This window comes from Echeneis naucrates, chromosome 3, assembly GCF_900963305.1.
Source record: "Echeneis naucrates chromosome 3, fEcheNa1.1, whole genome shotgun sequence".
Classification (NCBI taxonomy): domain Eukaryota; kingdom Metazoa; phylum Chordata; class Actinopteri; order Carangiformes; family Echeneidae; genus Echeneis; species Echeneis naucrates.
This window is the reverse complement of record NC_042513.1, coordinates 22360815-22649172: the sequence shown is the minus strand read 5'-3', so window position 1 is coordinate 22649172 and position 288358 is coordinate 22360815. Positions and strand designations below refer to the sequence as shown.

Genomic DNA, 288358 nt, shown 5'->3' with positions numbered 1-288358 from the left:
CAAAGAAAAGCTGGATTATGGATGTGTTGGTGTCTTTACATATATTCGTTTTTCGTTTTACAAATATAATTGTATAAGTAAAAAAAAAAAAAAAAAAAAAATGCAAACCCTTTGTGCAGCCAATATGGGATCACCCTCCCCTCCCCCCGTGTTTAAAGTCAAAATTAGTATTATGTTCAGTTATTTATTTGAAAATTATATTTGTGTGCTTATTTTTGCTATTAAAATGATAAGGACATTTTGATAGTAAGGATGTAAAGAGCTTGCGTAATTTAGCAGACAAACTATGGAGCCTATTCAGCCCATTTGTTTAATCACTCAATTCCTCCCTACCCAGAGTCCTTCAAATTGTTTAAGTGAGCAGAAAAGATGAAAATCTGTTATTTTCTGTTTGAACAGAATTGCAAATGTACATATTTGCTTATTTCTGCCAAAAATTCCCACCAAAACTTAAATACCATATTGAAGCCTGGAAGGTATTATTTTCTTCTTGTTTTCATTTAGAGCTCCCGTCCGCAGAACTGCCAAACATAATAAGGAAAAGTAAGACATAGATATTATATTCTATTAATACCCAACTGTGATTATTATTTAGAATGAATAGCATTTAATTTTCCTAAACTGAATTTTCTGGATTGTGACTTACTGTAAAATATTTAATGTACATACTCATGTTCAGTGGATGGTGGTTGAAATCATTCCTGGAAACATCACAGTGGTGAAACAAAATGAGAAATGCATGATGTGCCGCTCTAAAGCTCCTCAAGCATCATTTCCATTTCGTGTCACTCTTTCACACGTACAAATATATGAGAGTGGTTTCTAACGTTTAGTTAATGGGACTGTTGTATCAGACTGATTGAACACTGTAACAGCTAACAGCTCTGTTTCTAAAATGAGAATCAGGAATAAAATATTCAACATTTTAAATAAAGTTTTTGAATTTAAATTTAAACTCGGGATTCCGTTCAGTTTGGTTAAAACCCTTTACAAAAAAAAACAAAAAAAAAAACAAAACAAACAAAACTCGGTGCTGTCGAATCGGGATTTTTGAATATTAGTGAATAAAGAAGAATCCAAATCATCTATATTTCATCACCACCACAAAGGCTGTGTGTGTGTGTGTGTGTGTGTGTGTGTGTGTGTGTGTCTGTCAGGGTGATCTAATTACGCGCACCTTTCCACCAATTAAAGAATTACATCACACCTCTAAATGGACCTGTCTTCTCCGTCACTAACGAGCCGGTGTCGGTCTTCTCCTTCACTAACGAGCCGGTGTCGGTCTTCTCCTTCACTAACGAGCCGGTGTCGGTCTTCTCCGTCACTAACGAGCCGGTGTCGGTCTTCTCCGTCACTGACGAGCCGGTGTCGGTCTTCTCCGTCACTGACGAGCCGGTGTCGGTCTTCTCCGTCACTGACGAGCCGGTGTCGGTCTTCTCCGTCACTGACGAGCCGGTGTCGGTCTTCTCCTTCACTAACGAGCCGGTGTCGGTCTTCTCCGTCACTAACGAGCCGGTGTCGGTCTTCTCCGTCACTAACGAGCCGGTGTCGGTCTTCTCCGTCACTGACGAGCCGGTGTCGGTCTTCTCCGTCACTGACGAGCCGGTGTCGGTCTTCTCCGTCACTGACGAGCCGGTGTCGGTCTTCTCCGTCACTGACGAGCCGGTGTCGGTCTTCTCCGTCACTGACGAGCCGGTGTCGGTCTTCTCCGTCACTGACGAGCCGGTGTCGGTCTTCTCCTTCACTAACGAGCCGGTGTCGGTCTTCTCCGTCACTAAGGAGCCGGTGTCGGTCTTCTCCGTCACTAACGAGCCGGTGTCGGTCTTCTCCTTCACTAACGAGCCGGTGTCGGTCTTCTCCTTCACTAACGAGCCGGTGTCGGTCTTCTCCATCACTAATGAGCCGGTGTCGGTCTTCTCCGTCACTAACGAGCCGGTGTCGGTCTTCTCCGTCACTAAGGAGCCGGTGTCGGTCTTCTCCGTCACTAACGAGCCGGTGTCATTCCCTCTGACGGCGTCTGGTTGCATCGGGGCGACTTGACACATGCAGATTCGTTTTTAACGCTGCAGGACTAAAGCAGTTTGGAGGTAGTCATAAATAGTAGGCCTACAGGTGTGTGTGTGTGTGTGTGTGTGTACCGATTGTGCATTTGGTCAAAAGCAACACATTTATGAGCATTTCATATTTGCTCTGTTAGCAGCTCCGCATGGATTAGTCACAAGCACCCCGGTCTTTGGGAAAATGACATCAGACTGTGGCATTCAGCAATTCACAACAGCGATCCCGTTGTGTGTCTGTCTGTGTGTGTCTGGACGAGGCTCACCTGTGTTTATTGTGGTTCTTGTTTAACGGGCTGAGGGAAACGCCTATCGATAGACTCTCACAGATGCTTTAATAGGTGTCAGAGGACGCGATCCCTGATCCGGATGAGCCACACAGACCAGCAGGCAGCATAAAGACTGAGGCAGGAAAACATAAAATGGAAAATAAACTTTAACTGCGCCGGTTAATGCCGCTGCCTAATGAATTTTTTGGTGGTTATAATTGTCGAGAAAAGTCAAATCTCATTATTCAGTCGCCCTGAAAAATAAAAAATAATAATAATTTTGGATCACATTTAAAGATCCCTGTGAGGCAGCAAAAGGGAAATAAATTTCACTATATGAATAATTTTCTTATTTGCATTTTTGTTGTATTTTATAATGATTAGTATCAATTATTATTATTATTATTATTGTTATTATTATTTACTTCACTTGATTACATTTTCATATAATGCAAAAAAAAACAACATATGTTTTAAATGAATAAAAATTCTTCTTTTTAAATTCGACTGGTCGGGATGTGGAGCTGGTTATTATTATTATTATTTTTTTTTTTTAAGTAACAGTGGTTTTATTTCCATGGGCCTGAGCTGCCAGCCGAGTACAATAGCATTGGAGATGGAGGAGAGTTAATCAGCCTGCATTCTTGTCTGTAAACACCATTGTTATTTATCACTTATCTCTGCTATCTTAATCTGCTCGCATTGTTTACTTATCTTATTTGAAATAGCTCAATTACACATCTATTATCTGTCTTTTGTCATTCAAACTTCCGATGAAGACTGTCGAAAACAAAAAACAATACATTTTTTTTTTTTTTTTTTTTTTTGGGGGGAGGGGGTTCTAAAAACTTTCATCATTAATCAGGATAATGTCGATCCATAGAATGAATTATTAAGATTTTGGCTTTTTCAGCCTTTTTGTTTGAAATTCATTAAATTCAGCAAAGCTGTATCGAATGTGGAGAACGAGATGTTTGCAATATTTCAGATTTAAGAAAAACTTAAATAACAATCTATAAATATTGCATTTTCAGTGTATAAGGCTAAATAAACTGAGAAATAATTTTTCCTGATTCACACACACACACACATTTTAAAATAAATAACAAAGCAGCTTTGTTTTGTTCTGCTCGCTGTGTGGAGTTGGTTCATTCGGACTGAGCTGTCGTCTTGGCTGACCTGTGCGCAATAGCGCAATTCACTGAAGGAAAATAAACTGAAGAGGAGAAGTGACCCTTTACGAGCTGCTCTCTGCTCCCCCCTCTGACGAGGGGCTGTGTGTGTCTGTGTGTGTGTGTGTGTCTCTGTGTGTCACCGGGAGTGTTTGGTTAGTTTGTTGTGGCTTCAGTCAGTGTATCGCTTGCAGGTGATGCCAGGACTAGATAAGAGGTCGCCGATCCCTGCGCGCTGTCTAGACCGGCCTGTGACTCAACCAGAGAAACTGGACCGAGCACAATTTACAGCAGATTTTTGCCCCCAAGATAGTAAATGACCACCGGTCCGATTCCTGCCAAATAACCGAGGGGGGAAAACGCCGCAAGATGGAGGGAGGCGATAAGACAGCAGAGCCTCCAGGCTTCATGTAAGGGAGGACGACTTCATGCGGACTGAACAGGACAGACGACATATTCAGACTAAAATTGACAACTGGTGTTTTTTTTTTTTTTAACAGCAATGATTGTGTTATCATCCCCGGCCCTGGAAGCTCTGTAGCCTTTTTTTTTGTTGTTGTTGTTGTTTTTCGTGTTGATGTTTTCTCAAACATTAGATGACTCACTTTCACTAGATGGATATCACTTTTTAATTTTCAACTATCATTATGACATGTTTTTTTTTTAATTAGACCATTTGAAAGTGGGTCGATGGGTTAAAAACAAACGGCGCCTGCAGAAGACAATTTTTTTTTATGTATTCAGCTTTTTATTTTTTTTTATCAGTTAATAATCCCTTTACGAATCGCTTTCCTAACAATAAATAATATAACAATAATTTACTTTTTGTTCGAGGAGCTCAAACAACCTTTATCCTGCCCATAACATAAAGTTGTTTTTTTACAACACCAATAGTTTTGCAGATTATCATGCTCTGAGTTTAAGACAAAGAGTCGACTGGACTCGACAACGCAGTGAACGTATCAAAAGATTCTCAGGTTGAAGAAACAACACACAATATGAACACAATGAAACTGCGGACTGTCCATCTGTGTCGACATGGAAATGTTTCCAATCTTTTAGTTGTTGTTTTTGTTTGTTTTTTTTTTACGTTGGAAAGTTTGCTGTAGTATATCCATCGGGAGGCCTTCTGTACATCTTCAGTCTCCATATCAAGTCATGCAACAATTGTTGTGTTGAGTTTTTTTGCCAATGAAATCTCCAGAAGAAAAAAAAAAACAAAGTAAAAAAAAAACTCGGGAGTCAATCGGTAGTGTCTTTCTTTCTTTCTTCCACTTCGGCCATGTCAAGAAATAAAAAAAAAATCTCCTTTTCTCTGAAGTTTGGGCGATGTGATGAGCTGGTCACATGCAGGGGAGGAGGGATGGGTGAAGCTGGGGGGAGGCCCGGGATCATGCTGCAATAGTCCTTGCAAGAAGATGGGGGAGGATGAGGGGAGGTCGGGTAGAAGGGGGCTGATTTGGAGGTGGGGGGGGGGGGGGGGGCGGCTGACAGATGTGCATGGCCCCGTTTCACGTCTCCACCGGGCTGGGTACCATACTGTTCGGGGTGTCCGGTAACTGGGAGGACAAAGAAGTCACATCGCTGCCTGAGGAGTTCCCGAGAGAGCCCGATTCAGAGAAAGACACCTGAAAAAGGAAGGAGCAAAGACAGAAGAGTCAGGCTTTTATTTTGAAAGCACGTGCATGAAGGCACCGTGATTCATTCAAGTCATTATTCCAAAGAATGACGTCATGCATGAAAATGAGATGGATGGATGGATCCTGTCTTCATCAGCATGCCTGTGTGTGCACAGCATCTAACTCAGTCTGTCCTGAACACACACACCAGTTGTTGGAAGGCTGGCTGGTCCAGGTCACTCTGCAAGGCGAACTCACTCAGGGCCTTCCACGGAGGCTGGTAGGTCTGAACCTCCACCGGGTTCCCCTGCACGGTGCTCTCATGTCGGATCGGACTCCCAGCCACAAGAGGAGTCCCCGTGAGGCCTTGCAGGTTCTGATGCAGTGAAAGAAAATCAGCGTGAACATTCATTTGTGCAAGAAAAGCATCTGTCACCAATCTCTCACTTTTAAAGGATCTGAAGGGGGGGGGGTGCTTTAAAAAAAAATGATAACTTATGATTATTACATTTGCAGAAATTGAGATATGAGAATTGAGTTATTTGTTTGTTTTGTTTTGTTTTTTTCTCCACAAAGATCCTATTTGACGTTTTGGCAAAGGTTCATGTGGACAAGAGAAGTTTCAGATATGCAGACTCAGCTTGTTTGAAGAGAATGTTTTCACCCTCCAGGTCAAGCAACTGAAGCCAAAGCAGTTGATTTATTATTCATTGACTTAAAGTTTGAATACAGAGTAGCACTGCAGCCAAATGGAGAGGTAGAGGTGAAATAAAAGATTTAGGGGAAAAAGGGGAAGTTGTGGGATGAATTACTGCCAGCAGTTTACGTAATAACCTGCAACTATTGATAATCAGGGCAAACAACGGTGTCGAGAAAGCATAAAGACACATTTAAAAAGATACAAATTGGATCTGTTTCTCTGCTGTTTCATGAATCCAGCCTCGAAACTTTGATTGGAAGGTTGGAGGAAATGAATGGATGGATAAGAGAATCGTTGATAGTAATCAAGCGGTCAAACTTACGAAGATGCTTACAGTCTTATCACTGTGCTGCTGCTGCTGGAGCTGCTTCATGAGGATGGATTTCTTTTTGTCTTTGCACCGCTTGTTCTGGAACCAGACCCGGATCACCCTGGGGCTGAGGCCGGTCATCTCCACCAGCTGCTCCTTCATCAGGGCGTCCGGCCTCGGGTTGGCGTTGTAGCAGGTCCGCAACGTGTGCAGCTGCTTCTCGTTCAGCACCGTCCGGACCCGCGTCGTCTTCTCCGACTGCTTGTGGACGTGGTTCCGATGCGGGGCCTGCCGCACCGTGACCGGGTCTGCTGAGGACGGAGGGAGGAGGTCTGTCACAGAAAGCTCCTGACAGCAGCGGACTAAATCAACTGTACTCCTTGTTTGTCCTCTTGGGTTGTTTTGGTTTACATCAGCATGGCAGGAAATTATATGTAATAGATCAGTGAGCAAAATCCACGAAGAGGAAGAACTATTCCAGGAGACCTTAAATGTTGAAATCAAATCTCTTTTGATTTCACTGTTTGCATGATGAGAAATACATGTCTGGCCTACAACAGAGCAGTTTGCCTCATCTTAGTCGTCTTATATTCAACATTTTACAGCCTGTAGTAATCCTTAGCTCTGAAACAAGAAGCCGAGATATTCATGTTTTCACATCTAAGGCCAAATAACAAGAGCAGAAATGTGTTATTGTGGCAGTCACTGCACGTCTGTCCTCTGACATGAGGCTTGAATATTATTCACACGTTTGTTTTGTTCGCTGTCTCTTGGCAGGCACCCGCAGGATGACAGCTCTAACACACACACACACACACACACACACACACACACAAACACACACACACACACACACACATACTGCCACAGCAGCGAATACCAGATTATTCAGATAATGGCAACCGAGCAGGTTAACGCTAATGAGATCAATTATGAAATTAGCCTTAAGAAAGGTCACACACACACACACACACACACACACACACACAAAACCCGGCCAGCAAGAAATTATTACTAATATTAAAGAAGGACAAAAAAAAATCTTATTTATATTTTTATTTCATTTTTCTTTAAGTTTGTTTTTAATATGTTTTATTAGTCGAAGAAAACAAAATGTGTCCTTCTTTTATTTTGGGCCTCTATAATGTAACTGAATTAATTTAAAGTAGCTTTTACTTTTATTTTTATTATTCTAATTATTATTATAATAAGAATGATGATGATCTGACCTGCCAGGTGCAGCGGTCTGTTGGAATGGATGTGTCCGGGGCTGATGGGGCTTCCTGCGGAGCTCCTCTCCAGCAGCAGGCTGTGGTCCGCCCGGCAGAGCAGCTCTTCTTCCCGCAAAGAGAACTCGTCTCCCGGCAGCAGCTGTCTGCTGCACACCGAGCACCGAAAACACTCAATGTGGTACACGTTATCCCGGGCTCTCATCACCAAATCACTGCTGCTGAATCCCAAGTTGCATTTCGCACATTTTATTCCAAACAACCTGAAAAAATGGAAAAATTGGTTCAGAGAGTTAAAAAAAAATTTTATCCAGGCGGAAGATGGAAGAAATATCACTGAATACAACCTCCAGCTGACAAGTTAAATATTCAATGATTTCTTATTGTTATTATTACTATTACTATTATTATTATTATTATTATTTGCATTAAGAGTGGAAAAGTGTAAGTCTTTTCTTTCTTTTTTTTTTACAATTGTATTTAGACGGTTATAAGTTGCTTGTTGTGCGCTCGTTCCTTTTTTTTTTTTTTTTTTATTAGTGATTTCATTCATGCCTGAACTGATTAAAGGTGACTTAGTCAACAATATTGACATTACCCAAGAAACTCCTACCTTACATAATCTCTTTTACAATAAGTTTTCCCGTCCCGGACGAAACAAGTGCAGGTCTCGTCCAGATACTGGCTGCACTCTGCGCACTTCAGGCAGGCTGCGTGCCACTCCAGGTCGGGAGAGACTCTCAGTATGTACTGGTCATGGATCTGACTTCCACATCCTACACACATCGCGAATCCTGGCTTCTCTGCAAAGACACCACAGCATTGTAACCACCAACTGAAAAACAAAATAAAATAAAATATAGTAAAAAAAAAAAAAATGCTACAGAATAAAATCAACGATAAACAAGCGCAGAGTTTGCCAACTCTTTTTAGTTTTAAAAGTCCAACTTGGGTTGTCTCTATCTCTTTCTTTCTTTTTTCTTTTTTTTTTTTTTTTTTGCAGTGAACTCCTCTCTGTTCTTCTGCAGACTGGACAACTCGTCATGTTATGTAACAGACAGAGACTTTTGCCAATGTTCGTGAAGCAGAAATACTGAATAGTTTACTTTAAAAAAAAAAAAAGGTCTCCTGAGAAATAAAGAGTTGGTTGCGCAATAAAGCATAACTAGAAAAAAAAAAATAAAAATGTCAGCGCAGCCCTGAAAGCCTCTGCGATCAAAAACACAATCTGCCACTTAAGGCTCCACCGATCAGTTCCGCTTCTACTTACTTTTGGAATGATCCCCCATATCACCCAAGAAAGAAGAGCTGAAAATAATATCCACCATACAGGACGGATGGAGGGGACGGTGGTAGATGCAGAAAAGATGTGAGCAGATGACTGGCCCCCTCGCTTGCCTCCCTGATAACTTGTGTCTCTCCGGACTGGAAGGGGGGCGAGGAGGCTGCAGGGTCCCGCGCGTAGCTCCTCTGACGTCATGACGTCGTCTGCATCGGACTCTCCAATCGTCCAGCTGCATCTCTCTGAACCTGCAAAAAAAAAAAAAAAAAAAGGGATCTGTGTGTGGCTTATTTATGGGTGACAAAATCCTAAGAATGCAGTTATTGATGTTTATTTATTTAATGTCCTCCGATAAAAACTCAAGGCATCATCATCATCATCATCACTTGCATTTACTTAAAAATGTGGAAAAGCACCAAGAAATTATTATTTTTTTACGTGAAACTAGGGAGCTTCATTTCTTAATATCTGATTATTGTTATTCAGTATTTCTTCCATATTACCAATCACCACACGTGAAAACTGTTGCCCTGTCCTGCATAGATAAGAAAGATTTTTTTTGTTTTTTTTTTGCTTGTCTCTCTTATTATACATTTTTACATCTATTTTGATTTCAGCCATTCTTTCTCTGTTTCTGGGAGGACATTTCTTAAGAGATACGGATGTAACACAATGCAGATGACTTCCTTTTTTTTTTTTTTTTTTTTTAAGGTCGCCCAAAAATCCGAATTTGTGGCAGGAACTAATAATGTTTTGGGCAGAAATTCATCAGATCTGAGGACAGAGTCTCTGCTGTGTCTGTCTGCTGATTTACTCGAGAACGAGTCCATCTACTGGAAGAAAAGTGGAACTGCATTAAAGGAACCAGAGCGAATAATGAAGCTTCACTCTCTGAAATAAAAAAAAAAAAAAAAAAAAGTATTGTTTATAAAACCAACCATCTATGGTGTAACAAACAAAAACAGACAAATCTAAATTTAAAACGGGCCAATATCAATCAATATTATTATGTCTTAAAGGACGGTTTCTCTTTTGAAAGCCAGAGGTTACCAGATGTGTCACCCTCGTTTGGTTATGTCCATTAGACCTGTCAACTTCAGCCTCGGGGGAGGTTTGGGACTCTTCCGCCAACTTGGCCGAGCAGTGGAGTATTAATATTATCATCGTGGGTACAGGCCTTTGCGTGGCAGAGAACAACGACAACAATGAGCCAGACTCCATCACATCTGATTGTTTTTACCAGCAGTGTTAAGGTGGACCTGCAGTATTGTTAATGGCACTTAAAGGTAACAGTGGGAATCCAGAACCCAGAGGTTACATCCATTTATCTGCCCAAACTGATTCGTGCTTATTCAAGGGCATTGGCTCTGCAGGCTGTTTTGCATTTAGTTTCTTATGACATCGAACACAGCTTTAAAGGGAGCAGTTGATGATTCAAGAGTTCAGGTCAATTGGACCACAACTGATGTGTCACTTTCCTTATTATAGGCTTGAGGAAACAGTGGCGCAACATCATTCATGTTATTTGCAAAGTGAATAAAGTAAAACAAAAATGAATATTGCAACTTTCAAAAGTTGAAATCAATTCAATCCTGCCTTGTGATTTTTGGCAGGTCATCAAATTTAGTGCAGTAAATACGGTAAATACAGTGGGAAATCTAACAGATCCCAAGTTTATCCGAGGTAAGTAGTTCTTTGTGATCTATTTGAAGTGTTTGCATGCAACAAATCAGATGTTGTGTTGCAGATACTGGCTTTTTCGACTTCAACATTCATGTCTTGAATTTCTAATGCATCCACATTTTTTTTTCCTTTTTAGTAAGTTTCCTCGTTTTGTAGACTGTTATTGCTGAATAGAACTGTCAGCTGGCAGAGCTAATGGCATTTCAATTGAATTAGGATGCATTAACTAAATCGTAGGTATTTCAATAGAGTTCATATTGATCTCTTCTATGCTGGACGTTATGCTATATGAAGCGTATTACGTTTAATTCAACGCGACTGGAATCGGCCTGTTTAAAATGTACCACTGATATGATGTTTTTCATAGAAAAGCCTATTCAAGCCATTTTCATTTCTTCTTGTAAATGTGGCCTGAATATAATAAAAATGTGTTATATATATATATATGAATGTATTTTATTCTTTAGAGACCCCTGAGTGCTTTATACACATAAAAATGTTCTGGCTTCCTGTCTGCTGAGCTGGACGTGACTTGCGACATCACTAACATCAAATCTCAGGACACTTTAGTCAGGACTGTGGACGCCGGTCCAATTGTGAATCTTTAAAAAAAAAAAAAACAAAGAAGGTGCACAATGCTGTGATTTATTTATGTATGCTGTATAAAACTATCCCACAATGTGTAGCTGGTGCAGCTAAATAAAATATATCCTGTTAATTATTAGAACTGAGTGCGCCATTTGGCTAATGCTGCTGGTCAAAGGTTTGGCTGACAGTAGTTTTATATACATTCAAGATCCCGTGAAATATTGCATGCAGCATTATTGTTTGTGACCTGTTAATGACTGCTAGACCTAACCCAGACATCACTCTGGCATAAGAGCCTCCCAGAAGAATCTCTAATCACAATTTGATGGGTCCCATTAACCTCATGCAATATATATGTGTGACTGAAATCATCCACTTAAACTTTGGCAAGAACCAAATGTTCTTGCATGGGGAGGGGAGGATGGGGGGAGGGGGGCTTTTCTGGCCAGTATTACTGAACTTTTCACCGTGATTCGTTTTCACATTAATGTTTTAGACTTTCATGGCACTTTGCCTCTATTGTCAAACCTATGAGTAATTCACAGACTCCCCAGGCTGGAGTCAGTTAAAGTTGTGCCAGTTTTGTTTATTGACTGTCTTGGTGTGAGATAAGGGAGGCACGCGACCTTGTCGTTGGACTGCAGGGAACAACTCGGGCTCACTTACGGAAATGCCGCTTTTGGAAACAGACTTTTGACACCTGGACTAAAAAAAAAAGTCATTCGCACACATCTATTTGGTAAGAATTTAAAAAAGAACTGAAGATCTACCACGATGTGTGGGCAAATCACTCATGACTGTATGTGTCCTGTATATTTTGACCTTCTTTAGTTGGCATCTTTAGGCGACTTCACCTGAGTGGTGGTTATTTTTGTTTTCCAAAATGAAAGGCACCCTTTGGCGTTTACTTGCAAACATTAGGAGTTAAAGATAGACTGTCTCTGATTAAAAAAATGTTTTGTGGGCTGACAAACATGTTGGATGCTTTTCCAACTTTATGAAATATTTGAAAAATATTTCAAATCATATTTACATTCTTGTTTGACTCCGAGTGGTTTCATAGACCACCACAGCAGTAGGAGTGCTGCCATCGGCAGGTCATTCACAAAAATGGCTCTATAACAATGCAAATGCTCAAAACATCACAGGTCACAAGCGTCGCCATTTCTGGATCAACTATAAAGTTTGTGAAACTTATGAAGAGGTTTGGAACGTCCTTGATATAAATATTTTAAATCTGCGGCCTGAAGCTTATTTTGTTGCTGTCAGTTTGAGGAAATGTCCCGCTGAAGCCAACTGCTGGTTAAAAAAGCTCCAGTTTAGTTTGGTTTGTGTTTGAACCTGAAGAACGAACAGCACACAGACATTCAGTTTTTAACTCAGAGGGAATCAAACTCTGCCTTCATAATTCAGGGTGAGATCTGAAAAGCAGCGACAGCTTCAAGCTACTGAGTGAACTCTTAAACTGACTTCTGCAGGTTTTATAATAAAACCTGTGCTCAGTCAGTTTTTTCTTACAAGTACAACTTTGTGGCTGAATTGTGCTTTTCTCTGCGCGTGTCTGTTTTATTTCATCATCACATGAAATACAGAGCTGCTGTAGATATTGACGTTTATCGCTGATGACCGACACCAAATGAGGAAGACTTTGCAATGTCAATATTTATATAAACTTTTTTTGGTCATTTGTACTTACATTTGAGATTGTATGTTGTTTACAAAATGAAGTAATCCAACCTGATGACTGTGAAATAACAATACAGACCTCATACATAAGTACAACTCAATCATGCACAAAACACAAAAGAAAATATCGAGCACCGACAGTAAAGATAAATTCTAACTATCACAATTAAGCACATTTGCTAATAAATTGTAATTCAAATGATTTCAAATGAGCAAAATTTGGACCTGTGCTCCCCCCTGAGAGAGACACTTAAGCTACACTTGAACTGTAATCTAAAATATAGTCGATGGTTTACAGCAATAAATGCTTCAGGTAATAGTGGCTTTGGTCCTTTGAGCCCACTCTCAGGTCATAAGATATTAAAAATGTTTGAACAGATATGATCTCAAATAATTTTTAATGACAACGACAAAAAAGTACTTTAAAAATATAATTCTAATATTTTTTTTTTTGGTAACAAAACAGTGATGGCATGTCTGTATGCACCGCAATGCATTTTGTGACAGGTGCTCAAAAATGCCTCAGTGACGGAAAAAGAAAGAAAAAAAAAAAAATCACAACCTCATGCAAGCAAGGCCGTTCTGAGAGGGGAACCATGTTGCAGATTTATAATTCATAAATCTTCTGAGTTAATGCAGTATTCACATGATAATTAGTATTAATTTTTGATCAGTGCCTCGGGGCAACCCTGCATTGTTGGGCTGCAGAACTAGTCCCATTATTACCTTATTAGTGTAACTGTCAGCCGCCTGCTTTATTTTACAAATGCACATTTTGTATTTTCTTATCAGCTGCTCTCATTAGCGCCAAGCGTCAGTCCTGTTGCTTATCAGTGGGTTTAACAAGAGGCCGTGTCATAAACGAGGACAGTGGAATCTAATTTAAATGCTATCACTTAGTGAATGTGTGACAGTTCAGCACAGTGTCGGTCTGCGAGGAGAAAGAAAAAAACATCCATATTTATGTTTGCGATCATAGTTTTTTTTTTTTTTGTCAGAGCTGCCTCAGATTTAGAAGACACCTCTTTGAATTTTTCTCACTGGACAGGAAAAAAATATCAAGAACACTAAAGAGTATGATGGAATTTGACAGAGCGCTGCAGCCACCTCAACATATGCATTTACAAACCTGGGACTTCAGTGATTTATTCAAATATCCATTTCTTAAAATTGAGTTGAAACCATTTGTTGATTAATAGATTCCTTTGCAAAATTTCAATAAGCACCTTTCGGATTCAGATTCTCAGTTTTGTATATTTGTGGCTTCTATCTTACTTTAAGTTGTGTGTAACTATAATGAGGATTTTTTTTTTTTTTTAAACAGTTTTCAGGAATCATACGCAACAAATAATTTAATGATTAATTGACCACGAAAAAGACGGTATTTGTTATTAGCAGCATCTCCCTGAAGACAAAGTAATGAACATTGTTTAAATTGGTCCAGGCTTCAGTCCTTTACCGACCAACTGTCAGTTTACTGACCAACTGATTAACTCGCTTGTGTCACAATTTGCGTGTTTTGTAAAGCACTCATGTTCTCACACCAGAAGAGAGCTTTTCTGTGTGAAAGAAGAGGTTTCAGCATCACTTTGGGGTATTTTATTAACAGGACAGCAGGTGCATGACTCCCTGACCTGCTCCCTCAACCATCTGTGTTTGTATGTGTTTGGGTGGTGGGGGGGGGGGGGGGGGGGGGGGGGGGGTAATATATGAGAGAGTAGGAGGGGAAGCTGACCGAGCTTGCAAATCGACCGGTGACTCTGATGGGCCCAAAGCCGCCAACTGCTGCCTCAGTCGTCTACTTTTCTGAGGAAACTTTGAAAAGCTGTTTGTATGCAGCTGGACTCTGAAGGCAAAAGGGGGTGTCCTTTTTTTTTTTTTTTTTTTTTCTGTCTCTCAAGTGAAAAAGGGACCTCTAGATTGACAGCGCCTTTCATACTGTATTATCCGGCCTGGCTTTTAACTCCAGGAGAACTGTGTTCACAAATTGATGCTCTGCTCCTTTGGGGCTGTAGCTGAAACATTAAATTGTACTGAAATATTCATATGTGAGTGCATTTAGCTGAGAGCAATTGATGTGCGACTCCCAGGAGGCCAGATGGAAATGTTGCAAGGCCCCTGCACGCGTTGGCAGACACCCCAAGCTCTGGCTGGGACAGTTGTGATTTAGCCAGGGCAACTGAGTCAGACTACGTTGATGGCCACTGGATTCAGGATGGCTGATGTCAGAGTCTGGCCTGGTCACTAGAGAAACTGCAGGGAATCTGGTTTTCTGTGCTGTCTGGGATGATAGGACAAATGAAAATGACTGCTAAAATGGAAAAAAAGCTGTTTTGTTTTTATTTGTGGTAACAGCCACATTTGTGGAGAAACATTTTTATGAGTGTTAAAAGGACACGCTGTTTGTTCAAATGTTATCGCAGGCTTGCTAACCTGCCTAAAGAATATCTTTGTAAGTTGGTTTGTTCAAATGCAAATGCTCTAATTGCAACCAATCTGCAAGAGTAATTCAGGATCTGGCTCGAATTCAAGACAGTTAGGTAAATAAAATAAAACAGACCTGACAGCAATTGGATTTTTTGTTTTACTCGCAGTATGTAAATTTCAGCTTCCCTCATAAATATTCATAGTGTATTTCTATTTCTATTTCTAAAAGTACAGCGTTAGCTTTTCGCAGCACCAAAAGCAAAAGTCTTATTTCATTTGAAAAGTTTGTCACTGAGGAAGGAAACAAGATTTCTTGCTCTCATTTTGTGTGAAGATTTGTGTAAATCATTAATGTTTGGTGACTCAGGGTGCCCTGATGTAATGTAAAATGTTACTGTAGATGTTTGGTCAGGAGGTTTATCCATTTGCTATGGATGTGAGAGATTGAATATGAATATGTACGTGGCTTTAGTAGGATTTTTTTTTTTTTTTTTAAGGGAGGGGAGGTCTTAGGCAGACATTTCCCTGAAGAGTTGTGCTTTTCACAAAAAAAAAAATGTCTGCTAATTTAGCCTTCAGGTATTAAGTCATGCATAACTGCAGCTCTAGGTTTCTGAATTCATTTTGATGTTCGGTAGATTATTTTATTCGGCTGTTTGGCGCTTAGAATTATGCAGCATCCCATTTCCCACAGGACCAAGTCAGTTGTGTCCTCGCGTTTATCACATGACTAACTAGACTATCTCTTGATCTGATTGTCTTTAGCATATGCAGAAGAAACAAGAGGGATTATCTGTGTGTCTCCCTCCCTTTAGGAAAAACAAAGCCAAAGAGATTCACATTAGGCAAAGCTTACTGAGGGGGAAAAAAAAAAAAGTGATTTTGGTTTTCCTTCTCATAATTTGTTATAATAATATGTTTCTATTATTAGCATATTCAAACATTTGATTTGCATTTGCCACGTACTTATTTAATAATTAATATCTCAAGAGGACAGAAGTGATTGAGCTGGGTCACTCACTGGGTGTTGTTTTGTAGTTCTCCTCTTTTTTCTGTCATTGACCCACTTTTATCCAGAAGCACAACAAGCACCAGAAGAAAAACTTATATGTAAATTCAAAGGGGGGGGAAAAAAAATCTCCTGTAGCATGACAACAGTCTCCTGAGTGGATTTTTTTTTTTTTTTTTTTTTATTTCCACCAAGCGAACGGCTGGATCCTCGTGCACTTAAGAAGTATGTTTCCAAAAGAGAACCTGAGAAGCTTTTTAAAGAATGATGTATAATTTATTTGTATTTTTCTCCTGCTTCAGAGCCTCTTTACAGGGAGTCCTGTGTGAGATGTGTTCTGAATCTGTCAGACCGCAGCAGCAATGCTGCCCTCTTCCCCACATCTGTTTGTTCTCAATGAGATTGACCCCTTTGTGACACATGGTAAGCTGTTCGGTGCCATACGGCTCTGTCTTCACAAGCTCTTCCAAGAAATCACGTTCATAAACAAGAGCACTCTGGTGACGAATTAGTAAATGGCTGCTTGAACTGAAAATATATATTAAAAAAATTGTTTGGTCTTGCTCCAGGACATTTGTTCATAACCAAACAGAGGTACGTTGTCACCATTAGCAAAGACCAATAGACCAACATCGTGTTAAGAACTCTTCATCAAATTTTGGTTGGTTTTCTTCAATTTCGTTTACAAATATCAAAATGTGCTGACAGTTAGCAGCTGACAAGATTTGACAAAAAGCTAAAAGAATGAAACTTTCAGTCACTACGGTTTTTGACCAGTTGGGGGCAGCTGGCACGTGATTGTTTCCTTTTTAAGTTAATTTGTTAGCGAGGAGATGCTCATTTTTTAAGATACAGAGACACATTTTAATTCATTTAGAGACGTGTTCACAATATTAGTTCTGTTTTCTATTTCCTGCCATGAATGTTGAGCTCTTCAGCCCACACTATGGTCACTATAGCAAAAGAGAGAAACAATCCGTACATGACATCAGGCCGGGACTTGGAAACAGTGAGGTTGAACTTTGAGCCTATCTGATATGAATAAATACGATTATTCCTCATGGATTCATTTAGCTATTGCTGAAACAGTGACGGTGTTATATCGGGATCTGCTTCATGTAAAGGAAAGAAGAAGGAAGGAAAGAAAGGAGTTGTCTTATTGTACCTCAGCAGATGTAACTCTGATCTCGGAGCTGACGGGTTCCCCTCTGTTACTGTAATGAGAATGAAACAGTGATCATGCAATGTTAATGCAGTTAAAGTGACTCCCTCTGTACCATTATTAAAACATTTTAATTATTAAGTGTCTAATGGTCACTGTTAATTCACTCAGCTTCCTGTGAGTGTGACAACGTCTGGGCCTCTGGTTTCGTTGGAGAGGTCCCAAAAGCAATTTCCTTCCTAGCTCGTCTCCTAAAGGTCCGCTCCGTGTCTCCACCTGTCAAAATCCAACACGTCCCCTCGCACCCACCTGGCATGATACGTATTGACAAACTGGGATCAGGAAGAGTTTTCACGAAATCCACATGAAGGAAAGGCATTCAGTGTGTGTCTGTGTGCTTCCTCAAAGATGCCTTACAAGTACAAATAATTCAGCTTCATCAGTGGAGCTGCTCGGGACGGCGCTGGAAGCTGAGTCATATCAGCTGGCTCGTCCTTTACATGGCTGGTTGAGCTGGAAGAGGTTCAGGTTAGCAGCACAGCACCTCCACTTGAGACATTAATAGCAAGGCAGCTGTGACAAATGGAGGCCGAGGCGGAGTTTGGCACCCGCATTCAATGGGATTCCTTTGTGTGGATCAGGAGCCAAGCAGATCATTATTTATTTACTTCTTCCATGGCATGCAAGAGGCACTGTTGTTTTTTCTAAACTTGATTGATGCGATGGGTGCAGTAATTGCAGAGTGCAGATCCAGGTTATCAACTTACATGTCAGCTCATTTAAATGGAGCCACAACACAGTCGGCATCTGAAAAGGACAAAAAGGCTTCTTTCTACCAACAGTGTTTGCTGTAGTGGACATACTGGGTGTTTTATAGGTGGTGATTTACAAACTTTCAACGTCCAACAATTTGTTATATTTTAATTTATTCTATTTTTTGATTGTCGATTAGATGACTCAAGCTTTGGAAAAATGATCAAAAACCTAAATTTTACAATTCAAAATAACTGTTTTCCGAACAATAACGTTGTTTTCTTATTTATTATGATAGTAAAGAAGGAAACTGCAACTTCTACTGTTTCTGAAACGATGTGTTCCCCTGTGTTGTTGTCTCATATCTTGGAGTTTACATTTTGGTTAATGTTTAGGTAATGTTTGGTTAAGGCTTCAAATTATCTGTGAGTTTCTAGTTATGTTAAAAATTATATACCTTTTCATTTCTCCCCATTGCTCATTCTAGGAATTTTTGATGCTGTTCCCTTTTAAAATCTCTCTCTCTTTGTATATTTATATATCTCCTCCACGCGCCACCACTCTCATCTCGAGCTCCTATGGCCAATCCATACCAGAGAGAAGAGCTGAATCTGTGTCTTATCAGTGACAACACACACACTGTGCTTGCTGGTAATTGAAATTATCACATCAATGGCAAAGAGGGGGGCTCTGACAAATTGCACATTGACAGGTGGGGTTGAAATCCAGTTCTTTAAGGCTGCATCAGCTTGTCCAAAGGATATTTCATATATTGTTTCCATTCAAAGCTCTACGCTGCACAATGGTTGACCTTACAGTCGGTCATAGTCAGGGCCTAAGCCATGACACAGGATGAGGGATCAGTTTTATGTCTTCAAGAGCAACAGGCAGAATTTCTGATACTCTTATATAACATTGATTAATTATTATTTTTGATATTCTTCCATTTACTGCCACAGTGAAATGTAATTAGCCCAGAATGCGTTCTACAAATGTCAAAGATGGTTGCCTGTAAACAACAAATCTTATCTCAAGATCAACTAAAAACTCTTGTATTGATAGAACAATTGCTGCCTTTAGATTTATAAAGAATTAAAACATTCTCTAGATACTAGTAAACACTTGACAAGCAACAAAATGGTACAACAGTTTATCTTCTGAATTAGTGATATGAAGGTAATTGCATGAGGGAGCTGATTCTTCTCATGACACACTTACAATGACTCGAGCAATTAGCAGTTGCTCTGACAGGTTCTCTAATGTTAATAACCTTAAATAATTCACATTTTAAACACCATATGCAAATAAGGAGATGATGAAAGTGCTCTGTGTTGTAATGAACCCCAGATACCAAACCACTGAACCTCACCAGGTCGCACGTTTAGCAGCAGACTGATCTCTTCCTGCAGCGTCTTTGCTGAAAATTCAAAACAAACAAAAGAATATATTAATAAAAGTCCGTAAGCTAGGAGCAGGTAAGGAAATACTAACTTTTATTTTTGCTATTTTCATTCAAATGAAAACACCTGCATTTGGCAATTACCTCCTCCATGTTGAGTTTACAAAAGTGTCTGTAAACATTAAAGTGCAAAGAATTTGCTTGCCATTTAGGGCACATAATCTTTTAAAGGTTCATGCTACAAGCACTCCAATCTAGTATTATTTGAAGAATCCAGCCACTTACCTTTCCATTTCATCCACACAAAAATACCCTACTAAAACAAAAATGCTATTCAATAAAGTTGGATGGTTCGTGGTTTCAAACAAACATGTGACAGAAAAAAAAGAAAAAAGAAAATTGGCTGTTTGAATAGTTAAAGCCAGTCTTATGTACCCTGTGGCTGTTTGAACAAACACTTAGTTGAAAATACATATGAAAAGGAAACAACAACAACAACACCAACAACATCAACAACAAAAAAAAAAAAAAAAAAAAAACACTCCTTGTAACTGCAGAGAATGGTGTGTGTGGTTTCTAACACTGTTCAGCATTGTTTTTGTTCAGTATAGGCTTGAATGGCCCCTTGCTGGTTTTAATTCATGTAAAGTTCAGTGCATTTAGGACCTATTCAAAGTGAGAATTCCTGATGAAAAATGTGTCCAAGAACACATTCAACTCCCCGTTACCGGGCTGTTATTGTCTTTGTTGTGCTATTTCAGGACATTTTCAGATTTTTTTTTTTTTTGATTTTTTTTTTTATCCATCACAAAGGAACAGAGGAGGTTGGACAGTATGACAAAGGGCCTAAGGGTTGTTATTGTCATTTCTACTACTGACTTCTGAACACGTCAAGTTAAGGGGCATCAGTATTAGCTGGAAGCGAAAGGCTCAAGCTTGCTCTGGATTAGCTAACATTGGATTTACACAGCAACAGAAAAAAATCCAATTTTTAAAATCTCATCTGGTCCCTCTTGTGAGGTTTTACCTGCCGCAAGAATTCAGATATATGCCAAACAAGGTGGCAGTTAAAAGAGAAATTAAAAAAAAAAAAAAAAAAAAAAAAACAGAAACAAAGTTCCTGTTTCTGTGTAAATGTAGTTTATGTGTCAGGCATGTGCCCCAGAGGTGTGTCAGCTGGTCCCAGGAGCCGGAACTTCTCGTCCAGGGATGGCTCGGTGGTGCTGCCCTGCAGGTGGATGAGTGGTTTGGTCTGCAGCAGCACACAACCCCTTCCCCGACCTCGTCTCTCCTCTTGGTTCCTGCGGTTGAAGATGTTTATTCTGTTGTCCAGCTCGGGGCTGGTCTTTTCTGAGCCTGTAGGGCTGGGAAGCTTTAAGTTGACGGGGTCCACTGCCAGGCCCTTTTGAGCAAGACAGGAGTCCTCAGAGAGGGAGGAGAGCAGTTCCTGCACCACCACGCTGGGGTCCCTGCAGCGGTCTTGGCCTGAGAAGGGAGGAGGGCAGCAGCGGTGAGCGCTGTAGCTCAGACCGGCGTCCTGAGCCGTGCTGCTGCAGTCTGTCATAGATGAGGCCGGGGCGTGGCTGCTCAGGCTGTGGGGCCGCAGTATGCTGGTGGAGGGGTCACTCACGGCGCTGCCCACCCGCTCCATAGCAAGCACCGGGTTTGACTGAACAGGATTTGTATTGGTGGGGAGGTGGACGTCAATGGCTGCCATGGTGATGATCCGAGTGCCTAAACCAGAGGCCCCAGCATCTTCAGGGACATTTCATACGCACAAACACACAATAACAAATTAGCCCTTTGTCTGATAGACAACACATCTAAACTGTGAAGGAACGTGGAACTGTGCTCTGTTGGAAAATATAGACAGACATTCAATAACCAGCGACTGGTTAGTAGACGATGGAAAGGTGTAAGATATTTACTCAGCAGATTATCTAACTGCGACTGAATGTGACAGTATATATATCTATCTACAGCATGAATCAATAGATAGAAAGCAACGTCTTCATCGTAGGATTTAGTCCCTTACCACTGCTTGCTTCAGTGTAGTACTGGCTGATGTAGTTGTTCATGTCATCATGCACAACTGGATCTGAGATAAAGAAGAAATAAGTCTTAAGAGAAAAAATCCGAGATAACAATTAATATTATCTACTAAAAAAGTATTCACAGAAAAACCTCAGGCTCTTTCTGCAATTTGAAAACAGCACCTCACCTGGAGAGATAGTTAACGTAACATCCTCCACCAGTGGACAGTGTTTTTCTCATCTGATCAACCACTCAAAGTGCTTTGACTTTAAAGCCACCTTCTCCCATTCACAAGATATTCACATACAGCCGTTATACCAAAACTGTGACTGGGCAGCCATCGTGGGTGATTTGTTTCAGTATCTTGCACAAATTACGAGTCAATTTAAGGCAAGTAAGATTGTGGAGTGAATTTACAGCAACAATCGAAAAAAAAATTACATTCATATTATTTCATTCTTAATTCAATTTAATAGCTACAAGTAAATAGTAATATCAGTTATGTCAGGAAAATATTCAAATTAGGGTTAAATACAGTGTAACCGACTCAATGACTATAATTTGATCTGAAATCTTTTTCTCTTCAGATAGTTCGGCCCATTTCATTGTTAACAGCACAAACTACTCCAAAAGGAAACTATCTCTTACGTTTACAACTAAATATTGACGGAGATGACTTACGCCCCAGGACACTGGTGATTTATAGGTGATCCTGCACACTTAGGTTGTGCATTAGCTGCACACTGGTGCACCAGAAATAAACTAGGACAGGGTGGGGTTGGTTTCAGCACTGAGAGAAACGGGGGAGTCGGGTCTTTGTTCGGCCTCGGATCCCTCCAGTCTCGCAGGCCTCTGCGTGTGTGGTGACTGTCTGTGATCTGCTCCGCTGGTCTGTTCGCTTGATTGGTCTTGAGCTCACTGTCCGCTGGCTGAGTGCGAACCCAGAGTACCCTGAGTGCTAGCCCCCATCCCCAGGGACATGCTGCAGACTCTGATGGGTAATTTCATTTATTTTTCAGTTTAAAATATTAATCCTTAAGCCACCCCTGGAGAGGAAGCATTGCACTCACTAAAACAAGACTGAGACAATCGCTGCACAATTAATAACACATGAGTCTTAAGAAAAAATAAATAAATAAATAAATAAAAGAATAAGCTGTCCAGCATACATAAAATTTACTGTCATCTGTCTTTGGAAAAGGAAAGATGGCATGCTGAGGTCTTTTTAGTTCAGCTCTAAACCGTCATTTCTATGGGTGAGGCATTCGTTCTACACCAAAGACGAAGGAGATCTCATCAAGGTTATTGATGTTGAAGCGAATGCTAAGCTAATTACTACTTTAATTTAAAAAAATGAAGAAATGTTTGATTTGGTAACATAGCAGGCTGCAGGCAGCATGGATGGATCCCTGACTCCAGCTGGCAGGTTATGTATCACCTACATTTTAAATGCAATATGCTTTATGTCAGACGTGATGAGTACAATCGGCAGCATTCACTTTCTTCAGAACTTGATTTATGACCTCAGTTCTACTTCATGTTCAGTTCACTTAATGTTAGCATGCCAAAGTAAGATGTTGTAGCTGTTTAACATCAGTGTTACAATCACCACTGTGGACACGTCGTTCATTTGACATTATCATGGGTATAGCCCAACAAACCTGTTAGCGTGGCTGCGGACCTGCAGTCTAACGTCTTAACGCGTAGATATCAATCACGTTTGCTTCTGCTTAGATAGTTTAACAGAGCAGCGTTTTTCCTACCAACCAAACATGTCGCGTCTTCCTTTGCTGCAGTATCATTACTTTATTTTTTACTTCTGTCTTTTGTTTGCTGAGAAAAAGCTCCACTGGGCTGAATGTGATACACAGTTTGGTACTTTGAGCTGAGACATGATAATAGACGCTGCGCTGATAGTTTGATGGCTCCGTGCAGGTGAGACAGCGAGAAGCCCGTCAAGGCGTTGCTGCGTGCAGCACTGGGCAAAACACTTGACTTGATGTGAGATGACCTGACTTGCCTTAAGCCCCGTGGCCTAAGTGCTCCTCCCAGTGACCATGTTTCAGTAAAAAGTCCCACTTGTTTCTGAGGACCAGATTTCCCACTATGCCCTCGGGGTAATTTTGTGGCTGCCGTGGAACCTGCTTTTGCCCTATTGTGGTTTGCAGGTGAAGGGGAACAGATGTTGACAGGGACCCACTTCTTCCTAACAAGGCCCAATTCACAGAGCACTCTGTACCTGAAATAGCCCAAGTGGTCTGGGCTGGTTTGGCTAGCCTCGCCACGAGGGGAGGCGGGAAGAGAGATAGTTTAAGCTTGACAGACGCCCATGGAGGCCGACGCAGTGTCAGAGAACATGTTTGTTTTCTCCAGGATTCATCAGATCCCTAAAAGCTTTTTTTTTTTTTTTTTGCCCTTCACATTGATCCCAGAGCGCCTGCGGTCAGATGGCTGTTGCGTGTCAGCATGAAGGGACTAAGAGCCCGACCATGAAGATGCTCCAGGGCAACTGCTTCGGATTAAGTCTACATCGCTCCGGCATCCAGTTCACCTGATGTTACGATGTTCGAGACTTTTTGTTCCACATAATTATGTACATACTTTATGCTCCACCCCCCTCCTGGTTGGTCAGCTTTCTCAAACAAACACCTGGCACATTGTGTATTATCAATATCTTAACGCTGTCTGCTTTGCCCTGAATGCACCGACTTAGAAGTCATCCAAATGTCTTTTAGAGCCAACAGATGCTTTATTAAGAGTTCGTTCAAACCCTTAGCACAAAAAAAAAAACAAAACACTGCTTTAGAAACCGCACCATACCTGCACTGGTGTGGTGCTCCCTGGGGTTTCTCTGGCCACTTTCATCATCAGACTCCCCAGGAGTCAAGCCTTCTACAACCTGAAAGCTCCTGCCCTGTTTACCCCACACATGGTGGACCTGCATGGCTGCTTCACGCTCTGCTGCAAGGTCCAGGTCCTGCTGGGCCAGATGGGCCCTGAGCTGCCTGATCTCAAACTGGAGATGGTCGTATGTGCGTGTGATGGAGACGAGTGGGGTGGAGGACAGTCGCGATGGTGATTGAACAGCAGGGAGAGTGACAAGAAAAGAGGAGGGGAGGGGTTTGGAGACAGAGAGTGACAAGTCGGAGGGCAACAAACAGAACAGGGAGAGGCATGTATGAGGAAATAGAAAACAGGAAGCAAGAGAAAGTGATTTGTGTGATTTCAACTCAACAAACAATTATCATATTGTCTGACAGATTTGTACATCTGAGGTGTAAAATATATTGGATGTGACTCTTAGATATGCAGGTCATGGCCATCAAGGCAGAGCTGAATCAACAGTTCATTAGGCTGTAGATACTCGACAAAGTTTAATCACTCAAGAGCGACACCGTCTCAGATACTCAGACAACAAAGCTTTCCCCTGAAATCTCGATTTGTTTTCTCTAATCTTCTCTTCACATAGCAGATCATGTAAGGAAACATCAAGGTTACAGCATAATATTTTTCAGTTGTACTGTGAGTTTTCTTCTGAACAGTCATTATGTCTCTCCGTGACGATTTCAAGGTTTGGGGCTTTAGCACAAGGCCCGGTGATAACGAAACACAGCTGTACCAAATACGTTATGATAGACATGGAGTTTTTAGAACTCTTGAAACTTTTGTTGTCAATGCAACATCAGCCCAATCACATTTTTGACGGAGAGCATGATCCCACAGGACAATCAATTAACATAAGAAATGTTGCCATGATAATTGATGTATTGAAATAATCATTATTCATCTCTGGCGTTAAACCTGAAGCTTTTTTTTTTTTGGGGGGGGGGTAGTATTTATTTGCTGTAGTCTCCTTTTCCCCCTGTGGTATCATCATCCGTGGGTGTGCTCTGAGGATTCATGATGAAATGTGCAGAAAGAGTCGACCTGTTTGTAGGTCCTTGCTGCCCTCCTCTGGTGGTGATGTGACAGTTCTCTCAGTGGAAGATAGTGTTGCAACCCTAAACTATTTACCACAACAACTCTATAATCCTTTTTCATATATAAAGATTAAACGGCAATATGGGTGTAAATGAACTATAAATGAAATAGAAACCATTTAGCGACAAACTCCTGGTAGGGAATTTGAACACTTTTATTCATGGCACATACGATTGTGTCATGTGTGACCACATCTATGTTGATTTAGAAGTCGTATCCTGTTCAGTCATCTTTTGAGCGCTACACACACAATCAAATGTGGCTGTGAAGCTCTCACAGTTATTTCTTCACTAACACACAACTGACGAAATGGACAGTTTCGAGAGTTTTAAAATAGAAACCAATAGATGGGAACTGTAAAAACAGCAGAGTTCACTTAGACCCTTTTCAACTTTGTGCTGTTAACTGTGTGTCATAAACACCCAATCTTTTTTATATATATATATATATTTTTTTTATAAAATATTGCTTAATGCAAAATTTCTAATTGCTCTGCAGAGGCACAGCTGGTTGTGTTGTGCATAAAGACCTAGAAACTGCTCCTCGAACCTTCCTCTTACCTGCCTGCATTTCTAGCTAGTGTAATAACTGTGCACCTTTGTCCTCCCTACAAATACGTGGTGTCTAGAAATATTATAAGAGACAGACTAGACCTGCTATATTTGAAAAGTCTGCATGCGGGGATATGGGAAATGAGGCTCGGCCCGTTTTGGTACTCACAGCCTGTTCCTGGCAGATCTGAGTGAGACGCTCCAGCTGCTCCTCTCTCACAGCCTTAGTCTTCTCGCACTGCTGGATCTCCAGTTCCATCTCAACTTTGACTTGTAGCACATAAGCTAAGACGTGACAGGAGGGAGGAAGAGAGACAGATCATCTGTATGAATAATGGTTTTATTCCATAAAACACAAACCTAAATGAACTGAAAACAGCTGCATAAAGACACTTGTGGTAAAATCCACTGAGGTCAAATGGGGATCAAAGGTCAGTGTTTTGGGGGAGCTGTCTGTCAGACTGCATGGATCTCTGGTTGATCGTTGCATCGTATCTTGAACGCTGATGTCAAAAAGTCACATGTTTTTTAGTAGATCACGTGTCATTTCGCTTCACAAAGTCTCTACACATCTGGGGCCCGTGTACAGCATCTGTGTGAACTGCAGTCACTGCCCTGAAACTGAAATGGTGGGGTCAGAGATGGGGCAGCATGTTCACTGATATTAGGATGTTTGGGATTTGTTTTTTTTTTGTTTTTTTTTTTATTGTTAGAATAAATAACCTTCACCCTACAAGTAGTGTGTCTGTCATGACCTCCTTCTTACAACAGTGTCGTCCTGAAGTGTTACCAGCAACTTCTGAGCTGCCACAAATCAAACTTGACTCTTTTCCGTGATCTTTTATCAATTTCATCAACTCACGTCACAGTTTTTGTTTTTTGTTCTTTTTTGACTGAAGAAGTTGCAGCTCATCTGTTGCTCTGTTTTTTAAGCGATTTAACTGATTACTTTATGAACTATACAGTAAATATAATGCGCAAAAATATCACACGAGCAGTCGGCTCGGAAGTGATGCGTCAAACTCTTGAATCACATTTTGATCAGTCCGTGTCTCCACCTCGTGCAATCTCGCGGCACGTTTTATTTATACATGACACACTTTAAGGTGTGCCTAAAAAAAGGATGCTGAGAGTAAATTTGGATACCTGTTGTCGTCGCAGTTGGCAGACAACCAGTCCCTCACACCTCTGCCGTCACATTTATCAGTCAGCCGCATGATATCACACGTGGCAAAGCTCTACACCCTGACGGGGGCCGTTGCTACGAGCAACGTAAGGGGGGTGAAATATAATCAGTAATCCTATTCCAACATGTCTGTAGGTGTTGTGGTTGTGAATGTGAAACATTATCAAGACTCAACTGGCGGCTTCGCCTAAACGCTGAGATGAGAATGAAACACCGGGTGGGGAGGGGGCATTGCACAAGGCCGTCACCACATGCTCCTCATACCTATTTATAGTCACGTTGGGATAAACACAAAAGAGGGGACATCAGATGGGCCCATCGCTCCAGTCAGAATTCAGTACAAAAGGCTGGAGCAGAGGTTGTTTCGTTTAGTCGCACATTGTTTTAGTGAGGGTAATAATTGAACATTTGTGTGAGTGTTAGTGCGCTTACTGTGCCTGCGTGTTACACCATCACTAACAGCTGTCGTAATTCACGAAATTCACAAACCTTTATCGCATATATACGCAAATAATTGTGTTTTCCTGAGTTCCTTGCTGTTTTTTTTTTTGTGTTGTTGTTTTATTTTTTTTTTTTTTTTGTGCCTCACCATCGACCATATGTTAAGTACTACAGCTCTGCTGAAGGCAGTATCATCATTACAGCTCTGAGAAGTTTGGATTTTTATTGCAATTGTTGCAAACAGGCGATGCACTGCATTTGGTTTCTGAAGTCGTCTGCAGGTTAAAGTGCCTCACTGTTGGTTTTGGTAAAGCTAAATGAAACCTTTCGCTTAATTTACTGCGCAGCAAACTGTTTTCATTTAAAAACACTGTGGTTCCTTTTTTTGGACCACCTATTTTCTGATTGTGTTTAAGAGGCTGATATTTCCCAGCTGGCATGTCACACTGCTAATACATTCAACTTTGTTTTTCTACTTTTTACAAATTCAGATGCTGTTCTCTGTATTTCCCACTCCCATAGGTCCAACACAAATATTGCCTTTTTACAAGTCAAGTTAATTCTGTGAAGGACTCACTCCTTCTCCTGCGATAACTGAGCCGGTCCCTGAGCTGTATATTTATTGAATTGAGTAAGACTTTTTTTTCCTCTCTCCCCTCTCTGAGGTGCGTTGCCGCCTGCACAACAACAAAACTCAATCACTCACAGAGATCAAACCCAACAGGTCGAGGTGTGCTGGAAGAAACTTATGAGTTCATTCCCCTGAAACCAACACTGCAGCAGCATGTTAAGAAGCACAAGTGTTTCACCAGAGTAAACCAGCGATGCTTAAACGTATACTTTCTGATTAATTACGTCTTTATGTTGATGATCTGTCTGTAGGTATGAAAAATATTATTGTCATGTCAAACTATTGCTGTAACAGGAAATATTGTCTCCATTGAACATTAAAAGGGAAATTTTACACAGAAGAGCTTCACTTGTCCTCCGTCTAGGTGGATTTAAACAAACTGCACAGTGAGTTCCTCTGCGGTCTGCGCAGTAGATCCTGCTGGCAGTCAGAGGCCCACGGTGAGGGTGACCTCCAAACAGATATCGAGCGGGTCCATATTAGCATAGGGGGAAGAACAACCACTATATTTATTATAGCCTCTCTGAATCTGCTTAACTAGCCCCTTACAATCAATACTAGTTAGAGTAGCAAAGTGGCAGCAATTTACTCTGAGCCATGATCAATAGCCACATTGCTCTGAATAGTAAATAATTTGTATAATCATGGAGAGAAAAGGGTCACACTGCTCTTTCAGGGCCAGCTGATTATTTATGCATCTGTGTTCTTTTGGGGGAAATGAAAATGCTGTTCCTTCTTCAATCGTGCCACAAAATGATTCCGATTGATGGATGTAAAGTTTTTCGTCTGCCCCCACCATCAATGATCCTCTTGACCCTCCAGATGCGTAAGGTGATGATGAGGCTGATGGCATCCCAGGGGCTGCTGGGCCCATTGGCCACCGTGGAGGCCACCATGGGGGCCAGGGACAGCACGATGATAGCGCCATCAAACACCTGTGGGGAGTCGCACACACAAGCAGACGTGCAAAATTGGTACCGCAACCAAAGGACCCTTACCCAAAAAACTACGAGTCCACTGGGCCACATTAAGCAGCTGCTGGTGAGAGTTTCATATTCATCCACACACAGATGAAACTGGACTGATCCCCTCATCCAACTCTTGGCAAGACGGCAAATAAACATAAAGCTGGGCATACAGGTATGTAATGTAGGAACAGGTGGTCAAATTAAAAACAATATTAGAGGAAAGCTGGAAAAGATTCAAACTGTGATGACACAGGACTGCAGTACTCACCTCGACTTTGTTTTCTATGTAGTCCCAGATCCCAAGCACAACAATTCTGAAGACAGTCTGAGAGCGGCAGGAGAGGGATAAATGAAAGCATTAAAATAGATGGCAGAGGGAGTGTACATATAAAAAGCTCCTGTGATATTCTCAGTCTTTTGAGTTGTCATCACATCCAACAACCTCCATCAAGACGTGTGAAGATGGAGTGAAAACTGAGGAGGGGCCCATGCAGTTTTCCTCTTTCGATCTTTACTTCTAAATACTGTAAAATGATAAGAAAGCCACATCTGAAACGAGCCAAAAATAAAAAGAGTAAACGTTTTCGACTGAAGAAAAATATGCCCCAGATAGGAAATATCAAACATGCGTAACCCGACAATATGGAAATGTCACCTCAAAAAAAGGTAAAGAAGTCTTTTCCCGTCTAAAGTATTTATAACTAACCTAATCCTTCAATTCTGCACCAATATGTGCCAATTGTTCTCCAATATTGGTCTTTGACTTCCAAAGGCACAACACTTGTAATGTGACCGCCTATCAAATTCGACATTGTGCTCGTTGAGCGCTGTTGGTTGCAGGCCCATTGATTTACACTCCAATTAGCATGGGATGTCATGTACGAGTGGTCGTGCCAATCCATCATCTGGAGCACATGTTGGAGACCAGTGCTGGTGTGAAATGAGAAGCGCGGCGACCACGCCTGCATGTCTGAAGGCTGTTCGCTGACTGGTGCCTGCTGAAACGCTCCACCTTACTGTACGTAACACCATTCCCCGATGGTTCTCCTCCGATGATGTCAGCGGGACCGGCGTTTGGAAGGATCACATCTCTCCAGCCCCATCCCCACTGCTCATTAAGCGCAGCTGTAATTATTGCTCCTGCAGGCTCACTCGTAATTAATGTTTGGTTTAGGGCGTTGGGGCTGAGGCTGTCGGGGTAATTGGTTTGCACCAATAGAGGCCTGTGGGCCACATTCTCCCCTCTCCATTGCGTTTTTTTATATTTCCAACCTGATGATAAGACATTGTTTTACCAAACAAAGGCTCAAATTTTATCAAGACTAATTACAAGCATGGTTCAGATGATGGATATTTTCCTAGCAATCCAGCCTTGAGGTAGAATTTCTGAGGCTAAAGCGAACTTCTGACAAGAAGACTGGAGTATAATAATTGAAGTTAAATGGCAGCCACCCACTCTAGTTCCCTTAGGCTTGTACTTGGTTTGCACATCCGGGACAAAGGACATAATTTAAACTTTAAGGAAGTTAAGTTTGGTTTAATTGAATCACGCATTTAAAGGAAATGCAGAATGTCATCTTAAATTTCAGCTTTTTATTAGTGGTGGTGGCAAAAACAATGTTCAATTGACCCCAAAAGGAACCTCTTACCTCTGAGAAGAAGAGAGAGAGGATGATAAGGCTGATCCAGTGGATGATGCTCGCAAATTGAAAAGCATTAGAAACTGTTGAGAGAAGAAAGCGAACAAATGTAAAGATTTTTAGGAAGATAAACTGAAAATGAATGGGTTGGGGGTCTTGGATTGTCATTAATAGATGCTATAATTCACCATTTGTACTGCTCCTATTGCTCCTCTCTTTGATATTTTGTCCATCAGCACCTTTAGGTCCATCCATCAGTCCTTAGTGCCAACCTGGATTTGCTCATGTCCTGCACTGCTAATCTCTCTGCGCACTCGCTCACTCCCTTCTGCCTTATTGCAAACGCCTCTCCAGAATACAAGAGATCTGAAGTGACCGGAGGCCCGCAGTCCCTGCAGCGAGACTCAGGTATCGTCAGAGCTGGACGCCGGCCAGTAATCGATGGGGATGTGTGCCTGCTGCCGTTGACAAGAGGCTTGCTTCATTATCACCTCTCTCCATCATTCTCCATCACAACCATTTACCATCCTGCTCCACCAGCAGCTCTGTGACTGGCAAGACTGCACACAGCAGTGACGGAGAGAGCCGACACTAAATACATACACATGATTGTGGCAGTGCACATCGATGTCGTCAAACAGCACTGCTCTGCAGTAAATTCTCATCTGACATTATAAGATTGTAAACAGGGCTTATAGCCGATGGAGGTGGAGATATCCTATCATTAATGGAAAGAAAAGATGATTTCACTATAAAAGATTTATTTTTTTTTTATTTGTCTTTGATTTATTTTTGCTAAATATTGGATACTTTTTACTGCTTTCGCCTTTTGTCTCTCCCGTTGAGCCAAAAAGGTTGGGAACTTTTAATATTTACTGTAATAAAGAATTAAATATAATTGTTACAGTGATTAGCACTGTCACTGTGGCAGTTTCCTCCATCAGTCCAAAGACATGCAGGTTTAGGCTGAGTGGTGACTCCTGGGCCTGGGACTGAATGGCTGTTTGTCTCTATATGTTAGGGACACTAAAGTTGATGTATGAGAGTTAACCAAACGACTTCGAAATGCCAAGTATACTTTAAAAGAACCTAAGTGAAGCACTTCAGTGAATGTATTGTGAATGCTTCATCACACCAGCATAAGGGAATGAAACAAACTACAACCAGAACAGATACCCGTTCTTTTTATGACCTCTAAACTTCTTGGATTCAATCAGTTTATACACACAGCAGTGCAGATTTACAGTACAGAAGACACTAATGACTGACGGAATGGATGAATTCAACGAAATTCATTAGCATGAAGGTCATAGTGTGGGGACAGCACCAGCCAAGAGTAAAAGACTCAGTTTAATGTTCAAGGACGGTGGAGTACAGAACCGCTGCTGCATGCTGCACCAAAAGCCTCCCAGGTGTTCACACAGGCATTGCTGGATTTGCATACTTAGCAAACATCAACTTAATTAAAATAAATAAATAAATAAATAAACAAACCATGATAAAAAGGAGAAATAAGTAAAAAGCTGTGCATACTACTTACATTGCAGGAGTTTGGTGTCTATGAGCAGCTCCAAAGACAGGAAAAGCACCACCAGGATGACACAGGCCACCAGGATACAGTTGAAGCCGGCGCTGAGCAGACACACCTGCCACAGGGCCACCCGACGACCACAGCAGGGCTTCAGCCAGTTGGACCTGAGGAGAGCGGCTAAAGCTCAATAACGCAATCGTTTTTCAAACCGCACAACACACTTCACAGTTTCATACTTCATCATCACTTCAAATTAGCTCTCTGAGTCAGTGGATTGCCTTTTAAGCAAATTAAAAACTGCATCAAATGAACTGAAGGGCACGGAGCTGCGGTGAATAATGACATCACTGCCTTACATGCATGAAGTGACATTGTTGAGCGTCAGGCTGAGCAGACAGTTGAGCTCCCTGACATGGCCAACAGAGGGTGGTAGTTTACACTTATGAAAATGTGTATTTAAAAAAAAAAAAAAAAAAAATCAAGTTTGGTGGCAATGGCCAGAGCAAAAAGGGAATGGTCAGAGACAAGGACAGTGAAGCTCTGTCGACTGGTGACTTGACCATCAGCTGTAGTCGTGACTGGAATACAGACGGACTCCTCTTTTAATGGCAATGAAGGGAGTCACTGTAGAGGATCCTGCCTTTATGTTCAGCAGAATAAATGATCCGAAACGCCAGTTAAAGAGCGATGTATAAATAAAAATTGGAATGAACTTAGGTATTTTCAGTCATTAGTTAGAAAGTCAACATCCTTCCTTTAGCTTCAGGATAAGATGATCCATATTTAAGAGCGGGGGAAATATTTTTAAGACTGGGAAAACAAAAGGTTTATTGTGCTGGGAAGTGTTAAAAAAAAAAAAAAACAGCATTTAGACCACTAAAGTGTTTGGCAAGGAGGCTCAATGCTATTTTGAAATAGAGAGCGAGTCTTACAGATAAACTACTACAAGGGGCTGACGGTAGGAGCTCAGAGAGACAATGCCTCTCACCGGCTCTCCAGCTGGAGTGGAAAGTTGGCGCTGCCCACTACCTTTCCCTTCGCCCCATGCACTGGCATGGACCAGGCAGACGTTGGCAGAGCATTTCCCTCCTCTGATCATGTCTTCATTCCTTGGCGTGGCGCTAACACGAGCAGCTAACGAGCTGCAACAGTGGCAAAATGGCTCCATTTTCACCGAGGCTGTGGCAAAAACCGACTATGCTGCACTCATCACGCAGGAATTTGAATATTTTATCTGTTTTAATACCTTTTCCAGCCCATTAAACCACATCACCTTCTCACTGATACTGTTGGATGGAAGGCTGCTGGTGTCGAGAACTGCATTTCAATGAGACGAGCATCCATCATTAACTCAAAGAAACAAATTAAGCCACAAAGTCTAAAAATGATCAGGGTTGTCAGCTTGCCTCTCGTGATAATCTGACGTGAGGTATGTATATGCTGTGGGAGAACATTAGGGGGGGATTTCTTGCCTGGCAAAACAAATCTGACCATCACTGAAGACTCGGTATATCACTGCAGTAGAACAGAATGGATCCGCGTTTGTACGTTTCTCCTGGTGATTTTTCTCCCTTAATTTATATTGTAATAAGTTAAAATTTCCAGCAGCTGTCGACTTGATCATGCCACCCACCCAGAAGGAAGTATTTGTTCAAGGCTGGGATGGGTTGAGCCACAATCCCGTAAACAATGCAAGGCTAATCTAATAAAGGCGTAATCATGCTGATAGCAATCATCCTCTTGGCTTTGGGTGGGGTGGCACAAGTGGGCGAGCTCCAGATGGTGTAGAGTCTGCTCCACCAGAGTCTTGGCGAGACTCTGTGGATGCCAGGTATCGTACCATCCTGTGCACCGGCCTACATGCCAGGACACCTGGGTACCTTGTCTACGAGAAATAGAAAATAATAGTTGTTGACTTTATATTTCCATTGCCACTGATTGGATTGCCCTCAAGCCTGATGTAAGTGTTGCTGAGTTATCTCAGTTTAAATATTTTTGAAGCAAAATTAGGTTGGAAATCTGGAACTAAATTTAAAAGAGACGACATACTGATGAAATCTTCATGGAAGCTATATCCACGAGCAACAGAACACATCTCACAATTAGTGTTCTTTAGCTAAAATAAATACGTGTGACAAGAAAGTCACACATTCTCAACAGTCACCTCGACAGCACATCTGCGGCAGTTCATTTCTCATGCATGCCAATCACACCCCGCAGCATACGTTACCAAACTTAGAGGACCGAGAATTTAAGCAAACAAAAGCTGCTACACTACCTCCTGGATTCTTCCCCCCCGGAGGCATTCATGAGCTACAAATAATAGCTGCTGATATGTGAAACAGTTGTGAAAAGCAGGAAGATTTTATTGTTCAAAGACAATCTGGCCGTTAGAAAATGGACCAAATTAAAAAAAATGTCGCACAACAGTTGCATCAAAATACTTCATACGCCGCAGGGAACGGGAGAAAGAGCGAGTGAGTAAATAATCTCCTTCAGGTTTTGACTCGCTGGCTGCCACACTGAGCTGTTCCACCGGAGCAGGTGGAAGTGGCTGAAGGCCACCTTGACAGTCGTGGTCGAATGTGAGGAGAGTTTTTCCACCAGACTCTGGGGATTAGCGGCAGTCGACCAGCAATAACCTTCTCTTCTACCCATCACAGATTCATGGCCTTCCTTCAACGGCAAACAGTAGCGTTTCATTTATCTAAATATTTCAATTAGATCCGTTTGTTTGAGCCAGAGATGTGGAACGATTAAAGTTTTTAATCTGATAAATCAGAGGGTAGCTGTGGATTAATCACGATTAATCGTCGTTCATAAATATGAGCAAAAAACTCTCAGTTTCTCTGTATATTGTGGTAACAGAAAGATAAATGATGTAAAAAAGCCTGTATATATGTTTCATATTAGTTTTTTTTATCTATAACAGATCCAAATGAAGAGTCATTGCTCTTTTTTTAGTAAATATATATTTCTTTATAAAATGAACCACCAGAAGAGAATCGTTGTTGCGTACCTCCACGGAATAATGCCCTTTAAATAAATAAATAAATAAATAAATGCATTAATCAAGGCTTTTTAATTGTTGAACACGTTAAGGGTGACAGTCCTAGTTTCAACATAATGAACGGCATGCATTGAAATGTTGTGAGAATATATTTTATAAGTAGATCGTCATAAATGTTAGTTTCCTTTGAGCCAGATAATGCTGGGCAGTTTTGGAATATACTTTTACACACTTAAGAAAATGCTCCCGGGTGATTCGGTGCATTTGAGTCACCCAAACATTTCATTGGTTCAATCGGCCGCCATTTCCAAAGGTGATATCTTAGCAGACTTCCACCATATGATTAGATAGTCCATCAAAGTGCACCTTAAATCAAATGATTTCATGCTTCATTCAACTGCTGCAGGGTGGCAAAGAATAAGAAAAAAAATCACCAAAACAATAAAACTCCTACGGGGAGGTAGTAAAACAGAGGTGATAAAAGTGAAATACTCGACCCACAAACTTTATAAGGGTACAGTGTCATCAGACTTTCATGATGCCAGGAATCATGTCACAGCGCACTCAATCACTGTGAGCATCCGTTAATACAGCCTTTAAAGGGACGCCCATAAAAGAGCCCGGAGAACACGGTTTTAGGTACACGCAAGGTCTTGAATCAAAGTTCCTCAGCAGTAGTTGAGCCCACAATCAAACAAATCCAATAAAATTAAAATCTGTATAATCTCACTTACACTACAGTTTTCAAAAATGCCAGTTGGCATGACTTATATCAATCACGATGCATCCTCACGGAAATGCAGATGAATCTGATTTTTCGTGGGGCTAAATATATTACACTCTGTTATCTGTGTGTTCATAAAGAAAATAATTTCATTACGATCAGTGCTAATGTCCAGTTTCTGTAACCACGGAAAGTCTTTTACTTCACTTATTTATCTTAGCTCAGCCAAAACTGGCACACAAGTTAATTAGTTGAATTTGTTTTCAATTATTTGTAAACAATAACATAGCAGTAAAGAACTTTTCTAAATGAATATATAGCAGAGTAACAGGACAAAGTCATGCTGCATGCCTGTTTTGTGCGTCTCTGTATTGTGGTTTTGGAAACTGGGTGGAGAATGAATGAGAGGTTTTCATGTCGAGGCCCTCCTGTTAAACAAGGCACTGCCCACACCTGAGCTTACACACTTCGGTACGCAAGAATCACGTGGAAGTGTTTCAGGTGAATTTACTCCACTGAGAAAACGATGAGATTGAAATGAATCAATCCCAGTCTGCCGGACGACATTCGTGCAACCGTGGTTAAAATCTGAGTGAGTTATCAGTAAACATGGCGACGCCAGCGTTTTTTAAGGACAGTCTTTATACTCACCGACTGTGGAGAAGCCACGCAATTACTGCTGCCAAGATATTTATCCAATGATTCGGATTAAACAGCAAAGGTTCTTTTTCCTACAAGTTTCATTTAAAAATGTGGTGAGAGTGCAAACTCTCAGGTACAGAGCTCCTGCTGAAGGGTCACTGCATTGCTGAGTAATGAGCTTTTGGTTTGGGACTCAGAGCTTTTTTTTATTTTATTTTTTTTTAAACAACTGGGTGCTTTTGTATGTTGCACGTGCGTGACTGATCAGAAATTTGGGCATGCTTTTCTGCTGAATGAGCAGTTTCAGAGATTTCGGTAGCTGCAACGGGCAATCTGGGTTTAGTCAAGTTTAATATGCTGCTCACACAATCAACGATGAATTACTATAACAAAAAAAAAAACAAAACAACAACAACAACAACAACAACCAAAAACTCCAGTTTCAACAAAACAGCCCTGCTGCGATCCATCCACTGCTGCAGGTCTGTGGCAGCTGAATGAAATCGGCCATTTTAGGCTCCTCCTACCAAAATGAGGCGAGGCTGTTTGTTTCTTATTTTAGGGGATAAAGTCCACGTAGACGTCTACAGGTGCCATCGTCTGCATTCACTAAATAATACAATTCTGACCAGTCCTGACTTTTCTTCCATATATTTTTTAATTAAATGAGCAGTAACACTGCTGCATGGCTTCTTTCTTTTTTTTTTTTGTGGCAGAGCTGCCCGACATATCTTAAAAGTCCACACACAGTTGAAAACGACTTCCCTCAGTGTGTCTCCACAACATCTATTCGCGGCTTCCTCACTTCTTCACAGCGCATATTTGTAAGGTAGGATCCTGGCCAAGATTGGATCTGTCATCTGAGGATATTAAAATGAGTCAACAAGGGAATAAACCTGCGAGTTATAATCTGCATTGATAACATGTATATTCCTTTTTACAGGCCAGCCGGCGTGTCACACATACTGAATTATCCGGACGCGAGTTCACAGGCAGTGTGAAGGCTCAGCTTTCGAGACAAATAGGCTAAATTCAGTCAATGTGTGTGTCCTTACTTCACGTCATGCCAAAACTAGCCTAGCCCAGAGGGGACACAGTCAGACACTGCTGGTGACACATGCAGTATATTAATGAGTCTTATTAAAGCAAGAGAACAGTAGCAAATGTTGTTTCTCTGACCCACTCGGCCCTGACGGCCTGACAGAACCACCTGGCCCAAGTCACTAGTGGACAAGCACATACAGCGGACAAGGTCACCTCTCAAACTGGCTGTTTTCAAACTTGTTTTGGCTCCACAGCTTTTCACGCTGACATTTTTCACAACCACAACACTGATTTCCCAAACGATTTTCTCTTCTTCATTTCCTTTCCCTCAACATTTCTACCTCGATCTCTGCTGCTTCCTGCGTCCACCCCCACTCCTTCTGTATATACTTCCCGCTGCCAGTGTGTATTGAGCAGGCTGATATAGCTGTCAGTGTTTCCCACTGCTGGTGAGATTGATCCGAGCTGGACAGGGAAATGGAGAGAGATTAAATCAGGCAAGGTAATCGATACCAGCACGTCAGCCGAGTCCCCAAACACTGAGACTGTCAGACTCTCAGCACCTGATGGTCTCACCAGGTAAAGCACTCCAATGGAGTGGAAGGAAAGATGCTGTTTAAATATTTATTCATTCATTCATTCATTCATTGACAATAGAGAGCAGATCTAGCAGATTTAGATATTTTTTTTCACAGAGCCACAGTTCTGTTTGAAGAAATCTGCTTTCGCGGAATTTACTTGGTAGCTTCAAGGTCACGACTTTTAGCTTGTCCTTCTTTTTAATGAGGGAAGTGTCTTTTCAAGCTAAATCTGCTGGTGGCTAATTCAGTCTCACCGGACAGATATGACAAAGCAACCACCACACAGGTAGCGTCCTAACCCCCCCCCCCCCCCCCTTCCCTCAGAGACATATATGTTTCCAGCACAATCCACATTTTCAACAATCAGGGCGCACACTCACAAAGATGCGCCCACACACATATACCACACTTCATGCTAAGGCAAGCGTGCAAAGGGGGAGTACCAACTACGTATAAAATACCTGCTGAGTTTTCCCGATGCTGTCAGATTGCAAGTAATTAATTTTACATTTGAGAGGTTCCCCATTACTGATGCCCGTGCACCACCGATCACAACAGATCAGCAGGGAAGAGGCAAGAAACCAAACTGTTACAGCATTTTCATGGGAAACACAATCCAAGCAATATATGGCTGACTCTGTCATTTTATTATATTAGCACAGTGTTTACCATTTTGCATCGACAACATTGTCAACGATTCATTCAAATTGTTCACTTGTTTATGTGCAACAATTACATAACAGCACCTCAGTCTCGTTCCAAGTCATGCCAGCAACGACGCCTGACACCGAACTGACTGTAGTTGGATAAATAAAGATGACAAAGCTTCATGCGTCAGCTGTACTGTTATAGCTCTGGATTCAGAGATCAAAATCGGGTGATGTCAGTAATTCATTTTAGATGACATCATTTATCATCGATGGATGGATGGATAGATAAATATATACAGACAGATAGATAGAGCACCAGGCAACTGGTGTGCAGCTTTCCCTCACAGTCCTGTGGGAGTGCTGGGGAAAAGACTAATTTATATGTTGCAAGGGGACAGGAAGGTCAGTGTGTGTGTTTGTGTGTTTATTCTGTATCCTGTGTGCGTATATTTCATGTGTGCATTCAGAGGCTGATTCATTTGGTACACTCTTATAGATTGCAGTTATTTATGGATTTCAGATGAGATGACTGAGCCCGAGTAAACCACAAAGTGATTTTGAGCTCAAGTTGCAGCAAAAAAATAAACAACAACAAAAAACTGTATCTTGACTGCCCGGGTAAGAAAGACTAATGAGATATATAAACTAGACATTCAAATAGATGTTTGTGACCAGAGATAAATGAACTTTATTCTTTCTTAACCTGATATCTTTTGTTAGAGGTGAGTGACAGGACTGAGTGAGCAGTTACGCAGCATACAGCATAATGGGTGCATTGAAAAATGTAAATAGTGGATTATTCTGAGATGGTCAGTAAATCAGATTTTTATTTTTTTTTTCACAAATGAAATATACTTGAATCCCACTGTCTTGGGAAGCTGGGAAATATTTTAAACCCTTGAAGCTAAACTATGCAACCTGTCAAGCCCACACGAAGTGAAAACTGCATGTGTGGTCCACTGTGGTTGTTAGCCAGAGGTAACAGAGGTAGACAGAGACGTCTGCACCGTGGACTCACTGCTTTGTGCAGTCTCTGGTTTTTCATGTTTGTGAATATTAACCACTGCGCTACATCTGTTCTCCACCTTTTTCTTATTTGAGGGCTGAGTGTGAGGATAGGGCGAGTATTTTCAAAGTGACAGAAGTTAAAGAAAAGCAAAAGCTGGCAAACACGGGAGAGTGACAACATAGATGACCTGGATGGGAAGGTGTAAACACGGACACGTGCACACCCGGTGTAGTTCTTCTATTTGAGGACATCTTTGGGTCAAATAATCTCCAGGGGATTTGTACCCCTCAGCCAAAACGTCACATCTAGCCGACGCACAAAACGAATCACAAAAGCTGGCTTCTCCTCACTGACTATTTCACTCTCTAAAATTTCCAGCAGCTATTTCCAAAATGGGCGGCAGAGGGTATGAACCCTTGCCCCCTACCCTCCTCCTCCCTCCACCCCACCGCTCACTATAGATTTAAATGAACCATCTGCTGTTGGTACCTAACCCCAGACTTCTTACACATTTGGCCCGACCATATCAGCAACATATGTTTCTGTCTCTGCGTCTGGCAACCACATTACCATCACTGAGTTGGGAGGCGACATCACTCCATTGCTCAGGTGTGCATTTGTAGGAGGTGGGAGGCGGGCTCTTCTGAGTCAGTCGGGCCACGTGAAGCTTTATCTTTTGCCTTTTTCCTCCTCATGCTCTAAATGAGACATCTTTATTATATTTTTTCTTTTGCACATCGGCTTCAGTATACTGTATCTTCAGCCTCTCAGCAGGTATTTTTGCTGTGGCTTCACTCTGAGTGTCACTTAACTTACCCTGAACTGTACTTAGCTGCGGGCTACTTTTTACTCCATACTCTGTGAGTGTAGTCAGATTTGTAAGTGCAGGGTTTCTTGGGTGAGAGTTCATTACCTTCGTACTTTTTGTTTTGTAGCTTACAGGACATCGGATGTTACGCTATTTAAAGACACTGAATCACTCCTGTGATTGGCCCAGTAACCTTCTGTGAACATTAAATTGCCATTTTAAACCATCAACTCAAGCTACACGTGAGGCCGGGACCTCTAAATCTCATTCTTTGTTTCTTTGTTCTCCCTCATCAAAGTTACACACTGGTAGCAGCCTACACAAATAAAAGGGGTAATGCACCAAAAGAACCCTTCAACCTAAAAAAAAAAAAAAAAAGTGAGCAAACAAACAAAAGCAGCTTGATGACTCGGGGGAGAGTGGGCGGCCATGAAAGTGCTGAACACAAGCCCATGCCACCTTGGTCCTCCCAGCGTTTTTCCTAGACAGGAAGATGGATGGGCCCAACGCTATTAATAACTACACTCCACTTACCATGGCGCCAAAACTGCTAACACTGCAACTGCCCCCTGATGCTAGCTAGAACAACCACCTCCCACAATGTCGCCCACATCTCTCCTGATAGGAACACAGTGTAAGGCAACGAGACAGTAAGCGGGTGCTGGAAATCACCACCTATCTTCAACTTCACCATGAACCTGATGGCTCCCGAGAGCTTACAGCATGAAGGTGTCTCCAGTAGCTTTGGCCAGCACGGCAATATATAAATATATATTCACGGTGAAGATCAGAATTTAGCTGAGCAACAGTGAAGAGCGACACTCAGTGTGAGAGAGAGAAACCGACGGCAAAAGATAGACGAGATAGTGAGCGAAGAAAAAACAAAGATTTAGGAAATCGAGGGAAAACAGGGAGTAGAAAAGGAGACAGAATAATCAGGAGAGATACAGGAATACGAAGAAAGGTGGTGGAAGAGAGAGAACAAAGAGAGGAGCGTCTAAATGTGCAGAAGCATCAATGAAGGAGCTCCATTGTTCCTAATGAGGTGTGACAGCGCAGTATAAACTGGAATACGAAGTGAACCATGATTACAGAGGATTAGATAACAACCAGTACGTAGCGCAGTGAGAAAGCTTGTCAGGCCTGGCCTTGTTTCGCCTCTCTCTCCTTCCTCTAAATGTACAAATATTCCATGTGCCGTGTATTTGTTCATTGCATGTGTGCGTGTGTGTGTGAGAGAGAGGGAGCAATTGTCTGTGACTACTTTGCCGCCATGTGAAGTGAGGGCAGCGCGCTGTATAAGAGATAGCAGTAAGGTCAGCTCCACCTTCACAATGCTACGGGCTATGATATGCAAACATGGCTGACAGTAGGTGCTTCATCACACGGTGGCAGCTTGACACAGGAGCCTTTTCTCTTGATTAATCCCCTCTCGCTTCCCTCGATGAAACACGCGCAGCCTTGTCGTACAGGCAAACCACGATAGCAAAGCTCTGTTTGTTAAATGCCTTTACAACCTTTTGAGTCATCTCCAACTCGCATCGTGTAAATGTGCATTTCTTTTTCGCGCGCCGTTTTTCTTGGTCCATTTCAGTCATTTGTCAATAGACAGATTATTATTGCATCTGCTGTTTCCTCTTACTGCAGCAACTTCAACGTATGCTTCAAGCAGGTACATTAAATTTGATGTTAGCTTTCAAAGACATTACAGCAGAAAGTTTGCATATTTTTTCATGCACACTCGCTAGATGAGAAAAGTTTTGCTGACATCAAGACATTCCCAAACTACCCAGTGAAAATAATATTCCAGCCCCCACCCAATGAGCTGTCAGCGTGTTGATGAAACGCTTCTTCCGTGGTTGTGACATTCTTAGTTTCCGGCGCACACACGCCCATCCTGCCAAACATCACTACAGAGCATGCCTAAACACTCTCCGACGCACGGCTTTCTTCATGACGCTCTTTCACTATCTGAGAAAACCAATGAGCCAGCTAATGCAGACTGGTGGGTGGAGGGGGTTGGAGGGGCGGATGGATGGAGGGGGGTGATGCACTCTCACAGGTCGAGTCAGCGGAGCAGCCAACAGATTCCTCTCCCACATACATTTTCATTTTGATGGTTGTGGATTGCTGCCCCGCCGCTGCGTCTTGCCTCCTCTCAACTTCATTTCATCATTCCACACCCTAATAAAAAAAAAAAAAAAAAAAAAGGGTTCATTTCCTCAGCCTCATTTCCCTAAAGGTGAGTTTTGCAATCTGTCTCTCTACTAGATGCACTCCAGCTTTTCCTCCTGACAGTCAGGAAAGGAGGCTGTTGGTGCTCACACGCTGTTATGACCCAACAAAGTCGACTCATCTGCAAACTAATCTAAAAACTCCCTCAATTTAAGCAACTTGCCCCGCTGCTGCATAAAACTGAGGTAAAACGTGATGATGGTGCACGGGTGTGGCATCCGTGAATGTCATCTAAGGAGGCTAATGGCTGCTGTCCGTTTGAGAGGTAGATCGATACTGTAATGAGGAGAAGGGGGGCACCGTCGTAATCAACAGAAGCCCAGCAAGTGCTGAAATCCACAGAATGGGAACCTGGAAGGAAGCTGACCAACTGACACATTCATCGCACTGATTCTAAAGGCAGGGCCTTAATGCCAGAGGTCACTCTTATATTCTCTGTTTTTCTTTTCCACTGCTGATCCTCGCTACTTGAAAATGTTACACATTCTTCCTAAAAAGCTGGAAACAACAGGGGGTCTTGATATTTCACATCCATTATCACAAACCGAGAGGCAGAGGAAGATCCACATGAAAGCTCCTAATACCAGGCCAGACACATGGCCTGGTAATTGAGATTAATGTGAAAGATTAGTGGTAGCATTTAAGGTATACTGGAGATGTAACACATGCGTTATTGGAGCTCAAGCCTGGTGGATTTAAATGGAATTTCATTAAAGATAAAAGAAAGAATGATGACTTTTACAACTCCCACTGGCAGCATTTTTACAGCCAGACATTTTGCACTAATGACTTGAATATGAAATAGTGACCCCATCGCACTAAGCACAGTTTGAGTAAATTGTGCTCACTGGTAAAATAACCCTCACCACAGTGAGCGGTAAATCTGTTGTTAGGGCTTCTTGCAGCTCTCTCGGTTTCTCAGCATCGAAGACCTGAAGGAGAAATTTTAGCCTCTTGCCCTCGGACCCAAACTCATTCCAGCATATTGGTAGTCTTGTTTTTTTAATTAGTCAACAACAGCAGGCCCGTGACCCAGTTATGGTATAAATCATAGCTTCAGAAGGTTTACAGGTATTTCACAAGTGGAGCTGCAGTCGAAAAGTGTTTCCCGACAACACCAAGCGGAGACAGTGAGTGAACGACAGCTCAAAATCGCATTTAATTGCATCAATCCGCTCTGCTTGCAGGGATGGAAACACACTGCCTCACTGACCCTGATGTACGACAGGACGCATGAGGGGTGCGCTGATTGTGATAAAGTGTGAGCGTCAGCATCACCCACTGTTGACAGTGCGTCTGCGGCATCCATCTGTTTCTGGCCGTGACTGGCTAACTGAAGGGAGCCAATGGAGTGAGGCCTGATTTGGTGTCAAACGGAGGACTTGGAAGAGCTCCTGTGCACGGTTATGGTGAGCGTGCGTGCGTGTTGGACCCTGTACTACAGCTTATGGTGTTTATGTGCATCCTGGTGAGAGCTTGTGCTCGGAGCCAGGTTTGAGTCACAGTTGCTGGATAGAATGAAGAGACTGGATAGGGAGAAGGTTTTGCATGGTGGAAAAAAAAAATCTGTTAATATCGTGACTAATCAAAAGGACAGCTGTAGGGTGACCTCATGTCCATATGCCACACCGGCATCTCACACAGTCATGTTAAAGGGAAAAAAAAATCAACGGCCATGAAGTTTAACATGACTTGGACCATGGACCTAATTGTTTAAGCCCTAAGTCCCATACTGCACAGGGTGCAGTAGCAGATAAAGTAAATCGTCCTCATCGTGAGCTAATATTCCCAGTGAGATCAAGAAAAAAAAAAAAAAAAAACTGTAAAAAGACGATGATGCCTGGTCACATCATAATGATTTAAATAAAAAAACTCACTAATCAGTCGACAGTTCTTCAACCATTTTTAGATTTTATACGACTTCAAACAGCACAATATAAATGGTATTATAGGACTTTTTTTTTTTTTTTTTTTTACAGCAGCCCATTTCTGATCAAACATATGAGACCAAATACAGTAACTACATGTGACATTGTGTTTAGTCGGACAAAAGACTTACAAAGAATTAAGTGTGTGATATTATCAGCGCCTGGTAAAATGTCACTTAGAATAAGGGCTCCTGTTCTCAGCAGGCAGCAGGAGGAGGTGGGCATACAGACCGAAGTGATGAATTGATCTCGGTTAACTTATGGATGCTGGACAACCCGGAGGTTGTCACTTGATGATAAATTGGCGTAATGCCGAGCAACGGGGACAGCCAGTCAAGGACTTATGGAGGGAGACTTAACACATGATGGATGATAATCATGCATGGTATGTGGTGTTTATGCAATTGTGATGGGGCATGTTTACGGTGTGTTTTTGTTTGTGTGTCTGTGTGTGTGTGAGAGAGAGAGAGAGACAGACTGAGGTTGACCAAAAAAAAAACAAAAAAAAAACAGTAAGCCATTATAGTTAACAGGGAAAATGCTGATGTCAAGAACAAGCTGACCTCCCACTAAGTACGTGCTGTTGGCATGCGCAGAATTACACATTGCATCTAACATTTGCAACATCATATGACAAGAATTACATCTTGAATATAAAGTCAACTAACCGGTAACAAATATGAAAACCAAAAGGATTTGTAGAACAATTTACCTGCAATCAGAGCAAAATCTCAATGAAAAAAATAAAAATAAAAATCACATTCAGTTAAAAAGGGCAGACCATACTGCAAATGACAAAATGACCAAGTACGAGCCCACGAACACTGAATCCAAATGTTTCCAACAATACAACCTCAGTTTGTATTTTTAAGATAGATGATATTTTCCCCAAAAAATCTTTTTCTTATTGGATTTTCTTTAGCCTTAAAAAAAAACAAAAAACGAAGGCAGCCCAGTGTAGAGCAAATGAATACAATAAAAGGTACAACGTGTGCGGTGGGTGCGTTCAGAGGACTGATAATAGCACTCAAAGGAACAGATGAAGTGAAATCCCTCCTGGAAATCGCAGCTCTCCCACGCTTCCTAATTGCTCATGACTGCACAGTGACGGCTCTGTGCTGAAAATGTTACATAAATCATCTGTGGTCACTAAGATCCTTGCTGCAGCGTTTTCAGTACAAACAATTGTTCAGGAAGACTCTTGCTCCGTTCCTATTTTCTATTCTCCTCAGTTTAATCATGTATTCCCATCGTAGCTCCCAGTAGCTGTCATGCACGGTATGATGCATGAGGCAGAGACCGATACGTCTGCTGCCTCTGAGCTTCTTCTGAACTCTGTTACGGCTGACAGAGAAGATCTCTTAACAGACAGTTCGGTCCTCAACAATCCAGAAGGAGCATTTGAAAGGTGGACACCTTTACTGCTGTCAGTGACTTTTAAGTGTGATGCTTTGGTCAATGTAATCACCTCAAGGAAAAAGGACGAGCTCCAAATACTAACTGAATTCTCCGAGCAGATATTCAGCTAAGCACACGCTGTAAAACGGCGATCCTTAATATTCTCATCTTTACACCCGACATGGACAGAAGAAAGCGTGCCAGGTTTCAGGGGATTCACACCCCAACGCAGAGGCAGCACTGACATCACAGGACTTACAGATTTGAATTGCCTTTATTTTTCGTAAGCGAATATCATCACCATCATCAAGTGACTATAATATGCGTAACAAGGAAAAAGGAAAACCTTACAGCCAAATAAGAGCTCTTCATAAACCAAATTAGGAATCAAAGCAGCGAAATGAAGCCTTTAGCAGACAAGCAGGCAACACTGGTGTGTTAAATGTGACGGATGATATGAACAGGTTGACTGAGAAACACGTGTCCCTTCACAATATTTGTTTTAATCACGTCATTCATTAAAGAGTCTCCGACCTTCACACACACACACACACACACACACACACACACAAAAACACTTTATAGTGTTAACCAAAGAACTAGTTGGAGTAGTTCTAATGTGGCATCAGGAAGAATTTGGACCGTTAGACTGAATGGCCAAATATCTGGCCAGCTTTTCTCACAAGCATGCACATGATTCGAATGTTATTCTCAAGGCAGGAAAAATGATAACAACTCACCGTCATTCAAAACACATGCAAAGCTTACTGTGGGGAGAAGAGAGTGAGGGAAGGGGCCTTTCAAAACAATGATATCTTAAGTTTTTTTTTTTTGGAGTTCCTTAAAAAGACTGAACGAACTGTTGGCTCAACACTGACTGTGAGTGTGTTTGTTCCATATTTGTGCCACAAACACACTTTAAGAATAGTCACCAACAAAAAATTAGCCCCAAAGTTTCATTTGCTCCTCTCTGTGGCACAAATTGGCATTTAAATTCAGCAATAACAACATTTCGGGAACCAATACACAATAACGAGGAGTGTTACTCGCACTTGAGACAAAGATGAAGCACTTTGAAATCGAACTAAACAAATGAATCTATCACACAGAAGAACTCACCCTTCTCTGTTTTCGTCTTCATCTGCATTGGAAAGGAGCTGCGAGCCGGCCAGCGAGAGGTCCAGAGCTGCGAGGGGCAGATCTCTGTAGCCAAAACTCACTAGCTGGACCGGAGGAGCGAAGCACTGGTTCTCATCCTCCACCGGCTGGGAGATGATCTCCAAGTCTGACAGACCTGACTGCTCCACTTTCCTAGTTACATGCCAACGGCAGCAGCAGCGAGACAGACGCACAAACACAAACACACAGGAGAAACAGGACAAGAGAAAGGTAAAGATTACAAATGGAAACGACCACAGTGGCATCACTACATAAAATAATTAGGCGATACTATCACAGAAATAATCCATTAATAGACCTGAGAAAAAATAATGCACAAAAAGAAAAATGGCGGTCATTTGAGCCCCGTAGGCCAGAGGTGAACTGTGTAACTGCAGGAAATTAAGCTCTAGTGCAGTTTTAAAGTTTGAAAACTGATTCTCTTAGTGCCTTAAGTTAAGTTCGGTTTATTATAAGTTTTAATTGGAGTTTTTAAATCATATTCTGTAGCAGATTCCTGAAAAAAACTGAACTCACACAGGAAATATTGACCTAAACATGTTTCCAACCCCACCCCCACCGCCTCCGTCTGCATCTTCTTTAAACTGTAATATCTAGATACATCAGTGCTGCTCAGTTGTGGGCCAGCAGTATGTAACCCCAGCGTGCCCAGAAGCCCCAGTTGTGTTAAAAGCTGGGCCATCTCAGTAGAGCGTGGAGGTGGAAACAAATGCTGAGTGCAGCTGCGGACCGACTGTGTGTGCCCTGTGGTGTGTATTTTTAGACCAGAGCAGATGCTGGTGTATCACGTCTGCTGTGACGTCATCGCCTCTCCCTTTGTCAGCCAAGTGGATCCCCGCTCTCCTCCAAACGTCAAAGGAAGTCCGACAAAAAGGTGGATGAAGACGGGGGATGGATATCAGGTATTATACAAGAGGAACAGGGCGAGAAAGACAAAAGAAGCTAAGAACAATAAAAGAGGAGACAGACAAGAGATACGAGGGAGAAAGCAGGATGAGTGACAGCGTCAAAAAAAGGACTGGAAGTCAGATGTGGTGGCAATTTGCAAAAGTAAGACAAGGAGGGTGGAAAAAAAAAAAAAAAAAAAAGGTGGGAGAGAGATGGTGCCTCGGTTTTTACCAAACCAATAAAGATTTTCTCCACCTTGTCAGAAAGTCACATGTCCGTCACCTAAATAAAGACTAGTTACAAAAATCAAATTCTTCATTTCCAACTAAGCCATATGATTTTGTTTAAAGGTTGTAGAATATGAGATTTCCATGTCTTTCTTCGTCACAAAGCCGGGCTAGGTGCTTTATAAATACTGTAAAAGTACCAAAATTCATGGACAGGCTCAGAGCCTGATGGCTGATAACCTTGTTGTTGTTAGAGCTCTTCAGAAAAGGTTGCGAGAGGATGTAAAACTAGTTACTGGTACTTCAAACCACATTTATCTCCTTAGGAACAGTGAAACTGAAAATAAAACATGAGGAGGTATGGGATTTTCATGCTTTTGTGCAGCTTTCGTTTTCCTGTGACATAGCAGGTTGTTTGCTGTATTGCCGGTCATTCAGTGCGCGGACGACCCCGAGACGATAAGGGCTACATGGAATAAGAACATCAAGAAGCAGCCATTTGCTGTCATGTCCCTAACCATCATGACAGACAACAACGAGTGACTTAAAGCACTCAGAGTGAGCAGATACACACACCCCGATAAGACATTACCTTTAGGAAAGGGCAGACATACCGGCTGATAAACCCAAACACACACGCCCATCCCCCCACACAGATTGCTATACCCTCCAACAGCCAAGGTCATGCTAGATTGCATCTAAGGTCTTTTAGTGATGATATTATCGCTGTATACTTTAATAAGTGTGGAAATGGGACCATAATGTACAGTATGTGTGTGTGTGTGTGTGTGTGTGTGTGTGTGTGTGTGTGTGTGTGTGTGTGTGGTTAAAGTTGATCAGATCAAAACTCGCTGCAGTGCAGCCTTACCTCCAGAGGTGAAGCAGGAACTGGTCAAAAAAAAAAAACAACTCCCAGTTAAATACAATGGCTGCCTCTATAGCGAACCATCAGTGGTCTACCACGGCTGGAGAAGTCACCCAGTTCATATACTGTTGGCCATTTTGACTCTGTTCCAATCATTACAGAAACAAGCGTCCACGAAGGAGGCCAACAGCTGAAGTGTGATGGTGAATGGAACCTGAAGTGTCGGGTCTTAGGAGGTTAAAAGGACCAAATTGAAACAGATCAAGTCCAGTGAGCGACCTTTCAAGATTTAGAGGGAAGCAATAAATTAAAAAAAAACTTCCTCAAAATTTCATAGAAAATTTGCCTTTTTGTGGATTCATAAATTGGTTAGCTTCCCCACAGTAATGGAAATAAATGAAAACATATACTTCATGCAAACAGAGAACGCGCCCCAACTTTGGTCTCAGTCTGTGCAAAGGCAGCGTTGGGCCAAACTGTGTCGCTGCACCCTCAGCTGCGTTACCAGGACAACAGGAGGACGGACTGCATGTTGTTTTCAGAACGGTGAGAAAAAGACACGTGACACAAGGAAAAGGCCAAGATAATGACCTGAAACGTTCAAGAAAATGGCCTCACATGATGAAATAGCAGCACAGCTAACAGACGCGGACCCCAGAGAGCCGGCTTTGGATGGACTGAGACGTCGGTGAAAGCAAAGCTCAACACATTTTCCCTCAGAGCTGGGATGAACTTCAGCTACTGAATAATTACAAGTAAATTTAGGATTTAACTTCTCATGTATTTTCTAATCTTTACATTTGTTCTATCCTTTGATTCTTCAGTAGTTTTTATTTTTATCTTTTATTATTCAAAGCTTTTTTAACCAGTAGTATCACACATCTGATCCAAGTGGCTTGCTCGTGTCTACCAGAATGGTGTGGAGACCTCTGTGGTGTCGTTATCAAGGCCGCTCATGCATTTTGTTTTGTGTTAGCTTTATGTAACAACAGTCATTAGAGTCAAAGTCACTTAAATGAATCTACTTTAACCACAGATGTTAAATGCCTCCCCACCTGTCAGATAGAAGAAACCATCTATCCTAAATGTCTGTCATGCAGCTAGCCTGGAAAATTAGTTCTTCCCTGAGTACAAATTAGAAAAGGATGTGTATCTATTCAGCTCTACAACCAGTAAACCATCTCTGAGCAGGAGAATCAACTTGTTTAGTCAGATCATCGAAGACATTTTAACCTAAGCTTTGATTATTATTATTATTATTATTATTATTACGTAGTGGTGCAACAGTTCAGTTCCAACAGTTCATAAACAAAGTCATCACTGTATATATAAAAAGGATACAACAACAGCAGTTTTTGTTTTTCATTATTAAAATCTTTCTGCTTTCAGGAAGAAAAAAAAAAAAAAGTGTTATTGCAAGATTGTCTCGAGAGCTGCTGCCGTCATCCAAATTTGATTTGATGGGATAATTTCCCTCGACAAGAAGTCCTAACATTTCTGTGAAAACACGTACACTATATGGCCAAAGATATCAGTCACCAGAGGCTGTTTCATGCACAGTGAAATACGTTCTATATGAGCATTAAAAAGGACAATAAAACCAAAAACTAGCCCATTGCGTCTGAGATTCTGGAGGCTCCAGACCTTTGTTTGTCCAGCTGTTCTCTGATTCCACTTTTGTTAAATTAAATGAAACGATATTATACGAAACAAAAATAAAATAAAATAAAATGCAATCATTTCATATGATTGTAATTATGTCCCCCTCTGATGTTTACCAGATGGTGTCTTCCAGTACAGCGGAAATCTGCGTCAGGATGGACTCGTGCGTTGTTGTACCGTGAAAGTTTGATGACAAATTCCTGCACGCTTGTTTAACTTGGCAGAGAATCTATTCCTGCTCTGAGACTGTGGATGTTCACTATCCTGCCACGGCGGGATGGCCTGATAGATGCTGTTTTCCTGCATGCTTCTCCTACACACGTCGTCTCATCCACAGCGCAGCAGCAGCTTTGGCTTTCTTCCCAAACAATCAGGACTGAACACATAACTACTCGTGACAGACACAAGCTGTCCAGAGCCCGCTGGCTCACAGCTTATAGAGAGGGACTCCTCTTGGCCTTTCCAGATATAAAGAAAAAGTGCTGACCCAACCCAAGCATGGTGTTCGTTGTGAATTTCTAGATATTTCAGCAAAAGCCTCATTTGCTACTCTGTTCCACACATTAAAGGACAAACGTGACAGCGTGACGTAAAAGACGGTACGACATCCGACAAACTGGACTTTCATCATCGCTCCTCACATTCAAATTCACAATATCAGTAAACACGAAATTCAGCGGTGCTGTTCTGCAGCCAAGTGTTGTAATTCCTCAACACTATAATGACTCTAATACATTACAAGCCAAGCAATGACAAAATCCTAAAGACTAACTGGCCTGTTTTTCTGTACAAGTACAAATATAAATACATTTTTCCTGCCTTAAATACAAATACTGACCTTTCCGAGTACCCCAGATGTTCTTATCTAACGGAAAGTGGCAATTGTGAAATTCTCAGAAACGTTATTTCATGGAAAGACTAACAAGACCGCATCTGCAGAGAAGCACCCACAGGAAAGAAGTGATATTCAGGGGAGCAGGATTCCCCGGGGGGTGGCAGATAAAATTAAATAGTGGACTGTAGAGTTGAGAGCTAGGTAGGAAAGGTCATTGTGTGGCAAAAGTTGCTCAAGGGATTTCAGTGACCAAAGCAGAAGGTCACATAAGTAACTTTGGGCCAGCGGCGCTGAAGAATATTCCTCCTCCAACACTCGCCAGTGACCCTCATGGCCCCTCATGAACAAGACAGACCTACAAGAAGCTTTGAACAAAAGGAAGAATTTGACTTTGTTTGTTAATTAACGTTAAATGAAACTAAAATGCAGTAAATATGAAAAAAAGCATCAGCATGAAAGCATTCCTCTGTGAGCATAATATCGTGTTTTATTATAACCTACATGGCTGAAGACTCACACTTTTGTTTATGTATTACTGTCTATCCTATAAGCTGGCTAATGAAAGTATAATATGCCCGGAAATATTTCAAACACAATCTATGAAAGTCCAACTGCAGAAGGAAGGATATGTAGCCCTGAAAGGCAGTGAATTCCACTTTAGTTCTTTTATCAGGACTTTTTTTTCCTTCACAGGAAGCCATGAAAGAGATGTTATTTTTTCCCATTTGTATTAATTTCATTTCATTTATTTTGTTTGGGGCTTTTTTTTTGTAAATTAAAAAAGGCCAAAATGTTGTTTTTGTTTTTTTTTTTCACTCCTCTGTTTTCACAGATATCACAAATGAAAAATTAATTACCCAGGCCAAAATTAAATAAGAAGATAAATATATGTTTGCCTTACAAGCCTCCATTGAGGAAGCCAGTCTCTTGACGGAAATTAAAATTTGAAATTCCACCTTAATCTGACAGTAAGATCAACTGAGTTCTGAATAAGATGTCAGTACATGTACTTTTATGTTTGTATTGTGTTTAGTCTGGTCTAGTCAAAAGTGGCACTATGACAATTATCCAAACATTACATTCAAATCTGAACTGATTTCATGAATTGACACTTTGTGCAAACATGCTAATCTCTTAAGGAAATAAACGTTGTTGGTGCCCTTCATGCACCCTTAAAAAAGCCCAGTGGCAGATTTGATTTGATTTGAAAATAGACATTTGTGCACGGGGGTAGAGAAAATTTTTGTTTAGTCCTTGCACGCTTGATCCTGAACCAGCCTCCTCTTTGTCCAAAGCCTAAGTGGACTATAAGATCAACACAGGTTGTCTGAGCATCACGTCTGAGGATCTGCAACAAGCTCAAACACAGCCAGAGCGCCGAGCACAAAGCAGATGTTCGATGCTCCCACCAGCTGCTGCGGAGAACTTTGGAGAAGCTGGACATCGTTGTGTGTTAGTGTTAGGGACTCACTGTGTGTGATTATGTGCACTGTTGGTGAAAATTGTACAACTTCTCACCAACAGTGAGACACAACGCCCTGACTCGGATGACGAACTGTAGCAGACGTGTGTCGGTGATGGTGATTCACACAGATGCTTCTTGCTTCCCTTCGCACAGTCCCGGTTTTGTGTTTGTTGAGGCACCATAAGCTAAATAATTTGACTTTTTCTGCTGTTATGACAGTCAAGAGAGTGAGTAATGTTTGTCTTTGCTGCTGACTCACATATAACGTAATATGGATTTCACATCCAAAGATGAAGATGAGGCAAAAGAAAGTCTGTCGGTTTTTACCTCGGGGATGTTTTCAGCATCCAGATCAAATAAGGCAAATACAATGAGACCAGCAGAAAAAAGCAGAAATGATTCCATCCAGCCTTTCTTTCTTCCTCGATTTGGCCTGCACTCAGTTGATTCCACTATTTTTAAGGCACTTTGGAATCAAAACTTTTTGTCTTCTTTTCCAAAATGGCTCTAATGAAGGACTAAACATCTCTAACTCCTACAGAATTTACAAATTGCTTCAGGTGATTTCTTAGAACACCCATTTCAACTTTCTGAGAAACTTTCATAATTTCACGCCTGTGGATATTAATGAAGTCTGCCAGGCACATTAGCTCATTAATAATATTACAGATTAAACTATGATGAATTGGTGGACTACACAATGGACTGTTCTGGCCCTGGTGTGACCAGTCTCTTATCTGACCTTTGCAGTTACAAGCTGTTGAAGACACAGGAGACGCGCAGCCCCTCGTGGGGCAGGGCTAAGACAGCAGATGTACAGAAGCCGTCGTCATAATGGAGAGGTCCACGAGCCCTTTTACACTGTGTCACTATCCAATAATAGATTATCTTAATTTCTACAGACACTTAAGGGAATGTGGGTCTTGGAAGACTTAATGACTGAAAAAAAAAAAAAAAAAAAGAAAAAATGATTTTTGTAGACTTGTTAAATGGACTTCGCCGACCGGCTTGTCTCTCCTGCACTGTAATTTTCCATTAAGGGCAAACATAGGAGACACACAGTATATTCTGTGGTAAGTATGTATAAAAGCATTGTGTAAAAAATTAAAAATAAAAAAGGTTATGGTTATGCACACATGATTTATGAGTGTGACACAATGACTGAAAGATTGTTTTCTTCTGGAGTTGAAAACACCTGATCAAGTAAAATGTTTTAAAATGCAGTGCAAGCCGGATTTTGTTGTCATGCATAGATAATAACCTGTAAATGTATTATCAATTTATATATCTTTTATTTGAGCACTTTTGCTTCTGATGCCTGAAGTACGTTTTCCAAATGATAATAAGTACTTTTGTTAAATAAAGACTTTCAGTGAGACATTTGTTTTTGTTCATATTGTTGTGGTGGCAATTTTACTTCAGTAAATCAGAAATCTGTCTCTCCGCTATTGAAAAGAAAATGTTTCACAGGAAACAGATTCAGTATTTGCATGACATTTTTTGTCAATTTGTTTAACTAAAAGTAGATGATACAGAATAATTTGGGATATTTTGCATAATAGAAAATATTTATTTAAATTAGACATTATTCAGTGTCATTTCACTGCCAAAGCCACAAGTGCTGAAAAAAATGTTGCACAAGTAGATGAATACTAAAAAAGAGATATTAAAACTAAAGCTTTCTGTCTGCATTTTTTTGTTTTTTTTAAACTTTGTATTAATGACATGATCATCAGCCTGAAGCTTCTTTTTCAGGTGGTCTGTCTAAAGCAAACATGACAGGATGAAATTCCACCTTAAACGCAGCATGATGTGACGGTCTGCTGAGACCTGTATGTCTGTACCCTGTATCTGTATGCGACCAAAAGCAGAACTGGTTTTCTCATAAAAGAACAAATGGAGCAATGATTTGGGGCTATTCATCTAGGTCAAGAGAATAAATGCAAGTAAGTTAAGTTGAAACAAATTAGAGAGTCATGCTACGCCAGCAGAATCATGACTTGACAGCGAATAACGATTTTCGCTGGTTTCCCTTAGCTCTTTCTTTGTCTTCACACATACACACACGTACACACAGCATGTTCCTTCAGTAATACATCAGCTGTTCTCGGTACACACACTGAGGGTGCAGATTAAAAATGGAAAGCTGGGAAAAAACTGGAGGTGGAAAGGGAAAAGGTGTTAAGTTGTAAGAGTCCTGTATAAAAATAATCAATACATTGTATTCCACAGAGTTAACATAGCAGTCTGTGTTAACTGGCTGCAGAATGGATGCTCTTATAGTCAGCACTGTGCAGGTGTGTTTGCATGAATCTGCATCTCAGTGTGTCTCTGTTTAGCATTCAGAGTGACGAGGGTCAGAGACACCTCAAGTGAATCAGAGCCTGAGTGAATAAAGGTCATTATTGTAGAAATGGAGGCACAGAAACCTGGAAAGTGGTGAAAGAAAAGGTGGCAGAAAAACAGAGATCAGAAGATCAGAACAGTAAACGAATGATGATGGGAAAATAGGCACAATCTGTCATAATACCGATTATGTTCCACAGACATTGTGTTGTTCTTTATGGGTGGAAGAACAGGAGGAAGTGACTGTACTTACTCAGCATTAGCCATGATGCTGCCTGAGGAGCGATGCAGCCGTTATCAGAAAGTTTCCACTCGGTTCTGCCTGATTTCACGCTGAAGTTCTCCCTTTCAGTGAGGTTTTCATGTTGAACCTGCAGCAGCAGCAAACACACCCATTAACGCCGGTGGGGAACTTTATACAGTGCAACAAATATGGCCATTTAGCAATTATTGGGAGGAAGGAAAGTGGTGATTTAACTTGGACTCAGTTAGAGGCTGCTGGACTTAATGTGCTGATGAAGGCAGACTGAAAAAGTTTTACTCACTGTTTCTGAAGTGTTTTTAAATACAACAAGAGTTCATGCATCCCAATTTCAGCCTGAATGAAATTCTCGGGGGAGTTCATTTGTTTTTATGCACACACTGTGCAGTAAATAGACACAAAACTATTTTCAGTATATTGTTCGTGTTCACAGATTAAGTTTCTGCTCAAGTGGCAACGAGGTCGATCAAACTTGAAGGTTCCTCAAGCTTACAGCTACAAAAGGTGTTGAAAAGTTGAAAACATCTGTGCTATCAAGGTACAGAAAAAAAAACAACGTGACAAAGAGCCCATGCTCCAAGCAGCCACCAAATGACTGGAACTCCAACCTAACTTTTTCCTCTCCTAAAGCATTCATCCACACACAGATGGGTAAATGTCAGACTCTCCATGCTCCTGGACATCTATCTGAGCCATAACAGCACCTTTGATTTAAAATAAATAAATAAATAAATAAATAAAACTGCACATATTTTTCTTTTCTGGCTGGCGTCAGACTCCAGAGAGGACAGAACTACCCAGATCCCATCGCTGCTGCACATAAATGAATCGTTGACCTGATGCAAAGGAGCCTACCTGTGTGAGATTTACATTGTTGGCGGGTGAGTGTGCCTCCCGCTGCCCCCTGGCTGATAGTAATGTCTCCCTCGGCGGTGATGGGAGTGAGTGAAGCAGCAGCAGGCTGTGTGCAGGCTGCAGCTATCCTTCGCCGCTTCGCTTTCAGCTCAGCTGCAGGAGGGAGAAGCATCGTCACCCGGCAGGATCATCATTAGCTTTCCAAGCTTTCGGAGCCAGATCAAATACCGTCTCCCCCCCCCTCCTCCTTCTCCTCCTCCTCCTCCTTCTTCTTCTCCTCCTCCTCCTGGCTGCTGCGTGTGCCCGCTGCTCCAGATCCAGATCCAGACCCGGATCCAGATCCAGATCCAGATCCGGGTTCCGGCTCCTCGGTGGAGGGTTTCCCCGGCGAGCGCAGCGGGGAACCCTGCGGACGGAAAGGAGCTGTCCAGGTGCTGAAGCCGAAGCCGAAGCCCCCCCGCCACCACCACCGATGAAGCCTGGGCTCTTTACCCGCCCCCTCCTTCCACGGCAGCCGAGCAGCACCGGGCCGTCTTCATCCAAACGCCGTCAAAACGCGGCGGGTTCGATGCCGGAGACGGACAGAAGCCGGCGGGTCGGGTGACATTCGCATCGCTCCGGTCACGACATAGCGGTCTGACAATGTTAACCAAAGGGGTGGACGCGCGCAAGTGCGTGTGTCAGTGTGTAAAACAGAGAGAGAGAGAGAGAGAGAGAGAGATAATGCCTGTGAATAGATTTTCCCAGTTCCCGATCAAGGCCAATCTGAAAGCGGATGATTTTATTATCTTTACGCCCGGCAGGTGGTCCCTGTCCGCGTCCTGAGCGGTTTCCCAAAATAAAGACAGTGTGGGAATGTAAATTGCCTTCACAGCAATTGGTTTAACCGTTTGTCATTCACCGGGATCAGCCAGTTAAAGCGCACAATCCATCAATCTCCGGCGGCTCTTCCTTCGGTCTGAACACGCCTGGACGTGGGCTGCTGGAGATGTCACAGGCTGAGGCTCGCATTTCAGCAAATAAGGAAAAGGATGTGGCGATCTGAAAAAGCTGTAGTGGGCCTGCAGTTACAACCGAGGAAGGATGAACCCAGAGGAGCCAAAGGAAGCCATTGAAGGGGGGTTAAAGACATAAAAAGAAATGCCTGTATATTGAACTTTTGGAATTTATTGAGGAAAATGAGCAGGACAGATATGATTTGGCACATTTAGAAAAGTGCAAAACAATTTTGTTTGTTGATTCATTAATACTAACTTAAAGATTTTTTACTTCCTCTTCAAAAGACTATAAAGGGCAGACGTGTAACATTACAATACAAAAGGAGTAAGATATTCTTTTCTGTTTTAATAGCAACTACCTGACTGGAAAAAACAAAAGCAAGAGAAAAAAAAAAGTAGGAATTGCACCTTTTTGTCATCAGTATTTTCTTCTTAGTGATGAAATAGCAAGACAATCAACGTCCAGGCCACCAGAAAGAAATCTAGGCATGAAATGCGCAGCATTCAGTGGACTTTTACAGAGGCCAGTATTTTACTGCATCTGTAAAATTTTTCACAGCTGCTTCAAACATGCAGCTGGATATTTAGTCCCTCACTTTATCTATCAAGATTTAGAAAAAATTAAATCCTATATTTTACATCAGCAAAGAAAACCTAATACTCTCATTATTTAATCGAAGGACGCAAAAACATTTCACATTATTTATAGTTAAATTTCCATCTGCATACAACTCTCCTTAAGTCAGAAATTATAGAACAGCTGAGACTAAATCACGATGAATTTCAGAGTTTCTGTCAGTCAGTGTCACTTACACAGTCAACGGGGCAGCTGTTCTGTCCTGCTGGATTATTCTTTTAAATTTATCAGTAAGCTCCATTAACAGCTGAAAGCAGAAAGTCAGAGATACGATCTGACAGGTGGACAACAACAGAGGCACCGCAAGATTCTGCTTGAATTCCCGATGCCCAGCTGAACGGCCGTGGACAGATATCTTGAGTTAGGAGTATTCATTTGCAGACTAACATGGCTGCAGTTGACGACTGGTAAGAAAACCTTAATGAGGAGGGAGGACGTTTTAATCAAAAGTAAGTAGATTTTATGAAAGGACCACACTCTTCATATTTACATGGATTCTAAAAAGTGCCTTTGCTGAATCAACAACTGTAACAATAGCTTGGGACACTCAAGTGTGCATAATTTACTCACCTACAGAGCAAACAAACCACGAGGTTCATGTCAGACAGTAAGAAATATATGCCATCGACGTATGAGAAATCTGGGAAAATTATTTACACATATTTTACAAGGCTGCTTTATCTCATCTGAATGTTAACATAGACGGTGCGTTTGTTTTCAAGGGGCCTAATTGTTTTAATATCATGCTGTGTCATCTCACAGCTTTTCTCTCCAAGGGACACGACTTCACCAAATTCTACAAGAGTACTGATGGCTAAAGGAATAGTTTCCTGTTGTTTCCGACTGCCATAGCACGCAGGTCCATAATGGATCCACTCTTTTCCTGTTTGTCCACTGTTACGGCAGGTCAGTCAGTCAGCCTAGATGGACCAGGGTCATGACTGTCGTGTACTCATGCTGCAGACTGTCCGTGTCAGTGTCGCACAGTGTGTAGTCATCTTTAATGATTCGGTCACATCCAATTTCACCGTTGCCGAACAAGCCGAAGAGGGGGGTGTTGGGGAAGACCTTGTGAAAGGCATCGGCCTCTACATTGGTCTGGTTGTTGTAGTAGTTCTGGCCTCTGCCCACACAGGCAAACATGAACCCTAATGTGTTCCTCTCAGGAATTTTGGCCGCCTTTAACCGGCGGATTGTGGCTTCAGCTGCCTTTGGATTGCTGATGTCTTGGTCCAGGAGCACAGATGCCCCCTGCAGCTTAGGGCCACTCAGGGCCAGGCCCACAACCCCGTATGCACCTTGGCTACAGCTACAGAGTGAGAGATGAAGGGAGGGGTAAAGAATGAACATTTTAAAAAGTAACTCGCAAAAAAGTTCAATTCAAGTAGGCCCAAAAATCAGAAAGACAAAGGGTGTGAATATCTAAAGTTCAACTTTCATCAGTCCAATTACAGTTAAATATTAGTGCATAAAACAAACTCACCATTGTCGGGGAGGAGAGAAGACACTTTCTACAAGTCCTCCAGCAATGAGAGCTTTGCTCTTGGCCAGCGGTTCCAGCAGCTGATTGAGGAAGCGACCGCCCCCTGACTTGTACGCCTCATAGACAAACATCAGTACCACACGCAGATCTGGGTTGTCAACTAGTCCTGGAGAGAAAGTGCCACAAAGACAAATGAAAACCTTTCCAGGCTTTGCATTTCTACCCTTAGATGGCTGAATTACCTACACATACCTGCTTCTTTCAGTGCAGCTGGGGAGATGGACTTCTTGCAAAAGTGAAAGGGCTTGATGTGGACACCTTCGATGGTCGGGAACATGATCGCAAAGCCTGCTTCCCCCTCTTGGTACTCCTGAGGAGGGTTGGAGCAAGAGCCACTGGGAGTTACTGCAGAGACAATGAGACAGATCAATTTTCCAATTTAAAGTCATTGACTCACACTGTGTGTCAGAGAGACAAAAACTGCAAGCTTGTGGAACATGTTGACATGCGATGAACCTGCTCATAAACAATCACATTATTCAAAATGTCCTTATGGTTTTAGTTTTCATGGGTTATCTGATAGTTAACTGAATGAGTATGAAAGAATGTATGGGTGTTGAGATGCTGTTAGAGGATTAGAAAACCTTAGCATTTGAGCAGTGATTATTCTGTTCTTGCAATTATTTAAAAAAACAAAAAAAATAAAAACAAAAACATAATCCAAGCAAGCATTTCAGTATTTGTCATAAAAATCTGTAAAATAACGGATATAACAACTTGAATAACAGTTTTAGTTCCTGAAAGGAAGTTTTGATCCAGAATTCAATTCCCAACAGAGCTGGCACAACAGTCTCAAAGGTAGTGAAAACACAAATTCTCAGCAGAAAGCATCTATTGGCTATTCAAAGATCTGCAGCTCAAGAAACAGTGGCACCACATTCACAGGACAAGTGTGGATTTGGAAATGTTACTTAAAGAGGCACGGCACAGAACTCAGGCTCACTTAGGGCCAGTGAGAGATGTATAAAAATCAGGGAAATGAACACACAAGCTGCTGTACAATTTCAATTGCCATGATCAACAGCACAGTTAGGAAGATGGATGAGCCCGCACACAAATGAAAAGACATCAGGTTGTAATGCCATAAATGTAAAGGATCATAAAACTGACAGCCTCATTCACCACTCGCACACTTTTCAGTTAGAAGGGTTCAGAAGGGAATGCAAATGAATTTGTACATCACATAAAACCTTTCAATGCATTCAAAATGAGAAAATACTGCACAATAGCCTGTATTATTTATCCACACCCCTCATCATTTTGCATGTTATGGAATTCACAAAGGATTATCCAGAACCGCCACATCTTGGTTTATTGAAAGTCATCTTTTTAATTCTGCGCAGCTCCACTCCCAACATGCATAAATGATTAGACACTATTACAAAAAATCTATACCTACCTTATCCAATCAAAGATTTAATCCAACTGAATTAGATGTGCGTGGTGACCCTGTGCTGACTCGCAGCAGCAATATCGCCAAATGAGTGTTATCACAAACAGCCAAGGCTGCCATTAAACCTGATAGACGATGGGAGCCTGATAAGCCATCATCTTGAGGAACGACAACACTGCTGATGGAGAGCGGCTTCTCCGGAGGGTTGTGATTATATGGAGAAATGGGGAGCACAGCACCGAGCAGACTAGGCAATCTATCAGCGCACAAAGCAGAAAGGTGCCAGCCACCAATGGTGCTTTCCAACGAGACAGCAGCTTTGGGGATTAATGCATAGTGCTCGCTGCTGAAAGGCTAACTATTCCTCTTAGATAAGCTTGAGATACCTGTTTAACTTTCATTTTCTCTGGAGCATCTTGAACATGATTAGGCCACAAACACTTACCATCATAGCTTTGAAACGTTTTTACGCTAATATCAGGTTAAAGAACTCTCTAAATATAGTTTCATCGGGAACGAGGAGAGAGCAATATTTTCAATTCTACGAATAAGGAAAAAAGAGAGAAGAGAGGAAAACTTACAGACTATGCCTGGTGTAGCAATGCCCATGATGTCACAGCCTTTGGGGAAGAGCAGGTTCAGTTCTTCAACTGTGTCTGGACTGTGGCGACTCTTTTTTGCTTTAGCGTATTTGAGGGGAAAAAAATGGTAATGAGAAAGGTCACTGTTGATATTCATATCATATGAGAAAGGAGTAGACTTTAAAATATTAAAAATCAGTGGGCAGCCAATTTAGATCAGAGAAGTTTACATCAGCCAAGTAATGTTAGAACAGAATCTGCTTTTTCAGTTCTGGAAAACTCTGGTTACCACTAAATGCCCTCATAAAACTCAACTCATTAAACTAATCATTTGGATCTATATGAAACCAATTTTTCAAATTAATAAAGAAGCTAGTGATCATTATCTATTAAACTGCAAGTACATGGTACTTACTAATATGTTAACTACCTCCAGCTGAAACTAAATTCCCAAATAATTATACTCATGACAAGGGTTAAATGTGAACTTCAACAAATACCACCTTGTTTATTTAGTTGAGTTAATGGTTATGATGTAAACGGTATTATAGTCTCATAATTCCTCATAATGGCCAACTACACTAAATTATAATTCTAAATAAAATATTTGACATGTCAACAACAAGACAAGATGAAACTGCAGTCACAAAGAAAAAGGAACCTAGGTCACAAGTTGAAACTGACTAACAGGGAACACGTTTACACACCCGAATAAAAACAGCTTTCATCTGACAAGCTTTATAACGAGACCCAACTATGAAGCAGAGTTTACTACTTCAGTGTTCACTGACTTAAATTCCTGCAGCTATGCAGTTCTTTTTAATTGCTTACTGGTTAGTTTTTCAAGGCCATGTACTTTGTATTATGCAAACTTAGCCCAGGAGTGCATTTTCATGTGTGGAGTCTATATACTTTTATACACTGTTTCGCATTGGTGCCACAGAGAGGGAGTGGCTAAACTCTGATAAAAACTTGGTTACAGCAATCTCTTCTAGGTAAAAAATAGCTTTTCCAAATATAATTTGTCTTGGAATCTAAGATATGAAGGGATGTGATTGTTTAAAAGCTCTCTATTGATGTTATGAGTTTTCCATCCTGTCACACATGTGTACAGGATACAAAATACTGAGTTCTTCTTGCTTTTTTTTTTACAGAAAAACTTTTTAATTCTTGATTATGTCTGAATTACAATTTATTATGGTACTATGTTAAACTACATTAGATTAAAAGACAGAATTTGGCTCCAAAAATGTTTTATAGTTTGTATTTTTCAACACGATAATTCAGACAACAGGCTTAATCGTACAGTTATCTGAGGCATACATCAATTATTTCGACAATTCAACCTACTAAACAACAATTTAGAAGAGAAACCCTTATTTCTTTTTTGTGTTACATTAACTTCCAAAGCAATTCAAACCATTATGTGTGATACTATATGAAAAATTAAGTATGGAGTGTATTACTAGTATTTAATACCAACCTTTATTCTGTCTGTAGGAATAAGCCTGTCCGGTGAAGGCCTCACAGTCTACCATTGCCAGGACTGTATGAGGCAGGAGAAATACTTTCTGTAAAAGAGACAGATGAAACCAATGTGTATGAAATCAACTACTGGCTGTGTAATTTAACATCAAATTAACATCACTGTGTGGAAAGCTTGTGACTTAAAACCTGTTTCGATAAAACCATACAAATATTGGGTTTTCTGCCAAGGACTAAAGAAATAGCAGTGCTTCATAATGCTAAATGTTGTGAGCTCAGGCAGCAGTGAACTAAATGTGTTTTCCTCCACAGTCTCAAGGTGACTTTACTGGTACTCGTAGGTAGATTTGTTTGCAGCAACAGGAGAGGCCATCTCAACATACACACAGATTAAAAGGACAACAGACAATTATGACAGCACAAAACAAACTGGCTCACTGGATTAAAGACCACTAAGATGCCAATATATAAAAAAAAAAAAAAAAAAAAAAAAAAACATGTTAACAGCATGATTCTGGGACAGCAATCAGATAAGTAAATTTAAAAACAACGTCTGCTGTGTTGTGGTGTCCCTCTTTAGGTCATTGTCGAAACCACACAAGCATTAATATCAATACAGAGAGAGTGTGTAAGAGTGTGCTGGTTCACCTCCACCTCCTCGGCCAAGATGCTGCAGAGGGCATGGACCTCCGTGTTGGACGGTCCGCAGGCGGACACCCAGCTGAGCTGCTGCTGAGTCCGCAGGACTCTGCGGGCACAGTTTCTCCAGAGCCGGCACACACTGAGGGAGAAAACCAACACACCAACAGAAATCAGCTACAGCCGCATAGCCGAGCAGAGACATGGCCAGTTCAAGTTTCTGTCAAAAGCAAAAAATTAATTCATTGAAACAAAGCAGCTAAATCCAACTTAAACACCAGCTTCGGTGACTTTCTAGCTGCTCGGCGTGTCAGAAAATAAAAACATTTTCACTTCCTTTAGCCGTTAGCTCGTTAGCTTCAGTTCCCCAGTTAGCGACATAGACCTTTATTTTTGTTTTTTTTGTTGTTACCTCGCGATACGGAGCAGAGATTTGGTCGGGACAAACGTCAGGATCCGTTCAACCACCTCGGCCACATTGCTGAGCACGTAAGCGGCCTTGCTGTCTTGTAAAGAAGCGGAGAAATCTTGATTTTCACTCATATTTTCTGGCTCCTGTCTCCGGATTCCCAGCACGGCCGCCCAGCGACGACCTTTGACCTCCGGTTAACGGCGGCGTCCCGAGCGGCCGCAGCGCCGCCTGGAGGAGAGGAGGAGCGGCACCAACCGACCAACCACACTAATGACAGTTCTGCACCTTTTTAGACAAAAACATGACTACAGTTGTCCTCTTAAAAAAATAAATCTGAGTATTATAAGAATAATGTGCAGGTGTAATGAAAGTCTACATAAGATAGCAGCATTGTACAGGCAGGAAAGACTTCCTGCTGCCATCAGCCTTTTACTGAAGGTCTGTGTCACTGAGGCCATAACCTGCACTGAAAGGACAGGACATGTTACTAAGTGTTAGCCTGCAGTATGTTTCAGCTCACAACACAACATAGTTATCCATTTATCCAGGGACAAGTTCTTATTTAAAATCTAGCCCCCCCCCCAGTCAACATCATCTTCAGGGTAACTTTAAAAAAAAATATATATAAATAAATAAAAATAAAAAAAAGATGCCAGACCTGGGGGAGAATGTTTTTCTTCAAGCATTTATTCATGATCTTTACATTTCCAAGATAAAATGGGAGACAAGAATTTAAACTTCTCAAAATGAACAGGAATGTGAGCACAGTACACAGACATGTCTTACTTAGCTGCAACAAAAACAGTACATTAAAGCAACAGTGCTAAGAAATCCTTCCCTACTCAACAGGAGGTGTGCAACGTCACTAACACTGAATCAATGTTTACATTACAGAAGAAACAAAGACACACAAGCAACTTTACACACACAAAAAAAAAGTATAATAAAAGTCTCTTACGTAACCTTGGCTTAATTTATGGCTTTGTTCATGATGGTAATGTGCAGTAACCCCCCTCCTCCCCTCCAAAAAAGTGCAAATACTCCAAACATACATATAAACCTATTAAAGATAAACAGTGAATTTTAACTGACCTTTACAGTGTGTAACAGAAACCATGTAGTTTTGACTGTAGCTCAAAGCCATTTGTGCTACCTTGTTTCTTCGGCATGACAAGGTCAGGAGACAGCTCCTCACATTACTTGTGGTAGCCATATAGAGGAGCCAACCGTTTTCAGAGCAGATGTGGCAATGTGGGGAAAGGAACAGAGCTGGGTCAAATGTTAACCATCTCCATTAGAGTCTGATCCAGCATCTGTTTTATGCTCAGGCCCTCTTCTTTAGCACGTGTGAGTTTATCTGTTAATATAGCATTGCATCAGTTAAAAAAAATAAATAAATAAAAAACAAAGCAGACATGCACAGAATACAACCAGCCAAAGATCTGGTCCAGGTTAATAAACTGTTAGACATCAAATGGATATTGTTGAAAACAAGACACATTTGAGCTGCCCCCCCCATATCAGAAATTTGTTTTCTGTTGGTAAATACATATTTTCAACTCCAATATTCAGAGCCAACTCCACAACCCCAACTTGTATTTTGATATGTATTGATAAGAGTATATTGTAAATGTCACAGACAAGCTATAGACAGGGCTGTAGTCACAATTGTACGGCCGTGTTTAGGACTAAAGAACGGCCCAGATAAAGTTTTGTGTTTGCCTTATCCAGGTCTGTGCTTTGGCAATGGTTTAGGTTTTCATTACTCCATGTTATTTCAGGAAATCACAACAGACCAATAACTTGGGGTCAGATTAGAGGGCACATTTTTAGCGTCCAGTGGAAAAACAGTTCTGTCATGAGATCACAACTTACCTACAGCAGCTAGTCAGCCCACAGAAGAGAAATGTATCTCTACATGCACCAATTCACCATTGCTGATATATACAAAATAGTTTTCCTTCCACCTTGGTTGAATTTGGTTCATTTAAGAGTGACACAATATAAATTAAGTTTCTGGAAATAAGTAGTAGCCAAAAGGCAAATATTGTAATTTTTGACCCAGTTAGTGTTAGTATTTAGACTGAAATGAATTCAGGAAGTTGGTTCATTTGAGGTGTTTGAAATCTCTGAAATGTCAAGCTGGCTTGAGGACGTCAGTTCTCTGGAGCATGGCAGGGTTCACAGCCATCTTAAAATTAAATGTTAATTCAAAATCCAGTGAAAACCCTGCCCTGTGTCATACTTAAAAATGCTACTTTATAGACATAGTAACTCACTCTAAATAGAGCGAGCCAAATTTACAATAAAAAAATAAATATTGGGTACTTAGATTGGTTTTGCGAAAAGTAGACTACATCGTGATTTTTGGTTGATACTTGATTATTTCTGTTGAAGACTGAGCTTAACCTTCTTTTTGGAGATTGATTCAGAGATGCAGAAGGATTTCCAGACTTCTTGCAGCATTTTAAGCCCCAGCTTTGGGACTCAAGAATTGTCATCAACTATCACCCCAAGAACAGCATCGTACAGACTTCCAACTTGATTCCTGTCCTACAGCCCTGACAATAACCGAAAAAACAAATCCCAATTTGTAGCTGTTCAGAACCTGATGTTATCTGACCTCTGAAACAGCTGTTGGGGCATGCATTATGTTAAAATCTTCCATTTGTATTTCCATTTTCTCAAAAGCTAAGTTGCCATGGACACAGTTGCCAATGCTCCTTTTATATAACAGCAAAAGACAATATGCCTGGACATTTCAGAAAACTTAAAGCATACAATAGGCGATTCCAGTTTACGCCTCATTTAAGGCTACTCTCAGTTCATTGGTGAGAAGGCGATTTTTCTCAAGTTGTTTGTATAGATGGTCTTGACAGTCAGAAAGCAGGTAAGAGAAAAGGGAAAGACACAGAAGGCAGGTTAGTACAGACGAAGTTAGTTTGGTTTTGAAGCTCATCACAAAGCAAGTGTCAACATAGAAACTGCCAACGTCATGAACAAGTCAAGCTAATCAGTAGCTCACTGAAAATGTTATGCTCATTTCCAATTGGTCTCAATCTATGGCTTCAAGGTTACCCAGACATTGCCACAAATTTTATTTAAAATTTTGTTTTCTGTAGTTTTTACTAATAGCTTTCTTTTACACCAAGTAACAATACAGAGTAAGTCTAAGTCGCTGGTCAATGAGTGTCCCACATTCAGATAAGTTATCTCCAGGGAGTCAAGCTATACTCATCATTCTAGAGACAAATTCCCTTTCTACAAACATCTAAACTAACAGTCTGTTGAAACGGTGATGTGGTAATAGTATTAAGCCACATTTGCTGTATTAACAGATATCACTGCATCAACTCTGAAATGTTAAGGACACACACACCAAAAAAAAAAAAAAAAAAAAAAAAAAAAAAAAACCCCCACACACCTCATTCTTTAGGTGTTAAGCTCATCAAATCATTAATAGTGATTACTTTACAACAGTCCTCCAAATTATAGAAAGCCTTAAAAAGAAAGCCATTGTATTTCACGGGATCCCTAGTTTGCAAATTGAGTTAAAATCCCAGTACAACCATCATACTAAATAAGTCCTCTCGAAGAGAAAAAGGAACAGTGAATGGGAGAGGAGCTTCAGAGTTTATTCAAAAGCTACTCAACAAAATAAATTAAACATATAGAAGACAAAAATCAAAGAAAAAGATGGGACAAATGGAAATGACAAAACAAAAGGAGGAAAGGGGAAGGGCTGACAGATGTAAGAATGTTTATTTTACAGAAAGCAATACGGCTCAAATGTCTGTATGAGACATGGACAAACAGATGATGGCAGCAGCAGCCCACTGTGCGATCGTGGAAAGGTAGTAAAGAAATACAGAAACAAAGGAGACAGAAAGTTGAGCTGTGCTGCACGGAGGAGAGATGACACTCAACCAGCTTCTGGAGTGAAGGGTGTAAAAATTTAGCTGTGGAACAAAAAACAGAAGAAGGGAGAACAAAAGAGTTGGAGGGAGAAACAAGAGAAGGATTGACAGATAATTGACATGCAGCATCAGAAAACAAAAAAGGGATGCAGACATTAGCTTGAAAAAAAAAAAAAAAAAAGAGTGGATGTAATGCAGAAAAGTAGCTATAATAGTATTGACGAGACAGTCTAGCTTAAGAAACTAATTGTTAATAGCTACAAACACCTTTAGTCGACAGGTAAAACAATGTTTTATGAGTAAGGAAGGGGAGCTTTTTAAAAGTCCATTCCACCTATAGTTAAGCAAAAAGGAAAAAAGTGCACTCAAACATGCCACTAGAGGGAGCTATTGTATATTGGTTAGTCATTAGGAGTGTTTATGCACTATGCTGACACAAGCTGGGGGTGAATTACATGGATGTCATGTCGTTGAGGGCGTGGTCCAGCTCCTCGCTGATGGCCTTGTACTTCAGTTTCTGGGCATAGAGCTCATCTATTGTGTGGTGATTTTTATGAAGGGGTAATGAAGGATTGGCAACAAAACAAGAACACAAACAACAAAAACAGTCAGAACACAAGTCAAAAGGAAAACTAGAAAGAAAAAAGCAGGACAGAAATAGGGGTGCTTGGAACAGCTGCTGATATTGTGTCAGATTCTTGAGGAGTCACTGAGAAACTGCCTCACATGTTACATGACCCTGTGAGGACTGCTCACATCTAGCTGGTCTTAAACAGTCACTACACCAGAATGCCAAACGTCATTGCGGTGAGAAATGCTATCGCGAACGTGAATATTATCACGATGGTCTCTGTAGATCACTGCTTTGTTATTGCCACCTGCCACAGCAAAATTACTGTGTTGATATTCAGCCTGAGGACTATTTCACAACTTGCTGACCAATTAAGCTTTTACTGCGTCAGCATTCATACAAAAAATAAAAATAAAATAAATCTGTTCATGAGCAACCACTTGTAAAATTTGAGAAGGTGTGTGCTTATTTTATGTTTAAATAAGACAACCACCTTACATGGTTTGTATGTGTTGACTGAAGTAGGAGTGGTTACAGTAACAAATGTAACTTGAAATTCTGAAAAATAAAAACACTCCAAGTGCCTAAAAATCAAGTAGAAAAGATTCATACCCTCAAGGTCGTCAATGGTCTTCTCAAGCTTGGCGACTGATCTCTCAGCAAACTCAGCACGGGTCTCAGCCTGAGTGGAGGAATAACAGCAAACATTAGCCAGGCACGTTATAGGGTTAATGTTTCTACCCACAGCCTTACAGCACACTTTAAGTGCTTAAGGGCTGTAAATGCAAACTAAGTATTTTATCTAATACAAATGTTTAGTCAGCAATCTCAATTCAATTTGTTGATGAGTCATCATCCAATCACCAAGGTCTTAAAAAGAAAAACCATTAATAAAGAGTGCAGGGTGGACAGTTCAAGTTAACCCACCTCCTTCAGCTTGTCTGTGAGAACCTTGATCTCTTCCTCATACTTGTCCTCCTTCTGTGAGTACTGTGGTTACAAACGAAGGGCAGTGTTACTCAAACATCAGCAGGAAGTTGATTTATGAAGTTCATACTACAGATCTTTTGTCGGCCATCTTACCTTCTCTGCCTGAGCCTCCAGGGACTTCAGGTTGTTCTGGACAGTTTTCAGCTCCTCCTCAAGCTCAGAGCATTTGCTGTTTATCCACAGTGCGATTGAAAAAGCAGAGAAACACAGAGATTTTGTGAGAATCCATCCAAAAAGGTAACGTTGTGAGGTGGACGAATCCATGGAGGGGGAAGGGAAGAGTGTTACCTCTCAGACAGCTCAGCACGCTCTTCTGTACGTTCCAAATCACTCTCAATAATCACCAGCTTACGGGCCACCTGAAGTCACAACATACAACTTTAAGTCCCACACAAATTAGATATGTCAGTAAACAGACAAATAAACTACTCGCTGCAATTTCTTCAATTGTTGTCACTAAGACTAGCTATAATATACATCTGACAATGTATCGCCATTGACGCCAGCTGTTGGAACAGAGAATGTAGAAAACGCCAAACTCAAAGCACAGTGAATGGCTGAGAAACTCACCTCCTCATATTTGCGGTCAGCCTCCTCAGCAATGTGTTTGGCTTCCTTCAGCTGGATCTCCTGCAGCTCCATCTTCTCCTCGTCCTTCATTGCCCTGTTCTCAATTACCTTCATGCCTCTGTGGGGCAGAGAGAGGAGGGGAGGGGGGAAAAAAAAAAAAAAAAAAAAAAAAAAAAAAAAAAAAAAAGTACAGCAGATAAGCACCAACAACAGGCCAGTGTGTTTAGCACAGACTGAGGAAAGTTCCCTACATACAACTGAAAAAAGACCAGATGTTTGTCTCCAGCAATGTATTTTCTTAAGGAATTTAAGAAGATTGAAGAAGTGACAGTTTGAAATAACCAGGCAGCCAAAAAGGCTTCTACTTTTAATATGAAAGCCACATTTTCATTTTATACGCGCCAAGAAGAAAATAATGCATTCCTGGCAATGATTTTGACTTAGGTGTCCCTTAAAATTCCACATTTATTAAAATTGCACTTCAACATCCAGCCACTCAGGCTGGCCTGAAAAATGTTATAGAAATACTTACAGGATACAACATTTACAATTCCTCACTTCTGATGTGCTGGACTTCAACAGAATTTAGCTGTTTTATTAACTCTGGAGAAATTCAGTGCAAGCATGAACACTGAGGTCTGTAAAGTCTGCACCAGCTTCTGGCCCAAGAGTGATTCAGTACTGGGTTTTCTTTACTCTTTTCATAGAAGAGCAGTTTTGACTACAATACTCACATAGACAGTTTACCTACATTTGTCTTTGGAATATCACAGACTAGAAGGACGGCATGAGCAGAGTGTGGCTTGTTGTTTCCAGCTGAAAGAAACCCACCTCTCGCTCTCATCAGCAGCCTTCTCGGCCTCCTCCAGCTTGGTCAGGGCTGTGGCCAGACGCTCCTGAGCACGGTCCAACTCCTCCTCAACCAGCTGGATACGTCTGTTCAGTGAAGCTACATCACCCTCAGCCTACGAGACAGAAAAGAAAAAAAAAACAAAAAACAAAACAGAAATCACATAAGTTTACCTGCACATGTTACCATTAGCTTCGATGGCTGAACTCTCCATGGGGAGCATGGGCTGGGTCAGAGCCGCCCCAAAGACAGGCATGCAGTCTCATATCCCCTTTTTACATCCAGACTGGTGGCTCTTTTTCTAATACAAATTACAATGCTCGCCCTTATTAGCAGTGAATTTAAAAAATCAAACCATAAGCTAATTTATTCAAATTTTTTCCCTTCAATCTTACTGATCCCCCCCCCCCTTCATGTCGCATTAATCAAATTAGCTCCAAAACATGGCTCCACTTTGGCATTTGGGAGGCAGCTCCTGAAGCTGCAGGAGGAGCAGGTTTGATATCCGGACACCTGTGGTGCAGCATGAAGCGTTAGCCTGCTCGTTATGAGCCGGTTCGTTCATTCATGGATGCACCGGGTGGTGTCCTGTCCCGTCCTGTGGTCCACCACATCCATCCTCCAGCCTCCATGTCCTCTCTTTTATTTAAATAAACACGCCAGAGTCGCACGGCCGACGTCTGGGCCTAGCAGCCACGCTTTTTGACCAGATTTACGGCTAATGCCGCAGGCAGCCTGAGGACTAATTGCCTTAAATCATTAGCGGCGGCTTACTGCCTCCCTGGCGCTCCGCTCCTGGTTCAGTTCCCGCTGGAGCAGCGCCGCCCGTTCCTCCGCCACGTCGGCCTGCTCCTGCAGCGACTTGATTTTCTTCTTCACGGCTTCCAGGGAGCTTCCACCGGCCATTTTAAACGCCGCTCTTTAAAAACGTCCCGTGTGTTTTTCTGCGTGTGAAAGCGCTGTTCTGTCTCAGAGAAGCTGGAGGTTTTCTTCGCAGCCCCTGGGATGATCCGACGCAGACGCGCGCGCGCACACACGCATACACGCGCACTCGGAGATGCGGCGCCTTTGATCCCTGCCCCCACCGCCTTTAATCAAGCGCTGATGAGGATTGGGACGTGCCACCGGGCCCGGAAGTACCTGATTTTACAGGCAAATAAATTGACTAACCAAATGGATTCAAAGGACTCTGTGCTTCGTGCTATTGTCGCCTCTCATTTAAAAAGCATATAATGTTATTTCTATCAAATTTTGCCGATGATACAATTACCTAACGCCTGGTGGGGTTCTTTGAATGCTTCCCCTGCTGGTAAATTGAGCTCACCCTATCAAGGCCACAGACCCAGACATAACTAATTGATTCAGTCATCGGCAACACTAACAAAGTTACAACTGTGTATGCATAATTGGAGGTTTAATAAATCGACAAACCTTTAATGACGATGATAATTGATATTGTTATTGTTATTATTATTATCATCATCATTAAATAATAATAATAATAATTAGTATTCTCTACATGATGATTCACATAAGTAGATTTTTTTTATTTATGCATTGCACCTTGTCCACTGTTACTGCAGTTTAATGTGATTATTGTATTTCTACTTCCTGCTGAGTTCCAATACCCATTCATGACGCATATTGTGTGTGCCATTGTGTGTAGGAGATAATGGAGGCTCTCATCTGTGCCATCCATCTGCATTTACCTCAAGCTTTTTAGTCTCCCTGTCAAACACAACGTGGATCAAGCAAATCCATGTTAAGAATTAGTGAAGTGCATTAATGAATATTTAATCATCGTATTATTTTGATGTCTTACTTATTGTCATTGACTTGGATGTTTATGGTTATGATGTAATCGATTTGACGTAACTGGTACGTAACATGAAGCAGAGACAGTATACAGAGAGACAACTGAGAGCAGAAAGACCACAAATCTATCAGTGATTGCACAGGTCAAAAATATTCTTGTAAAATGTCCCAGTGAAACCCTACACTGGCCCTCAGATTCATCCAAATGGCTGTGGAATGTATTGGTAAGCTGCTGAGCTGTGACCTTACCATATACAGCACAAGAGCTAAATTTAACTACCTATACATTCATCCTATACACCCACAGGCCTCTTATATTTGATTATTGCATCATTTAATTGTTAGAGTAAATCTGCATGATCTTAGTTTCCTGGGAAGACCCACTGGGGTTGTTCAATGTCAAACCAACTAGTCAGTGATTGCCCAAATGGGTCTTCACCACCAGATCCAAACTCACATCTGTGGCTTTCTTCTCAGCAAGCTCCAGTTTCTCCTGGGCATCCTTCAGGGCCTCAGAGTACTTGTCCAACTCATCCTCAGTTGCCTTCAGTTTCTTTTGCAGTGCTACCAGGTCATCCTCAAGCTGGCACATAGAGGAATAAGAGATTCACTTTCACAAAGAAGCCAGACATCATCACATTTCTCATATTGTCTGTAATGTATATGAATAATAAATTATAACGCCCACATCAATCATATACAAAGATAACAATTCTCGATTATTAGTATAGACATTTAGCAGATTTTAATGCAAATATAGGAGTTTAACTTCATGCCGTCCAAATGTGAAGTACAGACAAAATAAATGAATGATATTGCTGTTATTCTTGAAAAGCCTTTAATAGAAGGTATCCTATCATGACAAACATAATAATCCTCTGTGACAGGAGACTGTGGCATGTGGGTCTAAGGCGCACAGTGCCATTGGCACCCGTGCGTAAATGCGCAAGAACGGGCTTCACAGCGGATGCCGACCTGTTTGCTCCTGTCCTCAGCTGCCTTCTTGTCTGACTCGGCCTGCTCAGCTCTGTCCAAGGCATTCTCCTTGTCGAGCTTGAGCATCTGCATCTTCTTCTTGATGGCATCCATGGCTGCTTAGTGTCGGCGGGTGTCCACGCAAACCGAAAACAAAAGAAGCTGAATAAAAGCGTCGGAGCGTCTGAACCACACTGAACGCCAAGCTGGAGTGCGAGCTGGCTCTGGCTGTAGTGAGTCAAATAGGTATTTGGCTGGGCAGTTACTGGACACCCAATACTTTTTTGGAAACAAACGCAGCTGCTTGCCAACGCGGGACCTGTCTTTTTGCTGAGACCTATCACCGATTCGCTCCCCCAAGACATTTGACCACTTCTGTGACTATACATGGGACAGGGACGTCAGGAGGTCACTCCCCCCTCACACCAAGACGTCCACTCCTATTTGTAACACTCTTCAAGTGACAGGCAGGAAGTAGAGTGTCAAGACTCAAAGAGGTTGTCAGTCCCCTGAGGGGGAGGTTATTTGGTAGAATAGATAATAATGACCTAATTATCAAGCAAGAAAATAACCCAGAATCTACTTGTGCAAACATAACTGATGCACAATTAAATACATTTTACTTAAGTTTATTTTAAACATGTTTCACCATGTTGTCCACTCACATCCAATTACAACATTTCATGAGACTGGCAGAGGGAATTGTTATAGCAGCTCATGCACGAGAGCTATTCATACAAAACAAATATATCTTATTGGATAAGCTGCTGTGAAAGTTTTTCTCCTCTGTGGGGTGTCATATTAGCCAGTACAGCTTGTTTGTCTTCCAGGGATCATTTCAGCAGCTCCCTCATTGCATAGTTCAACATCCTGAGCAGCAATCAGATAGGCTTTGCTCTCTGTAGAGGTATATCAACAGGCTTGTCCAACTCCTCTCTCAGCTAATACATGCCTGAGAGTTACTTCTTAAATGGGCCACAGTGGATTTAGTGGTGTGTGCAGGATGCAGAAGCTTTGGCATTTCAACAGCCCCCTCACTGCGCCTCTGTGATAGTTCACAGTGCCAATGGCACGGCCGCAGCTGTCACACACAACCTTTGGTCAGGACTGACACTTTAATGTCCACGTCCGCCATTCATTTTTGTACCCTTTCGACTAATTGGACCTCTAGAAGAAAAATTAAACACAAGTTGATGTGGTAATATAAGATCTAGTGTAAAACTAGATTAGATACTTGAGACAAACGTGCACCACTGTTATGTAATGCTATGAAATGCCCCATTTTCTTGTCCATAAGTTGTAACAACAGTATTTTGTCATTCACTGAAATGCCTTTAGTTTTGAGTATCTTTGCCTTTCTTCTGTAGTGCATACTGTTATGCTTGTGTTTTACTGAATACGTATTTTGGGGCTCATAATACTCAGAAAAACATCTGCTGGACTCCATTCCCCCCGTCGGCACGCTCACCTTCACCTGGTCTGAATATTCGAGAAGGGGCGTAGTTTTCCTTCACATCCAATCAATCACACCTTTGTTTCCTTTGTCAAAATAATTCAGAGGAGTAAATGAACAGCCCAAATAATCAGTCATACATACTATAAAGACCAAAACCATTCTATAAAAAAAAAAAAAAACCCTGATTAATTTTTCACAGAGATTGATAAATATTGCCATAACATTGAAAGTGGAAATGTTTCTTGGTTTCTTTTAACAACCAAAGAAGGATCATTCTTTTAATTAACTGCTTTCACAGTCTGACTTAGGGTAAGTGAATTCCACTTTTTATACTGAAATAAAATTCAATTGTTCTGTTTTGCTGCACTTTACTCTCGTGTATTTTGTCTCAGTGGTGGTCCAGTCTGATATCCCTCCTGCGGTGCTTTTTTTAAAGCAGTCAGCTGTCACTGTGTTGTCATCCCGCCATGTGTTTTGTGGACTGTTTAACAGCCAGCCAGGCATTCCACTCATATACAGAGATCAGAGAGGCTCACGGTGCAATCCATGTCAACCTAGCACCCAGGATAGATAGAGACGAATATCACCACGCTCTACTAGTCCAACAATTAATGATTTACTGCGATTGCACTTGATTGTGGGCGCAATGGAATTACAAATGCAATTAAAATGGGAATTTTTCCATGATGCATAGTAAAGTTTGTCTGCAGTAGAGATCAGTGTTTCCATTATTCTCTGCAGCTTCACCCTTACATTGAATCATTTACACAAATGCTATATATAAATGTACTTTCCTTTACTAATTCATGTAACTGTGTTGAAATGAATTACTCAATGCTCATATTTTTGTTGTTAAATCAAATATTAAATCTCCCATTGTTTTGTGTCCACTCTATTGAGCATTTCATAGAGAAAATCTGTATTTTTGCATCTTTGTATATTATTATGTGTTCATCAGAAATTTGTGCTATTAAATGACAGCTAACAGATTAACTTAACACCTTTCTTAAAGCAATCCCGCTGACAGAAAAGGTATCACAAAGAATGCAGTTGAAGCCATGTGACAGACAGGTGTGATAACTGAAACAAGTATCAGTAATCCAAGAATTCCCATCATGCAGCAAAGTATATGGCCCTGTAACAATGATGTTGTCTGTTAACTTTGAAGTCCTTTGAGATTTGATTTCAATAATTGAACAATGTCTGTTGATAGCCTTGTGTGCATTATTGATTTACTGCTGTAAGTCATAAATGTACAGTCTTTCTCGTGGTCCTTGTTTCTGCAGTGGATCACAGCTCAGCCCAGTTTGTGATTCTCCCCATGCTTGAGTGACTGCTTCAGTTTACACTGCTTTACAGTAGTCAAAGTGTACACTGGATTAAAACTAGTGCTGTTTGAACAGCAGTGAGTGAGCAGACCAAAATGACGTTGCAGTTATGATTTCAACTGGAATTTCTCACTTCATCCCCATTAATTAAAAAGAGAAGAAGATAAAGAATAAATAAAGTTGATGTTCCACTCAGTCCTTTTGAGTCAAACTTTATCTCTTCTCTCATTGATTCAGCAGTTTAGAGGTGCAGAACTGTTGTGTGAGCTCATCTAAAAAGATTGTGATGAGCGTCTTCACCCCCTCTGCTTGCTACGATTTGTCACCGATGTATTATTTTCTGTTGGTGGAGTAACATGGGAACAACGACCTGATGTGACGCCAGACATTTTATTTTGCAGAAATTGTGCAGGTTGGGCAGTGACTGGAGGAAGAAGTAGATGAGGAGGAAGAATTTGTGTCTGGACAGTAAATCTCGTAATCAGTTGTGATCAGAGGTTTAAACACAGTCATCATGGGCGTGACTATCATATTAATCAAAGCTTGTTGATGGCAACAAAAACAGTCTGGTTGAGGCAAAACTTGCTAAGGGACATACACCCAAATATTATTTGGGCTTTATGTGTAATTTTGACCCTGTGGGGATTGGAGACAATCCAAAATAAATTCAAACCTGTGCACCCAATTCTTTTTAAAAATCATTGAAGACGTACCTTGTGTGATCATTCCACCCTGGAAAAAGAACAGCTCAAATAAATAATTAAAAGCCCCAAATGAATATGACATTCATTCCTGTGATGAGTATGTAAACCTCTGACCACAACTTTAAGTGTATTCAGAGAATGGAGCCTCTAATCTTGCTGCGTGCCACGCTGCAGTCATCAGTAACTGTACCCGCTTTCTGACTTTTATTATAATTAGATTTAGGACATAAAAATAATGGATGAGCTGTCTTCTATCAGCTGCTTGTCCACATTAAATTCAATGCCCTCGTCCTCTTAGGAAGGGTTTTCTGGTGTCCCCCTCACCAATGTAACAGGGGCCTCTTGTTACCAGCCAGATACAATAGTAACAGGAAAACATTATACAGTTATCAAGATTTGAATACCTGGGACTTGGTTAAGCTTATTTTGTGATAACAATAAAATCCATCTTAATGTGAAAATGCCAGAAAATTGATTCCAGGTTTAAAAGCAGTGCTGGCAGCAGCTGTGCCACTGTAATTGACATTGCCTCCTCAAATTTTAGTGCCAGACAAATTTAGCACGGGTCTCAGTTCATTGCTGGAACTCAATATAGCTTCAAGTTTACTGCTGACTCAGACATGCCATCTCGTCCTGACACTAAACTGACACAGACGCTTAAGGAGACCTTGTGCGTTTGGAAGAACTCACCTCTTTGTTATTCACTTGGACCAGAGAACTTGTAGTGGTCCTGCACACCCTGTCAGTCCGTCAGCACTGCTACTGAGACACAAAGGAAGGGGTGGGACATGAACCTGATGATTCAAATTTGAGCTATTCAGCAAAGTATTAAATGAGTTTTTTTGTAAATTTCATCTCCCAGCATATCCCTCCAAAGATTGGTAGATGAGCAACCTCCATCTGTATTTTTCATTTACATCCCAGGTGAAATATTATATTTATTTATTTATTGTAAATATTATATTTATCTTGAGGGAAACTCACTTACATGCATCATTCACCAAGGGTGTAACATTGAGTTGGGAAGAGTGAGATTTCCACCTGTGAAGTAGGTCTGAGGATACTGAGGCCCTTGTCAGATGCACTGCCCCTTTATACTGTTTTGTGTTCATGTTTTGTTTTTGTTTTTTTTAAGTCTGGAAGGATTGAATATGTGATCAACTGTAAACTATACTAATACTATTACTATTTAAGGATCCAGTTCTTTACAGTGCTATATACTATTTTGTGGAATAAAAGAAAATGTACCTAACCCTAAGCCAAATTAGGAATATAAACTTCATTTATTTAAGAGGTTTTTCATAAAACTACACTTTTTATTTTTTGACATTTTCCCAACGGAAAAGTTGATATAAGAACGAAACAGCAGTGTTTTTAACAGTTGTTGTTGTCGCCCTAACTCAGACACACAAACACACACACAGTTGTAACCATAAAATACCATATTAGACAACTTTTACAGTTTGTAGTTTGTTCTACCTGGAGGTGCTGTGGATGCACACCCACAGTGACCCGTTATTACCGGACTGAAAGACTGACTAATGACATCACCTTCCATCATCATTATAAATCAGGGTACTTAATGTTTATATCCAACATGTAACTGTTTACTAAATTTGACTCTGTGTTTAATGTTTATATCTGACATCTAACTGTTTACTAAATCTGACTCTGTGTTTAATGATTACATCCGACATGTAACTGTTTACTAAATCTGACTCTGTGTTTATTGTTTATATCCGACATGTAACTGTTTACTAAATCTGACTGTGTTTAATATTTATGTCCGACATGTAACTGTTTACTAAATCTGACTCTGTGTTGCCCCCCAGTTTTCACCGTCTGCTGTAACCATGGCGACAAAGTCGCCTGTTAACCTGGTAGCGAATCTTGCTAACTGGCTGGCTAGCATCAAAGCTAAGACACAACAAAGCAGAAAGTGGAACCAACTTTGGTTCAGTTGACTGAATATTTGCCTTGTATGTGGTAATAGCATAATGTCGGGTAATGTCCCGGTCCTTGTGCGTGTTGTTGTGTCTGAAGCGGTTGAGTAATTCTTCTAAATTTGTGGTCAATATCTTTGTGCTGAAATAAGCCAACAACAATGCCCAATCACGTTCTCTGTTACCTGTCTGCAGCTGGAGCCCTCTCCTCTCTGACGGCGCTACCAAACTCAGCTGTTTCTGTCAAAGATAACGTTTTGTGTTGGGCTTTAATACAAGCTAGGCTAAAGGACGTTAGCATTAGAGCTGGTCAGTTAGCTTACATTACAAGCTAACTGCTCTGTTTCTTACCTTGCTCTATGTTTCTCATCCCAACTTCACCGTCACCACCTTGTTTTAAATATTTGTTTAGAAAATTTCTTAACCCTTTAATTTCTTATTCTCTTTTCTTTTCCTTTCTGATCACCAGACTGATGCTGACCGGTGTGTCAAGCGATTCGGTTCCCCCAAAGTTCCTGTTCCCCTTTACGCTGATTTACTGCTGAGTCGTGCGTAGTTGCTAAGTTACCGTGCGTAGTTAAAGAAGAAACACAAATAGAAAAACAGCAGGGTGTACGGAAAGCGAAATGGAAAAAGCCAACGTGTAGGTTACTGGTATGTTATTTATTATATAAAAAATAAATTGAGAATGCATTTGTTCGGCCATTCATTGTCAATCTTTGTGTAAATGGATGCCAGCTAGCGTAGCTGTGCGAGAGTAGCCTACGTTAAGAAAACCTCACTGCCGGCCGGATCACTTACAATAGTTAGTCGCTTCGAAATGGACTGCTAGCTAACTGGTTAGCATGCTCGGCTGACGAACTGATGACATATAACGTTCCTATTGCTTACCGTTCATTTGGAAACGATGGTGTCCGTATGTTTCATAATTCACGAACTCGTTGAACACAAGTTTACCATTTTAAGAACATACACTCACGACACTCACGACATGCCCATAAAATAGGCTATAGGCTATCTACATAATTATCATTGATCAATCAACCAGTTAAATTGTAGCATATACACAAGAAAAAATCAGCAACAAAGCATAGTATTTATTTACTCATAAAAATTATAAACAAGTCAACAGGCGCGGACTCGGAGCTAAGAAGAAGAGGTCACGTTGGATGCTGGAGCCAATCGCAGCCCACTCTGGGTTTCACGTCATCACGGTCAGGTCATGTGACGTAAATGTGAAATGTTGAAGTAGCGCAAATCGAGCTGCAAGTCGAGCAGCGCTGTGGCGCAGCGGAAATGCTGCCGCCCCGCACCTAGATGGGAGGGGTTCGATTCCCGGCTAGGGTAGGATGTGAATGGATAATGTAATGTAACCCCGGGGTTAGTGATGATAATGTATGTAATGTATATATGATGTAATGTGATTGTATGACTTACTGTAAGCCTAAATGTATGTAATGTTAATATGTATGTATGTAATATGTAATGTGTATGTATGTAAAGGGCCATTCCCGGTGTGGGCACCTGAACGTGTCTACGGAGTTAATTGGTTGCGAGTATTGGACTGGGCTAATGCAGATATGGCGCCCCCCCAGGACCTAAGCCGAACCAGACCAGACGGGCGACGGCACCCCTCCAGGAACGGACCGAGACAGGAGACAGGACGCGTCCACAGACTAGACCAGTAAAGCAAACTGAGATGAACTATTTTAGTGAAAGATTATGTAATATTTCAGTATATATTGTTTTGTAACCCCCCACAAATGGTTTGGTCCATCGCTAAGCCCCGCCCCCATTGGTTACTGTTGCTATGCTAGCATGTTGTCTGAAGTTCGGTAGGAAAATGTCCAGTCAGCATCACTCCAGTGATCAGAAAGGAAAAGAAAGAAGAATAAGAAAAAGGGTTGAGAAATTTTCTATACAAATGTTTTTGACAGTGAATTTGGGACGAGAAACGTAGAGCAAGGTAAGAAACAGGGTCGTTAGCTTGTAACGTAAGCTAACTGGACAGCTCTAATGCTAACAGAAACAGCTGAGTTTGGGAGCTCCATCAGAAAGGAAGAGACAGAGAGGGCTGTAGCTGCAGTCAAGTAACAGAGAAAGTGACATGGGGGTGCAGAGGAATTTATTTAACATGTTGGCTTTATTTCTGCACAAAGATATTGACCGCAAATTTAGAAGAAGTACTCCACCGCTTCAGACACAACAACACACACAAGGACCGGGACATTACTCGTTAATGTTTTGTGTGTGTGTGCAGACCTGTATTCTGTGATGAGGAGTTGGACCGTGTTGTTGTAAGTGATGTCCACAGAAGACATCCAAACTCTGGCTACAAGCTAATGCGTGTTCCAGGTAATAATACGGCCACGATGTATGATGTAGAATGACCCGATTGTTATGAAGAGAAATAATCCAGGTAGGATGAGGATTATACATCATGGCCATGTCTGTAGGTGTTCCAGTTAAGAATATGGCCACGATGTATAAATCCTCATCCTTGTGTGTGTTGTTGTGTCTGAAGCGGTGGAGTACTTCTAAATTTGCGGTCAGTTGCAGCATACATTTGCGCTACTTCACCATTTCACTGCGATTGGCTCCAGCATCCCACGTGACCCCTTCTTCTTTGCTCCGAGTCCACGCCTGTTGACTTGTTTATAATTTTTATGAGTAAATAAATACTTTGCTTTGTTGCTGAATTTTTCTTGCGTATGTGCTACAATTTAACTGGCTGATTGATCAATGATAATTATGTAGACCTATAGCCTATTTTATGGGCATGTCGTGCAAGAGATAACAGATAATGTGTAGGCTTTCAGGGAAAAAATATTTGAAGTGTTCAGTGAATGGATCATTGACTTTCCTATAAATCATGCCCTTACTTGGAACTAACCCAGGGCATAAAGTAATTCCCAACCCAGTTTCCCAAAGTGCGGCCAGGATGAGCGTTTGTCATGTGAGTGTATGTTCTTTATGGTAAATGGACAAACTTGTGTTCAACGAGTTCGTGAATTCTGAAACATACGGACACTATCCGGTGAGTATTTCCAAGGAGCAGAAATATGTTATTGTTATATGTTAATGTATGCTGATACTTGTGGCACATGAGCCATTTTAGGGGCTCCGACTCTGGGTCTTCCGTCCTGACTCTCTCGTTCACTTATGCCATGGCCGCGGTGCAGTGTGACCGGCCTGAGCGTTCCCCTTTAAGCAGGTGGCCTTCTGGGTAATGTGTGACGTAGTCAGCACGTAGCCATGTTGTGTTGTGGGTACGCTTGCAGAGAAGCGTTTGTCCCCCTCTTCGGTGAACGGAGAAGTAACGCCACTGTAAACTTTACAGTCAGTGTGATGAATCTCCTAAAAGTACTGTGTTGTGATGTTTAAGGAAGAAAAGAGCTGAATAAAGCTGGCCCATGTGTTCAACTACTCCACCTCTCCTCTTGTGTTTCTACGAAGCCTGGACTGCTAGCTACCATGGTTACCAGCGTCAACAAGCCAAGCTAAGGTGAAACGAGACTTAGCTTTATAGCTAGCTATACTACCATAAGCTGAGCTAGCTAAAGTGCAGAGCCGCTTCCATTTCTGCCGTCATCTTGAACCTATGAGAAGTACGATCATAAAAGGAGGCAGAGGAGGAACTAGACATGGAGCACACAGCAACACGAGGTAACACACAGCACAACCAGAGACCGGACCCCCAGACCCACCAGAGTTTGAGACTGTGTTCATATAAAAAAAAGTTTTGTACAGACAAGAGAATAGACTAAGTTTGTATACAGCATACTTGCGGTAGTATAAATGATGAATAGTCCATTCTAACTATACTCTTCAGTTCCAAAATATTAAGCGATGAAATCTCTAGACATTCTTTTGTTTGTCTGAAACAAGAAAAAAAAAAAATGGGGATAGTGCCTTAAATGTGGATCATCAAGAAGGAATCCAACGCTAAAATCCATTGAAATGCTTTATTTTCGGTGAATACAAAAAATAGCTTTATTGAGGCCAGATAAATATCTTTTATAATGTACCTTATGACTTCTCTTTACTGTAGTAACTTCATAATTTTATTTGTTAAGGGAGAAAATAAAAAACAAACATACAGAGCACTTCAAATACTCCACATCATTGAAATGCATGACAACATCTTAATGGTGACAGAGCGAAATGTTCTTACCACATTTATCATTCACAGAGGCTTAAAAGCAAAGAAGACCAAAAAAAAAAAAAAAAAAAAAAAGGCCCACCCATAAAATTTTTGACTTCACAACATACAATAAAGCATTTGACAGATTTGACAGTCTGTCCCACTTTAGAAGCACTGTGGTACATGCCTGTGGAATGCAGTACAAAAATGTGTTCAAATATATAATATACATATTGATGGTACATTTTGGTACAGCAACACATTTTTTGACTGGCAGATAGTCCCCCGCCCCCCCTTATAAAGGCCTTACATGTTGCAGGGAGAGAAGGACAAAGATAAAGGGGGGATGCAGCTGGTTAAGCACTTTAGACGAAAAGTACATTAACAAGCGGGAGAAGAAAATGTTAAACCCCCCCCCACCCCGATGGATCCTACATTCCCAAAGAAATCGCTTGTCCAGTAACTTCTACTGACTGATGAGGTGAAGCTGCCAATCAAGCAGACCAGACACTGTATGGGCTACGGACTAAGGCACTAATAAACACTACAGACTTGACTGATGAGCAGTGGACCCCCCCGTCTCTCTCTCTCAATCCCCATTCACACACCAAATACAATACCAGACAACGCGTCTGAATCCAGTCTGTGCTCAGCTGTTCACTACGGTATACAGTCTGTGTGCGGAGGTCAAAATCTCATTGCATCCTCAAAAGTTTGACTCCGTCGCCATATGAACAAGAGATGCAAGTGAAGCGCAAAGCCATGCATTTTCACAGCAGGACCTAATCTTACAATATAGTGTCCTTTTAATAATCAAACACAGCCGGTATGGTATAATAAGACAAGGGAACCAAACACACTACACTCAGTAAACAAAAAGGATTTTTTTTCCTATTGCAGCAAGTATAAGTAGTATATTCAGGAAGGTCACACAGAGCACCCTGAAAGAGGTCAGAGTCTGATGGACAGACGAGAAAGGAGAGAGACCGATCACTGTGTAGTCACTTTTTAACCGAAATTCTTACAAGATTTGATTTGCTAGAATTAGCTTATTCCCATCTTGATTGTTCTGAACTGAATGTGAAATGACTCAAATCATTCCCTGGTGGGGATCGAGTGTTGCCGGCATAATTGTAGAACTCAAATCACTTTCTAAATAAATAATCGAAAGGGCCAAAGTGTTTATTTGTGGGGAGCAGTCCCTTCAAATAAAGCACACAGCGCATAGAAGTGGCACCGGACAGCATTCAGCTGATTCAACAGATCTGAGGTATTTACAGGTTCTCCTAATTTGCATGATGTTGTGGCCAATTACTCTAAACATATAGTTAAAAGTAAAGCACTCATTAACAAAATATCATCCCTATTATTACTTTATGTTTCCAAGGTGTAAAAGATAGCTATACTGCCCCCTTAAGCACCATCCATGTTATTGCATCATGATCAAATTGTTCCTATGTGATTGGAGGCCTCAGTGCCTGACATGATAAGGAATTTAAAAAAAATAAAATAAAATAAAATAAAACTGTTTACGGGGTTAGGGAAAACACATAACATCACTAGTCTGCCCAACACTACCTTCCACGCTTGTGATGTCTTGTATGGAAAAGCATTCACACAGCAACATAACTCTACTTATGTCCAAGCAGCTGCACACGATGAGATGAAGAGAAAATGTGAAGAATGAATTGGAACAACAACAAAAAAAAAAGCCCGCATAAAAAATGACAGCACAGAGAGATATGATGCTCAAATCACTGTCTACATCAGGAGGAAGATTCCCAACAACAACGTTTCATTATTAAAATTTACAGTCATGGTCGGAAAAAAAAAAAAAAAAAAAAAAATCATCAGTATGGAAAATCCTACCTTCCTTCATATTAATGGCCAATGAAGTCATGGCACACCATGGTCACGTGGTTTACATGGTTTAGACAGGTATTATGGTGCCAAATTAGAAAATAATGGCCACCATTCATACAATATTGGAGTACCAAGCTGAAAAAGTTTCGCGCTCTGAGTGAAGTTGCAGTTAAAAGGCCGTTTTATGTCATCAACTGTGATACAATCAATTCTTCATCCTAAAACTCAACGAACTAGAGCTGAAAACTGTAAAACTACGGTAGCTTATGGACGAACATGAGCGTGTATGAGCCGTGCTGTTTGTCCTCAGCATGTCACATTCTGTTTTGGGTTACATCAGTCAAAGTAGTTATGCTATACACGAGGACAAAAAGCAGTTCTTCAGGCAAAAAAAACGAAAAAAACCCACAATCTTTAAGTTGGTTTCAGAAAGTAGTCAGTTCCACACAGTAGTATTTAAAATCTTGCTAGTAGCTGACTGTAAGATCCTCCCATGTGTGTTGTGTTCACTGCAGACTTGGGCTTTACTGGTTTGTTAAAATCAGTCACAACATATCTGACGTTGCTGTAGGCCAAATACCTGTCCATTAAAAAGTACAAGAATCTGCGCACAAACCTATATGTGCTCTTCACGCTGCTGCGAGAGTTTGCAGCAGCGACAGTGAGTTTGATTGATCAGTTGTTGTCTTCTCGTAGTTCACTGGGCAGGAACTTGTACTGCTGCTGTCTGATCTGAGCCAGTTTCTTTCTGGCTTCTTCCAGCTCCCTTTCCTTCCTCAGCATCTCTTCCTGGGCTGCAATAATCTGGATAGAGAAACAATCGACACAGTCATTTCAATTAGTGAATGAAGACCGATAATCCAAATCCCAGTTGGTCCACTTTCTAATGCCACACAAGCTAAGTGAAAATATTACCATATTAACAATATCCATTCATCGTATCTTAACGCTTCCGATGAATGCACAGTAGTGTGTGTGTGACAAGAAAATAAAGATAATTCAAGAATGTATTAAGCAAGGACAAAGTATTTCTTGGTCTTAAGGCTCCGGATGTTTCATTGAATCATAGCTCTTTTAAATTAAAATGTTCACTCGTAAAAATTTCATTTCCAAGTCCCAGTTTTCTATTCCGGTTAGAGAAGCAAAAACATAATCATAACAGTCAACAGGGGAGGAATGCACAAGCATTCAAGCAAGCCTGAGTGAAACGACTGAAATTGACTGGTAGATCCACAATTTCACAGCCGATGAAACACCAGCACTAATTTGCAAGAGAAAACATAAGAATTGTCATGTTTAGTCCTGCATGACTTGACATTTTTACCTGCGCTATTCCACCTACAAACTTTGTTTTGACCACCACATTGTCTTCATCTGCTTTGTCAAATGCTGCCTTCTGGGCTGCCCGCACCAAGTTGTCTGATGCCTTCTTCACAGCGTTTCCAGCAATCTACCGGGGCGGAAAGAGACGCATTGACAATGTCAAACGGCATCATGGATAACCAAAGACGACTTTAGATGATGATTATTACAGGATTATTAGTGCAGCCATGTGATAAGCTGTCATAAAAGCTATTAAATATGAGCACAGCTATATAAAGGCTGATCCAGTTTGCTTATTTTAAATGTATCTATACTCTACCTGAAGTCTCCTCATGGCCTCTGAGTCCTGGTCTGCCTTCACCTTACAGGCCACCAGCAGCTGGGCAGTGGAGGCCGCCACTTGTTTGGCTGAAGAGATGAGTTTCTCCTCGCTGGCGTGGCCCTGAACCGAGGCGTTTGCTGCCTCGCACAGGTTACTGGTCGCTGCTGCTACCATGCGGGCCTGGTGGGGAAAAATTATATGCCAAATTAGATGCATTTTGGTTGCAAAATTGTGGCTCAGACTGTGACCTCCATGAAACGGTCCTTTATACTTACTGCAGAGATGAGTCCCTGGGACCACTGTCCGTCATCCACAGCGTTAGCAGGGATGGAGCCCACTTTGCCCTGAGCCACCAGCTCTCTTTGGGCAGCTGACGCCGATTTGACCAATGCGCTGGTGGCTGCAGCGATTGACTTGGCTGCCTCCAAGATCTGTTCCTCGAAGTTCAGTGTCTCATCGGCTTGCTGGGAGGGGGGGGAGAAGACCAATCAGTAAGATAGAGGCTAAAGTTTGTCAATGCTACTGGCTTTTAAATTCAAACACAGTTAACTATGTAGTTGATCATAGTGAGCCTGGTCGACTTAACACAATACATGACCGCAGCTCAATAACATCTCAGTTAGAAATTAACTTCAATGTTATATTTATGCTTTGAAAGGAAAGGGATGATTCACATCTTCTTATCGCCAATTTTTCCATTTATCACATTTTAAATGTTTATTTTGGGTGGAAATATGCAACCGATTTGTCGCTGTCCCAAAAGTACAGACAAAAAGCTAAAAAATAATTCCCAAAAATCTCACACGGCCAGAAAGAAAGCATCTCATTAAATTGCAACAGCTGATACAGCGCTGCATGCAACCGAAGAAGAAACAACACTTTGCACAATAATTATCTGGCAAAATTACTCCTTCAACCATACTCAAGTATGCCGCTTTAAACAGCCACACACACCCACCCACCCACGCACGCACATACACATTCACACCACAAGTCTGTAGACAGAGCGGGACACTGTAGCAATATGTTTGATATATAGTTGGGACTGAATAACAACCTAATATATCAAACATATCAGACAGAGCCCTGCAGAGAAGGCCTCCGGTGGTGGGGGCAGGCAGGGAGGGAGGAGAGGGGGGGTAAACTGGAGCCAGAGGAGATATACTAGGACAGGTTTTTAGCTAAAACTGGCACAGATGGGTAGATGACGAGGAGAGGAGGAGGAGGAGGAGGAGGAGGAGGAAACATGGCGAATGTGTGATATAGAAAACGTGGAAATGGTTGAAGATAATACAAAGTTGAGGAGTTTTCACCTCAGCGATCAGCTACAGTGACAAAAATCCAAAGGCCAAACTTTAACTGGGTCAAATGTGAGTTCAAATTAAGGGACTCTGGTCAAGTGGTGAGCTTTAACCAAGGACAAAGAATGATTGGCGTGAATATGTAAACAGAGAGGAGACAGCACAAGACACACATATTCACATCTTTCTGTGAATGTCAACCTAGTTCAACAAAATGTGTCATTTTGTTACAATGAAATGGCATCAACAGGTAGATGTTTACACACAGACAGAGGGCAGCAATGCAGGTGGAAAAAGGCTGAGCTGCTGTATAGAGGGCACTGTCTAAAATACACGGCTGAGTTTACTGTACAGACATCTGAGCAAAAAAGTCCAAACAGCTGTTTGCTCTAATGAACTAATACTGTTGCTTTTGTTGTTGTGATTGTTTTTAAGAACACCAGTATTAAATGATACGTGATGCTCAGATTCACCCCCTCAGATGTTTTTTGTAATATATAACAGAATTGCTTCAATGATGCCTCTGAACTTTTGCCAAAGTAAACTTTTGAACAGAAGACAAATTGTTTAATTATTGTCATGGTAGTTTTACAGTCGGAAAAAGTGCTTACAACCAAACTTGCAAGTGCTTCTTCATAATAACTTTCATATAAAACCTTCTAGGAGACCATTTTACAAAATTGAGATTCCTGTTTTTCAAATGCATGTTTTATGATATAATTATTTTATTATGAATTGCAGCCATTCCAACCGCCTTCACTGGTGTGAAATTTTGTATGCAGGCCTTTTACTTTGAATAAAATATTTCTAGAGTTTGATGTTACTGCCTTTACAAAAGTGCATCTGATTACTTTTTCCACCACTGCTTTCTGCCTATCTACAAGTTTATACTTTGAAAATGTGGCACAATGGACATGTTCTTCTTCAGTTCCAGCAAAAGAAACAGTGTCAAGCCTTTGTAGAATCAAAGTATTACATTTTCCAAATTCCACTGCAGCTCTTGTTGGAACAAGTCTGGTGACATAATTATCTGACTCCATACAGTGACAAAGTCCCTGAGTGAGTTATTAGTCATGTTGCCACCCACCTTGGGCTTGGCTCGGGGTTTGAGCTGCTCCAGCTTCTTAGCCGCTGCTTCAATGGAAGCCGCCGCTCCGAGCAGCTCGGTTTCTGCAATCACCGTTGGGTCCTCGGGGTCCACCCACTCTGAACCTGAGGCGCGGGCCGACAAGGGAAATTAGGATTAAAACTCAAATGAGGAGATGTGATTAAAAAAAAAAAAAAAACGCAAAAACAATACATCACATAGCAGGGTGTCGACACAACATGCCTCACAACATAACGTGACCACAAAGAAAGAAAGAAAGAAAAAAAAAAAAAGTGCTACATATCACCAAATCCCATGCATAGCTGATGGAGGACACAAACTGCCACTCGCTGCAGTAAAGATGGAATGTTTTATTGCAAAAGACATGGCATGTAAAACAAAGCATGATGGATGGAGCCCACTCCACGTAGTCATAAAGCCTGAGAACAGCTGGATTTCACAATGAAATTACACGTGTGAGTGTTAGCTCTGCGGAAAGAAGGTGTTGAACGGCTCACAACTGTCGAAAATCAGTCACAGTACAGAGAGCAATGCTAACTTACCTCCATCTGTGGCAAGAGAAGGGGGACAGGATTATTACCCAACGTTTGTTTAGAGGAATGTTTCTCTGTTATTTGGGAAATTTAAAATATGTTCCTGTACAGATAGAGTAGTTTTTTTTTTTTAATTGGGGATTAAGAATGATGACAGATTTTTTTTTTTTTTTTGGCAACTCCATATTAGTAAATGAACCAGAGTTAACACTTACTGATTTAGATTTGCGTTACACACGTTTAATACTGTGAAAGGAGTGAGTGCGTCTGTACCTTTCATGGCCTCAGCAGTTTGGATGAGCTCTGTGACGGCTCCTGCCACACGTTTAGAGCAAACCGCCAGCTGCTGTTTCTGCTCTGCAGTGGGCTTCTGCAGAACCTACACAAACACAAACGCACACATTAAAAGGGCACTATTGTATCTGAAAACTTCTGCACAACTCTTTGGGTTTTTCTACAGAAACTATGAAAAATATGTTGATTATGGCATTATAAATACAATTTTAATAAATAATAATGTTGGCACATCCAAATAAAATACATATTCCCCAAACTTAACTTGGTGTAGACCTGCTCTATATGTACAGTGTCTTGATGTAACCTTGTTATGATTTGGCGCAATACAAATTAATCTGATTTGATTTGAATTGACGGAAGGAATCATTCATCAAACCAAACTTTGTTTCCTAAAAAAAATTCTCAAGTTGAAAGACATGTAAATTTTACTTATTGCTCACCCACCAAAAAGATCACATTGGCGCATAACTGATGCATCACAAACATTCTTGAGCTCCCGTGTAATTTGTAGTGAGACCAAAAAAAAAAAAAAAAATCTCAAACATACACTGGAACAGAGTTCAACCTACCAAGAGTACTTGTTCCAGCAGATCGATGTATCCGGTTGTGCACTCTGATCCGTACATTAGCGCTCTGTTTTTCACCTCCTCATTGACCTCAGGATGGTAGGCCGCTTGCTGAGAGACAGAGGCATAAACTCCAGCTTTAGCAGAAGCACGTGAGCTGTTGTGCCTTATTTACAAACAGTTCATTGCACATATGTTATAGCGTTAGGAGGTTAAAACGCAACCTTGCAGGTGGTGAGCATGTCTGAAATGGCTTTGCGACTGAGGTTGGCCGTATGGATGATGTCCTCCTGCCGGCCAGAGTTCCCGGCAGACACTGCTTTAGCTGTTGCCATGGTGATGCCCTTAGTCATGCGAATGAACTCCTCAGGTGTGGTCGTCTTGTTGGGAGCATCCTTGGATTGAAACAGCTGTGGATGACAAAGGTGGTGTGTGCCAGTGAAAAGGCAATATCTGATTGGTTGAGGGACAAAAGCGGCATCTCATCAGTTAACGGAAACTAAAGAGCAGCCCCTTCAGCGTTTCATTTATTTCCAAAACATCAGTCATTTTGTCACAGACATCATGTGATCTGTGTGACACTGATGGTGCATTAGTGTTGCCTAACATCCATCCATTCATGCAAGTTCTTATCCCGTTGTCCGTCCTCACCCCCATCTCCTGTTTGATACACTCGATTGTGGCCTCCAGGGCTCTGGTTCCCCGAGTGGCCTCGTCCTCCACAGCCTTGACCGTTTTCAGCAGGGACGTCACGTTGGTCACCATCACCTGGCAGAAAAAGGTGCAGGATATACAACGTTAAAGAACAACAACAACAACAACAACAAAAAACTACTGTGATCATTCACACCTGCAATTTCAAACAGCCGCAATGGGAGCAACCAAAACCTGATTTTACATCATTACAACCTGATTCAAAAGTTTAAATGACTAGATCCTAATTCATGCTGGAGCCTAAATGGCCAGAGAAGACTGTTGAAGTTGTGACCAGTTTCTATGATTTGCTACCATGTCAGCCATCCCATATGAAAGTTCTCTCTCTGTGACAGGTCTTATTTCAGGGCGTATTATATCAATCTGAACGATAGGGGGCACAAAGCAACCATGCAGAGAGGCCCACAGCCTTCAAGAACTTGAGAACAAAATGTTACAGGATTTGCTTCACTTCGCGGCCTAAATCTACACGTGAAGCACGTCGTTATTTTCTCAGTGCGTGACGCTGCAGACTGTGAGAATGATTTTCTTCTTCTTAACTTCGCAGCTTGAGGTGATAATAAGCAGTCAACAGTGTCATGTTCGAATTACAAACTGTGGTGTTAAAATTTTACATTGCGTGTGTGTTGAAGCAAAGCATTCAGCTGATTTATCCGAGTTAGAAATATCCCATTTTCCTGTTACCCTGAACATCCACTTAATGACTATTTACATTACCGAGACCGAGTCCTTGCTTTAATTCATGTGAACAGAGCTTCATAACGACAGGAGAACCGCTGCAGCTGATTAATGACCCTGCCTGAGAAAGAGCGGGCCGTGGATACATACAGTGGGCAAACATTGATTTTCATTAACTTACATTCTGGAGCTTTTCATAAACCTTATTTAAAATCAGTCGCAACACAAAAACATAGAACTTTTCATGAATATCTGAAAAGTTATATGTTTTTTCTGACATAGTTTTATCTGAATAGACAAATGACTTGAATTCTCCCAAGGATATGTAGAAATCCAAACATTCTTAATTCAACAGAAAAAAAAAAAAAATAAATAAATAATGCGCACCACATTTAACTGTATTCAAGTCAATGAAGGCCTTTAAATTAGATTACAATGAATGTGAATTGCAGACTCCCCGATGCGCTCACCTTGGCAGCGCTCTTGAGTTGGTACATAGATGGATCGTCTGCTGCTTTGCCAACGGCACACTTGGTGGCACTAATGAGCTCAGCTAGCGCCTTGGCCACATCTTTGACAGCGTTTATCAGAACTACCTAGAGAAAGGACAGACAAACACACAATGATTCACTGCACACTCTGGCCAAGAAACAAAACTCGGAGAGGTTGCCTCCGTTCACAGCTCGTTCTTTCACCATTTCTCCTGATTGATAAGCGCAGCGGATAAAGGACGTGTGAAAGCGAAAAGTGAAAAGTGACACCGACTAACCTGCGTCTCGGGGTCATCGGAGCCAATGCTGGCAGCCCCCAGTTTCACCACATCTGTGAGCTGAGTAATGGTTTTGGCAGAGGACTGGGCGGCTTGTGCCAACTTGTCCTGGCTGGATGCTGCCCCGGACACCAGCATCTTTGTGTCCTCAACCAGAGCTTTGGCTGTCTTCAAAATGTTTTCCCTGAGAGAGAAAACAAAGGGGGCAAAAAAGAGGAAGATAAAAGTTTGACAGTTTCTTCTCTAACTGAAGTTCTGCTCTGCTGCGTGTGCGATACTGCAGCAGAAACTGGAATCAGGGCCTGGATTTTGCTTTCCTGAGTTGCAGGGAAGAGTCACATCTGCCCTTCTGTTCTGAGCTACAGCAATCAATAATGGCTGGAAGACATCTGGGTGAAACTGTGCCAATCTTTCAGTTACAGCCAAAGAAGTGTGCTGCGAGCTCATGGTGAACTTTAACCGCCAAGTCCAAATGAACGTCTGACGGATGAATAGGGCTCAAAAAGATGAAAGACATCTTTGGCCACAGCGGCTGTCGCTGCGGAGACATAATAAAATGCGAATTAAAAGGCTCTTAAAATGATGTAGACTGGCACGCATCTCCTTTCATATCAAAGGCATTTGTACATCAAAGCTTGTGCAAACACGAGGAGGATAAGTAAGGTTCTGTAACGAGCTGCAGGTTCATTTCTTTCTAAAACTGACAAGAAAAAAAAAAATTGTAGGAAGGTCCTGCAAATTTAGATTTGTGTGGCTGCTGAATGACATTAATAGAGATGAAAAATGATTCTGTTCCCTTTCATCCTGCCCCGACAGAGCTTCTTTACATGTGCGTTTTCATTATTCTTCAGTCAGGTACAATTTATTATTTCACTAACGGTTAAGTGCAAAGGATCCATGTTAACGATTTCTGGTCACAGTAGCATGTAATGTGCCAAGTCTCACGTTGGATTCTTAAATGTGTATTTCTTTGAATTCAATTCACTCAAAAATAACTAGTTTCAACCAATTTAGACATTAAACTTTGAAGTTCCCCATTGTTGTGCAAATGCTGAATATCAAAGTTCACAAAATATAACCAGATATTCTCAAATTTTTTTCTTTTTTTTTTTTAAATCATGTCTGAGTGGAGTGTTAAGTCTCGGAGCAAAGAAACTAAAATGTGACACATCCTCCGTCTTTCCAATGCTCAGGGTAATTTTGGTTAGTACCTCCAGAGATTTCCTTCCTCTAATGTCATTCTGTCTGTTTTGGGGAAAAAAAGAAAATACCTGGCGGGCAGATTTGAGACTCCAGTCAGCTCTTGTGCTTGTAGACTGAGTCACGTCTTGCACAGTCACACACAGACACATATAATCCAGCCGTTCTCACCTGTGGTCGGCGAAGGACTCGTCATTCTCTGCGTTCAGTGTGCCGGCAGAGGCAAACATGATGGTGGTGTCCAGATCGGCGATGATGCCAGACACTGCGCTGGCTGCTGTGATGCAAGCTTGCGTGCCCTTGTTTCCTGCCTGAAGGGCAGAAAGCACCAAGGACACCTGGGGACACAAACAAACCCCAGATCCCATGAACACACAGGTGAGGATGGGCTTTACTGGCCAAAACAAAGCAGGAGCAAAAACAACAGATTTGGACAAACACTTTGCTTATGATATGTATGTCCATGGAAAATAATTAACAGTGCTTTCCAATCAGAAGCCCTGCACACTAGTCTACATGGAACTCAAAAATTTGCTATGATGGCAAAACACCATGTCGGTGCAGAGCAACGCACATCATCACTCACTCAGCGGAATGAGCACATGTCAAACTGGCTTCCACTTCATTTGTTTTCCTTGCGGATGCCAGAGAGGCAGCAGAAATTGATAAAGTGGTGTGTCTGGACTCTCGCGGCAACAAAAAAAAACGGACTTGATGATCAAAACACAGCAAGCATGAAAAGTTAAATAGAGAAAATCTGCTCACTAGTTGTCATACAGATGTTCAGAAAGACCAATTCAGATAAAACCTCAACTACTGCCTCAAAAGAGATGCGTTTGCATGCACAGGCTCGAGTTGTACGATGCTGCCTGTCTGAGTGAATATTATCTGTGCAGTACTTAAGCATGAATTATTGAACTAGACTGTAGGCTAATGCATTTTGCCTTTGAAGCATAAACAGCCTCATAGCAAAGAATTTACAAATGCTTTCATAAATAGAGCTATAATTCTATATATATATATATATATATATATATATATATATATATATATATATATATAGTTGATACCATGGTGATACCGTTGGTGTAAAGGATACAGCTAGAAAATGAGTCTTTTTCTGTTCTTCCAGTGAACACATGATTTCCATGAAGTAACCAATGACTAATAATCCAAATTTCCAAGGCAGATTTTTTTCTGAAGGGGTAATACCTTCTCTGTGACTGCACGGGCACATTCAATGAGCTCTCGCTTGGTGAAGCTGTCAGAGGGGGTGATTTGCAGAGCTCCAGCCTTCTGGACCAGGAAGATGCAACCATGTCCAAGCTCCTGCACACGAGTCTTGATCTGGAAACCGATCTGGAGAATACAGAACATACCCATAAGAAGTTTACATAGAAAATGTGTATCTTAATCCTTTGTTGTTTTTTTTTTCTTTTTGCATGTCGCACTTTAAAGAAAACACAGTTTGAAAGATAGATCTGTCAGACTGCCGTAGTAGAGCCGAATAAATAACAGGTCAGACGATCGATATGCAAGTGAGACCCAGGTACTCCTCACCTCCTCTGGCTCAGCTGTGTGAGCAGCAAGTCGACCCTGAATAGCCAGCTGGCTGTAGTCCACTGTCACCTGAGAAGCCAGCCCTCCCAGGTCATCTGGACATGTCACCGATTTGGTCATCTGAGGGATTAAAAAAAAAAAAACAAACAAACACAAAAACCCAACACGGCCGTCATTCCCCTCAGTCCCAACCAAAACACAACAGAGCTGCACTGTATTTCATTGTCTGCAAACTTCAGAGCATTTGGTTAAACACCTTATAGTCACATTTGTAACAGTGTAAACAATTTAAAAAAAAAAATAATAATAATAATTAAAAAAAAAAAAAAAAAATCAAGATTTACCATTTCCTGAGCAGTGACAGCAATACCCTTAGAGTATTTCACCATACTGGTTTGGTAATCCACAAATGAGCCCTCAGGTTCAGGCGGTGTCCCTTCATCCAGCTAAAGAAAGAATGACACACACACACACACACACACACACACACATAATTCAGCGCCACAAATTTAATAATCAGTCACGACTAGTTTGTCCTTCACGAAAAGTCTAAACATCCTCCAACATGGAGACAATCAGTCATTCACTTCTTTAGCTGCAATGACATGTTAAATCTAATCTCCCCTTCAATTACAGTTTATCTGCCAGGTGTGCAGGCATCAGTTCAACCAACATTAATGCAATTTTATATTCAAATAAACACTCAGTGTGAATACTAAACACCTATTATAAATTATCCACCAAATCCACTCTGTAATTACAGCTTCAACTACAAAAATGTCTGATCACCAGCTTGCAGTGCATGCATTATCTATATATCATTTTCCATTAAATTAGACTGTGCTCCACACATCCGAGTGTCACAGCAAAGCCGAGAAGATGAAAGTGTTGACACTGAGAGAATCCTCAATCTCCCAGGTACACAACGTTCGTTTGCTGGGAGAAAAGATACCCACGAATCTGCGGCGCTGACAGTTTGGCAGAAAGGCCTTTAAATCGCTTCCGCTCAAACCACAGTGGCCATTATGTCGATAACTTGAAGAGGATTATCGCATTTGCATCAGCTGTGCGCACAGAGTGGTAAGTGCACAAAGACGCACACCTATGCGCACATCACAGAGTCGCACAGTGATCCGCTTTCATGAATTATTCATGACCTCTCCCACTGATGACCCACACCTGAGGCACTTTTTCACCTCTGCGATAAATCTCACAAAGAAAGGCAATGAGGGACGTAGTTACCGCTATTCTGTGTCTGTTCCTGAGATAAAAGGCTTATTCCCGCTCCACGCCTTATGAGTTTTCCGATAGTCTGACTGTTAATTGGAAAGACGCTGGCTGAGACAGGCTGGGATGATGGTCAGTTTTTCCTCTGCTTCAGTGGCTTGGATTTGTATTAATATGTAAATCACTGACTTTTTTTTAATGGCGCGTAAGAGACACTGAGTTTGTAATCAAGATGCTACACATTGCAGCGGAAAATTATGGCTCCAAAAGAAGAAAAGTGGAACTCTTGATGAGAATATTTTATTTCTGCTTGTATAAATCCTGGAACATCCTGGATAAAGATGATAAATGTTTGACTCCCTGCCAGTTTTTCCTCTTTGTTTATCAAACTTTCAACCAATCCTACGGTTCCTTTTTTGCCACTACGGGATTTCATTGGAGGTATGACGTGTTCAGGGTAAATATCTGGAAAGGGGTTTACACAATCCTTAACAGTTGCTGACAGCGATCGCTAAAGGGGGAGTGAAGGGGTAATTATCATGAACACTTGACTCTGTGGGGGGATCATGATCACATTAAGATGTGTGACCTTTGACAGAAAGAGAAGAGCTGTCAATCAATAAATCGATAAACCAATTTGGTGCCAACTGGCTCAAGATAATATGGCAGCGGAAGAGTGGTCAAGAAGCCTTACAGCGGATCATGGAACAGGTTCAGAGTTCACTGGGCGCCACAAGAAAATCTTTATAACATGGAAAAGATTGCAGGATTACCTTGTTTAGCTACTACTGCTGGAGAAAAAGAGTTAGTGGCATCTTAATCTTAGAGGAGACTACTCAGGCTAACTTACTTTGACCTATCACAGCATGGGAGGATTAAAATTTTGGAGACACGGTGTTCTCATCACTACTATACACACCCCACACCCAAACATCAAACATCCTGCGAGTCACCTTGGCCATGGCCTCTGCAATGGACTCCACCATTCCTCCCACCATTCCCACTTCACTGGCAGCCTCATTCAGCGTCATCATGATGTCATCAACCGCCTCCTTCATGAGCTGAGCGGCCTCGGCTATGGCATCGTGGGTATGGGACGCCTGTGAAGTGTGGCACAACTCACCTCAAGGACATATCATGTATTTTCAAATGCGTGGCATCAATTCATATATTCATACAATTACTCCCTGCACATGTGCAGGTAATCATCTTCAGTGGGGCATTATGCTCTAATAATAAGTGACTGTGCTGACTGTGTGGAGCAGCTGTAAACAAGAAGAAAAAAAAAAAAAATCGTAACGTGGTCAAACCTTTGGGTTTCCTCCACCCTCCTTGGCAGCATAGAGCATCTGCAGGGCAGACTCAGCCAGGGTCTTAGTTTGATCCAGGAAAGTCATCTGCTGCTGGTGGTCATTCAGCTTGGATGTCACACCCACAGAGGCCTTTATAAGTGGTTCAAAGTAACCAGCCAGTTGGATCACCTGAGGGACAGAGTGAAAGTTATAACATCTTAAGAAATAATACGTAAGAAATAGGTAAGAAAAAAAGGAACACAAACTAAAGACTGGTGGACACAGGTCATTCTAAGAGAGTGTAGAACATGTATATTACTGCTCAGAGTATCAGCATGTGGCTCCACAGCTACAGCTTTAAAATGAAGTAATTAACTCTCTGCCCTATATACCTTGTGTCCTAGTTGGGAAGCTTCGCCTCTGGCAGCAGTGGAAATGGGGTCAATTAGGTGGCCAATTTCCTGCACGGTGGATGTTAGCTGCTCTTGTAATGCCTAAAGAGAGAAAATAAAAAGAAATTAGTTTATGTGTTAAATTTTATTAGCGAGGGAGAGAGAGGTGTTTTCAAATAAGTCAAAAGAAACCTTAAACTTTCTATAATGCTTCTATCTGAGAAAAGGGTATAAGGTTAGTCAATAACAAACCCATAATGTCAAAGGGAGACACAAGGCTGTGCATGTCTGGCCTGCCTGTGGTTCAAAACCTTTTAATAACAGACATCTTCATGATGTATTTGCATTAAGTGGAGTGTCAGCTGGTTTTAGCTCTGTACATGTCGGCTCTCTCTCGCTCTGTTGTTTTCTGCTGCTTGATAGCTGCTCAAGTTTAAAATATGGTATATGTGAGAACAGAGAGCAGCAGACAGGCCTGACTGATGCACCAGTTGCTTACAACAGTTTTCCAATTATTCTCTCTTTATCTAACTGTTAATGATTCCCCAACAGATCCCGATGCAGTTTCAAAGAGCACTGATTGACGGACTAAGCCACATGGCTCAGCTATCATCACTCAGGAAGTCATTCAGTCTCTCAGACACTCATGATGATAGGTCTGGCCCTTCTGCTGCGTTCAGCCGAAGCGTTACAGATAAATGATCACAAGGACGAGCAGAAAGAGACAAAACGCAAAACAGAGAAAATTAAAGGTAGCAGAATAAGATGAGTAATTTTCTGATGGTTGCTTACTTCCAATGAGATGTCATCTCTGCTGGGCAAGTTCTGGCTGACTGCTGCCAGAGAGGCCTGCTCAATGTCCCTAATACATTTGTTGATGCTATCAATTGACGAATCACACTCCCGCTGGCCTGGGGCCTTGTCCCTGAGAATAGAATAGGAGCGGGGACGGAGGGGACAGACAGGAAGCGGTACAATGGTTGGAAACAAAAATGAGAGTAAAGGTGGAGGGTGATGTATGGAGGGGGAAGAACGACACAGAGGGGACGATGAAGAATAATGAGGGTACACACAGGAAGAGAGCGAAGAAGTGCGAATGTTAACAAAACTAACACTTATTAAAACATAGACAGGTTCCAGGATGTCTTTTCAACATCTTCCCCATGTCTCATTGTCGTTCAAGTCACGTCTGCTGAAATGTGTCCTGTAGGCTGTCTCATTACACACGCAAGGACGTCAAGCCGAGCAGCCAAATTAGCTTTGGAGGCTCCGAGTGCTCTTGGCCAGTGGCCTCATGGGCAGAATAGGTTTAATTAAACATCCATATCCATGCATGGTGGCGCTCTTAAAGTAAAACTAAAATAAAATGAAGTTATGAACTTTTGCAGGAATTTGTCCATTCCTATTTGTGCTCAATTGCACCACAGTGTATCACTTAATACTATTAAGGGCCTGGGCCAAACTCCCAGCATTCAATTTTTGCAGTCTTAAAAGGAAGGCCGTGATAAGGGCATCATAGCTGGAAGAGATGCTCAGCCGGCTGTGTGTGAATGCTAATGTGCAGATGTTCCGAGCCAAACGGCGACCTTAAAATTCAGTGCGTCTGACTCTGGGAATTAGCTCCGCGTATGTATCAGTTTTGTTCTGATCAAGGTCAGATGCAAAAGGTGTGACAAAGGAGATTAAAAATGTTAACCGGGGAGAAGTGAGAGCAAGCATCAGCCACGCCATAGTACTGAGCTTGGCATCGTTTCTCAAGGACACTGCATTAGTCTCACAGCAAGCAAAAGTTCTCCGCATTTTCAACTTCGGTGTAAACATTCGCCACCATCAATGCGTCTATCGGCATTCAGAAACTACATGAAATTATTATGAAGTGGTGGCAACAACAACACAAGGGTCATAAAGGGGCATGGACTGGGGCTGGCGTTCCAGTCTGAATGCTAAACTAAAATAACTTACTGCTAGCTGTGTGGTGCAATGGTTAGCAGTGCCTGTGTATGTGGGTTTCCTCCGGACACCCCAGCTTCCCCCCACAGTCCAAAGACAAGCACCTTTAGGGTTAGTTAGTCAATGTCACTGTCAGTTGGGTTAGGGTTAGATTGTCCTCAGTCCTCCTACAGCCCCGATGCACAAGTGGTATAATTAATGGATGATGGAGGGTTTTTGTTATCTGTAGTTCATCAGCTTTTGGTTCTGCGTCATTTATTTTATCTAAAGAAAAGCTTGCTCACTAACCGGATGGCTGTGATGAGGCTCTTGATGGAGTCGGAGACGGTGCGGGAGTGACCAGCAAGCACAGACCAGGTGGGCGGGTCTTTGGGGTTGATAACTAACGAGCGAGCAGTCTTGAGCAGGTGGGTGGAGCTGTCCAGCATGGAGCGTGCCGACCGGAGGATGGGCTCCTGCGCCGCAGAGCCCTACAGAAAAACAGAGAAAGTTATGTGAATGCAAAACGTGTGCTTTCAGTGCAACATCCTTTTTCTGCAGCATATCCCACCATCTTCTTTATGACATGTCGTAGTTGTGCACGAATATGACCCGCCCTTTGAATCACATGGCCATACCTCGCTGCTGATTTGAGCAGGGATGCTGGCAAACTCGGGGTTGGAAGCGAATGTTGTCAGGTTTTCCACAGCCTCAATTAGCGGCGCCGTGGCGACTCGACACCTGTTCCTGTTCTCGTCCGAGAAATCCCCATCCAAGGCCTGGAGAGGGAGAGAGCTTAGAAAACTTAATAAGTGCTCATGTATATAAAAAGTGTAGTGGGCATCACTGGGCAAGAATGAAACATTTCTTTGGCAAAAGTTTGAGAGAAATTAGCTTTTGCAAACATAATTGACCTGATGTGCGCTCTTCAATTATCAATTACATTGCTATCAAAGTTAGCAGTGTGCCAGTGAGGGCTTGGAGCCAATCACAGAAATCCTACCTTGATGGTTTTGACCAAGTTGGCGGTGCTGTTTGCCACCTCTTTGGCAGACTGTACAAAGTGCCTCTTGGCAACTGGGTTGGTCGTCTTGGAGGAAGCCAGACGGCAGGCGTTGCACAGCGCCGAGGTGTGCTTAGCCACAATGGTGGCTGCAGAGAGCACCTGTCACGTTGGAAACAAGGCTTTAAATTAGAACGTGAGATCTTATCTCAGAGTTAAAACTGATTACGACACAGCAATTACACACCAAAAGTGTGTGTCTGAACGAATTTTTGACAGGGAAAAATATAATGATAGTGCAATAATGAGGTAAATATTAGATTTTCCCACCAAGGGGGAAAAAAAAAAAAAAAGCATCAGGCGGGACACATTTGTATCAGGCACGTGTAGAAATACAAATTTTATTGAGACAGAATGATGAAATGCTTCAAGATTGATTGTTATGAGGCTGATTGGTTTTACTTTTTCTTTCTGAATGACTCGATACTAGATACAAAAAAAGAGGCTTCACAAAACTACTTAAGGTTCAAGACTCCTCTGCAAAAAGAGCTGAGATATGGTGATGTTGCAAAACCCTAAACCTACATTTTCTGCCCACGCAACTGAGGATATAACAGGGGCATGTACCTGCGACGGACTGCTATCTGGGTCCACAAGATTCTGGCAGGCCATCTGGATCGCCTGATTGGCTTTGGCAAACTGGATGGGATCCACCAACCCCTGGTGTCCAGCCTGGCTGTTGGGATCAGACACACCCACCAGGTATGAGGCCTGGGGAGGAAAAAAAACAAACAAACAAACAGGGACATCAGTACACACTGGCATCACAATGTGAACCGCTCAGTAGCTGCTTTTCTCCACAAATTCTTCTCTGTACCTGTCCTGCAGCTTCAGTGAGGCCACAGAGAGCCTTGGAAGCTGAACCCACACAGTCTCCAAACGCAGGCACATCTCCAGTCTTGCAGTTCTGAGAAATACCTGCCATGGATTCTCCGAGAACCTGGACAGAGAGCCAGCAGAACAAAGAGAGGAGAGAGGGGGAACCACTTTAAGACGTGTGTGTCTGTGTGTAAAGTGTTTCGATCTCCTCATGTTTAATCTGAGGGCCTACCTTGGAGTTCTCCATCACACTCTCAATGCAGTCAAAGTAGGAGAGATCGCTGACTGGCTCATTGGGGTTGTCCAGCATTCCTCGGACGGCCTGGGACGCAAGTGTGCATTAAACGTTCGAGATGAGAATTGTTCTAATAAAATCCTTTGTGGTTAGTTCCAGGCATTATTAGTGCAACACTGAGCAAATCAACCAAAATGAGCAATTTAACTCGTCACTTTGTTCACATGGTTGTTGAGCGACTGCTGTGGTGACGTTGCTGTTTACCTCCAACTCTCTGAGGGCATTGTCACACTCCTTCTGGCCAGGAGCCTGCTGTGTACACAGCGTGATCAGCTGATTAATGCTGTCAGTCACTGCCCTGTTTAAAAAAAAAAAAAAAAAAAATCAAAACAAAAACATAACAGATTAAATATTTGTGCGATCACATTCACTGAAAGGTTTTTTGTGTGCTGATAACAAAGCCTGCGCTTGCACCCCGTGTTCATGCACAAGCTCATGCAGTTCATCACCGGTGGATATTGGGAAATTCTTATTTTATTGTTTTTATTTGTAATTACTTTTGAGTCTGGCAGCCGGCACCGTTTGAAGCCTTTTATGAGCAAGTTATGTCTTTCATGGTGGGCAGATGTCTGAAATGCATTTTGCTAATAACTTGGCGATCATAACACAACGCACTTGACTTGATGGATGATATTACCATGGTTCAATGCGCTGCATGAGACACTTACTGCTTAGTGATTTAAAAACAACGGTTTCAAACGCAGTGGGGGATTTTTACACCAACGGACAGTTGGATCGTCCATATGCCTGATATATGATGCTGTCTCTGCCTGATATTTTCAATTTAAAAGGCAAATACCTTGCACTTCCAAGAAAATATTAGCTACACTGCAACATATATTCAGTTGGCAGTTTATTAGATAGAGTTGGCAAAAACTAAGGCAATAAAACAGTCCAGCTATGATTCCAACCTTCATCAAGGTTATAATGTTTAGCTTGTGCGAAACCATCGTTTGATGGCTGGAGGCCGTAGTTCCTCGTTCTGTTGAATTGTATTGCGTCATGCAAAGACGTATTACTATAATTTAGCCTGACCTCATTAAGAAAATTTTTGTTAAATTGAAGCATGTGTCAACATGATACAACACATCTAAGGAACACCGCAAACAAAAGCCTTTAAAGGGTCAACACATTTGAAACAACATCTCTAAAACAGGACTGTTGTAAGTAGTAGTTTCTGATAAACAATGCTTATAGGAACACACTGTACAGGTCTGTGCAGTGGTGAGGTGTGATACCTCGCAGCAGCAGCTAGCAGATTCTTGGCATTTGCCGCTGCGGGGTCGACAGAGAGACTCTTAGCAGCCAGCAGCAGCTTGCTAGAAGCCATGGAGATGTTCTTCAGGTTTCCAATCACCTGCACCTGGTCATCCTTTTTCTACAATAACGCAAAATCCTTACATTGCATCATCATCAAACACACATCAAGGTGGGGTGAAAACGATGATGATGATGATGCAACGAGACAAACCTGAGTGTGCCCAGCCATCTCAATGCCAGCATCCAGGAACTCATCAAAGTCTTGACTGAACTTCCCCGAGGCCACTGCCAGTTGGCTGCTGCTGCCCCTGGAGGCATGGACCACCTCTCCCGCTGACTGGTTCAGATCCGCTGCCGTTTGATTCAGCTCACTCTGGGCCTCTTGAAATGACTTAGACGCTGGAGGGATCTGCAGAGATTTTGGAGAGAAACAGTCGATGCAAAACGATTGAAAAACAGAGCGGTCACGTATTGTAACAACTATCATCAGGGATATTTTTCGAACCTAAATCCAATCCCAATATCCAAACTCACTGTTTCAATCAGCAGTTTCTTACTGGCCTCCCCGATGCTCTTGAGAGCCATGTCCACATCCTTCTGTCCAGGCAGACAGTTGACGCAGTTATTCAGGGAATGAGACACGGCCTTGGCCACCTGTAACGGCACAGTTTCCCAGGAGAGTTAAAGGGTGTCATATATTCATAACATTTAGAGGAAACTGTACTCAGCTACAGATAAAATTGTTTTTGACACAGAGATACAATCAAAACTAGGTCCTTAATTCAATGTTGTGAGCCAATTTCAAATTAATAAGCAGTATTACATTATACTCCATTTTAAGATGAAGCTTATTTTGTGATCCCCCTGATTAATTTCTCTACGTTTCTACCAAGAAACCTATAATGAAATCATCTGGTGGAGCGAAAATGAGGGCAAGGCATAAATAAATAAAGTACTTGGCCTAAAAATATGCCACCAAGGTGATTATAGGAGTCCCTTTCTAAATTTGACAGGTGTTCACGTTCAAGTTTTACTAAGCAGGATTAGACATTCATCAAGATCGGACTTTGTCCGTATGCAGAAATTTAGGAAAAACATAGCAAGCAGAGCAAGAAATGCTGTTGGACAGAAGAGCTGACTGCACAGTCACATGACATCCATACAAAACAGACAATTCACACGCCAATTAAAACTGAATCAGTGATTGTAAACAACAGCCGGTGTGTATTTTTGATTTGAGAAACTTCAGGGTTCTTTAAAATTGTCTCAGTGGTGACATTTGGTGGTGTTAGCTTGTTGGCGGAGGTGATGCAGTCTGACAGAAGGATGAGAGCTGGACTGAACCATCCAGCCTGCAGCATCAAGAGTCGCACACACACGCACGCACGCACGCACGTGCACACACACACACACACACACACACACACACTCTTAAAGAGGACAGGCGAGCAGAGTAGACTGCAGGCCCCGGAGCAGTCCCGAACCAGCTCACCTGTGCCAGCCTCTGCTGGCTCTCAGCGTCTCCGGGGGAAATCAGCGCCTGCTTGGCCTCGTGAATGAGAAGCGCCGAGCCCTCCATAACATCCCGAGCCGAGTCCAGCATGGCAGCTGCAGCCTTGGGGTCTGTGGTGGAAGCAGCAACGCCACGGGCCGCCTGGGCCAGAGTTTTCAGGGCCTGAGCTGTCTCCCTGGCTGCTATTCCTACACAGGTGAGATTACAGGTGGGACAGAAGCCAACTACAGTCAGAAACGGATCCCAAACCAATCACGCATCATCATCATTAACGTACATCAAATAATTAACTGCGAGGGAGATTTCATACGCAAAAGTGATCACTGCTTTGACAAATGTGTTGTGACATGAGCAAAATTATTTGGCCCAGTGTTTGGCTCATTTGCAGAAGCTAACACAAACAGTACAACTCATTACAAACATAATGAAATCAATTACAACTCATCTCATTTGAAGTGCATCAGCTGAATGGAATAACACCAACAGAGTGGGGCCATATTATGTTGCAGATGACAAGATTACTTAAGGAAAGTAAATCATGTTTTGGTCAGGTTGCCTGCTATAATCCAAGTAAGAGTGCTATTTAAAAAAAATAAAAAAAAACCCAACCCATTTTAAGACCAAAAACAGGAAATGAGGCTTGACGTTAAAAAGCATTTTGAACTGATCCATTTACCTCAAAGCAGTCGTTTCAAACAAAGTATCCAAGATGAGAGCAAAATATTAACTGACTTGATGCAACATGTTGGCTAATCGGATTGGAGTATTCAATCAAACCTCAGTTAAATACTGAAGAAAGTCATGTGGAAAAAGAGAACGAGGCTTTGTGTGTGAAGTGGGCTGTGCAAAGCTAAATAAAACGCTGGCAACTACAAGTGAACTCCATTGGCATTAATGGGATCATTTATGCTCACAAGAAAAGAGTTAAGTTCATAACTGAGGAGTTCAGAGAAATCACCAGTCTTACAGAAGTGTTTAAGACTACGAAAGACCACTTCACAGAATGTTTTTGGAGCACGACGGCCGCACCGACCTGTGTAGTGTTCATTGCCTTGTGCAGCACAGGTGAGGAGCTGAGCCATGGAGGAGCCCACTGACTTGGAGGTGCTGCCCAGATCCTGAGCACACTTCTCCAGCTGTAGCAGGAGAGAAAAGGGAACAAGTGAAACACTGGGTTTGTGAGAACGCAAAAGAAAGCACCCCGATGGGTGTAAATTCTCTTACTGATTCTCCAGGTAGTGGCTTCAGCTGGGTGTTGACAGCGGCCAACTTGGCGTCCTGCAGCTCACTTCTCAGGGTCTGGATGGCAGTGAGCGCCGAGTCTATCTCCATGGGACCGCAGGCTTCATGAGCCTGGAAAATAAAAAGTGTGTCTCACTGCTGCTCACATTTCACATTAAGTATAACGCTTGTGGCTGATTATTTGTTGTGGACGTGAATGCTGAGATCCTTGAACAGAAATATAAACGTCATGACTGACAGCGTATTAACTATTGCCATGCAGGGAAACATACATTTGCTGCAAATCTCGTACTTGAGGAAAATGCAATAAACTATTGTCTCAAGTCAGTTGACGTGACTTGATTCAGAGGCCTGCTATGCAATTTTAAACCCTCTAACACAGCAGTTTACACTTCACTGCATTTAATGTGGACTAAGCAGTAAAACAAAAACTCAACAGCAGTCTGTCACACTGTGTAGCATACTGAATAGATGGCTCAATTTTTTTGCCCGTATTGTGATTTTAAGCATTATGCTTGTTAGGCACGACCCGTAGAGGCACTGAACCTCTCTGTGAGGATTTAAGTGTGTTTGCATGCATTTTCCATATTTGCATACAAAGTTTCTCCTTTGTGCCTGTGCTGTACCTTCTGCGCAGATGTCCTTAACTCAGCCAGGCAGGTAGCCAGGTTCTTGGCACACTGACCCAGTTGCATGGCTGCAGCCTGATCGGTCACCGTGGGAACAGAAGACTTGGCCGAGGTGACCATCTTACTACCAGGCTGCAGGGAGAAAAAGAAAGAACAGGCAATGATATATGCCCACAGAAAAGAAAAAGTTTATTGAACGTTTGTCAGTAAAAAATGTTTGTTAAAAATACATTTTCGCCTCCAGGTATTAACGAAATGTTTCTCTGGGCAACAAAAAGGCATTATTGCGAAATCATGTGCTGGATATTTCACCCATGATGTATTTCAGGAACACTGAGCGTACCCCCCAGTGCTTTTTAAACTGCCTGCTTCAACTGAAAGGAGGTTACAGGCCTATTTTTAAAGGCTCCCCACTTGACAGAAACACTATTTATACTTAGTTCAGCCTAGTTTCCAATGTAGACTTGACGTTGCTCAGTTTGACTACGGGCACATAAAGTTTTAACAACCCATCCTCCAGCTGAAGTGGTGCGGCCACAGTGCGAGTGGGTGTGTTCTGCACCTGTAGGAAGTTCTGACTGGCAATGATGAGGGCCAGTTGTGCACTTAGGTCCTCTGGTTTGGCCTGACTGCCCCGCACTCCCTGGACAAGCTGTGGGATATGATCCGCCACTGCCTACGCACAAACAAACACACACAAAGGTTCCCTTTATGCACCGACACTTCACAGATTAACTTAACGACGCTATAAAATCTCTCAATAAAGCCGTTTATTCATAAAACAAACAGCCGAGATGCACAAGATGTATAAAATATCGAACTGAAAGAGAGCTCAGTAAAAAGGTATGAAAGGAAAAAAGTAAGACGCAGACAGTTAAATAATAACAAACAATGTAGAAACGGCAGCCCGCTTTCATTCAGCCTTGAGCCTCACCTTACAGCTCTGCACCAGCTGCTGGTGAGCAGCCGTGTTTTTGTTGGATGCAGCAGCGTTCTGAGCAGCAGCGATGGTCTGAGTGGCTGCAGCCGCGGCCTGCTTAGCTGCATTCTGAGGAACAAGAGAGACAAGCAAACACACACATGTAAAATCTGGTGAGGCTGCAAAAGAGATGAGTTTGTGGTCTATTAGAGAACACATTATTTAACAATAGTTTTTATTCCTGCTTTCGAGTGCAAATGAAGGAAAACACTTTCAGGTTCAACTGACGGTGTAATTTCTCTAAAGGGAGACAAATAATGCATCCCTTGACCCTTGACCCTTGACCTTACACTTGGGTTACACAAATGAAATTAATTACTCTGGATATTTTAAAATCTTATGACTGCAATAAACACATAAGTGAGTATTTTGCAGAGGTCATGAGTGAAGTAATCCTGCCACAAAAAGGCCTCCCTGATCTTTCATGTATAGATGTAGTAACCCAGATGGGACACTTTTAAGCCCAGTCTTGGTGTTTATGTAATAAAATCCTGTAAAGGTGTATTTTATTTTTGGCTCTTGGTGGATGAGCAGTGTCACGTTGTGAAAAATGTGTGTTTTCCAGCACCACTGACCTCCAGCCTATTTATCAGTTTCTTCTTAATGGCGTTCTGAGCGGCAGCATTGGTGGCAACACGTAGACCCTCCGCAGCCTCCCTCAGTCTCTGCTGCTGGTCCTCGTTCTCTGGGTACGCTGCGGCCCCCTGGGAACACACACAGGTTTGTACAAACACAATCAACAACACATATTTACTGTACATAAGACGGCTGAAGCCACGACTTTCAGCAGTCTTTGCACTGAGCATTAAGAGTGGTTCACGAAGATGTTTGCACTCTTCACAAAAAAAAAAAAAAGCAGGAGACATACCCGCAGAGCAGCCGTTGATAAATACAAGTTATCGATGAATATTTAATCTGCTTTTACAGATCTTTGAAAATGATGCAGGTTTAATCACTGAAACCCAACTCGACTGAAGCTCCTCCTCACTGCAACAATTACTTTGAGGTTTTTATTTTTTATTTTGTATTTTTTTTTTGGGGTATCCAACATCACAACTTAACCAAGTTGTGTGGAGACCAATGTCACTTCGCGTCTCCATGTCTCCTACTTTTGGAGAGACAGTTGAACCTGCCGGCATTCCGTGAATTAACTGCGCAAAGACGTGGGCTGCTTTGCCGCTACAAATTCATATCATTAAGTTGACGTTCAACCCCACAGCGGCTGTGAGCTGAAGAAATGAAACATAGATATCAATGTCAATGAGGCTCGCACATGCAGACACAAATGTACAAACAGACAGAAATATAGAAATGTCTTTTATCAAAAGGTTTTTTTCTTTCAAGACATTGTCCAACATTTGACAAACTAGCATTTATCATGGTGCTCAGTAGAGTTGTCAGCTGTCACCTGCTTCCTGCCAAATGTTGACACCATTGAAATAGAACAGCCATTTACATAATTATTAAAAGGAGCTGATTTCCAGAGGCTGAAAGAAGATATCACAAGCAATAATTCATCAAAGGAACTAGTCTCCAAAAACTGAGGTCTGGTTCACGGTGATAACGTATATCAGGGGTCTCGCTATCTCTCGCTCCATTTTTCAGTTATTTAAGCTACTCATCTTAAGTGTTATTAGCCACATTTATTCAGTTATCTAACTGAGCCGAGCTGAATTACCTAAATTATTGTTTAACTAACTGGTCATCAAACATCAATGACCTAAAGCCATTGTCTCTTTGGGTGTCAAATATTGGACTTAAGCCTCACATACTTTTAAATCCCTTCTCACTTACACTTTCTAGGAATGCAACTAATGTAATCTGCAAATTAACATTTATAAATATTTTGGGGAATCAGCTCATTGTGACTCCAGGTGTTGCTGTTTTTTTTTTTTTTTTGGCCAAACATCTAATGGTGCATAGCAGTCATGGAAAAATAGCAGTTCATTTGCCATGTTTGATTTTTCGTTTGTTGCTTGTATGTTTGTATTACGTATAATAATCTCTGAATATGTGAATAAGATACTGACCTCCTGTACTATATCTACAGTAAATCATTACCTGAGTACGGGCAAAAACAAAAACAACGACAAAAATGTTAGTTATTAAATCCACTGTCTATAAACTAAACCACAGATTCTTAATAAATTACTGAGGCAACAGCTGGCTGAGGTCAAATAAATATAATTCAGCTGCGACAGCGGTGAGCCTGGCATCAAACTTGACTACCCAGCTGGAGAGCACCATTTTATTAACCGAAGCGGATACATAGTTCGGATAAAAGACGGCGGGATGATGAGCAGTAAACCTAAAGTCCGTCTCTCTGCAGTCTGGGAGGAAGAAGTTTAATGTCTTCTAACGCTTCATCATGTCAAGCTGTTTGGCGCTACATTAACATTTTATACTCCTATAACTGCTCTTAGAGACACATCTTTAATAAAATGAAGGATGAGGACAAACCTTGAATTACTCAGCGTGATAAATAGAACCGCAGAACTCAGTAAATGAAAACTGATCGCTACCGTGCTTCCACTGTGTCTTCAGTTTGTCAGATGATGTCAGCACAGCAGCAACTGTTTTGCTTCGTCATCGTGAAAAATGTATCAATTTACAAATTCAATCTTTGTTCATGTTTACTGGAGATCAAACTTCACTAAAGCAACTTCAGAAGTACATCTTCAGATTAAGGACTCATAAATATCCCAAAATCTCTGGTGAAGTAACTTTAAACACCATCTGCTGTTAATGATTTAACACCTCACCAATGGAATCATTTCACATCTTTGGCCCTTTTCTTCCTTTTTATTGTACTCGTATACACACACAGCTCTCTTGGGATGTCTGGCTTCTTTCTCTCCCGCTTGTCACCTTGTTTGTACTGGAGAAGCAAATTCTGCAAATCTTTCCCTGGTCATAAAACCAAAAAGATTTACAGAACAAAAATGATAGGCTAAAGCTCCTTTTATAGTTACACCTGTCTTTTGATGAGAAAAGTTCAGATGAAAGTCTAAAATGATAAGAAAGCAAGCACAGCAACTATTATATGTTTAACGTCTCGCGCGCTGCTTACCTTTGCCGCCTCTACCATCCTCGCTGTGGCGTCTGCAAGCAGTTTAGCAGCCGCCAGCAGCTTCTTCGAGTTGTCAACATCCACCTCGGCCTCAGCATCAGACCTCATGGCGTTCACCAGGTCTGAGGTGGCCTGAGCCAAGACCCGAGCCTGCCGGACCATCTCCCCTGTGGATGAGAGAGACCAGAGGAAAACTACATATTCATACTGATGTTTAAACTTGATAAATTGAATACAGAAAAAAAAAAAAATTACAAAATCCACTTTGATATCTTCGACCTTGCCGCACAACAAGACAACTATGCTTGAATACTGTTTTCTTGTGTAAAATTTGAGAATAAAGATGCAGGAAATGCAATGCTGGCAAACTCTATGGGCAATTATTTTTAATTTCACTCCGATGTTGGATAGACTGTTGACTGCTGTGTCTAAGACCATTAACAATATTATCAGGTTTGAATGTCCAAAAAAAAAAAAAAACGAGGGAACCTGGAGGGAGAAAACAAGATGAATCGTCCACTGAGTTTAGTGTGGTGGAACGTGGCTGGATGTAATTATTTCTGAATCCCTCTGAAAATATTCTTCAGAGTCAGACTAATGAGGGAAGACAAGAGTGAGAAAAAAGGGACTGGTGTCTGTGTCCTTTCCATCAAAGAAGAACAAAAGCTATCTGGCAGGAAGCCTCTATAATTCATGACTGTATCAGCTGATCGTCCAGCAGTCCTGCAGATGGACCGACTCTATTTTCCCCCTCTTCACGTTTCATTTTCTGAATGGTGCGGCATGGCTTGACATATCTGACACCAGGTCACAGGCTGTACTCTCCCTATGGTTTCGCGTATGCAGGCCTCACCAGAAATAAATAAATAAATATAAAAAAACAGCATCATGCCATTCAATCCATCCGAGTCGACCGCTGGGACGTTCTCCGAGCATCTCTTTCTATCTGTGTGTCTTCCTGTGCTGTCAGACTTGTTAACATGGCTGACAGCTCGGCTGACAGCAGTCCATTCAAACCCACCATCGCACCAGTCTCTCTGAGAAGTCTCCCTTACCAGCCGGAGCTTTGGCAGGTCAGTTATGATGAAGAGATTTAGCATAAATGATTTTTCCCACTTGGCTAACACAGGTGTAACTAAGTACCTTTTGTAATAGATTACAGCCCACCAACAATATGCACGGGTCTCAGTGCAAAGCAACTACCATGTACATATAGCGCAAACTGCCTTTATCTTTTTTTGCTCAGATTATCAATATTTGTATCATTTGCAGGCAGTAAGTGCATCATCAACAAGAGACTACAGCTCTTTAAATTTCTCCATGAGACTGTACTCAGAGCTAAATACTGATGACAGGATGCTTACAGGCTTGCATGCTGATAAAGTTTATAATATTCACCATGCATGCTAATATGTAATAAGTACCAAACCTGCAGCTCTGGTGAATTACAATTTATTCTTAAAGGTGCATGAACACACGAGTTAACGTATGAGCCAAATCTCATGTCAAGATGTTTCACTGTAAAGTAAAAATGCCAACAGGACTAATCCTCTGGACAAAGTTTCATTTCAGTCTATGCAACGATTGCTAAGAGCTGTGATTCAGACTTGATTGGTGCACTAGCTGACTCATCTCTAGACTCACACTGTTTGTGTGGCTAATCAAAACTAAAACCTCAATTGAAGCTGTGCTTTCCAGCTAATGAAGGCTTAAAACCACAAGTGCTTTGGCAATCAAAAGCAATTCTCACTTTAATGACAATTAATTAACCTCTTGCTTAACCTAAATACAGCACGTCCCTGAAGTTTGAACTTCTTTTTTTATGGACTCCACGATATGGAAAGCGTCCACAGAGTTTCTCCATCAGCCGTTAACCACTTTTGGACTAACCTGCGTCTCCCATTGAGCTGAATATGCTCTCGGTGACCGTCATGATGGTGTCTGTGGCCTGGTCGTAGCGTCCGATGGGCTCTCCTCTTGAGGTATACTGACGGACATGTTGCAGGAGGTCTCCCAGAGCCTGACTCACCACGCTGGCTGCTGCACTCACCTTCAGCACAGGAGATGCACATCGACAATGTCAGTGATGAGCTTTTTCAACTGCATTTCTCTCCTACTTCTTATTCCACACAACTGGAGATAAGCACCACAGGCTCATTATCTCTGTTGTTTCCTAAGACGGTTGTTAGCACACAAACTGAATCTGAATAAAGAGACGGCTGCTGTGGTTAACATGACAAAGAGTTGGACTATTCTAGGAAACAAACACCGACTCGTTTGTTCCAGTGTTGGTCCGCACAGTAATGAGGCTGACCTGTTTAAGGAGCTCGCCGTCTTCTGTGGCTGAGAGACAAGCCTGGACGCAGCTTTCCACTGACCGATCCACCAGCTTCCCCGCTTCGATTAACTGCTCCTGGCAAACTGGGGAACTGATGGTGGGACTCACCACCTACACCGAACACGAAGGGAAGAGGGATGAGGAAAGTGAGGAAAGTAAAACTGATCCAGTGAAGTGAAACTCTAAAAATAAATTATGCCCAAAAGTAACTCGTAGTCAGATGTGACGAGAACATAAACAGTAAAAATAATTTATTTGGGTATAAACACACCGCTAGACATGTTCTCTTCATCATTAAACCACACGTCACATTTCACAGGGAACAGAAGAAGTAGAGATGAAAGAGAAAAAGAAGAAGTAGATAAGAGATTCGGCAGATGTTTCTCATTGTACTGCCACGCAGAGAGGTGAGGGTTTGTTTGGAAAATGCACCTCTTCAGATAGGGAAGCATGAGAGCAATTAAACTAATTAGAGACATGTGCGTTATACAATTAAAGGTTTGCAAATATGATGAGGGCGCAGGGTATTTAACAGTGCCTTGGTGCATCCTCATATCTGTTCTCCAGAACGAATGTTTCCAGCGGCAGATAAACTCCAGGTTATTCCAAATTATTTGAGGAAATAAATGTCTGTTTACTAAACCACGCTGTGCAGACAAACTGAACGAAGCAGCGAATGAGAAATTATCGTCAAGCCCTCAACCAAATAGCTTTGACAGCAGTTTCCCAAGTGGCATCCTTAGAGCAGTGCAAGGATATTCGAATCAGAGATATCAGATCCCGTGTAATAAATGGAAAAGCCATTACACCACTCCTGCGTCATTTTCAGGTATACGCATAGTAACCACTTTTAGGGAAATGAGTATATAATATACAAATACTGACATTCTGTGAGCCGTTAAGCATCACAGTCAGTGTTTTTTTTTTTTCCCCCCTCCAGGCAGGTTTATTTAGACGGTTTTCTTAAAATAAATAAATAAATAAATAAATAAAAACCGCCCCACAGCCATTCTGCTGTACCTTGGCACATGCCACCAGCTGGGAGGTGGACAGGGCGCACTGGGTGGCGGCAGCAATGACCCGGTTCTGGAGCACCGTGTCCTCTGCAACTTGGGCCACGTTCTTGGCCTTCAACACCAACATGGCTGCAGCATTGGCAACTGCTTTGGCCAGATTCATCAGGACGTCCTGGGCAACAGGTGGCAACAGAGCAAAACACAATCAATCATCAGCCAAAAGTCTCTCCTTTAACATTTTTCTAGCAGATTTGCAAAATAACTATGGCATTAGCATCTGGCAGATAAAGGGAAAAATTAGCATCCAATACGGCTCTGAGCCATCGGACTACACTTTGAAATTGTGTGTAATTGAGCTGAAAGAAAGCAGATGTGGAACATAAGTTAATTTTGCAGAAATATGACATCAAACTCCAATCTTACTTAATTTGTCCAGGAAGAGCAATCGTGTTTGATTATTTGCACAGTACACACATAAATATAAAATATAAATCTAATCAAAGGGAAACATGATAACAGTCTGTTCTTATTTAAAACTCATCCCTCCACTGCACACCTGTACAGCTCATTTTCTTTAAATTACTCACTCCAGATTGAGTAATTAGGTGTGGGGAGGAAACGTGATGTACCTCGACCAACAACAGTGGAGAAGCAATCGCGATTCAGCAAAGTACGAGTTATCTCGTACGATTAGCTGAATATATGATTCAATAAAAGGATAGCTATGGAAAGGAAATATGATACTGCTGGTTGTGATGTTTTTCATTAACGGGAGTTTTCTCAGATGATGATGAGTGGCGGAGGAGTAGCTTTACCTGGAACCTCTCATCTGTCTCGTTCTCGCCAATCTGGCGCAGGAGGTCTCCACTGGCCTGGCCGATGCTGCCTGCCGCTGTCAGTACAGTCTGTCTGGGCTGAGAAAGGGAGGGAGAGGGAGAGAGAGAGAGGGAGAGAGAGAGAGAGAGAGAGAGAGAGCGAGCATCAGTAAGATACACTGCATTTAGTTTGGCTGGACCAAAGCTGCCGTATCTTTGGAGTTTACATGCACTTTGAGTATCTTGAAATTAAGGAGGATATTTTTTGGTTCATTATTTCAACACAAAGTGGCTTATGAAATAGCTACTCCAGGACATGCTCCACTTTAAAACAGGCTCCACCCTCTCTAGCTCACCTACAGGCCTGGTGCCATCTTTCCAATAATTCAAAACGGTATAATGATCAGCTTGATACGCCTTTGCTTTATGCAGACTACCAGCAAAACACACTACACTACATTAATTTCTCAATAACTCCTCCACGACGTGACAAAAACAAACTTCTAATAGACATCGCTGTGAACATCACAGTCCTGTAACCCCTGTAGATACACAGCACATTAACATGAGAGTGGCCGGATCACCAAGTGTCCTCTAAAGGATTATGAAGCAGCATTACAAGTCTGCCAATCAGCTCGGCCTCAGCCGGAGGTCTTTACTCAGGGTGATTAGCTGTTAGCTGACGGCAGCCTGCAGGACAGGAGGCTGATATTATTAGGTGTGACTTTGAGCACCAGCAGAGATGATGATGATGAAGTGTTTCTCCTCAGTAAGAAATTGTATTAACTTCTTAGGCAAAATATTGCGTAGACGGCACACAATTTGGCATTTCAAGTAACACCACAATAACAATGCAGTCTCCCATTTCATCTGTCATACTTAATTGGCTGTGTTGAGCTTCACAATGTCACATTTACAGTAGACAGACAGAGAGGGAAGGGAATAATAATCTGAATTGCAATGTTCAGGAGCAGCGTTAAAATAAACTGACAGTATTGTTCCACAAAACTTGACGTTTGGCGTCAGTTTGCTCACCTCTCCGGAGGCCGGCTCCACGGCCTTCAGCAGGTCAGACACGGCCCCCGCCAACGTCCTGGCAGCCTTCATCAGGTCGTTACCTCCTCCCACGTCATCCTCCATCAGCGCGGCCAGCAGCTTCACACCCTTTGACATTTCGGTCAGGTTGGAAGAGATGGTGGTGATGGCACAGCCCACTGCTGTGTAGTCGGTGTCAGTGGGATCGCCTGAGAGTGGGAGCAAAATGAGAGAAGCCATAAGAAAAACAGAGCCACAGAGAATAAATCCTTAAAAGTAACTCTTTAAAACCAGGTGGGGGGGAATAGGGTCAAATTACCATCAGTCCAAAGCAACTGTGACTGTCTGAGTTTAACTTATACGGTTCACAATAGCACCGAGCCAGTGGATACCCCAAATCAAACAGCTATTAGACGCCACACAGGTTCTACAGTGACGGTGATGAACACCGGACAGATGGAAGGGCTCAGCTTTAAGGTCACAAGTTCTTCAATTCACAGAATAACACAAGCAGAATTCATAAAATACTTCATCAAAAATTGGAATAATTTCACTTTGCTCTATTATAAATACTTATTTTGCTGATTCATGCCACAAGAAGAGAATACATCCTGCTTAGTCATGCCGGGGCTACTGACCAGCAGTGAGGTTGACCACGGAGGCTGTTCCTGCAGTGATGGCATCAACCTGTGAGTGGATCTCATGCTTTGATTCGTCCATCTTGTTCTGGATCCACACTTTGGATGCCTGAGTACATGAAGAGAGGAAGATCACAGCTGAAGTTAAGGTCGTTCATTTTTCGGACCGTTGTCATGAATGAACCTGTGAATTTCACCACGGAAGGTGCGAGTGTGTGACTGTACATGTGCAAGTACCATGTCCTGTCCCAACGGCGGCAGATCGTCCACCTCCCCCAGGTCAATCTGAGCTTTCTGCACAGCCTGCATACTGGTGTTGATGGTTCCCATCAGAGCCTGCTGTGCTGAGCTCTGAGCACACAAAAATAAACAGGAACTTTTTCAATGGAATTCATCTGTTCATCTAATATACACATACACATGCGGTCACGCTGGTCTTACCAGTGGTGGCATGTGCCCACGGTGCATCTGACCCATTGTGATCTGTTGCTGAGCAGATGGCATGGTGCCCATGCTGAGCGACTCGGTGCCAATGGAGCCAGAGCGGATCACACCTGGCAGCGCTACTGAGCCGTGCTCCACCCGGCCCACACGGTTAAACTGCTGCTGGAGGATGGTGGACCTGCAGGCAACACAACAATCCTACGATCAACACTGCACGAATGTCTAGAAATAGTCAGTAAGTACAACTGCAAAGCAGCATTTTACGTCCACCTGAGCCAGGTGGACGTAAAATGGTGCAAACAGTAGTTCTGACCTGTTCTAGTTCGACTACAGTACACACATGAACACGGATGTGCGCACACAATAACGCATCAACCAAATGGCGTCAAATGGCTTATTGATGGAGCAGAAGCCAAATATCATTGCAACAGCAGCTGTGTTGTAATCAGATATTTTAAAAAACAAGGAGATGATAGAAAACAGCTACGAAGAAAAAGGGCAAAAATGTGTGTGTTTCTGGTTTATCGCTGTGTGTAAGAGTGTATTTAACACCAAGCAGTGGAGTCGTGTGCATTTGTGACAGTGGGCCGCTAACACAAAGCAGACTGACACTGCTGAGTCTTCCCACTGTGTACTTCTGGAATACAAAGCTTTGTTTTGTTTTGTTTTTTTTTCCTCAGATAAGGCTTTCCAGAGTTTGGCTTGCTATATTTTTGCAGTATTAAAGACTTTTGCCTTCAGCACAAGCACATAAAAGTGAAACGGGGGACAGCATACAATAACAATTGCAGCAAATACTCTCCCAGTTGAAAGCATGAAAGTAATATCAATTGTGAGGCTGAACAGGAAAAATGGCTTGAGTTACACGTTGAGAGTCCACTGGGGATAAATGAGCTAATACACAGGAAATGTTCTGATAGAGCCTTCGCTTGTCTGATGCAGCCAAATCTCCTCACATAATGATTATCTCTCAGGATAGGGTCCAGCTAAGGAAGTGCTTGTGTGATGAAACGAGGTCGTGAGGATGGATGTGCGAGCGGCGGTGGAGGGCAGCGGTGGAGGAGGAAATTGAGAAAAAGACTCAGCCTGATATTGTGTTTTGTTAGATTAATATGCAATAACTTTGTTCTGCTGCTACAGTGCTGACGGTGGAGGCGGCATCATACCGCAGTTCACACCAGACCAGAGCGGTAAAGTTCAGTTTGGATGGCAGCGCGTCACGGATTAATCCACAGGAAAGCAAGTTTGCTGTCAAATCTGTACTTACGTGTGGAAAGATCTGAAAAATCGTTTGACATTTTTTAAAGTTGCTGGAAAAGCACAGTGCTTATATTTGTTTGCATTTACGTACTTTTTAGGGGATACAGACTCCTCAAGCATGGTTGACTCTTCATCACCCTCTAATCCAAAACGGTCCTTGCTTTGTTTCTGCAGGAGAAGAAAAAGGAGAATAAAGAAGCTGAATCTTGATGTGGTATCAAACTCAGACAAAAAGAAAAAGTAGGAAAACGGGGCACAGTCATGTTTTTTGGTCCCATTTCTGAGCAGATACCAGATGAAAGTTACTGAGTCTCAAATGTCAACACAAATATCATCTAAACCAGCAGAGAGCAGAGTGGCCTGTGGGGGATCACTTTCGTCAAAGCTGCCTTGCTCATCGGCAAAACTGTCACGTTTTCAGGTGTCCAGGTAAAATGCTCTTTAGGTTGAAGGTTCTTTAGCAGGAAATACAGAAACGAGACTGTATTGTCCCCAAAGTGTTCAAAACCTCTCGGACACCTGACAATTCATCTGTCTCCAAAATTACAGGTCTCACCTTTTTGAGGATGATATCGATGTAACCGGCAATGAGCTGAGAGATCTGCTCCCCTTCGGTGGTCTGCACCGAGTAGTAGCTCTCCTGGTACTCCCCAAAGTCCTGCACGCACGCACACGCACACACACACACACACACACACACACACACACACACACACACGCACACACGCACACACGCGCACACGCGCACACACGCGCACACACGCACACACAGTCCGGTGTTAAACATGCATTTCATATTGTAAGGAAAGTAACCACTGCAGTGCTTGGGCTGTGCACAGGCTGGGGATTTACTGTGAGGATTAATGTGAAGCCCCGGAGCCAGCTAGTTTCTGTACTACACATTGTGCTGCATGACGTCGGACTGCTGCAACAGACAGACAGCCAGATTAACATAGGAGCGTCTCAGAAACTGGCTTTTTCCGCACAACTTTGCAGGGCCGTCCAGTCTTACAGACAAAGAGAGTGAAGGAGAGGTCTGTGATCGTCACGTTGGCACAACGAGACAATCAGTCACAGCTGTCACCTTCCAGTTCATCAAAAACTGCCCCAGAGCAAAATATAAATAAAACCTGAAATCCTGTGAAACAGTGGCGGCGCTAATTCACGGGGGACAGTGAGTCTACCAGGTCTGCAAGATTAAATCCTTGTCACCTATTGACTCGGTGCTGACACAAAGGTGAATTTATTGACATGACAGACAAAAAGAGTCTCTTCAATCATCGAAGTGCACGACGGAATGAAAAGGACAGGCAGCCTGAGAGCTAAAAAGCAATTGTTTCACGGCCGCTGCAGGAATAGTTGAGTTTACTGCCAGCCTGTCGCACTTATTTTCGACTGACAATATTGGGCTCAGCGTGGACTGAAGGAATGCAAGAAAAAAAAAAGAGTGCAAAAGGTAAGCTGGCTATGACTAAATAATAACAAAAATATTAAAGACCTGGTGTTATGACGGTTCAGTCAGATGTGGCAGGTTTTCTTGGCGAATGCACAGCAGTGTGTGTGTCTTACCAGGGTGAAGCTCTTGGGGGACGCTGCCCACCTCTTCACAGTAGTTAGTGGCCACTCCTGAACCACATCTTTGGTCTTCTCGTCCACTCTCATCACAGACTCTTTGGTAATGCCCAGCAGCCGCGGCACCAGCTTGTTCTTACTCTTCATCTTTTCCTGAAAAAAAAAAAAAAAAAAAAAAAAAATCACAGGTTGCCCCAAATGTCAGTCATCGGTTGGCGAACATTGCTTTTGTCTAATATGATCCGTTGTGTGTTTTGATATTCCTCAACATGCAGCATCTCTCTGCTTTCCCTCCCTTGTATGTACATGATGCACGATTAAGTTCTTCTAATTAAACCAAGCTCAATGTGTAAAGGCAGAAAAATAAAATAAAAATGATCATCTTTTCAGTAAACAATTCTACCCATATCGACTCGCTTCATTTTTACCATCCTCCGTCTGCTGAGTTTTATTGGAATCAAAGCATAAAATAAAAATAAAGAAAAATATAGAATAATCAAATTTACAGAACTCACAGCATGAAACTCTAATTTCTAACGAGTGATGCACGCACGCACACAAAAAAAGCAACCCTTTAAAAACATAAAAAAAAACATTAACATGTCTGCTGATGCCTTTATCGACCTGTCAACCACCCCCTGTATTCGGGAAAGCTCTCTACACTCTGAGCTGACAAATGTCTGACTTCCTTTTCCTTTTCCCAAGCAGGATGAGAGCAAACAGTCGAGAGAGCAGATGGACAGAATGTGATGTCTGTGACGTGAGGGCAAAGAGGTCAGCTGTGTAAAACGTCCGGGAAGGCCTGTAAACTCTCTGGAGCCTCCAGGGGTTTATGGGTTAGACACCAGAGGCTGCTTTTTTTTTTTCCCCCCCGGGGTTATTTTTAAAAGACGTTTCTGCTACACTGGGTTTTCACCCAAGGATGACGGAACCAAGTATGGGGAGCAGATAAGATGTCAAACTGAGGGGGAACACGAGGGCTAAGAAGTGGTGCGAGTTGTGTTTCATGCTTTATAGGACAGAAAAGTGGACCCGAAAAATTAGGAAGTTTGCTAACTAGCTCAGCTCCCATTTATGAAAGTTTTTGTGTTTTATTCTTTGCTTGGTCTCATCCTCTGGTGCTGGAAGCTACTTAAGCCCAGACTTCTCTGTCAGAGATTCGAAAACAACGGCATTGGTGACTTTCGTTTTTTTTTTTTTTTTTTGGGAAGCAATTACCAGAAATGAACTGAAAAGGTGGGAAGCGAAACGTAATCTACCGATGCAGATGAGGGAGGTTTCCCATGACTTTATAAAGCATTTCTTCTTGGAAACAATATGAGGGAAAAAAATAAAAAAATCGAATACAGTCTGTCACTTTTGTCAGCGCAGCTCTAAAAAGGTACGAAAACTGGCTATCAACAAATTCCCACATCAGGCTGCATCTGCTGGCAGTTTGGACTTTGAGAGATACATGAGATGCCTCCCAGTCTCCCTCATTTAATCCACTTCCTCGCAGCTCGCTCTGAAATAATCTTAGTGCCACACTCGGCTGCACAAACAACGTTTGGTTTCCATCCAGAAGCTGAATTCCCTGCTGACGAGCTGCTGCAGTTGCGTGCTTGTTCGTCAGTAAGCGAGAGTAAGAGATGTCAGATGTATGAAGGAAAATATACGCCGTACAAATCCCTAAGGGTCCCGCTTCCTTTTAAATGTTTCTACATTTACAGACAGATATTATTTATTTGATGTATCAAAACTGCTTTCTAAAAGGCTGGATTTGAGTTTGAGTTTTTCACTCCTGTGCTTTCCTGCTGACGACACTCGAGTTGTTCCCATATTCATCTCGTAACCTGAGAATATAAATCAATTTACACAAAGGAGGTGAAGATTTTAAAAACGTTAGGTAAGGGAATCAAAGGATTGTTTGCAAGTTATCAGGTGTGTATTTTATTTTTCCTAAACTGACACCTGTAACGTTTGGATCTTGCCCAAGGGGCAGAGCCTTCAACCTTTTGATCCATTTAGTATCGAGTCCACAGAACAGATTTCTCACTCGGGAGATAAAAGGTTGTAGAATTTTATTTATTTATTTATTTTTTACAATGTAAAAAAAAAAAAAAAGTCTTCAGGGTAGATTTGTCACTTTCTAAGTGATGATTTATTTTTGTGAAATAACAGAGATGAATGTATCATTTTTAAACTTACCTTCACCAGGAAGAAGGAGACACCATACGTCCGCAACGACCGAGCCAGTTTGACGTACTTCACTTTCGCTTCAATCTCTGTCATTTCGCCACAGTTGTTGTGTTCCTGCAGGTTAGGTTAAATGTAATTTCTCTGAGATCTCAACAATTGGTGATCAGATAAGATGAAATTGGAATAATCATGGTTCAATCAAGAAAACAGTGAGGCCATACATGGAATATTTTCTTCTCAGCTCCTCTCTGCTTTATGTATTCTTTGGGTAGAAACTCCTTCAGACTGGGAGAGAAATGAAACGCTGTTGAATGAATGAAAGCTCCCCCCCCCCCCACTACAGCCTTAAACCTCAAAAGAATCATCAAATAAATTCTGAATTTACAAACAGAAGTACAAATGTGTCCACTGGTACTTTGAATAAAAGGCTGTTCTTTCATTTAGTCAACCAACTCATTCCAATAAAGGACTCGTATACCAAACATGGAGGAATTTTTAACTACTGTTGAATGTCCTCGTGGGAAAGACACTTACTCTAAGAATCCAGCTTTGTGTTTATGCTCTGCATGAGGTCCAAACTGGATCTGGGCCTGAATGCCTCCAAACTCACAGGCCTTGTCAAATGATACGGGGTGAGAACCGTTCAGGATATCATCCCGAGCCTGAAAGACAAAAACGGGCTTTATTTAACAGAGTAGAAGTAAAACGAACCAAACCAGAAAAGAATCAGGACCTCAGTTCTATATACGTTCAAACTGTTTGGAGAAATGAGGCGCCGTCAACCCTGCTGAACATTTCTGATTCAGCTTGAGGCACAAAAAGCGCATCCGTGTTCCTCAGCGCAATAAACAGAGGGAGACATAAAAATGGCAGTCAGGGTCGGACCTGTACATAAAGCAGGTTGAGCTGGACCGGGTCTCGAGAATCCACATTCTGGTCTGAGTAGAAGAACTTGCGTCTGAGCAGCAGCGTTTCGTTTTCGTCCACTCCCTGCTCTCTGAATGTTCTGCTGTGGTCCAGCCAGTTCACTGCAAATACAGCACACAGAGTCACAGCAGGCCTTTTCTGTATATACACATCCTACATCTTCATTTTACTTCCAGGCTTTTCTTCCAATACGCGCAGTTACAGCAAAAACCAATTAGAAAAGTAGAGACAAGTAATGGAAATGATTACAGCGTTGGAGCTGACTATTCCTAAACATAACTGTATGTTATTAGTGTAACTAATTATTTTTTGGACACATATCGAACTTTAATGTTACCTTTCAGCCATTTCAGCCCTTAAGGATGAAAAGTCTGTCATCACTCTACCATAATGCCTGATGGGAGTGAAACCTAGTTTCTCTTTCTTAATGGCTTTTTCTGAACTGAATGCTGAAACTCTGTTTAAGGCACTAAATGTAAACGTCTTGCTGCCTCAAACAGTTCCCTTCCAGAGTCTGGCAGCGAAGGTGATAATGGTTACATGTTTCAGCCAAGAGGTTATAACACACTCTCTGACCAGTGACTCGGTATCGGAATTAGTCCGGACTTGCGGACTGGACTGAATCTAGCTGGTTGGCATTTATTTCAGTGGAAGAAAATAAACAATTGAAAAAGGAACTAAACAGGATGTTGAGTCCATGTTTACAAAGATTAGGGTGAATGGAATCTAAGCTCTAAAATAATTCTGTCTCAAAGGCTTGGCCTCCATCGTCAAATTTGAAGAGTTATGCGGTCAGGTATCTGTCCAAATTACGTCCAATGAATTGAAACTGTCGGCCTGAGCTACAGTCTGGAGGCTGATCAAAGGAAACCGTGTCTGACAACCTTTGCTGCCAAAAATGTTCCCAATATCGGCACCAGACCGATTAGATGAGCCAAAGTTTCCAGAGACGGATATCACGCTGCAACGCGAAATATTTCCCTGCACATTTTTAAAGCTTCAATAGTGAACAGATAAACCACCGTCAGTCCCAATTCTACTCGACTCACAGTCATCATCTGTGTGTAATTTGGCTTTCAGCTTCTCCATCTTCCTCTCGTCTCGCAGCAGTGTCCTGTCCTTCTTCAGCGTGCCCATCCCATCCTCCTTCTTCTCCTCCACCGTCTCCTGGATCAGAGAGTATTCCTCGTAGTTGGTGATGCCTGAAATAGAAGACAACACATCACCTGGTTACTCTTACTTTCAAAATGTTTTTCCAAAAAGTACATCATATTTGGTGAAATGGAGGATGAAGGAAATTCAGTATAGTTTCAATTAGCTGTAAAGATTTTTTTTTTACAGAGATGGAGATGAGGGCTGGTAAATGAAACGAGGTACCTATTCTACTGCATATGGTCACAAGCAGCTCTCCCACTGTTTTGGAATCGTCCACCATGATAGTTTTAATAGCCCCATCCAACATTTTGATTTTCTGAGGCCTCTGCTTCTTCTTATATTCAAGGATATCCTGCTCAAAGAAAACAAGAGAACAGGGGGGGGGAAAAAAAAGTCAATAAAAAAGGAATGCACTTATTAAATGTATAACAGCAAACGTGACCGGGAGACTGATACAGAGTGGGGAAGAGAGAGAGAGAGAGAGAGAGAGAGAGGCTGGAGGTACCCACTGAGGAAATGATCAAATAAATCCAGGTTTTTGTGGAGCGAAGGCAGAATATAGGCCAGAAAACCTTATTTAACGGCTGCCTATCACAGCCTGCTGCTCCCTTCCAATCACAACAATGAGGAGAGATTTGGTTCAGAATAATTGGTCACAGTCATGCCTTCTACCTGGGTTGCCTTTGGTAGATTTGAAGAGGCGAAACCATTTAGAGCTGCAAACCCCCCCCCCCCCCCAAAAAAAAAGAGGGGGGGGGGGGGGGGGGGGTACAGCGAGAGCCACAGCCGACTGGGCCTTTGGCAGCAGGGATCACAGACTAAAAAACAAGCTGGCTGCGGATCTACAGCTGGCTGGGGCGCTTCTTTAAACTCACTTTCGAAAGCTCCCTTTGATGTTTCCCATTTTCTTGATATCCAATTTTATCCTGCACTTTTATTTTATTCACTCGTTCTCCTTAACAACTTTTTTTTTTTTCCCCCCCACTCTCGTATGGGAGTACTCTGAATTATGATTCATCATCTTTGTTCCCAGTTGTTTTTGAGGTATTTTGTCTCAGGTGTTTTTTTGGACTTTAGAAATGCCATTTTAATTAAAATAAGCCACATTTATTAATGATATAAGCTTTTTGTGAACTCTTCAAACAAAGATCACTGTACAGTATTATATCTTGGCAGTTTGCAATTAAAAGATCCGGATTCACAAATGAAGTTTAGAGGTTAATACAACAACTACACATATATCTGAAAATAAATCCAAATGTGCTCACAATGAGGAGAGTTTGCAGGGTGTGTGTTTGTGTGTTTTAAGGTAGCACACAAAAATCCAGTGTGTGTGAGCTATTGTTGAGTTTTTTTCTCTCTCTCTCTCTCTCTCTCTCTCTCTCTCTCTCTCTCTCTCTCTCTCTCTCTCTCTCTCTCTCTCTCTCTCTCTCTCTCTCTCTCTCTCTCTCTCTCTCTCTCTCTCTCTCTCTCTCTCTCTCTCTCTCTCTCTCCTCTCTCTCTCTCTCCTCTCTCTCTCTCTCTCTCTCTCTCTCTCTCTCTCTCTCTCTCTCTCTCTCCTCTCTCTCTCTCTCTCAAGGTAAGTCTGTGCGTGCATTTTTGTAAAACCCATTCACTTTCACCTTTGCCACGCATAATTCACAATAAAGAATCATTCCTTTCGCAGCCATTAGCAGTCTGTTTGAGGGTGTGTGTAGAAAGAGGCTGATGTATTTACCCCGTTGCGGAGCATGTAGTAGTCCAGTGTCCTTCCAGATTCCAGCCAGATGCCTTTTCTGGGGTCTTCGTCAGACAGAAACAGACCGTAGTCTGAGGCTGGAGGGTTGAGGAGGAATATCAGTTTATTTGAAATGTGAAAATGATTCTTTATGCCAGGATCAGATTGCAATGCATCAGCTCCTGTGCAGTGTGGAAGCACGCTGAAAACATCAGTGACCTCACACTATCCTGATGAAAATCTGATTTTTTTACCTTTTTTTTTTTTTTTTTTTAAACACAACAGGATTAGTGATGTTTGTTCACAGTAGGACTGAGCACTGTTCATGCATAACAACGTGAAAGAAAAGAGAATGATGGGAATGATGATGTTGGTGCAGTGATGTAAAAAAAAAAAAAATCTGGCCAAACCACCTGCCTGCAATCACCTACAATAAATTCATTACACTGGTCATCTGCAAAAACAAAGATACCGTGTGGTCCGGTCCTGGCTTTAGTTTGGTTTATCATGGGATACTACATGTGACATAAAGAGAAGAAACAAGGGCGGCTGTTATGACATGTAGCAAAAAGCACTTTAATAAGGGGAAGATTAAATTAAACTCAAGAGCCTGCACACAGATTTGATTCGACTTTGTAAAGTCGTTATGATGGTTTGTTATTGAATCCCATATAGTTGCTCTGGTTTATGAGCCCCCACCAATTCCCGAAATAGTCGGTGACTTATCACCGTGCAACTTCAAATAATGCTTTTTGCAAAGAAATGTTAACCACACAACTATGCGCATGCTGCTCCCAGATCAGAGCAGGATGTGCATAGTCCAGAGCCAACATCTCTATTTTTACTCTTTGGGCTTTCAACCTATCGCAGTGCCAATGAGCTGCTCCGGCCTAAAAACCAAAAGGCAGCTACAGTTAGATGCAGTCCTGCATAACGTCTTTGTATCCCTGCTTATTTTACAATTCACACTATATCCAGTGTCGTGTTACTGTGCAGAGATTTTAATCATTCTCACCCTGTCCGGTCTGAGCCTCTGGGACTCTGTCTCTGATGATCCGACAGGCATCGTAGACAGCCGTGGAGGGCTCAAACTGCATCGTTTTCACCACATTGCACTGGCGAACGCAGATTTTCAGCGACAGCGCGACCATTTTGGCAGGTTTTCCTGGGCAGGGGCGGCAGATACACCTGCAAGAAACAAGCACAGCAAGAGCAGGCTGAGTTGACTGTGAAGCCCAAGTCCAGGGGACCAGAAACTCAAGCACAGCGATAAAATTCAGACTGCGATAAATGAGCCAGGTGTTCTGGGAGGACACTGACTTTTCTGTCAGTAAAGAGGGCACACGCACTTTAAACTTAAAGCCTGATGCAAACATTTCTTTTGTATATTGTGTTGTAGATCTTGAATTATCTTGAACTTGGGCATTATGAAAGTTGTGAAAGCTGTGGCATCGCTGGTATACTTGATAAAACACACATCTTTTATTTTCCCCATTAGAAAAAACACAACCTAAAACCACTTTATCTTACGCACACACATGCTGCACTGTCATAAACAATGAAATTTTATGAACGTGAAGAACGTGCTAATTTGTGCAGAGCGAGGCCATTGTTGTGCTTCATTAAACAAAAGAGCCAACAACAAATGTATCACCAGTAGAGACCCATCTGGTCTCTACCGGACCAGACAAAGACTCAGAATATTTTGGACCCCCCCCCCCCCAAAAAAAAAAAAAGTCAAAGTCAAAAAGAGGAGAAACTGAGCTACAAGGAAATCCACTGGAACAATTGGAAGTTAGGAGGCAGTTCTTCACAATTTAAAATCTCCACATCCATCACGTGTTTCATCACCAGTGAGAAAATCGTCAACAAGAGCCTGAACAAACATTGTTATTCACATTCACAGGCAGGAAATTTATATTTGCTGTGATCCAAAAGCACACAAAGTGCTGACTTTAATAACAGCTCCATATTCCCCAGAAACATTGAGGGCAATTACAGGAAATCTTTTACTTGTCCATACGGCCATTTTTGCTCTTTTTGTTCACTCTCACTCCTGTTGTGTTTGTTTTGTTTTGTTTTTTTTTTGAGGGGTCGGGGGGGTTGTATCAGGCACCTGTTCTTGGTGAAGGAGCTTTTGAAAACCCGCCGTACCACAAACAGTTAGACACCAACTGGTGAACAAAATGGAGCATCTAGAAACTAAAGAGCCAGAGACTCAACAGAGCTAACACACAGCGAGCTGTTCACGTTAATCCACAACTGCTGGCCGGGAAATTCACGATCAGCTTCAAAAGTGGCGACGTGCAATTGTTGTGTTCCCAATCTCAAATTGTGGGATGTGTCGCAGATTTAAAGATGAAGAGAAATGTCCAGGAATACAAGGTTGTGCTTTAACGCTGCTCTGATTCACAGAGATTGAATACAAGAAAGGAAAGAAACAGAGAGCTGTGACCTGCCGAACAGAGCACCTCCTGTCTTGGTCCAATGGGAACACAGGCCTCCTCTGTGCCGGGGAGGTTGGGTCAAAGTTCAGAGTTCAACATGGGCCATGGATGAAGTGCACAGACGGCCCCTCATTGGCTCCGCTGTCTTCTGACCCTGACTCAGACGTTCAGAATCTGGTTCCTATGTGAGATGTGTTCACATGCAGGAGTGAAGGTGTTTTTTTTTTCTGGCGCGCCACCTTCACACTTGTCTGCATCACCCTGAAGTCAGAAACGGTGATAACAGAAGTAGACTTTTTTTTTTTTTTTTTAAAGGATATATGACAACAAGGCAATGCCTAACTTCTTTAAATGCGGTATCAACAAACCAAAACCAACAGGCAGCCATTCCAAAATGCAGCTAAAGTCGATCATTAAAATTTTTTCCAGTATATCAAAATCCATTTATGATCTTATTTTGGGCTTAATAACTGGCCTGCAAATTTCACAGTCACTGCTCCAGGCTCTGTCTCAATCAATCTGGCATGTCTAAAAGACCTCCTGTTGATAGACGGACCAAACGCTTTCCTCACAATTGGCTGATTCACACTGTTAGTGCTTCTCAGCTTAAGGCCCCCACCGGGGAAAAAAATAAATAAATAAAAAATAAAAAAACACAGCCATGTGCAGTCAGCCTACTGATCGTAAAGCTAAATTAAAACTAAAGACTAAATTTGTCAGAATAAGGCCTCCTCTCCCAAAAGGAGTTTAAAAAAAAAAAAAAAAGTCCCAAAGCTGATCCACTGATTGGAAAAAAACAAAGAGCACTTTGTCTAAACGTTTACACGCCTCGAGGTGATTTGTATATATATGAACACATTTTTGAAATTCTACAAATTCTGTCTGGAACGACTCCATGCAGCCCGGCCACCTCTGTTTTGTTCTGACCACAGCCTCGGTGGTCCGGTTTCTACCTTCAGGTGATAGTGGTTCACCACCACAAACAAACTGTACAAAACCGTGGAAATAGTCCTCTTTTTAGACTGTAATTGCTGCAGCATTGGCGTGCATTCCCTGAAGAATGGCCAGACAAACAGCAGGAAGAAGGAGCGAGATAAGGAAAAGCAACGAGGACAGAGAAAGATAAACTCATAATGTGATGAAGTGGTTATCAGTGGAACCACCAGCAGGCTCGGCCAGACGGCCGCACGTGACCGGTAGAGAGAGCCCAGTTTTGGTTGTGCAATTGGAAACACAGAAATCACTTTTAATTGATTTTTACATTGTGCTTCATGGTGGTTCAACATCGGTACCGTGACCAGCTTTGCTAGAATCCAACCCACCCTGAGCCTTCTGATTTCACTGCATTTGAAATGTGAAAGCAGCACGTGCACGGTGCGAATTTAATGAATTCTTGACGTTTTATTTGGCAACTATTTCCTTCCATCTTTTACTGGAAGAAGAAGATTGAAATCAGCAGGTGGCTGGTAGTGCAGCTTGCATTCGTTGTTTTTGGGTGCGTGTTTTGTTTTTTCTTTTTTAAATTGTGCTTTGCTCCAAGTGCACGAGACTTTAGCTGACTCGTTTTCACTGCCTTGGATTTGTTCGTCCGATGGGTGAATCCTGCAGAGCTGAGGTTTTTAAAACTGTGATGGTGGAGTCGATCTGGGGACGTGGAGGGAGATGTCACTGTCAGGTGTGGTTAAAGGTAACTACACGCTGCTCTGCTGTTGGCTCAGAGTTCAAACAGAGAAAGCAGCAAGTTTCTAAGTGTTTTTCAGCCTGGTGATAAACTGGTGATGCTCGTTAAATCTCTTCGGGCCGGATTGCTGCAGAAGGCAATGTGCTCGGATTCATAATCTGGACACAGAAATTTATTCCAGGGACTCTGGATATAATTATCTCCACTACTGCAAATTAACTGTGATAAAGAGAACATTTTTAGATAATAGCAACAAAATTCTGTTTTTAATTATTAATGCTAGGTGGTATTCACCAAATAATCAGTTTGACCACGAGGCCACCTACAAGCAAATTAACTCCCTTTATTCAAATGCACCAAATTAGTTTAAACTATTCAGCAGAATGATTTTTTCCAGTAGTGGTACTAAAAACAAATGAAGCATAAGCGCAATGATCCTAGAGAGAAATTAATGTGTAGACTGCAGGCCAGCATTTCAAGAAAAAAGAAAAACCATGTTTGTTATTGGTTTTTTCACAGAGCACGGTTCATTTATTCTTAAACCCTGTTGAGTCTTTATGAGATGTGAATCCTTCATTATGTCTGTCTTTCAGAGCACACAATAGTAAAAAATGAAAAAAAAAAACATGTTCAGCTTGTTTGACATCAAACTTCTCTTTAGGTAAATCTCTCCTCCATCAAATCAAAGCAAAATCTCTGTCGAAACTCATCCCATAATGCATCCTGCCAAACGTTTTCCCAATGAGAAAGTATTTGCTGAGAGCAGATCTGATTGAAAGGTTGTTAAACTCCAGAGCGCAACTGACCAATTAGACCAAAGTCAGTCTGGGAATGTGACGTCAGTGTCCCTGTTGTAGCACGAAATGTGTAAAAGATTAGCACAATTAGGGCTTAAAAAAATAATAATAATAAATTTCAGAGTTGTACAAATTTAGCAAAAATGCACCAACACTGTTGTGATTTAAACCAAGTTGGACAAGTTCAGGTGAAAAGTTCAAATCAGGGGGATTCAAGTCATGAGCACAATTAATGTGTCATGTAAAAATGCATCTTTTTCATCCTGCTGTAGTTGTTTAACAGCACAAAGTCTGCCTCCTACCCAATTTTTTAGTGTCAGTGAACTAAATTCAAAGTACACGGCCAGCGTTCAACCTTCCTTGTTTCTTTGCGTAACAAACTGCATCCAACAGTTGTTGACACATTTCACCTTAAAGAGGTAAATGTCACTTGAGGAGGCATTAAGAGGAAAATTCAGGGGATCATTGAAGTCATTAAGATTCACTATCTGGGAGCCATTATGGTGTGCTGGTATTCATCCATCCTACAGCTGAGATTTTAACCAGCTGAGCCAGCAGTGCCGTCCACAGAGGGGCCAAACTGAGGGGACAATGCTTATTAGAACAAAAGTCTGTCATTGTCAGGCAATATCCAAACCTGGATTTGAAATTTTATACTGCTATTCAGGTCAATTAAGACACAGGATAATAAAATTACTGATGCAGAGAGTTTGGAGTGCTTTTAAAACACAATTAGAATAAACTGGAAGGAAGAAATAAAGTAAGCTGTGAGCTGTGTTTTCACTGATGACTACAGCTGTACCGGCTCATCTACAGCAACCTCTCCCATCTGTCTGTTTACCTGCCCGCCTTCCTTATGCGATGTGACCATATAGCTCATCCACCTGCTGCACCCAGAGACCGTCAGTCTGCAGCTTTATCTGTCTGCCTTCCTTTCAGCTTTGCTCCTCGCTATTAACACGAACCCATGCCTCCGGAGAGGGAGAAGAGAAACCATCCACAACAAAATCCCTTTTGCATCCAACAGCTATAAGACATCAAAGCAGTTTCGACTGCAAGTTCTCAAAAATGAAACAAAACTAGACCCCTTAAGAGGAAAGCGAGTGCCCGGAATCACAAACTGAACCTAATGAAACACAAATTGATGGACAAACAACACACACACAGGCAGAAAACATACTAATCCATACTCATTAATACACTGTACTCTCCCACACTGTAGTACAGAAGCAGAAACCATCCCTCCCCCTCCTGACTTAATACCCAACTGCACCAGTTACACCCACACTCCTTTGATCTGCTGCAGGCTCACATAACAAAGAATATTCAACTCTGCTGTAAGCACACAGTCTTCAAGTGGTTTACACCATCAACAGCAGAGACTCATTTAGGGCCAATGTGCTCATGCTTTGTTAGTAATGTGTATAAATTCGGCCATCTGATGCTTGGGTCACACAATGACAAGTGGCCGAGCTGTTGAAAGGCGGTGGGAAAGCCACACCGATCACGGTCAGGCCATCGCTTCGATTGAGACTTTCATCATTCAACAACTTTGGGGCATTTTCATTCTTGCAGCCAGCAGCTATATATCGCCAAACTATAGATTCACAAGTTTACCGTCTTCAGAAGACAGACTGTAACAATATCGCCCCCAGATCTCCTTCGGTTCAAGAACAAAACACCCAGAAAACTTCGGTCACTCAGCCTCAGCCACGCTTTCTGCGCGTCGTGCCAGTTGGCAAAGGTCGGCAAGTTATCACACTAAACTAAGAAGGCGAACACTGTGCGCACTTTAATTCTGTTTTCACGTGCATCTGAGGTGGAAAACAACAAAGACTTCAAGAGCTTAACCTGGAGGGTTCGGTTTCAGCTTTGTATCATACTGACCTGGATAAAAAAAATAAAAAAAAAAGAGCACTAGCTGATTGTGTGTAGTGAGGCCGCTGTTGACACCACTATATGTGCTGCTCTTTTACAAGAGAAGCAGCCTGGAGCAGAAGTCAAGTCATCCCAGATGAGTCATTTTTTGATGAGGTTGGAGCCGCTGGAGGAAAACTGCCCCCAAATAAAACCACACGAAATGGCAACGCTGCGTCACTGAATGTATACATTTGATTTCCCGCCGCAGAGCGCCTTGATGAGAAGATACCTGCGTTTCACAAGCACACTTGATGCGTTAAGCATCGGCGTGTTTGACTCCGAAAAGAAACACAGGCTTTGACAGGGATGCAGTAAAGGCAGAGATCACACCGGAGAGAACAAGAGTAAGAGGAGTGTAGGTTACATTCAGCCACTGTGCGCGCGCACACGCACGCACACGAGAGTCGATTTCATTTAGAGAAGAAACTAAAAGCCCAGTAGTAACACAAAAGCTCGTGAGGTAAAAGGAAAATGAGAGCGGGCATTGGAACATGTAGTTATTGTTCAATAGATCAATGAGGCAGAGCAGTGCCTGCTGGGAATGCCAAGGCTCTATTACAGTAAAATGCCCCCTAATCCAATAACAGAACATCCCACAAGTCAAACAGACCAATCCAAGAGGGGCCCTGGACCAGGGAACAGATTCAATATTTGGCCAGAGCATGTCACTAGCCTAGTTTCTACACCAGGGCCAAACTGGGCTAACAAAGGAATGCTAATTAGCCCATCTGCTTTTCTCCATTTACCCCTGATTGCCATCTCCATGTTTAATTCAGCAGTTTGTTGCCTCAAGATAAGCACATTGTTTCCTGATTTTCACTTAGAAGGATTTTGTTCCTGCAAAAACAAATGAGCACATGTACGCAACCTTCTCATATTAGAGTGGGCGTAACTCTACTCCTGACGCCACACATGCCCCCCCCCCCCCACGTCAACACAGTGAAGATGAAAGCTGCCAGAAACTCAGTCATGCTGTGTTCAGAATCCATCTGTGTTTGATTTCATATGCTGTAGAGAAGAGACAAGAAGAAAAGTCTGATAGAGAAATATATATACACATATATATATATACACATACACACACCAACGCCAAACAGCCTTTTACCTTGGAGACACGGGCTGCCTAAATGCTATTCCTCACTAACAAATATCTGGTGGGAGACTAATTTGGTTCCTGGAGGATGTTGCATATTATAAGCCACCGTTTTATATGCACTGTCACTGAATAACAACAATAATTAGTTTGTGTAATGCACCACTTTGTCAGGCTTCATCATTACCATCCTGAGTGGGTCGAGCTGAGCTATTACGAGGCAGTTCATTTATACAGAACCATCACAGTCAGCGGATTTCATCAACCAGACTAAAAAAAGAGAGAGAAAAATTATGTTGAGTTCAAATGTGCTTAACAGTGAAATGTTACTGCAGCACTAGAAGTCTCTACAACACACAAATCCCAGCACGAATTCACAGAATTTGTTTTGTGTGCGTGTGTGTTGGTGGCGGGGGGGGGGGGGGGTGATGGAAGTCAGTTGTCTTGACTTGAAAAAAAAAAAAAAAAAAAAAACATTCCCATTACACTTGAAAGAAGAACTGGCTTCTCATTCCTAACTAAATTTGTGGACTGATATCAGCTCTGGGTAGCTAGCGTAAGCTGCTCTCTCTGCTCCAGCTGAATTTAGAATACTTTAATCAGCCCTCCAACCTGAATGGGCCACGTAAACCGGCTGTCCCTGATACAGAACATTTCCACCAAACAGCTGCACCGGACCTTGACCATCCAAGTTAATAATGAACGGCTGTAGAGCTGACATGGATTTTTTTTTTTTTTTTTTAGATTTTAGGCCTAAAACTCCAACAGTTTACAAAAGGTGACGTCATGGTGCATGTTTGAGGTGCAGACTGTTAATCCATCAGCCTCACACTTTCCTGCAATTAAAACCTGCTCATAATTAAAAACATTACTCAACAGTTTGAATGGCCACTACAGAAAATAAAACGTTTAACGTTACAGTTAACCTGAACTGCTGAAACAAGCACGTTTAATCCTTCTGACACTTTTGGTCCAGTGTTGATGTTTTTGTGAGAGCTTCAAAGAGATGACAACCTTCAAGACACGCTGAAAATCTCCCTCTTATTACAGCAGCGCTGATGGCCTGCATGGACTGCTGCTCTCTTGGCCTTTCAACTGTGTAGATTTATGCAGTCGGTGTTCTCTAAACTGCACAGTTCCCCCTCCTACGTCCACTTACCAGGGCTGGACGTTTGGATGTGATCAGTTTTCCAACTGTTTATCAATTAGATTTACATGCCAGAAAAAAAAAAAAAAGAAAAGAAAATATAAATAACCTCAGCTGTAGAGAAATCTCTGTCACGGAGCAGAAACAGCCTCCGTCTATTCATCAGGCAGAAATGGAGATGATCTGAAGCGTTCTGTCTTAGTCACACATGAGCGAGCCGGCACAGTTCAGATTGAGGTCGCCGCCATCATCATCCTCATAAACATCCAGCAGGCCGAGCGGAGGGTCGAGGAGGTTAAGAGAGCGTGTGTGTGACTCCAGGGGCCGCGAGGAAATCCAAGCCAGGTAAATATCAGTCATTCTTAATTGCATTCTAGTCAGGGAACGACACTCTCGCTTCTGCCAGTGATCCGTCTGCAAGTCCAAGCAGACTCATTGTTTTCTCCTCCTTTCTCTTTAAAAAGTGTGCAGGCAGGCAGATTGAATGTTCTGAGCGTTTCAGCGGCCACAGGAGCTGATCTGGAGGAACATGGATTAATGCATTAGCTTTAATGTGCCTCTGCTGTGATTTTCTAATATTAAAATGGTAATCTGGCTGTTCTGATCAGTGCTTACCAGGACAGTGTGCGACTGTTACTATTCAAAGAATAGTAGAAAATTTCCAGTACGTGATAACAGCACAAACTACTTTTTTTTTTTTTTTTTTTTTTGCAGTATTTCCACTTCAGTTAGTAGACGGTTTAAAAATATTGACACCTACAGCTAAAGTCTAGAAGTCACGAGCTGTGGCTTAGCAAATGTGTGCAAAAAAAATACACAGCCACGCAAGCTGAGAGACACACACCTCTTCCTGATAACAAGTGAGAATAAAGCCTGTTGTGATAATTATCCACCTGGTTGGTGGTGTGAGTGACAGAATCGCTTCTGCTGTCGGCCTGTGTGTTTTGGAGCGTGCACATTTGCAGGCATGTGTACATTGAGACAGAGGAAGCCTGGCAAATGATGGAGGCGGCCAGGTGATGCATCTCCTGTCAGTAGCGGCAACAACGCAGGTGTTGAGTTTCACGCAGAAAGAGGCGAGACAAACAGTTGTCCAACGAGCTCTTAGCCAACACAAGCGCGTGCTGGCAACGTCAAAGCCAATATGGTACACAGCCACGTCTCAGTTTGGTAATTTGTTGTTTTCATCCCATTGTGGTTTTGCAACATAATGGGGAATGAAGGGGGGGGGGGGGAGAAAAAAAAAAAAAAACCCTCAAGAGGATGGAAACCAGCAGAGAAATAGATCTGGGATCAATTCAACCTCTTTACCAGACGAAGGGATCAATTTGAAACCTGAAGTCAACGCATCGCCCTCACTCAACCTTTAAGCGCAACCCGTTGTGTGGTTATCAACCTTGATGGGAAACTGAAAACAACAATCAGCCACCACCGAAGTTAGCGAGGCGTAAAAATTCAGTTTCAGCTTTTATTTATTACTCAGAATATGGATTCATCCCCGAGCATTCATCCATAGGTGGGTTAGGGTTCAAATGTAGGTTGCCATGGCTACAAAAGGGGGTTGTGGCATTAGCTAATACCTAATCAGTTGCATAAAGAAATGAGAAAACTGTGGCGTTCGGTTAATCCCCGTGACCTGACAGATTTGTAGATTGAAGACCGTTTTCGGCCGTCGTGCTCCACTGTTATTCATAATGCTCACATTTATGCCTCTTTTTACTTTTTAAAGCAAAAGTCAAATCATTCTGTGTTTCCCCAACCAGATGTTCTTATTAAAGTTGCAAAGCCTCTGAAGTAACACTCAGATGGTGAGTAAAGGCCATTTCCACTAAAGCAGAGCTCAGCCGTCATGGTTGGGGTTTGTAGCTCTGAAAGCGCAGTGAAGCGTCTTTCATTGCCGACCGACACCTCAGCTGCAGCTCCTGCCAGCCCATAATACATTTTTTTCCCCCTCAGGGGATCAAAGAATAAATGAATCAGTCCTTTAGTAGACATTTGGGAAGGACCTGGGTACAGTGATAAGTAGAGCATTGATCAGCCTGTTACCAAAACAAACAATATCCTCTCAAGTGAGTTTGTGTTGCTCTCATTAAGCAGCGAAGTAGAAAGTGCATACCTGTAACAGTTTATACGGGGCAGCTGTGATTGCATTGCTTATTAATATTCTCTAAACGGACTGATACGCATTGCCTTTGGCTACGATGGAGGATCTAGACACCGTACCTCGGCTGTGCAAAGATATCAGTGCCATATTGCACAGCAGGTTTGTGTCACTCACAGACCTGCCATCAGCCACACAAAGCCCTGTGCTATTACAGCAACAACCAGTCAGTGAAGAAACATCTGGCCGACGTCCTCCTCGACCTGCAGCCAGGATATTGCTTTGGTGTATTAAATGCTTTACTCCTTTATTTCCTCTACAAAGCAGCAGTCTGCGTGCGGCTGCATCCCACAGAGCCGTGCATTACATGTTCCACTTAAGCGCTGATAATGTGGAATGTGTGTACTATCGGGCCAACATCTTGTTCATTCCGTCGCTGTGGTGCTGACAAAGGTGGAGCAGCTATAATGCACCACAGGTTTATCCAGTTAAAACAAGGGTTGGCTGAGGTTTGCGGCGGTTTTGTGTTGAAATAATGACAGAGGCAATACATACAGATCAGCTGTCTGGAAAGCACTTTCCCCCTTAATATCGATTCAGATCCCACATGACAGCACAGTTTCCCTCCGACTGCATTGATGCCTTATGAGCACATTTTTAGGACGCCGAGTGACACAGAAATGCAAGAGTAACCGAAGCAGACACAGACCACCCTGCCAGTTAGAGCTTATGGAAATGTGACTCACTGCACGTCTCTGATTCCCGGCACCGTAGGGTCTGTAAAGAAAACCAGTGCCAGAGCACTTCCTGAATCAAACATTACATTATGGGCTGAAACAGAGCAAGAATATTAAAAAAAAAAACAAAACAAAAAAAAAAGGTTGGTTTTTGAGACAGGCCTCGGGACAAGGTGATCTGCCAAGGGTCCCATCCCAGCCAAACAGATCTGAAACTGCCTTCTTCATAGACAGTCTATTTAACCCCTCAACCGCAGAAGCTGACAGGATTTATGTGGTGATGTACTCATTACCTCCAGAGGACGAAACAAAAAACATCTCTACATTAACGCTGCCATGCCTGCTGCGTGTTATGCACAGAGACTTCAGATCGACTTCATCAATTATTCAAATCTCCCGACACTCCGACGGGATCGATCAGCAACAATGTGACTCTAAATGTCCAAACAGATGCAGTTCTCCCTTGTGTTTTTGTTTACTTTTCATGGCACAATTTTTGCCAACTGGACATTTGAAAGGGCTGATAAAACGTGTGACCTCCAGGAGCATGATGGACTGAACCATTTCTGACCGGAGGGAGGGAAATTATTTTCAAACTCTGTGTTAAAGAAAATTTTAATTACTGTGCTGCTGGAGGGAACAAGATCAAACTAATTTGCCAAAATTTCAACCATCTTATTGAAAAAAGATACCAGGGGCTGTTTTAGTCGGGTAAAGCAGCCCCGTTTTATTAACACAGGGAAACGCACACAAAACATGGGCATCAAAAAATAAATAAATAAATAAATAAATAAAGTGGGGGAGGGGGAGCTGATAGCTGCCTTTATTTGAATGCCAATCGTTTTCTGGACACCACAGCCTGTTCTATTTGGCAGACGTGAAGTTGGGATTACACAACCGTCCCACTAGCACTGCTCGGAAAAACAGGTGATTCACTGAACCAACTAGCTGCTGTGGGGATGGCCTCAGTCACACCCCGAAATCCTTATCCACCCCCCCACCAGCAGCAAAATGTCTATCAATGGAAGGAATGCAGCCATGGCGTTGGGGTAAGATGTCGTTTTCCAACCCTGGTGAGAGCCGCTGTTCTCAGACCATTTGTCATAAAATAAATGGGCAGCAAGTTGACAGACTGAAGGATTAGTCACACCGCAGCTCCGAGGCTCAGATCTGCTGGCCCCGCTGAAGTCTCACTTCCTCTGCGCTTAATCATCGATTTGCTTGATGAAACAGAATTAAACATTTCTCCTGATTAAATGACATGCCGGTGAAGACAAAAAAAAAAATCTATTTCACTTAAAAGCTGTAAAACTTGGACATCTCACAAACAAAAGAGGCCAGAGTCCACTGAAATAGGTCAGATAAAAATGACAGAGCTGCAACATCTCACACCGAAATCTATACTTATTTTACCAGAGATTCACAGGTTGCTCCCTGGATACAGCGTAAAACAAACGAGGAAATTATAGCACAATGGTCATGTAGTGTTTACAAAGTGCAGGACACCAGAGCTTTTTTTAAAAAAAAAAAACTGGTCAAGCTAACAGAGTCCTGTAAATCCATTAACAGTCAGCATGATTCACTGCAGGTACAAACTCAGCAGTGCTGATAAATAATGGTGACTCTTTAGTTCCATAAAATGTGGTGAGCTTCTGATCTGGCCACAGCATGACTCAAGTGAAGCACAGCTGCAGAGGTATAGATACGGTTCATTATAACGTACAGAAAGGAAAATGGTAAAATATGGAGCACCAGTCAGCCAGTATCCTTTTAGGTGAAGTGGGCTTCAGCTTAGCCACAGATCAGCACAACGGAGAATATTTAAAGCCCATGTGACAACACTTACGATTGTATAAACAAAAAAAAAAAAAAAAAAAAAAAAAAATCCTCATAATGAAATAAATGTGAGACGATCTATTACGCTGATCACAGTACACTCGTAAATGGCTGAGACTGAATCTGGGCACAGTCCCAGTCCGAGGTATGACTTCAGTCCATGTTGAGTGGGGGCCGCTGGCCCTGGTCCAAAGGAATACACTTGCTGTCAGGAACGTCCAAACATGAGTCAGGTTGGACTGGAAATGGACCTCATCAGCTCAAACACACACTTCCCTCTTCCCCCCGAGGACATAAACCTACATTAGAAGCCTACATTAGAACAAAGCTATTATTTATATTAATTAACACAACCGGTTTTTTAGCTGCTCGATCAATGCCACAGTTCAGCTTCATTTGTTGATGTCAAAAAAAAAAACAAAACAAAACAAGAGGGGCTACAGCATGTCTGACAATTTAAAAATGGGACAATTAGACGTAGGAAGCTGATTTGGTGATAGTTCAGACACCTTCCTTTACTTTCTACTGACACCTAAATAAATAAAGTAAAGCAGCAAGATAAAGAAAAATAAATAAATGTGATTATTCTCAATCACACGGACTGTGAATAAAGATGTAGCCTCCATGATGTGGCACAAAAGTTTAATGGACAAACTGGTGTATTGAGCAGTGATTTCCCTGTCAGTTTGCAGCAGACACACTTAATGACCGCTCACTCACACTGGGAACGCCCTCCATTAGACCTAAAGTCTTAATTCAAATGTGTAAATCAGATAAACATTTCCCCCAGTACAGTTGTCATGGAGAGAGACCAAATTGTTTTCGTACCAGGTTGTAAACAGGTTCAATTCTGCTGTCAAGTTGGACATTTTAACTTGTGAGTCTACTGAGATTGACTCACTAAAAGAAAGCTGCAATTTTCATCACTGTTCGGCCGAATTGTTCACCCCTTGAAGTTATTCAGTAATAAAAACAATAAAATAGCTGCCAAATAGATCAAAGATGCCCAAAAACTCCAAATACTGAAAGTCTTTTTTAAGCTACATTCAAGTAGTCTAACTTAATTTAGACAACAAGAGCTGCTCTGTACTGTAAACTTCCAGTGTTTGGTCCTACTGCTGTTTCATAAGCGCAGTCCGCACTTGACTAACCAGCCTTGAGCAAACAGCTCCGATTTGTCAACAGACTGGACAGTGGACAGCCGGCCGAGCGTAACCAGAGATCCGGGACGGAGCAAAGCACTGTCAGGGCTTCAGCTGAGAGATAATGAACTACTCAGTGACTTAGTTTGCTGTTGTTCAGCAGAGAAGAACCTCACCCCCCACACCATGTGGCAACTTAATCTGCATCCAACCACAGAAAACTCAGAGCACAGCACCCCCACTTCTTAATCTGCAATCTTATATGTTAGTGTCAAACCCGATGAAATCTGGCTGTTCACTGAAGTGTGGCGTAAGACAAGTCGAAATTAGAGCTTATTAATCGTCGGAAAAGGAAAAGCCGTGGCAAACGTTGGCTCATTCGTGGAGTGGAGCACGGCCACAGCGAGTGGCTGGGCACCAGATGCTGCGAGTTAATTGCCCTGTGAAAGCAGCCCACTGGCCCAGCTGGAAAACGCACATTATTGTGTGATGCAGATGTGTGTGGAGGTAGAGAGCCACAACGCATTCATTTCACAAATTCTATTGACTTCCATTAATTACAGAACAGTAATAAGCAGCTTATTTATGGTAATGGACACAGAGCACCTAGCAGGAAGCTTTAATGCAGGTATGTCACACACACAGCCTCTCTGAGGAGATGCATTAGTTTCAACAGCTCCCAGGATCAAAAGTATATTTCATGAGGTGATGTGTGTATGGCCCACATATAGAACCAAAAAAAAAAAAAAAAAAAAAAGAAAGAAACCACACAGAGATGCTCAGTTTGCAGTTTTTCCTTCCAGATCGGCCAACACGCAGTGCTGCCGTGTTTAAACAGCTGCAGTGGTGCGATATGATTGTTGTCGTTGTCATCGTCGTGTGGCACAGCACAGGTTAGACCGTAGCTGCCATTTCCTATCTAATCTGTCAATCATATAAAAATCTATAAATGTACATTGGGCCCGGTTTTCTTTTGATATTGGGACCGTCCAGTGCAACATGTTGCTAAATTTCAGATTTTCCATTATCGGCCTCTGTTACACTATTTACCAGAAATCTTTTTATCTTCCTCACCATTGACTGCACAGAGCAAATTAGCCTGCAGGCGACTGTCTCACAGCTGCGAAGGAGAATCGATTTCTGGAAAACTAATGTTTCACGGTTGATCTGGCTGTGCCATAAACTAGAAAGTTTATGAATTAATTATGCGATATCAGATCAGTGAACACAGACCTGATACTGCACTCCTGAAAAGTTGTAGCTGCTGCTGACTCTACAATGAAGAGCAACGTAAAAAAAAATAAATAAAATAAAATAAAGCAGCAAAGAGTCTGCGGCATTAAAAAGGTGTGATATAGAAAGCTTCCAGCGTTTACCTCTGCTTCCACATGCCTCACTAGCAGCTGCAAAATGCAGCTTATCATGATCAAGTCCTGCCAAAACAAATATAAGGCAGCCATGACAGAGCGCACAATTACACCAGCACACCTCCGCTGACACTGATGTAAGCCAACACATCGAGCTTGAGCTTGGTACAGCATTACAGTATGCTACCCATCATACTTAATGCAATCCAACTGCCAAGAACACGTTCTGTGTGGCCCAACATGCCGACATTTTCACCGCCGCAGACCTCTGCATCGTGACCTTAAAAGTGCAGCGTTTCTTCTGCAATTATTCAATACAAAGTGTGATTTCGCATTTTCAGCTCTTTCGCTTTCATGGAAAAGTGGCGCAGACCATCTGCAGTGAGGAAAACACATACGTGAAATTGTTCCTGAGGGAGAGGCCACTCACATTTTACATTCTATCCAGTGCTAACGGGTAATTTAAGAGCCATTCTGTCAACATATGGATTCACGTCTCAGTTACCAGCATCTTACCTTATTGCTGAGGGGAATGCAGCCTTCGACGTCTGCTGGTCTTCACAGCTGAAACGACAAACGGTGGGTCAGCTATGAGACGCATGTACACATCATGTAATTACTAATTCAACGTAAACGTAAGAAATGAATCCACATCAGGAGGCTCAGACTGTAAAAGGCCGCGCCACATGTGGCGGGCAGCACATCGGGATGAGATGGACTCCAGGCAAAAGAAAATCAACGTATCCAAATAGTTAAAAGCTCAGCGTGAGGAAAAAAGAAACAATTAACAGCTTTTAATCGACGTATGCAAATCTTAAAATGCACTAATACAGCAAAGTTTGTTTACCCTGTGAAAGAAACATTAATGTATGACATGAAAGCTCTCCACTGAATATGCAAATAATGTTTTCCTGCACCGCATGGGAGACGTATAAATTATGAACTAGTAAGCATATTATATGATGATTGCATTATTGAATAATTCAACCGATAATACGTGTTCCATATCATAAAGTGGGCTGAAAAAGAACAAGCTGTCCACTTCAAAAAATAGGCAGCTTTTAAACTTGTTGTGGCGGTTGAACTTGGATCAGGGCCGACACATGAATATTAACCACGTGTGTAAAGGACGCTGGCGTTTTTTTTTTTTTTTGGTTTGTTTTTTTTTTGGTGTTGATAATCGTCTACATCTAATGCCAACAAATTGCAGAGCTCATTTTGCTACTCGCTGCATTCAAGCAGTACAGAAGCTTTAAAAAGAAATAAAGAAACAATGGGGTGCTCTAAAATGTTCAGACCTCCTCCATAAGCACAATGTTGTGACAACTGCAGCGCAGAACGGGGGGATAAAACAGCTGTGCCTCTTTGTAATAACCGCCTGGAATGGACAGCGTGAATCACATCCTATTGGGAGCAGAGCCTTTGGGGTCGGGAATCAGTTTTGAATATTTTGTGCCACACTTTGAAAGTGCTGCTTATTGAAAACGTGGTTGCTGTTGCAACCGCACATTACGGGTTTGAAGAGAGTCTAACTTTCTCCGTGGGGGGAGTCCACTGTGCAGCTGTTATTCAGAGAAATGTGAGGACTAAACTGAAGCGTGGGGTCGGCGATATCGGTGCGTTGAGACAACATCATCACCAGGATGAAACTTTATGGCTCACGAGGCTGCATGATGGCTGCAGCAGCAAATGATTTCTGCTGAGTCAGGGCGGCTTTATGGAGCATGGGCCTTGAACTGAGGGAACTTTTTAAAAAGTTGAATTTTAGAAGTCAAGAAGAAAAACACAAAAACTAAACAAAAACGTCGCACCAACAATGAGAAACTTCATTCACTGATATTTCAGTCATTGTCTTCATTATTGATATAAAGGGAAAATGAAAACCTTAAATCAAACGGCGACCTTCTTCTAATGAATGAATATTGGCAGAGCGTTTGTAAAAAGATAACCAATGCTTCAAACTCCGCAACTGTGACGCCCATCTCTGTCGACAAATTCAGTTCTGCCTAACATTAATAGGCTGATTTAGTTTTAAATGCAAAGCATTTTACATTTTGGGTTAAAAGTATTTTGGGTTTTAAAAAAAAAAAAGTTATTGCCATAGTCCACATGTAGCACAGTTAGGTTGGTGTATTTGGTATTTTTCTGCACGACAAGTCTGATTGTTCTGAGCCACAATAATCGATGCAAGACAATCGGGGGCCTTCCACAACAGGCTGGCTCTATCATACTTCCTTATTTATTTATGTATACATGTCTGGAGCTACTGGATACCTGACGTTCCCCGAGGGGCTGAATAAAGCACCCATCTATCTGCACAGCCTGAGTTAACGACATGTGCCGCAGCAGCTCCACTGACAGGCTGCAGACCGATGGGGAGCGAGTGAGAGACACTCAAGGCGGATCACTGGCTGGAGAAGCGACAGAGCCGAGTCCTCATTCCCCCAGGAAGCTTCTGGCCGCACGCACAAACTTTCCCAGTCACACCAACATGCTCGAGATGTGCAAACAAACGTGCAGGTGAAGTCTGTGCTTTCAAACACAATACAGGTGTGATAGGATTAAATATTTTTCCACAGGAAAAGAAGACAGCAGCATCTTAATCCAGACAGGACCAAAAAGGAATACAATCCTAGCAATGCAACCAGGATCAAAACACAAACAGCTGAATTCTGATGAGAGCAAACACCAGCCGGGGCTGCCAACCGTCCCGAGCGACCTCCAACCAGCTTCTGATTACCTGCTTACTCATCACACTCCCGCAGAGCTTGGCTGCAGCTCAGGCAGCGAATGGCGGCAACTTGTCCCCCGAGCGCCATTGAGTCGCTGACATTGGCGATGGAGCAAGAAAAGGATTTGGGTTTCTCACTGGGAGGTAAATGATTCACACAATGACTCAATTTGTAAATTGTTCTTGGGAGGTTAAAAAAAACAACAACAAATAATAATAAAAATGACAGGTTCCATTTAGACACGTCATTAAAAGAGCAATGACCGAAAGTTGAGGGAAGCGACACTGAGCGCAGTCGTGTAGGGTTTTGTCTGGTTCCCTGCTGTTTTGTTGTGTGTGTGTGTTTTTTTTTTTTTTTTTTTGTTACGCTCTTGGTCAGAGTTGTTTCTTCGTTTATATATAATTGGACCATGACCATTCATGGCCTCCATGGGTGTACAACAGGGTGGAAACGTAGGCTCGTTATGCTAATAGCAGCTGATGTCTACAACAAACTGAAACTCCAAACCCCAGATTTTTGGCCCCAGACACCAGCAACTCAGATGCTGTCACTTGAGGCTATTTACCAGACTTGGTGCAGCTGCCTCACGTGCCATCAAGTGGTCCTAAAGCTTAAATGCGGATGCTGTTTTCATTAAAGTCATAAATCTGGTCGTAAACCAACCAAACAAATTTTCATTAACTTGACTTGATACTGAAAACATTAGTAACTACCCCCAAGGCAGACATGTAAAAATAAGTAGAGCTCTCTTTTTAATTTGAAAGAAAATAGAAAAGCGACAGAATAGAAGGACAGATGTGATCCGAAGTTACGTCAAACGATGCTGTTAAACAACTATCACATCTTGCTGTTAAGGTGCTGCTTGGGTACTTCATTGTACTTTTGTTTGTATTGTTGTTGTTTACTTGTTCTTTTGTCCTGGATTCCCGTCACTGTAGTGTTGTTGTGATGTTTATTTGAGTGGACCCCAGAGGAATATTTGCAATCTCCGTCATAGCAAAGTGGGAGGTAGGTAAATAAAAAGAAAATACTGCCGCTAATTCATCCTCTGTAATTGCAGGTGCTAATTAAGATGTCAAATAACAGGATCTGAAATTATAATCAGACAAGTGATGAATGACATTTCAAAAAATATTTAGACTCATTACAATTGCAGCACGAGTCAGGGTTGCAGTGGGGAATGGTAATTTTGCATTTAACTTAAAAAGAAAACTATAAAAAGGGAAAGTTTGGTCAAACAAGCATGTTCCTTTGTGTCTGCAGAGTAATATATAGTCCAGGGCACCGGCGGCACCACAAGGCTTCATTTACTTCATGCTTTGATACAGTTTATCTTCATCCAAACTTCAGCTCTGCACTGGCAATGTAGATGGAGCAAATTCAATATTATTTCAATTAATTGTTCAGCCCCAACTTCAAATATAATGGTGAAACATTCTCAACAAGGAGAGGGAGTCCCTGGAAAGAGCCGAAGATAATCTAACAATGGAGAAGTTAGAAGCTTTTTGCCTCCAGAAAAACTAACCCCAATTTATAGCAAGCAGAATGGAAGAGACAGAGACCTTATCTGACACGAATGCATTTACATTCCTATAATTCTTCTTTTCGAGCCTGAGGGGGTTTGCTATAAGCACAGTTTACTTTAGAAAACACGGCCTACAGGTGTGAGAGAACTCGGACTCCAGTAACGGCTTTGTGCTTAAAAACAAAATGAACTCCCATCGTATTTTGTTAGATAACATGTCGGCATAGCAAAATAGACAGAAGATAAGGAAAAATGTAACGCATGAGGAAACTCCTCTGGTTCCCTGGGCTTTTCAGAGGTGGGGAGTCGGGGCACATCGCCACTGGCAATCTCTGGAAACACAATGTGCCACTGGAGACTTCATTGTTCCGTCCGTCCTGCAGTTTCATTAATCACACAATGCAAAAGGAGGACATAGTGGGGACAGCTCAGACAATTTGGTGCCTGGGAAACTCTGAACTCCAGCCCCAAAAATGAGGCTTTAATAAATCTGCCCACTATGGCGTCGCAAAATCTCACACCATCAACACAGCTGGATAACACAGAAGTCGAAGTGGCAAGTCACATTATATACCAAAAGGTGTGGCAGCCAGTGGACAAGGCGGTGTGTGGCGATAAAAGAAAATTCAGCATCTTGGCATATTCAACATGGAGACTTAATGGCAGAAACTTTTATTATAAGCTTATTTCTCTCACAAACACACACACAGTTGTTAGCACTGAGCAGCAAAAAACACAAACGAGAGCCTCAAAGATCAATGGCAGGTCTTCTTAGAGAGGAGAGAATTTAGACTTTGGCATAAAAATCTGTGTACAAACTTGCCCTTCTTAAAGAACAGTTTGAAATTTTGGGAAACTAGAGTTAGACAACAGTTAGCTTTAAAAAAAAAAAAAAAAAAAAAAAGATAGAGAGCTAAGAAGCATAGAAAAATAAGAGTTGTTTTTGCAGAATTGGACTCCAGTGTCCCTGGGTTTCAAGTCTGTAGCAAACTGAAACCATCATAAAACGTCTAATTACGGCTCTACATCAGACAAAATCCTGCGTCACATGAATATAGGCCAAAGAACTTTAAAATATATTCCCTCATCGTGTATAATGAAGGATATTATCTTCCAAAATCCATTCATATTTTGCATCACATCGAATCATCTCTTCATTTCAGCGCATGTTAGTCTGCCAGCTGGCTCAGTGCAGCCATTCTGCCGAGACATAAACGTCTCTGCAACCACATCCCTCGGGCATAAGGCTGCAGCATCAAGAACAATCCCATCATTTCACCCCCCCCCCCCAACATCAGCAGACCTCTCTTCCGTCAGACTCACAACAGCTGCATCAATGAAAACAAACACTGCCTCCCAAAAATCCTATTAAACGCTGTGACATCGCTAAATCACAGAAAAAGAAGAAAAAGAGAAATAGCTCCTGCAGCATTTTCAGGAGTTAACACCGAGGGGAAAACAAGCTCTGGGAGACGCTGCTGCTTTCTAGTTATCCGTAGTGGGGGATTAAAGGACCTAAATCATGACAAACATCGCAGCTCAGCCTTGGCAGCACAAACTGACCAAATCCCACCGACTATCAGTTATCTTCCGTCGCTCTCATGGAAGTAGCAGGCCCAGATATGCAATTAGCTAAATGGGTCCATGGGATCTGGGCTTAATTAATGCAGGTGGTGGGGGCTTTGTGTGCCCACTCTTGGAGCCACCTGTCTAGAACTGCAGTCATCGCAGAGACTAGATTGCCATCTAGAAATAAATAAAATAGTAGGAATGTTAAACTGGGCAACCATGAAACAGCACCAAATAACATCAACCAAGTAAAACAAAGATTTGGAATAAAAGTAAGCAAACTTTGTGATTTCCTTCCACCTGAGTGAGGCAGAAACTGTAACCTTTCATGACTATATCAGCCATTTCACCTGAGCTACAGACAGCGGAAGAGATTCAACAATTTAAAGTTAATGACAGTTTCCAGCAGTGCGCCGCACCCAATATCAATAAAGTCTTCATCTCCACAAACACAAACCGTCCGCTCTTGCTGTGTTTGTGTGAGTTAGCAATATATTTTCTGCAGCAGCACAGACTGCGAGGAAGTCTTATGACAACAAACCCCTCCTGTATCAAGAACCAGGGGATTCTATTCTCAAGAAAAACAGACGCGTCATTCAGTGATCGTGACCTTTTTTTTTATTTTATTTTTTGCTGTGTCACTGAGTACAGACTAAGCACAGTCAGGTGATACACTAGTACAAACCAAATCTTGTCTCCACATCTACGGAACTTCAAATCAAGCTAATATAAACTGATCAGTGACTGCGTTATTTTGGAATTATTTACCAAAGACAGAAATGTTTCTATGCAACTGACAGCGAATACACAAATATATTTACTACGTGCAACTTTCGCCTGTCACAGTAATTCAAATTTGTGCATGCGTCAAACACAATATAAAACAGGCAGCTTAGTAAAGAAATCCCATGAAGGACTACATTAAGGCTGCTCCCGTGAACGCTCTATTATTATTCATAAATAACTGCCTCATGTCGCATATAGACAAATCTATGTGTTCTTCCTCTTTGGGATAAGGAAGCTCTTGGGGAGGGGTGAGGACATCTGGAGAACAGCTGTTGCTTCGCATCGTGAGTGCACACACACACACACACACACACACACACAGTTGAGGGGTCAGAAACCCCGTTTCTAGTCATACCATCTAATCTGGACAAGGCATGGACAATCCCTGGAAATCAAACACCGCACAGCCCCCCCCCCCCCCCCCCACACACACTCAGTCTCGTCTCTCTTCTATACAAGGCAACTATTCGACCCTCCTCTTGGGAGGGCTGAAATACTCAATGATTGGACCAGTCCTTCCACAGAAGGGGGGGAGGAGTGGGGTGTTAACACAGCTATTTATTCAATCACACTGACCATGAATGGAATGAGACAGACAAGCAACAATGTGTTTACATTTGTGATTTACACGTGGTTTAGAGTGGGTTTTATTTGCAGGCCCCCCTTTCTGAACATGCATGCAATTCTGACTGTGTGTGACAAGCTGAAATGAGCATGTTTCCTTTTTTCTCTCCGACGAGCAAATGAAGGTGAAAAGCACTTTTTCTCCCGTGTTGGCTGGATGACTCCGCAGTCAATTGCTACCAGACCAGAACATCAGCGCAGGCGTTCTGTGTTAAAGGCATTTTCCTGGGCTTGAAAGCTGAAGTTAACTGGTTTAAAGAGGCAAGCCACAGCAATGCCTGAAGACACTGCGGAAGAGGAAACTAAATTGGAAAACGAGGGGGGGGGCGGGGTGGGGGGATTATCTGAGTTGTTCTCCACAGCCTTAAAACAAATTTACATACCATTTTAAGAGCTGTGTTCTGAAGCCTACAGTCTACACCATAGTCCAAGGAAAATGCATTTACGATGTTCCTTGCCTCTGTACCACAGAATAAAATGACAGCAGGTCTGGCCCACTCACCATCCATTGAGCAGCAACTGAGAGTGGCAAAAGCACGTGCCTGCTCAACATTTTGCTGGTAATTAGATTTTAACAATGAGCCAAGTACAATTTTGGAAAGAGATGAAATTTAATAGACATAAAAAAAAACCAGTCCATTAACTGTTAAAAAGGCTTTATACTGTTAGCTTGCACACCTTTTTCACGATACCTTGCAAGATTTTGAGGCAGTGAAGTTATTTCACCGACCATTACAACCAGACTTTCCAGCTGAAATGATTTACTTGGTGTGCATTTATCACCCATTTCCTGCAAGTTACTCATTAACCGGCACACATCCCTGGAAGTAATGCAGCCCTGCAGAACTCGCTTAAAATGTCTGGCCCAGGCGGGTCGTGTCCTCTGCCACTATCATAAGAGTTGAGCCGAGCAATCTTAACTTAAAACAGAGAGCCGGGGGAACAGAGGCTAAACCATAACAGTCATCAGGGGCAGACAGGGTTTAAATAACACTGATCACCACCACATGTAATACAATGGACAACCATTAAGCTCAGATTGGTTCAGGCCTTTTCTCCCTTTATGGTCGTTCAATTCAAATTTTTTGGTCATATCAAACTGCAATAATTGCTTGACAAATTGGAAAGAAGGTGACCTGCACACATGCAACGCCTACAGGGATATGAATCAACCCCCCCCCCCCCCCCCCAAAAAAAGACGCAAGAGTTATCAAACTTGGCCACATGAAGTCCAAAGCTGAAGGGTTGGGATCTCATCCAACGCTTCAATCAGGTCCTGCTGCTCATGGAGGTACCAGCTGCCAGGCTGTTGTGGCACAGCAGAGCAGCTTGAACCGAGTCCCACTTTCACACTCTCTGGTAGAATATGATAGATGCTGTGCTCTGGTTACACTTGCTTGCTCACATGAACCCTCTATACCACCACGACCTCAGGTCTGATTTTTCTCTGTCAGGACCACAATAACGAGAACAGTTAAATTAAACCTACTGTATATTAGGAATTGGCTCCCTGTCTGGAAAAAATGGGCAGTTTCAACAGCTATAAAGCTTTGGCTATATCACCCAAAGTAGAAATATTATAGCTGAATGTACTCAAAAGAGACTGTTTCAGAAAGTCTTTTAGAAAAGTGCTACTAGTTACCAAGCACATATGGGCTGCCAGCAGAGTCACCCTTAAACTTATCCTGACAAATGAGCTGTTAAATAAAAGAAAAAAAAAAAAAACCTACAGGCAGCCTCAGAAGTGAGTGCATCATTTACAAGACCCAATAAATCATCAAAGCTCGACTTAAAAAAAAAAAAAAAAAAAAACTGTCTCAGATGGCAGACCTGCAGATTAAGAGGCTTGGCCCTCTTCATGAGCTACCAGACTAATCTTCTTTTGCATCTCAGCCGTGGAGATACGGGAGTCTTCTAATCCTCTCACTGGGTAGAAAGCTGCAAGCGGACGTTTGACTGTCTGCTACAGTAGCCGCAAACTCTTTGGCCTTCAAAACCCAATTTAGTCAACAGCTGTATGGATGGACGTATATTCTAATTAGGATACGCACCGCGACGCTGTTCCTTCTCTTTCCCATCAGCTGCCACTTTTGCAGTTTGGGGTTTCCGAAATGGATGAGTGGGGTCTTTTATTTATTTTTATTTTTTTTTAATGTGTGACACGATTCTGAAGCTCAGTGAAAGTCCACTGTAATTTCAGGGAGAGTTATTGTGATAACAGTACAGTCGAGGTGAGACAACCTGCTGGGCTGGGGGGTGTGGGGGGGGGGGGGGGGGGGGTCTGGCAGCGGTCTGGCAGCTGGGCAGAGGCTCGGGGACACACTGAAGGAGAAAAGAAGAAAAACATGACACAGGGGATAAACTGCCTCACGGGGCTGCGGCTGCCTATTGTGGGAGAACAATCCAGCTACTCCAAGCCAGGTTTTTCCATGCTGTCTGCAAAGTGAAAGCCTGGCCCCCTTTGCCTGTCAGCTCTATTGTTAGGCACAGGCAGGAGCCGCTCCCAATTCACCTCATACACATTAAATACTCCGCATTGTTAGCAGAGTCAGATGGCAATGGCGTGCACACACACACACACACACATACACACACACACAACTTGCCTTTAAGATCCCATCCACTGGGCACTGGGAGGGAACTTGTTATGGGTGCAGCTAATATAAAAGCTGGGAAATGACTGACTTTGCATCTCTTCTGGTTCCATTGCAGATGTGAAATGGATGTTTTCATGTTCATATTCAACAAATTCCCGCACAGAAGTCTAATTGATAGTGGTCTAATTTCTGTAGAGAATGCATATCCCCCACCTGGGACTGCTTGGCCCCCTCCTTTTTTAGTTTATGACCTAAAACATGAATGCAATCAGTCTGGTTTGAATCAAAACCGGTCCTCTCGCAGAATTTATCCTGGCATGATATAACATAACACACTTTCTATTTGTGGCAAATCCTTCCTGAAATCAGGGCTTGGTCAGCCATTTTAATATTCTAAAACATTAAAACAATTCTTTTTAAAAGTGCAACATCAACAGTCATTATCTGATTAGTTTACTAATTTAAGTGATACAGCCTTTGAAGCATTTACAGTCAGAATGAATTAAAATGAAAATCTTCTTGAGGGTGATTTTTATTCTAAGATAATTTGGTAAACAACCTTAACTGCATGTGAAACAGCTCAATTTAATTATTTCTTATAATCTGCCCATGCAGGGAGTAAACTCCAGCTAAATGAAGGTCAGGTGATCAATTTCCAGTCATAACATATCGCAAACATTTTTTTTTTTTTTTTATAGAGATACAAATGCTAATGAAGATATTCAAACTGTCATGGGTGAATACCATGTCCATCAAAACACCAAGCTTGAGGTATTTACCAGATGCGTGCTGCTGATTTACAGCCCGATAGAGACAACCTGTGTCATTTCATCCCCGTGACTGGATTGCAGCTGAGGTGTTGACATGCGTGCTATCTCCAGCTGGGTTGAAGAGCGAGTGGGAGAGGTGGTGACACAGAAAGAGTGTCAAGATAAAATACAATTTTCAGATTCAGGTGGCAGAAAAAGAAACAGTGAGTGGGGGCTACCGTTTCCTGCTGGATCAGCGGTCTGGGCCTGATTCCAGAGCAGCTTATCTTGCAGCAGGAATACCACAACAGGATGAAAGAGGGCGACCAGGGCTATGAATTCAATGAATGCTGAGATTAACAGTAATTTCTGCCCAATTACAGTAAATCGGAATTTTACAGTCTATAGCTCATTTCTCAAAATGTCAAAATAATACATTATAATAATAATATAATAAAATAATAAAGTATCGCTGGGTCAAGGAAAAGCGTGGAGTATTACGGCGGCCCACAGAGCTCAGAGATGCCATGTTGCTCATGGGCACTCGCCTGCTCCCGCAACTGCATCAAGTGAAACGACTGGCCACACAGCTAACAAAAGCTCCAAATCAGGCAACAAGCTGCACTTGACATCAGGGAAAAATAGATCAAAAGCAAATATATAAATAAATAAAACCCCATTTCCCATCTGCCACTTGTAACTGGCAGTTAAATCTTTCTAGTAGCACATGATGCCAATTCAAAGACAGCAGAGTTTCTGCACAAAGATTCCCTTTAGAGCAGCCAGCAATAAATTTCCCACCTGGTGTTCGCCTACCAGCCTCACTAATGCCAATCATCTCGGAGCTAATTGGGAGGGCATGTGACTAACAGTTTAACTAACAAATGGGAAATTCAGTCCTCAAAGGAGAGGCATCATTCCATCATGTTGTCGAGCAGGTGAAGGGAGGGCTGGGTGGGTATGCCACCCCCCCTCAAGTAATTTCCGTGGGGGTTGTACTGCACTGGGGAGATAAGTAACCCAGCAGAGGACAAGGCTGGCATTCTACCCCGAGTCCACAAGACAAAACGCCTGAGTCCATCTAAAGAGAGGAATCTGACAATACACTATTTGTGTCTTTGCCAGCTGGAGAACAAGCTTCCCATAGACATGTCAATATGAAACAGAATGTGCACCAACTTTAAACTCAGAGGATTACTATAGACAATCTTAAAGTGGCAAAGCAGAAAATACTAACATTGGATTATCTCAATTAAATTCAAACCAGGATCAGAAGTAATTATGCAACTGTTTGCAGACAGCGGCTTTGAAAAATAAGCACACAGTCCTTGTGAAGCATTAGATCCCATGCCTCTCATTAATCCGGCAAAAAAGTAATGCACAACATGTTATAAGTAAGGCCTTGTTCAACAGCATGCAGTTCATGCAGAGTGCATTAAGCGGAGGATCAAATTCAGGAGCCAACTGTGCAGCCATAGTGATTATACAAAGCTGACAACCAAATCTTCCAATTTATGACTTTGCACCACCTCCACTACTGGCTTGTACCACCATACTGACAACGGCACTCCCAATAAACCTAAACCTTTTTAAATGAGTAAATATAATGTGCTTTCCAAACACAGATGGTCGCATTTAAAAAGAAGAGACCTCGGACAGATTTGGGCCCATGGAAAACAAAACTCAAGACATGTTTCGGCCAACTTATAAATGATTACTGTGTATACAAATGCAAAGTATTTATTTTACCATAAGATGGAAAATTACACACAGCCACTTGAAAGCTGGCACCTGCAAAAGCCAACTCTAACAATGCACTCATACAAATCTGTCAAAGGGAGCGGCATGGTTACGATGTTCAACTGGCTAAGGTTACAGATTCATCTCAACCCTAAAATATTTCTTTAAAAACATTAGACCTTGTCTGGAAGTGAGCATCCACCAGCCAGGATGCATCTACTAGGCTGTGAGTGGAGATAGAAGAACCTCGTGCGGCAGGTGGATGGCACCTTCAGAACGACCTCCACCGACAATGTTAGGAGCACAAAGTCAGTGGGAGGCAGCCAATGTAGTCACAGTAACCTTGCGGCTAGCTGCATTAGCAAGCATCGGCCATAGCACAGCACACAAATACGCGGCTATTTTCAGCCGCTTGATTAGCACAGAGCTTTCCACATTTAATATAAACCAGCTGCTGCACTCATAACAATGGTTAAAAAAAAAAAAAAAGAGCAGTGTTTATAGCGCTACATAGCAGAGCACACTCTGTTTGAGTGGTCTTTCGTCTTCTTCTTTCTGTCCCCGTTTTGTACTCCAACAGGCCTGGCAGCACTCCCGTGTACTCTCCCTTAACTAATAAACAAAGAATGGTTTCCCTTATATAGCTCTATTCAAACTGCAACATCCACCAAGCAATATCAGGGGTTTGGAAAGAGGTTGGGAGGGGGGCTGCAAGCGAGTTCGCTCCAGACAGAAAGGTTTCAGCCAAGGGCAAGGAGCACTGACAGTGCGATTGTGTAACAGTCATACATTAACAGCCACTTAAACCGCTATTTCTGGTGACATCCATTTGCAGAACTTTGCAGTGTCAGGTTGGATATGTTCGAGAGGGCTGCAAAGTGAGGCAGTCAACATAAAACCATTTTGGAAAAGAGGTCACACACACACACACAATGAAAAAGGAAACTCATTTTCTTTTCATGGATTTAAAGGAAAAGGAAGATAATTACATTGTAGACTCCACATGGGATTACAGGTTGTTGTTTTTTTTTTAAAGACATGCCTCATCCTGCCTGTGAACATTTTTTTTTTACCTCCTTGTGGTGAAATGATAAAATGAGCAAAAGTTGCCATAGTTTGTCAAAATGCACCATCACACATTGCAGGATTTCAAAAAGAGAAAAAAAAGAAAAAAAAAAAAAAAAGAGTGAGAGATATATTCCAATAATTATGCAAAGAAAGCGTGACACACAAATGAAAAAGCATGCTAACGGCTATCATCTATCAGATCTGACATTCAGCTGCCTTCCCAGAGAACAATCCACTTCAAACTTCGATTTTTCAGCTGACCAGTCTCAAGTATCAGGCAAAATAATGACAAGCAAAGCAAATTTAGTTTCGGAGAGAGAGAGAAAAAAATCTCTTTTACATTTATAAGGGATGCCTGACTGAGGGTTAAGATCATCTTCAATGGCTGAAGCTACAGGCACAAGAACATACACAGGCATGTCATTAACTTTGTACATGAATGAGTCATAAGGAATACAAAATAACCCATAAAAAAAATGGCTGTAATAGCTTCCATTTTTACAGTCTGAGAAAATAATCACCATGATGTCATCAGCCTGCACTCAGTCACTACACATTTTTAAAATTGAAACCTGTTGGCTACAAATACAAAAGAGGGAAAAGTTAACAACGCAGGGACAATACAGTCACATAAATCCAAAAAGCATATTTGCCCCATTGAGGGGCCTGAACCGTCTGTAAACTGTTGCTCTTTTATAAAAACAGTCTTCAGTCCAGACACTCCGCCCCCTTCAAAAGGTCAACACTGTAAAGACTGCTTAAAAATCAGTGAACAGCACAAATCCGTGAGTCAAAGTTCATCAAAGCTGAACTCCACACAGAACATTTGAAAATTGGAATAATTTCACTGAAAAAAAATTCATAATTTAAACTGACCAGCCTAATCTTACTCCAAACTAATCCTTCACGATGTCATACTAGGAGTATGACAATTAGTTGTACAATCAGCCTCACACATATAACTGGGACCATTTCAGGCCACCTGCCATCAGGGTGGCCTTATACAGCCGTGTTAGTCCCAAAGTTAGCCACCAAACATTTCTAACAAGAATTTATCCTGATGGGAAAACCAAGAATAGCTGCCCCAGGCTGCAGGAGGGCTGTGTAGGAGTGAAGGGGTGGGACAGATTTCCAGCACTCCCAGAATGTTAACTCAGCCCCTCTCAACAAAGCTCCGGGCTGCTCCGGAGTCACTTCCTGGGGAATTCCAGCGCAGGATTATTTTCACCAACCACAACGTCACAGAGACAAAAATACTTTGATGAGTGACACAAATGTTGAAATTTGTCAACAAACAACACACATGTTGAGTAGTGAGAGCACCGCTTACTTATGACTTTGTAAATTGATGTGGTTAGTCACTAAATGTTGTGGGATCTTCAAAGCAGCAAGGGAAACGTAGATGCTTTCGTATTTAAAAATTAGGGCGGGGTTTACATTTTCATTGGCAAATTCATCAATTCTGTATCAGTATAGATGAATATTTTCACCGGCGGAACCTGATTTCACTCCTCTGATATTCTAATCGAGTGCAACGGGATCAAAAAGGCTTTAAACTACACTCCAGTTTACAGGTAGCACTTGAAAGCAAAAGTTTTATGCATACAAACACTTCACACGCTGAATTATATTCCAAAAATAATGACAGCTAGTTTGATTGTAGTGAGTCTCAGATGAAGAACTCTACTCAGGAGCACTCGTGGTGGAGAGGGTGTTACATGGTTGGCCCTCCATCTTTAAACTGACTCCATCTGAGGGAGCAAACAAGCAATCTCCAAGTTACAAATATGCCTCTGCAACCTTTAGGAAACTAATGCGTTTCCTCTGTCAAGACCAAATAGCCAACAAGTCAGAAGGAAGAAGGGGCTAGACGGAAAATGAAATTTACTCCCCGGAGCCATTTACGGTTTAATAAGTGTTCCAAGAGAAAGGCAAAAATTACAGGTTATCATGTCGTAACGTCGTTCACAGAAGCACTTTGACACACGTGGTTTTGTAGAAAACAGCCAGTCCACACTCACAGAGCGGTGCGCTTGTGTACTGGGACACCTGATTAGGTTACATTTCTGCCCCGGTGACTAAGAGGCATGAGCCTCGAGATGGCAACCATGGCAGCAGGGATTTCTGCCAGAGATGCAGTCCAGTAATAGCTGAAGAGCTCAGTTGCAACCTGAAACGTATTTCAGAGCAGATAGCCGAGTGGTGAGATAACGCTTCACTTTGGCCATACCCCCTGAAATTATAAGCATGGGTTTTAAAGAGAACAGGACTTGGCTCAGCAACTAGTGAGCAGCCTTACAGATGTTTGTGTAACTAATGAAAACTTCCTTTCTTGGCTGATATTTCTTTATAGTAATTGTAGCTTATACGGAAGTTTAACAGAAAAAGACGAGACAATTAGGTGTCGCCATTTGTGGTTATGAAAAGAAAACATGAACATAATATTCCAATAATCGGAAAGAAAAATGACATTGACAAAGTCTGTAAGTGACGTCACAACACACTGCTACACACCACAATCACATGTCAATGTCATGTGTTTATAAGTGTAAGTATTCAAAAATGAAACACACAATATTATACAAATATCAGTGAAAATTGAAACGTCCGTAAGACACTGCGTTTTGCATTGCATCCAACTGAAGCAACAGATGAGACTAACGACTTTGTTCAAAATGCTGATTAAATAGTAGGCAGCAGTTGAGGAGATTATGTGCCCCATTACTATGACAACCATACTGACTAATGCTGCTCCAGAACCGATCCAAAAATTTAGCATTTTTAAACCCAAAAAGGCTCCACTGACTCACATCATATGCAGTCTGCTGCACCAACAGCCTGCTCTTGCTGAAACACACAGTGCGTTTAATTATAGACTGAGAACAAAATATCCATCCTTGAGTCATATCGAGGATTTTGAACAAATCAATCAGAAAAGTCCACTAGCTCATCACGTTACTGGAAGGCAACCTCTCCATAGCCTTATATTTGTGACGCATTGTGCATTGGATGGTGGACTGTGTGGGTGGGAGGCAAACCAGAACTCAGTGGGAGGTGGGAAAAAACAGAAAGTAGATGGGATGAACCAAGAAGGCAGTCTCCGCTAAATCCATCCAACAATGACCGGCATGCAAAACTTACACATCACAACATTATTCTCCACTTCCACTTTATTCTGATGAGCTGGATGCCAACGAACAGCTGCAACGTGTTTAAGCTAATGCATCACTTTTATGAAATTGGTGTAACGGTAACAAAACTCTAAAAAGACAATATTATACCTTCCAATTCGTTTTAAGTCTGATCATTTCCAAAACCAAGCATGTGCTGTTCACACAGGAAAGGCCAGCAAGGTTGCTCCATTTCTCACAGGAAGCCCTGCGCGGAATCTTGCGATCTGACTCGTATGTTTAAGGTTACACATGCCTTGGCTTGGTCACAACGAAGTGTGAAATTCTGCGATATTGTTAACTTGAACTAGGCCAGACATTCCTCTGCCTCCAAATCAGACCCTTTTCATTCCCTTTACAACGCTGAGCTCCATGCATTCAGCACATCGCCGCCACACCACTATTCCTAAACACCCAAATGGGCTGCAGTTACAAACACCAAGAGGCTGCACAATTTTGGCATGAAATTTATAAACCGTATTTATTTTGTTTTGAAATTGTAAGATTTTCGGTCCAATTTAATCTGGTGGCCCGCTTGGTTAACACAGTAATATATGATTTCATGCTATGGCAGACCTGTTTATATATACACATACAGGGGGGAAAAAAAAACAAAACATCAGCCCTAAATGGTTGACATTGGATGATTTTGGTTCGATTTCAAATATGTAAGGACAAACAAACTATGAGCATCGAGTCTGACTGCCTTGACAGTGAGCTAAATCGTGTTTTAATTCTCCAGCGCTGAGAGTGACTTAAGAGCAAAAAGCAAAAGGACAGCACGCTAATATCAGAGAATAATTTGATGCTTCAATAAAAAAGATAATAAAAGAGGGACAGAGTCCAAAACCTGCCCCGATATAGAGTCACACATGCTTGGTCAGTGAGCCTTTGCTCATTCAGAGGACAAAAAGTTGGACTTACAGTTCAGGATGAGAACAGAGGAGGACGAATGCCCTAAAAATGCTTCTAAATATGAATACTGGCTGAACCTGCTTCTTACATTTTAACAATTTAAAAAAACAACAATCTAGAGCAGCAGCAATGTGACATGACAAATAAAATACAGACGTATAACATGAGGTCATCCTTCAGCCTTCTGAAATTTAATCTGTAATGCGTTCACCCGTGAAAGTCAGCAATCTACACGTTCCCATGATCATTCCTTGGATAATTATAGGGCCAATATCATTGTCCATTGTTTGGCAACTACACGCTGATGCCTAGTTACCGACACTTGTTTCAGACTCTGAAATCCTTAAACCACGAGTGTGTTCCAGGTGCCGAGGTGGGGATTGCGCTGGGAAACAAGCAGAGCGGACAGACCCTTTGCCAAGCTGTTGCTGCTTTAACAACAGATTCATCTTATTTCAAGAGCAACTAAAAACCAGCATCAGCAAATTATCTGTCAAAGTCTTGAGCGTATCAAATTTGAGCAATGACTTTGCTTCTTGTCCGTTGCATGGAAACAAATTACTGGCTCCCCCTCCACTTGTCCAGTAGGACAACATTGCACTTTGTGTGATTAAAGGTGTCACTATGGTTCTCTCATTACTTCCTCTGTTGTTCAGTAGTGACAAGAGAGGCTTATTTTCATGCAGAACAAAAAGGGACAGATCAATGAATTAGTCATTTGGTGCTGATGAGGAATCCCTGAACTACCGGATGGCACTGGCCTTGAAGCCAGATGCACAAGACCATCAAAAGTTTTCTTAGATCAAGCCAAGCAACATGACAGTCACAGTAAGCCAGTCGATTGTTCTGATATCTCTGTCAAATGTTTCCATAGAAATAGATGTGTGGGTGACAGCTTCTGCTTAAATGCTCTTTTATTTATAGCTTGATTCTTAATTACGTGGTCTCAACACTCATCGTGTAGAATCAAACATAATTTCCAAAGGAACTTCTGTGATTCATGCTGCTTCTCCTTTCTTGTCACTGATTTCAGCACTAAAAAAAAAAAAAAAAAAAAAAACCAACAGCTACACAATAAAGAGCGAATTTACTGATCGGCCTGCTCTCTCAAGATTGGTTTCAAACGGCTAATAGCACAGTGGATGAATAAACACGTTCTCCAAAAAGGTCAATGCAGTAGCTAATGTAATGAAAAGGCTTTTGATTGCAGCCTTAATGTCATGAAAGGCAGATAGAGTTTGGTCAGTTTAATAAATGATCGGTGCCATCACTAGTGACAGAGCTGCATACCAAGCAGCAGCGAGCAGCAGCAGCAGCTGATCGCAACAGTTAACGCTGAGCCTTGAGAAAATGGCATTTTCATAGATATGAAACAGAAGCATAACTGATCAGCGCAGAAGAACGGGCCTGGCTCATTAGACGAGAGCTGCCATTTTGAAAGGACAGATTTTAACAAAGGGCATTTTGAAGAAAATGCAGTGACATTCTCTCTGCTGCTGAAATTTTCTTCAGAGCTTTATTAACCATAGATTTTGGTTGGGTAAGGGGGGAGGGGGTTATATTTACTAAATGCCACCTTAACTCCCAGCCGGATCTCAGCATACAAGAGTGATGTTACACATAGCTAGAGGGACCTAACAAACACAACATTTGTTCCTGAGGCTTAAAACACACACACACACACACACACACACACACACAGGACCCTACAGCATATAAGGTCATGTGTCTGCCTTTGACAAGTCAAGGTCTTGGCAGGTGAGTGTGTGTGGTTTTTTTTGTTTTTTTTTTTGGGAGGGGGGGTGGAGAAAAGAGTGTGTGAGAAAGGCAGCGACAGAGAGAAGAAAGGCAGCATAGCTAGACAATCCACTTTTTGCCCATTAAATTACCAAAAAACAATTTAAATATTTCAATCATATAGACCATCCCTCGCTTCAGATGGATGGTCTCACGCGCACACGCTTTTTGATCCTAACATTACAATGCTATGGATCCTTGTGCACAAACTTGGCACGCGAACAAGTGATTGCTTAAGTAATTTCCTTGCCGAGCAGGAGGGCAGAGTGCAGGATACCGTGAGATTTCCAGCAGGGATACAGATAATATTCAAAATAATAATTATCAGAATAGTAATCGTAATAATAAATCGACAAAGCTTGTGGTTGTTATTAACTGTGCCGATGGCAGGATATCACAACCTCCTCGTCTTCCCATGAAGGGGTGTGGCAGCGGTGGCCATACACACTGCCATCCTCCAGCTCACAATACACATTATTTCATTATATATCATCCAACGTGTGGCGCTTTTCGGAGGAGGGGTTGTTGGTTTGTTTTGGGTTTTTTTGTGTGTGTGTTTTGTTTTTTTGCCCCCCAACACTGCTCTCATTATCACCTTGAGGGTTTGGCCAGAAAAAAAAAAAAAAAAAAAAAGGCAATCACATGCAGCCAGCCGTGGAGGACACGCTGGATAAAGCTGGAAATGACGCCCCCGGTTGAAGAAAACACAAGACTCCCTGCAGGCTGTGTGATGTCTGAAGCCACACTGAGCTTCTTTAATAATAAGGCGAGCACGTTTTACGCAGGTGACCGCTGTTGGATGCGTGTGCGTTTCAGATCTGGCAACATGGAAAATTAAGAGAGAGAGGAGAGGAGGAGGAGGAGGAGGAGGAGGAGGGGGGGGGGGGGGGGGGGGGGTTAAAAAAAAAAGTTGTAAAGAATTGCTTGTGGTTTCAGTGGCAGCTTGACAAGAGATGGTAACTTAACATGGCGGAGGCTGCCCCCCCCTCCTCCTCCTTTGGCCGGTGCGGTGGATAACTTACATTACCAGCCCCTCCGTGAACTCTCCGTGCCTCCCGGACTCCGTCGTCCACGCACTTAATCTTGCGGTGTCGGAATAAAAACAATAATAATAATAAAACAGAAAACACGCACAAATCTCCGTAGCAGGCGACCCCCTGCAGCGGCCCGGAGCTGTGGAAAGTCGCCCTGACAAAACCGATGCCACTAATGAAGAAGTCGACGATTAAAAGCTCCACAAGTTTGGTTCATTCAAACGAGCATCGCAGCCCGTGAAACGCAACTTATCCCGGCAATCCATTCAAATAATAATAATAATAAAAGAGAGAAAGCCTGAATAAAAAGAAAAAGACAAAACTGAAAATGTAGTGCAGTCACACACACACACACACACACAGGAGGGAGAGAGGCTCCTGTCCAGCAGGCTGATACACACACACACACACACAGCGTGCAGTTTTATTTATAAAGCTTGGTCGGAGAGAAGGTCAGGCAGATCTATCTGTGTGTGTGTGTCTGTGTGTGTCTGTGTTGCAGGAGAGATGGGCAGCAGGATAAGCTGATTACCGGGTCGTTAACCTACCTTCAGGTCCTCAACTGGGGCATTTCAAGCGAGGGAGCCCGAGAAGATGCACATTAGGCGACAGTCCGCTCCCCGGCTGGAAAATATCCTCCGTGTTCAGGGAAATTTCCGACAGTGTGTGAGCAGCAGCAGAGGCAGCAGCAGAGGCACCGTGTGTATGTGTGTGTGTGTGTGTGTGTGTGTGTGTGAATGGGGGGGGGCTTATCATACGGTGGGGGGGTGAAGAGGAAATACGTCATTATTAATGGCCCACAAGCTTTGTAGTCCAGTTACACAACCCCATGTCAATAGAGACTACAAACGGTTCTGGATGACACAACACTGCTTTATATATATTTACATATATGTATATGAAATTTGAAGAATGTATTTTCTGCTCGCATTGGTGCTGTGTTCTCTCTCCCTCTCTCTCCCTTCTGGTTCTGGCTCTTAAAGAAAGTTTTTCCTGCCACCTTTGCACTCGGACGGTCTCTTTAAATAATCCTTCAGAGTTTTGTCTGTATGTAAAGTACATCGAAGTAACTCTGGTTATGATTTGGAGGTACATAAATACATTTTATTTGATTTATTTTCATTTGGGGGAAGTTATTTGAGTGAATTCCATTAACCTAAAAAGACTTTCAGCAGATTTAGGGTTTGGGGGTTAGCAGCTTTTAGAAATATTTTTATGAATAAGCATCAGACCCATGTTAGGTGAAGCTGATCAGTAAATTTTTGTTAGGAAAAAAAAAAAAAAAAGACAAATCGAGGAGAATCCAATCCAAACATCACCACCTGATCAAATACTTGGAAGGAATTTCAGAAATCTTCAGTTTGTTTGACTGTAGGCAGGGCAGCGAGGAGCAGTGAACTCAAGCCAGCCATCTTCATATTTGCCCATTTATGTGTGCCAAAAATGAAAATAAAAAATGTTAAGCTTTCATTCATAGGGAATGTGTGAGAGGCAGATGTTTCCAACTTCACTAAAAAGTCTATTATTGTTCTATGTACATTGGAGACTGTGTTGGAAAACACTACTATAGTGTCTGAATCTTCAAAGGTACGAAAAAAAGGTTAACTGAGACCAAGACAAGAGTTTTAGTATCACTGTGAGTCAAGCTCCAGAGATTTGGGATGGTGGAAATTTGTAACAGGCTATTTTTGATATATTCCCCAACCCCACACTGATAACCCTGATGATATCACTGTTGAAAAATCTGGATTATTTTCTTGCATGTACATTAAAAAATGTCTAAAGACAGTGTAGTGTACTCATGGTGATGAGTAATCTTCTTGTGTGAAATTGGTGGAGTGACTCATTAAAGCAAAGCTTTATGGCTTTAGATCATCTGAACTTTCTGAGGCTTTCAGGAATCGGGGTCTTGTAACTAACTGGAAACGAGACATTTGATATGAAGATTTAATTATTTTACATTTGGTGGGGGTCAGTCAAGTTAAAGCAGGACAAAAATATAAGTGGAGGGATTGGAGGCAGTTGCCCGGCATGCTATAAGTGGACCCTGGATTCCTGTTGTCAGGGTACAGTTGGGTGAAATGTGACCCTGGGTGGGGTAGGGGGGCAAATCCTAAAGATGGTGACCCCAACTTGAGCCAGACAATCACAGCTAAATTCCAAACATTCTGATGGAAGCCATTTGTAGCTGTCAGAGCCATTAACCCCGTCCTTCCATCAGCCTCACACAGTCCTCCGCCCGCTCATATAAGTCAAACTGCACTTCCACAAGCACTACACAATAATTCAACAGGCATGTTGCAGATTTCAAAATACAGCACTTTCATTTCAAGGGAGAAAAAAAAAACACTGGAAACATTTCTTTTTGTAATTCAGGAAAAAACTTGGACCTAGTAAACAAGTTTCTAGAATATGAGCAACCAAGGCAATCTTTTAGCTTTGAAAAAAGATCCAGAAGATTTCACTGTAGAAAATGTTCATGTTGACATTTAAGTAGTTTATTTTCAACATGCAGCCACAGGCATAGACCAAAGGAGGGAAAAACATCCTTTCAAGTTTTCAGACCCACCACATACCCAGAACAGATCACAGGTTCAGCTTGATTAGTGCTTATCAGTATTAGTCTTTGGTGATTATTTTATTGTTTTTCCTGTTCTGGAAACAAAAGGGTCCACTAAACCTTTCAGAAATCAGCAGGGTAATTTGAATCTATAATGGACCATGTGCAAAGTTACCTGAACAACTGTGGAGAAACATCAGGAGAAATGCCACCACCCTGTGGCCAGATTCACACACTGCACATTAATGATTGAAATTGAACTAAAAATTGAATTACCAAGATTTCTAAAACCAAAGAAGCATTTACTCAGGCTCTGTCAGCAATATAATAATAAATATAAATAAAAGGGACAGTCAAGACAGATGTCTAATGGTATTTAGATAAAGTTGTCTTACCATAATGTGCAAAATTAACATTTTAGAATTTTAGAAGACCAACTTCAGCCTGGAAACTAAATTTTTACTATATATAAATTGCTAAGGTAACTAAACCAAAGATCATCACATATACATACTGCTATAGGCGCAAGTAAAAAAAAACAACAAAAAAACAAAAACAACTTTGTACAAACATTTTTAACATTACTACACTTTTGCAATGGTGACAAATTACATTGTGCCACACAGTTGAGCAATTACTGCACAACTTCCTTAACACTTCTTCTTCTTACCCATTTTGAACATTTCTAGTGCATCACCACAACTTTGTACATGTCCACATATGTACGCACCCTCTACTCCTGTACCTCCACTACTGGGGGTTTGGGCTCATGTATATCAGATTCCAACCCTGGCAAACTAGTCCTCCTCCGTGCAGTAATCTCAATTTTTTGCACCAGCTCTACATCCCAAGGATGAGTGACAAAGCAGAGCACCTCCCCGTCCTCCAGCCCTCCTGCTCTTCCCACTCTCCCTGCCCTGTGGATGTAATCCGTATGGGATTCTGGAAAGTCATAGTTAACAACTAAGCGCACACGGGATGTGTCCAGGCCCCGGGAGGCAATGTCCGTGCAAATCAGCACGTCCACCATGCCCTTCTGGAAGGAGTTGAAGATTCCTGCACGCACAGCAGCCGGCATCTCCCCTTGAAGACGTACATGCCGAACCCCCAGCTCCTCCAGCGAGTATCCCAGCCAATTGACGGTGGAAGATTTGTTGCAGAAAATCAGAGCAGCACCACCCCCTTTCTCTTGTTGGAGGAGCTTCAAGGCTTGTTGGAGCTCCAGAATTTTATCAGCACCCTTTACCTTCAGGAAGGTCTGTTTGACATGTGGCATGAGGAAGTGTAGCATCTTACTCTTGATTATTACTATGCTTCCCAGGTCTGTCATCTGGCCGAGCACTTCCCCAACACCACCAGGGAAGGTGGCCCCAACCACTAGCAACTGAGTTTTGGAATTCGGGCCTTGCGTTTCCTTGTGATTTCTAGCAATATTTGTGTGGAGCAGGATGAATTCTAGCATATTACAAAAGCTTGGGTCAAACATCGTGTCTGCCTCATCTACAACAAAGAAGTTTAGCTCACTCAGGTCCAGGCAGCGTCTCCGCAGAGCCTTGACTAGAGCACCTGGTGTGGCCACTAAAATATCTGGATGACTGCTTTTCAGAACCATCTTGATGTGTCCTACGCCTCGCCCACCACCGAGAGTCCTCGTGAGCATGCCAAATGGAGCACACAGAGTCCGGGAAACACCGGCCACTTGCTCAGCTAACTCTCTGGAAGGCACAAGCACCAAAGTCCGAATCGTCTTGTCGCTCCCAGCATGCAATTCCTTGTTAGCCTGCAATCTGTGAACAATGGGCAGGAGGTAACTCAAAGTTTTCCCACTGCCAGTCTCTGCAGCACAAAGAATATTGTGACCTTTCATGACCTTTGGGATGGTCCGCAGCTGTACAGTGGTGGGAGAAGTAATGTTCAGTCGGTCCAAAGTTTCCACCAGCTCCTCACAAATATGAAGCTTCCGAAAGGTCACTGATGCTTTCTGCTCAACGTCGTCCTCGTGGTTTTCAGTTACAAAGGGTGCAACAGTCTTAATGTTGTTTATGGTAAAATAGTCACCAAAAGATTTATCGTGTTTCCATCCTTTAGAGCAGAGATTGGCTGGCTCGAACTTTCCAAGCACATAGCCTGTAGACTGGTTCAGATTAGGATTCCTGCTCTGGATCAGGAGCTTGCCGGCTCTGATGGTGTTGATCTTGTTTTTGCCTCGAGTCTGTTTCACGTTTTCCAAACGCTTTTGTATGTAGCGTGGGACACGGATAACCGTGGTCTCCTCCGAGGTGGCCGCTGCGCGACGTTGGCTGACAAAACAACCGACCGGACGGCGAGCCGCCGAGTAAATCCCAGCTGGGCAGAGAGCTCCGGATGCGACCTTCACAAACTGCATTTTAATATTCAGCTGGTTCGCCCGCAGCTTAAAATCACCCGACGAGAGCAAAAAATTAGAAACTGGTGTTAGTCAAACCAATTTCGTGCGCTGAAGATGTTAAAAAGTCGTCCGTTGGTACCGTAAACGTGTTCACGTCGCATCCCCGCTGCCAGCTACGCCGCCATGCTTTCTGGACGAGTGTGGAAGACGTCACGCGGGCGCGGGGTGATGACGTGTCATGCAATACGTTGATTTGAAAGTGGCAACGGAATAATAAACAGAAAGAGAGAGCATACATTAGTTGGACAAATTAAATAGCCAAGAAGATACGGAACAGTCTGGAAGATATGACTAAAGGTTACATTGATTTCAGCAAACGTATTTATGTTTGGGTTTTTTTTTTTGGTTTTTTTTTTACTGTGCAACAATAAATGGAACATCTTAAAGATTTTCAAATGTTTGTACGAAAGTAAATTTAGACACATGAATTAAATTATTTATAATTATTTAATTTTTTACTATCAGAAAGCAGCACGTTTTCCAGATGAACCCTGGGGTAAGTTGTCTTTTACTGTTCATATATTTTTTACAGGAACTTTTTAAATGGTTAAGGACATTTCACCAGAAACCAAAGATGGAAGTATCAGGGACATTAATAAACTTTCTTGAACTAGCCTTTCATTGAACATTGCCCTTAACTGACAATTTTGTGTTAAATACTGCAAAGAATTAACATCAGGAAGAGCTTTAGGAAACTTTTCTTAACACACAAATGTATTCTTTCAGTACTGTTTCTGAAGAAAACCCGAGGAGAGAGTTTATGTTCAGGAAAACAAAATACACAAACATAATTTATTATTTACACTTGGTTGAAATAAATTAACTCTAATGCAACAGTCTTGTGATAAAGATAAATTATATATTCAAGGTTAACCAGTAGTGTTCAGCTCCTGCTGAAAAAGTTTTTATGGTCATTTTTTATAGGCCATTGTCAGATAAGTGTCCTTCTCTAACCTGGCCACTGTGTTCATTTTGAAGGCTTGTACATTGTATTTCTGTTCTAATGATAAATCAATCAGCTGATCTTTGACCTGGTGAATCATCACTGCCTGCAGTACAGTGATGCCTGAGATTGTAATAGATCAGAGGACGGCGAGAAAGAGCACTGTCACTGGCACAACAGCGACTGTCAATAACCACCCAAATGACACTGGGTCCTGGTCAACCCTCTTCAGTAACAGCCACACAAAAATACACCTATAAATATTGGGATTTCCAAATATAGCATTGTTAATTTTTTTATGATAATTACTAAAGGGCTCTTTGATCCATCCAAGTATGTCTGTGCTTACTAAATAACTAATTAAAGGCTAAACACGGGCATAATTTTTGTATGCCTGTCCTGGGGGTTTGGAGGGAGATAATCCAGCAATGCTGCTTTGTCACTGGAAAGTATAAACCAATAAAAAGGAGACTAATCTCACCAGGCATGCATCCAAGGAGGGTCCAAAGGGGGGCAGCAGTTTCTGCAGTTTATTCAGATTCTTTGGAGAAGGTTGAAGGGTATGTTATTATTTGATTACTTAGGTCCATACATTTTCAAAAAAAAATAAATAAATAAATAATCATCCCATTATTTTATTTCATATTTTATTTCAAGAACTATGCCTGGCAATTAAAAAAAATCAGTGCCTGCATCAGTGCTACTGTCAGATTTAGCATTGATTGCACATCAGTTACCCTTCCCCTGTACTGAATGAATCAATTCATTCATTGATTAATTATAGCTTCATCACACACTCTTCCAGTACCAGACTGTCTGTCACATGTCGGATAAACCAATGCTGTGGCAGCTGGAATCCCCAACACCTAGATCCCCAGATTCCTGTCGCCCAACAAAGATAGAATGGAAAGAACTGAGGTGGTTGTATATTGATTACATCTACATATATATAAACTAATTTGATACAATTTATCACTGCAAATTAAATATTAAACTTCAGTGGTCAGTGTAACAAAGATTTTTAAGTCCAGAACACGAACAGGTGTTTGCCAGGTGAGAGATGTGAAGTTTATAGTCAGTTACACAGACTGGACAAAAGAGGGCAGCATAAATCAACAAGGAAAAATTCAAGTCACCTGAAATCTTAATCAGAGCTGTGATGAATTTTCTGAATCTGTAATATTTTGTTCATGATCACATAAGACTCAGATAAATGTAATCTTTAAGCATTTTTTTTACTATATGAACTGTATTCAGCAAAATCTTCAATCTTTCAATTCATACTCTGCCTCAAAATGTATATTTGTACAGTCTATTAGTGAATAAACCAAATAATTACAATACTTCTACATTTTAATGTGGAGAATATTTATAAATATTTATTTTTCTGAACACCAGTCTAATTGCCTCAGGGAGCCTTTCATTCCTTATCAGCCGACATACAGATACAACGCTGCATGCAATTTGATATTCGTTGACATTTAGTGAACAGTGTATGTGTTGCCAAGATGCTGTGTTGCATTTCTGCACTGTGTGCAAACACCAATCCTTGAAAGAGTGACACCTCCCTAACAGGACTAGTGTGGGGGCAGATGCTGTTATTTTTTTTCTTCATAACTTTCTTTACAAGAACATAATATCACAAACCACATCTACTGCCTCCCACACAATTCGTATTCTTTATCTTCTCTCTTTAAAGGTCATATGCTAAGATAAGAGAAGCAGGTAACCTGAATTAGACTCGGGTGGGTCTGGAGACGCGACTGTTGTTCAGGAGAAGGTTCAGTCAAATCATATGATTGCCACATAATAATAGTATGAATGTTATCGATTTCATTTTACTATAAGAATATTATTTTGATAAAGCTAAATTTAAAGTTAGTGCATTGAGAATCATTTGGGTTAGTTACAAATAAAACCTGCCCCCTTTTAAGTAAAATAGTTATCCAAAGTGAAAAATCTACGTCTTTCATGTGTATATAATTCTTGATTCAGTAATTTTACCTCCATTTATTGTTTTTGCCTCATTATTGACTCAAATATATTGCAAAAGACTCAAATCATAACTCAGGAGGATGTTCCAATTCAATGTGTTTTTCCTTCTTTCTCAATAAGAAGTAAGTCTCATAGAAGACTTGGTTACAAAGATGAATATAATCACAGTATCAGTAAATACACACTGGAAACCTGGCCAGTACTTATATTCACTAACTTATTAAGCAATAATAATGTGACAAGACATGACACAAAGTTTTTATCATAGTGGTGCCAGCTACCCTTTTCTTTTGATTTTCAACCCAAATTATATTATGTTATTGTTATTCATCATTTATATAAAGCGCCTATGCACCAACTTGAGTTCAAACATTTTAATGCCGGTTCTGTGAGTTTTTGTTGAAAAAACTGAGTGCTATAAAAATGTTTAAAATAGGTGTTGTCAGTCAGCTCACTGCATGCCTGTTAAGAGGCTGAATTGGCAGGATAACATTAAATTGCATGACGTTCAGAAGAAAATTTGCAGCTTTGACATATTTTTGGAACTCAGATAGTTAAAATCATGCTGTTTTGAGAAAAACAAATATCAGATGGGCCTAAATCATCTGTTTCTTCAGAAGATTGCAAATAAGTCAAAAAGGTTTAAACATTGTGCTTTTGCATGGAAATAAAGACCACAGGAAATGTGATATTGATGCTTTCAGATGCATTTGTGAGCTGAACGCCTTTCTGTACTCCCACATGCATCTAGCATAGGTATATGTAGTGTGGCTGTGCCAGAGAAATGAGAGGGTGTTCTCTGCCGAAGAGCAATTTGTATTCAAGATGGACTGATTTACTTTAAAGTGTTCACCTGCAGAAGTTATTTTCAAGAGTATAATAAACGATTTTCTGTGGGTTTTTTTTTCTTGATATTATGCATTTTAAGCTTGAATAGAGAAGAAGATATAATGCCCATTTAGATTTTACATAAAAATATATACAATCATCTGTGTCTGTGATTTCAAGATGATCATAGAAGTCCAAATCATAGTTCTTCTCTTATTAATTTGTGATGGCCAGAATGAATAGTTGCAATGGCGCGCATAAAAAAACTTGAGTTATTTTAAGACTTTGCTTATCAGTATTGCAAAAACATTTGGTGAAACATGAAAACGTGTGTGTGTGTGTTCTTATGTTAATGAGTCTGTTTGTGTGGGAACACAGTGGTTAAAGGGAGTGGAACATCTCATACACATAAAGATTTGTTACTGCTTTATTGATAGCTGTTTGACTGCCCACATAAGTGACAAGTTCATCTTCACAACCATGGCTGAATCTTTGATAAACAAATAAATAATTAAATAAAAATAAAAAAAATCGTGTGGTGTCTTGGTATGAAACAGATATGGCATGAAACAAAACATGTCCTACCACCTCAAAGCACTTTGTAAGATCACAATTAAAAAAAATAAAAAAATAAAAAATTAGACAGCTCGCATTAAGGGAGAAAAATATGACTGCGTTTGGGAGGTGAGTAATAAATACTAACACAACTAACATTTTCTTTCCATTTTCTATGAGCTTGTTGTGCCATACAGAAGATATGATCGAGATTTCTGGATTCTTTCCTGCCCACAGCATCGCCCCATTGACAAACCCACAATTTGGTGATGAGAAATTAATGAACCTTTTGTGCTTTCAGACTCTTCGGCTCTAAAGGTAAAACATGCATTATGTCATTAAAGCTGAGCCACATCGGGAGGCAGGGATGACGCCGTGCATGGATGTTATCAAACGGAGGACCAAGTAAATACTAAACCATCTGACCCAGCTGTCAAAGGGATAGTTTGGTGAAAAAAAAAAAAAAGTCAGTCACACAGAAATAAGACCGATTTAAAAAAAGAAATCAAAAATTTTAAATGTTGGAAATCCAACACTTTCTTTAACACGCTTCAACAAACGGGAGAAGTGCGTGGCGTGCCCGTGTGCGCGTGCCTGGTGTTGTGTTGTGTCTGCTGACGTCACCGCTGGAACTGCCTTGTCACGCGGGGTTAGTAAAAGTTGGGATAGAGAGAGAGAGAGAGAGCGAGAGAGGCAGGCGGAGAACGGGACAACTGTAGGGACAATTTATGTGTGTGGTTTTTTTTTTTTTTTTTTTGTAATTTTTAAATATAAATCAACGAGCATTAAAACTCCAACACACAAATAAGAGCGCTTCTCTTGTTTGTTGTCGAGGGAAAACGAGCAAACAAGCAAAAACTAAATCGGTAGACGGGCAGAGAGGAGGAGAGGAGGAAAGGGCTGCCAGCGACTTTCTCCGAAGTTGAAGCCGCAATTTCGGTCGTTGTAACTGCCGGAGGAAGCGGAGCAGCCGCCGACCTGTATTTTGGATCCGTCAAACGAGTGTGTGTCTGTTTCTGTGTGTGTGTGTGTGTGTGTGTGTGTGTTTGGGGGGTGGGGAGGGAGGGGAGGTGGGGGGGGGTTGAGTAGTTGGGAAATCTTCGGCGGTTAAATGAATAAAAAGTTCAGACTCGCCGTCGTGGCACGTCGCTAAATGTTGATGGCATTTTAGGAGCGCGTAAATAAATTAGAGAAAAAGAGCTCCGGCGGTCGACGGTCGAGTGGCGGGGTAAAAAAAAATACCCCGAGCTGTCAAAACCCCCGATGACTGCTGCAAACTGCCCCGGGAATGAGGAGCTGGACTTCAGACTGATCTTCGGAGAGGACGGGCAGCAGCAGCCGCTAGGCCCCGCAGGTCAGTGGCTCCATTCTCCGTTTGTACTGGCACTCAAACTTAAACCTCAATGTGCTGTCATTACATTGTCACAGCTATTGTTGCCTTGTGCCCCCCCCCCCAACCCAACACCACCACCACCACCACCACCTCACCTTCCTCTCTTCTTTTTCCTCCTCCTTCAACTTTCAACTGTTTCTAAAAGAGGAACCTCTTTTTTACTTACTGGACCGTTGCTATTTTTGTTGTTGCTTTGTGGGAAATTGAAACAGTAACGTCCACAACAAACCAGCTGTCATTAGCTTGGCATGCTAGCGGGTTAGCACAAAGTGCTGTTTGTCTCGTGTGCGAAGTATCTCCCGCAATTTGTGCACAGATAACTTATCGTGCGTGTCGCTGTGGCGGGACTGAAGCAAATGTCAAGAGAGCCCGATGGTTGATAATGGTGTCAAGTCAAGTGAGGTTGAGAAAGGAAACACTTTTAATGTCACTAAATGCACGTCTCTGAAAAATACCACATGGTAAGTTTGTCGAAACAAAACAAGGGCAAAAAGAAATAAAATAAAATAGGACAGGTATGTTACATGCTGTTTATGTTCATTGATAAAAAGAATAATAATACTAGCCCTTGTTGACATATGCAGCCCACATGTTATAATGAAATTGAGTTACAGACATGCATAGCTTTAATGACAACAAATTGATTTATGCAGAGTCCATGCACAGTTGTCTTGTTTAGCTCAGTCATCTTACTTTAAAATAGTATCACAAGAGTTTGGACTGATTTTATTTTGAAGAGGAGTGTCACCATAATGTGTGCAGAAACTAACTGTACAAATAGACTTAATGAGGGGAGGTTATACATGAAGGTGAGGTGGCCTGCTGCATTGTATCGTGGAAAGTTTCGTCCCTTGATGTGCCTGCTGTGTTGGCGTGAAATGTTTAGAAATGTAAGAGCAAAATTAAGTTTAGGTTTTTCAGCTTTACAGCAAACTGGAACATGCAACGAGACCTGTTGTGAAGGTTAAAATTTGCAAAAAAATATTTTTTTTTTTGCAGTCTAAGGTTTATACCACAACTTTTTGTTGAGATGAGAATCTTTGCAGCATGACACGGCAACTGCGTCACACTGCAACCCAAGGATGAAAACCATCTAGAAGGTTGAACACCAAAACCACAGTAGAGAAGAAGTGAATTTTACAGATTATGCAATGCCAGGGTTTATTGATTATTGATTGGACATAGCCTAGCACTAGTGCATTCGAAGTTATGAAAAACATTGTAGATATTGTTTCGTTATCTTACATATTTTACAGGTTTGAAGATGGAAATTAAGATTTATCTTGATATGCTGATCGTGGATAAATCTGCAAGGTGTAAGCTTACATTTTTAAGTGTTTTCATTTTATCCAATCCAAGCCGTTTGAGTTCAAATGTAATGTCAAGCCAAATGCAAACTGGTAAAGCTGATGTGTAATATGACGTACTGGAGCAGATTTCATCCTTTTAATATCTACTTATTGTCGCTTGAGGTGACAGAATGAAAAAATAAATTTTCATGCTGTTGGCAAAAATTACAAAGACTAGTCTTTTTTACTTTGGAGTAGAGTAAATTTATACTTATTTATTACATTACTAGAAGAGGTGAAATGTTATCTAAAAAATCATGACAGATACTTAAAGTCTGTAATTCCAATTGCAGACAATCAGGTCAACTTCCATGGTGCAAACTAGGCTCAGGTGACTGTTGTAACTGTTGCGTGAAAAAAATTGAAAGTGACCGATGAGGCTCTGGAAATTATAAATCATCTCATATTGTTACTGTTTTTCACACCTGTCAAAAACAGAAGCTGGTGTATTTTTTTGTTTTTTTTTATTCAGTAAAAATTGGGAAAATACCTTTCAACACTTTATATAATACAAAGGCTGAGTGTGTACAGATTTAAAAAGGCCACGAAGTGAGTTTCAACCCACAAAATAAAGCATGTGTGGTATTATCCTTGGTCCGTTTAAGCATGTTAAATTCAGCTTTTTTATTTGACTTTGGACTGAAATCACTGGTACCAGTGAATTCTCTGGCTGTCCTTTTCGTGTAACCCTGGGAAAGGAATGACTCCATGAAGGTTTGGCTTGCACAATCTTAAATCAATTTTTCCTTCAATTTAAAAAAAGAAGTTTGATTTGGAGATGGGGGAGGAAAAACTGCATTTGGAATAAGCGTAGGAATAAAAGCACCACTGTGCAAGTGGTTTTAATCTGGTCTGGACTGTGTGACTTGGCCCAAAATGGGGGTGCTTGTCCAAATTAATAACTTGAGTGTAATACAGAATCACATAACCAGAGTAACAAGGAGTTTCACACTCCCTCATAGGTTTCCTTCTCTGAAGGCAATGCTCAAGTCAGGACTTGTTTTTGTACAAACCTGTAGAAAATCCTCTCTAAACATCTGACAGGATTCTCCTCAGTTGGTCTTCTTAATTTTGCATGTTGTTTGAACTGGGCCGCTATTGTTTTAATTTCAATACCTATGCAGTCTGTTGTTTGGATGTTAGTAGTCTAAGTAAGTATTAATACAAGATAGTGTCTCCCAAAATAAAAATGAAACCACAGTTCCACATTTTCTGTCATTCAGCACCTGTACCTAAGGTTACAAAACTTAACTTTCAAAAACTTTTTTTCCCCTTTTCTCAGGTGAGCTGGTTTTTGAATAATCTCTCTACATCCTTGTTTTACTATCATCTTTTTCTGTAACGGATCTGACTGTTGCTCATTGGTTTCCTTTACACATTTACTTTGTGTGCTGTGTTTACAGTGGCTTTCTACTTACATATTTGACTGTGGTAGAAAGTCTTTGTCATGGAGTGGCACAAAAAAAAAAACAACAAAAAAAAAACAAAACAAAACAGAACAACACCCTATCTCTTTGTCCGTCCTTTTTGTTAATTTTTTATAGGTTTGTCTCTGTGTCACCTCTCTTCTCTCTCTGAGCATTTTCATATCCTAAAACGGTCACCTCTTTGAGGTAAGCTATTCCACTGTTTCATTCATACGTGATCAGCAACCAGCTAAAGGGTTTTCCCCTGATTATTTACGGTGTTCATTGAATAGAAGGTTGAACTCTATGTATCGCCAGAACAGGCATCATCAGTGTTTATTTGTGTTAATGATGATTATCAAAAGTCTCTTCTTGAAATATATTTTTAAGGGAAATTCTCTAATAATGCATTCATTTGGTTTTAGTCTTTAGTCACATTTTAAAAGATAAATAGTTGTTTGCATTTGATTTCTGCATTCTCGATGTGACGGCCTAGCCTACATATCGTAGTCTGATACAAGCACCAGCAACAATCATTCAATCAACTCATCATTTCGATCACAAGTTTTCTCTTTTCACTGAAGAAAAAGAATCTTTCCAATGAGAATTGTGACTCATAAAATAGTTGCTATAAAACAGCTCATTTGGCTAAATTTGGCAAGACTGATACCAAATATTTGGCAGACAAGTTTGGTGAAGTCATTTAAAATTGAATACAGAAGTACTTGGTTTGTAACTGTGGATGTGGCAGCTATTGAAGTGCTAAAGTAAAATACTACTGACGTTTATTCGACAGGTGGCAAGAGTCTAAGAACAATTCAGTGATTTTTGGTGTGTCCACTACAGCTGCATCAACAAATTGGTAAAAGGATATTTTGGGCCAGTTTCAGGTTAGGGATTTGGTTTAATCTCATGTTGGCCAATAAATTGCAAGAACAATCAATTCAAAATATAAATACAATTTTGGCAGTTTTATTTTAATTTTTGAAATATAAAATGTCAGCTCAGCACATACTATATCTTCTCTCTACCGTTTGATAATTGAGTTGACAGACGTTAAATCTTTTTGAATGTTTTCCGCTAAGGAGCTGGAATTATTCAAAAGATATTCTTTTCATCTAGTAATAAATTTGAGACATAAGCCATTTACTTTAACAACTGAAACCTGTCATGTACCATACCAACATCAAAATTGAATAAGGCAGTGGTAGAAAAACGTTCGAATCAGAAAATGTGAGGTGAACTATATGGTATGGGCTTTGTTTAGTCGCCAAGACATGTTAGACACTAGTTTAGACAATAGTTTGTTTGGTTTATCTTTTTGTAAGGTCAAACTAGCTTTGGTTGATTCTATACATTATATCGCTGTAAGTTAGCTGGATGAGCCATTTTTTTTTAGTTCTAAAATGCAGTATATTTAGTTGTAAGACTATCTTCTCTCTTATCTTGGTTTGCATGGCAAGTGGCAACTATCACCCACAAATCTCCCATTCATCAACACAGATGGTTGTTTAGTGAGATTGGTTATTCCTGTTCCCATCTTATCTTTCTGTTTGTGATAAAGCCACCTATATATATTTTATTGCTTTAACATTCATTGTGCTATGTCTCCTAAATGTCTTAAAACATGCACACACAAAAAAAACCCCACTAAAGTGGGAAACCATTAAGGAGATGGTTCACATCAGGAAGTAGAAAGGTCCATTGAGCCTACAAGTCCTACAATCTTCATATGCTTGTTCTCTGTTTTTACAATGTCAGTAATGAACATGATGTTCTTGGAGAACAGGATATGCTTATTAACCACTATGTTATTAGTTGAACCTCACAAAAAAAATAAAAAAAAAAAAAATAAACAACAACTTTACTTTCAGTAGAAAATAGGTAAGTGCATTTCATTCTGAACATCGGTCTGTTATTCATCCAGAAAAGATGAGACTTTTTTTTTTGTTGCTGATGCAACTAATTGCCATTTTGCATCATGTAATTTTATGTTCTAGAAATGATGATGTTCAATAAATGATACCATATAGAAAAACATTTATAATTGAAAGCAATGGTAAGTTGCTGCCATTGTATGTCTTTATTGTACTCAGATGGGGCCAAAATCTGCAGTAGCTATTGTAAAATTTAGATAGTCAGAAATTTTCAGCATGACAAAAACTGTAATCATCATTTATTTAAAGAAACGAAGATCGATAAAAGTGAAAACTTTTATTTATATATATATATAATAAATGATTTAATAATAATAATTTATGATTTAATAAAAATGATTTATTATATATATATAATTTTTATATAATTACATGGGCAGGGATGTGCTGAGAGGTATGCTGTGTTTTGAGTAACTTCATACACAACTGCCATCATTCTCGGACCTTTCATTTTGTAGCTTACAGCCAACTCATTGCGAAACAAAGCACTGAAAGTGGCAGAATTAGAGATCTGGCTGATGCGTTCCTTTGTTACAGTTTCCTCACATTTGCTTTCGTCTGTTGCATCAAAGCTGTTTTGTATATCCATATATCCATACTGTGTATTTTAATCTAGTTTCACACATGAAAATAGCACAGTCCCTCCTGCAGTGTGTCACAATATGTACTTTTGTTATCCCTTAAAGTGCCACTTGCTCCTTTTAGACAGTGTCTGTTGTCATTGTTTAAGTGGTAGATATATGTCTTGGTGGGTATTTGGTTATGCAGGTCACAGGCACTGGCCTCATTGGGTGAGGTGGTACAAAGCAGGGGGGCAGAAGTGCCCTTTATGAGTAGTAGATCCATAGCAGAGGTTACTGGCTCTATGCCCAGACATGCCATGTGGGGTTCAGATGGCAGGAGGGGGAATGAAAGGAAAGGGGGGCACACTGCTCTCTAGCTGCTGGTGAGGGGAACATGAACAGCATTTCCACTCACCTTGTCAAGATCTTTAGGCTTCTTTTTTCTTTTTGTTCCATACACAATGATGTTCTTTCGTCATCTCTGAAAAAGAGTTTTTTTGTGGTTTGCTCGTTGCTACTTTACAGCACAGATGCACAGAGCACTGTAGACACGCCAACAGGGGGCTAGGCTTCTTTGCGCTCTCTGCTTTCTCAGGATATGAAAGAGACCACCAGTGACATCAGAAAGGCTGATCTAGGCTAATGAAAACTCCAGATGCCATCAGTCACCGCAGCCATTTAGACACTAGACAGGTTTGATTTTGTTCTGTTACTGTGCTGTGGCATTGCAGATATGCCAAGTGACATTTTTTTTGACATAATGAAGAATCAAATAGAGAGCAGCTAGTGGAGAAAGCTATTTTGCCCTTGTCTGTCTTGTTGTCATTGCTCTGCTTCCCTGAACCAAGAGCACGATCCTCTCAGTCCTTGTCGTGGGAAAGACTGAAAGACTGAAATTACATCGCTCTCATGGTGGACTATTTTGAGCTCCCTAAGAGAGTGGCAGAGGGCAGACGGCAGGTTCTAGTGACTAGTTCGTACTTAGAGTAGGAGAACCCCTCTCGCCCCAGCACGTCTGCAGCCTTGAACTTTTTTTTTTTACTGCTGAAACACTTTGTGATCGTCTTGAGGAGAGGAGAGGAAGAATGCTGTGTGCCACATCGCCAGGTGAGTGTGTTGGCACTCCCAGACTCAAGTCAGGTGTGTTTTGTGTGCATGTGTGTATGTGTATATGTGTATCTATATATATGTGTGTGTGTGTGCGCGCGTGTTTGGCTAGACCTTTAGGTTAAGGGGTGGGAGTAACCACTCAGACAAACAGCTGTCATTTGAGTACAGGTTGTTCTAAAGTCTGTCAGGAAATATGTTAAACATTCCCTAAAACAGAAGACTTTTAATCTGTCACTGAAACAAAAACACATAAAGCCAATTTAATGAAAGGTTAAACCATTCCAAGGTTTCTATTGTAATTGGTAGAAATTAGACAAATTGGACATGTTGATAGCTGTATGTTAGCTGTTGTTATAACAAAACAAACAAGCAAATCTTTGGTCATCTTTAAGAAGGGTGAGGACTAAGCAAGTGTTTTCAGGAGAGCCATTTTTTATAGACTTAGTTAAACTTCAGATTGTTTTTTGCATAAAAAAATCTTTATATTAGAAAAAAGGAAAGTTAATTTACCTGCAACATCTGATATTTCTATGAAAAGGTAAAAGTCAAGGGAGGTCAAAAGTCAAACAGTCATGCATGAGGTCCACATGTGGGCCGAGATCACCATGTGGGTGCCCTCTAACCTCACTGAAGTGAAGGGGTCCCAGCACCCACCGTGATGAATGAGACGTTTGTTTCCCGGGGCGAGGCATGAGTAACTATGTGTGGCATCTGTCTAGTTTAAATTTAGTGTAACTAAAGCTACCGCTGGCTGTGCTGTATCAACATGTCAGAGGCTGCATTACACCAGAGAGAAAGCTGTTGAACTCCTGCATCCAGTTCTACTTTTTTCTTTCTCTCTGTGGTCCACTTTTACTATGAGGTGTGGCTTGCTACACGGAGATTAGGCTGGTTGGATTCCCATTTTATTTTCAGCAGCCCCTTAAAGCTATACTATAGTCAGGGGTAATACTTGTTATTGGCACGTCTGTCTGTACAGATTTTTCGACCTTACTCCTGCTATACGTCACATATATTCTGCAGAGAGTTATAAGGAAGCAGTGATTTGTGCAGTAGCCTTTGTTTGCTGTGAGCATTGATAGACAGTTTTAAATGGGACACAAGTAAAAAGTTGTCTTCCTGAGAGGTGATGGTATACATTCCCACTAGAGCCCACGTGGTTGAGTGGACCCTACTACGACTGGGTCACAATAGGAATGTGGACCATGTGGACTTGGAGCTTGGCAAAAAACAGAATTACACACCAGTTGTAGATAGAGAGTTATAAGTGCTCCTCTGTTTATACACGAGAGAGAAATGTTAAATGTGTCCCTGTGTTCCAGATTTTCTAGTCGTCTTGTACTTTAAGACATGTATAGACTAGTAGTTGTGGAAAAGACCTCAAGGAAGCATTTTCTTACTTAAGTCATGTCATGGTCTGTATGTATATTTCCTCCATTTGTTTATTTTTTCCTCGGGGAAATTGACGTCTTCCTGTTTTTTCCTTGATTATTTCCTGGTGGTTTTTGTGTTGTTTTGTTGTTGATCTGATTAAAAGCAAGATAAAGAGAAACATGACGCTAATGAGATTCTACCCCAAGCAGAATAGACGGACCTTTTACTTAAGCGCAACCTTTCTTTTTATCACCTCAGTGTATTCACGTCATCTGTTTCACTTCTGCAAGCACCAGAGAGGGCGATGATAACAATAATAGTGCTTGTAGAGTTGTGCAGTTAATTGTTAAAAGATGGGTCAACACTTGTGAATGTGTGTGTGTGTGTGTGTGTGTGTGTGTGTGTGTGTGTTGTTTGTTGTTGGTGCTTAGATATCATAATAATCTGCGTCTCATTATGAACTTGGTCTTAGCTGGTTCTTACCTTGGTTCTTACATGGTTCAACATTTTGGCAGCAGTGCATATTGGCTGTAAACTATAATGTGTAGTTTACTCCTCTGTCTCTCTTTGCCTGCTCTGTATTTCTTGATCACATACAATGCTTCCCTCAGTTTCTCACCTACTCTCACACATAAAGGAAGACAAAAGCTGTGTTTACCCCGTCTGTCCTTACCCATCTTACTTTCTATCTCTCTTTCTCTTTCCCTTCCAGCTGACTTTTTCAGGCACATGCACAGTCAGCCCTGACAGATTGTTTGAATGTCACCCCTGCTAGCAGTAGCCTCTGATGTTATCTGCTCTGGGTTATTGTATGCCATCAAGCTGCCTGTGTTCGCTTGGAGGCCTATCTTCTATTGTGCTGTAGCGCTCCGGCTTCACTGAAAACCAGTACACATATTTTTCACATTTTGGTGTGTGGCAGCCTTATGCTCCAAACAATTTTTTTTAATCACCAATCTACATTCAATACACCACAATGACAACATAGAAACAGATTTTTTTTTTTTTTTTAATGTATTAAGAATTGCTCAGTTTAACATTGGCCATAATGGGAGCCATTGGAAAATGGCCACTCATCTCTTCAATGAACCTTCAAAGCAGCTTGAATTTTTTGTGGGCTTACCCAGATATGTACCTTAACATGTTCTCTGAGCATTGCGGACAGTTCCTTCCTTCTCATGACCTGCTTTTTGCTTTTGCTTTTTAACCTGCATTGTTGGCTTCAGGACTTCATAAAAAGGCTTGTGTCTATCAGAGGTGGACTCCATTCAGTATGTATAAACATCTCAAAAATTTGCATCTTCTGAATTTATGTCAATGCATTCATTTTTATTTCTTAATGATTTCAAGCACATTTCTAAAATACTGCTTTAGCTTTAAAAGTTTTACTATAAGCCTGCAACATGCTGAAATGTGAAAAAGGAAAAAGTGAACATTGTGAAAGCAAATGATCAGATGCATTGGGTGCTTCCTTGCACATAAAAAAGAACATTTTAATTTTATTGCCAAGTCAATTGGGATTTAAATGTGTGGAAATAACTTGTCTGTGCCAGGTGTCTCCCTACTCTAAGCATACCAGATTTTTAAAAACAAGGTAAAATATGCGTACAACAGTACAGGATAATACTGCAGCTTAGACGATTTTTGCTGTAGAGTTAGTGTTTGTGTCTTTAATTTTGGAATTTTTTCATCTTGGGATTAGTTTTTCTCTTGTATCTGTTCTAATGAACTGCTATTTTGAAAACAACTGGCTCTAGTCTTTGTTGTGGATTTTATTCTGCATTTGCATGCATGAATAAAACCAATGACGCATATAAACTTTCTGTTTTCTAAGCAGAAAAATTAAAGAAGCTGAGTTTCTTCTCAGTACGACATTTGTGAATAAGGTTACAGTGTAAAGTTACCCAGTTTTCAAGCGTATAAAGCAAGGATTAGACCATTTACAGGGCCAGTAAATGTCACACACATCAGTGAGTACAAATTATACATGTACCTGAACAAGTCATTTGCACATACTGGTTTTGATCGTTGTTAAAATTAGCTGGAAGATGATCATTGTGAAAATCTTCGTTGCCATCACTTATGTGACTCTAGTTTTGCTCACACTCAGAGCAAAGTTTGCCATTTGTCAGGGCAAGAGGAGCATCCTCTTCACATAGCTCACTCTTTTGCGAGGTCCCCTAGAGGTTTGTCATCGGTCTATTTCAGTTTTTTAGTCATGCGTTCCTCGCTCACTACATAATTAGTAATTACATAGAATGAGCTGAATTTCTGTTGAAATTCATTGTTTATTTAGCTGAGAGTTGCCGGCACACAGAAGTCCGAAATGGCAAGACTGTGTCTGGACACATCTTACTTCAACATTGACAGAGGATTGAAACTGCTGTTGTTGCTTTCCCTACAGAGCCTGTGGAGACAGACTCTGTAGTTTAAGGTTGAGTGGTGCTTTGGTGTCGAAATCCCTCAGAAGTGGAACTCAAGGTCGCAGACATTCACAGCCACCGCCACTCTCTTTTAAATCTCTACGGAAATGTCATTCTCATTGTGAGGCAGTTTGAATTTTCCTTATTTGGTATTCATTTTCTGTTTTCTAACTTCTTTTAATAGTCTACCTATTCTGATGTTACTGTTGACAAGTTTCTAAGGCATTTCTGAAAGTACATGTATTTCTTTGACTGAAATATAAGTATTATCATTTTATTATATATTCTTAAACAACCAAATTAATAGATCGTACAGGCAATTAGTGGTGCATTTGAAAGGGATCTTAGTGCGTTGGTGGGTATTTAGTTCAGGTGGTTACTTGGCACTCTGTGTTTATCCCATAATATTATCTCGGCATGAGATTGTTAATTAAGAGCTTAATTTAGCTGCCGGCATATGTTAACATTGGCTTAGGCTGCCATTGTTAAGCCTCTGCTGGCTGGTGAGTCTGCTGTGACGGCACAGGAAGGCTTTTTGATGTAACATAACATTACAGGATAACACAATAGCAAAGCTCTGCAAAGAACAGGTTGAACTGAAATACATGAATACATAAATAATTCTACTGTATGTGGTGTGTATCAAAAGCGCCAGGATAAATCTAGTCTGCCCTATTCTCTTTCACGCTAGGATTGAGCTCCTTCTCAGTCCCCCTGAATATCGGTACACAGACCTAGATGTTTTCAAATACAGGGACTGGCACAAACCCAGTTAAGAGTTTAGAGACAGGTGTAGGCCAGCCCTTACAATACGTGTGAGCATGTGCGTCACGGGCTCTGTGTTTAGAAATGTAGGCAACCAGCCAGTTGTGGAGTTCTTGGAAATCCCAGGGCGAAGGATTTAAATTTGCCTACGTGAGCATTGTTGGGAATCAGTGCAAACATCTCCATGAACACAAATGCTGAAAATGGTAAATTTCACACGAAAAGGTTTTAAAGATTTTGTATATTGAATTTGACCAAAATTCAGAAAGATTATTGTAATTAATTGTATGCATTAATAAATGTGCATTCTTCATCAATGCCATGATATTTTTTATTTTTAAATATGAAAAGAGCATTACATATTTTTAGATTTTTCCACTTGCTGTACAGACCACAGAATTAAGAAATATCACATTTACTGTTTTTAAACGTGTTAGCTGATTATTTATCTTCATAGTTTTTTATTTACCATTGAGGCAAACAATACGGTTTATGTTGGCAGGTTTGCTGTGGTCTGTTGGTCAGCAGCCCCTCAGGAGAGGTGAAAGAGGAGACTTGATCGAATACAAAGCCTTGTGAAAAGGGGATGTAAGCAGAGCCTGCTCTAATCAACTTGCATGACCACCACAAAGGGAACCCTGGCTTAGGTTACCCTGTTCCAGCACCATGTGGTCTTGGAGTAAGTGGGTAACCTAAGGACATAATATGAATTAGGGTATGAGACACCTACATGTAAACATTCGCTCACATACAGGTACACTCACGTACACCTATGCAGTATGTGTGAAAAGGCACAGGAAGGCAGAAAGGCACAACCACAGGCACACAGGAACATTCAAACACCACCCACACTTTTTACCCATACACATGCACAAAAAGAGAGGCAGGCAGACAGATCATGTGCACACCAGAAAGAACCTGCAGCAGCAGTGAGCTTGTCATCCTCGCTCGGGGGAGAAAAATCCTTCCCTCCTTCAGTAGTAAACTGGGCTTTCTCAGAATGCGGGCCTGTGTGTCAGAGCTGGTCACAGGACCCTGACACACTTAGTGTGCAGTGAGAGTAGGAGGGGGAGGAACAAAGTCTCTACAGATTATCCCCCAAGCGAGAATCCCCAGGCTGTGTGACGGTCAGCCAGAGGCCTGTTGAGCTTTGTGTTGAGTAGCCAGAGTGCATGCCACTGTCACCAATGGGTCAGGCCATTTCCTGTAGTTGCCTTGAGAACACACTGGTGTTTGTGGTGTGTCACAGACATCCTACAATCCGCAGTTCACCGAAACGTCTCCCAGTGATGCAAAGCTATTATTAGCTTAGGTACAGCAAAGCCTCTTAGAGATCTTTATTTGACTGGATTGGCTGTCTGATGTATGGACACTTGAGGAGTGTGTGACGCACCGAGCTTTCAGGAACGGTCCCGGGACTTTTCAACCAAGGCCATTGATAAAACAGAACCACTATGTTTCTGTATCCTCTCTTCTATTCTCTCCTCTCCTTTCCTTTCCACTTCTCTCTTCTCTTCTCCTCTCCTGTCCTCCCTGACCTCCTTTCCTAAGGCAATTCTTTGGCTCTCACAGTGGGGTTTCCCACCAGCCACCCCATTCCTCACACTAGAGGGTTTTAGGTAGCATGCTAATCTTATCTCAGGGCAAAGAGATGGCTGTAGGCCAGGTGACATGGCCGTCCCCTGTCTGACCCTCCTCTGTGCAACACAGCAACTTAACTCTCTTTCCCCTTATTATGAAACATTCAACAGTATAAAAGCAGATTTTTAGACCGTATGACTTGGAAAATTCCCATCTTGTTTTAACTCTGTAAAGCACCCCGAACTGCTGAATGTATGAATGGTGCTATACTAATAAAGCTGCCTTGCCTTGCCTTGTCATCAAAAAAAAAAAAAAAAACATGTAAGAATTTCATAATTGAAATGACAAATATGAAAAAATATCAGCTGGAACTTTGATTCATGAAATTAACCTTACATAATTAATATTCTGGGACAACCCAGCTGAGGGATTTCTAATCTGTGATCTGAGGAGACCAAGAAACAGACATTGCTGGGACAAGTTACTGATCTTATTACTATCATCAGGCCAATGCCGACATCTAATACAAAGTCCAAGGCTCTCCTAGACCATAATATGTTTGGCTTTATTTTTATGTCAGACTACATGATGACTGGGCTGGTCACCTGTTGCCACTGGTACAATATAGCAGCAAAAGCTGTGTCTTCCTTGTAAAGCTTTTTAAAATTTGCTAAACAGGTTTTTACAGTATCTAGTGCCACGAAGTGCACCAGTTCAGGTAGAAACGTTGGCAAAGACTGGGATCAGGGTGTTCTGCTGAATCTGAAGATCTGCTGGAACAGATTTAAACCAAATAATTTAAGTTTGGGAAAATAAACTGTGGACTACTGTTTAAAGGCAATGCTTGAAGTTTATCAGACCCACGTAATAAACCAACTTACCTTCAAGCTTCACAACAAAACCACCCATCTTAAAAAGGAAAATAAAAATGCCGTGTCAGCTTTACCAACATAAAAGCCCAGAGAAAATATCACAGCGACTTCCATTCAATTTGCACTATGATTTTCTGTGACTAGCACTCAGTTTACAACTCATGACTCAGTAAGCACCAGAGTCTGCTGCCTTGCCCAGAGGTTATCTGTATGTACTGTTAATTTTGTGTGATTGTGTGAACAGAGCAAAAATGTTTTTTTTCGTTCTAGTTTTTTTTTTTTTTTTTTCCAACTAAGCAGAAAACCAGAAAACAGATCAATCAAAAATCTGTTTTATACACGTCTTGCATGTGGCATTTCATCATTTCATGTGAAATCCTACAAAGTGAATATGCATAAGAGATAAAGCCAAACATTATATAGCACATTTTAATTGAAATAGAGACTATAATGTACTACAAATTGTTTTCTCTCATCTGGTGTATGCTGTTTGATTTTGGCTTTGGTGGAGGTCTGTGCACTCTAACTATCCCTCTTGTCTACTGTTTAACCTGTAAACTCCTCATTAATCCCTGCAGGTTCTACCTGCCACATGCTGGTGTTGTTGGCTGTGGTGCATCCATCACATGCAGATGTTGACTTTGTGCTGTTTTGTGCTTCTCAAACATACCCCATCTCTCATGAAGCAGTCATTTACAGTGTGGTCCAAAAGTCTGTATGGTCTGATGAGTTTGTAGATTCTCCTCCTTGTGTATTTGATCATAATTTTTCAATCAAACATCTAAAGCTTTACCACTCTGGCTCCTCAGAAAAGATGACCAAAACTAATCCTAACCCTTATGCGATTTTACTCTTAAACCCTATTTTTCTTGGTGATATTGTACAAAGATAACCTGTCTGCTCCTCTTTATAATTATTGACTATTGATATCTGTCCTCCCCCCGAGGTTATATGGTGTTAATCAAGAACAACTCATCAGACAAATGAGTGAAAAGGAAGGCAGACAGTCTCGACTGCTCTCTTCTTCCAGTTCTGCCTCTCCCTTCCTCTCTCCATGCTAATTAAGTCAGATCCTGTGGCGGATTGATGGTCGCCAATCTCAGCCATTTAAAAAAAGCATCTCAATGAGGGCAAGATGTGCACGTTATCAACAATAGGCCAAATTTTTTTTGTGTGTGAATAAATCCAACAACACTATCCTTTGATGTTTTAATTGTGATTTATTTTAATTCTGAGCTTTTATTAATTAAAGAGGAAAAAAACGATTTGCTGTAAAATTACTATGGAAGTTTAACAGCATGCAGTTCCCCTTAATGATAATATATTTCGCATCAGTGAGAGAGAGGATGCATAGATTTCTGTAATGTTCCCAGCCTCTTTCGCTTCTCAACTCTGGTGTCCTTCTCTTGCTCCCTGTCAGTCAGATTTTGTCGTCAGAGGATCCACTGCTGGGTCTTGTGACAAGCAGACAGTGCCAATGCGAAGCTGAGCTGCTATAAATAAAGAGCTTTCCGCTATTGCTTCTGTTGTTGCTGTTGGATATGGAGAGGGAGGGAAGAAGCATATTGCAGCTACACACTCCATTCCCAGAACCCTTTCACTTTTTAGAAACTTAATGACTGCTCCTAATGTCTAATTTGACAAAGCTGAAGTATAGTTAGCCTTTGGTTGTCATTTAAAGGAAGGGAAGCAAGTTATGACCTATTTATCTGTGTTTCACAGTTCAGTGAAGACATAGTTTATTTATATACTTACAAAAAAAAATGTTCAATTATTAAATATAAATAATAATAAAAAATATGTTGTCCTTTTATAATTTAAGAAAATAGGTTGTGTTTGTAGGCAGGTTGATACAGCGGAGGAAAACTGATCCAAAACCTTTAGACTCCACTTTACATTTAAGGTATTTAAAGATGTGTTCTGTAATGATTTCACAACCTTATCTGGTTCAGGCTGCACTGTGGTTTTAGCTAAGCTAGATGGTTTTTTTGAGCTATGTTTTTGCTCCTGTCATTTTGCATTTTTCTATTTCTCAGACTTTAGATGGTCAAGCATAGCACATGACTGAAAGGATGGTGTTCCACTGCTTGTGTTGTATGATGATTTTAACATGTGCTTGGTTAGGTGTGTGGCACTCTAAAAAAGTAAAAGATGAATTCAAAATTGTGGTTTTATTCCTTAATCTTAATTGACAACACATTCTGTCTAGACACATTTGGAATATAAAAACAATACCTATTCCTACTGTTCTATTAAGAAAGTGGGTCTGCATGCGAAATAAACATTTCACATTAGAAACACTGGATGGGCTCAGCGATTATTCCCAATGAGAGCAGCAGAGCACATCCAGTGGAAGTTTATCAATAAACTCTAATAGAGTAGTGCCAATGCAGACAATGGGCTTTTGTCTGTTTGTTTGTGTGTGGGTGTGCGTGTTTCTGTGTGTACATGCTGCCTGTGCTGAATGACCTTTGGTATAAATAGCCTGCCGGCGCTAGCTGTGATGACAGCCGACAGCACGCACCGTTGTGTGAATTTGTTTCCTGAGTAGTGCTGTTCATCGGTTATCCCTCTTGGAACAATGCCTATATGACTGCCTGCTACCCAGCAACACCCTGCCCTCTGATTTCCTGAAACTAGAAACATTAGCAAGTGCAAATTCAGGGTGCAACTGCACTTGGGTTTGTGACCAAATGATTGTTCTGCCATCCAAAAGCTCAAGAGTAGTCCTGGTGTAGTACAGTGTTGGCTAAAAACAAGACAGAGTAGAATTAATACACTACTAGTAGAATGACTGTCGTGTCAGTTGGTGGATTTCATTATTGACCAATTACACATTTTCCATAAAAGTAGCAGACAGTATAACTGACCAGCAGGATTGTCCAGACCGCATCTTTACTGCTTTGGAACAGTCAACAAAAAAAAAAAAAAAAAAAAAAAGCCTTCGGGATCTTGGATGGTTTTAAATTGGGCAGCTCGCCTCAACATTATTGTGCTTGCCTGAAGAATCAAAAGATGAATATGATGTCATGCCTATCGGTATGTTCTTATCTGTTGCACTTGTCAAAGCATGAGTAAGTTGCAGTTAGTTAGTACTTCATTAATTCGGTGAACTTCAGCTAAGAAACATGAATGAATATATCAATAATACTAGAAAATATTTCTGTATCTAAATGTTAATTTCCTTTTGTTCTCCTAGAGCTGGAGCCTGATGACAACACATCATTCTACATCCTGAATGTGGGCCAGCCTCAGGCTATGGTCACTAACCACCAGTCTATTGGCCAGCCTCGTCATGGCATGCTGTCTCACTCCCAGGTCATCAACACTTCCCCACGCCTTCAGTCACAGAAACCAGGATCTGAACCTCCAAGCTATGAGGCACAAGACTCCAAGTATGGCACTTCCCCCCTGCTACCCTCTGCTCCCGTGGAGGCACCGAAGGCCTTTGAGTGCCCCAGTATTCAAATCACCTCTATATCCCCTAGCTGCCAGCAGGAGATGGATGCCAATGACGAGGACCTCAGGGCCAATGGCCCTGATGGGGACTACCATGTTGACAGGCCCCTGTCCAGAGACCACCTGTATTTGCGGCTAGACCACTCGTACCGGGACTCATCACTCAGTCCCAGCCCATGCAGTAGTCTCTCCTCTAGGAGCTGGTTCTCTGACGCCTCCTCCTGTGAGTCATTCTCACATGTCTATGATGATGTTGACTCCGAGCTAAATGAAGCAGCTGCCCGGTTTACCCTGGGCTCGCCCCTTACTTCCCCAAGCTGTGCCTCCCCTCAAACTGGTGGCGGAGTTCTGGAGGAGCAGCCCCATTGGCAGCACCACCACCCTGCATTTGTGCACCACTCCCAGTCCGTTAGCTTGTCACCACGACAGTCCCCTTGCCACTCGCCGCGCACCAGTGTCACTGATGAAAATTGGCTTAGCCCGAGGCCACCTTCCAGGCCTTCCTCACGTCCCACCTCACCCTGTGGGAAGAGGCGTCATTCTAGTGCTGACATCTGCTATCCTGGCTCATTGTCTCCACATCACTCACCCACACCAACGCCAGGACCTTCTCCTAGGGGCAGTGTGACGGAGGACACCTGGGTGGGCACTCCTTCTGTAGGCATGTCACCCTTTCAATGCTGCCCCTCCGAGGCAGATATCCCATCCAAGACAAGGAAGACCTCACAGGATAGAACAGCAGTGCAGTCTGGGAAAGGGGAGCTAGTGCTAGATGACCAAGGAAATATGTCTCCTAATCTAGACTCTCCCTCAGACGAGGCCATGCACAGCCTGAAGAAGGATGGGCCTGGGGAACAGTTCCTCTCAGTGCCCTCCCACTTTTCATGGAATAAACCCAAGCCCGGCCATACACCTATATTCAGGTAAATTAACTGATATTGAGGAGAATACAATGAAAAAGATGGAGTTCTGTGAATCCATCTTTACAGATGCAGTCTTTTAATCCTACCAAAGCAAATAAATCATTCAGATATAAGACTCAGTGGGAGATGAAGTACCTGGAAAATTCAAACACTTTAATCTTTTCAAATGTCAGTGAGGACTAATTTCTCAACTGGCTGGAAAAAAAATTCTGTAGCAGTAACTTTGTTCTATACTTTTTTACAATTTTTGTTTGAGAAAGACATTGTGACAGTTGTGACTGCAGTATTAATGAGGAATAGATGGATGTCGACCTGAAGTTTGAAGCTGTTTTTAACTTAAACCCAGAACCAGAAGGTGAAGTGACAATGTCTACATTATAAGTATTTCTATGAATTATTAATACAATCATAACTTGGCATTCAGCACACATCGGCAGTCTTAAAAGCAATTAGTAGGCCAAGGCTGAACAAGAGACCTCAATAGTAACTGATTTTATTGAATGTTTGAATAGCTGTCATAAAGATTGAACGCTCTTTTTGATCTAGGATAGAGGTGTAAACCCCATAGTGCAGTAAATTTGTATCAAATAGCTTTTAGATGAATAATAGATGTGATGATGGAGCTCTGCAGATCAGTGTTCAGCAAACGGGATCTTTGACCTTTGTATCAGCAGCATAAATCTAATAATAATACAAGTTTATTAGTGTTCCGAGGGAATCACAAGGCTGTACACCTGCACCAGCTCCTCCAACCACAAATACACGTTCAAACAAACAGACACACCCTCCACATTAAAGAGTGATGGATGCAATCAGAAACTATAATGGAGTTTTTTAGGAGAGGAGTCTGCTGTCGGCTCTCCAATGTGTGCAGCAGATGAAGACATGGCCTTGTTTGTGTGCACTGGCCCCTAGCGCTGTAAATCAGCACAGGGCACATATGGCAAGGGTGGAGAACACACACATGCACACACGTATAGACATAACAGAAATGCTTGTGCACGTGGACCGAGTGCTCTCCAGACAATAAGAGGGTCAGCTCTGATGAGTAACCATTCGCTCTTCATATTCTTGCTCCGTTAACTAAAATTTCCAAAGACACAACTAAAGGTCATGGAATAGTGTCCACATTAAGTTAAGTGCTATGTAACAACGAACACAACTGGGTATTCTTTTTTTAACAATGCTGTTCACTTAAATTGTTTCCTTCAAGTATTTCCTTCAAGTATTTCCTTATGGCCATCCCGTCTACAGCTACTAAGAGCCTAACCTGCCACCATTAGTCAGCCATAAGGGAAAAATATGGAGTTAAGTGGGTAACCTCCTCTCTGTTAAAAGATAAAAGACTGTTGAGTTGCCTGTGTGGATGCATATGTGTTTTGAACAGATGGTCCAGGTGGAAGGAGTAGGATCAAGTTAGAGTGGGTGGGATTAAAAATTGGTGGGTTACTCAAGCAGAGTCTTCTCCCGCCATAGCGTGGGCCATCTATACTAAAAGATTAAATGGTGCACTGTTAGAATTTGTCGGCAAAAAAAAAAAGAACTATTAAATGAGCTATTACTGCTCAGCCAATTTGCTGTCTGATTTTGCTTGGATGTTAAAAGCAGGTGAGAAATATTCCATTTGACAAAGCAGGGTTAACATCAGGCATGTGAAGCAGTAGGGGTGGTGTATTAACAGTTTGGGGTTGTATTTATGCTTACCATGAGGCAATTAGAAAAGACATTTAAAACTAGAAAATTCCTTGGCATAAATTTCAAGAGTGACTTGGGGGGGATGGGGACGTCGACTTGGCGCAATTCCAGAAGCGCGCGTGTGTGAGCGCGTGACCGAGATGTTAGGAATTGATGAAGCCCTAGGATAAGAGGCGAAAAGTCTTTGACCGGACCTAAGACCTGAGGTCAGTTGCTTTCAATTCAATTGTGTGAATGAGAACACAGACAGACGTATGTTTTTAGATATGCGTCTATTTATTTGACACATCTATTTCACACGAGACACTATTGTAAAAACTGGAAAGTGCTGTCTATCTGTTGTTAGTGTGTTTCTGTGTGTAAATTTGTTTGTCTGTGTGCGCGTGCATCTGTATATTCGTCTCTGTGTATGCCTGCATATGTCCGTGTGTGTCCTGCAGTCTAACACAAATGTCAGTAGTCACAGTTGATCAGCTGCTCTCATATCAGAGGAGTCTGATGACATCACTGACTGCAGCAGTGTGTCTGAGCTTGGATTGTATCGTCCTTCTCAGAAAGCCCATTAGAGAACAGGTTCATTTCTGTAGGCGAGCCTCTCACTCTGAGGCAATTGGTGAGAAAACGATCACTCCTGTCAGAAAACTGAGCAGAGCGCCACAACAAGTGTCAGAAGCTAATTGCATATTTTGGTGTTTTTAGGATGTAAAACGTGGACACGGGAGCGATTTAAAAACATGAAAATGCGAACTCCTCTCCTTCCTGCCAGAGAAAAATACATGGGGAGTAATGGGAGAGACGAGGAGTGAGCATGTCCTTTAGAGCAGCGGTCACCAACCTTTTTGGCGCCACGGACTGGCTTAATGTCTGACAATATTTCCACGGACCGGCCTTTAAGGTGTGGCGGATAAATGCAACAAAATAAAATGATACGATCGGCATAAAAACTGTGCTATTAGCAGCATTGTCTGACTGTTAAAGTAGACACATTTTTCAAGGGAGGACAAGAATCTGTACTACTTTGCAGAAAATGACATATGCACTTCAAACTATGTGCCTGTGAGGGGGCGATTTACAGATAATTTTTCCGATAATCATCAGCTCACTGACGCACTCTAACTGATGATTCCTCCACTCTAAGCCACCAACATTCCATGCAATACACACACATGGGAAACTAAAATTTTCATCAGAAATGACGAGAGACGAGCATCAGACTTGAACAATCGCTGATTGAAAAGTAATCGAAAAAAGATCGAATAGATATCAGAAAGATGAAAACATCACTTGGTAGAGAACATATATTCCTCCTAAATGGACAGTGTAGGTGTAAGTATGACAAAGTATCAGAGGTTTGAAAAAGCTGAAGACTCTGACTCTGTGTGGAGACTGAGTCACTAACTGTAAGAAAATAGTATACATTTTAAGTATATTAAATATTGAAGTAGTCAAGAAGTAATTTCTTTGTGATTCAAAATGTAACATCACTCTATAAAACACATGCTAGTGAAACAAAGGCAGGATTGTAGGAATGTGATTGGACTTAGAGCTCCTGTTCTATGACTTAGATATCTGAGAAAGGTTATGCTATGTCAGGACATAGGCTGCTGCTCCCATTGTGCTCCGTCGCAAAGCTCATATTTCCTCTGTCCTCGTCTACTACTGTTACCGTAGCAGCCATGCAAACCCACACTTCCCGGGTGGTTATGTCATCCCTGCTGGGAGGAAAACATAAGGGGGATGCCTCTATTACACTGTGATCTATGCAAGCTTAGATTGAGCTGCTGTCAGAGAAAACCATGTTTGACAGTGAAATGAAAAAAACTGAAAGCCACTCTTTGACTGTTTTGACATTGCAACAGAATACACACTTTGTGCATTCATGATGGCGAATGCACATTAACAAGCATATGGTACAGCAGAAGAAAAAGTGACAGGCTATATTCATGACAGCTGTTTGTGGTATATCTGCCTATAATCATATGTGATTTCCACAACATGGCATGTTAATGTTTTTCTAACAAATTATGATCTGAAGTGGTTTTAGATGACATTTCCATCTCATATGTGGTAGGACCATCTCCAGAATGTAACTCAGTTAGACTTCAAACCACAGAGCTTCATGGAACTGCACAAAACACCCACAGAAGAATCAGCCACATATCTTTTCATTCCAAAACGCAGTCTTTCCCTTGCATTTAAAGCCAGTCTGTAGGGAAGGAAAAGTGTTTAATGGCTCCTCTGAAAACCTGCCTCACATGTCTTCAATACAGTCTGATCTGATTGGCCTGCATGTAGCCAGCACTTGACAGGCGCTTGGAAAGGGTAGAATAAGGAGAGTCATCCGTACTGGCTTCAACTTTACAAACGTTCCCTTAAAATAATTTGTGCATTTGCATGCTCGGAGCATACCCTGCCTTGGGTAGACCCAAATAAAAGCTCGTGCCACCATGGGATAGAGTAGGGTACACAAAGACTTTACAGTAGTTAATGCTGAGGCAGGGATCTGCATGTGGAATATAATGTCTCTTAGCTCATGAGACATAGACAGACAGAGTCCGTTCTCTCAACACAGACTTACAGAAACGCATACATGGAAGAAGTGGGGGCATGCATGGATATATAAATGTCCTTAAACAGTTTAACAATAATTGATGATTGTGTATATGTCAGTGCTACAAAAAAACCCAAAAACAAAACAAAGGGAACTTGCACTGCAGCCAGACAAAACACCTGGGTGGTATACATATAGTTTATACTGCCCTACACTTGGCTTCTTGGATCATGAATAGTACACATTCAAGATATTTACATTGTGCTTTGCACTTGGTCATGAACTACTTTCTCCAATATATTTACTGTAATAGTTATGCACAACTATTTTAGTGCAGGAACAACAAAAAGACACTTGTGTATGGCAAAAAATAGTAAGTAAACAAGTGATTTAATGTAAGTAAACTAAGAGAGGAAGCCAACATAAACCTACATACTTGAGCCATTATTTTGAAAATTTCATTTGGAAAATGTTAAGCTATTACACACATGATGATTATGACGGTACTAAAACATGATTAAATAATAAGCATAACCAGTATTAGGAGAGCTCACAGTTTGGTTATGGCTTATGGCTAGTGTTCACAACATTTCTCAGGGTTGAACAAATCTAATGCAGGAAGATTGGAGGGTCCCAGTTTTTCTGTGGAGAAGAGCAGTGAGTGTTTTATTTTCAAGTGCAGCTGTTCAAATACGATTGTAGCTTGGCCAGAAAAAAAAAAAAAAAAAGTGGTGGGGAGGATAAACACACAATACCAGCCCCTGTGTTGCACTACACATACAATATATACTAGCACAGTACTCAGTCGCGCTTGCATGCACACATACATCCACACAGTAATTTACGCAGTGTCTGACACACACTCTCATCTTACTACCTGTTCACTGACCCACATAGAAGACTCACAAAGAAAAGTCCCCCTTCGAGTATGATTCATCATTTTAGCCCTAAAGTTGACCTATTACAAGTGTTGTGTTTAAGAACAAGAATAATATATGTGGGCATTCCAGTGATTCATTGTCTGGTGGGCCTAAGAAGATTATACATTATAAAGACAAATGCATTTAATGAGCTTCACAGGGAAATTCTTACTGTTAAATATCCTTTCTATATCACTAATAAAATACTACGCTGTCTTAGTCTCAAGCTTCAGGAGAGAGTGTTCATGTTTGCAGTCATCATTACCATAATCACATTTTTGTCTCAAATTAATTTCTAAATATGTCTGTCACAGAATACTGTATTTTATGATAGTAGGATGTAAATGTTGTAATGTATTCTTCCTCTTTGTGTGGGTTTGTATGGGTGTGTGTGCATCCTTGTGGTGTTTTCCCCCCAGGACCTCCTCGCTGCCTCCTCTAGATTGGCTACTGCCAAGCCAGTTTGGCCAATATGAATTGAAGATAGAGGTGCAACCCAAAGCCCACCACCGAGCGCATTATGAGACAGAAGGCAGCCGAGGAGCAGTCAAAGCAGCATCCGGTGGCCATCCAATTGTCAAGGTAACATATTTGGGCATTTAACTACACATTTCTGGCTAATGTACTTAGTACTCTTTTACAGAATATAAACTTTGTTTATTTTTCTCCACTAAAGAAAATGTGCCCACTGACTTCTCTATGTTACGGTTAAATCCTACTCTGAGTCTGGACTGCCATACTGTGCTGCTGACCTAGCATTAGTTAGACCCTGTGGACTTCACACTGAACTAAACTGATTCCCAGAGGCGTGCTGCAGCTATTTCAGCTTTCAAGTGTTGCCTCCTCCTGCTGAAATTAGTTTTATCCACGCCGTTCTTACATGTAAACGGCCATCACCTGAACCGGCAATGCCAGTATTTAAGAACGATGAAACATCTTCTCCGTGACACTGTTGAAAATTTTCTCACATGATATTGTCACAAAAACTATTCTGCACAATTGTACAGACTTGCAGCTGATACATCAGCTGGTTGCTGTGAATGAGGTTTAGATTGAGTGTTTCATCTTACATTTCATGTTTGGATTGTCATGTTGATCCTCTCGGACAGCAAGACTGCCAGTCAGCCTGTTGAAGCAGGAAGACAAGGCGGCAGGGAAGAGAACTGCCACTATAGACTAGTTGGCTGCTCTGCCATTTGATAGCACAAGAGACTAGATGAACCAACATACACCTATGGCTGCTTTTCCCTTTGAGAGTGTGTGACAGAGAGCGAGGGAGCGAGAGAGCAATAGCAGAAGATTTCAGTCTCATTAACATTTCAAGAGGCCGGTGACAAGCTTCCTTTGTCTGTATGATTAAGGCAGAGCACATTTTCATCTTTTCGACTAGCTTTGCAGTGGTGCCTACATTTTCCTTGTAAAATTCTACACTAGAACTGTTTAAAGACCAATTGCATAAATGTGATCTTAAGTTTGTTGCCATTGTTAAGTTTAGTCTTTTCTTTGCTGTAGATAGACACAGGAAAGTGAAAATAGACTTGAAGAAAGCGATGCAATAAAAATCTAAAGATATTACTCATGCTATATTCCATCAATCTTAAGGTGCAAAAAATTACAGCCGCATTTTTATGTAATTGTTATCAATTTTGTTATTTTTGGGTGCTGGCCACATTGTCATAGCTTGGAACTACAAACGGGATGGAGGATAGTCCCAGGGCTAAGTCAGACCCAGATCATTATGCACAATATACACAAGATAACAATTAAAAAAATAAAATGATGGAACATGAAATTTCCTGAAACAACAATGAAGCCCAAATTACTGCCATTTGTTGCTTTAGAAACCACCTATGTCCTCATGCATTCAGTCATGCAGGCTCCCTCCAGGGCAATCATTAACCATTTCAACCTCAGTTAGTCCAAAATGCTATCCTGCCATATGTGACGATGCATAATTTAGCTGTCAATTTTTTTCAACCAGGCGTTTGCCATGCTTGCCCTCATTCCTCACACCAAAGGGAAATGTTTCATTGTAGCATTTTCCTGCAAGAGCTAGCTACCAGCAAGTTTATATCTTGGGTAATACGAGGCAATTTCTCAGTTTAAATCCAGGTGAAATCTGGTCTACATGCTTAGCCTAGACCGTCAGTGGAGGTGGTTTGCAGTCCAAATACAGCAGACTTTGGCTTGTTTGATCAAACATATTTCACAATTGCAAAATCTTTTTTCAAATGTTTTTGTTTAATATTGTTTTGAATATTAGTTTTTCTGGGTTATTGCAGTAAGCTATATCGCCTATATATTTATTCAAAAAGGTAAAATAAGTCAGCGTTGTTTATTCTTTTTCTTTTTCATTTACAGTATACTGACACCCTGAAACGCTGAAAACGAACAGCAGGTAGAACGCTCTTAATCATATTGACAAGCAGCAGTACGTTGCGATGAGCAGTTGTTTGCAGAACTTTGTGATCATTCTTCTTTCAGCTACTTTACATAGAAATATGTACTAGACATGTCAGCGTGTTTTGATAATGTGGCTAAATTGAAGCCATAAATTGCTAAACCAGAAATAACTCCAGTTTTACTTTATGTTTAACACACAATAACTTACTTTTACTGTTTACAGAAAAGCTTATGCTTTGTCATCATTTTAGGACATTGTCGCACTGATTACACAATTAATTTTCTGTGGTTCGAACTTCCTGTGCAGACCCCTAAAAACACTGGCAGTCACCATAAAATTAACAGCTGAGGACAGATAGTATCAGCACTTGTCCAGCAGATCTAACAGTCAGTCTATGTTAACCAAATACCTAATGCACTATTGTTTTTTACCCTTTTTTTGACAAATTGTTCAAAAGAAGTACTATATTGAAAAGGTATTTGTTTACGCTGTTATTATCTTTTACAGACACACAAATGTGATAGTAAAAAAGTATAATGGGAAACCAGACCAACCAGACAAAGCCAGTGGCAGTCAATGTTTTGACCCAGTTTGCGAAAGATAAAAAGGGGTCAGCTCGTGCTTATTACATTTCCCAGGTGCACCGTAGGTGTGAAACAAGCTATAGTCTATAAATAATTGAAGTGGCAACATTAAGTCAGCGATTTATTTTCTTATTCATAGATTTGTCAACAAAGTTTTATATTTTTAAGTGTGGTAAGTCAATTACTGCAGCAACTGCCTTAAACATCTTTTGGGATCTGAGGAACCTGTTAATCTCCTTCAGTCTTGACTCTGGTGACATGAAGTCAACAGGTGACGCCATAGATGCCATCTGGACATGGTGATGACTTCCTTTTGTGGCCATGCTGTTGCCCAAGTCAGTGTGCCGCTTAGCTGCTGTGTCAACAGAAAAACTATGGAATGTAAGAGGAAGGAGAACTCAGTCTTCTGTCATTCTGTAAAAGATTTTAAATGTTGCTATTGTTCTGCGTGTAAATTAATAAATTGTCTCTTCCTGATGTTAGATTATGTTGGCCTTACATTTTTCATCAGACTTTATTAACTATTCTCACCACCTTGTCATTTTGGGTTAGGGCATTTTCTGTTGTTGGTTCTGGATAAGTTTGATTTCTTCATTTTCTTAACAATGTGAGCATGAGTGGTTGTTTGTCTCTGTCTTTGCGTGTTGGCCCTGTGATGGACTGGCAACCTGTCCAGGGTGTACCCCGCCCCTCGCCCGATGTGAGCCGGGATTGGCTACAGCAGGCCTGTGACCCAGAAACGGAAAAAGCGGTAGAAGATGGAAGGATTGATGTTTTCTTAAGTCCATTTAGTACGGCCAGGATAGTATTAGAAAAAGAAGTTGGAGCAGGTAGAGCCCCCAGCAACAGGGAGTCATGGCTGATAGCAGCAGTCAAATACAAGGTTATGTGTCCCCTCCTATGCAATGACGTTCATGCAAATGTTTCCATCACTACTTAAAAACAAAAAAATTAACTTTTTTAAAATTGCTGTAGTCTACTTGGGCTACAGTTTTGTTTCACTGCAACATAAACGTATTTGTAAATTTACTGTCAGCCGTCTGCAAAAAGCCAGAGCTTTTTCACAGACTGGACTACGTGTCTGTCCTGCCCTTTAGGTCTGTAATCCTGTGCTCGGCTAGCTGCGGATGCCCAGCAGATTGTTATCAGGAAAAGTGTGAGGCTATTGTTATGGATTTTTACAAAGCAAAATTTATGTTTAAAATGTTGGATTTTTAAACTTTAAAAAATAAAAATGAAGCATCTGAATTATTAATATCAAAACCAAACAAGATTCAGTAAGACAGGGACAACTCGACACTCACGATGTTTTCATTGTCATGATTTTCTCTCATTACCTACGTACACACAACCCCACAAACCTCTTTAAAATAAATAATGTATTAGAAAAATAGTTTAATTAAGATATTGATGTTAATTTTTTTTTTTTTGGTGGGGCGGGGGGGCGATAGAAGGTTATAGCAGCTTAATTTGCTGAAGGGCTTTAGGCAGAATGAATTGCTGTTGGTTTATGATGTGTTTCTTCTCCTAGGATCTAAAGGAAAGCGCATGCATAAGGCACCTCTCACCAAGTGACTCTCATCCAAATAGTTCTCAGGATGTTGTGTATGTTAACTACTTCCTCTGAGAGTATGGTTGTGTTAATTTTTTCAGCGTGTCTGTGTCGAATTTAATGGCTCATTTGAGACGCAATTTTAAGCCAGTGATTTCCAACCATGTGGTTTTGGGCCCCAGACACAGGATGCAGCAGCTGTACAGAAGCGCAGCCGCAAAATATATATGTTATACGTTTGAAATTTTATCTGACAGTAAATTGTGCTCTGGCAAATGTTTCTCACTTGTCTTGAATAAAACATGGGACTGCAATGTGTTGGGTATTTGACAGTAACTAATAAGAAAGACATGAAGGTGTTGACCAGCTGTTGATAAGTGATCTAAGGAGTGTGCCATATAGCATAGCCGGCAAGGGTCATAACACTCAGTTCCTTATCTGTCCATACGTGTAGTAGCCAGACAAATAAAGCCCACAAAGTGTGGCAGTGTTTACACTGAAATGTTTTGACAGACTCGATTCATAGCAGTTGGTTCTCTAAGGAATGCCATGTATTTCTAAGCAAAGACACATACACTAATGATATTGTTAACTTGCAACAGTGGAGCTTTGCAGAAGTCCATCAGTCCACAGCGGTTTGTTGACTTGGGAGTCAACATGTCAGTCCTCATGTTTTGTTATTCCTCAGAAGAACTGCAGATTTTTCGTGCATTAAGATCAACAAAATAGAAACTTAGAAAATGATTTATAAACTCTAAATACTTCTCTAAAATTAAATATGTTCATGAGTGAAGCATACTTTTGATATTATATACATTTTGTGTACTTGAGAGCATTGTGGTTTTGTGAATGATGTGCTAGCGTCAAGATTATTTTGGAGGTTACTTAAAAAGAAATTGCACTAGTCCAGTTGTTTCTCATTATGTTGCAATACTGTCGACTTCCTGAATTTTCAAAATCATTGTATGTTGCATGATGGCTACAATTGTGACTGGGTGACTGGCTGTTTTTGCCATTCCTCAGGGGCTAGCTGCAGACCATAATTGAACACCTGTTGCTAGGAGACATATAAGTCCAAAGCCTCTCTGGCTGGCTGAGGTATCCTTGTGCGTATTTAACCAGCTTAATTGAGTGCTGCTGCACTCACACAAATATAAGGAGCCCCTCTGGTATTACCTGCTAGGCCACATACATAGGCAGACAGGCACAACAGAAAAAGGCTAGCAGGGCGATCAATCACAGTCTCTCTCTCTCTCTCTATCTCTCTCACACACACACACACAAACACTACAATCCAGACAAAAACCCAGGATTGTGCTTTATAGCAACAAATCTGGAAAATAAATAGTTGGAAAAAATATTCTTATCCATCTTTAAACCTGTTGCCACAGTCTATAAATCTAAATGAAGCAGTGGTGTCTGGTGACAAAGATGTGAAAGGGAATATGACAGAAGCTTTCCAAGACAGCCTGATATTTCCACCACCTTGGATGCAGTAAGTGATTTTGATCCCAGTGCTTGAATGCTTGGCTGTGATCTAATTACTGTCTCTGTCTCGGTCATGCACTCACATTTTCAGTATCTTTAACCCCTTTTCTCTGTCCATCCTCTTGCTTCGTGATCTCTTAGTCAATTAGCTGCCACAACTCAGAGACACCCAGACAACAATACAGAGCTGTGCGGTTTGCAAGTGTGTGAACTGGCTGGAGCCAGTGTTGCGTTGCCCCAGGGCTGTATTTGATGTAAACATGTCGGAAGCTTGGCTCTCATTTGTTGTAATCAGGCTTAGAGAGAGAGAGCACCGTCACTGAGAGGGAGTAAAAGAGAGGTGAGTGTATGTGTGTGTATGTGTGCAAGAGAGAGAGAAAGGGAGGGAAGTGGGGGAGGACAGAAAGGGGAATAAGAGGAATTAAGCTTGGAGAAGTCTAGCAAGGCCATATACAGCCCTCATGCAGAATACAGTAAATGCTGCTGTGTGTGTGTGCATGTTGGTGTATGTGTGTTCATGTATTGACCTTGTTTAAACAAACAGTCAACCGGCCCCCTGGCTCTCTGTGCCCTCCCTAGTGTGCTGGGCAAACATCAAGCCTGTGTGAGCTGCACTGTGTTTTTGTGTTTGTGTGTGTGTTCATAGATCCCAGGTTGTGGTGACACAGTGCCACTGTAGGGAAACTAACGCCAGATAAAATGGACCCGCTTGTGACCTTGACCACCATTGCTCCTGTTTTTACATCTCTTGCACACTCCCCTCTCCTGCTCTCTTTGTACCTCTCTCTCACACACGTCACAGACCTTTCCAGGGGCCACAGTTTACACCAAAGTCAATGTGCATAAATCCACACGTTCTATCTAGCTCTGCGACACAAGCTTCAGGGCTGTAGTTTACACCAATGTGAGTGTACGTTGCTGCTCCCTCTCTCACACACACACACACACACACACTCCTGCATACACAGAGTGAATCTCACCATGGCAACAGCGGAGCAACACAGAGAAACAACTTGGCAGAGCGAGGCGATGGCTGTGAGAAAGTGTCGAGTTACGGTAGAGGGCTAGGGTTGAGGTAGGAGAGAGGCGAGGACAGGGACGAAGAGTAGAGACTGACAAAAGGAAAGAAAGATATAGGAAGAGTTCAACTAGGAAAATAAGTCAGGAGGACATGAGAGAATAGGAGAGGGGTTGAAGAGAGAAAAATAAAAATGGGAGGTTAAAATGAGAAGGCATAAAAAATTAATGACAGGAGTGGTACTTGCAGGTAGATGTTGAAATGTGATGTGAAAAGAATCAGGGAGCAGGTGATTTGCCTCCTCTCAACCATGCCCATGTAAATTTTTAATTATCAAAAAATCTTCTTGGTATTATTATGTTTTAAATAAAAGGCGTTGCTTTTTTTGTTTTTTGTTTTTTTTTTTTCCCCCCTCCCCCTTGCTTGTCTTATTACTGTATCAGTGGAACAGATGAAGGCCGAAAATAAGTAGGGACTTTATTTAGTGAGGGTTGGGTATGTAACTGTATCCAGAGGTTTTATTTTAAGGGAGAGAGTTCATCCTAAACTCGATCCACAGGCGGAGGCAGCAACAGCGTCTGTAAGGTAGTTACAGGCTTGAGCGAGCACAGGCCCGGGCACATGTGACTGGTTTTAATGTCATTGTGGTTTAATATAAGAACTGAGTTCTATCTGGCTTCGGTTACTTACTGACTTGATCAGCTTGATTCAGTGCAGTCTGGACAGGCAAAAAGGTGAGGAGTTAAAAGTGCAGAGACCACCCTCCTGTGGTATTTCACACTCAAGCATAGATTTAGGCGGTGGTGGAGGGGTGACTCAGGAATGTGAAACAAGTCAAGGGTGCAGGTCATGTGCATTTCACTTTGGAGAAGCCTCCTCCGCCAGGATCATGGTATTATCCATGTGTCCTTGTTTACGTCCTGCTGTTTGCAGGTGGTGCTTTACCGTTTTCTGAGCTGAAGGTGTAAATAGCCCCCCTGAAGTGTGCTTACTCTGGTCTTTTAGGACTTCATGACATCACTGTAGTCAGCATTTGTTAAACACATTGAATGCTTTGAGGGATATAAAACTGGAAACCACCTGCATAAATTTGGGCTTGATGACAATCAAGTACATTGTTGTAAGATTCGGGACGAATGAGAACGAACAGCTTGCCACCTGCTCCGATCTGTTTCTTTTCCTGTCCAGCTTCCATCCGTTATATTAATCAGTTCCGTGTGTCTGACCCTTGTTGCTAAGTAAACGTTTCTCTTGGAGCAAGTGCTGGGTTGTAAGGCTTTGTTTAGGGTTTTTCACGGGGATTTGTTTAGGTATCATTCAATCAAATATTCCTTACAGTTTCCATTTGGAGGCAGTTCTAACTTCCCCAGTTATCTCAATTGAATTGAGAAACAGAAAATAATTGTGTCTTTAGTAACAGTTGTGACTGTGGCACGGTGACTGAGTTAACTGGGCTATGCGGTATGTTTCTGTTTGGTCCGGGAGTGTTGATTCACTGCGACTGTTGAAGTGAGCCCTTTTCTTTCTGGCCCTCTAATCAGGTTTTCCTGGTGGATTATTTGATTTGGAAAGAACTCCCTGCCTCCTAAGTGTATGTTTGTCAACACTCTGGCTCCATACCAAATCCCTCATGTGCAGAGAAACAGAGAAAATACAAGAGGACACAGAGTGAGGAGATGTTGAAGAGGGTAAATGGAAGGAACGATATTTAAGGTCTTTCTTGTGTGGTGACAGTTTAGAGTTTTTGGCTAAAACTGAGAAACTGGATAAATAAATCTAACACAGCTTCAGCTTAATATAACGCAACTTTAAACACGTAAGAAAATACAGGTATCACACGTGTGCTGGTATTCCAAAAAACATTAATTTCTACCTTTTAAAGCATACAGCTGTAATTTTTTCCCCGTTTTTCATCATTACATCCGTGAAGCATTTCTTTTTTTTTCTTTTTCTTTTTTTTTTTACATTTAACACCTCTCACAGATGCATTCTTCCAGACACTGTGAACTCATTTTATGCTGTCTGGAACACACATGGTGCTGCGAATAAACATGCCCTGATTTATGGACAGACACAACCACACATACAATGTGCATTACAGGCATGCACGCAGACAGATGCACACACACTCACTTCCAGGGTGTGCAGACATGATCATAAAACAAGCAAAACAACCGAGAGGACCGTTGATTGCTATGACTACATGTTTTCTTTGAATCCAGAGCAGTGGTGTCATTTATGGCCAAGGATCCATTCAAGCAGCGGTGCATAATTACCTGTTAGTTTGTTACAAGTGGCATACTTTCATGTGGCTCTTAAGATCTTATGTGGTTTTCAAAGATGACCCTATTAATGGTTATTATAGGTGGCCCCCGTTCTGTTCCGTTCACGCAACTTCCCTCCGAAAAGGTTTCATGCCCAACAGTTGCGGGTTAATTCCAGCTTGACAGGGATAATTTTGGAAAATCCAAAGGATCGTTTCAAAGTTTAATTTCAGGAATAAATGTTGTCTGTGAGCATTTGTGTGAGATACAAGCTGCCTTATCTGATTATGGCCCCTCTGTGATCATTTCACGACTCCTGCTGCAATCTCTGACTGACACTGTTGTTACAACAGAACATCAAATAAAGATCTGCTCAGTCATTCACACCAAATCAGAAATTCATATATCATTGAGATATCAAACACATTTAGAGGTGGTGGTGGTGGTGGGGGGGGGTTGTTTCAAAACAGGGCCTCGGGAAGTAGGGAAGTCTGTATAGTCCAGTATGAAAGTAATCACTTTGGTTTCAGTGTTAAGGCAATAAAATAGCTCTTCTCTCACAACTATTAGCTTTCTTTTATTTCTCAATTGTAGACATTGCTTTTCTAAGAGACCAGATAACATCAAGTGCTATAGAGTGATTTCCAGTCTGAATCAGGCAGGTGCTTTCCAAGTTTACTTAGATGCTGTATTAGTTTAGCTGCATGTAGCTGAACCTCCCAGCTTTGTCTGTAGCATTTAGGTTCTCCACTCGTGATCGACCTGAGTGGGAGTGCCACAGTCGATGTGAAAGAAGAGTTCAGTGTAGGATTTGATCAGTTAGACTACTAACTGAGTCAGTTCCAAATCCTCTTTTTTTTCAGCCCAAAATTGATTTTCCCTTGTGATATTTTAATTTCTGCGCTCCTGATAATGAATGAGTCTCCACTGAGTTCAGCAGAGCAGCCCTGTCTACGTAGGTTTTATTTAGTTTTGAGTCAAGAGTCAAACATAATTAAGACTTAAGCTCCACTGGTCTGCCTACCCAGTATAAGCCTCTGTAAATATGCCCTAAAAAACAGCATATTTCAGTATTCCACACTTCACTAGAAACGAGCTAGTTCCATACGTTGACCTCTCTCACCACAGGATAGCATCACAGAAGTTGAGAGGAGGAGAAGAAGTTGTAGAACTTCGTTAAAGATCAGTAAATCCAATGACAATAGTTACCATGGAGACAGATTCCATCGCACTGGAAATATATGTTCTATAATCCTCCAGTAAACCACCATAGTTTTATAATTAACCTCAGATAAAGTCAATATTTGGAAACCAAGCAGAGGTTTCTTTGGTAGCTCGTGTCTGCTGTGTTTCTCAGGTACACGTGTTTCCAGGGCCTCATTGTGACCAATCCAAACCTCTTTATTTTAGCTGACTTTGGAACAGCAAATGACATCTCCAAAGCTACACCCACTGTCTCTCCTACCACTCTCCACACTTTTGTACCAAACATTGACATTGCGTGACGCAAACCTGGAGGGAGGAAAGGGTCAGTAGCCAGCTGTGGTGGGGTTGAGGCTTGGCAGTTCCTGGGGTGAAACAGCAATGAAAGGCCTTGTTCTTCTCCGTTACCCTCAATGGCTGCCCTCCATCCAAGCTCGAGGTGTGGGTTTATGAGGGCAGGGCGGTGGAAGTATGTATGTGTGTTTGTGTGTGTCGGGGGGGTGGGGGTTAGGGTGGGACATCCTGCTGTGACAGAGCCTGCCAAGTACAACATTACAACAGTAGTGGCATTGTGCGGCTTCTGTGTTTGTTCTTTCCCGTTGAAGAGGAAAGGGCCTGCTCTCTTTTCTATCTTCCTCTTGTCTTTGTTCGAGACGCAACGTTTTTGCTTCATTGAACATCTCACCTGTCTAAGTGGAAACAGGGGTGCCAACACTTCAATATAGGGTTTTAGTGAGAGCAACTGCTGCTAGGTGCCAACCAGGGTGGCGCACAAGACCCACTGAATTTTAAAAGGCTGTTGACATTTTTACTACCATTTTATTTTCTTTTAACCACAGTGTAATCAGTAAAAGTCTTTTAATTTGCAAAAACCTCACAGAAAGGTCATGGTTCATATGAACAATTTCTTAAATCTAATTTAGAGTTAATTTAATGTCAGATTGAGTAGATCACATTTCTGTGTTACTTTATGATACTATAGTTGGCAATTTTGTTGTGTGTTTCATAAAGTCGGATTAGTGTTCATACATCTCTTTTCAGTGGTAGCACGCAAATTTCACCGTACAGTGCAGCTGCAATTCACCTTATTTTTTATCGGAACAGTTGACTAGACATGATCCCAAAGTCTTCAGGTTTTTGTCCTGCAAAGAATCCTGTTATGGAATAGACTTGCAAGGGGAAAAAATTATAAGGGTATGAGTAGAAAACATCAGTGTCAAACTGGTTGGAGGCCAAAGCACCAGATGAATCTCCAGTGGCCCTGCCAAAAATATCGCAACACCCTCGACCTGACATTTAGATTGTCTCCAAAAAAAAGTGTCCTTCTCAAGGCAGTGGAAATGAGTAGAGTATTCCTTTGTTTACACCTCTCCCCTGGATCCTAAGAACCCACATCTGTTTTTATTCTGTTTTTCTATTTTTATCTGTCACGCCAGCTCATTGGCTACAATGAGAAGCCTGTCAACCTGCAGATGTTCATCGGAACAGCAGACGACCGTTATTTGAGGCCGCATGCCTTCTACCAGGTGCACAGGATCACCGGGAAAACTGTAGCCACAGCCAGCCAAGAAATTATGATCTCAAGCACCAAAGTTCTCGAAATTCCTCTCTCGCCTGAACACAACATGTCGGCCAGGTACGTGTCAGAAGCACTCCAGGGTTACATTACTCAGTTATGAGTTTACCACCATGAAGGAAGCCCTATCCAAAAAAAAAAAAAAAAAAAAAAAAGAAACCCAAAAAACCCCCACGTTTATAATTATACAGCATTGTAGCATCTTCCAAAAGAATTTTATAGATTTCCTTAATGTAAACTAACAGGAGAGCTGGGGTGCAGATGAAAAATGTCAAGGTTTCCCATGGAGCTGAGGGGGAATTTCTCATTTACAGTAGTAATAAATCATCTTCATAGGCATTTTTAATTTGTGATTCAACGCTTAATTTGCCTCTCATTGCCAGTCTCCTGATGGACTTGTGGTACATTTTATCACTCCCTAGCCCTCTCTGCTTAAATATGAATTAGATGATTGCTATATCCCAGTGATGCCGTATGGGGCCAACAATTTTCCCTCTACCTTGCAGTATCGACTGTGCTGGCATCCTCAAGCTGCGGAACTCAGACATTGAGCTGCGGAAGGGGGAGACGGATATAGGAAGGAAGAACACACGAGTCCGTGTGGTGTTCAGAGTGCACATCCCTCAACCCAACGGGAAGGTGCTTTCACTGCAGGCTGCCTCCATTCCTGTGGAGTGCTGTGAGTGTTAACTTCCTAGTCCGACTGTCACAATGGTACTCGCATACCCAAACACATTGATTAAAAAAAGAACTCGTACAAGGAAAATAAACACAAACAAGCTCACGTGCCAACTTTCCATACACTTATATGATTAGAAAGCTTGAACTCTAGGTTTAGGATGTTGATCTGTTAATCTGTTGAGTCCTCTCACTTAAAGTCATTTTAAACAAGAACATCTGATAACAGTTAAAAATGTAGATGCTGTACCACTCCAGCCTGGTAGTTATCTAATCTATCTATTCCATTTCCATATCTTGGCAAAATACTAAAGTTTTTGTCACATGATAGAGAGTTGTTGATATGACTCTGTAGTCATTTTTGAGGCCATATTTTCAACAGTTTTGTGCTAAACTACATGCTATAGTTGGAACTCCTATGAATGTGTGCATGTGTATTGTTAAATATCCATAGCTGACCAAAAAAAAATGACCGCAGTGTAAAGGAACACAACTCAGCAATTGATCATCCTCTTTTCTCTTTGACTCCTGCTGCGTCTCTCCCAGCCCAGCGTTCGGCTCAAGAACTGCCCCAGGTTGAGAAATCCAGCCTGACCAGCTGTCTGGTCAGCGGGGGAGAAGAGATGATGATCACTGGCTCCAACTTTTTCCCGGAGTCCAAGGTCATCTTCCTGGAAAAAGGTCCTGGTAAGTGTTGTATCCACACAGCAGTTTAGCCTTTAAAGCGTGTGCCAACCTTTCTACTCCTTTCTGACAGAGTCCATCATGTTATCATGATGTAGTTGGACAGTCAAAAAACAAATTTTGACTTGTTCTGAATTTACATTTACCCACCTAAATACGAAACATGGTCAAGGATAAGAATTTTATTGTCATCTTTTATAGTCAACTTTATTTTGCAAGAAGCAACCTAGTTAGATCCATTATGGTTTGTGTCCTTCATATTGACATGGGGATTTCTCCCTGCCATTTCTGTTATATGGATAGAGTTATCACAAAAGAAGAAAATATTTGAATCATAAATCTAATACAAACATCCCTAGTTGTGTGTGCGTGTGTTTGTTTGTTTGTGTTCTCAAATCACATATATCCTTATCTTAGCTTCAACAAGTCGTCTATTCCCACAAAGCATTTTGTTAAATGCCAAACAGATTTATTGTATGTCTGCTGGTAATGTTGTTTGTCAGTCAACATGATACAAACACTTAGATCATGAGGCTTAGCAATTAGCAATTAGCAATTACTTTTGATTGTAAATTATATAATTTATGCAAAATTGAACAAATTGTAATGTAACAAACACTATACTCAGCATGCTTTGTGTCACCATTATATTTTGTTGTGAATATCAACAATTGTTGGTCTCACACTTACTTACAAATGCAAACTGCTCAAAGAAGATCAGTGAGGTAGAGAGCTGCATTTAGTGGTGCATTGAGAATTTCTGTCACTGAACCCCAACTCCGGCTGGTTTCTTGTGCTAGCTGGGGGGAGAGGATGGGATCTTGGGGGGGTTAAGATGAAAAAAGGGTGAGCATTTTTTACTTTAAAAGTTGCTTCTATAGGCTTAACAAATGCTTCAACAGATTACTTTGTTGAATTCCCTGTGCTGTTCAGCCTGCTTTTATTTTTTAAGTGGCAGACCTTTTTTCAGCCTTATCTTTTTTTCTCTTTTGTGCACCACTTCATAATCAAAAGACATGTAATGGCCGTTCCCTGGGAAGGAAATTTTTAAATGGCTAACATTTGTTGAGCCAGTCTCTGCCTGCCCGAGGTACCTTTGTGATGTAGAGCAACAGAATCAAGTTCACACATGGCAGAAAGTTGAGGGGTGGTGTGTCTGTAAGTGAAAGCCATTTTGTTAAGACTTTCTAAAAAACAACACAGAGGAATGTCTTTAGCTCTTTGAGGTAGAGCAGGTGAAGCATGGCATAAAAAAGTATGGTTGAAACACCTCACCAATGGTCTTTATAACACTGCAGTGAGTGGAAACCTCAAGGAGGTGCAACTTGGATCGGGTACAAGGCAGGGGCCCATGGTGCACGAGGGCAGTGGACTGTGGAAGGAGACAGAACAAATATGAAAAGGAGGGGAAGATGATGTTGATTAGGTTGTGTAAATGATCCCGCACATCATGACTAATCCACCAGATTTAGTGCAGAAAGGCACTGATTGTAAGCACAGGAATGGAAGGAAAGAAAGAAAGGCAATGACAGATATTTTTCCACCGTCTCTCATAAGTGAAAGATGACAGTGGATTCATGAGGAACTGAAGGGACTGATGCAAGTACACAGAGATTATGAGATGGCATTATTAATGACTGCATAATTTACAGAAACGGATCCAAGCTGGGGTTTTTTTTTTTTTTTTTTTTTTTTTCACTTGCGACCATATTTGAAAGTGGATAAAAACAACTATAATAAAATTATTTAACTTCTCTGTATTTTGCAGTGCATGACTTTGCTGTGAGCTGTGTGGACACTACACAATACAAAGATGTGATTACAAATAAAGAGAAATTATATCTGTCCATTCCACAAGTATTAAAATAAGATATCAGCATTTTATTTATTCAATGGAAGGCTGTGTGTGCGTGCATCTGTAATAACAAAGTAATCCATAGTTCATATTTCACTTTTACAAGGATAAATGTTTATATAAAGGAGTAGACTTTGAAAGTTATATTACTGACTGCTGGTGACTAATACAGCATTTGTACACTGGCTTGTTGTTGTTTCTGTTGTAAAACATAAACAGCTGTAGACTTTTACAAAGATGGAAGAAAAGCCCACAGTTATAACATACACAGTAATTACCTTCTTTATTTTTGTTCAATCTTCTGGCACGCTGGGTCTACATTCTTTTCCCCTCTGACTGTGGTGCGTAGTGTGTCTGGATGATTCAAGTCATTGTCTTAGTGTGGTATGAGGGTCCTGTCAGTGCATGTTGTCTGACAGAGCATGTGGGGCCCTTGCTCCTGCTTGTTGAATGTCAACAAGCTCCACTGCAGTAATGCACTGCTGTCAGCTGGAAAGACATTCAAGGTCATTTGCTCGTAGGAAAAAAGTATGCAGTCATCTACAAGCTAAGCTCTTCCTTTACAATAGAGAGACTCTCTTTAGGGTTGTGACTGCCTAATGTTGATCACTATGACTGAGGTTAATGTGAGGCTGTAATCAGAAGAGATAAATCGCCTACTTAAAGCCACGGTAGAGTGGGGATTTTCGAAGAAAGCTGAATGTAGCATGGATTACAGCTGAGCACTTACTTTGTTCGAATGCTCACATAAGCCAGTCCTCCTTGCAGACATGTTGCAGATGCCTGACAGATGTATTAGGGGGAATCCTTTAGGTTTTGAGGAGAAGGTCATGCAGGTGCAGAATATACTTCTACTATATGAGCACTGTGAAACATCTAAATGAACTCGCCTCCAATGAGGGCTGAGTTTTTTGTATTCTTCGTGATGCTGTGATGACTATGATTCCTTCCAACCACACTGCAAGCCTGTCTGTGTTTTCACCCCAACTGCTTTTCTTCAACCAGCTGCCCTTAAGATGTCTGGCCAAATAATTAGATCCCTCATAGGAAAACTGGAAAGGATGTTTTCTAGCCAGCAACCTGGCAGTGTGTAAAGGCATTTTAAAATAAATACAATTATTCCACTCCTCTCTCTATAATTTTAACCAGGAGGGACAAACAGCAGGATATTTGGACATTTGATTACAATATAATAGCTGCTAAGAGTTTCTCCTCGGGGCTTCTGGGCCTTTAAGAATGACATCATTTTGATATCTTGTGCTACTCCAGAACAAATTGAAATCGTGTGCTTTTCTGAAGCCCCATGTGGCTCTTAAGTTCTGTCTGTTTGAGAAAGCATTGTAGACTGACATCAGCCCTCAGGAAAATAGAAAATAGGGTAAATAGCTTCTCCATATGGGGAGATCTACTTAGACATCAAAGAATGGTTTAAAAATTAAAATGCTTTAGTTGTGTTTTTAGGTTCTCTCTGCTCTTTTTTTATGTTAATTAACAATCATTTTCTCATCACTAAAAATATGTTGTTTTTTTTTATTATTTTTATTTAGAAGAAGTTTTGGAAGTTTTTATGTCAGTTTTAAAGGTTTATTTTTAAGCTACATGTCTACATGTAAAGCTCCTGGTTATTCAACATTCAAAATCAAGTATTATTCTCATGTGTCTATCCAGGCCAGCATTCAAGAACTGTTCAAGTCTTTTCTAAAATACCCCTCTGTTGACTGAAGCAATATTTTTCATTCTTTTGATGAAACAGACTTGAGAGGGACGGTAAAGATGAATGAGATTGATGAGTTTCCAGTATGTTTATTAAAATGCTCTCAAATATATGATAACTTATGTCTTGTGTGCTTTCTTTACAGTGCTGGAGTTTTTAATGGCTTATGTATTTAGTCATGTGCTGTCCTTTCTTACACACTCTTTCTAGATGGACGGCCTCAGTGGGAGGTGGAGGCGAAAATAATGCGTGAGAAAACTCAAGGAGTAAGTAGTCATTTATTTATGTGTACAGCAATTCTACAGCATTTTGTCTGTAATATTTGCAGTGAAATATACTTGTTTGACATTAAAATTTGCAGTGGTATATGCATTTCTGTGTATGGAAATTGCAAGGCGTTTTATTGGCATTATGTGTTTGTAAATGATGTGAAATGTTTTTTGTAGTCGTGTATCGTGGTGGAGGTTCCTCCCTACCACAGTAAGACTGTGGGCTCAGCTGTGCAGGTGCAGTTTTATGTCTGCAATGGCAAGCGGAAAAGGAGCCAATCGCAACGCTTCACTTACCTTTCAGGTGAGATGAGAGGTTCTCATAATTTTTAGAAACGAGGCCATCAAGAGGAAAAAGTTCAAATTAGCAGACAAAATTCTTGCAGAAGATATTCATGATGTTTTTAAATGTTTAAGTATAAGTAATAATTAAGTAGTAGTTCACATCCTCACAACAAATTATAAAGGCATTGACATAAAAACCTTTGCTTAAGATTGACTTTGCATTCCTTCGGGTGTATTACTTGCTCGAGTGAGTCTCCCAAGGTGAGGCAATGGCAAGAAATTTGACTGACAGCAGACACAGTTGTAGCATGCTGGTTGCGTTGCAGACTTCTCCACAGGGGTTTCACTAACCCATTTTTTTCTCTTTCTCTCTCCAAAGAAGCCATTGCTGTGGTCTAATAGGGCTCTTCCACTCACAATAACATGAACACCTGCCAACTGTTTATTTTGTAAAGCCTCCTCAAACTTGCAGCCAACAATTTTTTTTTTTTACTCACGTGCTGCATTTGCATGGGGTTTTATGATGCAAATCTTTTGCTATCCAGGAAACTTTTGTGATACATATCCCTTGACTTGTGGTTAAATACAATTATTTAAGTAGCAAAGAGACTCTGTGTTTAAAGTATATTTTGATGTTAAAGTTTCCTTCTCACTAAAATCAACGTCATGCCTTGCTATTTGATACTGTTATTGTATATTTTTTCTCATCTTGAAGCCAGTCAAACTGAAAACCGCCGGCGGAATATAATAGCATGTGAGCATTTTGTGCAACATATCCAAACCCAGTCTTTTACCGCAACAGTGTGTATGTTTGTGTGCGTGTTTACACGTGTAAGCGGACTTGTCCCACCACCCACCCAGCCTGTCAGTTTGCAAGCACGCCCACTCAGCAAAGGCAGTTCCTGTTTTCCCCGTTAACAGATTCGGGCAGCCAGTAAGAGCAGAGACAAGTAACCCTTCTCTGTCAGTCAGACTGAGTTGCTGACACCACGAGAGACACCGCCTGCTTTATTGTGGCATGAAAAAGAAAGTCTGTCATTCAGTTGCGTTTAATGTTTTATTGTGGGCTCAGGCTTTGAATTGATTGATTTATTGATTTAAAGATGAAATGGGACAAAAAAAGTAATAAATGAAAGTAATGAAAATTGGGGAACTAAACTAAATTTTTTTCCTGCTTTGTATTTTGAAATTACTGCATTGTCAGCCAGGTGTCATTATTTTTCAAACATAGAACAGTTAAACTACATGCACTTACTGTATGCTAGACTTAGACTGTAATAATGTCACGTTAAAAAATGTAAATGCCATCAATTCAATTACATGCAATCATATTTGAATATACAGTATATAACCCTCCTGTGCCCGGATATCCCATGGCTCTGTTTTCAGCCAGAATAAACCCTGTATGGCCTTTTTGTGCCTCTTGTCTCTCAGTCCCAGAGGCATGATGGGGTGAGCAGAGGGCACCATCAGTGAACTCGTTTGTTCTGTCGGTCTGATACGGGCTGGGGGGCACTCAGCTCCTCTTCCCACACAGCATTTCATATGATGGCACCCAGACTGACAACATATGCTCCCCCTCTGATTCAGAGCTGGATAAAAATAAATCTCACTGTCACAAGGCACCAGATTGTGAAATAGGTTACAGATTGGCATGGCAGTGCTGTGAGCTCTCACAGTAAAAGGGAATGGCCCCATTTATCATCAAAATCTGTGTTCAGGAGACTAATTTAATATCTATTTCAGTGACAATTTTTTGTTAGGTTGCTGTGGGTTAGTGTTTATTTAACTAACTGAACACGTCTCACCTTTAAAGCCAGAGTCTGACAAAATGAGTGGGAACTTGTGAATGTGGAAAAACTTGAAACAACTACTTTTTGAACAAGTTGAAGTCTCTGGGATAGTATAGCAGATGGAAATCCTAGAGCAACATCACAAATGTTGCAATGCAGTGACTTCACATATCTGTGTATTGAAAGTCTTTTTTTTTCTTTCTTTTTTTTTTTTTTTTTACTTCTTTTGTTGCAGCATTTAATTGATGGACATGACTGACAGTGTGGCATTTCTCTTTTCTCTTTTCTCTTCTGTCTTTCCTCTCTCTTCACATCTCTCTGTGTATACCACTCTCCCCTCAGTCTTGGTGAAACAAGAGCACAGAGACGAGTTGGATCTTCCTGCAGTACCCCCTATGTCCATGCCCCTGGCACATGCCACCAGTCTGGTGCGCTCCCAGCTGCCTTCTCCTGAGCAGGGCCACCCATCGGACAACCTTCTGTCCAGCTCCCCTCACGGTCTGGCCACGAGCTCTGGACCTGGCCTGCTACCTCTGCAGGCCACCTGCCCCTCCCTGGGCTCCCCATCTTTCCAGCACCTGCCTCACCTCCAGAGTCGCAGTTTGCACCACCCCCCTGCAGATTGCCACATGACGTTCCACCCAAGCTCTGCTCCTGCTCCTCCACGACCCTCTTACCAGCCCATGCAGCACAGCCACGGTCATGTTCATAGCCTGCCCTTCAATGGTCAGTCCAGCCTTCCTCCTCAAGGCTACGAGAGAATGCCCTTTCAGCAGAGCCCGACTGCAGCATCACACCCGTTGGGTATGGGGATGGTGTACCCCTCCTCCCCTTGCTCCTCACCATCAGCTCCCTCCTCCTCGAGCTCCAATCCCGTTCCTGGGTCTCCACAGAGCCAGCAACCGTTGCTCACTCCTTCATCCCCACACCTCCAAACACTGGGTGGGTATCACTGCACTCCAAATCCTACCCAGGTTCCCTCTTCGACTAGTCATCCCCTTGTAGGGCAGCACTCCTCCCAGCTGCAGAGGGCAATGGGCTACCACCCAGTAGGTCAAAGGTCAGCCTCCTGCCCCACTCCATCCAGCGCACCTGCAACACGAATGATCCCTTCTCCACACTCTGGGCCCTCCTCTCCTCAGCTCCACTCACTCCCCTACCAGTCTCCCATCTCTTCCTCCCCTACTTCAGGCGGCAGTCCTCTGGGGCCCCTTCAACAACAGCCTTCTCCCCAAGCGACAAGTCCAGTCATGGCCAGTCTCTCACCAGCAACAGCCGGCCCTCTGGTCCACCCTCTCAGCCCTCAGGGGACCTTTCCTTTGGATGGAGAGAGGTTGAACATCAAGCAGGAGCCAGAGGACAGAGAGCCCACTTTTCGCTCTATTGGCCTGCAGGACATCACGCTGGATGATGGTAAGACTATCACAAAAATGCTTTTTATTTTCAGCAAGCAGGAAATTATTGAAAGCCATTGAGAGCAACAAAATCGTCCGGAAGAACGACCTGTCTTTTCTATCTTGATTCTACACTGAGTGAAAAGCTGGGATGCCAATAAACACTATAATATTATTATTATTATCATTACTAGCTCATGGAAGCAGTCATAAAGTGGCAAAGGAAATCATAAAGAGTTAATCACTATTATAGGAGAAGCTGAACCTCAGACAAAGACCCTTCATGAACAACCACTGTCTTCCCATCTACTTCTCACTTTGCTTATTTTTATTTCTTTCCATATAGACTGTCTGTCTTGCTCTGCCACCATGCTTCAGATGTCTTTCAATCTAGTCTTTCTGCTCTCATTATCACTTTTTCCTCTCTGACCCCATCTTTCTAGATGAGATATTTAGAGCGCACCCATCTGTGATCAATCTCATTTACAGTCTAAAACAAGCGGCCGCTGAGGGATTACATTTACTCTACAATATGTGACTCGCAAGATAAATTTGTATCTGATAATGTAAAACAATACAGAGCACCAGTTGTTGTATTTTCAAAGGGCTGGAACCTTGATGCCTGATTACGGTGATAGTGTTTCATCTGTCATTGCAGCTCACCGTTTTATACACAGGTTCATTAGTGGGGGGTCCTGTGACTTAGTATTGGATAACATAGACACAATAGGACTGATAACTATAGTATCATATTAAAAGGCCTAATTGTGAGCTGCTAAGCTATTATGTCTCTGGCAGCAGTTTGGAGATTAATTACACTTTGTGTTTTTTTGACTTCTTGGAAGTGAGGAGACGGAGATGATTGCATTATTTTGTGTTACATATAAAGACACGGAGGCTACAGTTGTGTGCTGCTGCAGTAATTACATCCTGTGTGTGTGTTTACGCGTATGTGAGAGAGAGTGTGCATGTGTTAACAACTCTAATTAGGATGCTCAGGAGAACTTGTTGACTTAACAATTGACCATGGAGTCGGTGCATGCATTTAGCAGCTTTTTCCCTCATCCATGAACTCTCCTTCTTTACTGAAAATATGTTCCTTCAAGCTGTTTTAAATCATCCAGCTCCTTATCTACTGTTCAGAGCCTCATCTAGTGTTTGTAGTTAACGCCGGTGCCATGTTCAAATGAGGCCTGTAAAGGTTTAGGGTTAATAAATAGCCCAGTGAGGCTGTATGAAGTAGGTGTGATATTGTGTGCTAGCAAGGGTCACCCTAATTAACACAGGGCTATTGTCAATCAGTCACGTGTGAAAGACCAACAACCACAACCAATCATTCGTCAGTGCATCATACTTATGCACACACACACGTTTGAGCATGTAATCTGGATGACAAAGTGTTTTGTTTTTTTTTTTTAAAGCCTAATTTTTCACAGCTTCACGTATGACTGCATGTGGCTAATTATCAAATGTGTGTACTTTTAACTCAGATTTAGTCCGTCTCGCATTAACAGGCAGACCCACAGCCCCTGCGAAAGTAGCTGGCTGCACTCGCAAAAAGTGTGAGAAAAGTTTGTGAGTGACACAGTTCAACTGGGAATGTAAGCTCTCCCTTTGAGCCCGTGGCTAAAAATAGCTTTCTGTGCCAGCCCAGCTCTGTAGGCCATATTTTGAGGTAGCAACGTGGAGCTTCTGTGAGCTCTGAGTTTTAGCAGGTCGCAGCGCACTCTCTTAAGTAGACCACACTCACTCCAGTTTGACAGACAGACAGTTCACGATAGACAAACACATGTACCATAAGTGCAAATAATCATACGGAATGAACGGTGCACTTGTAATGAGCCTGTTTACACATTCAAACAATCCAGATTGACACGCTAAAGCAGTTATTTATAATAATATGTGAAGTCAGTGTATTTAACCACCAGTTCTGGCTGTGAGTCATTTTGATAAAATAGCAGGATGGGATATCAACCCTCAATGTATAATTACTGTGATTAAAACTGCCATCAGCACATCAACCTTATACCATGGGCTTTAGACATTTGAGGCTGAGCTCGCTTTACCTTTCCTCCATCACGTACACCGTTCTGTGGGTTTCAGAACATTTGCCCTTATCAGCTGTACAAACATAAAGCAGAGATGATATGATCATTTTGCATGTCATGATATGTTTAAACATGAAATAAACAGTCTTTGACTTGTGCAAGTGGCACAATAAGGGAATATGAAGGTGAATGTGTAGAAAACTACTCTGGTTAGCAAGCAGATGGCCCTCATGACGCACACCAGAGCATGGTTGCGACGTGTGTGTGTGTGTGTGTGCAGCAGAGAAATGGTATATTGTGTTTGTGTGTCTGTTTAATGTTGCTGGGGTTTGTGTTTGCGTGGGTGTGTCTGAGTGTCTGTGTGTGTAAAGCAGGAGACACAGGAGGTGAGGAGACAGACTGACAGACAGATGGACAGACAAGTTCAGGATCCAACCCCACTGCAGGGTCACTCAGCCGAGACATTCAATCTGAAATAAACTTGGCATTTGAAATGAAAGCGAACTATACACTGGATCATTTTAATCTTTACTGTTAATATTCTATATGTCAGTAATAAGTTAGGATGGCAGTTGCAGTGAATCTGGAATTGATCCAAATCTGCAGAGGTTATAAAAGTAAAGCCAGCAAGGATTCATTGTTATTTTTTTTTAATAATAATAATAATTAAAAAGAAAAAAAAAGAAAGCTGAAGGCAGTGAAGTGGAAAAGCAGAGGAGGAAATTTCCAACAAAGCAGCATGGGATACGTCTCCATGTCACCAATATGTGCAGATTGACGTCTGATTCAGAGCAAAGTTTGATTGGGTGCTGCCTTCGTGAAATATTATCAAAGACAGATTTTCTCATGGTCGCTGTTTGGCCAGTTGATGTTGAGAACAACAAAAATAATGATTTTGGATCTGCAGGTATGTTGTTATATATGATTATTTGTTACTTTCTATAGCCAGTGTGATTTGGAAACTTGTTTGTGTGCTCACTTCATACACTGAATAGTGTCATAAACACCAGGCCCTCTTGTGAGGATGATCACAACAGTCATGGTGACAGAATCTGAAGCCCCCATGCTGTCGGCCCGTGTGTTTTACTAATTAATCAGCATGTGAACATCCCTCTGTTTACAGAGTATGGGCAGGAACAGCAAGGGTGATTGTATGTTTCACGGTCATATGCACGCTGTGTGTCCTGCCCAAACGCACAGCTGCCTCTAACTGCGAGCACAGCGTTAGGGGTTAAGAATAGGCCAAGCCCCGTTGCCTGCATGCTTTGAGAGAGACACACATTATCCTGCACATGTAGTTAAATATACAAAGCTGTTGGTGCAGTAAACCCAACTTTAATTTATTTATTTATTTATTTTGTTCTGTTTTTCTGTCTTTACAAGGGCATAGACTTTTCAACAATCAGAAAAACTATTTCAAAGCTAATGTAGCCACCGTAGCTTAGCATCAAGGATGGAAAAGGAGCAAAGAGCTAACATGGCTCCATCTAAAGCTAATAGAAATCCGAACCAACACTACTAATCCTCCTATTATATTATATAATACGAGATCTCCTATATCTTCAGTCTTCGTACAAATATGACACATTGTGGTTCAGAGGTTAAGTCCCAGACTATTTCTTGTCAATCCAGTCTTCAGTGCATCTGCTCTCTGCTCACACTCTGAACGTTTGCTCCCTCAAAGTCGCAAAATGGCTGCAAGCCTTAAATGAGTAAAACAAGTGAGCGGTGAAGAGGCCAGATTCAAGCAATCCAAAAAAGATTCGGATATTTTACTTTCCCTGGATATTTTGCCTGACTTGGTCACGGGGAGCATGCCAAGGAACATTGGATGTACCTTTGACAGGCAGTGAGAAATACAACTCCAGGTGTATCCCAAACATTAACATTAAATTGAACTTGGAAAACACCCTTTTTTGTTGGCCTTTGTAGACGATCTTGGTTCATATCAGGCCATTTCAGTGACCAACAACATTTAACAGATGCTTAAATTTAAGTAATTTACAACAAAAGTATTGCATGGTTGACAGTGCTGGCTGAGCAGCCTTTTAATGAAACATTTGGATCACAGGTGAACTGAGACAAGCTAAAATTTATAAATCTGAATGTTTGCACAAGGAAGAAATTTAAATATGACTGGTTTATTTAAGTGTGGTTATTCGCCATAAGGTGATATAAATAATTAGCTTATTTTCATATTTTTTTGCATGTGTGTGTGTTTATGGGACAAATTTAGTCAGAGGTTTCATACTACAACTAACCAACCATAACAGAAATAACATGGAAAGAAAATCGGTTTCCATTGAATGCTGCCGCAACTCGTTAAAAACAATGGCAAATGTCTGCTGATGTTTTCCCCTGAAACAGAGGAAACTTGCTTTCTGTGTCATCTTTCCATGCAATTAATGTCTTAGAGTGTGTAAAGCAGAGGCTGGTGTGGAGCCTTTTTCATCAGACAGGAGTCGGAGAAGTCTGGATACCCATCTGTGGGGATGAAAGCACGCCGATTGACTCTTAGTTCGTGTTTCAAAATGTTCCCGTCACCAACATTTACACTGTTGATTTGTCGATGATTTGATTTGTCGTGTTGGCTGCTCTTGACACACTTCCTGAATGTCATTGTCGATTTGTGCCTGCCAGCCAAGAATTGAGAGACAAGTCATCACATTTCTCAAAGTGCACATGTGAGGACTTTACTGTGCAATATGGTGCTTTCGGTGAGTCACTGTAGTGTGCTGCTCTGAGGCTACCACCATATCTTGTTTGGCATCATTACTGCAGAAAACTGTGTGTTTCCGAACTTTAATTTAATCCTGTCTTTTTGAAAAGCAAATGGTTAATGACTCAACAAAAATAACTCAGACTCTCCTATGTTGTTTTTTTATTCTTGCGCTTTAAGAAAGAGAGAAATAAAGAATTTTCTGACACTAACAGACGAGCACGTCAGCTCTACTGTTGGAACCGGGAGCATGAACCAGCCCTTTTCTCTCTGCTGCTGGAAAAAAAACTAAAAAAAATTCTTGACCCTGCGCAATTAATTAAATGGCTGGAAGAGACAAAGTGTAATTATAGTTGAGGAACCAGGAACTCATCAACTTTGATGTTTGGTGCTGCTAAGTTTTACTTTTAATCACTGTGGCAGGCCTTTCTGTCGTCAACTGGAGTCATTTACGCTCCCTGCAGTTATCTGCTGAGTGGAGCCACCGCTTTGTGTCCTAAATCAAAGATGGAAGTCTTGTGAATCACTTACTGTCAGATCAAATAGGAAATCCAGCAATGATTCACGGAGATGAGTGACTTTGAGAAACTGACTTTTTTAACGAGCCTCTCCGGTGTGATCTGTGCTTTCACCCACTCATTTACTTACTCCAAAACTGAAATTAGGATAAAACAGATGAGGGTCACCGAGCAACAGCCCTAAAAGTGAACCAAGAGAAGGCTTTGCTGAGCAGATCTGGAAGATTTCAAATGATATTCCATCAAATGACCACCTATTTCCAATGTGTGCGATCGCTCAGCGGACTTTTACTTTATGTTTGCTCTCATACTCGAGGCTTTGCAAAGACGTATGCGTGTCGTTAGAGGGCCCTGCGAATGGAAAGTGTGTGCTTTGATATTCCCTCTTGTAGGCAGACCAAGTCTTGCCTCTGTCTGTTCCCTTTGCACAAATGTTTTCCATTGTGGCACGTTGTCTTCATTTGCTGGACCGAACAATCAGTCAATCTTCAAGTTATTTGCTTAAGCCGCTCTGCCAGAGTGATGTTTTTTATTCCTGGGTCAGGGAACTTTTTCAGCGTGTCATAGAGGGTCATCATAATTACCCGTTTTCCATTTCCATTCAATTGACATGTTTATCATTCTGAGTGTCCCTCTCCCAATTTCATTTCTGTTTCACATTATGGAGGCTTCTGGGAAATTGGATGACTTAAGATTGCCCTTATATAGCTTTATTTAACATAGACGATTTAACGATAAATTCATTTTGAGTTCGACAACTTCTTTAAAAAGCGCCAAAAGTCTCTGTGTGACACTTTGTCGGCACATTTTTAGTGGATGAGGTTTTCCTTGCCAGGATTTAGCGATTGTGTCTTTATCGTGCACAGTTTTATGGCATCGATCTGAACCCTCTTCCTTATTCCTGACTCTGGCTCATTAGTGCTGCCAGTCACTAGCGGCGCCTAACCCTGCAAACGACTGGAGCTGTCTAATTCACAGAGATTTAAGACTTCCTCTGTTTCCTCTGCACTGAACGGCAAAGGTTCCTTTGTATTCATTAATCTGCACAGCCAAAACAAGATTATTGTACATGAAGAGATGTGGTGCTGAGTCTTAGGATTAGTATCTTTATAATGAAATGAATGCTTCTGATGCCGACCGAGAAGGAGCAGTCTGATGTAAACCTCGTAGTAAGAGGCTACTGAGAGTAGAACCTGCAGTCGTAATAGTAGTTATCGGCTGTTAGTAGATGTATATTTATACAAGGGAGCCCCCCCTCCTCGTCATCTGTAGAGGATCTCCCTTCGGTGGAGCAACTCAGATCAACACTTACTACACGGGCTTTCTGTTGCACTGTCATGAACAATACCAGTAAATCTGAGAAAGCGCTATCAGCATGTGAAACTGGTTGCAGGCTGTGCTCGACTCAGACCTCCCTTTCACTTCTGGATCATTGAGGTGATGTGTGCTGGCTTAAATTGACTGAGTGTATCTGAATCATAGATTTCTCACTGATCTGCTCAATGTAAAATTCTTATAACTGCCCCATTTTTCCAGTCAAGTCAGTCAAATATTTTTTTCCATGGAGTTTTCCTTTTTACGTTTCAGCTTTAATCACGCATTGACTCCTTCCTCAGTGGTCTTTTGACATTTAGTCCGAAGGAACTATTATTTACCAACAACAAATATGAGACATAAATGTTCTGAGGTCTGCTACTTTTCATTTTGGAAAAAATTGTTGAAAGTCTTTCAACAATAAATACGGCTTTTTTTTTTTAAGCAACTCAACAAATCAGACAAATCCGATTTTGTACATCAAAATTTAGGCCATGATGTTTTCTGACGGATTGTGTACATGGAGATTTCCGCCAACACTTGTCTTATCATAAGATAACTGAGTGACACAAATTAGTCAAAGGTTTCTCTTGAGTCACAGGTTTTTAGGTTACTTAATGATAATTACTGACTTATCTGACTTATATTATCAGTTTGCCTCTGCAACAATCTAATCGCACAATGGAAAGTGGTGGGGGTTTTTTTTGTTTGTTTGTTTGTTAGTTTTTTTGCAGATGTTGCACTTGATGTAAACTTGTAACTCTTCCACGTTGCTCATATTCGTACGGTGCTCAAGCAAAGGTACTCCCTTGAATCCACTGCACTAAAGACTTCACCACATAAAAGCTCAGCTGTGCATGAAGCTTATGGCAGGCCTGTAAATATCGCTCTGTGATTGATCCAGCAAGTCGATACGTCTCGAAATTAGAGCTTTCTTACGGAGCATGATCAATATGGAAAGTTAACCGTGAACTCCTTTGAGGTCTTTCATGGATTTCTTTAACAGTTAGCAGAGTTTTTGGTGAAATATTTGACTTTTTTTTTTATCTAGATCTCCTTAACTCAGTGGGGAGCTTGAACAAAAAGAAGCACACTGAACAGCTTATTCTTGTTATCGATAGAGCTGCAATATTCCACCTGTGGTTTTTTTAATACAATGGTGTTGATTCGTCACGCAAAGGTCATGCCCTTTAAAGGAAATGTGTAGCCCTCCATCACACTTTATTTCACTAATGGAATCGTCTGACAAATCGATAAACCGGCCAACTTGTTGTATATTATACCTCAGCCTTTTATATACAGAAGGAAATGTTTGCTTTGATAGTCATGGTGCCGTCTCAAAAGTGTGTGGTGGTGCTCTTAGTGTGCCTGTGTGTGTGTGTGTGCGTGTGAATATGGTTGACATGGGAAAGGAAGAGCCTCCCACGCTGACAGGATGATGTGAGTGATGGTGGCCAGACACAAAGGCAAGAAGCAGAGAACACAAATAAAACAACAGAGTGTAGACCAAAGCTGAGCATTAAAGCTGCTGGTCGTGTAAAACAAATCTGCTGTTTCACGGACGAAATGTAACACACTGTAGTCTGAGGAAGAGCTGATGATTTCAGTAATATTTTACAATAATGTCACACTTTACCGGACGGATGAAGATTCTGGTCATGTGTTTTATTGAATGCATTATAGTTAAATGTTAAAGTCCTGCGTGTGTGTGTGTGTGTGTGTGTCATCAAATTTAAATACAGTTTCTTTTCTCTCATGAATCAGAGCCGGCAGGGTTCATTTCTTTGTCATCTTTCACTGAGTCACCTCCTGCCACATTTACATTTTTTTTAAAAACGACTGACTTACAGTAAAACATTTATTTATTATGGCCTGGGAAATCTGTGACACAGCCACAGTCGTGCCGATTAGACGTGCCGACGAACTCGCTCCGCTGCGGCCAATGTGTACAGACAGGTCTGTTTGTCGCCCCGTGTTCTGACTGGGCCAGAGGGCTGGCTGCACCTTCCCAAACCAGTTTGCCCAGCCTGATTTGTGTGCTCTGTGCCTCTGACCTGTTGTCATCACCTTTAAAACAGAGAAACACAACATGAAGTCCCAGGACTAAAACTTAAGCCCACGCTGTTAGAATAAAAATGACATTCAAATCATGCTCTCCGTAAATTCCAAACATAGAAAAGATCTCTCTGTCTTTGGGTATTAGAAACTGATTTACGTCGCGACTGCATTTAGTTTCGTTTTTTATTTGTTTATTTATTTTTTAACCTGCTTTTTGCTGATCCCGGTATAAACACTGAATAAAGGCTGAAATCATAAAGCTGGCAACAGCACAGAAAATAGTATCTGCTCTTTATTTAAAATCAGACTGAATCGATTGTGTAACGAACCGGGCTCCACCTGAAAGCCTCTGTAGGTGTTTTGCTTTTACACACCACGCTGCTGCACTTGAACAGGCCTGAGGAAATTAAGTGAGCCCCCATTAAAGCTCTAATGAAGTAACAGGCAGCCCGGCTGGTTGGCCGTGTTTACAGCAGTCAGTGTGCTGCGGTTACTGCTAACGTTTCTTGGACGCCAACAAAGGTCAGACCTGGCACATTTAGTGAATGGAATAGCTTCTCTCATTTGTTCTGTCAGGACTCATTATGTCTCCCATCAGAGCTGTGACTTTGTGACCTTTGGGTTTGACAGTGTATCTTGTGTTTTTCCACTTATGAGCTTTGAGTCTGGAGAGAAACACGTTGTGCAACAACAGCGCCCTCTGCTGGCGAGAACTCTGTAGTGTCAGTCATTTCAAATGTGCTGCCACAATGCAGATGTGCTCATTTAATTTTGTTTTTATGTTTTCAGTGAATGAAATCATCGGCAGAGACATGTCCCAGTCCCCGAGCACCCACGGTCCTCCATCAACACACAACCAGTCATAGCCCCCCCCCCCCCCCCGGCGGCCGAATGAGGTCCTGGTCCTGTCTGACACCAGGAGACGAGATTACGGCCAAAAATATAGCACGCTTCAGGATTCTGTTGAAGCCAGGTGGAACTGCCAGACCACCAGCCTGACAAGAAGACGCTCTCAATTGTTTTTACTCAAAACAAACAGAAAAGTGAGCAGACGGATGTCCTCTGCTCTGAGCTGTCCGTCCTCCTTCATGTGGTGTGTGCCCGCACCCTTCGACCAATCAGCTCTCCTCCAGATCAGAGCGCTCGCCTCCCAAAAAAACCTTCTGTAACGGAGACAAGAGTCCATTTCGGCGTCCCTCCCACACCAGCATTGACCCTCACGACTGAAGGCGTCTCGAGTCGCATAAAAGCTGGGATTCAGACAGCTGCTGCAGCGGGTCAGAAGTTTCAGGGTCTTCCTGAGTGAAACGCAGAAAAGGTGAAGTAGACTCACACAACTTTATTTACCCCAAAAGGGCCATTCAGTACGTCTGACGTGGAAAACTGAATCCTGGAATCTGATCACAAAGCTCACAACAAACCAAACTGTCAGGCTAAAGAAGTACCACGTTGTTTTTTTGGTTGTTTGTTTGTTTTTTGGCTTATGGCTTTGACCCCCCCTGCCCCCCCCCCCCCCCCCCCCCCCTCCCTCTTTTTGAATAATAAAATCATTCAGATCTGGATTGCAGGGGCCTGGCAGAAAACGCTGGTCTGAGATCTGCAACCTGCAACATTCCACAACTTGTAGAAAAACCTTGCAGCCGTGTAGATATCTGTACATGACCCCACCCTTTTATTATTCCCACGTTTTTCTTTATCTTCAAGTTGAACAAATGCCTTATTAACATTTAGCAGCTTCGAATGGTAGTGACAGCTTTTTTTTGTTGTTTCTTTTGTTTTGCACAGCTGGCTTTCAGTTTGACTATAATATTATTTCTTAAGCAGATGTGGGATTTGGGTCCTGTGGATATGATTTCAGAAATCCTGATGAAGGATGAGTGGAGCTCAGGAGCCTCCTAATTGCGTTTTGAACTCGTCCACAGAGACAAACCTCTCCACCTCTGAAATTCCTTTTTTCATGCAATAACTCCCCACAACTCCCAGGGGGCCTCTGTGTGCCTTCTGTTTCCTGACGTACGTCAGCCGAGGTGACATAAAATGGGAAATAATTTGAGAAGTATTTTATACAGATGTCTATATATTGTATTTATGTGTTGACCCCTGCACCCTTTCACACAGTCTAGAGAACATCTGGATGTAACAGGGTCTTCCGCACTCCCCCGTTTGCAACAATCAATACTTGCTGTTCACAATCAAAGACTGAATCCGCATTTCCTGGTGTGAGGAGCGTGCGGAGCCCGTACAGCAGCAATAACAGTGTGAAAAAATACACACGTTCTGGTTTGAGGTTTTTTTTTTTTTTGGCTTTTCTTTTGCCTTAAGCTTGACAATGATGCTCCTGCATGTGAGAGCCGAGGAGTGTTGCTGACGATGGTTTGAAGTCAGTTTCCAGGTGAAAATGATTCTGCTATGCATTCAACTTCTGCCTGATGCCTTTAAAAATGAGGGGAAAAAGACAAAAAAGACCGTGATGCCTATAGAAGTAGGATGTAGACCTGTAGATGCTTGGATGACTCTGTTAGCGTTCTGGATTTGTCTCTCAGCCAATCTGCCTTGTCAACGACAGTGCGAGCACCTGAAAGGGTTCAGTTGTGTGTGTGTGTGTGTGTGTGTGTGTGTGTGTGTGGAGGGATGGATGGTATGTGTTTGTACCAAGTATCCTGTAGAGAAGCCAGGAATTTTAGAAGTCCTATTTTCAACAACAAAAGCACACACTTGTATTTAGGCTATGCAAACTGTAAGAAGCGAAGGAGACATGAGGTTAAAGGTGAGAAATTAGGTGATAAACTATCTGTCATTTTGCTTTTGAGATTCACAGAGCAGGAAAAATAAACATTCGGATAGTGAGAGTATCATGTCACTATGTCAGCTCTTAGGATGCCTTAAATCAGTTTGTCAGTGAGTCTGTATGTCGTTCTGGCTTGTTGGGGTTTGTTTTTTGTTTAGTTTTTTCCATGACTAAGACAGACGTCTGTAACTATTATTAATATTTTTTCTTTATTGGGGGGCACAGGGTGGACTTTGAGGGTTGGGTGGAAGGAGGGAGATGGCTTTTTATTTGCATATGAAGCTGGTTCTGCAGCTTGAAAGACTTGAGTCAAAAAGAAACGAAACAAAACCAGCATTGACAGTAAACTCTGGCTGCCGTCCTCTTCTGTCACAACCAAAGACCGAACAATGTGTTCCCATTTTACATAAAGGTAAAGCAGCAGAGACTGTGTAACTCTATTTTTGATACTTTGAAATGGATGTCATTCCTAAAAGGTTGGGGACGTGTATGAGTGTCGAATATATGTATATGTATAAATACGAATATACATATACATATATGAAATTGTTTTGTAAAATAAAAAGGGAAATACAGGTTTAGCTGATGTTTACCGAGCCTTGTATTGTCATTTCTTGTATATTTTGTATGTTAAAATTTTTTGTAATTTTTAAGACTGCAGTGCTTTTTGAAATTATTCAAAGGGAATACCTTGCATCATACTGTAGGCTATAAAGTAGTGTACATCAATAAAACAGAAAACTCAGCCATCGCTTTGTGTCTCCTTTTTCCACAGCTTGGATGCTTTTTCTTCACCAACTCAGCCCTGTTAAACACAAAGGCCGGGTTAACTCAGCTGCACAGACGATCGGGGTCCGTCAACAACTTTGAGAAAATATTCTAATAAAAACTGACGCAGCCAAAAAATAAATCATCTTTTCTTTTTGGCACATATAAATCTACATCTCCTCCAGAGCTGTTATATTTAAACAAAGTTTGACTCCCTCTGACGATGTGTGCGTATGTGGAAAGACACAGATCTATCGTACAGAAGCAGTGATGTCAGATGACACAGCCGGCCTTTGAGGTAGAAAAATATTTTGTTGCCTTCGTATTTAATTGCTGTAACATGACGACACAGGAGACATTTAGTTTCAGAGCGACTGACACCTGGTTCATCTGTCGGGTATTTCTCAGCAGACAGGAAACTTCATCTTCATCTCTGCTCGTCACCTGTATCATTATTGAACGTTAGTCTTTGCTGAGAATCACTGCACATTCAATCCTGCATGATACATCTGTTCAAGAAAAGAAGAAAATCTATTTTCTTTTTACAGGTGGAGAACATTTATTGTTGGTTTTATTGACGCTTTAAAACGTCCCTTTAAATAAGACAAAATGAAACACGGATCATTGTCAACATTTTTATCGTTTACATTCTTATCTAATTTACACAGAGCTAAGTTCATGCAGGTCTCAAACCCGCAAAAAAGAAATATCTCCTCTGCCACCAGAGGTTGACCAAGCCCTGTCTGAGCCAGTATTGCACTCTGGGTAATGTAGGCATAGTGAAGAGGAGGGAGAAAAAAAAAAAAAAAAAAAAAAGACAGCTGTCAGCAGGTCCGACACAGAAAACTCATGCAAATTTACACAGTACTTCGGTCTTAAGTAGGAATTAAAGATGCTACAGACTGATCGTTATAAATAGTCTGGAAACAAAAAACAGGAGAGACTGTACAGCAGCTAAAGTTGATCATTATAAAAGGCCTCAGGATACGTCTCTGTCCTGCTGGATTTAATAACTAAACATCCACTTTTGTAAAGAACTGGGAATAATAAAAAAAATAGAATTAAATCGTCTTGCTGCTCGGACAAGCAGCTCCTTGACTCTGATTGGAGCACAAACTAATCTGTAGTGCTTGGAAAATGTCTCGATGTGAAGACGTGTCGTACATAAATGGTTTAGACAGAAAAAATGAGCTTCTTTATAATTAAATTACTTGGTAGAGTGACACAACTGTGATCTGCTGTAGTTTTAATTGTCAAGCCCTGCAGCTCAAGGTTGAGAAGTCACTCCTCCTTTCAGTAGTATGGCTTCTTTCACTTTTTCCAATGGCACCACTGGAGACCATGAACTTAACAAACGTTGTGCATGCACAAGAGTTAACACAAAGGATCATAAGCTATGACAAACCAAAGTATAGTGGTCAAGAGTGAAAATTCAGAAATGTACAGAGAAGATCATGAGTAGAAGTGGTTTGTACAGCCTCAAGCATTCCAGGATGATTTCTACAGTTTTCTAACTAGACAGAGCGCCCAATTTGTCCACATCTCCCTCTTTCAACCAGCTTTTGCACGAGGTGCAAACACACAGTGATGTTATTCCGCCAAAAAGCATCAACTGAGGCTTCGATGACTTCAGCTGCTTCACCTGTGGATGTTCAGACTCCCACAGCTTCAGTCTCTGTAATGTAGCACTGGGATGGACTGGATCTGGTTCACCGTTGCGGAGACGCTGAGGAGCGAGGTTAGGTTGAGCTAGTGGTCAGTTACAGAGGACCAAGTGGACCTGCTGGCCGTAGAAGGGGTGGTTGGAGCGCTCGGCTACGGCCCGTCTGGCGATCTCCTCGCTGGGGAAGGTGATCAGGGCCTCGCCGCTGCACTGGCCACTGAAGTTGTACAAAATGAGAACGGAGTCTGGCTGCAGCTGCAGAAAATGGAGAGAGAGAGAGAGAGAGAGAGAAAAAAAAACAAGCATGAAGAAAGAAATGCGACTTGTGTTCATGTCCCCGCAGCATGAAAACACCACCAGGGGGAGCACACCAAGCTGAGGAGCAGAGATGCCTCTGGGACATTACGCTCATCAAACCGGTCCAGTTAGGTCAGAAGAACAAAGATGAACTGGTAGAGAAGTACATGCTGTTCTCAGATTGGTTAGTTCTGCATGCAGACAAGCGTGTCGCATTTGATGCAACAAGGGTTTCCTTCACATGGAGACATGAAACAACACACTGATCACAGAAAGATGACGAGATCTGCCGTCATTGTTAGAGAATCACAGGTTAGCGTGACAGAGAGAGAGAGAAAATGTATTTGCAGTCGAGGCAGGTCCTGATTCAGAAGCCTTTTTCATGCAGTGCTGGATCAGGGGCAGCTAGTTCCATCCTGAACTTCTGTCAGACACCGTCATGTTCAGTGAGAGTTTGGGGAAGTAAAGCATGGATGGATTTTACAGAAAACTGCTGTTGGGCTAACACGTACATTTTGTGTTTTAATTGTTGAAGGTTTGTTAAACAGCACTGTTTTCTGCAGAGGATGGTGATCCGTCTCTGCTGCAGAGCAAATGGAAACCTGCCTAAGAGCTCCTCTTCTTATTCAACATACAAAACGTTTGCATGTGTTGTCGCTGTGCCAAAGAGGCTTTAATGTAAAATATATATATATATATAAAAAAAAACTTGGCTAACTCTGCCTAACTCTGTGACTGCAGCTCTGACCTACAAAGTCACCTTCATATGTGTGATTGGTAACATTTCCTAAATTCTGTGCACCATGTCCAGCATAATAAAACTTCTCCAGAAACACATAAAGAACCCAGACTCAGGAAAGACTGGCGTTATGAAGCAGGTTTGTTGGGAAGCAGCAGAACGACATGCCGGGTCTGGAGCTCAGAACCTGGATGGCTAGATTGGGCATTCCTACAATTTTTCTGATGTGTGAAAGTGCATTGTGGGCAATGTTGCAGTGCTTTGATATTATAAGCAGGCAACATTTCTGTGCTTCAGAAGCAACACTGTTCAGTCCCACTCATTCTCCACGGTGGGCCCGTTAATTCTGGGAGGAGGACTTCAGCTCATTTTGGCCCACTCAGTTCAATCAATTTATCTCCAAATGCTGAGTATTCAGTTTAGACACTGCTGAGCTCTAGGAGATGCCCTTTCTGTCCACTCCGGTTCTCTGGTCTGGAGGCTCCTCTTACCTTGGGCCGAGTCCCTAAAGACAGAGCCATTCTTTGGGCTGAATCAGACTCCTGGCCTGTTCGTTCATCTGAACCACGCCGCTGTACTCGTCAGGGGCGTACTACAGATAGCATGATAGTGAACAGTCAGGGCGGGAAGGCTTCCACATTGATTCACACATGACAGCACACAGTTGTAGGCACAAAAAAAGATGCTATCTCAGAAACACAAAGACAGCAAACGAGAGACACAAGCACACTCAGTAGATTCTGGCTGAACAAGCTTCAGCCGCACCGCAACGACAGACTTGGTATGGGATTGTGTGGTAGAGTACATCAGCTGGTGTGGGAACATTTTTCTCACCATGTGAAAGAGAACAAAAAAAAAAAAAAACCCAAACAACACAACACACACTTCATTCACAATAGAGCTTCTGCAGTTCAGCCAGCAGTCAGGACACACAAACCAGCATTTATCCTTCAGCTAAATCTCCAGTGTTCAACACACAAAAAGGATGTGAATTAACCAACTAAAATAACCCCACCCACCCTCTGCTAAATGACATAAGCCAAGAAGACCAGACATAAATCCAAGATCTGAACCACAACACAGCCCCTCCACCTCTAGCCCCACCCTTCTCCCTCCCAGACTTGCTGAACTGTGTCGAGCCACACCTGTCAGGGTTCGTACCTGCTTTAGAGGACTCCACCTTATTTGGGCTGGCAGTGGGGGAAAAAAATGGGAAGGGAGGGGGGAGCACAAGTGCACACATGTCCCTTAACTGAAGAGTTCAGTGGTGTGATTTTGCAATAAAAACCAGTAACAGAAATGTGCTCAATGGTGTAACAGCTAGTGACTTCGTCATGTCTTCATGGTATCAGGCTCATCACCAACAAAATAACAACACACATTGATCATTGTTAACGCCTTTAAACAGCTATGACGATGATGGCGGTTTGAATCCCATGAATGGTTTCCGCAACTTACTGTCACATGGCACTGGGTAAATGATAAATAGAAATACAAAGTAAATGCAAATGTTGCATCACCATAAAAAAAAAAAAAAAAAAAACCCTGCCATGACACAAACCTCCATACAAGCACACAGCAAAGCACTTCATGAAGCCTGCGCCTTCACCTCAGCACCACACGCACTGACCTGGTATCCCTGGAAGAAGCTGAGGACGTCCTTCACTCCGGTGTTGTAGGGCAGACCCTGCATCCTGACCAGGGCGCCGGGTTGGGCCAGCACGGAAGAGGCGGCGGCTGCAGCAGGGTGGGACTGGGCTGCCACTGCGGCTGCCATTGCTCCTGGTGGAGCTGCAAAGTAGCTGACCGTGGAGGGGGAAACTGGGGGGCTGCAGAGAGAGCAGAAAAGTCAGAGCAAGGTTAATTAAAAGGCAGAGGAACAACTGAACAAACCCAAGGAGAGGAGCGGTGGTTGGAAATGACATATTTATATTTTATATTTAGCTGCTGATGTCGCACTAACCTGGGGTAGTAGGCTGTGTAGTTCATGTTCATATTCATGTACAGGTGAGGTTGAGGGGGGTAGTAGGCCAGAGTGTGAGCAGGGCTGTGTGCGGTGGCCTGATGAGGTCTAGGAGCAGCCAGCAGGGGGGGCTGATAGAGGGCTGCCTCAGAGAGAATGGCAGGTGGGGTGGGGAAGGCAGTGTAGGCCGTGGGGGGGGACAGACCTACAGGAAGAGACAGAGCGACTATATATATAAAAGATCACTTTGCGTTTTGTGTCATTTGAGCATGTTGCTCAGCATTCATGTACACATTGCTTTTTAGAAAAGAGAAGTGAATGAATAGCTTCAACTTGCCATGTGGGGATTTCAACATGTGTCTTGAGTTACTAAGGAAACAAGGAAATCTTGAGAAACAAACCAGTTTTGTTTTGACCAGGAAGTGTAAAGAAGAGAAAAGGGGCCGTCTTTGGGTTCTAGACTGTTGGTCACATAAAACCAAAACCTTAGACTGTAAAGTTTCATTATTTACATACAGAGTCAGATTGTGAACACAACGCCAAATGCAGCACACAACCCTTATTTTGAACTTACAATGATGCATTTCAAAATAATATTCTGCAAAAGAAGAAGATGATCGAATGTACGTTTAGCTGCATCAAGGTCACAGCAAGGAAGCTGCCAATTCGGACTGGCAGGAATGACAACCAAAGCACCAGCAATAAAAAAATTTGTTCTTTTAAACTAGGTAGACTTCAGAGGACGATTTCCAGTCTGACCTATTTACTTACAAACGACCTTATAAAGTAAACACACAAAGGTGGTCTGAATGTATTTATATGTAAACAGCCAGTGTCGGCAGGAAGCTGTGGGCAGCTGTGGTATCCCTCAGTGAGAACTGGAAAACATGGTGACACAAAACACTGCTGACCTTGTGCAGACTCAAGGGTTTCCAGGTCAGTGAGGTTGGAATGGAATAAGAAATGTCCTTAAATCTAAATTTTGAAGAATACAGGTGTAACTACAGGCAACCATTTAAATACATCTAAGATAAATATGTTATTCAGTAACAATTACAGAGAAACAAAAGGAATATTTGAATGTGATGTTGTGCGGCTGCCAATCCCAATCTATTCTCCCGCACTAAATCAGATATGAGCCTTGACTGAGCAAAGTGCAGTTAGAGTTATATTCGGTCCAGTTGTAACGGGCTTCAGAAGATAACAGACGTTATTACTAACGAAAGCAGCTGATATTCAGAAACAGGCAGGTATAACTGTGTAAACTCAAACACTTGAGGCTGATGGAAATGTGATTTGTTTAGTGGATATTTGATTAAAAAAGAAAAAAACACTTCTGGATAAGTGTGTCAAAGTGATAAAGCTGGATGACTGCGACATAAAAGGACGAACACAGCTCTGTACAAGTGCAGCTGAAAATTCTGTTCGATGTGGCTGAGTTCACTCACAGGGCAGTTTGCAGGGTGGGGGGGAGAGTCCGCTGCGGTTCAGGGTTCCTCCCATCAGTACGATGCTCATCTCCTCCGTGGAGCACTGGAACACCTCAACATATCTGTCCTTCATCGTCTTTTTATGGCACTTCTGGGCCACCAAAAATGCTTTTTCTGGTGACTTCATTTGGATGAAGGCATCACCAGAGGGCCGACCCTGCATGGAGGAGTTAGGAACAAAATAATAATTAAAAAAAAAAAAAAAAAAAAAAAAAAGGTCTGCATTGCAAATCTACCAACGGAAATCAAGAGGATGTGCAACAGTTAGGCCAAAGTAACTCACTAGATTTGAGTAATGTGGCTTAAGATTATCCCCACAATGAGATTTCAAATACATACAAACAAAAACATTAAATATAATAATTATGGACAAAAGAAAAGCATAATAGTCAGCTAGTCAGCGCCTTTCCACATTTTAATTTACAGTTTACTGTTTTTTTTTTTTTCTTCTTGTAATCGGATAATATCCTGATGAAATTCTTGACCGTGACAGTTCGACTGACAGCTTTAGATTTTCTGAGAGCCAGCCAGTCTGACCTGCTGGTTGAGGACCATGTGAACTCCATGGGGTTTAATGTCAACGGTGTGCTCGCCCATGAACTCCAGGATGTCTTCGATGCCAGCGGTGTATGGCAGACCGCGCAGGCGTACACAGTCTCGAGTGCTGCTGGTTGCTGGAAGGAAGGGAGGCGTTGAGAGGACCGGGACGGGCACGATGGGAGAGGGAGGCAGCGTAGGGATAAGAGGTGTGGACATATAGCGGTTCAGGACCTACAGAATACAAAAAAAAAAAAAAAAAAAAGGAAAGACAAACGTTGGTTGCATTCTTCTGCAAATTTCAAAAATATCCACCAATTACTAAACTTTTGAAATGAAGACAAACCAGACAAAAAAGTTGCACTTTCCGGATGGGCAAACTGCACCAAGAGCTGATTCATTGGATGTCACTTAATTTTTAAAAAACTTCTGCATGTTCTCATGACATCATTCTTTATAAACCTTTCTGACAGGGGAAGTAGATGTTAAAGACCTCAGACTATGTTGAGTCACAAATTCACACAGAAAAAAGGGAGATTTTCTTTGACTGTGTACTGATGACAAAACAGCTTTCTCATGAACTCCATATGCAAAAAGAGGAAATGTATGGATTTGCCAGTTTATGTATTACACAGTATTTTTATTCTTGCCAGGAAAAAACTGTAACACCGTGTTCATATTTTCTATTAAAAAAAGAAAGCCCTCCAGTTCCTCTCTTTGTGTTGCCAACAGAAACAGAAACAACTCAACACCACTGACCAGTGAATCGAAATCAAAATGTTTTGTTCAAAGGAAACACACGTCATGACATCTGTTTTGAATTCTGTGATGCAGTACATCGGTAGATTTCTCTCCCGCTCATACAGAAGGAGAATTTACCTGTTGCACTTCAGCTGCGGTGCTCCGAAACAGCTCAATGTACCGCTTCCCCAGGATCTGCTTGTGCTTCTTCAGGGCGTTCTGGGCGTATTCCTCACAGGAGAAGAGCACAAAGGCATCGCCGGTGGGACGGCCATCAGGATACTTGACAAAGAGTAGGCCTTCTCCACCATCTGTAACTGGACTCTCAGGACCAAGGAAGGACAGGACCTCCTGGGGTGTGGCGGTGAATGGCAGCCCCCGCATACGGATAATCACCTGGTTCTCTTTGGACAGGAACTGAGCCACCTCATTTGATGTACCTGGAGTCAGATGACGACAGCCACGATTGAACAACTTCAGCTACCAGGAAAAATAATAGCATCCCAGTTTCACGGTGTTCATTAACAGGAGAGGTTTGTATATGTATTTAATGTTGTTGTTCATGACTAAACTGCACCGCACCTGCTACCTGCAGCTGACACGGATCAAATCCTCCAGGATATCATTTTCATACTGCAGTCAATACACTAAATTTACTCAGCAGTGATGTGTGTAATTCTAGTCCTTATCCTATCTCAAAGTTAACATTGCACTACACGCTGGTGCCATTAAACCAGGACAACCATTATACAGCTTTCTTTGATAGCTTTGGAAGCATATAAAACCATTAAAGTTCAGGGGATTATATGTTACTGCACAGTTGGAGAACCATTTACCAACAAGTTAAACATAATTACGACAAACTATACAGTTTGTATTACCCATTGATTTTTACGTTTACTGTTTTTTGATTGATAAATGTAGCTCTGTTTTGTCTGCTTGAACTATTTGCTTAAAGTCCAATGTGCTGTCAATCTCTATTGATCTTAATTCATCTGAGTAAAGTCCAGAGTGAGACTGGCCGCCACTGTAAGTAATATCTGCGTTTCTTTGTCTGCTATCTCCACTCCGTGTTACTGCTGGATGCTGCTCTATAGTTCAGAGGCCTTCGTCTATGGTTTTGTCTCTTCACACCATCTTTGTATCAGCACTGAGCTGGTCCTTTCACTGGACGGCAGCTCTCTCTCCCTCAAGGGAGTAGAGTTTGAGGCTGAATGGCACAAGTGAGCTGCCGTTAGCCAAGAGTGAAATTTCTCTCCAACTGGCCTCTGAGGGGTTGGGCAGGGGATGAGGAGGGAACGAGGGTAAGCGAGGAAGGTTCCTCACAAAGCGCCTTTCATTAGTCTAAGATAAGCTGCTGGAGAGTCACTGGGAAGAGGCAGAAAACATAGGTATATGAGATCCCTTCTCTTACAGTCACCAAAGTGCTGCTCTTTTGCAGACATGGGAGGCTTTTGTTTTTCCTCAAAGATGCTGCAAAGCCATGAAACTGAAGGCTACGACACCAGAACAGAAAGCCTTTTAGAAAGAGTCTCCATAAAAACAAGCTCAGAAGAGAAGAAGGGGGAAAAAAAAAAAAAATCTGAAATCTGACCTCCGGCAATTTTCAGGAATTCTTCTCCCGTGGCTTTGTAAACCTGAGAAGACAGGAGGAGGAAAACCTCATCAAACCATTTAACTTACCAGCATTGAGAAAATGAGGTGATAGATGAGGTGAGGTGATAGAAACACACAGTTTAAAAGTTTTAAAGTTTTAAAATCAGGTTTAAAAGAGATACTGAGCTAAAGGTAGTTTCCCCCCCCCCCTCAGGTAAATTGCCACAGAAGGCGTTACATAAAACAAATAAAATAAAAACTAGAAAATCTTTCTATTTAGAAGTACAGCTGCGATACTTTTTTTTTTTTAAACACAAAAAGTAAAACTTCACTTTACAGCCATGTGAACTAAAAAGTAAATGCCGACTCTCACCTCAATGTAGCGGCTGCCCATGTGGTGCTTGTGGCGCTCCAGGGCCAGGTCCCTGTGCTCTGAGTTGATGAAACGAACTAAGGCCTCACCGTTCCTCCTGCCCTGGGCATTAAGACACAGGGCCACGCCGCCCCTGAAAGACCGACACACAAATACAGGAATAAATATGAACAGAGGTAATGATATGGAGCCACGGCCAGAGATGAACTCTCAGAAAGAGGTTGTTGATGGTGTTCTTGTTGACGTTGGGGTTTACAGTGATACCAAAGGTGTGGAAGAACATATCAATTAGTTGGAAATGCTAGCCAGTGTAATTTCAGAGCCAGGGAAGTCATGTCACCATGCTTCGAGTTTTTATCTCGTGCTTGACTGACTGCTGGCTCCATCTAGATATTTAATGTGCAAACATAAGGAGTGGTAGTTTATCTACCTCTTGGCTAATAAGCTAATTTTGTGATTTTAACAAAATAAATAAACATAATACAAACGCAATGGCTTCAAATTACCAGAGCTGCACCTGAGGGTATTTACACAGTATAGATCTGCAACTGAAAACTTACTAATAAACCTATAAGGCATCTCCTCTCATGGTGTGTCCGCTATTTTCTGTTTATCCATCCATTAGCTGCACAGCTCATCATTTAACATGTAAATTTTCTTCTAACATATATATATATATCTTAAGTTCGCATAGCAGGTTTGTCTTTAGCCCAGGAGGAGGTCAGAGTAGCTAGAGGAAACCCATGCAGGCACTGACAGACCTTGAAAACTCTGCTCCCAAAGACCCCAATTAGCCGACAGGGTCTTACCTAGAACCTACTTGCTGTGACATGACAGCACATTTCACTGGACCACTGTGCTGCTCACTTTTCTATCTCATCACTGAGATTTTTCTCATCATGAGAATTTTGGCCCACTGTACAAAAAGTGTCTTTAAATCCAGGATATTAGCATTTAACACTGACATCAAAGGAATCCACAGGACATGGTGAATGTGGTAAAAAAAAAAAGCAAAAGAAATAACATGCCATAACTTCCAATGATCACTTGTTCTGGAAAGATGCTCATTAAGTCCAACATACTTTGCAATATTGAGGCCTTTGAAGAAGCGAGCAATGTCTTGATCTGATGACTGCCACGGGAGCCCCCGTGCTCTGATCACTGTCTCACTGTCCACCGGCTCCGTCTTACTGCTGCACAGGACACAAAACAAATGGATGACCTTCTGACAGCGATGGCAAAAGGAGACAACAAGGAGACTTAAACAAAAAGGCATACAGATGGAACTGTTTTATCATATACTTTAGCTTTCTGAGAATAAAACCACCATCACTGCTGTTAAACTTGAACAAACCATCCACCCATTAAAGGCCACTCACACAAAGTGCAAAACACAGTTACACACTCCTATGATTACGTGTCAGGGGGTTGTCAAGGTGGTAAGCTTTTAGCTGTCTGAGAACAGCAGGATTTGGTACTCTGCTATGAGATAGCCAGGTAAGCACTTGATGGCAAAGTTAGGACAGTTTTAATGACACACTTGCAGTTTCCTTGTTGCTGCAATCAATCTTAAGAGCCCCTTAGTCGTATTCAGGTCTGCAGTCTGAACATAGCTGGAGGCCAGTTGTCAGTCTTTAAGCAACACTGCCGGCATAGAGTTGTTGTAGCAATGCACACAATGTGTCTGGTCCATACGTACCATGTGCCGGAGTCAAATTTGTACTTCACTGTTTCAACACAGGAGAACTTGTGATCTAAAAAGATACAGAAAATAAATTTGCATTAAAAATATCGAAATGCGCTGTCACTCTTTTTTTTTTTCTCCACTCACACACACTTAGCTTAACCTTTGAGCATGTTGCGATTCTGTTGTAACACCCAAACCCACAGGAGACTAACTGATTCAAGTTTGATTTATTAGCACATCAGAAGGCATCTTACGACCTTAAACACGTCATGAGATGATAGGCATTCATCTCTGGCAGTTACTTACTGTGAGGCTCAGCCAGCATGCAGAGCGTCAGCTGCACCATGCTCCTCACCTCCCTCATCCCCATCATCTCCTCCGACACTGCAGGAAGACCAACATCTGCATTCACAGTTCAGGAAGTTGCCCTACTTTCAGCTGCCATTTTGCCCACGTACTACATCGAAAACTTGAATTAAAAAAAAAAAAAAAAAAGAAAAGAAAGAAGAAGAAGTAAAGTCTATAAAAGAACAAATAAAGGATACATTCCAACATGGAGGTGAGGGTGAGCTTCTGCACTTGGCCAGCATTCGGGCAGCATTTGTGAAACTCTTTTCTCACGTCCACAAATGAAAAGAAACATTCAGGTAGGACTAAATTCTGCAATAAAAGAAAAAGAAGGGAGATTATTTCAAGATGCATTACGTTGGCAATGATACAAAGAAAATATCAAGGAGGGGAAAAAAAAAGAAAAAAAAAAGAGATGTGGCAAAAAGTGATTATACAGTTGAAAAAATATGCATCTTCTGACATCATCTCGAGTTGTAGGCAGTACCACAAAAAGGAGGAAGATAGACTGCCCCATATTTGTTACTTCAGAATATGTGATGTGAGTGACCACAAGGAGTTAGAAACCACCAGTCTGAAACTTGACATTTCAAGACCAGGATTTCTCAGAAATGAACCAACTATGCATGTTTAAAGTTTCCTGTGTATTTTGGGGAAACGGTGGGAAACATTACCTTTTTGGATGCTTCGGGGTGGAGAGCCTGTCGGATAACAAGGGGACTGTTGACACAAAGTGTGCAAGAGCTCCTGCCGAGGCATTTCACTTCTGATGACACTGACTGCTGGAACTGTAATAATAAAACAGCAGAGAAAAGACAATTCAAGATGGACTTTACGATAAGCATTTTTCAGAATCAAAGAGAGACTGTCAATATCCAACCTGAACATACCTTACATATTTAAACATGTTTAAAGAGTGAAAAACAAGAGGTAATGAGTTCTGGATTATTTCATTCCCATCAAAACACTCACTAAATGTTAACATACAGGACAGATATGGTTCACTATCGGTTGTCCAAAGCCCATCAACTACGTGAAAGTAGGCCGAGAAGTGAGGGTGGTGTTGTGTTTGACATTTGACTGTGTTTGTGTCTCATTAGGAATGAAGGCTGTCTAACAGGTTTTAGCGTTTGCCTAGTGAGAAAGGGAGCATTTCAGAAGAGTGATCACAACACCAGCTTCCCGGGCCAACAGTTATAGGAAGGCCAGAGAAAAACAAACCATACAAGTCTAACCTGCCTGTTGCGGCTAAAATCCGAAATACCAGCAACTCCCACATATGTCCATGTTTATTTATAACTACCACCTTAAATGAGCACCATGGCTGGTGTTGTGTCAACCTGATGTTGGCAACGTTTATCTGTCAATACAGGCCATCCCTTAAACACACCGAGAACACACTGAGGCTGATGACATCTTTGATGCCAAGTTTAAATACATTTTTAATGAGAAGAGCTGTGTTGAACTGACTGACAACAGGTGATGAGCTTATTACCTTAAAACTCAGTCATAGCTGATGAATGATGGAGTACAGCATCCATGAAGATGACCACCACACCTTGCATAGACATTACTTTTTACTTTGACAATGATCTAACAACCTCAGCCACCTTTCTTTCTGCCATCTCAATCCAGCAGCAGCCACAGCAGTTAATTTCACGTGCTATTTGGGGAGGATATGTGGACTATAAAGAAGATGTGTCATATCTCTTACAGTTACATATACGGAGTCATGCCAACATAAATGCTGTATTTACTTGCTGCTCAGTTTCACAATTCAAGGCAGAGCCTGACTGAAAGTTGTAGCTTGTTCCTCCCACTATAATGACCCATCAACGTCACCACTGTAGGAGTCACATCTGACCTGCATGAGTCCACCTTAAACTCAGTGATTTTCAAATGGCCACTGGCGATATATGACAGATCTTCAGACAGTGAGAGAGTATTAGAGGCTCGTGTTGGGGCACGTCCCTCAACAGCCAGAGAGAAATACAGGGTTATTTGGCAACGCCAGCCAGCTGCTGACTTGGGAACAACTCCTCAGGGTTGGATTAAAGGGGGGTTTAGGGGCGGCTGGTCAAAAACATGAAAGAGTATTGGGTTTTCACAGAGGGCACATGACCACGAGTAAACCTTTGGCAGGTACCTGGGCCTCCAGAGCCCTTTAGCTGTTGAAAGCCCCAGTAAAGTACCACACATTACAACAAGGTGAACATGAATAGTAGTAAAGCTGGTCCTTGGATAAACACAGAGCTGATATTGCACAAAAGGACCACGACTGAAAACCTGAATCACTTTAGATTACAGGCTGGTTCAATAAGCTTCACACACAAGTCTAAAAGGTCAGTAGATAAATTTTGGTAAAACAATCACATGCTCAACTCTGAGTGTAGCCACAATATCATTATTAACAAAGGTTGGCCATTTTATTAAACAATGTGCAGATCTATGCATCTCTGCTTGATTTTGGTGCTTTTTAGCCGTATAGCAGAAAATAACTGAATTAGTTCTGTTGGGCTGTACTGCTAAAATCAACGTCACCTGCAGCCAGTTTACACTGCTTAAATGAACGTAGTGTCCTAACCACAGTATGAACACCGCTTCAAAAGTACACACGACATTAGAGGCCTGTCGACAATGAGAATTATCACAGACTGGCTCTGCAAATGAATTATGTTATTCAATACAAAAAAAATCTCACCTAATCTATTGACTGTACACATTCAGTTTTCTGCTCTTGCAGCTGCCTTTATCGAAAAGCTCACAAAACAAATGAACAAATCAGGAATATTATCTGACACCACCGAATACCTGAAGCCCAAACTATGATGAGCCTGTGCTCTGTCGGTTCTATAGTCGTTCTGCACCACAACTTCATGTTTACAGTAATAACAGCTAATGCTTTCTGATAGCTGTCCCTTAGGTTCCACCTTGGCAAATTCCTAAAGGTGGATGATAAAGAGAAAAGCAAATGTTACAGAAGAGGTAGTGACCCACCCTTTCATTTTTTCCCATGTGTAAGAAAACAGTGAAACGGAGAACAAATAAAGCTGAACACAAAACAAATTTAACAATGACATCAGATAACTATAGACAACAGGTTACAGAGCCAAGCTCACTGACAGCAAGAGCAAAATAAGTATAAATGCTACGACCTTAAATGGTTTCCACTTCCTTTTTTGTAATGTGGATGTAAAGCATGTCAACAAAAATCATTTCATTCATTCATTAAAATTCTGCACTGGTTGAATATTTTTAGGATCTCAGCGATACAGTCCAGAGATTATTGTCATGGTACACTTTTTACTGCAATCAACAATCGGCTGATCAATACCAGTTCTAATGCAATAACCTTTGTTGAACTTCCTGCATCTCATAAAAAAAAGAAACTTTTGTTTTAGCTCAATTCAAAGTCATCTATTGTTTCTCCAGAATATTTTTAGAACTCATGAGTATTATTTGAAAAGGGTTTCCTAAACTCTACCCTCAAAGGTATTTGCACAGATGAGGGGGATGAACAGAAAGAACTTTGAACAAGGTCCTATCGGGATTTTCTCTCCGGCGTAGCTGGACTGATTGTGTGCAGAGGTAAGGGAGGGCGGTGTTGGCTCAAACAAACTCCGATAAGAGGAGCAGGGAGTGTCAGGGCAGTCCCTGTGGCAACTGCTTAAGGCACCTGAAGTTAAATACACACCACCACTGCAGTGCATTGTGACACATTCAATCTTGTAACACTGCTAAAGTTAGAGACAGAGCCAAACCAATGAGAAGAATGTTTTGTTCTGCTAATGCATTGGCATTTTCATGGCGCACTGTTGGATAACTAGCATTTTTTTCCGATTGTACATAATCTTAAATCCTTATCAGGGCCAGACATGAAAATAACCTATTGCAAATGCATTTTCAAGATCCCTGCTGTACTCCACTGTTCCCATTACTTTTTGGGTGCAGGGAGATGCAATGACTGTAACAACAGGCCCAAAAGTCAACATCAGCATTCTTTAAAAGCTTCCTCTCAAGCAGTAATGATGACATTTAATCATCTGAAAATTTTGACACACCCAGGAGCGACAAAAGAGTTGACGACGTGCCAGAATAACTAAATCATTACATGTTTGAGTTCATATAAATCCAGGTGATTTATGTGTCACCTCTCCATATTTTTGCCAGTGTTAATAGCCAGATTATGTGACTCATCCTTGGATGAGATCCATCATGTTAGCCATGTCACGGTATGACAATCTTGCAAGTAAACAACAACAAAAACAAATACCAGTAACCTAACCTAAAGTCAAAACCAGTAGTCAGCTTTTCTGTTGTCTAAGACGGTTGAAAAATGATTACCAGAAAAACAACAACAAAGTGTGTGAGGTCTCAAAGTCACATGTAACCCCCTACAGGCTGTGGCATGCTGTCAGAGTCCCAGACGAGAGCCAAGCCTGAACAGTCAATAACAGCTACAGACCTACAAGTAAACCATCCATCAGCCAACTCCCAGGAACCACACTAAACTGCAGGTATGCTGTGTACACACAATAATGTGGTAAAAGTGTCACAGCTAGGTATAAAACATACATGTCCGAAAAACATGACATCATGTATTATACACACATTTAAGTCTAAGATGCACTCACATGTTAATGTGTTTCTGTGTCTTTTATGGAAAAAAAAAAAAAAAAAGAGGTCCTTGGATTTCATTGCACTATAACGCCATCCAATTATATATAGAATATTATATAGAATAATATATAGAAATAGAAATAGAAGTTGTAGGGCAGCTCTTTCCAACCACAGCTCCCAATGTAGTGTATGCTCTTCAGGGTACATGGAAAAGCAGGTGGGCTGGGACCAATGATATGCTTGTGTCCAATTCTACACCTTGGATTTATGTTATTTACAGTATTTCATAAATATGTAGTGTGATCAGTTTGTGTGGAAAGGAAAATCATAATGCAAAACACATTGCTAAGGTCCCAAACGGGCAAATTATGAACTGAGCGAGAGATAAAAACACTGAGGCGGTTTCCTTCTCACAAATATTAGCAGCATGTAGCAAAACTACAGAAAATCAACTATGGTCGCTTTAAATTCACCATGTAGATTCTATCCGGCAAATGTCATGAAAGAGTAAACGCCCATGCTAACCTCTGCTGCCTTAATAAATCTTTCACCAGAATGACGGACATCCTTGGTGGCATTGAACACGAACATCAATATCTCACGCCCACCAATAAGAAGCAGCTGCTCGTTTCCCTCTAAAGCAATGGGTCACCTCATTTAAAAAAAAAAAAAAAAAAAACCCCAATAACTTCTACTTCTAAAATTCTTTACATTACTTTCTTTACTTCCTTGGATCAACAAGGATAAAGCTAATGTTGGTGTGACCAATTGCAAGAGAAAGTAACCAGTGTGACAAAAGTAGGAAAAAAAAAAAAAAAAAACTAACCCCAAAAAAAAAAAAAAAAAAAAAAAAACCCACAACTGATTGCATGGGTTAATATTTGAAGGTTGAGCACACAAACTACAGCTGAGCTGAAAACCTGACCAGACCTGTGAGACAGAGATGACATCAGAATTTAGAGAAAAGTCAAATGAAATGATCGTTCTTTGGTGTAGAGTAAGACGGTACAATCAAAACCACAACAGCATCGTTCATTCCTACGAAATGACTGCAAAATGGATTTCAATACGCAAGACATATTCTGAATTGATTACCCAACTGAACCAAACATTAACACCATGGCCACACTCTGCTCCAGCATAATAATGAGATGGGGTTTGCTTTTTTTTGTTTTTGTTTTTTTCAGCAACACGAAAGGTCCACCCAACGCTAACAAAGCAATCTTGCAATGGCAGCTAAAAAAAACAAAAAGACAAAAAACATGTTTGGCAACTACACCTTTTTTTTTTTTAAACAAAAAATCTCCTGAAGGGGAGGAACCAAATTCATATTTCAGTATTAACAAGTGTTGCAACCAGCTGCTGAGGGTTAAAAATCTGAAGATGTGAAAAGGTTTCCCTGCTGCCTGGTGCAGACCCAGCGAAACATTCCCCCATCCAGATGTCTGCAAAACACATCAGGCTGAGGCAAGACTGGACCTGCGGCGACTCCTTATCTCCACATGCTCCAGGCTCTGCCCATCCTAGCTCTTGAGCTTCTACAAACTGTCAGCACAGTTCAACTGTCAGGACCAAAGCAACGACATAGCTCAACCAGGTGAAGGGCCCCCCCCTTCCAAAAAAAAAAAAAGGGTAATCAGAGAAACCTCTGCTAACAGTCCTTACACTGACTTACAGCCTAATATTGAAGCTTGTCATATTGCAGCTTGCTGGAGGGGAAGGGGGGGGAGGGGGGCAAGGGAGGAAAGTTTTCTTAGATTAATCAGCCTCTGAATTTCTCACAATATTACCCAACAAGTAATATTTTATGGAGCTGTGCCGGCGGCGCACAGGGGACAGGATTCAAGCCTGTTCGGAGGCCTTAGCAGTGAAAAAGGTTTCGAAGTGATGTACCGGCGGGACTCACCTGTTGCAGGACTTTGTCCAAAGGCTCGGCTTTGACAATGTCATCCAGGGTCAGTCCTGTCTCCTCTTTGCACTGATCTGTCAGCTCCAAAGTGTCTGGCTTGACAAGACATCTGTGAAGCTTTCCAACCTGTAAGGGGATTTAGTGTTTCATGGCACAGAGTATAGCATGAAGAGAAAAAAGAAAAAAAATATGACAAATATATTAGATATCTCCCCACCCCCCTTCCATTACCCCCAATTAAGAAAATAATTAAAAACAATTTACAACATAGTTTCAAACAGCACTTGACAATAAAGCGTTGTTTGTATGATAGAAGCGGACATGCCAAACCAAGAAGGTGTGTTTTCTATCACCATGTGGTGAGATTAACGCTCCTCACCTGCTTCTATCAATATATTATTAGTATTATTAGTATTTATCATTATTGTTATTATAATTCTGGTTGCACACCTGTAAAAAGGAGAGCAAATGGACGGCTGGAGCAGAGCTTTAGCTAGCATTGTAGAAAGGCAGACGGTTTCAGAGAGCACACCATGTTGATTTTTTTATATATATATATATTTTTTTTTTTTTTAAATGTCAAAACTTACTAATGCAACTACAAGTACACACTAAGCCACAAACACTCACTGGGTCATAACAAAACCGTACAACAAATGAAGAAAGAGGAGGAAGAGGAGGAGGAGGGGGGGGGGCAGAAAGGTCCGTACCTTTTTCTCATGTAGATCCACAATTTGCCACACCAAGAGAATTATTTCCCTCTCATCCGAACCCAGTTTACCCCCATTTGCACCAGCTGTTGCCCCAAAGAACACCACCAGAGTATCACTGTGCGAAGCCATCAGGGACCACAAGGGTAAAAACTACAATTAAAGCAAAGATTCAAATAAAAATAACACGAGGGTTCACCTTTTTCCAAGTGATAAGAAGAGCGAACAAAAACAAAAAAAAAAAAAAAAAAGGGGGGGGGGGGGTAGGGAAGATGGGGGCTGGAAATTCAATTGAGACACAGAGACAGGAAATATATCTAAAAAATAAAAAAGTAAAAAGTAAAAAATGAAAGAGGGGAGATCATTTTCAGAGGAGCCACGGCGGAGTTTGCGGTCAGAGACTCTACCTGATGCGGTACTTGAGTGTGTTATATCCAGAGTTACTGGTTTAACTGGTAAAGAAGGGTGGAAATCCGTGTTTCTTTTCTTTCACACGAACTCCATAACAAGCTCCGGGTTTTGGTGTGTGTTTTTTTTTTTTTTTTTTTTTTTTTTCCTCTCTCTCTCTCCGAGTTACCTGTGTGGCTCGGCCTCGCGGAGCCAGCGACGGCTCCCATTGGCTGTTTTGCAAAGGTGAGGGCGGGACCGTGAGGTCATTACTGTTACGTCATTGGTCAGATTTTCTTGAACCAGGAAGTGGTATGACAAAAAAAAAAAAAAAAAAAAAATCCATGAGGCACAGGCGTGAGGGTTTGTGTTCTCAAAGGTCCTGATTGGTTTTTGTGTTAAATGTTTTATTTTTAAAATGTGGCTCAGGAGTTTAGAAAGACTGAGTTTAACTTTGAAAAGAATTAGTCATCAGTCCTCCCAGTTGTCCCCGGTGTGTGCTAGTGTTTCATACATTTTTGAATATGTATCCTCAGACACTTGAAAACATTAAAACTAAGTTATTATAGCTTGTTTTTTAACTATGAGACATATACACAATGTGTACACGCAGCTGGATCAACATTTTGGAGCACATGCACAGATTTTGCAATTATAATGTTTAACAAATGGAGAACTAGAGACTTTTGTTGAGAGTTGTGCGCCTGTGTGAGGGATGGTCAACATTCACCAACTGTTTGAAAGTGTAAACCTTGTATTGTTGCTGTTTTTGCATCACTAGAAATAGTTTACCCAAAAAGTGCATCTACTTGGAAACGTTTCTATCTAGGTTTGTTCAAGCTAAAGCAGCCTCAGTTAACAGGCGAAAAGGTATTTGGTGAGGAACTGAGGAAGAAAAACAAAAAAAAAAAAAAACAGACTGAGGTCTTCACATAATGGAAAGGAGACTCTCATATGTCATTTGATTATTTATGTTTTCAACTTAAGAGCCTTCTTCGTACTGGGCCATAACTGTAACAGCTTGATGTGATGCATAAACATCATCTGGTCACACATGTGAAAACACTCATGCTTTGCTTTTGTCCAAGAGCAGGTTTCACTGTGAGGTGAAATGCTGCACCTCCAAAGAGAACAATACACATATATAGAGTTTTTAATCACCCCACAGGTCCTTGCTGGCCTGGTGGAGTTTTCATTAGTCTTTGGCTCGGTTCCCAGAATTCCATGTTTTGTTGCTCCTGACACTCCCGGCTCTGCTCGCCATGGGCCAGCAAACTGCAGTGAATGCCGGGCTTTTTGTCTGTTCATCACCTTTCACTTGGTTAAATCCCCCAATCTTGAGAGTAAATCCCAGTGTCTCCTTCCTTATGTGAAAATCGTTCTTTCCAGCCGAACCAGTCTGATTGGTTGGGGGCCTCAAAGGGAATCATTTAAGATGATGCAGTAGACATTTAAAGACAATCAGCAAGGAACATTTACCTTTCTGACATCACATTGTAGGCATGCTTCTACATGTTGTCTGTCTGACAGTAAAATGACAAGTCTTTCCTTGAACAGGTGTAATTGGCTGAAAAATTGCACAAGTGAGAAGGCAATCTGAATAAGTCACAACCACACCCAGAAAGTCACTTTTCTTGGTTTCATGTGGTAACTTAGTTTCTTATGATTTGTGGAGAAAAACAATGAGTTACGCTTCTCATATAAGTTCCTGTATTCCTGTGTTAATCTTTCAGCTGAGATTTCGGAGAGAACTCTATTAATTTTTCACAGGAAATGAAAAAATAGGGGATTGCTGATTCAGCAGGATTATGGCGAGGCAGGTACTGATGAGGATGGTATCGACTGGATTTAACGTCTGTTAAACTCACGTCAGAGGGGTAGGTCCTGTGCTTACAAGACCTGTCAGATATGGTGCCATCCAAAGCAGCCAAGACAATGTATTAATTAACTGAAATAATACTTACATATTTAAGGAACACACTGATAATGAAAGGCAGCAGGTACACAAGGAGGATTCGTCACAGTTTACACTGTCTCAAATAAACACCATTTCCTCATTTTTTGTGAAAAAGCCTCATGTGTTATAAAGGTGGCCTTGTTCGTTTTTGCTTTTTGTTTAGGGAAATTTTTTTCTTTTGTCATACCTTTTGAATTTTCCATCCTCCAACAATCCAAATAATGCTAACTCACCTATTATCAAGGAAGTGATGATCTCTATTACATTGTGTTTATTTTGTAAAAAATTCAAAGGCACAACATGTAAATGCAAATCCACAAGCAAATTATTAATATGAAATGATAATTATTTCAAATTATTTTATGAAAACCTCCCTCTATTTTAAAATCTACTATAAGTTAGAATAGCATATATAATTGCTGTATTGTGATATGCACTTTTAAATGCAACTGCCTAGACAAAAATAATATATTAGTTGAAATTTCATAATATAATGTAACTTAATATTAGTATGGCTTTGTGTATTAAATTAATACATATACATAATGTATATGTTTTATTTACAAACTTATGAATTGGCTCTTTGGACGTTTATACTGTCGGCTCCCTCTATTTTCCACTTCATAGGTGCATCAATTTAAGTTTTAGAAATCTTGGTTTTAGCATTAACAACACAACCCTTTCATATGTTCAAAATATAACTTTCAATGAACAAGTTTATTACTGCTCTTGTTATTGTTATGATTACTGCTGATCATAATAATAATAATAATAAAAAACCCACACTGAAATGATTACATGCTGTCACTGCCATCTACTGACAGTCTCACATGGTGACGATCTTTAGCAAAAGATTTACCTGAAACGTCCTGAGTTAAAAAAAAAAATCCTATAAATAAAATGAACTCTCTCGACTTTGACTTTATACATTCAACAGAGTAAATTTGATTGTGACAAAACATTAAGACATGATTCCGCTTTTTGCATCTCACCAAAAAGGAAGAGGCAGTTTTTCATTTTGCAATCTTTTCATCAGGAGGAAGTTGAAAGCATGACTGTTGTCTGTAGGTCCTTATGGGCACAATTCGTTCCCAGTTTGTTACAAGTAAAAAAACACTTCCATAATATTTGTATTTTTTTTGGGAATCTTCAAGAAATATATAAAAAAAATAATATCTTTGATTTTTTTAATAGTTCTAAAAATGGTGTTACTGCTCCCAAAGTTCAAAACTCTTCATCACCAAAGCTACTGTCATAGTGATATATTTCTATATGTTAAAAGTACAGATACGTGTCAGCCAGAAGGTACAGCACTCGCTGAGGACCCACTTCACTTTGTCAAATTGCTTTCCCACATTTGGAGGACAACAACATTGATTGAGATAATGCAATTTCTCTGATATCAGAAACTGGAGACAACTCCGATTTGTGTACATATTTACTTTAAGTATGGTATTTCAATAATAATTATATAATTCTATGTACATCACAGCATATTTATAAATATATATTCACAATTAAAAAAACATGTAAAAGCCATAATTTACAGAGTTGGACAAGTACTGCTCTGATAAATTGACATCCAGTTATTCTGTTTTTTCAGTCAAGATGTCCTTCATTACAATATACATACAGCATACATATAAACATTTGCACACCATAGACATTATACTTTGCATTTTTAAGATCAGGATTGATTATTTTCACACATTTTTAACAAGATGTCCATTTGGTCTTTTGACTCCGACACACAGTGAGAGCTGTTGGTTTGGATGCTTTGTCTCTTGGACACAAAGGACACTTCCCTGTTGCCTTCCCCGGGAGACGTGCTGGAGATGTGTTGGAATAACTTCTGGATCCCAGTGTCACGTAGGGAACTTCTGAAGGAGCGAGCTGCAAACATGTAGAGGATGGGGTTGACAGTGCTGCTGATGAAGACCATGGCTCCAGCGATGAAGGTCATGGTGCTCCTAACACCCTCCAGAGTCTCTGCTGTATCGGCATAGGAGGGCTGAATGGCCAGGATGATGAGCGAAAGGAAATTTCCCATGTGATGAGGTGTCCAACAAATGGCAAACACAATCACTATGCTGGCAATAAGAACAGTGGACTTGCGCTTAGACTTAAAGGTCATCTGAGTAATCCGGCTGCAAAGGCAGCCATAGCAGATGACGAGGATAGAGAACGGCAGTATGTAGCCCACCAATGTCTCCAGCAGCACACACACCAGCTCCTGGGCCACAGATGAGTACTCACGGTACAGACAGTGCTCCTCACCTGAATCCTCCCCGACAGTCTGAGTTGGGATAACAGGTATGCTGAACAAAAAAGCTGCACTCCACAAAGCCAGCAGTACTTTATTCAGAGCCTTTTTCCTCTTCCAGTCAGCTGAAGCAAAAGGATGCCGCACAGCCACAAAACGTTCCACGCTCATGAGGGTGATGAGGAACACACTGCTATACATACAGGCATTGATCATGAACACCATAGCTTTGCAGGAGGCCTCTCCAAACACCCAGGAACGAGCCAGAGAGTAGATCCACAGAGGCAGGGTGATAAGGACAAGCAGGTCCGCAACCGCCAGGTGCAGGATGAGCACCACAGTGTGGGAACGCTGCTTGACGTATCTCAGGATGGTCCAGATCACCAGAAGGTTCCCCGGGGCTCCTATCAGAAAGGAAAGACCCAGGATCACACAAGCAATTGCTGTCCCGCCGTCGAACTCCTCAGGGGCCATTTCTTCTGAAGAAGACGGGTCAGCTGAGAGGTTCATACTGCGAGTGTATGTGCTGACAGTGGTGTCTGCATGAAACGAAAACCAAAGTGCTGTACAAGCAACTCTCAACTTCCCTTAAAAAATAGACTGCACAGGAACAGGGTTTCCTCACAGTCCGATTTGAGACAAAGAGAGGTGATTCATGCATGCATGATATGTCAATTTTTTATGTTAGGTCACCAGTTAGCGCAAAAAAGTGCTTGGATAAGTCTTTCAAATAAGCAAAATATGTATACACATATGTATCGATGGATACACACACACGCACATGCATTAGTCCCTTGTTCAAAATGACGTTGAGCTTGAAATAAAACGCCCATAGGCGTAGTTTTGCAGTTGTAAACTATGTTTTCTAGTCTTGTAGTGGTAAATATAACCAGATTACAATACATAGTATATAAGTCCACAATCCAGAAGTTGTTTGTAAATACAGCTCAAAAGACAGCATGCCCTGCTCAAATTAGGGTCAAAACGATGTTAGACCAGTATTGGAATCCAAATCAACCATCATAAATCTTCATGCAAAATAATACAAGTGTGTCACAGACATTTGGATAAGTAAACAACTAAAGACATTGTCTCACGGGAGAGATAACACATAAATACAGTGAACGAAGATGTGCTTTGTAAGCATGCAGTGTACAGAGACAGAGCAGAAAACTATGTATGTATAACACCCAACTGCTCAAGGGCCACATATAAGTCCCCAAAGAGACACTAACAGTGACGTTTAAATACGATTTTAACCCTGTTTTTTGCAATGGTATTAGCAGTGGTCTTTAAACAGGAGTATTTAAACACTCACTGAAGTAATGCTGCTGTGTACTGTGTCCACCATTGAAAGTGAACAATTTATTTTCTTTATATTAATCAAGGAAGTGACTACTTACCAACAAACAGCATTTATTGAATGTTTTTGTAAACATACTGAAGTTCTCTCGACAATGTGTGCAATCTTTATCAACGGTGTACATTTACAGTTTCTTAATTCTAAAATGTTTGACTAATCGTCAAAATACTTTTAATACTAAAAGTATTTATACTAAGATCACAAGAAATGAGTCTTTGTGTTAAGTAAGCTTAAAGTTCCAATATCGTTTAAACAGTACTTGTGTGGACTTCACTTAAATTGACATTGAGAAAAGTGTATGGGAATTGTAGAAAAGATTTAATGTGTAGATGTTTAAATCACTGTAATTAACTCTGGAGAATCAGTTTTTGTCACACAGGTCTGATATTAGCTCTATCTGTGTACATGCTGCCATCTGGCCTGTCTGCTGCTGTACTACCAGCTCCCTGAGTTTGCTGGTGTGAGTAGCCATTTCCTGGAACAGCCTAACCAGTCGTGACTCCTCCAGACTGCCTTTCAAATTCTTTGCGAAAAACGCATATAACACAGGATTCACCGAGCTGCTGATGAACACGAGGGCACCAGAGCCAAAGACAATGTTCTCTGGCACACATTCGTGTTCTTTGCCTGATTTTAAGATGCAAATCAGGTCGATAATATTGATAATGTGATAAGGCAACCAGCAAAGGGCAAAAGCTGACACCACTGCATAAACAAGAATCATTGATTTCTGTTTGGTCTTGTATCTCATTCTCCTCAGCTGGGCAGCTATGAGACAGTAACAGATACTAAGAATGATGAAAGGAAGTACAAAGCCCCCCAAAGTCTCCAGGCATAAAAAGACAATTGCTTGAGTCACAGAGCTGAATTCCCTCATAAAACATTGCTCAGTTCCAGTTTCTTCCAAAGGCTGGGTTAGTAAAGCAGGCACGCCTAGAAGGAAAGCAAGTAGCCACAAAAACATGATACTTTTGTTCAGAGCGCTCTCTGTTTTCCAGCGCATCATCATAAATGGATGGCAGACGGCTAGAAAGCGCTCCACACTCATAAGAGTGATGAAGAAAATGCTGCTTAACATGCACGCACTGATAATATATACCAAGGCTATGCAGGAGGCCTGTCCAAACACCCAGGAACGAGCCAGAGAGTAGATCCACAGAGGCAGGGTGATAAGGACAAGCAGGTCCGCAACCGCCAGGTGCAGGATGAGCACCACAGTGTGGGAACGCTGCTTGACGTATCTCAGGATGGTCCAGATCACCAGAAGGTTCCCCGGGGCTCCTATCAGAAAGGAAAGACCCAGGATCACACAAACAACCGCTGTCCCGCCGTCGAACTCCTCAGGGGCCATTTCTTCTGAAGAAGACGGGTCAGCTGAGAGGTTCATACTGCGAGTGTATGGGCTGACAGTGGTGTCTGCATGAAACGAAAACCAAAGTGCTGTACAAGCAACTCTCAACTTCCCTTTAATCTTTCCAGGAACATGGTTTCATTATTTCACATATATATCACAGATTCTTCTCCAATAGAAGGGAAAGTGTCCTGTGGACAGCTAATCTTTTGGCATTTGAATCCAATTATGTGCTGTCTTGAAAATCAGAATCAGAATAAGAATGCTCTATTAATCCCAATGAGGAAAAGTAGCAGGTAAGTCTTATTTATTTTAACAAGTTAAAGGCATCCAAAATTGTTAAGCAATTTTATTGCTTAGGTTTCTAGATAAATTTGATCACAATGCAATAATTTATTTTGAATGGAAAGTCCAAAAATCAAGTTCACCAGAGACTGCCCTTCTGAGAAAATCTGATCTACTTCTTCGTTCATCTTTTTTAATTTTGTTGTTCTGTTTTGTTTGTTGTTTGGCTTGCTTGGAAAATCCAGAGAAACAACAGCAGTCTCTATATCAGTTTGAAAAATCAGTAATACCAAATACATGATATAAAATTTCCAGGAAAGCACATTGTTCTTTTATTTCTTCCACAAATAATTTAATTCAGTTAGACATCAGCCGCCCTATAACCAACTGTGCTTAAGAAATAAACATGATGATGGAAACAACGAAATGACTGATCACACTACCTCTGGGTTTACTCCAGCTGTGCTGAAAGAAAGATTTTCTTCATGTCTAGTGTCTAGGGTTTTGCCAAGAGCTCTCATATGTTCTCTCTCTCTCTCTTTTTAGAGATAAATCATTCATTTATTTTCTGAAAGTTAATCTTCTGTCCTCATTAAAACCTATCCTTTGCATTTGCGTCTGTAACAGCAATCACACAGCTTTAACTTTGGACTTTGTGCAAACTCCATAAATTGTGTGGATGGCAATTTGAATAGTTAATCATTGCAATCATTTCCTTTTGCTTTGATTCTGTTATTCAAAAATATTCCAACATATGTGTAACTAAAGAAATATTTGTATGAGTCTTGTTTGCTAATCTACAAAGAATACTTATTTAAATGATACTACTTTCATGTATTCACGTCTGATCTCCTTGTCAGGTGCAGGTAGAGGAACTGGATTTGCTTTTGTTTTCAGTGTTGGTATTTAGCAGGACATCTTAAATCCTGCTACAATAATTTAATTACAGAAACAGTCAGTGAGTAAGATATATATACATACAGCACCATTTTGCAATAGAAATGATCCCAAAGTACTTCTGATAGAGCAGTTCTAGACTGATTAAATTATTTACAGATACCCAAAAATTCCCATCAAGAATGGTGCTGAGGACAGGTTGGGTTGAAAGAAAGGGAGACGTAATAGAAAAATAGAAGAAAGTTAAAAAATAAAAGAATAAAGAGAAGGCTAGACAGAAAGAGGGTTAGGGAGAGATACCACATACAGTAAAACTACTAAAAACTAACAGCAACATTAGTGTTGGTGTCTGTAATGCCAGTATTATCAGTGACTGTGGAAAATAGCAGCATGTGTTGGGCAGAACAGTTGGTGGTTGATTGTCACATTGATATTTATTTCATGGTTCCAGTAAATGCAAGCAGCTCCTGTGATTTTGTTCCCGTACAGATGACGATGAACAAATGAATATAAAAGCACTCCAGTGATCGTATTGCATTGTATAGTGCTTGTTATGTCAGCTGCAGCATTATTTCTTTCATGTAGTGTCTGTTTTTGTTTGTTATGGGACACACAGGATTTAGTGTTGGTGTTGATGACAGATGTGACCAGATGTCCCAGCAGAAGCAGAGAATTAGACATTAGTTTGTTCAAATGGTGTAAAATAGTGTGTGTGTGTGTGTGTGTGTATGTATGTATGTGCGCGCGCGCGCGCATTGTTTTGATCCAGTGTCGCTTTAACGTCGCCCTGATGACGTCATCACAGTGCGCAGCAGAGACAGCCTACTTCCACCAGCTGCTCGCTCCGCGAAATAAACATGACGGTGTTGTCACCCGCGATTTTCTCAATGCAGCGGCACTAAAAGAGCAACGCGGCACACAACAAAGGATCTGGGGAATTAAATATTTAATAAGTTTGCGACAAACGGTGAGTGACGGTTCGATACGTGCTTGACAAACGGCTGGCTAGCTGCGTAGCTAATATTAGCTAACTATTTAACCAGCGTTAGCTAACCTCAGGGGCGTGAACTTTTACTGAGCGTCAGCTAAACGCAGCATTTTATGTTTGTGACTTTTGTCGGTTTTTACTTTCTTGAGCTGAAATGAAACTGCTGTGTGTTCTCGGATAAAAGCCCAGAGCAGGTTTAACGTGTACCTGAACCCAACTGTACACAGCTAACATGAAATTAGCCCGCTACAGGATTGGGAAAGAGGCAGCTAACGTATCCGGTTAACGTAACTTCTTGGAAACTAGAACATTTTTTTTTTTTTGCTGTTAGAAATTCTTACGATGACACGAATCGTCCACGAGTCGACAGTTATCACTTAGTGTGTGTGTTATTTCCCAGTTTTCAGATCAGTAAAGTTTGGCCAAAGTAAGCTAACTTGCTCCCTTTGCTCCTTACAGGCTGTTTGAGTGGTTGATTCAACGTTTTACGAGGATCCGTAAACACTGCCATGCCTCTGCTGTTTTTGGAGAGGTTTCCGTGGCCCAGCCTGCAGACCTACACGGTACTGAGTGTGGCTTTGCTTGCTGGCAGCATTTTCAGTGCCTACAACACTGTGACCGGTCCAGGCTTTGGGGCCCTGGACACCGATGAGACACAGGCTCCATCTGAAGTGGATCTTGAACAGCTAAACGATGATATTAGTAACATGGAACTGGCTACCACTGTCATGTGGTATCTTGTCACTGACAGTCTATTTGTATGGGTGAGTGTTGCACAGTACAATTCTCTGTGTGTTGCTTGATAAGATGTTCACACTTCTGCCCTCAGGCTGGATGTACAGAAGCATGAAATGCAGGACTGGCAGACTAAAGAACTCTTTCTTTCCCACTTCCATCAGACTCCTAAACAAAATCAATAATTGTGTCTACTACCTCATGTTAGAGCCAGTCAACTGTTACACTACATTTCGCACACTTAATTTGCACATGCCATAATCTTGGATGGTCACTTTGCATATAGACTGTTTCATTTTGCACACTGACTGTGATTGTCCTGTTTTTATTAAGTTATTTTTTAACCTTTTTATTCTATTTATCTATTTAAATATATGCACATTCATTATGGATGGCAAAAAATAATTTAATTGTACCGGGAAACATTTTTCTTTACTGTACATGTGCCAATAAACACTTTGAATCTTGAAAGTTGATGAAAATAACCCTAACAACTAACTTTCACCCTTTCCTTGTGATTCCTCAGGTGTTGGTCAACACGTTCTGCTGCTCTTTGATGTTAATTGCAAAAATGATTCAGTATGTGGTATTTGGCCCTCTGAGAGTGAGCGAGAAGCAGGTGAGTCTGTGTCCTTAACAAAGCTGAAATGACGAACGCTGCCCGAAGTTCATTAATTTTTATATTTCAAGTTGTCATTGTAAATGTAAAACCCCCCATCTAATTTGGGCTGTTTTTTTAATTCCACAGCACCTCAAAGATAAGTTCTGGAACTTCATCTTCTACAAATTCATTTTCATCTTCGGCGTACTAAATGTGCAGACAGTAGAGGAGGTGGTCATGTGGTGTTTGTGGTTTTCTGCTCTGGTTTTTCTCCACCTCATGGTTCAGCTGTGCAAAGACCGTTTTGAATATGTAAGTGTTGTAAACTGCACCTTTGAACAAATTTTTGTTCCTTTAAATCGGTTAGAAACACTTTATCAATGTTTCTACTGTTACCATTATTGTGTTAATGTAAGCATTGGCAATGGTCATTGTGATATTAATTAGATATGCTATCCAGTCTTTTCTGTTTTGTTGACCATGAGCCTGGTGCATGACCTGCTTTTTCCTCTAAGTAACCTGTTCTTATTTAGGCTGCATGGCAAATATGATATGACTAGACATACATTCTTTGTCGAAGCCTTGTTGTGCATAAGGACTAAGGGCTAAGGCAAAGTGATAAAAAAAAACAAAACAACAAAAAAACTAGAGCCCTGACAAATGTTTCTCCAAACTTCATTCACTAGTTGCACTTAAAGTGTGCAGGGTGCCTCCCCAAAGTCTGTGAGTGGCTGTACTCTTTTCACCTCTGAATCTATTAATAGTTCCCTTGTAATGGTATGTTAGGCTAGTGATACAGTTTCAGTCGTTACATTGACTTGTCTCTGTATTAGATTGGGCTGAGTGTGTTGGGGAAAACAAAATATCAGCTTCAGTTATCTTCTTGCAGGCAGTGACATTTGAAATGAGCATTAAACTAGTACAGTAGTTGCCTGAGATGAAATGCTCACTGGTTAAGTGGAGATCATTTCTGCCTGCCATGTTGTAAAATACATACCCATATTTGAGTGTACATTTTGTCAGTTGTGGTAGCGCAGCTGTCTTCCCTACCATTTCCTTGTTTCTGTGGGTTCTTCCTGTTGGAGAGTGAATTCAGTTAAACTGCTAAAAATTAAATAGGCATATTGTGCTGTAGACTTCAAACTCATGGACCCCCAGTAAAATCTCAAATGTTTGTGCTCCACAATGTGACAATGCACTTTTTAATTTATGAATAAGAAAAATTACTTCTTTTCACCAAAATTGTACTACTTTTGCAGACAATTTGTTGGCCCACTTGCATTGCCGTAATGGCTCACCGTTTGGGAACTGTCTTGATGATGTTAGTTTTCAGTTTAAAGTCTTGAGCAATGTTTTGAGAAGGCTATGGTACTGACTCAGATACTTAAATAATCCTGCTGATCTATGGTCAAGTGTGCGTCACAGTGTGTAAGGAAAATTTAAACCTAAAAAACTATATGTCCTTTGGTTGTTGACTTTGCCAAATTATCTGTAGTGTGAGATTGTGAACTTTAAAGAAAAACCATTCCAACTCACTTACCCACTGAAATGCACTGTCAATTCCCAAAAGTTAAAGTGAGTGACCTTTTATTTATATTTGATGTTAAGTAAAAACCTCCCAAAAGCCTTAAGGAAATGTTTAAATACTGAAAGTGCCACAATGTACCTATAATCCACATTTCTGTCCTTCAGCTGTCTTTCTCCCCTTCCACGCCTATAAACAGCCATGTGCGAGTGCTATGTCTGCTGGTTTCCCTGCTGTTGGACTGCTGTGGTCTCGCTGTGGTCTGTGGGCTTCTGGGAGCTTCCCATGGCATGCACACACTCTCCTTCATGGGAGCAGAGGTGAGACTGTTGAGCCACAACTGTGTAGAAAATGGTGTGCTGCATGGACAAGTGCATCTTGATCACACTCGGCACAAATGATTGTCACCTCCTATTTAGTGCTCAGGCTTTTTTGTAAACTTGGGTATTTCTTAAATCCCTTTAAAGGATTTATTTTGTTTATGTTTCAAATAGGCTTAGGTAAATCAGTAATATCACTGAAATGCTGCACTCCAGAACCATTTCATGAAACCATTTTTACTCAGCAATCCAATTTTGCTGCATCATTGCCATCTTTGCAAACCTTAGCTGCATTTGCTATCGTTGCTGTCGTCATGTTGTAAATAGTTCAACCTCTTTAATGGCAGGCAGTTGGGATTAATGTATTAGTAATGGTGCAATTTCCTGGCACCTGGTGATGAACCTGGCTCACAGACACACTGGATTAATCATAAAAGCTTTCAGTCACAACTGTGCTTTTGCTGATTTAAATATCTGCTGTTAAAAGCAAGACTTTCTTATGTAATACAGAAGCTTAAGTCTCCTTAAGGCAGTGCGTCTCAAATAGTAGGGCGCCCCTGGGGGGCCGTGTGTTACCCCCGTACTAGAATAAAGTGTGATCTATATTCCTTCCTTTTTTATTTTTTGTTTTCTTTAATGATAATAAGAATACAATGTTATGCAGAGGTGTACTTACAACAATTTTATAGACAAATGATGCTATTTATAGTCGCGGTGGAGAGTCTTCCTGGGGTGGGGGCGTAACAGAATAATTCAGAAGCACTGCCTTAAGGGAATGCATTCACAATTTCTCTCATATATTAAATCAAGTATTCTGGATTGTTGTGTATGTTAACTAATCAATAAATATAATTCCTCTGTTTGCCTGTGTCTTCAGTGTCTCTTGGTGACTGTACGCACCGGGCATGTCATCATGCGGTAAGTCTTTTAAATGCCTCCTTACACACAGGTCCATGTGCACACGCTGGCTGTATGGATGATATAGACTCTACAAATTTAGAATCAGTCTAATGTTAGCAACACCACATGTTTCCTCTGGTTTCATTAGCACCAGTGTGAAAGGCTCCTTTGTCCCAAAGAGAGTAGTTAGGACTTAAATCACAGCTCCAGTAGCTTTAACATTTAACATTTAACTCAACTTGATATTCACTTTTTTAACGCAGTTGCAGGGCCATAGCTTGAGACAGACAAAGTGTCTTGCACTTTTTTCATGTTATTACTTCGGTTTGTGTTTTAACTTGTGTCACTGCACATAGTAAATTAGGAGATGAGCCTCATTGGACTATTTTCATAAATTTTTATTGCATTCTGGAACTTTTATGGTCTGCCATTTTTAACTGTTTGAGCTGGTCAATTACAATAGTCTGTAATATCCTTACTGGTTTTTCATAATATTTTCATTTCACTGTGGCCCGTTGGACGATAAATCGGACATTAAGTTGCATATTATGCATTCTTCAATGTGATTCAGCCGGCCCTGTGTGTTGTGTGTGTTCCCTCAGGTACTCAATTCATCTGTGGGATCTAAACCATCCAGGGACGTGGGAGAGTAAGGGAACATATGTCTACTACACAGACTTCGTCATGGAGTTAGCCATGTTGTTTCTGGACCTCATGCATCATATCCACATGTTGGTAAGATACACACATCATGAAAATGTGTAAGACTGATTTGATGAAAGATTTTACCTCACCATGTGTCTTGACGGGCCCCAAACCTTACACTTTTTTCTATGTAATGTGTGTATTTTCTCCTTAGCTCTTTGGGAACATTTGGTTGTCTATGGCAAGTTTGGTCATCTTCATGCAGCTGCGGTATCTATTCCATGAGGTGCAGCGTCGTGTTCGACGACACAAGAACTACCTTCGTGTCATCACCAACATGGAGGCCAGGTAACTATACATTCATATGATCATTTTTATGTTCTTACTCACGTTTTTAGGTTCATGTATGTTTGATTTGAGGTTATTTTATGAAAGCACTTAACAGTGATTGTTACTTGTTCTTTATTTTCATGGTCTGCAAATTTTCTTCATGCAGGTTTGCTGTTGCTACTGCAGAGGAACTGGCAACAAATGACGATGATTGTGCCATATGCTGGGATAGCATGTTGACAGCACGCAAACTACCATGTGGCCATCTCTTCCACAAGTAAAGTGTTTTTAAGTATTAACATTATCAGTAAAGTCAGTAAAACACCTTACAAGGATCCTGATGCTTAAATTAGATAAACTTTTTATGACTGTGTGTGTGTGTGTCCTTCCAGCTCTTGTTTGCGCTCATGGCTAGAGCAGGACACCTCATGCCCAACATGTCGAACATCCCTGAACATTAATGGGGATGGTGGACAGACGAGAGGCCAGCAGCAGGGGGGAGGCTTGGAAGAGAACATTGGTCCAGTAGGAGCCCCTCCAGATGCCAGACCACATATTAACCAACACAACCACTTTTTCCATTTTGATGGTAAGTCTGTCAGACATCCATCCATGTCAGGATGGATGTGTTCCACAAACACAGACAGTATGTTTGAGAAAGTGAAGTATGAAATCCTTCTGTTCTCTTACAGGGTCTCGCATTGCCAGCTGGCTGCCCAGTTTCTCAGTGGAAGTAATGCACACCACTAATATCTTAGGGATTGCTCAGGCCAACAACTCCCAGCTCATGGCCATGGTGAGTTCATGTTTACAGTTTGATGAAATTACTGTTGATTTTTAGAGGTGATATGGGGGAAAAAAACCCAGTTTGAACCAGGTACTGAGTCTCTTTTTTTCCTAGCCAATCTATGGGAGATTTTTATTTTCAAGTCAGTGCTGATAACATTTTGTCCTTTTCGTTACTCCCCATCTGGCTGTTGATCAGTAGCCACTGTCTGTTGCCTGGGTTACAAACCAAATGTTCTTGACATTATTACTTTGCATTCCTGGTAAGTGCTTACAGTGATAGTGAAAACTGTATACTCAGCAGAAACCGCTGAGATTCAGAAGTATATTTAAATAAGATATTCCTGGTATTTTGAATAAATAATCTTTACACTAAATGACTAATATTCCAGGTTTGTCTTGCACAATGTGCTACTCTTCCCTCTTTGTCTGCTTCTTTATGAATTCATTATCTACTGCTGATTTCACTTTTAATATACCTTCATCAGGCCCATCAGATTCAGGAGATGTTCCCTCAGGTGCCATCCTACCTGGTAATGCAGGATCTGCAGTTGACCCGTTCTGTGGAGGTCACTACTGACAACATCCTGGAGGGGCGCATCCAGGTGCCTTTTCCAACACAGGTAAAGTGGGGGACGATTGTAATGACAATGTGATGATCATTGTTGATGTTTTCTTGAAAAGTAAAATGTATCAATCTGTCAAACCTTATGTTCACCCTCCCTCCCTTTGCAGGCTATAGAGCGGGCCCCTTTACAGGTGAACTCTGCTCCAGATGAACAGGCAGGGCCCAGTGGAGCAGCTGAGCAGGGCCTCAGTGAGCAGGACAACATGGAGATCAGAGGAGGCCGCTTCTCTAAATCGGCGGAGGAGCGACAGAAGATGCTAAAGCAGAGGAAAGAGGAGATGCTTCAGCAAGCGCGCAGGTTGGTTGACCTACTGGTTATTGGATTTGTATATCCCTTACAGTCCTAAGGGAGGAGGTTTATGTGTGCATGCATTCTGTTTAGTTTCATTGTTTTTTTTGTTTTTTTTTTTTCCCTCTTCTTCTTTTCCTTTCGTTTTGTTTTTCAAAATACATTTTTGAGGTCAAGAGTGCTAACACACTGGATGTGTATGAAATCTTTTCTGTCCACATTGTTGTTGTGGTTTTTTTTTTTTTTTTTTTTTAAAGACCTTCCCTTGTGGGACATTTTTATCTGTGAACCAAGGCAGACAAAACACTTTCTTTTCTTGGGTTCCAGAAGTACCAGAATAGCTGAAAGACCCGGTCGTACTAAGTGGTAACATGAGATGGGCTTTCCTGGTTTCCTGGTTGTGTTACATTTTCTGATCCATTTTGCATTTTCACAACTTCCCTGTAGGCGATACCTGAAGAAAAGTCCCGAAGACCAGGTTGAGGATTTGCCTGGACTCGAGGAGGACACTGTCCCAGAGTCAGACTCATCTATGCTGAGACGTAGAATCGTGGCAGCAGCTGCAGAGAGACGCATGCAAAGCCAGCAAGACCCTTCACCCTGATTCAGAGATTCTGCCACATCATTATCCCAAAGGACTCTAACAGCAATTTCCACCCTCTCCCATTCAGTGTACAGTCAGTGGCCATCACCTATTCAATACTATAATTAAAAAGCATTGCAAACATGGCCTTTGGACTGTTTTGGGCTGCCGAAATCTTGTAGGACTATTGTGAATAAGGTCTCCACCACCGATTAGAGCATTGTATAAATCGTATGCAAGTGAAGAAATGGAAGGTTATGTTGCCCTTTATTCTCATGCCACAACCACCAGCTTCAATCGAGGGCCAGAATCTACTATGACAGACAAATAAGCATGCTTTGCATTCAGGAGATTTCTGGAGTATTTTTTGAGATTTTTGAAGGTGTTACTCATTAGATAAAACTACTTGAGTCCTTGTTTGTTTCTCCTTTTCTGACTTTTGATTTTTTTTTTTCTTGCTCATAGCATTGTATTCTGGAAGGAGAAACTCATCTGACATGTTTGTGTTATTTTACTTTAGTTTCAACTGTGAATTAAGCGTAGGCAAAATAACACGTTTTAATTTCTTACCTTGAAGTAAGAGAATGTCACTTTAGTATTGCTCAGCCTTTCTGTCAAATATGAATGTTTCTATCAAAAATAATGCTGCAAACAAAGTGTTTTAACCCTCATGGGTTATTCTGTATTTAGTGTGTAATATCATCCTTTGCAAACAAATTGCATTTTCTTATTTTGTTGTAGGGACAGTTGGCATGTAAATCTTTGTTTTCTAAAACTGGTCCCTTGAGATGCATAACAAAGGAGATATATTACATTTTGTACAAATACAATGAGTGTCATCTTCTCAGTTGTTCTTAAATTACCCACTGCTGTGAACTGTAAAAATATTGTTTTCAGTTGAGGTCTGGTCTTCTTAAGGTGTATGGAATCGGTTAAGTCTTCAGCAGCTGGATTTGCTGCACTGTATTTTGAGGATGTTTTACTGCTATTTCTGCAGCTCTTCCTGTAGAAGTGGTAAACCGTCTTGGATGGGCAGCAACACAAATCCAGTTGCACTCTAGATAATGTATGACCTGGGTGACTGCGAATCTTTTTGTTTTTTGTTTATATTTTTGCAGCCTTTGCCTACTCACATTGAGGAGTATTAGTTGAAAAATCGCAACGGCAGAGAAAATAATCATCCTCTGCTAAAAGACATTGAAACAAAAGTGTTCAACAATGCACAATATGGATTGGATACTTGAGTCTTTAAGTTCATTGTCAAATTTCACTGAATCTGTAGCTGGTTGAGACATATCGACGGACTTAAATGTGATTGTGTGTATGACTTTGTGTATTTTCAGTGTTTGGTTTCTGTGATTACTGTGCAGGGCAGTTTGGGGGTGAGATATGCATGAACTTAGCAAGTGCTTTTTTTTTTTCCTTCCACTTTATCCCAAAGAGCAGCCCGCAAACTTCCACTACAAGCTTAATTGTGATTTTATTTTATTGCTCAAGCTCTGTTTGGCTGTGTTGTAAGAAAATATGATATAGAGCTTAGTTTTCAGATTTGAGTTAATCAGAATGAGAAAAAAAAAATTGAGCAGCTTTCTTTTCATTCTTGTTTGTCATTCAGTTGCTTAACAACTTTTAATATCTATGATATATTTTCTTATTCATGGGTTATCTTTCATAACCATTGCTTATTTAATCAAAACTGAAATACTTTTTTGGATTGAGCTTTCATGTATTTTTGTGCCTAAATTAAGAATGGTTCAGTTAAGAATAATTTCTGTAAATCTAGTTTTTGTAAAATATGTTAATACAAAAGACTCAATAAACAGCTTCTACAGCTTTTTGACAAAAAAAAAAAAAAAAAAAAATAATTCTATTTATTTTTTTGGGATTTTTTTTTGGGAAGATTTTACACTCGTTGTGAGGTGGTATTAAATATTACACTTATAACCGAGGAACAATTTCACTTCATGTTTCCTGATATTTCTGTCATTTCTGGGCGATTCTCATGTGTCTTGTCAGCCCTGGCTGGTTTTCCAGGTGATGATCAGTAATGATGACCGGCTCAATCAGTCGGCCCTTTGTTGAGGACAACAAAGAGGCTGTTTGGTTAAATCACACACTTTCTGTGCTCGTCCCTCAGTGGTTTGAATGTGAATGAAGAGTTTTTGTGTTTCTTCTCGGTGTTGCTGTCACCTTGCATCCCTTTTTGTGACACCACTATAATGGACCACAGAGGCAGAAAGGCGCTCTCACCGCGGACAGCAGCGTACAAACAGCACCACAATGCATGATTAGTAACATTTAGTCCAGAGTTATCGCTCATAGAATCACATATCATCCAGAACATTTTAAATTCCATCTTATTTATAAGAGTGAAAACCGAGAAACAATCATAACATTTGTAGAGTCATATGGAAGATACATAAATTACAACCCCCCCCCCCAAAAAAAATAAAAAATAAAATAAAAAACAACGAAACCAGTATAATAAATAATAATTATCAAAGTATTTCTAAATTACATGACTAATGGAGCGGTCCAAAAACGTACACGGTATCCGGGCAACCACCATGGCAACCAGTGACGTGTTTTTGTTGCGCCTGTACATCCGGTACCTCTGCCACGTCATACAGGAGGACGCTCCACGCCAAACGGAAGCAGTCGCTGAAAACACCCACGCTGCCGCTCTGAAAGATGTAGAGCAGCTCCGACCGAAACCAGCAGGTCAGCTGTCCGGTTGTCATCGTGAAGGCACGCCAGTCTGAGCACTCAGCCGGACCGTTTCTACCCGTGCGGCTCTTTTACCGGTGAGTTGTCATGCTAAGCTAGCTGCTTAGCATAATAAGCTACCCCCAAGAAAGTAACGCCAAGGTTTCGGGTGAAGTTGAACGTGCCGGGCTTGTTTGTTTGTTTGTTTGAGTGGAAGTGGGCTCATGTAGCTGTTTGTCAGGACACACGACAGAGGAAGATGATTTAGCTTTACATCACTATCTAGAGCTGTTAACTTAATTAGATGTGGCAGCCATGTAACGTTACTTTAGCTTGCCAAAAAACAAACGTTAGCACTCCTCCGTAAGTGATTGCTAACCAATTTCACACTGTGTTGTTTTACTTACTCAGTGTGACGATGGTGACACTAGTAGTGTTTTGGTGCAGACACTGTTAGCTTCATATAAACCCACCATCCATTCCAGGGCTAAAAATCTTACCTGTCGGACTTTCTCATTCATTTTAATTTCGGATCTTCTCACTTTTCATATCAGGAACCACTTCATATAATAAACCCGGACCGACTGCCTAAACGACACAAGTCACACGTCATATTATATTGTAAGAGGATGTGTAAAGTGATTGTTTTGTGGGTGTGTTTGTATGGCCGCCAACAGGCTTGGCGGCCACTGACGCATGTTAAGGGAATTATTTGTCTGTCCAAAGTTCTGTGTCACTTACAGCAAACACATTTCCAGGCACAAGCATGTTGCCTCCATGTGCTGATACAGTATCTCAGAAGGAAGCGTTTTCTATCAATGGTGCTGTCATTTTGACAAATGTCAGGAAGTTCGCGTGATTTATCTGTTTTGTTATTTTGTTGTGCACTCCATGAACAGAGATTTTAAAATGCTGCTGGACGAGACTCCACTCTTTGAGCCCTCTCTGCTTCAGGAGCTTGACTGGAGCAATAACACAGTGTCCTTCTCTCCTTCCATCTCCCCGTCCAATCCAGGGGAAGGGCTCGTACTGAGGCCGCTTTGTACAGCAGACTTCCACAGAGGTGAGTCAGGGACTTGACATGCAACATATTTCAGGCCAGTCTGGGTGTTTGTAGTTGCCATTACTCAGTGGGCAATGTGGTGAGCATGTGTTTTTTTGTTTTTGCTTTTTTTGCTCATGGATGTCAGAGTTGTTAGATGATAAAACTCATTTTCACATTCCATAATCTTGAATGTTTCATTTTGCACACTGACTGTTGTTATTGTATATTTCTGTATTTGCTTGAGATTGCCCTGTTTGTATTCTATTTATCTATTTATGCACGCATTAATTGTGGACAGCAAAAGAGAATTTCATTGTACAGGGAATGTGTTTCTTTACTGTACTTGTGACAATAAACTTTGAATCTTTAATAATTTTGTGCTCTAGGATTTTTCAAGGTTTTATCTCAGCTCACTCAGACAGGTGACATCACCCCAGAGCAGTTCACAAGTAAGTTTGAGTTACCACCATATGTATCTTTGACATATGAAAAGGAAAGAAACATGTATTCATGAGTATTTCCTTCAATTTTGAAGTCATTTGTCTTTATTGTCACATTTGGGAGGAGAATGTATGATCTCAGGAAACAAACTTAAAAGTATCAATCAGGAGAACAGAAACATGTTGCTGTCTAAATGCTTCCAGAAAAGTTTGAGCACATGAAGAAGACAGGAGACTACTATGTCATTGTGGTTGAGGACACAAATCTGGGACAGATTGTTGCTACGGCCACATTGATCACAGAACACAAATTCATCCACTCCTGTGCAAAGGTAAATGGCAACTTATGTTACTACGTATGTTGTATAATTAATAGAAATGTAATTTCTCTGCACATTCTTCTTAAAGACCAATCCAAGTTACTCATTAATGTTTTGATTATTAGTCTGGTCCGGTAATCACTAAACAATTCCCAGTTCAAATGTCAAATTTGCAGCCCAACTTTCATTTTGACATGAACTTTAAGTGATTTATTTATTTATTTATCTATCTATTTATTTATTTATTTAAAAACCGTTGAAATCATATGTATGAAATTAAGTTTCTCTCTTTGCTTTTGTTTGCAGAGAGGGCGAGTGGAGGAGGTAGTTGTCAGTGATGTGTGCAGAGGGAAGCAGCTGGGAAAACTGTGAGTTGACCTGTGAACTTCACTCAGACATTTGCTTTCATCTTTTTTAAATAAGAAGGCCTTGTATATTTGCCCAATGATTTAGAGTTTTTACATTTTATATAATTCATATAAAAATAATTGCTCTGCTTTATTATTATTATTATTATTATTATTATTTTAAAGCGCTTCCTTTTCTTTTTTTTTCTCCTCTGCCCCTTTAGGTTAGTCTCCACTCTTACTCTTCTCAGCAAAAAACTGAATTGCTACAAAATCACACTTGAATGTGCACCAAAAAATGTGGCTTTCTACCAAAAGTTTGGCTACATTGCATCAGACGAGACCTACATGCAGTGTCGATTCTTTGACTGAGGACAATGGCCTTTTTGGGCAATGGACCTTATCTTTATACAATGATTACAATAACTTACAAGAACATCATTTCTGAGGAACCGGGAGAGCTGCATGAGGATGAGTTTTCATCCTGAATTTTAGTGAACATGAATGTATGGTGAAGCCCTCCACTCAGTCTAGCATCATCTTCCGCCCTTTCGGTATCCATAGCTACCTCACCAGGGAGGAGCTCTAACATCATCTTCCGGACCATCTGCAGAGATGAGCATCACTTACTGGAAATTTAATGTTTTACTGTGTTACACTGATAACACTTAATTCACTATGTGCTGAGAGAACATAAAAATATCAGATTATTTGTAAAATGGTACAAATTAACTACATAGTACTTCATTACTACAGGTGGCTTAAAATTTCTACATCACAAACGCTAGGTAGATTTACTTTAATTCAGATGTAATCTCACACGTCGTCTGAATAAGTCAGATAACTCACCAAAGACTGCCAAGTTGTTGGTTTTTTTTTTTTTTTTTTTTCTAAATGTGATTAGGAAATTACTTTTCGAAGTGACTTCTTATTGGGTTTCAGTTTTTCTTATCAGTCCTCTCTTATCTCAGAGAAGACTTTCCTCTTTCTTTGACAGTTGTGTTGCTGCATTACTGGGATGAAGTGAAACGTTTCATCCCAGTAATTCTCAATAATGCGCTAATGTGAGACTGTTATAAACATTCACAGTAAATCAAGAAAACAATGTTTTATAAAGAAGTAGCAAGGCGACAATTTTTTTTTCTCTTAATTTTTGTATCTGTTTGATGCTCAGTTGCACATAGGAGAAACATTTTGAGAAGTGGATCCTGGTTTTGTAAGCAATCTCTAATTTAAACTTTTGTAGTTAAGTTTTACAGTTATGCTCTTAGTCTGGAGAACGGGAACATATTTAATCTAATTTATTTCCAAATATCTAATAGCCAAATTAAATATTCTATGCTCTATGGTGTTGGCTGCCTCTGTAATTGTAACATAAATCTGAAATTCCACTATAGGCTCACATATTTTACATGAATTCTAATTGAAATTTCTTTCTATCATCAGTGGTTCAAAGTTTTTTAACCTTACGAGTAAACCCATTCAAGACATACTTTTGCTCCAATTTTTCTGTGTTATTGTAATAAGATCAAATCTTCAACCATGCTGTGTAATCAGCATGTTAATATGCAACATCTGTCAGGGGGCTGATTGTCTTGGTGAAAGACAATTCTGAGCTCATTTGAGAGAAAGAAACACTTTTTCAACTACAAAGAATATTAAAATGTTAATGACAGGAAGAATTAGGAGCAAGAACGAGTGTTGTATGGCCAACAGCAGTTTTCTTACTGTTAGTTACTGACAGACAGTAAGAAGTCCAGGAAAGGTTGTGTGAAGAAATGTGGCTCCACTTCATCTGAAAATAATGTGTCTTCGGGTATTAAATAAGGTATATGATAAAAACACCACCAAGACTCAGTCAGACCTGTTTTTATTAAGCAGTGAGTTATTTTTCCATTCTTTGCTATCCCACATTAAGCCTGATATTAGTCCATTATTCTATTACTCCCACGATAAAGGCTCTAGCTACTCCTCTTCCTGCGCCCTCCACTGGGCAATGTCCTGGCTACTTTCCCTTTTGCCCCCTTCTGGTCGTCCACACAAATTCAAGTATCGAAAGTGCATTATTGCAATACTGTCCCGCTGCAAATGCAAAATGCTTTAAATACTATAAAACTGCAAAAAATCTCCTGTCAGTGCATCCAGTTCAAGAAGAAGGAAAAAAAAAAAAAAAAAAGTAGTTATCAAATTTGCCCGTTCCCCATCAGTACTCCATGTCTCAGACATGAATGCCCCCCTCCCACATGCCCATTCCTTCCCTTTAGAAAAAGTTCAAATATTTACATTTTTAATCCCATTAAAAATGTAAAAAACAAAAACAAACAACAAAAAAAAAAAAAAAAAAATTGAGTGCACTGTGCCACAAGGCTAAATATAAGCAAAGCTCATCCATTCTGTGCTGCTGTGACCTGGATTGCTCCAAAGTCTTCATCTTCCTCCAGGCTACGCTTACGGCTTCCTGTTAAAAGAAATAATGGAGAGAAATGAAAAGGAGCCGAACTTACTGCACAGATCAACACAAGCAATTACCCCAGTATGACCCAAAGTGTTGAGTTCAAAAACAAGTTGAGAATCACATGAAAGAAAACGATTTAAGCAATTCACAAAGTGGAAACCCTTTTGGATTTATGAAGTTCTCACATGCTGAATACTTCATTGTCTGATCTGGGTGAAGTCATCAGTGAAGTCATAAGTCATAAGCAAATGTAGCTTTAAGGAAAAGGATGGGCCAATTCTTTAATATTAATGCCTGTGTCTTTTAAACTGAAACATTCATAATGTTGAGAAAATCCACACACCATGTTGTTCAATCAGCCACAATGGGGGGGATGACCCATTTTCTGATGGAAGCCTGAATCAGTGAAGACCCATCACCATAAAAAGGAACTCTGTTCAAATGTGCAACCCGTTTTTATAACCTTATCAGTAAATGTTGGTGACATTCTCTTATCTTGTTTTGAGGGTGCGTCCATATTAAGACTGCTTAAGAACGATTAAAATAGTGAGAGATGGGTTTTTGAACTCAGACATCATTAGAATTCAACAGCAGCTTCAACAGAGTGTTCTCGTGTAGTGGTCCAGTAGCAGAAAGGACTGTGGAGGACAGAGAACATTAAGAACAAACCTGGCATCCCAGCTTGTAAAAAGGACCTGCCCAGCTGCATGGGTGACATCATTTTAATGGTCAATTTGGCTAGGTAGATCGCTTCATACTCCTAGAAAACCAAAGTAGAGCACTGTTACAGCTATATGCAGCAGAAATGAACAATCAACATCCCCACAATAAAATCCAAAAACCTGGAAATCTGCCTTGACTTGTCTCTTGAACACGACTTTACCTTTTGTATTGATGAACAATGTGCTTTCATGAGTATACAGACATACTTGGGGAGGGATTACACAACGTAAAATTGTTTGTTGGGCTGCTAAAAGTCCCGATACAGCACTGACTAATCGAGGTTATGTTTGCATGTTGAAAACTGATGAATAATGTATTATTAGTAGTAATATGCATACAACAGCTCACCACAATGGGCCTATTAAAAATGTTCTCTGGAGAACCTGTACCTTCTTCAGTTTGCAAACATGTAAATGGTCTGCTGTAATATTGTTTCTTAACCCATACTTCACATGGCTTTCTTTTTAAAGGCATGAAAGCTTTGGAGCAGTTACTTTTGCTGCACTGATAAGGACACTACCTTGCTGTTTAAAAGATGGCTAAAGGAACTATATTGGGTTGTTTACCAGGTCAGCCGTTTATTTATTGACCTTATAGAAACAGAGCTTCACATATCCGCTTTTCAACCTATCTAGGGTGCATCTCGCTCTCATTCAATTTCAGCTAGGATTTCCAAATGTTCACTTTTCACATGACTGTTATATTCATCTATCAGAAGTCAAAGTCTGGTATCTTAAGTCGAGCCTTACCTGAAGCTGATGCACAAAGCCCACATTGGGGTTGATGCAGAACCTCCTCTCCTGGACGTGGCTGAATGCATCCCTACGGAGTGGACATGACAACAGGTTGAAAATCACAGCTTCTGAAACTACTCAATGATTGCAACTCATTTGTTCCTCTATTTTCACTGAGAGCGTGACAGAGTTTTCTTGCAATTATCGTACATATAGCTAACGTAGTTTTGTGTACTAATGAAGTGGACATATGTTAAACTGAATATTTATGTGAAACACAGTCTACATGGTTGTCAGGAACAGTAATGGTATGAAGTTGGAGTACAGCAAAAAGTGAGAGAACAAAAACAAGCAAAAGAAAGCTTACCTGTATTTCATTCCAAATGTTTCCATAAGGTATGCGATCACTAAGGCAGCACTGAAACAAAGAACAAACAGTGTTCTGTAGTCTCGGCTGCAGTGTATGCAGGATTCTGTGTCATTGAAATTCATTGAGATTAATGCAATTAGTGACATTATATTATTAAATTGTGTGATATCAGTGTGCCAAACAAACTCACCTTCTTGATATCCCTGCATTTCCATGAACCAGTACCTTTCCTAAACGAGAAAGACGAGCTTGCTGATCAGACTTTTCCTACTTAACATTAAAAGGTCTGGAAAGTACAGACTACACACATTCTTACCTCCTGTTGCTAAGCAGCTATCTATAAATTCCTTAGTCTGTTGAGAGGAAAATTAACTATTATTTTTCAGGCAAAATGGAAATGGCAGTGAAAAGTTTGACAGAATTGAGATACAAAGCCAACTATGTGACTTACCGAAGGGAAAAATCTTATTATATTTTCCACTGGATTGTCAGCAATATCTAATACAAGGTATCTGCAAAGATACAACATTTGATTTGTGTGTTTAGCAAGAAGGGACGTCATCATCCAAAACCCATTTTAAACGTTTCATGCAAATACATTATATTTAATCAAATATCTAAGTGTATATCTACTTACCTAAATGTAAGAGGGAAATTAGGTTTGATAAAATTGGCTTCGATGTCTTGTCGGACACAAACAATGTGCGTTATGCCCTGTCTCTCAAGAATTGGCAGCTGGGAAACGACAACAAAAAGAAGCTACGTGAGCAACAAAATAATGAGGGGTTTTTTTCTGCTTTATCTCCAAATGCCAGCGATTATATTATAAATTACCTTGCTTTTCATTGCAGCAGAGTAGGGACCTAAAAACAACCCTGGCAATATCTCCTGGAAAGATTGAGTAGGATTAAAAAAAATAATAATAAAGATAACAAATATTTATTGGTGTTCAAAAGAATCTCAGCAGGCAACATGAGGGTGAACAGCCAGCTAAGACGTGTGTCAGACTTTGCACAGAGATGACATCTGTTCTAAACCAACTGAAGTGACTTTCTGTTGTTGTGGATTGTGTTAACACTCACATCTCCCAATTACAGCTGAGCAAAAGGAAGGCAGGTAAATGCCAAACACAAAAAATGAAGATCTTACCTGCATTTCTCGTCTCATCGGATAAGCCCAGTCCTGGAAAAAAAAGGGGGGGGGGATAGACTGTTTTTAAAAAAGGGGGTTAAAAACGGAGCCGGTGTGAACAGCTTCTGGAGACACTGACGCCACTTCGGTTAACTTTGTGTACATGTACGTGGCTAGCTTTAGCGTTACGAGGCAGCGCTGCTTCAGCAAAAACCTCTGGAGGAAAAATAATAATAAAAAAAAAAGAAAACAAGCAAAACAAACGGACTCTGGGACGTTTTCAGATTAGGACACAAAGGCGCCCAGGCAGACTCACGCCATTTCCAGTTAAAGGTGTCCTTTTCCCGGCCGAGGCACCGGGGGCAGGTTAGCTCAGGTTAGCCGCACAGACTCGGTGGTCCGGTCGTGCTAACGCTACACTCACCAGAAGGTCCTCCTTGGTCGCGGGCAGAGACGGGAACTGGAGCTTGTTCTCCCCGTCCATCCTGCCGTCCGTTCGGGGCACCGCCGGCCCGGCCTTCCGCGTTTGGGTCGCTGTTGCGTCGCGGCGGGGTTAGCTTGACAGTCGACGCGATTTGTTTTGAGGTTCCACATGCATGTCCGCCATGCTGTCCCCTGACAGATGTGTCACGTGACCCTCCTCGGCAGCCGGCGGGGAGAAAAAAACGGCGACGTCTCGTGGGCGACTCACGAAGCGCGAGGTGCTTTTAAAAATTATTATTATTATTTTTTTCATTTCCAGTCAAAAATCAAATAAACGAAATTAAATAAAACACAAATGGCATTTTATATCTTAACATACGAACTCGTGCAGTATATTTGGAAATATTTTATGAATGACCTCAAACAAAAAAAAGTCCTCCACACTGCTGTTTGCTTTTAATTTTCCATCATCTATTTTATTTCTTTTTCATGTTGTACTGGATGATGATTTCAGATTCACGTCGTCTGCCGACAGAGCTACTCCCAAACCTAGACCTTTACGTATAGTACGTCGACGTCGCCGCCATGTTGGTAGTGGCGTGGTTCAAGGCAGTTCCCTGGGTAATTAGCTTTCATTATTAGCTTAAGACTGAACTATAACTTCTGCTTATAATTGGCGGTACAACATCATGTTTAGAGCTTTCCTAGCTAACTTTAATAATGGTATAAATATTCGAGGTCAATAAGCCTCCAAACGTTGTTTATATTATTATTATCAATTGTATTCACTGTTTTCAGAAGTTTATAAATAATGTTTCAGAAATAGAAATAAGTTTTGGGGGGAAGGAGCTGGACCTAAGGGGCCTCAGTAAGTAAGATTTTAAAATTGTGTAATTTTACTTGTGAATTAGTTTTAAATGACTAACCTACATATGTCGTAACCAGAACTATTCTGATGTCCGATTCTAAGTTATCATACACACGTAATAGTTGCAGTGCTTGGTGATGATTTATGGTTCTATTCAAATGAATGTAGACTGCACATGCATATATTATACATACACAATAAATAATTTGACAGCAATGACACAATGCACAGCTGGTTGTTGCCAACAAAAGTGAGCTAAACACCACTTTTTAATGAGAGTATATACTTTCACAACTGTAGTGACCGTATAGCAGGATTTAATCTAAATGCAGATTCCTTTGTTATTAACCCACATGCGTTGAATAAACTCTTGCTTACTTTTCATACCTAATATATCTTAACTACCCATTTCTGCTCAATAAGCACCTCAGCATTGGCTGATACTGATTTAATCCAGCGAGCCAGAGAACATTTTAAAGACGTGTCTTTGGCCTTTCAAATGTGCTATCTGTTTGTTGTTGTGTGATACAATTTCTGAATTTTGTTTACCATCTGGCCCGTGGGAGGGGACAGCACTTTTTTTTTTCTCAGATCAGAAGATGATGTAATCTAACAGCAGGAAAAAACACTGCTCCTCTGAGACTTTTCATCAGTCTGTTAAAAATCATAGGAATGGTTTCTCTTTGGGAGATGGCTTCCCTGTAGTGCACACATCCAAGTGACAAGGAGTCTTTATTATTCTGTTGCTCCAGGCTGAATCATAAATTAGTAGTCATGCCAGATCGTTTTGGCAGAAATGTAGTGGTAAGAGATGATGGGGAAACAAAGCTGGAGTTGGAGAGATTGACTGAATGATGGAGGAGAAAACTAAGGCAAAAAAAGGACAACTGCACAAGGGTGGAAAGGTACAAGTGGGATATAATGGTTGACTTATTGCCAATTCTTATAAAGTAAATCAGATGTACTATCACAAATTTATTTTAGAATGCAGTGAAGATACTCCTCATAAACTCATAAGTATTTGTCTAAAACAGCTGAGCACTGGAGTTTTAGTGTATGGAGAACAGAAAAATAAATACATTTGACCTTCACCTTTTCAGGTGCACATTAGCATCACTGAAGGCTGTAAACCTTCTGCTAATACAACCTGTTTGTGCCAGAATGTGAGCTCATAGTAAAGTTTGAGGAGTAGGATCACACCTCAACCACAACTCCTCAGGCGATTAATACGCCCAGACCAGTACGCTGTGCCCCTTGCCCTCATTCCTATTTGCTGTTTGAGCAATCAATAGCCAAAAAACATGCCTATTTGGGCAAACTCGAACTCTAACAAGATGCTGGATGGTGGTGGAAATAATAGTCAGTCAGTCCATTACTTGAAAATAGATTATGTATCACTAAGCAGTGGTAGGTAATCAATTATTGAATTCCAATATTAACCTTAAATATACTTAATATTAAATAATTACTATAAAATAAAGAAATCTTCTGGGACATCAGCCTTTCAAACTAAGTAACTATTGACTTAACTATAACAGTTGGATTTATAAGATCTAATGTATATCAGTATATAACTATGTTCATGTGTGTGCATAACTCTGTGTATGTGTGTGTGTGTTGCTCTGCACTCCTGGATGTCATTTCCCTTTACTCCAACGTGATTTATGTGTGGTACATTATAAATTAATTCCTAATATATTATGAATTATTGTGTTTGGCATTTTTTTTTTTTTTTACTGCTATAACAGGCGATCACTGTTTGGGGCTGAAACATCTCCAAACAAGCTCTTTTTACACATCTCAAACAGAAAAACTGACATTTGTAGATGGTAACATTTTAACCTTTAGGGGACTGATTGCTAAACAACACAACATCCCAGTTTTGACAGCTCCTCCACTTCAAGGAGATACATCATCCGTTATTTTTTCACTTTATAAATGATTTTCAGTTTACACTCAGTCGTCTTCTCACCAGGCTTAAAAAAAAAACAAAACAAAAAACAACCAGAAAAGTAGATACAGTAGATCCCTGTTATGTGGAAATATATAAATTATACAATTGAAGCATGGGAAGATACAAAAATTAAACTTGAACCATGACTCATAACATTTTTCCAAAAATATACAGGATTTTCTGAAAGCAATGTTAGACAGGAGCAAACATAATTTGACAAAAAACAAACAAACAAACAAACTACGACAGCGTTTCAAAGAAATGTATTGAAGGTTCGAATTTTGTACTTCTGGTGGGAAACAGATAAAAATGTTTCCTTTAATGCACACACAAACACGCCAAACATGGGTCTGCTGAATCATACTTTTACAGTCAATAAAACTTTGACAGATACAGCAGCTATTGTACATGATGGATAGAGCCAGCCCAGAGAGAGGGTTGGTAAAAGTGAGGTAGAGGACAACCTGAAAATCTGGCCTCGTCTCAGCATGTTGTGCCCAAAGTGGCGTTATTTATCATAAGTCATATTCTTGGCTCATGATATCACTCTGGGGAAAAAAAAAAAAAAATCAAGTTTAATAAAAGCCTCCCACCTCTTTACAAAACTTTCACATCCTCAAATATATTTAATACCGTACACATACATAAAAAGAAACTTAATTTCAGTTGGGACGTTCTAGCATCCCTGTGGGAGAGTTCAATAGGAGTGAGAGCTTGATTTTCTTTGATGGTTTGGTCATTTGCATGAATGTGAATGTTCAAGAAACCATTCCTGGATTTTTTTGCGATATGGAAAGAAGAATTATCTTGCCCATTTATGGCCGTTATGTATCCCAAATGCCCTGCGGGGATGAACGATGTCCACACATGGATAAAGTAAGGAAGGACAGTTGGAATGACTAAGCTGCCTCTTCAGAGGACACACACCCTCGTTTATTTCTAAGGTCAAATCAGGCTTCTGTAAAATCACAGATCATTCAAAAAGTACAAGGAGGACAAGGGAGCCTGTAGAAACCTTTTACACACCAAAACTGTCCTTTTATTTTTTAAACCTCTAAGACTCACATCCACTTGCTCATGTCTCGCACTAGATGGCAGTCAAATATAAACCTTCAGAGGCCTTGAGCAGCTGTTGAAGAGCGTGTCCACATCCGTGATGGGGCTTCAGATGATGGTGGGAGCACGGTTTTAGTGAACACGCTCATCTCTTTTGTGCTAGACACGGCACTAAAAACAGGTCATAAATGCACGCTCAGTCGCTCGAGCTCAGCTTTCATTCTGACACTGCTTTCAGCCCATAGGCTCTCCAGTGTGGTGGGATGAAAACAGTCCTGGAGCTGGAAACATTATCAAGTATGTCAGAGCAGATGAGCGCGCTCGCTCTGTTTGCTTTTGTTTGCCTGTATAACAGCATCAGTTAAATGTATTATTAGCTTGTGGCAGTTTAATATTGCCAGTGAGGCTCCAGATAAGCGGAACAGAAATCCATCGTATCCATTTTTCCATGTAGAAACTTTCAGCTTCATTTTGATGGAGAGAGAAAGAACAGCCTAAAATCTTCACCTTACAATTTCACTGCACACAAAGTCGACAGATGCTCCACCATCAGCACCCTCTTTCGCCCTCTCACTGGTTATTGAGTCTGCTGCTGAAATTCAGCACATCATTACGAAATTACTGATTACAGGCGTAAAGTGATACAAATGAGGAGGTTGCCTGATCCTTAATTGGTAGGATGTAATAACGGAGCTGTGATATGTGGGCCCTTAATTGTGTGTTTACTGCACTATTTATTGGAGAGCCGTCCCTCCCCTGACTGGTCGCTGATGAGGTGAGCTGTGTTTCCGCTGGCGTGCTATCAGTCCTCCTTCATTAAGGACGCTCAGGATAGGAAGTGAGAATAGCACAAAGTTTGCCTTCCAGCTTGACGTGGGCAGAGGAATCAGCCATGTTAATGAATTTTAAATTTCCTCTGACAGGAAGCGCATTCAGAGAGGCAATCATAAAAAGCGAGATCCTGACTTCTTGGATGATTCATTGTTTTTGTTTTGTTTTTTTTTTTACCTAATGAAGGTATTGAGAGTGAATAAGGACATTTATGTTGACTGACTTCTTTTCTAGTCACAATATCCTTAATTTGCACACGTCTACCACGTGTGTACAGGCTTCACATTGATATTACATAACAGACATCTGGTGCTGTATACATATATTCTTCAGGTATTTCATTTAATTGAGGTGGCTCTGTAACTGTAATATTTCTTATTGCTTTTAATGCTATTAGACATGCCAGGACTACTTGTTACTTGGAGAAAGAAGCCTCTTTAAGCCTTTAAGCGTGCACGCCGACTTCCAACTTTTGCAAAACAAAAAACAAAAACTTAATTCAGGAGGGATATTTGTCTCTTGACTATGTTCCAATTTACATCCTTAGGCGAAACATATACAGCATGTGTTCATCATCTACAGCTCGGTTGGAAAACATGATTTACGATAAAATAAATCATGGTTTTCTATCAGTGACAGGGAGTACGATTGTGATACAGTGATTATCACACCTAATAACTTATTAAACAGACTGATAATGATTTATTAAACAGACTAACAAACCCACTCTGTTGGGGGGAAATACATTTCTCAGCTTGATTTTCAGAGGAAAACATGTTTTGACCTACTTATGTGGGCAGCAGGGTTGTCATTCTTTCTACTCATTTGTATTCTTGCATGTTTTATGGTCAGTGTGGGTGGAAGATTGTTTTATCTCAGTTTGTTTATTTTGGAAAGTATCTATCTAACTCTGTCTATCTGTTTGAAGTCTGCTTTAATGAAAAGGTCAAGGCATTAGTAATGATGGACCTTTTCTGGAAACAGAACAGTTTCCTTTCATCATAGGGCTACCTTAAACATGCATGCTAAGAGTCTCTCAAAGATCTTTCTTTTTTTATTTCTTCTGCATGCTCCGTTTTAGGAAACGGACCCTTTCTAGCTAAAGGAAACAGCGCAGGGCCATGTGTGCTTTAATGTTCAGAACTAATTGCTCGTCTACGACTGCAGTTGGGCATTTGATCACAGCCGTTCGGGCGAGAAATCATGGCCATCAACCCTGGCAAAGCTTTCGCCTTGTTGTCAGGGAAACTGCATTTTTTTGTCTGACGCAATTAATTATGCATCTACATCATTGTACATTTCATACTGATCAGATGTTGTGGCCTTTTCATGCAGACGTCACCCAACAGAACGAGCTGTGATGCCCGACGAAACCAGCGGGGTGTAGGTGAGGCGGCAGATGAGGCGCTTCATATCCTGGCTATGCTGTGAGAGTTTTAGCCAATTATAAATCCAGTCTATTCACTCGCGCTCTTTATTGTCAGAATTATTTTTCAAGATCTCCAATTAAGCTCTCACTTAGTTAATCACTGAAAATCAATCAGCTGTTGAGAAAAGTAACAACTGGCACAATGAAGTTAGTTTTGTTCATAACAGTAATACGTGTGTGTGTGTGTGTGTGTGTGTGTGTGTGTGTGTGTGTGTGTTTATACATATAGGCAGTTACGCATTCTTCTAATTCATCAAAACAAAGATGTCCCTCAGTGTTTAAAAAGACAGATAACTGCTCGAACCTGACAAGGCATGTTCATTCTGATCATAGTTTTGCTCTCATTTTTGGTTCCTCATTGTGCATATCTCCCATTTTGAATTTCCCAGTCTTAGTGAGAATGCATAACTGCCCATGGGAAATCTACCCGCCACTTGCATAACGCAAGGCCAATCAAAATAAATTGGGAAGGCTCCTGTCACATCAAGTGCAGCTGCTCCACAGTCGTGTTTTCATGTCTGACCTTCTTGTAGAGAGATGAAATAGGACTTTATATCAGGCTTCCACTTACTTAAGTGCCACTGCATCTTTTTGAGCATTTATGTCTCTGTGTAATTTTTGAAACAGGAAAATACAGCCATAAACATGTTTCACACCAGATGAATCACAGCACAAATATTGAAATGAAGCAAAAAATTATTCTAAGTGACATGATTAGATGCAGTTAATTCATCTGGAATTTGAGCAATTTGCTCATTTTTTTAATGGCTGTAGCTCCCAGTTGCTTTGCTGAGTTACTCCATATAAAAGCCATGCTGAGTTTAGAAAGTGCAACACGTTACCGAAGGTTTGTTTCTCCATCTGCAGAACTAATGAGATCATGTTTAGATATACAACACCAGTCAAATGTTTAGACAGACGTTCCTGGCCACTTAATTGGGAAAATGTGTTTGAACTTTTGACTGTCAGTGTATAATGAGTACTTTTACTTTTGATAAAAGAACGTTGATAATGCAGAGCAGTTTACTGCTTAAGTAACTGTTACTGAAGAAGAATTGGAATATTCTTTATATATTGACAGCTGTGTAATCTAATGCAATCCAAGAATCCTCATTATTTCATTAACCTGTGTCTACGTGGTGCAGTCTTTGGCAATGTTATATTTAACCTTTAAACTATATTTAAAGGTTTTTGTAATGTGTCCTTTAATGGACGACTTCTATTACTATTAGTGTAAGCAATTTACACGTCGGGGGGTATCGGCTGCATGCAAAATCTGACGCCACATTCTTGGCGACTGCGATAAATCTCAGCACAAGAGAGACAATTCGAGAATGGCAAAGAACAGGTAATAATGGAAACAGGGACATCACACTTATTAAACCCAACAAAGACCACTATGATCTTATATCAGAGAGGAGAAACTGATAGACAGAACAAAACACATAAATTCTCTTGTGAGCTTTTTAAATTTTTTCTTCATCTTAAATTCATTCCACTGCCTTTTGTCCATTCCCTGTCATTCTTCCTCTCCTCTCCTCCTCTCCAGGCAGACATTTCTTTGATCCTAGGATCCCACGCCTTTCACCCCCCCTCTCCAATCCTCTCGAGGTCTTATTAACAGACACGCAGTTCTCATGTTTTATTGCCTATGATAAAACCTCGCCTCTGATCTCTCATTACAGGCTGGCTCTTTGGAAATGGGCCCTGCACCCTTCGCCTTAATATTGCCCATAATGGGGCAAAAAGCTAAATGCACAATCTGAATGCGTTGGGCATATAGAAGGTCCCTGTGCATTAATAAGCCATCAGCTCTACCTGGGTTTGGCCTGATTCTGGCCTCTTGGCAGATTTAACACGGGAATATTGTAGTTTCTGCTTGTAAAATGCTTTGTGGTTTCAGATAGTTAATCACACTCACACGTGTAACCACGGTATGCACACACACGGAAACCCGCTTACGTACCCTTACATGAGGACATTTACACACACGCAAATGCAAATATACACATCCAAGCAATGTGTGCGCACAAACAGCAATGAAATGACACGTGCAGGCTGGATGGTTCAGGTTTGTCTTACATGTTTGCACAAATGTCTTACATGATATATTTCATGCTGGGTCTGTCTTTCACCTCTCTGGGGGGAAACAGCTATACTCTCTCAGTCTCTGTCACACATGCCTTCAGTCCCTCTGGGCGACATAATGACAAGAGACCACTGGCTTAAGAAACTACACTTAGCCGTCTCCATTTTTATTTTTTGTTTTACCCACCCCCATGGGTTTTCACTTCATACATTTGTAGGTCATACATTCATGAAGCAAGTACAATTATTGTTCACTTTATAGGAAGGTCATCCATCAGCTAGCCTGATACTGTTATTTCTATAAGGGATAAAAAAAAAACCAAAAAACAAATTCAAGCAGAGGATATTACCATCTATTTGGCAAGAGCGAGCCTGAGCATGTGGGCTCAGATGTTCTCAGTCTATTCACCCTCGCTCATCTTCTGTTGATGCCCTTGTTGTCGCCTGCTTGGCTGCACATCTCATTTAATTAAGTTCAACGTATAGATGACGGTTCCAAACAAGCCTTTACCGGGTTGTTTATGTTGCCAAGCCGTTGTATCGTTAACAACCTTTTGGGCTTGCACTTCACCTTTTTGCTTCAAAACACGATTTGCTAATTATTTGTGCATAACAGCTGATACTCCGATCGTCTGCCTGTAACAAAATTTTCCGAGTTGTTAAGTTAAGTTACAAGAACATAGCACTCCTAAATTTTCACGCAAAAAAATGGCCTAAATTACCAAACAGATATGAAGGTATCTGTCATCACGTTGTCAAAACCCATGAAGACTCTAAAACCAGAAGCGTCACCACAGCTGATTGAGAAAGGAATTATGAGTTTGAGAGGTCACCCTTGAACAGAGCAAGGCCAGGCTAACCATCTAACCCTAACCCAGAGAATAAGTCTTTAAAGGCAGAGTTATTCCTTCAAGCCTTTTCATGTTAAATGAAAAATTAATGTATATCTTATAAAAGAGTTGTGGATTCTCGGTAATATGAAGCAGTATTATCTCCATGCAAATAATAGCAACATTTTTTAATTTAGTGTTCACATGAAAATAAATCTTAACGATGCATTAGTAATATGATACTAGGTCTGTTTTTATGGCATGTCGTGGGTTAATTGGATAATAGGATGAAGCTTTCATTTTAGTATGACTTTTACATCATACTAAAGTATGACTTCTTGTAGACTGCAAGCTCTTTATTGTATTTCAGTGCATATCTCTCCTCCTCTACTGGCCTTTTGCCAGCCTGCCAGAAGGAGAGGAGAAAATTGTAGAGAATAATTAACAGATTTTGACAGGCTGCTGCCTCTAAGTGTTTCCACCTGATGTTTGAGTGACAAGTGGGGCATGGGGGTCACACTTGTATTATCTCTGTTTTTGATTATTATCTTATCTCTTTCTCTCTTCTCTCATGTTTTTCTGGAATTATTTCTCGGAGATGTAGGTAGTTGGAGTAGCATGAAAAATGGGACCCACAAAGGTCCACATTTGAAAAGAGTCTAATACTTGGCTGTATAAGAGCTGTGCGGAGAGAGGCAAAAGGACGAATTCAAAGCCATAAGACTTCTTCAAACACAAAGCTGCACTACCAGCCTTCCTGCTCCTTTTATGCACCTAGTTCAAACACGTCCTACTGTTACGGCCTGCTGCAGGTATTATTGACTTGTTTGTAGTTGTTGGGTTATTTTTTTAGTGATTGATGGTGGAAGGCCACCCGGAGCTCCTTCACCAGCCACACCACAGCTAACCACTATCCCAAAGCAAATTCCCTCCTCTTATGGCAAAGTATAAGTTTCCCTGTTTGCTCGTAAATATTCCATACAACCAAAACGTACTCTAGAATATCACTGAAGCAGTAAATAAGCTGCACTGTAAATTCAAACCCCTCGAGATTTTTTATTATTATTATTTTATTTAAAATTTTTGGCATGTTTTCTTTGATTCATAAAGGTAATTAAATCGGGGGATAAAACACATCCATAGAAGAGGGTTCAGCTTTAATTATTGTTCCTGGCACTATGCAGTCCAAACAGCACAATAAAGTTGGAGGAACCTGAAGACTTAATTAGAAAGGGTTCCATATTTACAGGCGCCCACCCATCCTCTGCCACCTGAGATTTGTCTTATTGCAGTTAGATTAGAGAAGAGAATGAGAAATGGAGGAGCGACTTTAGTTCCACAATTGCTTCCCGGCTTTCATTAGGCCAGTGTCGTGATGTGAGGGCATATCTTAGTAGCAGCCGCACCACCCTGGGGCTCCTTGAAATTTATGGTCGCACACAATATGGAAGAGTTCAGAAATTTGTATGCACCGAAGAGAAGAGGAAGTACGCACATGGTAGACACAGCTCGAGGAGATATAATTTTGAGTTTCTATAGTGTTGAGATGGCTTAAATAATATGACTGGACTTGTGAAACACACACACACACACACACACACACACACACAGACAAGCATAGTTAAAAGCATGAAGTGCATACACAAAAATGCGCTCCTCTCACTCACAGTTTATTGTGTGTGGCTTGAAAATAACTCTGCTAATTACTTGAAGCACAGCTGCTGTCCCCACTAGCTGTAGACAATTTCATCCTCTCACTGTGATGTGTGTCTCATGTTTTGTTTTTTTTTTTTGTCTTCAGTGAGCTCATTTGTTTACACTCACAGCATATTGGGCATCCATGTGCTGTTGTGTTTTTTGTTTTTTTTTCCTACCTACAAATATGTGCTGTACTTAGTGTGTGCTTGTCTGCATCTATGAATGTGCAACAGCGTGTCAGAGAGTCAAAATCACTTTTCACTCTTCAGCGTGACCTTGCTTCTGGTAATCAGAGCTATAATTGCACTACAGGACTCTTGGCACACATGTAGCTTAATTTGGTTTTTGTCTTAGATGAGTGTGATTTTGAGTCCATGTATGTGTGTATGTGTATGTGTGTGCGTATGGAGTGGGGTGTGGGGGTTGGGTGAGACGTAGGGCATGCCAACTATGCACTCACACACCAAATATTAATAAAATAAAACGTTAGCACGTGTGTAAATATCACACACACCTCCATTCGGTAGCACCTGCCCACATTTCTGTGCATTTTTAACACCTCATCGTACAAACTTCTCCCCTCTGCTGCACTGCAGCTCGGCACATTTTACCATCTGAGCCCACGCTGTGAAGACAAGAAGGAAGAATCTCTTGATGGCTATAGATGATGAGGAAAACAAGAGGAGGCGTCCATGTTTGGAGTCGATAAGTGGAGACATCTAAGACAGCTGATGCGTGTTTCATCTCTCTGCTTGATCAGTGAAATCAAATAGTGCAGAGTTTCCCACTAACATGATCCAAGACCACTATCTAGTGTCAACTATCGGAGATGGAATGTCATGCCGTCCACCTAATATAGATACTTTACAAATCTATAACATGCGCCCACAGTACCAGCCAGTATTACAACATGCTGTGTTAGGAAAATTAACCTCATCATCAGGATCCCGTACAAGTCCTTCCAGCTTATTCCTTCAGGCTGCCTGTGTAGTCCCCAGAAAAAAGAAAAAAGAAGAATTCATTCATCCACACTGCCATAAACATTTTTGAACAAACAGTAAATGGCGGATGAAAATAACTCTGACATTGCATGTATGAGTCTCTTCGTGTTACTGTATGGGAGTGACGTCAAAGAAAAACCTCTGATATGACCACATTCTGATAGTGTTTCTGTAATCCAGCTGCAATAATTAATTACCAAAACGTGCTGCTATCAAGATTAACGTTGTACTCAGAGTACATCTGCTGCTTCAATAATAATAATAAAAAATAAAAAATTCAACTGACAGGGCAGCAGGAAGGACAGCTGTTATTG

At 41.3% G+C, this 288358-nt stretch overlaps 13 protein-coding genes across 22 annotated transcripts; 3 read left to right on the top strand and 10 right to left on the bottom strand.

Annotated features, from left to right (window-relative positions):
- Positions 1-5009: 5009 nt before the first annotated feature.
- Positions 5010-8684, bottom strand: isl2b (ISL LIM homeobox 2b). Of its 2 annotated transcripts, none has more exons than XM_029498781.1 (6): positions 8627-8684; positions 7970-8159; positions 7357-7619; positions 6152-6438; positions 5326-5493; positions 5010-5126 (listed from the first exon to the last, which is right to left on the bottom strand). In XM_029498781.1, the coding sequence occupies exons 1-6, from the start codon at positions 8682-8684 to the stop codon at positions 5010-5012; spliced, it is 1083 nt and encodes a 360-aa protein (XP_029354641.1). The 2 variants fall into 2 exon arrangements, with proteins under 2 accessions (XP_029354641.1, XP_029354642.1); XM_029498782.1 differs by having other exon boundaries at positions 6152-6435.
- An 11802-nt stretch (positions 8685-20486) lies between these two features.
- On the bottom strand, positions 20487-56071 carry LOC115041444 (transmembrane protein 266-like). The gene is made up of 10 exons (XM_029498887.1): positions 56058-56071; positions 47457-47648; positions 32318-32472; positions 30787-30860; positions 29406-29462; positions 28966-29104; positions 26081-26196; positions 24200-24395; positions 21381-21443; positions 20487-21100 (listed from the first exon to the last, which is right to left on the bottom strand). Exons 1-10 carry the CDS (start codon positions 56069-56071, stop codon positions 20487-20489), a joined length of 1620 nt encoding a protein of 539 aa, XP_029354747.1.
- Positions 56072-58084: 2013 nt separating this feature from the next.
- On the bottom strand, positions 58085-64765 carry fbxo22 (F-box protein 22). Its single transcript, XM_029498352.1, has 7 exons — positions 64610-64765; positions 64207-64339; positions 63557-63644; positions 62074-62172; positions 60292-60444; positions 60040-60205; positions 58085-59865 (listed from the first exon to the last, which is right to left on the bottom strand). Exons 1-7 carry the CDS (start codon positions 64738-64740, stop codon positions 59472-59474), a joined length of 1164 nt encoding a protein of 387 aa, XP_029354212.1. The 5' UTR covers positions 64741-64765; the 3' UTR covers positions 58085-59471.
- Positions 64766-65577: 812 nt separating this feature from the next.
- On the bottom strand, positions 65578-74414 carry LOC115041460 (tropomyosin alpha-1 chain-like). 5 transcript variants are annotated; one of them, XM_029498911.1, is made up of 10 exons: positions 74298-74414; positions 73780-73905; positions 71489-71622; positions 70658-70775; positions 70376-70446; positions 70181-70256; positions 70025-70087; positions 69710-69779; positions 68982-69060; positions 68453-68568 (listed from the first exon to the last, which is right to left on the bottom strand). In XM_029498911.1, exons 1-10 carry the CDS (start codon positions 74409-74411, stop codon positions 68565-68567), a joined length of 855 nt encoding a protein of 284 aa, XP_029354771.1. In that variant the 5' UTR covers positions 74412-74414; the 3' UTR covers positions 68453-68564. The 5 variants fall into 5 exon arrangements, with proteins under 5 accessions (XP_029354770.1, XP_029354772.1, XP_029354774.1 ...); XM_029498910.1 differs by lacking the exons at positions 68453-68568; positions 68982-69060 and adding an exon at positions 65578-65966; XM_029498912.1 differs by lacking the exons at positions 68453-68568; positions 68982-69060; positions 73780-73905; positions 74298-74414 and adding exons at positions 65578-65966; positions 72282-72581.
- An 11290-nt stretch (positions 74415-85704) lies between these two features.
- Positions 85705-164144, bottom strand: LOC115040658 (talin-2-like). 2 transcript variants are annotated; one of them, XM_029497550.1, is made up of 59 exons: positions 164034-164144; positions 143696-143743; positions 127927-128099; positions 126912-127009; positions 125417-125546; positions 125089-125241; positions 123998-124140; positions 123647-123774; positions 123334-123397; positions 123122-123226; positions 120932-121087; positions 119919-120020; positions 119454-119530; positions 118100-118280; positions 117896-118009; positions 117659-117767; positions 117021-117229; positions 115986-116084; positions 115175-115342; positions 114131-114265; positions 113707-113866; positions 111817-111983; positions 109322-109450; positions 108702-108815; positions 108330-108443; positions 107765-107899; positions 107121-107249; positions 106930-107032; positions 105876-106084; positions 104918-105037; positions 104595-104792; positions 104362-104501; positions 103328-103421; positions 103061-103150; positions 102827-102949; positions 102577-102720; positions 101950-102111; positions 101585-101725; positions 101256-101437; positions 99810-99942; positions 99018-99119; positions 98644-98814; positions 98287-98433; positions 96451-96552; positions 96107-96226; positions 95759-95905; positions 94718-94884; positions 93347-93530; positions 93048-93173; positions 91837-91953; positions 91410-91595; positions 91189-91296; positions 90596-90701; positions 90332-90337; positions 89769-89893; positions 87656-87844; positions 87378-87560; positions 87060-87185; positions 85705-86539 (listed from the first exon to the last, which is right to left on the bottom strand). In XM_029497550.1, the coding sequence occupies exons 3-59, from the start codon at positions 128060-128062 to the stop codon at positions 86411-86413; spliced, it is 7635 nt and encodes a 2544-aa protein (XP_029353410.1). In that variant the 5' UTR covers positions 128063-128099; positions 143696-143743; positions 164034-164144; the 3' UTR covers positions 85705-86410. The 2 variants fall into 2 exon arrangements, with proteins under 2 accessions (XP_029353410.1, XP_029353411.1); XM_029497551.1 differs by lacking the exon at positions 90332-90337 and having other exon boundaries at positions 86411-86539.
- Positions 164145-165786: 1642 nt separating this feature from the next.
- On the bottom strand, positions 165787-168595 carry ddx28 (DEAD (Asp-Glu-Ala-Asp) box polypeptide 28). Its single transcript, XM_029498639.1, has one exon. It carries the CDS (start codon positions 168429-168431, stop codon positions 166779-166781), a length of 1653 nt encoding a protein of 550 aa, XP_029354499.1. The 5' UTR covers positions 168432-168595; the 3' UTR covers positions 165787-166778.
- Positions 168596-173867: 5272 nt separating this feature from the next.
- Positions 173868-230072, top strand: nfatc3a (nuclear factor of activated T cells 3a). Of its 2 annotated transcripts, none has more exons than XM_029497921.1 (10): positions 173868-174148; positions 190767-191949; positions 197535-197697; positions 209065-209264; positions 209711-209883; positions 210429-210569; positions 214346-214401; positions 214582-214708; positions 216825-217895; positions 227323-230072. In XM_029497921.1, exons 1-10 carry the CDS (start codon positions 174058-174060, stop codon positions 227397-227399), a joined length of 3282 nt encoding a protein of 1093 aa, XP_029353781.1. In that variant the 5' UTR covers positions 173868-174057; the 3' UTR covers positions 227400-230072. The 2 variants fall into 2 exon arrangements, with proteins under 2 accessions (XP_029353781.1, XP_029353782.1); XM_029497922.1 differs by lacking the exon at positions 173868-174148 and adding an exon at positions 185690-185793.
- Positions 230073-230710: 638 nt separating this feature from the next.
- esrp2 (epithelial splicing regulatory protein 2) lies at positions 230711-249285 on the bottom strand. 3 transcript variants are annotated; one of them, XM_029497924.1, is made up of 16 exons: positions 249170-249285; positions 248763-248915; positions 248050-248178; positions 242198-242311; positions 241721-241835; positions 241482-241577; positions 241188-241242; positions 240571-240681; positions 239489-239621; positions 239114-239156; positions 237658-237959; positions 236779-237012; positions 236200-236398; positions 234752-234956; positions 234419-234617; positions 231846-232007 (listed from the first exon to the last, which is right to left on the bottom strand). In XM_029497924.1, exons 2-16 carry the CDS (start codon positions 248892-248894, stop codon positions 231846-231848), a joined length of 2229 nt encoding a protein of 742 aa, XP_029353784.1. In that variant the 5' UTR covers positions 248895-248915; positions 249170-249285. The 3 variants fall into 3 exon arrangements, with proteins under 3 accessions (XP_029353785.1, XP_029353784.1, XP_029353786.1); XM_029497926.1 differs by lacking the exon at positions 249170-249285 and adding an exon at positions 233280-233380 and having other exon boundaries at positions 231871-232007; positions 248763-248894; XM_029497925.1 differs by lacking the exon at positions 249170-249285 and having other exon boundaries at positions 230711-232007; positions 248763-248894.
- A 2538-nt stretch (positions 249286-251823) lies between these two features.
- LOC115041002 (leukotriene B4 receptor 1) lies at positions 251824-254993 on the bottom strand. The gene has a single exon (XM_029498234.1). It carries the CDS (start codon positions 253877-253879, stop codon positions 252794-252796), a length of 1086 nt encoding a protein of 361 aa, XP_029354094.1. The 5' UTR covers positions 253880-254993; the 3' UTR covers positions 251824-252793.
- Positions 254994-255078: 85 nt separating this feature from the next.
- On the bottom strand, positions 255079-256178 carry LOC115041003 (leukotriene B4 receptor 1-like). Its single transcript, XM_029498235.1, has one exon. It carries the CDS (start codon positions 256117-256119, stop codon positions 255094-255096), a length of 1026 nt encoding a protein of 341 aa, XP_029354095.1. The 5' UTR covers positions 256120-256178; the 3' UTR covers positions 255079-255093.
- Positions 256179-258762: 2584 nt separating this feature from the next.
- On the top strand, positions 258763-265616 carry LOC115041525 (E3 ubiquitin-protein ligase AMFR). Its single transcript, XM_029499020.1, has 13 exons — positions 258763-259017; positions 259515-259607; positions 259737-259901; positions 261282-261434; positions 262312-262352; positions 262937-263069; positions 263194-263327; positions 263476-263586; positions 263702-263898; positions 264002-264105; positions 264584-264718; positions 264831-265021; positions 265460-265616. The coding sequence occupies exons 1-13, from the start codon at positions 258763-258765 to the stop codon at positions 265614-265616; spliced, it is 1869 nt and encodes a 622-aa protein (XP_029354880.1).
- A 2625-nt stretch (positions 265617-268241) lies between these two features.
- gnpnat1 (glucosamine-phosphate N-acetyltransferase 1) lies at positions 268242-272629 on the top strand. The gene is made up of 6 exons (XM_029498859.1): positions 268242-268399; positions 269201-269364; positions 269733-269795; positions 269991-270118; positions 270413-270474; positions 270678-272629. The coding sequence occupies exons 2-6, from the start codon at positions 269211-269213 to the stop codon at positions 270823-270825; spliced, it is 555 nt and encodes a 184-aa protein (XP_029354719.1). The 5' UTR covers positions 268242-268399; positions 269201-269210; the 3' UTR covers positions 270826-272629.
- Positions 272630-272692: 63 nt separating this feature from the next.
- styx (serine/threonine/tyrosine interacting protein) lies at positions 272693-276484 on the bottom strand. The gene is made up of 11 exons (XM_029498858.1): positions 276291-276484; positions 275885-275917; positions 275570-275623; positions 275373-275470; positions 275187-275247; positions 275052-275088; positions 274926-274965; positions 274733-274783; positions 274381-274453; positions 273578-273668; positions 272693-272911 (listed from the first exon to the last, which is right to left on the bottom strand). The coding sequence occupies exons 1-11, from the start codon at positions 276348-276350 to the stop codon at positions 272838-272840; spliced, it is 672 nt and encodes a 223-aa protein (XP_029354718.1). The 5' UTR covers positions 276351-276484; the 3' UTR covers positions 272693-272837.
- Between the last annotated feature and the right edge of the window lie 11874 nt (positions 276485-288358).

Excerpts from the sequence above, each read along its gene's own strand:
- styx (XM_029498858.1), bottom strand. The coding sequence starts at position 276,350 with ATGGACGGGGAGAACAAGCTCCAGTTCCCGTCTCTGCCCGCGACCAAG. Across the intron at positions 275,918-276,290 it reads CGACCAAGGAGGACCTTCTG|GACTGGGCTTATCCGATGAG; the intron begins GTGAGTGTAGCG and ends TTTTTTTTCCAG. Across the intron at positions 273,669-274,380 it reads GCTTTGTGCATCAGCTTCAG|GAGTATGAAGCGATCTACCT; the intron begins GTAAGGCTCGAC and ends TTGGTTTTCTAG.
- ddx28 (XM_029498639.1), bottom strand. The coding sequence starts at position 168,431 with ATGCAGTTTGTGAAGGTCGCATCCGGAGCTCTCTGCCCAGCTGGGATT.
- esrp2 (XM_029497924.1), bottom strand. The coding sequence starts at position 248,894 with ATGGCTTCGCACAGTGATACTCTGGTGGTGTTCTTTGGGGCAACAGCT. Across the intron at positions 239,622-240,570 it reads AAAGGCCTCAATATTGCAAA|GGGCGGCGTGGCCCTGTGTC; the intron begins GTATGTTGGACT and ends TCGGTCTTTCAG. Across the intron at positions 237,960-239,113 it reads ATTCCTGAAAATTGCCGGAG|GTACATCAAATGAGGTGGCT; the intron begins GTCAGATTTCAG and ends ATCTGACTCCAG.
- LOC115041444 (XM_029498887.1), bottom strand. Across the intron at positions 32,473-47,456 it reads GAAGACGAAAACAGAGAAGG|GTCCAACTGGCTGAAGCCCT; the intron begins GTGAGTTCTTCT and ends CGCTCTCCTCAG. Across the intron at positions 29,105-29,405 it reads ACATAGAAAACAAAGTCGAG|GTGTTTGATGGCGCTATCAT; the intron begins GTGAGTACTGCA and ends GACTCCCCACAG.
- gnpnat1 (XM_029498859.1), top strand. The coding sequence starts at position 269,211 with ATGCTGCTGGACGAGACTCCACTCTTTGAGCCCTCTCTGCTTCAGGAG. Across the intron at positions 270,119-270,412 it reads TCATCCACTCCTGTGCAAAG|AGAGGGCGAGTGGAGGAGGT; the intron begins GTAAATGGCAAC and ends TTTTGTTTGCAG. Across the intron at positions 270,475-270,677 it reads GGGAAGCAGCTGGGAAAACT|GTTAGTCTCCACTCTTACTC; the intron begins GTGAGTTGACCT and ends CTGCCCCTTTAG.
- LOC115041002 (XM_029498234.1), bottom strand. The coding sequence starts at position 253,879 with ATGAACCTCTCAGCTGACCCGTCTTCTTCAGAAGAAATGGCCCCTGAG.
- isl2b (XM_029498781.1), bottom strand. The coding sequence starts at position 8,684 with ATGGTGGATATTATTTTCAGCTCTTCTTTCTTGGGTGATATGGGGGAT. Across the intron at positions 5,494-6,151 it reads AGCAGCACAGTGATAAGACT|AACCTGCAAGGCCTCACGGG; the intron begins GTAAGCATCTTC and ends TCACTGCATCAG. Across the intron at positions 5,127-5,325 it reads AGCCAGCCTTCCAACAACTG|GTGTCTTTCTCTGAATCGGG; the intron begins GTGTGTGTGTTC and ends TTCCTTTTTCAG.
- LOC115041460 (XM_029498910.1), bottom strand. The coding sequence starts at position 74,411 with ATGGATGCCATCAAGAAGAAGATGCAGATGCTCAAGCTCGACAAGGAG. Across the intron at positions 69,780-70,024 it reads TCACAGACAAGCTGAAGGAG|GCTGAGACCCGTGCTGAGTT; the intron begins GTGGGTTAACTT and ends TCCTCCACTCAG. Across the intron at positions 65,967-69,709 it reads GACCATTGACGACCTTGAGG|ATAAACTCACACGTGCTAAA; the intron begins GTATGAATCTTT and ends CTATATTAACAG.
- nfatc3a (XM_029497921.1), top strand. The coding sequence starts at position 174,058 with ATGACTGCTGCAAACTGCCCCGGGAATGAGGAGCTGGACTTCAGACTG. Across the intron at positions 197,698-209,064 it reads GTGGCCATCCAATTGTCAAG|CTCATTGGCTACAATGAGAA; the intron begins GTAACATATTTG and ends CTGTCACGCCAG. Across the intron at positions 214,402-214,581 it reads TGCGTGAGAAAACTCAAGGA|TCGTGTATCGTGGTGGAGGT; the intron begins GTAAGTAGTCAT and ends TGTTTTTTGTAG.
- fbxo22 (XM_029498352.1), bottom strand. The coding sequence starts at position 64,740 with ATGAGTGAAAATCAAGATTTCTCCGCTTCTTTACAAGACAGCAAGGCC. Across the intron at positions 63,645-64,206 it reads TCTTGGCCGAGGAGGTGGAG|AAAGTATTTCTCCTGCCTCA; the intron begins GTGAACCAGCAC and ends TCTCTTTTACAG. Across the intron at positions 59,866-60,039 it reads TTCTCTCCTCCCCGACAATG|CTGTAGCCAAGGTGCATACG; the intron begins GTGAGTTTGTTT and ends CTCACTCTGTAG.
- LOC115041003 (XM_029498235.1), bottom strand. The coding sequence starts at position 256,119 with ATGAACCTCTCAGCTGACCCGTCTTCTTCAGAAGAAATGGCCCCTGAG.
- LOC115041525 (XM_029499020.1), top strand. The coding sequence starts at position 258,763 with ATGCCTCTGCTGTTTTTGGAGAGGTTTCCGTGGCCCAGCCTGCAGACC. Across the intron at positions 263,328-263,475 it reads ATCACCAACATGGAGGCCAG|GTTTGCTGTTGCTACTGCAG; the intron begins GTAACTATACAT and ends TTCTTCATGCAG. Across the intron at positions 264,106-264,583 it reads ACTCCCAGCTCATGGCCATG|GCCCATCAGATTCAGGAGAT; the intron begins GTGAGTTCATGT and ends TACCTTCATCAG.
- LOC115040658 (XM_029497550.1), bottom strand. The coding sequence starts at position 128,062 with ATGGTCGCGCTGTCGCTGAAAATCTGCGTTCGCCAGTGCAATGTGGTG. Across the intron at positions 105,038-105,875 it reads GCCAGCAGAGGCTGGCACAG|GTGGCCAAGGCCGTGTCTCA; the intron begins GTGAGCTGGTTC and ends GTGCCGTTACAG. Across the intron at positions 96,227-96,450 it reads CTGTCACTGCTCAGGAAATG|ATGACCAAATCGGTGACATG; the intron begins GTAAATCTTGAT and ends TTAATCCCTCAG.